Below are 262,757 nucleotides of genomic sequence, written 5' to 3'. Positions count from 1 at the left end.
TAGCTTGTAAGCAGGAATCAGGAGGATAGAATTGTGGTCAGATTTACCAAATGGAGGGCAAGGGAGAGCTTTGTACGCGTCTATGTGTGTGGAGTACAGGTTATCTAGAAAAATATTTCCCTTTGGTTGCACATTTAACATGTTGATAGAAATCAGGTAGAACTGATTTAAGTTTCCCTGCATTAAAGTTCCCGGCCACTAGGAGCGCCGCCTCTGGGTGAGCAGTTTCCTGTTTGTTTATTTCCTTATACAGCAGACTGAATGTGGTCTTAGTGCCAGCATCGGTCTGTGGTGGTAAATAAACAGCCACGAAAAGTATAGATGAGAAATATCTTGGCAAATAGTGTGGTCTGCAGTTTATCATAAGATACTCTACTTCAGGCGAGCAAAATCTAGAGACTTCCTTAGATTTCGTGCACCAGCTGTTGTTTACAATTATGCACAGACCACCCCCCTCGTCTTACCGGAGTGTGCTGTTCTATCTAGCCGGTGCAGCGTATATCCTGCTAGCTGAATATCCATGTCATCATTCAGCCACGATTCCTTGAAACATAAGATGTTACAGTTTTTGATGTCCTGTTGGTAGGATATTCGTGATCGTACCTCATCTAATTTATTGTCCAATGATTGCATGTTGGCGAGTAATATTGACGGTAACGGCAGATTTCCCACTCGCCTTCTGCGGATCCTTACGAGGCACCCCGCTCTGTGTCCCTTGTACCTGCGTCTCTTCCTCTTGCCAATAACTGGGATGTTGGCCTTGTCGGGTGTTCTGAGTCCTGTGCGTCCTGCTTGTTGAAGAAAAATGATTTGTCTAATCCGAGGTGAGTGATCGCTGTCCTGATATCCAGAAGCTATTTTTTTGCTGTAAAATGCGGTGGCAGAAACATTATGTACAAAATAAGTTACAAATAACGCGAAAACCCCCCACATAATAGCACATTTGGTACAGCGCCGGTAAAACTGCTGCCAATTCTTCCCGTGCCATTTCACACTTCTCAGAGCATTAAAATCACTGGCTCAAGCTAGCATCCAAGATGTTATTGCACTAAGACCTTTGGGATATTTGGTCAATGCTCTCTAGCTTAACGGTTTGATTTGATTTATTCTCTGTTTGATGACATGGAGGAAGCAGTCAGTGCAGAGCAGTGCATTAATTGCGCTGTGTCATGCCTTAATGTAACCTTTATTTAAACTAGGCAAGTCAGTTAAGAACAAATTCATATTTACAATGTCGGCCTAGGAACAGTTGGTTAACTGCCTTGTTCAGAGGCAGAATGACAGATTTTTACCTTGTCCGCTCAGGGATTTGATCTAGCAACCTTTCAGTTACTGGCTCAACAATCTAACCACTAATGAAGGAAGAACAAAAATGAATTCAAGGAATTCAGACCTTTCTTATACTCATTGAGATTCCCACACTATTCTCTGACTAATATACGCATAAAGTCTTTGATTTGAATGCAACTATATTCTATAAAAGTCAACATTATTTCAGGCACTACAGATATATTTATATGTGGACAAGATAGTTTCCTCTGGTGGCTCCACAGTGACATGTGGAAAGTTAATCAAACAAAAGTCAAGCTGAAACATGTTAAGTACTTGCACTGATTGTTTCAACCGATTAAGGGAATTCAATCAGCAGATTAAGTGCCCATAGTCCAATTGGCCTTTGGCGCCAGCAGCTGTGTTACAGGTTATTGAAACGATTAGGTTAATCTTATTATCGCTAAATTGAGTTGTACATCATGGTTATGTTTGTACAAGCGTCAGTTACCAGGAGACAGGATCATCTCAAATAGACATGTTATATGCTACTGACTACATAACTCTGGACTCCAGGACTAGTTTTAGACATGCAGCACAATCAGATCAGCTATGAAAAAGAGATGATGTGAAAAGATCTGATGTGATTGGTCAAAAGCCCAATTAGTGGAAAAAAATATCAGAATTGGGCTGCCTGTCAAAAGGAAAGCATGTACATTGAAAAAATATATAAATATAATTGAAAGTGTTGGTCCAGGGTTTCATGAGCTGAAATAGAAGATCCCAGGAATGGAGGTCTCTGTTTCAAGGTCCATCCTTTTCATTAAATGCATTCCCTTCTTCTTTTTACTCCTTTCTTTCAAGACGAAGATGAAGGAATATCATGGGATTTTCATGAAGTAAAAATGAATAAATTCATGTTTATATTAAAAAGTTACTTATTACGAATTTCACTTTAAAATGTGGCATACAAATAATGATTTACAGACAGTTCAATCATGTTGCAATGAAACAAGAAAAAAAGCATTTTGTTAAAATTTGTAAAACAATGCAAAGATTTGTATCTGTTTAGGATTTGACCAGACAGGCAAATCACTTAACCATTGATGTCTTCCAGATGTGATTTATTCCCCCCAAGGTACCCCACAGATGGCGAGACACATTTATTTTAAACTGGAAATCGACTACTGTTAAACAATGAAAATCTAGGAGACCATTTAAAGACAATTCCTGGCCTGCTACAATTATGCTTCACATGCTAACCTCTTTTCACTGTCAGCTGTTTCAAGCATTTCGGACGGGCTCATGGGTCTACCTTCACTGCAAAGAATGCCTCCCTCCAGCCAAAATGTCTTCCAACATCTGCTGAAACTCTACCCAAGACAAAACATCAACTGAGTGTCATCCATCAGATTTCATTTCCTCAAACGATTGAATGTGTATTCATTCACATTTTTACATACTCTATCTACTGTTTACATTATTTTTCATAAACCACAAGAGTGTCTTTTGCCATGATAAGTGGTTTGAAGGAGATAATCAGGGGTTAAATTGGGAATTCGGAGGCGGGGGAGTCCTATTTCGGGAGGATAGGTTAGGATTAGGGTTGAACCAGGCTTCAACATAAGGCTAGGGTTAGGGTTATGTCAACATTAGGGTTAGGATTGTGTCAAATTAGGGTTAGTGTTATTTCAATATTAACCCTAACCCTAGCTTAATGTCCACACCCCAGCTCAACCCTGGAGGTTGGAGGTTCTAGCCACAGGATTGACAATACATCACCTTATTTCCCTGGACTTCATAAAACACATGAGGGATACACAGGGAAATTGGATTTCTCCCCTAAGCCAACCCTAACCCTAATTCTCGGTTTATCGTACTTTTATACTTGTTTATTGTACTTTTCTCTTTGGACCTGTAAGGTGCTGGAGCTCAACTTTATGACCAAGTCCTATATGGGCATTGAGACAAAGCATTCATGTCATCTCAACTGCAGTGAGAGAGCATCTCTATATGAGATGGAGTTGAAATAATGAGCATGGACAAGCACCACCACAATAAATAAGATAGCACACTGTTCTGTATTAGGCAGATGGTGATGAAAGCACAGACAGTGTGATTGTGGGACTGTGGTAGCGATATACTGTACCTGGGCCAACACTCTGGGTTTCATCAGCGTAACACTTGGGCTAAGTGGTTGTAATTTCAAACATTACATCAAATGGTGCAATCTCATGATTAAGATGTTTAGCCTCCTAATTTTCCATCTTTTACCATTGTTTGGTGAGATTAAAGTAGACCTGTTGGTCTTCGCCTATGTTCATTTAATCTTAAACGAACAAAGTCATGTATTCTCACACAGTTTTTTTCCCTTCATGTCCCATCTAATAACATAGATAGCACATACAGTTCAACATATTGTTTCCCAATAGTACAGGGATACATCCATTCAGTATATGCTCCATTCAATCACTATGTCCTAGTCATTGAGAACAACACAAAACAAATCAATGGCCTGATCCTTTCCACTGAGAGTGTAGAACCAGAGCCATTAAGGCCAGGCACCTTTTTTTCTTTACTCTTATCAGACTGAAACTTTACCAGTTGATATTTTTGATTTATAAGCTTTATTTTTTAATAACATATGCAAATGAGGCAACACCTCCTTAACATGCGCTTATTTGCATATTACGAGAATCCGTTTTTCAACACATTGCTTCATGGCAGAATAATTGTTGTTGTTTTATTGTGATAAGACACTCAATGGTCAGACTTTTACAGAGCAGTTAATCAATTATTATTATTTTTTTTTTAACTATGTATGACGGATGCATATTTTGCATATATTTACAGATAAAATGACACGTAAAATCAAAACGATATACAAGATATTTAAAAAAAGCCTCTGTAAAAGTCTGACTATAAGACCTAAGAACCTGTGTGTGAAATCATGTGACTGTACATCATATGCTTTGAAGACTGTTCTGTCGGGCAAATCTGCAAATTTTGGGAAAATTCTCACATAACTTTGTTCAATTTGTCACATTCAAGGTTTTTGTATGGCTGTTGAAATGTGCAGAACATTAATCAGCTATGCCTGCCCCATATATACGGCCCTCTTTGAGTTGTTGCTGGAGCCGCTTTACTTTCTTGACCGTGTCCTGGGACCTGCCCCTACGCTTAGCGCACCCCATTGAAGCAGCATCAGCTCTCACAACACGCCTCACATTCTCCTCTCTGATTGCCTCCAGTGCCACCAAAGTGCTGTCAAGCCACAATTTGTCTATCACATTTGATACAGCAGTGGCTCCCTCATTGAATGTGGCTACTGCCATACTGGCTGATGCGTCAATGCAGCCTTGGCCCACAAAGACAGTTTTGGGGCATTGGGATCATATTACAGTTCAGACATTCATTTTCATTCTGGGTTCCTCCGTGCTGCATTCTTTTGAGGAGGTTATCATTTGACATCCTATGATATACAGGTACCATATTCTTCGCAACCTCTTTATTCAAAAATGTATGGCCTCCATAGTTTTTGTGACTGGGTGGATCTTTACCCTTTTCTAGGGCTCACTGGTACCAGCACCAATGCTCACACCTATCCCGTAGTAGAATCGCCTCTTGTGCCAAGAGCCATCGAAGGATGCATGAACGTCTATGATGGCATCCTCATCCATCTTCAGCAACTCTGCTTTATCTGGGTCTACTGTATATCTGTGAAGCTCTGCTAAATAGCTTTGCAGCACTCTCCATTGACTGTAGCCCTCTGAATCTCTGCAACTAAAGTGTGTGTGTGTGAGGGGGTACTTATTATGTCTATCAACATGACAGTCTAAACTGCAGGACTAAATATCAGCATATCAGCAACCATCTTCACATTTATATCAAATGCATCTCCTATGGAGCATTACTGCAGCCTGGAAGAAGTGTAAACACTCCTCTTAAATGTACCACGATCACCTTCATAGTGTGCACATTCATGACAGAATTACAGAATCACTGGTTGGTGGGGTCTATGGTGATTTTCAGTCTAGTGTTTAGATACTTAGGGCAAATCAAAACATGTACAAATTGGTTTATTTGTGACGTGGAATAAAAGCCACTGTTGGTTGACTGGCTGCTGCCTGGTTGATCGCTGCTAGCTCTCATCTTCATCTCAACTAATTTGCGTCTCGACGCGCTGCTGCCGGCTACCTCCTTTTCCTCATCTATCTGTACTGTCACTGGCTGCCTCGATCGGATGATCTGGCACATTTTTTCTTTCATTCACTGTTTTTCTCGCATTGGCTAACTGAGTTTGCTTATTTTTATTCACAAACTGTAAGTATATTCTTCGACATTTTCTAATTGTGTCTCTCTTCACCGGATTCTTTGCGGGAGATATTTTCAAACAGGCAAGTGCGGCACGTAAGGCATTTTAAACAATCAGGTTGCTGGAAATGCCAGTAACCGGATGTCAGGAAATTGCTATTTTTTTCGCACAAAGCACTACGTCTACAAATGATATAGCCATGTATGGTCTAGCTAACGACATGCTCCGGATAACAAGCTTTTGAATGATATATGATTCAACATGGAGAGTTTTAAAATAGTGGTTGAAGTTCTACATGAAACATGCTAACAACAACAACATTTATGCTAGGTGTAGTTGACAGAATTGGGATAAAATGAAAATGAAGTATTTATATACATTATTGCCGATTTATTTGTACATTTTATGAAAGTATGGAAGTTGTTGCAAAATATCCCAACATCTGAAAATTGACAAATGGAAGCAAAATCACAAATTCTGCTTGTGGTGCCTGGCCTTGATTATACTGTTTTCGACTGTAACCCCAGTGTTACACTTGTGTATACACCCTTATGTTATTCTTGGGAAATTGTGTTTCCATAGCTAGGACTGACAGTCAGGACTTGTGATATAATGGGCAGAAAACCCAATTAATCTCCATCATTCATTGAAGTTGATGGGTCATTTATAACAAAACATTTTGATATTGCCTAGCATTTCACTAGTAAAGTGGAAAAACTCCAAAGGGAAATTACAACATTGAATAGTGAACCATCATCTTTTTGTATGAAATATCTAATAATGAAAGAGTAGGATTGCTGTTTTGAATTTGGTAAAGTTAGTGTGAGAGGTGGGAAAACTATTGCTATCCATCAATAAGGATAAGCTACCAGGTATAGACAACCTTGATGGGAAATTATTGAGAATGGTAGCAGACTGTATTGCCATTGGTTATATCTTTAACCAAGGCTTAAGGAGTGTTTGTGTACACAGGCGTGGAAGGAAGCTAAAGTAATTACACTGCCTAGAAATAGTAAAGCACCCTTTGCTGGCTCTAAATGCCATCCAATCAGTTTGCTGCCTGCTCTTAGTAAACTAATGGAGATAATTGTGTTTGACCACTGCTAAAGCTAACTCTCTCTCCTCTGCTCTCATCCTTCTAGACCTATCGGCTGCCTTCGATACTGTGAACCATCAGATCCTCCTCTCCACCCTCTCCGAGTTGGGCATCTCCGGCGCGGCCCACGCTTGGATTGCGTCCTACCTGACAGGTCGCTCCTACCAGGTGGCGTGGCGAGAATCTGTCTCCTCACCACGCGCTCTCACCACTGGTGTCCCCCAGGGCTCTGTTCTAGGCCCTCTCTTATTCTCGCTATACACCAAGTCACTTGGCTCTGTCATAACCTCACATGGTCTCTCCTATCATTGCTATGCAGACGACACACAATTAATCTTCTCCTTTCCCCCTTCTGATGACCAGGTGGCGAATCGCATCTCTGCATGTCTGGCAGACATATCAGTGTGGATGACGGATCACCACCTCAAGCTGAACCTCAGCAAGACGGAGCTCCTCTTCCTCCCGGGGAAGGACTGCCCGTTCCATGATCTCGCCATCACGGTTGACAACTCCATTGTGTCCTCCTCCCAGAGCGCTAAGAACCTTGGCGTGATCCTGGACAACACCCTGACGTTCTCAACTAACATCAAGGCGGTGTCCCGTTCCTGTAGGTTCATGCTCTACAACATCCGCAGAGTACGACCCTGCCTCACACAGGAAGCGGCGCAGGTCCTAATCCAGGCACTTGTCATCTCCCGTCTTGATTACTGCAACTCGCTGTTGGCTGGGCTCCTGCCTGTGCCATTAAACCCCTACAACTCATCCAGAACGCCGCAGCCCGTCTGGTGTTCAACCTTCCCAAGTTCTCTCACGTCACCCCGCTCCTCCGCTCTCTCCACTGGCTCCCAGTTGAAGCTCGCATCCGCTACAAGACCATGGTGCTCGCCTACGGAGCTGTGAGGGAACGGCACCTCAGTACCTCCAGGCTCTGATCAGGCCCTACACCCAAACAAGGGCACTGCGTTCATCCACCTCTGGCCTGCTCGCCTCCCTACCACTGAGGAAGTACAGTTCCCGCTCAGCCCAGTCAAAACTGTTCGCTGCTCTGGCCCCCCAATGGTGGAACAAACTCCCTCACGACGCCAGGACAGCGGAGTCAATCACCACCTTCCGGAGACACCTGAAACCCCACCTCTTCAAGGAATACCTAGGATAGGGTAAGTAAGGGTAGGTAATCCTTCTCCCCCCCCAACAAGATTTAGATGCAAGTGGCTGTTCCACTGGTTGTCATAAGGTGTATGCACCAATTTGTAAGTCGCTCTGGATAAGAGCGTCTGCTAAATGACTTAAATGTAAAAATGTAAATGTAAATTTTTCAGAGAACAAGTTAACTACTTACTTTCAGCATGCATATAGAGAACGGCACTCAACGTGTACTGCACTGGCTCAGATGACAGATGATTGGTTAAAATAAATGGATAATAAGGTGACATTTGGAGCTGTATTGTTAGATTTCAGTGCAGCCTTTGATGTAGTCATTCAACTGAGACTGCTCTTCTCTGTATCACGGAGGCGCTCCGCACCGCTAAAGCTAACTCTCTCTCTTCTGCTCTCATCCTTCTAGACCTATCGGCTGCCTTCGATACTGTGAACCATCAGATCCTCCTCTCCACCCTCTCCGAGTTGGGCATCTCCGGCGCGGCCCACGCTTGGATTGTGTCCTACCTGACAGGTCGCTCCTACCAGGTGGCATGGCGAGAATCTGTCTCCTCACCACGCGCTCTCACCACTGGTGTCCCCCAGGGCTCTGTTCTAGGCCCTCTCCTATTCTCGCTATACACCAAGTCACTTGGCTCTGTCATAACCTCACATGGTCTCTCCTATCATTGCTATGCAGACGACACACAATTAATCTTCTCCTTTCCTCCTTCTGATGACCAGGTGGTGAATCGCATCTCTGCATGTCTGGCAGACATATCAGTGTGGATGACGGATCACCACCTCAAGCTGAACCTCGGCAAGACGGAGCTGCTCTTCCTCCCGGGGAAGGACTGCCCGTTCCAAGATCTCGCCATCACGGTTGACAACTCCATTGTGTCCTCCTCCCAGAGCGCTAAGAACCTTGGCGTGATCCTGGACAACACCCTGTCGTTCTCAACTAACATCAAGGCGGTGGCCCGTTCCTGTAGGTTCATGCTCTACAACATCCGCAGAGTACGACCCTGCCTCACACAGGAAGCGGCGCAGGTCCTAATCCAGGCACTTGTCATCTCCCGTCTGGATTACTGCAACTCGCTGTTGGCTGGGCTCCCTGCCTGTGCCATTAAACCCCTACAACTCATCCAGAACGCCGCAGCCCGTCTGGTGTTCAACCTTCCCAAGTTCTCTCACGTCACCCCGCTCCTCCGCTCTCTCCACTGGCTTCCAGTTGAAGCTCGCATCCGCTACAAGACCATGGTGCTTGCCTACGGAGCTGTGAGGGGAACGGCACCTCAGTACCTCCAGGCTCTGATCAGGCCCTACACCCAAACAAGGGCACTGCGTTCATCCACCTCTGGCCTGCTCGCCTCCCTACCACTGAGGAAGTACAGTTCCCGCTCAGCCCAGTCAAAACTGTTCGCTGCTCTGGCTCCCCAATGGTGGAACACACTCCCTCACGACGCCAGGACAGCGGAGTCAATCACCACCTTCCGGAGACACCTGAAACCCCACCTCTTTAAGGAATACCTAGGATAGGATAAAGTAATCCTTCTCACCCCCCTTAAAAGATTTAGATGCACTATTGTAAAGTGGCTGTTCCACTGGATGTCATAAGGTGAATGCACCAATTTGTAAGTCGCTCTGGATAAGAGCGTCTGCTAAATGACTTAAATGTAAATGTAAATGTTATTGATCAGAAATTATTGAAGATGTTCACTTGATATGGCTTTTGATCACCTGCCATCACATGGTTGGACAGTTATTTATCCAATAGAACCCAGAGAGTGTTCTTCAATGGAAGCCTTTCTAACATCAGATATGTACAGGGTGGTTGCCTTGGGCCATTATCTCTTCTCTATTTTTACAAATGATTTTCACTGGTCTTACACAAAGATAGAATGGCTATGAATGCAGATGATTCCACACTCTACATGTCAGCACCCAAACCCCAAATTCTAAATCAGGATTTACAGTCAGTATTAGACTGGGTGATTCATAGTAAACTGGTGTTAAATACATCTAAAACTTAAATCGTTGTATTTGGTTCAAAACATTCTCTAAGACCTAAACTGGGGTTGTGTATAAAGGGTGTGACCCCGGCCAAGTCCTGGCTGTTCTGCCACCCTCCTCCTATACCCCCTGCATTCAGTTGTACAACTGGGGGCTGCCTTAATCAACATCCACGTCATCGGCGCACAGGGAACAGTGGGTTAACTGCCTTGCTTGGGGCAGAACGACTGATTTTTACCTCGTCAGCTCTGGGATTCGATCCAACAACCTTTTGGTTACTGGCCCAACGCTCCTACCCGCCAGGCTACATTATACTGTACTATACTCTACTGTGCTGTAGTGTTGTACTCTACTGTACTCTACTTTTCTTTACTGTACTGTAATTTACTGTACTGTGCTGTGCTGAGTGGCGCAGCGGTCTAAGGCACTGCACCTCAGTGTAAGAGGTGTCGCTGCAGTCCCTGGTTCAAATCCAGGCTGCATCACATCCGGCCATGATTAGGAGTCCCATAGGGCGGCGCACAACTGTCCCAGCGTCGTCCGGGTTTGGCCGGGGTAGGCCGTCATTGTAAATAAGAATGTGTCCTTAACTGACCTGCCTAGTTGAATAAAGGTTAAATAAATACAATTTAGAAAATGTGCTGCCCAAACTTGTGAAAAATATAATGTTTCAGATTTGGTCCAGTCAAATATTTGAGCCAAGTCAAGGCCGTCCGGACCGGGACAGATCTGAACCAATTATAGATGTCTATGTTTGGGCAAAATATAGGCCGGTATGTACCGGATGTGTGTGCACATTGAAATCAAGGCAGGTCCAGACCAAATCTGAACCAAATGTAGATGTCTATGGTTGCGCTCCTGCTTTTGACATAGTGGGACTGCTTATCACAGGGAGGCATCAGTGCTCATCTAAATAGCCCATATGCCACTAGTTGAGATACATTTTCATTATTTTGGGGCAGAATTATGTCAGGTTTTATGTGTTGTTGGAGGTGCTTCTTGGTCAGTTTAGCTCGGAAAATTCCGCCCTCGTCAAACTGCCGCTGTAGGCGGCTGCCTAATCCTGGCTAATGGGCGGGCCGGCCCTGGTATGACCATTGAACAAGTTGAGGAAGCTAAACTCCTTGGTATAACATTGGAAGGTCAATTATCATAGTCAACTCATTTTGACAAAGCTGCAGGTGGCTCAAAGCAGAGCAGGTTGAGGGTTGGTGAGAGATTAATTGCTTCTCTTCTAGTTTCTATGAGAATTATTACTGTAATGAAAATTCCAGATTGTCTGCAAAATCAAATAACATTCAGCTCAGACACAGATACATACCCCACAAGACATGCCACCAGGTGTCTCTTTACAGGCCCGAGCCCAAAACGAATTCACAGCAACGCACAGTATTATACATAGCCATGATCAGCGGTGAGGACACACACACACACACACACACACACACACACACACACACACACACACACACACACACACACACACACACACACACACACACACACACACACACACACACATTATTTTATAATTGTATTGTTTTGTATTTTTTATTTTGTAATTATTTATTTTTGTTGTATTGTTGGTGTATTTTTTTTATTTTACATTTGTGTGACTGTTTTTTTCTAGCAGTGTCTCAGGGTTTTGTTACTTGTCATGTTTTCTGTGGACCCCAGGAAGAATATCTGTTGTTCGGCAAAAGCTAATGGGGATCCAAATAAACAAATAAAACAAATAACAGCAGAATCAACAACCTTTGCACAATGAAAATGGTTGCTTTGTGAAAAGGTGTTAAAGTTCACAGTTAGCCATTGTTATGTAAATGCTGCTTGAAAGTACCAGTGGGCTGGCTTTGGCCTCAGGTGAGAGCCGTTCTGCCAGAGCCAACAAGTTTTGTGTAAACTTACTGTAGCAATAGAGGCAGGAAAGGGGCACAATTCAGACATCGGAAAACGTTGCCTTTCCTACACATGCCTTTCCTGTGCATTTCTCAGTAGTTGGTATTCAGACTTACCTAATGCAGGTGTGTAATGTGCTCTTCAGGTGTGTCTACTTTGCGTGAATGGAATTCATTTTATTCAACAGTTGAAAACCCTCCCACTTGCTGGCCAACAGATTTTTCTGTGGAGTTTTCATTCAATAGGGTTTTCAGTACATTTATCTTAAGCCATTTAAATACGATGTACCTTTAAATTTAATTTTGTTGACAGACTAACTAGAATACATTTAGAGAACAGGTTCAAACCTGTTCAAATTTTTGGGTTAGGAAAGTGTGTATGAATCATAAAAAAACAGGTTTGTAGAGCATTTACGCACCAAATATATTGATAAATCAAGAATACAGTGGTTTGATTCATCCTGAAAGTGACCATATTCAAGTTCAATCCATGAAATAGTAATAGGGCTTGACCAGTAGTCCTATAAATCTACCCTAATCCTCACTAATCATGGAGCTGTATGACAACGGTCCAGTCATTGTGAACCGTGTGCCAGGCTCCAGGTTTAAACTGCAACATGTGGTCTGAGTTTCATAATGATTCAAATAGGCTACATGTCCTAAATTATTGCACAACGTTAACCTAATATGATCCACTAATGCTAGCATCCCTCAGGAACAGCTACATGTACAGTGGGGCAAAAAAGTATTTAGTCAACCACCAATTGTGCAAGTTCTCCCACTTACAAAGATGAGAGAGGCCTGTAATTTACATCATAGGTACACTTCAAATATGACAGGCAAAATGAAAAAACAAAATCCAGAAAATCACATTGTAGGATTTTTAATGCATTTATTTGGAAATTATGGTGGAAAATAAGTGTTTGGTCACCTACAAACAAGCAAGATTTCTGTCTCTCACAGACCTGTAACTTCTTCTTTAAGAGGCTTCTCTGTCCTCCACTCGTTGCCTGTATTAATGGCACCTGTTTGAACTTGTTATCAGTATAAAGGACACCGGCCCACAACCTCAAAACAGTCACGTTCCAAACTCTACTATGGCCAAGACCAAAGAGCTGTCAAAGGACACCAGAAACAAAATTGTAGACCTGCACCAGGCTGGGAAGACTGAATCTGCAATAGGTAAGCAGCTTGGTTTGAAGAAATCAACTGTGGGAGCAATTATTAGGAAATGGAAGACATACAAGACCACTGATAATCTCCCTCGATCTGGGGCTCCACGCAAGATCTCACCCTGTGGGGTCAAAATTATCACAAGAACGGTGAGCAAAATTCCCAGAACCACACGGGGGGACCTAGTGAATGACCTGCAGAGAGCTGGGACCAAAGTAACAAAGCCTACCATCAGTAACACACTACGCCGCCAGGGACTCAAATCCTGCAGTGCCAGACGTGTCCCCCTGCTAAAGCCGGTACATGTCCAGGCCCGTCTGAAGTTTGCTAGAGAGCATTTGGATAATCCAGAAGAAGATTGGGAGAATGTCATATGGTCAGATGAAACCAAAATATAACTTTTTGGTGAAAACTCAACTCGTTGTGTTTGGAGGACAAAGAATGCTGAGTTGCATCCAAAGAACACCATACCTACAGTGAAGCATGGGGGTGGAAAAATCATACTTAGGGGCTGTTTTTCTGCAAAGGGACCAGGACGACTGATCCGTGTAAAGGAAAGAATGAATGGGGCCATGTATCGTGAGATTTTGAGTGAAAACCTTCCATCAGCAAGGGCATTGAAGATGAAACGTGGCTGGGTCTTTCAGCATGACAATGATCCCAAACACACCGCCCGGGCAACGAAGGAGTGGCTTCGTAAGAAGCATTTCAAGGTCCTGGAGTGGCCTAGCCAGTCTCCAGATCTCAACCCCATAGAAAATCTTTGGAGGGAGTTGAAAGTCCGTGTTGCCCAGCAACAGCCCCAAAACATCACTACACATCCAAAATACCAGCAAGAGTGTGTGAAAACCTTGTGAAGACTTACAGAAAACGTTTGACCTCTGTCATTGCCAACAAAGGGTATATAACAAAGTATTGAGATAAACTTTTGTTATTGACCAAATACTTATTTTCCACCATAATTGGCAAATAAATTCATTAAAAAAATCCTAAAATGTGATTTTCTGGATTTTTTTTCTCATTTTGTCTGTCATAGTTGAAGTGTACCTATGATGAAAATTACAGGCCTCTCTCATCTTTTTAAGTGGGAGAACTTGCACAATTGGTGGCTGACTAAATACTTTTTTGCCCCACTGTACGTTACAGAGGTAAGAAAGGTCAACGGAATGGAATGGAATGATGCAAAATGTAGTATACAAAATAATTTTTGTTAAACAGAAAACCCAAACATATGGCAGCAGATCCACAAGGTCTGCCATGAGAGGTGACTGTATAGTTCCCTTAAGGAAAAGTACCTTTAGTAAATCCGCTTTCTCTGTGAGAGCTTCCCATGTCTGGAATACACTGCCATCAGACACACAAAACTGCACCACCTATCACACTTTCACAAAAAACATGAAGACATGGTTAAAGGTCAGTCAGATTTGTGAACATAATCCCTAGCTGTGTGTTGTCGCTTTCCATGTTGTCTGTTGTCTGTAGCTTGTGAGATGTGGAAACACTGTTTCTTTTATGGGTTTTGTCTTGTTGCTTTTTGTGCTATGTTGCTCTGTCTGTATGCTACGTCTTGCTTGTTCTATGTTGCTCTGTCTGTATGCTATGTCTTGCTTGTCCCATGTTACTCTGCGTGTGCTCACTGCTCATTGATTGTCTGTATTGTAATTGTTTTTAATAACCTGCCCAGGGACTGCTGTTGAAAATCATCCGGCGGGCTAAAACTGGCACTTTAACTGAAAGTTGATTAATGTGCACTGTCCCTGTAAAAATAAAATAAACTCAAACAAGGAAACTAACACTAAAATGACAGTTATAAATGAATGTGGGTATTACTGACGGTGGCCCCCGTAAGTGGCTAATATTTAACATGATACAAATTGTCAAATAAACGGAGAAAAGCCTGTGCATATAATGAAAACATTCTAAAGCGTATACATCAACTCGGCAGGCTCGGCCCTACAGATACAGTACCTATAGCTTGGGTCTCCAAATTTCATCCACTCAAATTATGAGGGCATACAACTCAAATAAAGTTATTTACAGCCTACTTCACTGTAGAAAAGCAGCCGCAATACATGTGATAACTCATGTTGATATGATTTATTTTCATATGACTGGTTTAAAATGAGTCTCCATGGATCATAAGGAAAAATAATCTAAAACAATTGCTATGTGTATTTACAATACCCTTCTCCAAACGAATTACTAATTTACCTACCAGTTATCAATAGCTCTGATCAATTTGTAGATTACAGTTCATGGAGAATGCTGTTATTTCTATTGGAAAAATAAAGTAGAGGCTTTTCCCACTTCGAACCGGCAGGTTTGCACAACCTTATTCATGGTTTCCTCACACGTAAAGGTGTCGGAATTATGAGGGAATTAAGTCAAAGGTCAGAATATGGTGTATCTGTAGAAATACCTCTGCCACACCTTCATTTGGTTGATCTCCACCCCAAACAAATAGTGGGTGAATAGCATGCTATTCTCATGTTTAAGTTCAATGTCAGAATACGCATAGAGAGAAAAGTGCACAAAAAGGGAATTGTGTTCCATGTACGCGTGCTTAACTCAGGTCGAAATTCCCCCCAAAGGGGAAATAAAATATCTGTTTAAACAAGGAATCAGAAACCATTATAGGTGGCTCTATCAATACTGTAAACAAAACATGAAACAGAAAATGTATTCTGTATACTGTAGAATAAACTGAAAATGGTCAGAACAATACATGCAACATTGATCTCTTGTTTTAATTTTATTTATTTATTTGGGAGTCTAGTTAGTCCAACACAAGTATTTGGAGATTATACTTAATTGTGTGTAGTGAGCTAAATCAGGGTCACACAGAGTGATTCTTAGTAGTGTTGAACAAATCTAGTTTGGGACAGAAGTATGCACCTTATACACATGGTTATGGGCTTTCAAAAATAAGACACCTGTACTATGTCAGATATAGAATTTAAATGTTTTCGCATCACAACATTACACTTTATATACATCATAGAAGACTGAAATATAACAAAACTGTTTGACAGAAACACTGGATTTTAGTTTTTTTTTTAATGTATTATGAAAAGTATTAATAACATGCCACACGTGAGGCCAAAGAGGGCGCTTTTGGTCATTGACTGCAGGAAAGGCTACACCTTGGTCAATAATGTTAAAGTTTTGAATATGGGTCCTGATTCAACTGTGCTAATTATTCAAATGAAAAAACACATTTCCAGACAGATGCATTTTTTTGTGTTAATCTGAAGAATTGTTGGTGTAATAACATCCACAGTAATTTCAATGAAAACTAAATTAACCTGCCCTGCAAGTGACACTTACAGCCTCCAAATCAACAGTTTCCAGATGTTTCTCCAGCAAGGCTTAAAGATGCAATCTGCAGTTCAAACAATATTAAAGCAGTCACCCACTACTGTTTTGGAAAAAGCTGAGGGACAGGACTGGAGAAATGTTACTACTCTCAAATTCATAGACAGTTCTATGGATGCATATACGTTAAATTCTTCTAAAATCAATGGGTATACAGCGGTCATTTAAAAGTATCAATCGCAAATTGCCCCTTTAATGTGTGCCATCTATAAAGAACCACAATCTCCCATAAAACCCTTATCTTGGTACATTGTGCATGTGCTTATGATATGCAATGCCTATGGAAAGTATTCAGATCCCTTTAATTTTTCCACATTCTGTTACGTTACAGCCTTATTTTAACATTTATTTTTATTTTTTTCCCCCATCAATCTACACACAATACCCCATAATGACAAAGCAAAAACACATTTTTTAGAAATGTTTGCAAATGCATTACAAATAAATAACGGAAATATCACATTTACGACAGGTAGCCTCGTGGTTAGAGCGTTGGACTAGTAACAGAAAGGTTGCAAGATTGAATCCCTGAGCTGACAAGGTAAAAATCTGTCGTTCTGCCCCTGAACAAGGCAGTTAACCCACTGTTCCTAGACCGTCATTGAAATAAGAATTTGTTCTTAACTGACTTGCCTAGTTAAATTAAGGTCAAATAAAAATAAACGTAAATATTCAGACCCTTTACTCAGTACTTTGTTGAAGCACCTTTGGCAGCGATTACAGCATTGAGTCTTCTTGGGTATGACGCTGCAAGATTAGCACACCTGTATTTAGGGAGTTTCTCCCATTTTTCTCTGCAGATCCTCTCAATCTCTGTCAGATTGGATGGGGAGCGTTGCTGCACAGCTATTTTCAGGTCCGGGCTATGGATGGGCCACTCAAGGACATACCGAGACTTGTCCCGAAGCCACTCCTGCATTGTCTTGGTTGTGTGCTTAGGGTTATTGTCCTGTTGGAAGGTGAACCTTTGCCCCAATCTGAGGTCCTGAGCGCTCTTGAGCAGGTTTTCATCAAGGATCTCTCTGTACTTTGCTCTGTTCATCTTTGCCTTGCCGCTGAAAAACATTCCCACAGCATGATGCTGCCACCATCATGCTTCACTGTAGGGATGGTGCCAGGTTTCCTCCAGACGTGACGCTTGGCATTCAGGCCAAAGAGTTCAATCTTGGTTTCATCAGACCAGAGAATAATTTCTCATGGTTTGAGATTCTTTAGGTACCTTTTGGCAAACTCCAAGTGGGCTGTCATGTGCCTTTTACTGAGGAGTGGATTCCATCTGGCCACTCTACCATAAAGGCCTGATTGGTGTAATACTGCAGAGATGGTTGTCCTTCTGGAAGATTCTCCCATCTCCACGGAGGAACTCTAGAGCACTGTCAGAGTGACCATCGAGTTCTTGGTCACCTCCTTGACCAAGGCCCTTCTCCCCAAATTGCTCAGTTTGGGCAGGCGGCCAGCTCTAGGAAGAGTCTATGTGGTTTCAAACTTCTTCCACTTAAGAATGATGGAGACCACTGTGTTCTTGGGGACCTTCAATGCTGCAGACATGTTTTGGTACCCTTCCTCAAATCTGTACCTCGACACAATCCTGTCTCGGCGCTCTATGACAATTCCTTCGACCTCTAGGCTTGGTTTATGCTCTGACATGCACTGGCAACTGTGGGACCTTTATATAGACAGGTGTGTGCCTTTCCAAATCATGTCCAATCAATTTAATTTACCACAGTTGGACTCCAATCAAGTTGGAAAAACATCTCAAGGATGATCAATGGAAACAGGATGCACCTGAGAAAAGGGTATATCAGTTTTTTATGTTTAATACCTTTGCAAAAATAATAATAATAATGTTTTCACTTTGTCATTATGGGGTATTGTGTGTAAATTTCTGAGCTTTTTTTTGTATTTAATCCATTGTAGAATACGACTGTAACATAACAAAAGGTGGAAAAAGTTAAGTGGTCTGAATCATTTCCAAAGGCACTGTATGTAAATGTCAAAAGGCAACCTGGTTTAGAAATTAGCCTTTGGAAAGAGCTAGGCTTTGGTAATTAAACCCTGACAGTATGTTATTGCACAGAGAAGGGAATTGGGAGAAGTGTTTGTGGTGCAAGGGCAGAATGTGACACCCATCAGGATATCAGCCAGAAAAAGTACTGTATGTGGGGAAGTGTACACTGCAGACTCCATAGTCCTTTATTTATTTATTTATTTTTATTTCACCTTTATTTAACCAGGTAGGCTAGTTGAGAACAGGTTCACATTTACAACTGCGACCTGGCCAAGATAAAGCATAGCAGTGTGACACAAACAACAACACAGAGTTACACATGGAGTAAACAAACATGCAGTCAATAATACAATATAAAAAGTCTATATACAGTGTGTGAAAATGAGGTAGGATAAGGAAGGTATGGTAAAAAATAGGCCATGGTGGCAAAATAATTACAATATAGCAATTAAACACTGGGGTGATAGATGTGCAGAAGATGAATGTGCAAGTGGAGATACTGGGGTGCAAAGGAGATGAAAAAATAATAATAATAACAGTATGGGGATGAGGTAGTTGGATGAGCTATTTACAGATGGGCTATGTACGGGTGCAGTGATCTGTGAGCTGCTCTGACAGCTGGTGCTTAAAGTTAGTGAGGGAGATATCTCTCTAGCTCTAGAGATAGTCTCTAGCTTCAGTGATTGTTGCAGTTTGTTCCAGTCATTGGCAGCAGAGCACTGGAAGGAAAGGTGGTCAAAGTAGGATTTGGCTTTGGGGGTGACCAGTGAAATTGTCACGCTCTGACCATAGTTTGCTTTGTATGTTTATACAGTATGTTTTGTTTGGTCAGGGTGTGATCTGAGTGGGCATTCTATGTTGTATGTCTAGTTTGTCTGTTTCTGTGTTTGGCCTGATATGGTTCTCAATCAGAGGCAGGTGTTAGTCATTGTCTCTGATTGGGAACCATATTTAGGTAGCCTGTTTTGTCATTGTGTGTTGTGGGTGATTGTCTATGTTAGTTGCTTGTGTCAGCACATTCATTTCGTATATAGCTTCACGGTCGTTATTCATTCATTCATTCATTCATTCATTCATTCATTCATTCATTCATTCATTCATTCATTTATTGTTTTGTTCAGCTTACTTCGTGTTTTCGTCATCCATTAAAATGATGCATTCACACAACGCTGCGCTTTGGTCTGCTTCTTACAAATATCGTGACAGAAATATACCTGCTGGAGCACTTGCTACAGGTGGGTGCTGCTATGGTGATCGGTGAGCTGAGATAAGGCAGGGCTTTACCTAGCAAAGACTTGTAGATGACCTGGAGCCAGTGGGTTTGGCGACAAATATGAAGTGAGGGCCAGCTCACGAGAGCATACAAGTCGCAGTGGTGGGTAGTATATGGGGCTTTGGTGACAAAATGGATGGAACTGTGATAGACTGCATCCAATTTGCTGAGTAGAGTGTTGGAGGCTATTTTGTAAATGACATCGCCGATGTCAAGGATCGGTAGGATAGTCAGTTTTACGAGGGTATGTTTGGCAGCATGAGTGAAGGATGCTTTGTTGCGAAATAAGCTGATTCTAGATTTCATTTTGGATTGGAGATGCTTAATGTGAGTCTGGAAGGAGAGTTTACAGTCTAACCAGACACTTAGGTATTTGTAGTCCACATATTCAGAACCGTCCACATAGTCAGAACCGTCCAGAGTAGTGATGCTGGACGGGCGGGCAGGTGTGGGCAGCGATCGGTTGAAGAGTATGCATTTAGTTTTACATGCATTTAAGAGCAGTTGGAGGCCACGGAAGGAGAGTCGTATGGCATTGAAGCTCGTCTGGAGGTTAGTTAACACAGTGTCCAAATAAGGGCCAGAAGTATACAGAATGGTGTCATCTGCATAGAGGTGGATCAGAGAATCACCAGCAGCAAGAGCGACATCATTGATGTAGACCTCCTGTTCAATGCTGAGAAACTGTGAACCAGCACCACAGCACACATTCAGCGCTGCCGTTAGGTAGCAGGGGGACACTTTGTAAGCACCCCAAGGGAAGTGTATTTGTAAGTAAATGCTTTCAGAGATTACACACACCAATTCGTACAGGGATTCAACCTCATCCATTCTTAGGTAATATAGCTCCTTGGTATTACCTAAGTGCTATTGAAATAAAATGACATAACATCCTTATGCTATTGCAATTACCATCATCTATCCCCATGTTAATGTGGGTTGAACTGATATCCAGGAAGTATTTTCTTCAGAATAGCTTAGTGCTGTTCAATGTTGCTACTACTTGTTAAGTGCACTACAATACTGTCAGGTACACTAGAAATGTGGTTACACATCAAATGCAAATCATCTGGCATCATTATGACATGAAATAATAATTTAATACCTCCCTTTCAAGGTCATGAGATATAACATATTCAAAACACACTCCAGGTTCGCCAGTAGAAATGTCCTCAATTAACTCTAACACATCTAAATTCTAGTAAGCGGTGTTCTTTTGACTAATCAATGCTACAAAGGACTTTAATTAGCCTGCTGCTCTGACAGTTCAGAGTATCTATCTACAAATCTGTAGGCCTTCATTCGCATCTGCATTTGACAGGGTGGCTGCATCAAAACATTGTAGATACAGTAAGCCCATTCCAAACTCTCAGGGCATTTAATTCATGTCCCCGGAACAACAGGAAGCTTAATGCACCTCTTAACTGAGCTATAAACCCCGAAGGTCATTCTCAATTGAAGTGTACCTCAGAATGGCAGACCGACAACAGGCAGACAACATACTAGTGTTCAGAGGTTTTCTCAACCTCACTGCAGCATTTAGTGGAAATCATATACAACCTAATGCTTTGAAAGTATAAGGACGTCTGCTTAGGGTCCTGAGACACTCAGCCGTTAGACATGTTAGTAATGTAACTGGGGACTGGAATGTTTAGCATGAGAGCATGTCAAACTCCCAGACAAAGTCTGATATGTATATTTTTCCTGTGTTGATACACATTGACTTTCTTTTGGTCTTTTTTTTACACATGCAGCTCCCTCATAACATCATACGGTAGCGGGCAACATAATACCAATAAGGAGAAATCTAGTTATACAATGCAGTCAGTGGAATGAGATGGGAGAGATGAAAATGGTAGAGGATACTGTATACAGAGGAGAAATTGGCACCAGGACAAAGTGTGCAGTCATGTAAGATTATAGTAGGTAACAGAACGAGACAACATGAAACTTGTAATAATGTGTTTTGAAAAACAACAAGATTAACCATAATAACATTCTTCTCTCAATCAAGAGACTGGGAAAGAGTATTTCAACTTATCACATAATCGGTGATTAAAGGCCAACTTGAGCAATCATCGCCAACCCAAGTAATTGCTTCTTGATGCAAACTCATTACCATATTCATTCTCAGCTCACCCCAGGAACTTTGGAGACATTCAGAGTCATGTACAGTACACATCCACAAGAGGGAATGATTATCAATGGTTTCACAATCAAACACTGCAATAAATACACGTTCCTTTTTTCCTCTGAAAGCTGGACAGAATCCACTCAGAACCTGGACAGTTTACATTTAAATGTTTTTGTAATTTAGGGGACACTCTTAACCAGAGCAACTTACAGTATTGATTGCATACATGTTCATACTTTTTCCATACTTGTGCCCCGTGGGATGTATGGTGGACAAACAGAATATGACTTCAGCTGATTATTTCTGATATCATACTGGTTATTAGCAACACCACATTATTCCCGGAATGATGCAAGTCTCTTGTGTTGTTTATAGACCTACTTCCCACTTACTTCCCATTCCAGAGTGATGTAAACGTTAAAGACCAAATAACAAAAGGCTGTTGTAAATGTAATATTGTGGGTAATTCCATAATGCTATTATTTTAGAATTATTGGCTGTCGCAACCTTATTAAGACTGATAAATGCCTCCCGAGTGGGGGAGGTGTTTATGGCACTGCATCGCAGTGCAAGCTGTGCTACTAGAGAAAAACATACACAAGACGTCAAATGCAGTGTCCTGTCTTTTTAATTGCAGATATCATTTCATGTAATTACATGAATACATATACTCAAAAGTGAAAGATCATATTATACAACTTAAGATGCAGAAGGGTAATCTGGCTGGCAGATTGATGATGAGACGAGACGCTCTCATTGGTCAACTCTACACCTCCCAGCAGGGTCGGTACACCCTTCCCACCATACACCTCATGGTGTCCCTCCTGACGATGGAGATGCTGGGGCTTAGGTCCTGGCCAGCCTCTCTGCGGTCCAGAGTCAGGGCTCTGTCAGGCCCGGCGGCTGCAGCTCTCAGCTTGTAGAAAGGAAGTCCTCTGTTCAGGTTCATCCACAGGCCAGAGTCTGCCAGCAAGACAATCTTGGAGCTCCTGCCTCTGACTGAATCAGGGCTGTTTTCAGACACCTCTACACTCAGTAGGGAGTCGAGGGTATCTTGTTCCAAGGCGACATCGTCCATCTTGCCAATGGAGATCGCCGTGGACGGTGTGTAGCACTCCAAGAAAAGTGCCACGGCAAAGGAGATGGAGAGGACAGAGTGTCTCATCTTGGAGAATGAGGATCTTCGTTGAGGTTGATGTTGCAGGTTGTTGTAATTTTTTTCGAGCTCGTTCTCTTCTGACCGAGATGTTTGTCTTCCTCTTTTATACTGTTTGGACTTCCAGGATTTGCAACATTAGAAATGTGTTTCATCACTGCTTTTCTTCTCATTGTGTTTCAGGTATTAAACAACAGTATGATGACGTGAGACCCCTAACAGTGTTGGAGTGTTGTGTCTTGTGGAGAGTTAATTAAGCTTATTTGTAACGTGGCTGGTTTTCTAAAGTCTGTGAGGATGAAACAGTGGGATTTCATTGAATGAGGACACAAAGGAAGATGCCATTCCAAGAGCCTGCCCTTTAAAACAACTGGAGAGGATTACTCACCCATTTACTACATTGTGGTTAAGGACTCTCAATGATACATACTCCCCTCTCATGGCCACCTTATGACAATGTAAAAGAAGGGATTTCAGGTGGGATTACAGTTGAAAAGTTAACTAGTGATCATTGAAGAGCTTGGTGTGTATGTGGCACCAGGAAAACCAGCAGGGTTCTTTGAATACGTGTTGAGAGGAAATTCACGTCGTCACTGATGTAAGGCTTTGGTGAAGATCGGAAATGTCTTTTAATTCAGAGCATATCCTTTATGTCTGCTGTCTGTGCTCTCTGTAAAGCCTTATTTGTTCACTTACTGGTACCTGCATATTTGCAACCTTACCTAATTAGGAAGATCAGACGGGGAGTGAAGGGTTGAAAACCTGCTCACATACTGTAGCCCTCTTCAAACAGAATGCTGGTGTGATGATGATGGGTTCAAAGTCAGCTTGGCTAGAGATTTGCACAAAAAAAGGAGATGTTGGCTGGTGAACCGTCAATGGTTTTGTTTGGTGATTTATAGAGATGACCTCAGATAAGACATTGCTACGGTCAGATGTTGTTACTGCATAATAACTTTTCAAATACGCACCACTCTCGTCCAAAGAAGTATATATTTTTGGGGAGCCGTTATTATTGTTCTATAAATAGGCCTACTACAGTATATTTTGGACATTTTGTCTGTTTATTCATTCTAGCATGTCTTGCTTCAAAACTTAGCTTTGTTTGACAAGGGTTGGTTTTTGCCCAATGGTCAAACCCAGCTGTAAAACTTTAAAGTGGAGGATGTTTTTGTGTCTTAGAGTAGTTTTCCAAAACATTTTAAAGAGATTGATCACTTTAGATAGGAATCTGATTTGTTCAGACATCATTAGCACACATGCATGTATACTGTGTGAAAATGACACTCTAAGAAGTTCTCCCATAGTTCCCCAATTAAGAGGAATAAACTTGAAGTAGGTGGTATCTGTGTTTTCGTCTCAGAGAAATGCTTTAATGGCCTCCTTTAATGTTATCTTCCCTTCTCCTTATCAGAGAGAAAATGGTTCAGTTGAAGGGGATCTAGAAGTTTGCATTATTGTTTTCAGCAAATTAATACTCCAGCCTCCTCTTTTTGCAGGTGAATGTTAAATGTCAAAAAGGAATTGGATGTAAACAAGCCAACTGTGTTACGTCCGTCATCGGAATGAGACCAAAGAGCAGCGTGGAAAGTGTACATCTTTATTTTTAGATGAACACCAAAAAAACAACAAAAGATAAACAAATGTAACGTTCTGCAGGCTAACTAGTAACTGAACAAAAACAAGATCCCACAAACACAAGTGGAAAACAGGCTGCCTAAGTATGATTCCCAATCAGAGACAACGATAGACAAATACCTCTGATTGGGAACCATACCCGACCAACAAAGAAATAGAAAACTAGAATGCTCACCCAAATCACACCCTGACCTAACGAAATAGAGAAATAAACAGGCTCTCTAAGGTCAGGGCGTGACAGACTGGCTCGAACAGAAAATATTCAATTATATTGCAACTCAAATAATCAAACACGATGCTATTAAAATCAAGCAACTAGCTAGAGACAAAATCTAAATTTCATAAGGATTTCTAGCAGGGTTTAGTATGATATACAATAAAAAAAAGTGTATCAGGATGCAGTACTATGTTTTTTAAATTCAATTAATGTCCTCTTACTCCATTTTTTTTAAAATCATCACCCCCCCAAAAAATAATATTCAAGCACTTCATATTTCTTCAAAATCAAAACAACCTTAAAATCTATATCGAACTTACACTGAACAAAAATATAAACGCAACATGTAAAGCTTTGGTCTGAGCTGAAATACGTTTCTCAGAAATGTTCCATATGAACAAAAAGCTTATTTCTGAGCATTTCTCCTTTGCCAAGATAATCCATCTACCTGACAGGTGTAGCATATCAAGGAGTTGATTAAACAGCATGATCATTACACAGGTGTACCTTGTGCTGGGGACAATAAAAGGCCACTCTAAAATGTGCAGTTTTGTCACATAACACGACGCCACAGATGTCTCAAGTTTTGAGGGAACATGCAATTGGCATGCTGACCGTGGGAATGTCCACCAGACCTGTTGCCAGAGAATTCAGTGTTAATTTCTCTACCATAACCTGCCTCCAATGTCGTTTTAGAGAATTTGTCAGTATGTCTAGAGAGCGGTTTGCTGATATCAACATTGTGAACAGAGTGCCCCATGGTGGCAGTGGGGTTATGGTATGGGCAGGCATAAGCTACGGACAACGAACACTGACGTTTGGGATGCTCTGGATCGACGTGTACGACAGTGTGTTCCTGTTTCCGTCATTATCCAGCAACTTCGCACAGCTATTGAGGAGGAGTTGGACAACATTCCACAGGCCACAATCAACAGCCTGATCCACTCTATGCGAAGGAGATTCTGCACTGCATGATGGTGGTCAGACCAGATACTGACTGGTTTTCTGATCCATGCCCCTACCTTTTTTTCACAAATAGGTATCTGTGACCAACAGATGCATATCTGTATTCCCAGTCATGTGAAATCCATAGATTAGGGCCTAATCAATTTATTTCAATTGACTAATTTCCTTATATTAACTGTATAACTCAGTAAAATCTATGAAATTGTTGCATGCTGCATTAATTTTTTTATTCAGTATATATTAAAAGCTAACTAAGTAAATCAAAAATCACCTGGCCACAGCAGTAGGCATGTATTTTCTTCAATGAAATATTTTTCAATTAGGCCAACAGTTTATAATGGGTCAAACAGTCCATAGTCACATCAAGAACATTAATGTCATTCTGAAATGTGTGCATTTTATAAAACTATGACCTTTAATGGCTTCCAGTGTGGAACAAATCACATTGGTTATTTTAGTGTGGGTGATGTACTGCCAGTGTGGCCAGATGGGAAATGCCATGGACCATTTCTTATTGAAAAGCGTGTCTGTGTTCTGAATGGTCAAAGTTAGCCAATCTGTGATGACTAATTAGTCTGTCAGTTGACCATTTCTTCACCTTGTTTTTTTTATATTGTCTTACAGGGCTCATGTCTCTGTAGATAACATTCTTTATTTTTAGGAGGTGGGCGGGATTGGATAAAGTGCATTTCACAGGCCCTCTGTTCCATAAGACAACATGTAAAGACCAAATGGATGGATGCTATGGTGGGTGACTACAGCTAAGATTACTGAAACAGGATGTCATGACCATAAATCTACTTTTATTTACAAGTGGAGAAACGGCTCAAACAGACAGACATCACTGAAAGTTGTGGAAAACAGTAATGACACGGTGAAAACCTAACTGAAACCACATTGAACTTTTATAACCTGTAATTGAACTGATGATAAAACAGAACCTCCAAATCATATTGTTGATTCATTCATTCATGACTTTCCTTATAAACCACACGTGGAAAAGACAAACAGTCCGAACCCCACCGAGTTATTCATTCGCAGTATGGAACTGTATTGACCTCTGTATGTGTCCAGTGGTGTTGTGGATACTGTAGTTATAACAGAGTGGAGTGTTTATCTGTTGGTGGCCAGTGTGTTTCAGGCCTCTCCCTCCTCAGGTGTTTGCTTGGTGATGTGTGTGGTTATTGGAGTACAGCTGTACACCACATGTCCATGACAGACCTGACTCTATAACATAACTAGAATGCTTGTTTTATGCACTATGGGTGCCATTCTATCATAAATACCAGATAAAATAGGCAGTCAAGGCAACATGAAAGACTGCAGACTTTTTATAGTCTTCAATATGTATTTTCTTAACTTTTCTCTTCTTGAAAGTCGAGTGGCAGGGTAGAGGACAGGGTACCCCTTCCATGTTTGCCCTTGGGCGAGGAGAGGGGGTAGCAGCTAGGTGTTTGTGTTTTACAGAGAATCACATATTAACTGCAACACTGCCTCACCACTATAGAAAAAAAGGCCCTTTTTTGAAGTGCGAGGCCAAGATGGGCAGACCAGCTGACTACACTGACGATGCCAACCCAAACACCAGGCTTGAGTCTCGGGGGTTTGAGGGGGGCAAAAAGACCCCAGCCAAGCACCGAGGGGAGACAGTGCTTCTCACATAACGCAGAGCCCTTTTGGACACGGCAACGCACTTCTTTAAAACAACACCAAGAGGCCGCACCAAACAGGCTATAGTGTTATTCCAGCTAGGTAAATACAGGGCACAGATCTATCAGGGACGAATGCCACATATTAACAGGCACAAATTGAATTATGTTGTTGAAATTCCATGCATTCTGCTAGCCAGTTCTGAGATTGGGGTGATAGAAATCTTGTCTTTCCACTTACGGCGTGAGGATTTCTGAACCAAACTCACCATTCAGAGGCAGATCATGCGATTTCTAAAGGATGGATGACATAGTCCTCCAGTCTTCTATCCTGTGAAGAACCTAGAGAAGGTAATCTAGTGTGTCTTTCATATAGACTTTGGATAACAGTCAGCTCACCAGGGTAAGGCATTGACGTGGACACTTAGGATGTGTACCCAAGGACGCTTTCAGGCAGCAGGCAATATTGCATTGGGATTTAGAGATGAATACAAACTAATTGGGGTCTGAATGGAAGATAGAAGTTCAGATCTGATGTAAGGTCAGTTTCGCTCTATAGCTAAAGGATAAGGTTAGGCTTGGATAAAAGGCAATGGATGAAAGCCGATCCTAGATCAGAGGCCACCTCCACCTAAATCACTCATTAGATACAGTGCAGAGATACCATAAAAGCTATATGGACCCAAATAGGTCCTAGTCATGAAGGGGTCGCTAAATGCAATAACAAGAGGCAAAGCCATCTTCTCATCTTTGAGCACTTAAAGATGTATAATCTCCCATACACATACACAGGTTACACACACAAAGAGATCTGCAGAGATACCAGTAGCCATGGTGATGGTCAGACAACAAGTAATCATGATGCAGATTATAAATAGCAACACAAGCTCTCTGGGTGTTGTGTAAGAGAGAGAGACAAAAACATGTTTTGCGGAAAGTATTTCAGGTTTTTTTCTTAGTGAAACAAAGGAATAATTCATTATATGGACATGCTCGATAAAATCTGAGTGTTGTGCATTGACTATTTTTAAGTGGGAAATAGGTAAGGTTTGTAATGTATGAGACCTTTTCATTCTCTTTTCTTAGGTCTTTGTTATCAAAGTGTTAATTCAACTAATTAGTTCCAATATAAGTAATGCCAAGTAGAAACTGTGTGCGATTCTTGGCATGATGTGTTTGTTGCCAAATTCTTATTCTGCTCCCATGTGGAATGATACAAAGAGAATATCTCTCCAGGAATTCTGTTGATTTCAACCAAAAAGTCTTCAAACATCACAACGCATGAATAATCTGGTTGGGAGGATAGTTTTGTGCCGTATGAAAAATCTAATCTTGACGAGTCTAGCTTCAATAAAACATTGACTGGATTTCTGACCACGCTTTAGACTGTGGAGGTAGACCATTCCAGACACATGGGCTGTCTGATGGCTCATGTAAAAAAGACTTGAGTGGTTAGGCCTTTACAAGAAACTCCTCTGTTGTGTTACTCAGTAACAGGATCCCATTATGTTTGGGTTGCTGTGACAGACTACTCCATGACTTACTCTGTGATTTGTTTGTTTGTCACATGTTTTTGTTATAGGCTATTGTATATTCAATGGAGCTGCTCATCATAGAAAATAGATTAATATACTGTAGAATCACCAAGGCCATAAAACATTTTGTTATGTTACAGCTTTATTCTAAAATTAATCAAATAAATGTTTTCCTCATCAATCTACACACAATATTCCATAATGACAAAGCAGAAACAGATTTTTATAATTTTTGCAAATTTAGTATTCAGACCCTTGGCTATGAGACTCGAAATTGTGCTCAGATGCATCCTGTTTCCATTGATCATCCTTAAGATGTTTCTACAACTTGATTGGAGTCCACCTGTGGTAAATTAAATTGATTGGACATGATTTGGAAAGGCACACACCTGTCTATATAAGGTCCCACAGTTGACAGTGCATGTCAGAGCAAAAGCCAAGCCATGAGGTCGAAGGAATTGTCCTTAGAGCTCCGAGACAGGATTGTGTCGAGGCACAGATCTGGGGAAGGGTAGCAAAAAATATATGCAGCATTGAAGGTCCCCAAGAACACAGTGGCCTCCATCATTCTTAAATGGAAGAACCAAGACTCTTCCTACAGCTGGCCACACAGCCAAACTGAGCAATCAGGGGAGAATGACCTTGGTCAGGGAGGTGACCACGAACCCGATGGTCACTCTGAGAAAGCTCCAGATGGAAGCTTACTCCTCAGTAAAAGGCAAATGAAAGCCCCCTTGGAGTTTGTCAAAAGGCACCTAAAGGACTTTCAGACCATGAGAAACACGATTCTCTGGTCTGATGAAACCAAGATTGAACTCTTTGGCCTGAATGCGGTGTCATGTCTGTAGGAAACCTGCCACCATCCCTACGGTGAAGCATGGTGGAAGGCAGCATCATGGTGTGGCAATGATTTTCAGTGGCTGGGACTGGGAGACTAGTCAGGATAGAGGGAAAGATGAATGGAGCAAAGTACTGAGAGATTCTTGATGAAAACCTGCTCCAGAGCGCTCAGCACCTCAGACTGGGAAGGTTCACCTTCCAACAGGACAATGACCCTAAGCACACAAATACAGGTGTGCCAAGTTTGTAGCATCCTAATCAAGAAGACTTGAGGCTGTAATTGCTGCCAAAGGTGCTTCAACAAAGTACTGAGTAAAGGGGCTGAATGCTTATGTAAATGTGATATTTCTGTTTTTTATTTTGAATATATTTGCAAAGATTTCTAAAACAATTTCTACATTTTAGAACAAGGTTGTAACATAACAAAAATTGGAAAATGTCAAGGGTTCTGAATACTTTCCAAATGCACTGTACATGTAAACAGCCATTCACTCAGAGATATTTATAATTTCACTGAAATCCCTCATGCAGGAATTTGAAAGATCTAGTCATTTTGGGGATGATTGTGCTGTAAAGTTTCACGTTTAGGACGTATTAAAAGTGTGCAGGCACATATTTATTTTAACAACATACGTAATTGTTTTGCCTTGCACCTGAACGGAGTAAAGCTGGTGTGGAGCTTACCGTTTTTCTCAATTGCGTACAAGCAATTTTCGGATCTGTGTTGAAACGTAAAGTATGCTCAAGTCCATTTCAGCACTAGCTAGCGATCTTGCTAACCTTGTCTAGCTAGCTCATGTTATGTTGTTGCATTTTCTTTTACTACTACACCATCTTAAAAAGATTAGCCAGCTGGCTTTATAGCTGGTTCTGGAGTTGGATTTGTCATAAGCATTCATTTAGGTAAAACTTCGCCACAGATGGAAACCACTGGACTATCTTTGACTTTGTCAACTATTGTTATCTCCACATTTGTGTAGTCTTCCATGAATGGCAGCCGCAAATCTGCCAGAAGAAAAGGTTTGAAAGAATAAGATGAAGCTCCGGTAATATGTATAACTATTGAAATGCGAAATTCTAAATGACACGGTACAACCCTTGGTAGGTAAGCTGCTGGCAGGCTTTGGCTGCGGTACAGCAAAGCCAAATCAGGAAGTGCTCATGGTTCTCACATGGGAAGTGAAATGATAGGCTACAATGATTTATTTGCCTCAAGATCATCATGCACGCCGCAGATGACATGTATATTTGGAGCGTGTAGTGAGGCAAAACTCTAGTGGTCAAAACCATTCATCTTGGGGTGACGGGTGGGAGCGGATTTGCAAAATGTTATCATATCACACGATTATACCATTTTATAAAGTGGTCAGATATATGTATTTTTAATACAGACTAGCTCAAAAATAAGTGAAAATTGACAAATTATCCAATGGATTATGATAATTTTATGTTAAAAATAGTGGAGGTTAAAAAACATAAGTTTCCAGACCCTATTCTAATTCGCTTCATGGCTCAGGTGGCCAAGCAGACACAAGGATGTTTGGCTCATCTCAGTTGCAAAGAGGATTCATTTTGTAGCTGTTTCTGATTAATTAACAATGCCATGCTGGTTGGTGGGTGGTAACTTTCAATTAAAACCAAGCCCTGAAATGAAACTTGTTGTGTGTCATATCGTAGGAAAAGATACCGCATTCACATGGATATGTTACTTCAAGCCCAAATATATCATAATTTGAGTAAAATAATGACTTATTGCCTTAAATCGTTGTGCAACATCATGGGTATTGCTTTGGCCATCGTCTTTCAGCTAGATTTGCGTTTAAATAAAATATCATCATTCAATACAAAATTCACTGTTAAGTGTTCAGTTCACAGAATATTAACACATTGTTTTCATCACAATATAAATATGTGCAATTGTGTTCATTGTTTCGGCAAGCAGAAAATACTACTGCACCAAATGATAGTGCCATACCATGTACAATATACGGAAAGATCTAGTCAGTGGGGACCGTCTAATTGTGATGATTTTTTACAATATTGCGGACATGCAGAGATGCAGAGAATGAAGTTGAGTTCTAAGTCATTTTGGGTTACTCCTAAGTCATCATCTTCAACATTGTGGCCTTCCATTATAGAGCTTTGCTTTGATGTTAATTGAGGCGTATCAGTTGTTTTCCTCCATTGTATTCACCTTTCCTTATTTCTATTGTGGATAGTGCTTCTGTGGAAAGTCTACAAAACAATAAGCAAACCAGCCTTTGGAATTGGATTGTGATGATACCATGAATGAATCCTGCACACACTATGCTTTTTTCATATTTATTTTAGTCAGGAAAAATATTTGATTTGATGTGTATGAAATGAATTCATAGGGGAGATGCCTTGGAGAGAAAAATATTGATAAATTGTCAAGATTTAGACAGACACAGGCCAGTGTTTCTCCAATCACAATGCCTCCAAACACAATAACATCTTCTTTATTCACTGTAATTGTACCTCAGGGGGCCATTTCTTCTCTTGGAACCAAAACAATGCATTTCACATACCTGCATTTCATGCCATACCTTCCATCCTCTACATATCCTTGTCATTTGTCTTTCCTCTCACAAGAGACACCTCAGTCTGTATTGTTACACACACATACACTCACATGCACATACACGCACACATACAGAGCCATGATCAGCGGTGAGGACACACACACACACACACACACACACACACACACACACACACACACACACACACACACACACACACACACACACACACACACACACACACACACACACACACACACACACACACACACACACAGAGAAAGCATTGGCATTTTTTAAATAATGGCTGTCTGGTGAATAGACAGGAAGCTACATTTAAATTTTGCTCCATCATCTGGACAGCTGTTTGGAATCAGTGTATACCCTCCCATCCCTTTCCCCATCCCAAGGGTCTCGGGAGAAAACTTGTCATGACTGGATGCTTTGTGCACAACCAATGGGCACATCTGAGGACAAATCCATCCACCCTTTTAGAGCAGGTACTGACGATATGCCGTGTAGCTGCACAGTGCAAATACTGAAAACAGGGTTTTGAAACTGGGGTGTGGACACAAATACACATTGAGTGATGTGAATGTTACCTACATAAAATATAGTGCTTTATGCGCCAAATTATATTAAAACTTTACACCAAGGATTTAATAACAAAATTATATTATAGAATGTTGTGTGTGCTGAAATTGCACGTCATGTTTACAATACCGCGTTGGTAATAAGGCATTATTTGTTCGACCGAATGGGAAAACGTCTGTGTGATCATTTGAAATAAGAGCAGGATAAACATGTTTAAAAATGTATTTGATACAGATGTTATTATTAACATCATGGCATACATATCGGTGAATGCTGTGACATATGAAATACGAGTGATGGTCTAATCAATGTGTAATAACTACGTAAAAAAAGAATGAACGTGTTAAATTATTATGTGACTTGCAGTCATATTCCGGCCCTGATTGGTCAACAAGCTTATTTGACCCGCAAAGACCCAAAATTATCTCTATGCTTATTTTCGAATGACGTCACGATGTCGTTTGTTTACAGTTGTTAGGGTTACACTTCCACAACAGAATAATAAACTAGCTAGCTAGCTACATCAACTATCTTGGTTTCACAAGATTAATTAGCGATTTCACACTACTAACTAAGTGCATTGTAATGCAAATATAATGACTGCATTGGACACTTCTGTTGAACAAAAATCTATTGGAAAATGTTTGCTGTATAACTGGGTAGAGGAGGTGAGTTTTTTTTCTCGGCAAAAGTTGTCTCAATATGAAAGCTGGTAGTGGTGTGTGTGTCTGTGTGTGTGAGAGCGAGAGATGTAAGTTAGCGGTAGGCCTACATGTATAGCTTAAGTTCAGGTATATGAGGGCTCGCATGTTCTCCCTCCTGTTTTCTCAGTTAGCTATGAGTGCCATCCTTAATAGGTCATTAGTACAAGTCACTCCTTTAACTAATTAAAAATGATTGAAAACAACAATATGTTGTCACACATGGCACAGCTTTTTATTAGTCTTTGGAATTACATTCATTCAGCGGGCCACTGCCGTCCTTGACAATGAGAGGCCCAAAGCACACATCCACAAAAATGGACATAAAGGGATTCTCACTATGGATCTGTCATCCAAAGTTCAAGGTGTCACCACAGTGAATGCTGCTTTCACCCCTCCCAAGGGTCACGGGGTGAGACAAAGAGGTAGGTACAGAATAAGAACATTGAACACCAATAAACATACCTACATCCAGCCGACCTTGAATAGATTTTTCCTGGAATGAGTTTTAGATTCAGTGGATGCCACGCAACATTCAAACATACTGTAACCTTACTACTATGCAAACTGTTCATAAGCATACTGTTATGCTGTCTCACTGGCTGACTTGATTAAAATTCACTCAAGCATTTTAGAGTTCGGTATGTGTTTTGCCCATGTTTTATTTGTTTTATTTGTTAAGGCCTCAGAGGAGAACTTTTGGAAAATGATCTGCTCAAGAAAATAAGGTAGGCCTAATTGACCAAAGTTTCATTTCATAACAGTTATCGTAATGTGAACAACACATTCAAACTTGAAACATATATATATATTACTCGAGATGTGACACAACAATGTTCAATCAATGCCTTTATCGGAACTGGTAGGAGGAAAGTGATATAATTTGCAAGTCTTGGTTAGTTTTACAGTTCTATGAACACTGTGCTTTTTCATTTCACTTCATTATCTGATTTAACATTTTATGTGCAGTGTAATGTGGTTCATAGAATGTGTCCACAACAATGTGGTTAACATCCCTAACAAGCGATTTTAACAAAGGGAGGTATGACGGTTAAAACGGGTTGTTGGAGGGGAGAGAGTCTCAACTCATATTCACTGACTTATGCCGTACAAAACCGCACAGTCACAAAACTGAGCTAGATTTTTACTGAATTCTCAAAGTTAAATGTAAAGAACATTAACAATGCTCTAACTAGTTTATTATGACAAAAAATAACATCAATTTAAATAAGTAGCATTAGTCATAGAACCTTTAATAGTGGTTTGGAGAGTGTTGCTTTGCTTTTCCATGGCAATAGTCTGCTGTAGGGAAACAGTAAGAGTAAATGTCAACATATCAACACTCTGGAAGCTGCTCAACGTGAGAATTTCATTTGGATCTGTGGACACCAGTTATTTTTTTAAATGATTTATCTAGGCAAGTCAGTTAAGAACAAATTATCATTTTCAATGACGGCCTAGGAACAGTGGGTTAACTGCCTGTTCAGGGGCAGAACAACAGATTTGTACCTTCTCAGCTCAGGGATTTGAACTTGCAACCTTTCGGTTACTAGTCCAAAGCTCTAACCACGAGGCTACCCTGCCGCCCCATGAAGAGATGAAGAGATGGGACAGGGAGTTTACACCACAAATAAGTATGTTATGTCAATCTGTATGAATAATGAGGAATAACAGTGGAACAATGTTATTTTGATTCATATGGTAATGAATGTATTATTATGCATATTCATACACTAATCATGTAAGCCTAAGAATAAATAGCCTTTATCACTGCATAGACCTTACACACAGCAATGCAGCTACTGATAGATTTAAAAATAGTCATCTAAAGTTCAGCAATGTGAAAATGTGAGAAAACGTCAAATGTCAAAGTAGCAGAGACAGATAAGGCTATTGCTGTAGGTTCTCATGCTGATATGGCCCTCCTCCTCTATCCCACAGTGAGCAGACACATGCAGAATTTAACCCTGAGCCTCCCAAAACAGAGTTCTGCTCCACTACCAAAGAGGACTACAAAGTTGAAGGCTTTCTGCCTTCCCTGCCTTCACCACAAAAGGTCTTCTAAATCAAGTATATTCTATGAACATGATTACAACATTTCGCTCTTTGTGAGACTCCTTGTTTTGGGACTTAGCTACCTTTTATCATTTTCCTGTCTTTCAAATATAAAAATGACGCCAGCATTATTCAACTCATACTTGAACAGAATGTTCATTTCTAATGCATTCTTGGTTTGCTGTGATTAGGAGCATGACTACAAAAGCGATCAGGCAATTACCTTTTGGAGTGAGAATCATCATCAGATACAGGTTGGTCTGATTATTACATTACTCCCCCATTGGCATAACCCTCTCTACATTATCGTAAATGGAGAGAGCACCATGTTTTCACTATTACTGGATGGCTGCTTAGCATTATAGTCAACACTAGACAAAATGCCATTGTTACATTTGATCATCTTTATTATTTTCAATTATTAAGTCAGCTTTTGTGTGGTGTGTCATTTACTCTGCTATAGTACAGTGTCTGTGGTGTTAGTGGTCTGTCTGTGTTTGTGAAGCATTTGTTGCTTGGCTATTCCACTTACAAAATTGAATACAATAAATTGCTGGAAGAGACCTCCCACATACCCACACCTCAGTAAAACATTAGACGAGTGTGTCAAGAATGCAATTCTTTTCAGAAGCATTTTATTTACCCTATCAAGGTTAGAGGACCCATAGCCTTATATTCTTAAGTATCCTTAGGTTTGTACTCTTTGGGACTCACTCCTAACATTATATTATAGCATTATATAGTATTTATATTAATATAGTATTCATATTATATTAATCTCTACTGCACAATCTGGTTTTTATTTTCTCAATTAACCCATCATTATTGTTGGACATCTGGCCCTTGAGTTTTAGTATTTGATGGCTGTTGATATGTAAGATATTAACAAATGAAAATGATTTAGCATATGTTTGTAATTTTGGTGTCATATTTGATGGCTATTTACAAGCCTCCATTTTGAATGTGGTCTCAAAGTGCCCTTCAATAAGACATCTTATTAAATTCTGCCAATAGACTTCAAAGAGCACAGCTGGTACAGGGTACTGTCGATTTCCGAATGAAATGATACATCTCGCCTCCCGGGTTGCACAGTGGTTAAGGGCGCTGTACTGTAGCGCCAGCTGCGCCACCAGAGACTCTGGGGTCGCGCCCAGGCTCTGTCGTATCCCGGTCGTGGCCTACGCACAATTGGCCTAGAATCGTCCGGGTAAGGGAAGAAATCCTTGTCTCATCAAGCACCAGGTTGGGTTGTGTATCGGAGGACGCATGACTTTCAACCTTCGTCTCTCCCGAGCCCGTACGGGAGTTGTAGCAATGAGACAAGATAGTAGCTACTAAACAATTGGACACTGCGAAATTGGGGAGAAAAAGGGGTACAATTTAAGAAAGAAATGATTACATCTCATCCACTTTTTAACTCAGTTAATTTAAGCCTTAAATGAGCAGCTACTGTAATAATAGCATACCTAGCATACTCCTTCACTGTAGTCTGATAATACTCTACAGTCTACACAAAAACCTTTTTAAACAACAGCAAGTAACATATACCATGTTCTGCCGTCTCAGGGTGTAACAGCGGTGAGAACCAGGGATACCCCATTCAAGAAAAATGCCACCTTCAGCACACCTATCAGTGAACACATGGATGACAAGCCTATTCTGTACACACCGGAGAATTAAGCTGTTTCTCATGTGCGCATTGGACACAGTGGTATTAAATTATTGTTCCATAATATTGTGTATGAATAATTGTTTATCATTTCAATTAGGTCTAGTCTCTGCACTGTATATGAATTGTGTAAGTACTGCACAAATGATTTAACACAAGCAGACAGATGAATGGTTTTGAATTGTAACTTTATCTCAGGGTCATTGTCTCCTTGCAGAATTACAGTTTTTTTTTTAATTCATTCCAGAGCTTTGTATTAAGAATATTCTCTGTTTGTTCATGCTTTTATTTTTGTTTGTAGGTTATTTTCTCCTATGGTCTTTTTCTCAAACCTTTGCAACTTGTAATTACCACAATTGAGCAGTGCTGAACAACAGAAAGCCACATGTTCCACTTTCCTCTGTGCTGGGCAAAAATGGATCTGGCTATTGTCCTTGGACAAATGGCAAGAACCATTTTTTTCTGAGATGAGGAAAGTGTTTTTCCAACGTTAGAAAGAGAGGCACACAGAAGCCTCCTCCGCCTTACAGATGTCAGAAATATTGATGTTCATATTGATGTTCATGCAGCCTCCTTACTTTAGAGAGCATGGCTCCGATTCAGATTCGTGTTCTGTCAATCAAGAGACGTGTCTACATTGTGTTCCTCTCTCCTCTTGCTTTCAGCAGAGATTATGAGGAGGTAGCTATGGCAACAAGTCATTTTAGACTACATTTATGCAAATTATCCCCCAAAACATTTCCTTACCTCATGGGATTAGAGGGGGAAACAATTGATGTCTGAAACAGATGCCATTTAGCTACTTCCAGCCTTGTGAAATATATTGCATATAATTGTTTTAATTCAAATTAACTGTGAAAAAGTAAATATTTCCTTGAATAAATTTGGCTACTAATTTTCTTCCATGATTCAATTAAATTAATAATGTATATTTTGATCTATCCATAACTGTGTATTTGTTTAAGTTTATAAAAAAAAATGTATTACAATAATTCATTCTCTGTATTTCCCTGTGAAGGGAGCACTGCTCCGAGTTATTAAAATGGATGTGGTGCTTTTGTCAGAGGAGACAAATGTTGAACCATCTTATGAACTATGTGCTTGTGATACAGTAGGCCTACATACCTGCAGTAGAAATTCCTTCAATGCATTCCCCCATCAAAAGTTCCCTTCTTGGTTGTTGTTGTCTCTCCTCCCAAATTGTATCAAAAATGCTAATGGCATTCTTCACCCTCCCTTCAACTCTCTTCAAAAGATAAAACCAGGAGCCTTTGATGACTCAACAATTACTCTAATTCATCCTTCATTCTTCTACTGAATTCTACAGTATCATTTCATTTCATTTAAACATCTGTATGCACACACATGTACAGATTTGGATACTGTACACTCCCTGAAGGGGAGACAAAAGTGATGAGAGACTTATGTGACACTTACAGTGGGGCAAAAAAGTATTTAGACAGCCATCAATTGTGCAAGTTCTCCCACTTAAAAAAGATGAGAGAGGCCTGTAATTTTCATCATAGCATAGGTACACTTTAACTATGACAGACAAAATGAGAAGAAAAAAAATCGAGAAAATCACATTGTAGGATTTTTAATGAATTTATTTGCAAATTATGGTGGAAAATAAGTATGATGAAAATTACAGGCCTCTCACATAATTTTAAGTGGGAGAACTTGCACAATTGGCGGCTGACTATATATCACTAGCCACTTTAAACAATGCTACTTAATATAATGTTTACATACCCTACATTATTTATCTCATATGTATTCGTATACACTGTACTCTATATCATCTACTGCATCTTTATGTAGTACATGTATCACTAGCCACTTTAAACTATGCCACTTTGTTTACATACTCATCTCATATGTATATACTGTACTCGATACCATCTACTGCATCTTGCCTATGCCGCTGTGTACCATCACTCATTCATATATCTTTATGTACATATTCTTTATCCCTCTTTACACTTGTGTGTATAAGGTAGTAGTTTTGGAATTGTTAGCTAGATTACTCGTTGGTTATTACTGCACTGTCAGAACTAGAAGCACAAGCATTTCGCTAAACTCGCATTAACATCTGCTAACCATGTGTATGTGACAAATAAAAATTTGATTTGATTTGACTAAATACTTTTTTGCCCCACTGTACTTGGTTGATAAGGGCCAGATTCAGACTTAGGAAATGTATGCTACAGACAGAAATTGGCATATCACATTATTGACAGAATCCCGTGGCGCTTGTGGTGGTCGTAGAGCAAAACAGAGAACACCACCGTGTTTTTGAGAGTCTCATCTTTTCATAGAGTGGTCACATTAGTTTGGACGCTACAGATGTTTCTGTGAGAAGACTGATTTTTTGGGATGTCTCATGACCTGACAAACATCACTGTAGCTCGGCCACCTTCCACCGCCGATGCGGAAGGCTGACAAGGGGTGGATTGAGACGCAGCCCATGCAAATATCTCTAACTTAAACAGACAGATTTTGATGGGGATTTTTTTACTATGTTACTTAGATTGATACACAGATTAATTTTAAGGATTAATATGTCTACTCCCCTTCATCTACACTGATTGAAGTGGATTTAAGAAGTGACCATAAGGGATCATGACCTTCACCTGGATTCACCTGGTTAGTCTGTCATGTAAATGTTCCTAATGTTTTGCACACTCAGTGTATGTATATTGGTGAATCAAATTATTATTTTTTGATTCATCATGAAAGTTGCAATATTCAATTGTTCAATCCATTAAATATTGGAAAGAGGGAAAAGTGTACAATAGGGGTTGACCAGTAGTCCTATAAATCTACCCGAATAATCATCACTAAGCATGAAACTGATGACAACGGTTCTGTCTTCCTGGTCCAGGTTCAAACTCAATATGGTCTGCATTCCATAATGATTCAAATGGGTTACATGTGACAAATTATAGCACAACTTGTAATATTCTAGCCTAACATGATCCACTATTGCTAGCGATCCCCAGAAACAACCACAGGAACGCGACTGAAAGTAATGTAAACTAACGATGAAATGGAATGACGCAAAATGGAATGAAACTAACACTAACATGACAGTTCTACATTTATGGTGGTATAACTGACGAGGGCTACCGATAGTGGCTAATATTTAACATGATATAAACTGACAAAAAATACAGTGAAAAGTCCAGGCATATAATTAAACCATTCTTGAAATCATAAATCAACTCTGTGGGTTTTGGCGCTATAGGGTCATTTGCGCATGGCTACAGGATGGCAGGTAGCCTAGTGGTTAGAGCGTTGGGCCAGTAACGGAAAGGTTGCTAGATAAAATCCCCGAGCTGACAAGGTAAAAATCTGTCGTTCTGCTCCTGAACAAGGCAGTTAACCCACTGTTCCTAGGTCGTCATTGTAAATAAGAATTTGTTCTTAACTGACTTGCCTAGTTAAATAAAGGTTAAATAAATAAACATGATCACTTAATTACGGAATTCCCCCTTAGTTAATAGGAGCAGAGATGAAGAGACACATGATGCACACTGCCATGTCACAGCAGCTAATGACTGGTGATGTGTCGTTGCAACTGAACACAACTGCATCCTGCACAACCTGATAATGACTGTTATATTGTACAGTACAGTCAGGTTTTTCTCACTCTGCATCTCTTTTGTCTCTGTCTGTTCACACCTGAATTTTGCAAACAGTTCATTATAGTCACTACCTGTGCGGTTTGACAACATTGCCATGTGAAAAGGCAAGATATTTTTGTCAATGGTGCATATGGTGGTGTTCTAACATTTAATTGAAGGTTTCTGATACTGGCAGATGCAATGCAAATACTAGGCTACAGATGATTGTATCGTGGGACTTTAGTTAAATAAAAGAAAGAAAACATTTAAAGCTACTTAGCTTTGCATAACTTCTGTCATTCATGTGTGAAATGCAATAGCCACTGTTGGTTTAGGAACCTATTAAAGTGATACTGTAATGGACTAAAAAGGACAAAGCAGGGAACAACGCTGTAATTAGAATTTAGGATGTCTAAGGTACCGCAGCAATTTCAACAGAAGGGCCATTCAAGATTCCCAACAGGTTTTGCTGACTAACTTACATTTTCACTCCTAAAAAGAGAAACCTTTCAAACAATAAATAAAGCAGATTCTCTAACATGTTTAGAGAACGTCATAAGGACACTAAATTATGTCCAAGTTACATCAGGGGAATATGGCCCAGTTATTAAAGCGGGTCCGGTTCCACGAAAGGGCAAAAGGGGACTTAGCCCCCTCAGTTGAAACTTGTGTCCCCTCAGTTTTAGTCATATGTCCTTATAAAAAAATAGCATAAAAATTCAAATGATTGAGTGACAGGTTTGCGCGAAATCGGTGCCTCTGCTGCGCTGTATCAGCACCACGGACAGAGCGCTCCACGGAGTGTGTTTGTGTGTAGGGGGGGGGGATCCTTTGGATTTCAATAAAAATGGATTGATCTGATATTTTGTCTATAGGCCTACCGCTGTTTTGTTCTTTTCGCATTCATTCTTTCGCATTCCCAGTTGTGTTATTATTCAAAGCCCCATTTTTTTTGCATGAATAACTAGGCTATTACTTTCAGCATTTAGTTCGCATTATTTTGGTTAGACATATGTGTGTAGGGCTGCATTCACATAAGGTAATTCACCTTTTACGAACAGCATATCTATCTGGTAGCCTATATTCATTACCAAAGTGGCATTGCTTTAGTGTGTAGGGCGCTGTCTATTGTATTGATACAGCGCAGCTGAGATGGGCAACAGATTTCGCGCCAACCTGTCACTTCAAAAGCACTCAATGGTCTCGGAGTCTCAGCCTTTGAACTTTATGTTTATTGTGATAGAAGCAGAATTTTAAATAATTCCAATGCAAGAACCATCAAAAATGTTGCTCCTTCACCGATTTCAACTGCCCCCTTAGTCACTTTATCCTGGCAACGGGTCTGTATAAAAGTTAAGACGTACGGTCAGACACATAAATAGTGAGCTGGTTACAAGAAATGTCCCCCTTTTACCGTCTGATGATATTTCAAAATGTTAATGTTTTGTAAAAATCGGATTTACTAAATCATGAAATGTTTTTATCAAAAGCACATTAATGCAGTGCACCGACTCACACACGACTATGAAAACACACAGGGTTGAACATAAATAATATTATCTGAACAATGTATGAAACACAATTGTATTGTACTCACTTTATTGAACAAAATATCTTACAATATCTTGGAAATACATATATCATCTTGTACTCTATAACACCACTGTGGAACTCGGACCTCTGCATTGACATCTATTACACTGTGCGCCCGTCCGTTATGAACGCTGTATGGAAATATTAATACAGAATTGACTTCCAAACACATGATATAAATCTAAATATAGAAAGTACTCAATCTCAGCACAGAAGGATTCTCCATACAAAACGTCTTACAATTGTTGGGGTAGTAACCGTACACAGGTATTATAAACATACCATTAAACATCTCTTCTTTTCCAAAAATGTCTAATTCAGTAAATATTGTTGTTCCGCTTTTGGGGAAGGAATCACCTTTAGGCCTTATTCTAGAACAAATAAAGCATTGGCTGACTGTGCCACTGTGTAGCCTCTGTGGTTGGCTCCACTGTGGGTACACGCTGTCAGCAGGCCTCTCAGATAACGTACACATCAGTCTTCTCCCCTTCAAGCCAATAGGTTCGCATTTTGCCTTTGCCCTGGAAAAACACATAAATCAATAGGCGTGGGAGTGATAGATACACCAAAGGGCTTCTCTTTCTTAAAGGGTGACCCTGGCATTAGCTGGGCCTGTTAAAACTAATCTGGCATCCCTAGAGAGAGTACGTTACACTTCATAACCAGACTTGATGGTTTTCTTCCATTTCAACAGAAGAGTACAGACATCTTTTCTTATGACACTCGTACTCTGAGAGATCCAGAGCTGCAATCTACTGAAATGCACTGCATATAATAAACAGAATGGGAATCACAAGACCACATTTCACTATTGCTGACCCTGTAAAACAACAGATTTCACTGCACCTATCTGGTGTATGTGACAAAACACTTTTGTATTCTTCATTTATGTTTCTATCATATTCATTTATCAGACAATATTGAATACATGAAGCCATTACAGATAATGTTGACAACAACACATACATTATTCATTGTGGCCTTACCTTCATTTCTACCTCCCCTCTTTCTTGGAGTTCAAAATAGCCAAACTCATCCAGCACTTCTTTGGTTGCTGAGGACAGGTGGATCCTCAAGGCTGTGAAACACATCAATAGACAATCACAGTGAGTGCTTTGCAGGGAGTGACACCGAGTAGCATTAATGAAACATTTATCCTCTGCCATATGCACTGTGTTAGATCATAACAATTACAGTATACACACACACACACACACACACACACACACACACACACACACACACACACACACACACACACACACACACACACACACACACACACACACACACACACACACACACACACACACACACACACACACACACACACACACACACACACACACACACACACACACACACACACACACACACACACACACACATACATACATACATACATACATACATACATACATACATACATACATACATACATACATACATACATACATACATACATACATACATACATACATACATACATACATACATACACATACATACACATACATACATGCATACGTCAACCAAGTGTATTGTGAAGGTCAAAAGTAGAAATGAACAGTGAAATCTTCCTGTTGCTGTAGAAATAGTCCTTAGAAACAGCTGTTGACAGTCCAGTCCCAGAGGTGATTCCTACCACTATAGGATATTTTATGGTCTGCAGTTTATCACTATGGATGTGGCCTGGCTATAAGTGTTATTAATTATTTATCAACGGACGTGAAAGCACACAGCAGGAAGTGAGCAGGAAGTGAGTGGGTTAATCAATAATGTGATGAGTCACTCACAAAAAATCCTGGCCGGCACAGCACCAGCGGTCCAACTACCACTACACCAGTTAAGAACTGCTGCCAGTAATACCAGTCCAGATAAACACTATTAAACTAGGACGACAACCTCCATCCCCTCTGTTGCTTTGTGATGATAAATATCCCATTCCCTGTCTAAATCAACTACTTAATCTATCCGTTGATGCTTCATTTCTTACAGGGAAGTATGTGCAAAGAGCTAGTCCACAATATTTTTTGTTATGCATTCTCAGACACAAGCATTAGTCAGATTTAGTCAAGACAAATAATGACGGGAAACCAGTCTTTCACAAAACAATTGCATAAGCAAATATACAACAGGGAATGCTCGACAGACGAACAAAATCCTAATCCAACAGGAAATAATGAATACTTGTTGTTGTTTTAGTTTGTGTCAGCTGAAACATACAGTGGCTCCAGAAAGTCCTTAACTTATTCCACATTTTGTTGTGTTACAGCCTGAATTCAAGATGGCTTTTTTCCCCTCACCCAACTGCACACAATGCCCCATAAAGACAAAGTGAAAACATGTTGTTAGACATTTTTGCAAATGTATTGAAAATGAAATACAGAAATATCTCATTTACATAAGTAGTCACACCCCTGAGTCAATACACGTTACAATCAACTTTGGCAGCAATTACAGCTGTGAGTCTTTCTAGGTAAGTCTCTAAGAGATTTGCCCACCTGGATTGTACAATATCTCATCCTCAGTTTTCTCCTATCACAGCCATTAAACTCTGTAACTGTTTTAAAGTCACCATTGGCCTCATGGTGAAATCCCTGAGTGGTTTCCTTCCTCTCTGACAACTGAGTTAGGAAGGACGCCTGTATCTTTGTAGTGACTGTGTTTATTGATAACCCATCCAAAGTGTAATTAATAACTTCACCGTGCTGAAAGGGATATTCAAAGTTTATTTTTATTTTTACCCATTCACCAATAGGTGCCCTTCTTTGCGAGGCGTTTGGAAAACCTTCCTGGTCTTTGTGGTTAAATCTGTGTTTGAAATTCACTGCTCGACTCAGGGGCTTACAGATAATTCTATGTGTAGGGTACAGAGATGAGGTAGTCTTTCATATTATTGTCCCAACTGGATTCCAGAATGTGACACTGTTTTATGCGGCTACATTTCCACATGAATAGTTTTAAGTGTTAAAGTGCTGACACCAATCAAAATAGAAAATAGGAAAACAGAGATCCAAATCTGAAACTCACCCTCTCCATTCGACTCCATCCGAGACGCTGTGTTGACAGTATCTCCAAATAAACAATATCTGGGCATTTTCAGACCCACCACCCCAGCACAGACAGGCCCTGTACAGAACAAATGGCAGTGACATTTACTGGAAATATCCTCCATGGAAAAGCATACTGTAGATGGATAACAATTTCTTTCATCACCAGAACCTCATGATAAGCCAAGTGTATTTAAAAGCATGATCAAGATATGACTGAACTCAAAAACAACATATTCCCACAATGACGGGATCAGGCACCTCCCACACACAATTTTTAAAGACCTATCAGTGATGATATTCATGTCAAGTGTTTGAATAAGAATATAAATAGTGCCTGCATGACATAATTGTGTCCAAGCACAATGAAAAACCTCCTTTGCATGCAATACAGCTTGTATTTGTTGTATTTGATCATCATGTCAAAATATTGTAGGTACTGGAGATATCTCCAGAGATTTCTTAGCTGAAATACTGTATGTCTTAAAACCTAGATATTGTCATCAACTGTCATAACCAATCACAGCAGTTTATAACAATTAGTGTGCAAAAGCCCCATGCAATCATGAGGCAGGATACATAAGTGGGCAATTTAATCACAAATGACTTCTTGTCTAGACAACTATTTATCATATAATAAATAATTTTGTGTCATAACATAATTCAGTTATTTGTCATAGAATTAAATAAACTGTCATTGGCTAGGGAAAATCATGTAACATTTAGGAGGTATTGAAAGCTTTGCATTTGTATGATTTATTAGAGGTGTTTTGACTGGTAACGATATGGATGCTAAGGATCAGGAGAAGGATTGGGCAGTTCCCAAAAGCACTGATTCATTCAATTTGAAAAACAACAACAACAACATCTATCTTCTAACAGTAGTTAAGCATAAGACATTTGAACCATCATTTCAAACTCTATGTGAAATGTGAAATGATACCTGTGTGGATTCCTATCCTTAGCCGTAGTTGGTCTTGGGGTCTGTGACGAATCTTGAATGTTTTCACTTGTTCTAGTAAGGCTAGAGACATCCCAGCTATCTCCCTTGCGTGTAGGTTACCATTCCTGACTGGAAGCCCTGACACCACCATGTACGCATCACCAATAGTCTCCACCTCAGATATACATGACAACATGTTAGTAGGTTGAAACAGGTGATTATATATATATATATATAAAATAACCATATTTACATTACAAAACATTATTCATCTGACTTACCTTGTACACATCAAAATTATCAATGATAGCATCAAAGCAAGTGTAGAGATCATTCAGCACTGTCACAACCTATGAAGAGTTAAACAAAACTTTAGCTACGGTACTCAGGTACACTAGAAACAATAGTTCAAGGGTAGAACAATCGCAAACCCCACCACTAAAACCGGGTAACTGTTACCCTCCTGCTCCTTCATTCTCTATTTTAGAAATACTTCTTCAGCTAGTGGCAAACATTTGTGAAACATAGCAATTTCAAAGATATTGTGCAAAGATAATAAGTTCCACTGTGCGTGTTCATGAGGCATGTTCCATTTGGTTTGCCCCCGTGATTGACTGAGATGTGTTTCTGCATGAACTCCCAATGGTTCCCCAGTCAGATTAAAATATTTCTGTTCCCCCTGCCTTGGACAAGTGCCCAGAACCTCAATTTACTGAGAAATGTGCTTACATGAGTAAAACAACGCAACAGACCAAATACTGGGGATACATTTTCACAATATTTTCCGGAATTTGAAGAGTAATACACATCAGCTGTTTATTCAAAATATGAAGTGTTTCTTGTCATTCATAAAATAAATGTTTGTATATTGTAATTCCTTTGAGGGTCTATTGGTCAAGTTAAGAGATTCAGTGGCTTATGGAGAGAGAAATGGTGCTAGGAAAACAGTCTTAGTTCTAGTTTAACTTTCAGAGGGGCTTAGCATTATTTCTTAAACCATTACGACTTAATCTGGGGGGGAAAATGGATAAATGTAATTCGATATTTTAATTAAACAGAGCACTAACTGGTAGGTGAGATACCTAAACCTCAAAGCTACACTAATGTTGAAAGAATACCGTCTGTTTTGTGGCCTTAATTGAATAGACATGTGACCTTAAAATCAAGTGCGTAGAATAAAAGTGAACAATGAATATATTTCACATAATACATCGCCACTGAAACCTAGTGGTTGGATTCTTAACTCTGAGCTATATTAAAATACATTTGATGAAAGGTAAGATTTATGACTGTACTTGTAAGTAGCTTCTGCTGGATGAATAGAGTAGATCTGTCTGAGTGTACCACTCGCCAAGTACAAAATATCGCTCATGCAGAGTTATTGGAAATGATATGAAGACTGACGTGTCTTCACCATTGTGGAAGAAACACCCCAGTAAGACTTTGTCTGAATTCATGGCACAAGTAGAAGAAGAAAACCTGGTTCCTCTGGATGGATTTCAGAATTCGGAACGACCAAAATGTCTGGAGAAAATAACATGTTGGGGCACTGTACTTAAAACCATTACAACCATTGAGACCATTACAACAATCCCATCAAAACAAATCAAATTGTATTTGTCACATGCACCGAATACAACAGGTATTCATTCACCTTACAGTGAAATGTTACTTACAAGCCCTTAACCATTCATCAGCCATTCGTCATACAGTACTTTAGACCCCGGTGAAGGGATTCTCAATAAATGAGTGGTCTTGAAATCTTCTTCTTCATCTTCTTCTTCATGAGAGAGAACACATTTCATAGCAGCTACAGCACCCAGTGACTCAGCAATGCGTCAATGCGCTCTCAGCTACTCACAATAGCTATTTTGTGTTGTGGCCTCCATGTGGGAATGCTTTTTAACTATGAGACATACGGTAGGTGCTTTAATAGGCTCTGCATGAGTAAGTAACAAAGAAGCTCCTCCACATTTCGTCTTAATATTCTCTTCCCATAATGAGTTGTTGGACCAGCATATTTTCAAGCTTTCTTTTCAACTACCTTCAAGTGTCTTGAGGGAGAGTTTACAGGAAGTCTGTCATTTCCCATGGTGAATTGATACTTTGACTCAATAAACATTGAGTGCATTTTACTTAGCAAAACTGACTGGTCACATAGTAAGATTCAAAGTGCAAAATCATGTTGTGGATTTGCTCCTGCTGTTGGTTGGTATAGGATAGCTACTGTATAAAGTCTGTACCTGTTGTTGGTTAGGAGTGAATATATCTACTGACAGTTGTTTACCTGCAGTGGTGTACTCTCAGCTGACATTGACGTGAAACCCACAATGTCACTGAAGTAGATTGTCACACTGTCAAACGCCTCCGCTTGGACCGTCTCCCCTCGCTTTAGTTGCTCTGCTACTGAGCTGTGGACAAGAAAACGCTAAGTAAGTAAAACCACAATGAACAAAATGCTTATACAGTGCTTAAGAGATAATGTTATCGTTTGCTATAAATCAACAGTGACAGTAAGCTTGGCAGCTACGATCCACAATGAGTAAATAAGCAGATTCTACCAGTATCATTTCCTGTTCACCAATATTTTAAGGTACAGTAAAGAGCCAGAGACACAGTGCAGCACTAGCAGCTGGGTTAATCCAGGACTCTGGTCAAATGATCGGAATTCTGCAGTGAGAGAAGGTATCTCTCGGTTCTCTCAGGCCATTCTCTGTCTGTCAAATTGGCTGAAAGTTGGAGGGAGTCATTTGGCCAGACAATGGGAGGAAAAATGATTGTGACTACGGCGAGACAGACAGCTTAAATAGATGGAGGACATGGCTCATCGTTTGCTGCTTTCGTGTTATCAGAGGTGCTTAACCCCCCTATCACATTTCTCCTCCTAGTTCTGGTTAATGAGAAGTTTGCTTGTCAGCTCCCATCTTGCCTTGCCCTTTCATCTCCTCTCTGCTTAACTGTGTATCTTTTTTTAAAGTGTGAGATATAGAAAGCTGAGACGCTCTTTCTTGGAATTTGAACAATGATCAAGTGGCACAGCATTACACGGAAAATGGTTTCCTCATTTTCACAATTTGATAAGCAGAAGTTCAGACTGATAATAAGGCAAGACGAAAATCGGAATAATAATGATTCTTACTGTGGCAAGATCTGGTAAAGTAGATTTTCAGCTTTTCTTTTCTCCTCCAGGTAGGCTTGCGTTCGTTCCTCTACCAGGTTCTCCAGGTTGTTGGCGTACTGCTCCATCCTGGACAGCAGGTTGTTCAGAATGCTAGTACTTCCCTCCCTGTGATGAAAAAAGACAGAAAGATAACATACCCATTAATTTATTGCAATTCTGAATGAAAAATATCTGAACTTTCTATTCTGTTAACATCACCTAATGTACAATTCAATGAGTATTTCAGAAGTGACTTCATGGTCTAGGGCCGGATAAAATCTGTAATTTGTTTTTGCCTGATTCCGTTTAGTTTTTCCTAAATCCATTTCTCCGTTTTGTTTTTCCAATTTATTTTCAGGTTTTCGGCCTCTCAAAATCACACTTTTTTTTATACATCAGGAGAACACTTTTAAGATCTGGGAAAATTCTAAGAATGTTGCATTTTGTGTGTAGTTACCCTTTAATGCAAGTGTGCACCAGCCAGAGACCATTATTTGGTTAGCAGTCTTTCTGTAGCGCTCGTGTGATTGCAGAGTTTCCTAAACAAAATGCTCACTGAATTGATGCAAATAATCATGATATAATTCTGTCAGGTAGGCATAGACTACACTGTAGTTAAAATGTAATTGAGAAGGTTTTTGGGAAAACCTTTCCATTTACCAGCAGACGGTTATCATTATCATTATCTCTAACGGCTACACAAAGTGGCGGGTTGAATAAAGAGAAAAAAATACCTTAAAAAAAATCTATAAATGTATAATTCTTGTGCAATTTACACTGTGTACAAAATATTAGGAATACCTGCACTTTCCATGACATAGACTGACCAGGTGAAAGATATGATCTGCAACGCTGCTGGGGTTTTCACACTCAACCATTTCCTGTGTGTATCAAGAATGGTCTACCACCCAAAGGACATCTAGCCAATGGCAGGCCAGTGGTCGAAAATGGGTCATTGATGAAAGAGGACAAAGGAGGCCGACAAATTGTGCAGAGCAACAGACAGGCTATAGTTAGTCAACTGACAGTCCAGTACAATATTGTTGCCCAAAGACCCATAAAAGAATGCACAACTCGTCGTACCTTGACACGAATTGGACATGGCAGCTGACGACCTTACAGAGTTCCACTTCTTTCAGCAAAAAAACAAGAAACTGTGGTTGCAGTAGGCTAAGGAACGAAAACACTGGACACTGGAGAATTGGAATTACATTGCCTGGTCTGATGAATCGTGGTTCCTGCTGTTTTATGCTGATGGGAGGACTATGGTATTGAGAAAACCACATGAGTAGATGCATCCATCTTGCCGCGTGTTAACATTGCAGGCTGGTGGTGGTGGTGTTATGGTGTGGTCTTTTCATGGCACACATTGGGCCCCTTGATAAAAGTGGAGCAACGTTTGAATGCCACAGGATATCTGAACATCATTGCCTATCAGGTGCATCCCTGCATGGCAGCAGTATATCCATGAATGGATTTTTTCAGCAGGATGCCACAAGGCTAGTATTGTCCAAGAATGGTTATACGAACATTACAGTGATTTCAGCTTACTGAAGTGGCCTGCACAGTCACCAGATCTTAGTTATTCAAGTATACATTACCAAACTTACCATAGATTGACAAAAATGACCTGTTAATTACCAATATTACTGAAGATTCTTTGGTAAATTACCGGTACCTTCGCAACCGTAGTTGTGATCTCCAAGTCACAACTGTCAGAATTCAAAAGGAGAATTTCTATTATACCAACACAAAAAAAAGCCTTTGTTTGCACTTGTAAGAAATACAGAAGCATTGAATGACATCAAAACACTTCTGCACTAAGGGGACATCTGAAAGTAGTAGGAAAGCTAAGGGGACATCTGAAAGTAGTAGGAAAGCTAAGGGGACATCTGAAAGTAGTAGGAAAGCTAAGGGGACATCTGAAAGTAGTAGGAAAGCTAAGGGGACATCTGAAAGTAGTAGGAAAGCTAAGGGGGGACATCTGAAAGTAGTAGAAAAGCTAAGGGGACATCTGAAAGTAGTAGGAAAGCTAAGGGGACATCTGAAAGTAGTAGGAAAGCTAAGGGGACATCTGAAAGTAGTAGGAAAGCTAAGGGGGACATCTGAAAGTAGTAGGAAAGCTAAGGGGACATCTGAAAGTAGTAGGAAAGCTAAGGGGTCATCTGAAAGTAGTAGGAAAGCTAAGGGGACATCTGAAAGTAGTAGGAAAGCTAAGGGGACATCTGAAAGTAGTAGGAAAGCTAAGGGGACACATCTGAAAGTAGTAGGAAAGCTAAGGGGACACATCTGAAAGCAGTAGGAAAGTTAAGGGGACATCTGAAAGTAGTAGGAAAGCTAAGGGGGGACATCTGAAAGTTGTAGGAAAGCTAAGGGGACACATCTGAAAGTAGTAGGAAAGCTAAGGGGACATCTGAAAGTAGTAGGAAAGCTAAGGGGACATCTGAAAGTAGTAGGAAAGCTAAGGGGACATCTGAAAGTAGTAGGAAAGCTAAGGGGGGACATCTGAAAGTAGTAGAAAAGCTAAGGGGACACATCTGAAAGTAGTAGGAAAGCTAAGGGGACACATCTGAAAGTAGTAGGAAAGCGAAGGCGACATCTGAAAGTAGTAGGAAAGCTAAGGGGGGACATCTGAAAGTTGTAGGAAAGCTAAGGGGACATCTGAAAGTTGTAGGAAAGCTAAGGGGACATCTGAAAGTAGTAGGAAAGCTAAGGGGACATCTGAAAGTAGTAGGAAAGCTAAGCGGGGACATCTGTAAGTAGTAGGAAAGCTAAGGGGACATCTGAAAGTAGTAGAACAGCTAAGGGGACATCTGAAAGTAGTAGGAAAGCTAAGGGGACATCTGAACGTAGTAGGAAAGCTAAGGGGACATCTGAAAGTAGTAGGAAAGCTAAGGGGGGACATCTGAAAGTTGTAGGAAAGCTAAGGGGACACATCTGAAAGTAGTAGGAAAGCTAAGGGGACATCTGAAAGTAATAGGAAAGCTGAGGGGGGACATCTGAAAGTAGTAGGAAAGCTAAGGGGACATCTGAAAGGAGTAGGAAAGCTAAGGGGGGACATCTGACAGTTGTAGGAAAGCTAAGGAGACATCTGAAAGTAGTAGGAAAGCTAAGGGGACATCTGAAAGTAGTAGGAAAGCTAAGGGGACATCTGAAAGTAGTAGGAAAGCTAAGGGGGGACATCTGAAAGTAGTAGGAAAGCAAAGGGGACATCTGAAAGTAGTAAGAAAGCTAAGGGGACATCTGAAAGTAGTAGGAAAGCTAAGGGGACATCTGAAATTAGTAGGAAAGCTAAGGGGACATCTGAAAGTAGTAGGAAAGCTAAGGGGGACATCTGAAAGTAGTAGGAAAGCTAAGGGGACATCTGAAAGTAGTCGGAAAGCTAAGGGGACATCTGAAAGTAGTAGGAAAGCTAAGGGGACATCTGAAAGTAGTAGGAACGCTAAGGGTACACATCTGAAAGTAGTAGGAACGCTAAGGGTACACATCTGAAAGTAGTAGGAAAGCTAAGGGGGACATCTGAAAGTAGTAGGAAAGCTAAGGGGACATCTGAAAGTAGTAGGAAAGCCTAGGGGACACATCTGAAAGTAATAGGAAAGCTAAGGGGACACATCTGAAAGTAGTAGGAAAGCTAAGGGGACACATCTGGAAGTAGTAGGAAAGCTAAGGGGACATCTGAAAGTAGTAGGAAAGCTAAGGGGACACATCTGAAAGTAGTAGGAAAGCTAAGGGGACATCTGAAAGACAGAAAGGAAAGCTAAGGGGACATCTGAAAGTAGTAGGAAAGCTAAGGGGACACATCTGAAAGTAGTAGGAAAGCTAAGGGGACATCATCTAAGGGGACAAGTAGTAGGAAAGCTAAGGGGGACATCTGAAAGTAGGGATATCTGAAAGTAGTAGGAAAGCTAAGGGGACATCTGAAAGTTGTAGGAAAGCTAAGGGGACATCTGAAAGTAGTAGGAAAGCTAAGGGGACATCTGAAAGTAGTAGGAAAGCTAAGGGGACATCTGAAAGTAGTAGGAAAGCTAAGGGGACATCTGAAAGTAGTAGGAAAGCTAAGGGGACATCTGAAAGTAGTAGGAAAGCTAAGGGGACATCTGAAAGGTAGTAGGAAAGCTAAGGGGACATCTGAAAGTAGTAGGAAAGCTAAGGGGACATCTGAAAGTAGTAGGAAAGCTAAGGGGACATCTGAAAGTAGTAGGAAAGCTAAGGGGGACATCTGAAAGTAGTAGGAAAGCTAAGGGGACATCTGAAAGTAGTAGGGAAAAGCTAGGAAAGGGGACATCTGAAAGTAGGAAAGCTAAAGGGACACATCTGAAAGTAGTAGGAAAGCTAAGGGGACATCTGAAAGTAGTAGGAAAGCTAAGGGGGACATCTGAAAGTAGTAGGAAAGCTAAGGGGACATCTGAAAGTAGTAGGAAAGCTAAGGGGACATCTGAAAAAGGGGGACATAGTAGGAAAGCTAAGGGGACATCTGAAAGTAGTAGGAAAGCTAAGGGGACATCTGAAAGTAGTAGGAAAGCTAAGGGGACATCTGAAAGTAGTAGGGAAATCTGCTAGGAAAGGGGACATCTGAAAGTAGTAGGAAAGCTAAGGGGACATCTGAAAGTAGTAGGAAAGCTAAGGGGACATCTGAAAGTAGTAGGAAAGCTAAGGGGGACATCTGAAAGTAGTAGGAAAGCTAAGGGGACATCTGAAAGTAGTAGGAAAGCTAAGGGGACATCTGAAAGTAGTAGGAAAGCTAAGGGGACATCTGAAAGTAGTAGGAAAGCTAAGGGGGACATCTGAAAGTAGTAGGAAAGCTAGGAAGGGGGACATCTGAAAGTTGTAGGAAAGCTAAGGGGACATCTGAAAGTAGTAGGAAAGCTAAGGGGACATCTGAAAGTAGTAGGAAAGCTAAGGGGACATCTGAAAGTAGTAGGAAAGCTAAGGGGACATCTGAAAGTAGTAGGGGGAAAGCTAGGAAAGGGGACATCTGAAAGTAGTAGGAAAGGGGACATCTGAAAGTAGTAGGGGACATCTGAAAGTAGTAGGAAAGCTAAGGGGACATCTGAAAGTAGTAGGAAAGCTAAGGGGACATCTGAAAGTAGTAGGAAAGCTAAGGGGACATCTGAAAGTAGTAGGAAAGCTAAGGGGACATCTGAAAGTAGTAGGAAAGCTAAGGGGAGACATCTGAAAGTAGTAGGAAAGCTAAGGGGACATCTGAAAGTAGTAGGAAAGCTAAGGGGACATCTGAAAGTAGTAGGAAAGCTAAGGGGGGACATCTGAAAGTAGTAGGAAAGCTAAGGGGACATCTGAAAGTAGTAGGAAAGCTAAGGGGACATCTGAAAGTAGTAGGAAAGCTAAGGGGACATCTGAAAGTAGTAGGAAAGCTAAGGGGACATCTGAAAGTAGTAGGAAAGCTAAGGGGACACATCTGAAAGTAGTAGGAAAGCTAAGGGGACATCTGAAAGTAGTAGGAAAGCTAAGGGGGACATCTGAAAGTAGTAGGAAAGCTAAGGGGACATCTGAAAGTAGTAGGAAAGCTAAGGGGACATCTGAAAGTAGTAGGAAAGCTAAGGGGACATCTGAAAGTAGTAGGAAAGCTAAGGGGACATCTGAAAGTAGTAGGAAAGCTAAGGGGACATCTGAAAGTAGTAGGAAAGCTAAGGGGACATCTGAAAGTAGTAGGAAGCTAAGGGGACATCTGAAAGTAGTAGGAAAGCTAAGGGGACATCTGAAAGTAGTAGGAAAGCTAAGGGGACATCTGAAAGTAGGAAAGCTAAGGGGGACATCTGAAAGTAGTAGGAAAGCTAGGGGACATCTGAAAGTAGGGACATCTGACATCTGAAAGTAGTAGGAAAGCTAAGGGGACATCTGAAAGTAGTAGGAAAGCTAAGGGGACACATCTGAAAGTAGACATCTAGGAAAGCTAAGGGGACATCACTAAGGGGACATCTGAAAGTAGTAGGAAAGCTAAGGGGACATCTGAAAGTAGTAGGAAAGCTAAGGGGACATCTGAAAGTAGTAGGAAAGCTAAGGGGACATCTGAAAGTAGTAGGAAAGCTAAGGGGACATCTGAAAGTAGTAGGAAAGCTAAGGGGACATCTGAAAGTAGTAGGAAAAAGGGGACATCTGAAAGTAAGGAAAGGGGACATCTGAAAGTAGTAGGAAAGGGGGACATCTGAGTAGTAGGAAAGGGGGACATCTGAAAGTAGTAGGAAAGCTAAGGGGGACATCTGAAAGTAGTAGGAAAGCTAAGGGGACATCTGAAAGTAGTAGGAAAGCTAAGGGGACATCTGAAAGTAGTAGGAAAGCTAAGGGGACATCTGAAAGTAGTAGGAAAGCTAAGGGGACATCTGAAAGTAGTAGGAAAGCTAAGGGGACATCTGAAAGTAGTAGGAAAGCTAAGGGGGACATCTGAAAGTAGTAGGAAAGCTAAGGGGACATCTGAAAGTAGGGGCTAGGGGGACATCTGAAAGTAGTAGGAAAGCTAAGGGGACATCTGAAAGTAGGGAAATAGAGGGACATCTGAAAGTAGTAGGAAAGCTAAGGGGACATCTGAAAGTAGTAGGAAAGCTAAGGGGACACATCTGAAAGTAGTAGGAAAGCTAAGGGGGACATCTGAAAGTAAGGGGACAGTAGGAAAGCTAAGGGGACATCTGAAAGTAGTAGGAAAGCTAAGGGGACATCTGAAAGTAGTAGGAAAGCTAAGGGGACATCTGAAAGTAGTAGGAAAAAGAAAGCTAAGGGGACATCTGAAAGTAGTAGGAAAGCTAAGGGGACATCTGAAAGTAGTAGGAAAGCTAAGGGGACATCTGAAAGTAGTAGGAAAGCTAAGGGGACATCTGAAAGTAGTAGGAAAGCTAAGGGGACATCTGAAAGTAGTAGGAAAGCTAAGGGGACATCTGAAAGTAGTAGGAAAGCTAAGGGGACATCTGAAAGTAGTAGGAAAGCTAAGGGGACATCTGAAAGTAGTAGGAAAGCTAAGGGGACATCTGAAAGTAGTAGGAAAGCTAAGGGGACATCTGAAAGTAGTAGGAACTAAGGGGACTAAGGGCTACACATCTGAAAGTAGTAGGAAAGCTAAGGGGACATCTGAAAGTAGTAGGAAAGCTAAGGGGACATCTGAAAGTAGTAGGAAAGCTAAGGGGACATCTGAAAGTAGTAGGAAAGCTAAGGGGACATCTGAAAGTAGTAGGAAAGCTAAGGGGGACATCTGAAAGTAGTAGGAAAGCTAAGGGGACATCTGAAAGTAGTAGGAAAGCTAAGGGGACATCTGAAAGTAGGGGACATCTAGTAGTAGGAAAGCTAAGGGGACATCTGAAAGTAGTAGGAAAGCTAAGGGGACATCTGAAAGTAGTAGGAAAGCTAAGGGGACATCTGAAAGTAGTAGGAAAGCTAAGGGGACATCTGAAAGTAGTAGGAAAGTAGGGGACATCTGAAAGTAGTAGGAAAGCTAAGGGGACATCTGAAAGTAGTAGGAAAGCTAAGGGGACATCTGAAAGTAGTAGGAAAGCTAAGGGGACATCTGAAAGTAGTAGGGAAGGGGACATCTGAAAGTAGGGAAACTAAGGGGACATCTGAAAGTAGTAGGAAAGCTAAGGGGACACATCTGAAAGTAGTAGGAAAGCTAAGGGGACACATCTGAAAGTAGTAGGAAAGCTAAGGGGACATCTGAAAGTAGTAGGAAAGCTAAGGGGACATCTGAAAGTAGTAGGAAAGCTAAGGGGACATCTGAAAGTAGTAGGAAAGCTAAGGGGACATCTGAAAGTAGTAGGAAGCTAAGGGGGACATCTGAAAGTAGTAGGAAAGGGGCTAAGGGGGACATCTGAAAGTAGTAGGAAAGCTAAGGGGACATCTGATCTGAAAGTAGTAGGAAAGCTAAGGGGACATCTGAAAGTAGTAGGAAAGCTAAGGGGACATCTGAAAGTAGTAGGAAAGCTAAGGGGACATCTGAAAGTAGTAGGAAAGCTAAGGGGACACATCTGAAAGTAGTAGGTAAGCTTAGGGGACACATCTGAAAGTAGTAGGAAAGCTTAGGGGATATCTGAAAGTAGTAGGAAAGCTAAGGGGGGACATCTGAAAGTTGTAGGAAAGCTAAGGGGACACATCTGAAAGTAGTAGGAAAGCTAAGGGGGACATCTGAAAGTAGTAGGAAAGCTAAGGGGACATCTGAAAGTAGTAGGAAAGCTAAGGGGACATCTGAAAGTAGTAGGAAAGCTAAGGGGACATCTGAAAGTAGTAGGAAAGCTAAGGGGGACATCTGAAAGTAGTAGGAAAGCTAAGGGGACATCTGAAAGTAGTAGGAAAGCTAAGGGGACATCTGAAAGTAGTAGGAAAGCTAAGGGGGACATCTGAAAGTAGTAGGAAAGCTAAAAGGGGACATCTGAAAGTAGTAGGAAAGCTAAGGGGACATCTGAAAGTAGTAGGAAAGCTAAGGGGACATCTGAAAGTAGTAGGAAAGCTAAGGGGACATCTGAAAGTAGTAGGAAAGCTAAGGGGACATCTGAAAGTAGTAGGAAAGCTAAGGGGACATCTGAAAGTAGTAGGAAAGCTAAGGGGACATCTGAAAGTAGTAGGAAAGCTAAGGGGGACATCTGAAAGTAGTAGGAAAGCTAAGGGGACATCTGAAAGTAGTAGGAAAGCTAAGGGGGACATCTGAAAGTAGTAGGAAAGCTAAGGGGACATCTGAAAGTAGTAGGAACGCTAAGGGGGGACATCTGAAAGTAGTAGGAAAGCTAAGGGGGACATCTGAAAGTAGTAGGAAAGCTAAGGGGACATCTGAAAGTAGTAGGAAAGCTAAGGGGACATCTGAAAGTAGTAGGAAAAGGGACATCTGAAAGTAGGGGGACATCTGAAAGTAGTAGGAAAGCTAAGGGGACATCTGAAAGTAGTAGGAAAGCTAAGGGGGACATCTGAAAGTAGTAGGAAAGCTAAGGGGGGACATCTGAAAGTAGTAGGAAAAGGGGACACATCTGAAAGTAGTAGGAAAGCTAAGGGGACATCTGAAAGTAGTAGGAAAGCTAAGGGGACATCTGAAAGTAGTAGGAAAGCTAAGGGGGACATCTGAAAGTAGTAGGAAAGCTAAGGGGACATCTGAAATAGTAGGAGCTAAGGGGGACATCTGAAAGTAGTAGGAAAGCTAAGGGGGGACATCTGAAAGTAGTAGGAAAGCTAAGGGGGACATCTGAAAGTAGTAGGAAAGCTAAGGGGACATCTGAAAGTAGTAGGAAAGCTAAGGGGACATCTGAAAGTAGTAGGAAAGCTAAGGGGACATCTGAAAGTAGTAGGAAAGCTAAGGGGACATCTGAAAGTAGTAGGAAAGCTAAGGGGACATCTGAAAGTAGTAGGAAAGCTAAGGGGACACATCTGAAAGTAGTAGGTAAGCATCAGGGGGAAAGTAGTAGGAAAGCTAGGGGACATCTGAAAGTAGTAGGAAAGCTAAGGGGACATCTGAAAGTAGTAGGAAAGCTAAGGGGGACATCTGAAAGTAGTAGGAAAGGGGAAAGCTAGGGGGGACATCTGAAAGTAGGGAAAGCTAAGGGGACATCTGAAAGTAGTAGGAAAGCTAAGGGGGACATCTGAAAGTAGTAGGAAAGCTAAGGGGACATCTGAAAGTAGTAGGAAAGCTAAGGGGACATCTGAAAGTAGTAGGAAAGCTAAGGGGACATCTGAAAGTAGTAGGAAAGCTAAGGGGGGACATCTGAAAGTAGTAGGAAAGCTAAGGGGACATCTGAAAGTAGTAGGAAAGCTAAGGGGACATCTGAAAGTAGTAGGAAAGCTAAGGGGGACATCTGAAAGTAGTAGGAAAGCTAAGGGGACATCTGAAAGTAGTAGGAAAGCTAAGGGGGGACATCTGAAAGTAGGGGACATCTGAAAGTAGTAGGAAAGCTAAGGGGACATCTGAAAGTAGTAGGAAAGCTAAGGGGACATCTGAAAGTAGTAGGAAAGCTAAGGGGACATCTGAAAGTAGTAGGAAAGCTAAGGGGACATCTGAAAGTAGTAGGAAGGCTAAGGGGGACATCTGAAAGTAGGGTACACATCTGAAAGTAGTAGGAAAGCTAAGGGGACATCTGAAAGTAGTAGGAAAGCTAAGGGGGACATCTGAAAGTAGTAGGAAAGCTAAGGGGACATCTGAAAGTAGTAGGAAAGCTAAGGGGACATCTGAAAGTAGTAGGAAAGCTAAGGGGACATCTGAAAGTAGTAGGAAAGCTAAGGGGGACATCTGAAAGTAGTAGGAAAGCTAAGGGGACATCTGAAAGTAGTAGGAAAGCTAAGGGGACATCTGAAAGTAGTAGGAAAGCTAAGGGGACATCTGAAAGTAGTAGGAAAGCTAAGGGGACATCTGAAAGTAGTAGGAAGCTAAGGGGGCTAGTAGGAAAGCTAAGGGGACATCTGAAAGTAGTAGGAAAGCTAAGGGGACATCTGAAAGTAGTAGGAAAGCTAAGGGGACATCTGAAAGTAGTAGGAAAGCTAAGGGGACAAGGGGACATCTGAAAGTAGTAGGAAAGCTAAGGGGACATCTGAAAGTAGTAGGAAAGCTAAGGGGACATCTGAAAGTAGTAGGAAAGCATCTAAGGGGGACATCTGAAAGTAGTAGGAAAGCTAAGGGGATATCTGAAAGTAGTAGGAAAGCTAAGGGGGACATCTGAAAGTAGTAGGAAAGCTAAGGGGACATCATCTAAGGGGACATCTGAAAGTAGTAGGAAAGCTAAGGGGGACATCTGAAAGTAGTAGGAAAGCTAAGGGGACATCTGAAAGTAGTAGGAAAGCTAAGGGGACATCTGAAAGTAGTAGGAAAGCTAAGGGGGACATCTGAAAGTAGTAGGAAAAGACATCTAGTAGGGGGGACATCTGAAAGTAGTAGGAAAGCTAAGGGGACATCTGAAAGTAGTAGGAAAGCTAAGGGGACATCTGAAAGTAGTAGGAAAGCTAAGGGGACATCTGAAAGTAGTAGGAAAGCTAAGGGGACATCTGAAAGTAGTAGGAAAGCTAAGGGGACATCTGAAAGTAGTAGGAAAGCTAAGGGGACATCTGAAAGTAGTAGGAAAGCTAAGGGGACATCTGAAAGTAGTAGGAAAGCTAAGGGGACATCTGAAAGTAGTAGGAACGCTAAGGGTACACATCTGAAAGTAGTAGGAAAGCTAAGGGGACATCTGAAAGTAGTAGGAAAGCTAAGGGGACATCTGAAAGTAGTAGGAAAGCTAAGGGGACATCTGAAAGTAGTAGGAAAGCTAAGGGGACATCTGAAAGTAGTAGGAAAGCTAAGGGGACATCTGAAAGTAGTAGGAAAGCTAAGGGGGACATCTGAAAGTAGTAGGAAAGCTAAGGGGACATCTGAAAGTAGTAGGAAAGCTAAGGGGACATCTGAAAGTAGTAGGGAAGCTAAGGGGACATCTGAAAGTAGTAGGAAAGCTAAGGGGACATCTGAAAGTAGTAGGAAAGCTAAGGGGACATCTGAAAGTAGTAGGAAAGCTAAGGGGACATCTGAAAGTAGTAGGAAAGCTAAGGGGGACATCTGAAAGTAGGAAAGCTAAGGGGACATCTGAAAGTAGTAGGAAAGCTAAGGGGACATCTGAAAGTAGTAGGAAAAGGGGGACATCTGAAAGTAGTAGGAAAGCTAAGGGGACATCTGAAAGTAGTAGGAAAGCTAAGGGGGACATCTGAAAGTAGTAGGAAAGCTAAGGGGACATCTGAAAGTAGTAGGAAAAGACATCTGAAAGGGGAAACTAAGGGGACATCTGAAAGTAGTAGGAAAGCTAAGGGGACATCTGAAAGTAGTAGGAAAAAGGGGACATCTGAAAGTAGGGACATCTGAAAGTAGTAGGAAAGCTAAGGGGGACATCATCTGAAAGTAGTAGGAAAGCTAAGGGGACATCTGAAAGTAGTAGGAAAGCTAAGGGGGACATCTGAAAGTAGTAGGAAAGCTAAGGGGACATCTGAAAGTAGTAGGAAAGCTAAGGGGACATCTGAAAGTAGTAGGAAAGCTAAGGGGACATCTGAAAGTAGTAGGAAAGCTAAGGGGACATCTGAAAGTAGTAGGAAAGCTAAGGGGACATCTGAAAGTAGTAGGAAAGCTAAGGGGACATCTGAAAGTAGTAGGAAAGCTAAGGGGACATCTGAAAGTAGTAGGAAAGAGGGGACATCTGAAAGTAGGAAAGTAGGTAGTAGGAAAGCTAAGGGGACATCTGAAAGTAGTAGGAAAGCTAGGACATCTGAAAGTAGTAGGAAAGCTAAGGGGACATCTGAAAGTAGTAGGAAAGCTAAGGGGACATCTGAAAGTAGTAGGAAAGCTAAGGGGACATCTGAAAGTAGTAGGAAAGCTAAGGGGACATCTGAAAGTAGTAGGAAAGCTAAGGGGACATCTGAAAGTAGTAGGAAAGCTAAGGGGACATCTGAAAGTAGTAGGAAAGCTAAGGGGACATCTGAAAGTAGTAGGAAAGGGGACATCTGAAAGTAGTAGGAAAGGGGACATCTGAAAGTAGTAGGAAAGCTAAGGGGACATCTGAAAGTAGTAGGAAAGCTAAGGGGACATCTGAAAGTAGTAGGAAAGCTAAGGGGACATCTGAAAGTAGTAGGAAAGCTAAGGGGACATCTGAAAGTAGTAGGAAAGCTAAGGGGACATCTGAAAGTAGTAGGAAAGCTAAGGGGACATCTGAAAGTAGTAGGAAAAAGGGGGACATCTGAAAGTAGTAGGAAAGCTAAGGGGACATCTGAAAGTAGTAGGAACGCTAAGGGAAAGCACATCTGAAAAAGGGGACATCTGAAAGTAGTAGGAAAGCTAAGGGGACATCTGAAAGTAGTAGGAAAGGGGGACATCTGAAAGTAGTAGGGGACATCTGAAAGTAGTAGGAAAGCTAAGGGGACATCTGAAAGTAGTAGGAAAGCTAAGGGGGGACATCTGAAAGTAGTAGGAAAGCTAAGGGGACATCTGAAAGTAGTAGGAAAGCTAAGGGGACATCTGAAAGTAGTAGGAAAGCTAAGGGGACATCTGAAAGTAGTAGGAAAGCTAAGGGGGACATCTGAAAGTAGTAGGAAAAAGGGGACATCTGAAAGTAGTAGGAAGCTAAGGGGACATCTGAAAGTAGTAGGAAAGCTAAGGGGACATCTGAAAGTAGTAGGAAAGGGGACATCTGAAAAGGGGGACACATCTGACAAGTAGTAGGAAAGCTAAGGGGACATCTGAAAGTAGTAGGAAAGCTAAGGGGACATCTGAAAGTAGTAGGAAAGCTAAGGGGGACATCTGAAAGTAGTAGGAAAGCTAAGGGGGACATCTGAAAGTAGTAGGAAAGACATCTAAGGGGGACATCTGAAAGTAGTAGGAAAGCTAAGGGGACATCTGAAAGTAGTAGGAAAGCTAAGGGGACATCTGAAAGTAGTAGGAAAAAGGGGACATCTGAAAGTAGTAGGAAAGGGGACATCTGAAAGTAGTAGGAAAGCTAAGGGGACATCTGAAAGTAGTAGGAAAGCTAAGGGGGACATCTGAAAGTAGTAGGAAAGCTAAGGGGACATCTGAAAGTAGTAGGAAAGCTAAGGGGACATCTGAAAGTAGTAGGAAAGCTAAGGGGACATCTGAAAGTAGTAGGAAAGCTAAGGGGGACATCTGAAAGTAGTAGGAAAGCTAAGGGGGACATCTGAAAGCTAGACATCTGAAAGTAGTAGGAAAGCTAAGGGGACATCTGAAAGTAGTAGGAAAGCTAAGGGGACATCTGAAAGTAGTAGGAAAGCTAAGGGGACATCTGAAAGAAGAAGGAAAGCTAAGGGGGGACATCTGAAAGTAGTAGGAAAGCTAAGGGGACATCTGAAAGTAGTAGGAAAGCTGAAAGTAGTAGGGGACATCTGAAAGTAGTAGGAAAGCTAAGGGGACATCTGAAAGTAGTAGGAAAGCTAAGGGGACATCTGAAAGTAGTAGGAAAGCTAAGGGGACATCTGAAAGTAGTAGGAAAGCTAAGGGGACACATCTGAAAGTAGTAGGAAAGCTAAGGGGACATCTGAAAGTAGTAGGAAAGCTAAGGGGACATCTGAAAGTAGTAGGAAAGCTAAGGGGACATCTGAAAGTAGTAGGAAAGGGGACATCTGAAAGTAGTAGGAAAGCTAAGGGGACATCTGAAAGTAGTAGGAAAAAGGGGACATCTGAAAGTAGTAGGAAAGCTAAGGGGACATCTGAAAGTAGTAGGAAAGCTAAGGGGACATCTGAAAGTAGTAGGAAAAAGACATCTGAAAGTAGTAGGAAAGCTAAGGGGACATCTGAAAGTAGTAGGAAAAGGGACATCTAAGGGGACACATCTGAAAGTAGTAGGAAAGCTAAGGGGACATCTGAAAGTAGTAGGAAAGCTAAGGGGACATCTAGGAAAGCTAGGGGACATCTGAAAGTAGTAGGAAAGCTAAGGGGACATCTGAAAGTAGTAGGAAAGCTAAGGGGACATCTGAAAGTAGTAGGAAAGCTAAGGGGACATCTGAAAGTAGTAGGAAAGCTAAGGGGACATCTGAAAGTAGTAGGAAAGCTAAGGGGGACATCTGAAAGTAGTAGGAAAGCTAAGGGGACATCTGAAAAAGGGGACATCTGAAAGTAGTAGGAAAGCTAAGGGGACATCTGAAAGTAGTAGGAAAGCTAAGGGGACATCTGAAAGTAGTAGGAAAGCTAAGGGGACATCTGAAAGTAGTAGGAAAGCTAAGGGGGTATCTGACATCTAGGAAAGTAGGGGACATAGGAAAAAGACATCTAGGAAAGGGGACATCTGAAAGTAGTAGGAAAGCTAAGGGGGACATCTGAAAGTAGTAGGAAAGCTAAGGGGACATCTGAAAAGTAGTAGTAGGCTAAGGGACATCTGAAAGTAGTAGGAAAGCTAAGGGACATCTGAAAGTAGTAGGAAAGCTAAGGGGGACATCTGAAAGTAGTAGGAAAGCTAAGGGGACATCTGAAAGTAGTAGGAATCGCTAAGGGGGACATCTGAAAGTAGTAGGAAAGCTAAGGGGACATCTGAAAGTAGTAGGAAAGCTAAGGGGACATCTGAAAGTAGTAGGAAAGCTAAGGGGACATCTGAAAGTAGTAGGAAAGCTAAGGGGGACATCTGAAAGTAGTAGGAAAGCTAAGGGGACATCTGAAAGTAGTAGGAAAGCTAAGGGGACATCTGAAAGTAGTAGGAAAGCTAAGGGGACATCTGAAAGTAGTAGGAAAGCTAAGGGGGACATCTGAAAGTAGTAGGAAAGCTAAGGGGACATCTGAAAGTAGTAGGAAAGCTAAGGGGGACATCTGAAAGTAGTAGGAAAGCTAAGGGGACATCTGAAAGTAGTAGGAAAGCTAAGGGGACATCTGAAAGTAGTAGGAAAGCTAAGGGGACATCTGAAAGTAGTAGGAAAGCTAAGGGGACATCTGAAAGTAGTAGGAAAGCTAAGGGACATCTAAGGGGAAACACATCTGAAAGTAGTAGGAAAGCTAAGGGGACATCTGAAAGTAGTAGGAAAGCTAAGGGGACATCTGAAAGTAGTAGGAAAGCTAAGGGGACATCTGAAAGTAGTAGGAAAGACATCTGAAAGTAAGGGGACATCTGAAAGTAGTAGGAAAGCTAAGGGGACATCTGAAAGTAGTAGGAAAGCTAAGGGGACATCTGAAAGTAGTAGGAAAGCTAAGGGGACATCTGAAAGTAGTAGGAAAGCTAAGGGGACATCTGAAAGTAGTAGGAAAGCTAAGGGGGGGTAGGAAACACATCTGAAAGTAGTAGGAAAGCTAAGGGGACATCTGAAAGTAGTAGGAAAGCTAAGGGGACATCTGAAAGTAGTAGGAAAGCTAAGGGGACATCTGAAAGTAGTAGGAAAGCTAAGGGGACATCTGAAAGTAGTAGGAAAAGGGGGACATCTGAAAGTAGGGGAAAGCTAAGGGGACATCTGAAAGTAGTAGGAAAGCATCTGAAAGTAGTAGGAAAGGGGACACATCTGAAAGTAGTAGGAAAGCTAAGGGGACATCTGAAAGTAGTAGGAAAGCTAAGGGGACATCTGAAAGTAGTAGGAAAGCTAAGGGGACACATCTGAAAGTAGTAGGAAAAAGACATCTGAAAGGTAGGACATCTGAAAGTAGTAGGAAAGCTAAGGGGACATCTGAAAGTAGTAGGAAAGCTAAGGGGACATCTGAAAGTAGTAGGAAAGCTAAGGGGACATCTGACATCTGAAAGTAGTAGGAAAGCTAAGGGGGACATCTGAAAGTAGTAGGAAAGACATCTAGTAGGGGGACATCTGAAAGTAGTAGGAAAGCTAAGGGGACATCTGAAAGTAGTAGGAAAGCTAAGGGGACATCTGAAAGTAGTAGGAAAGCTAAGGGTACACATCTGAAAGTAGTAGGAAAGCTAAGGGGACATCTGAAAGTAGTAGGAAAGCTAAGGGGACATCTGAAAGTAGTAGGAAAGCTAAGGGGACATCTGAAAGTAGTAGGAAAGCTAAGGGGACATCTGAAAGTAGTAGGAAAGCTAAGGGGGACATCTGAAAGTAGTAGGAAAGCTAAGGGGACATCTGAAAGTAGTAGGAATCTGAAAGTAGTAGGAAAGCTAAGGGGACATCTGAAAGTAGTAGGAAAGCTAAGGGGACATCTGAAAGTAGTAGGAAAGCTAAGGGGACATCTGAAAGTAGTAGGAAAGCTAAGGGGACATCTGAAAGTAGTAGTAGGAAAGCTAAGGGGAAATCTGAAAGTAGGGGACATCTGAAAGTAGTAGGAAAGCTAAGGGGACATCTGAAAGTAGTAGGAAAGCTAAGGGGACACATCTGAAAGTAGTAGGTAAGGGGACATCTGAAAGTAGGGGACACATCTGACATCTGAAAGTAGTAGGAAAGCTTAGGGGATATCTGAAAGTAGTAGGAAAGCTAAGGGGGGACATCTGAAAGTTGTAGGAAAGCTAAGGGGACACATCTGAAAGTAGTAGGAAAGCTAAGGGGGACATCTGAAAGTAGTAGGAAAGCTAAGGGGACATCTGAAAGTAGTAGGAAAGCTAAGGGGACATCTGAAAGTAGTAGGAAAGCTAAGGGGACATCTGAAAGTAGTAGGAAAGCTAAGGGGGGACATCTGAAAGTTGTAGGAAAGCTAAGGGGACACATCTGAAAGTAGTAGGAAAGCTAAGGGGACATCTGAAAGTAATAGGAAAGACATCTGAAAGTTGTAGGAAAGGGGGACATCTGAAAGTAGTAGGAAAGCTAAGGGGACATCTGAAAGTAGTAGGAAAGCTAAGGGGACATCTGAAAGTAGTAGGAAGGACATCTGAAAGTAGTAGGGGGACATCTGAAAGTAGTAGGAAAGCTAAGGGGACATCTGAAAGTAGTAGGAAAGCTAAGGGGACATCTGAAAGTAGTAGGAAAGCTAAGGGGACATCTGAAAGTAGTAGGAAGGAATGCTAAGGGGGACATCTGAAAGTAGTAGGAAAGCTAAGGGGACCTGAAAGTAGTAGGAAAGCTAAGGGGACAAAGTAGTAGGAAAGCTAAGGGGACATCTGAAAGTAGTAGGAAAGCTAAGGGGACACATCTGAAAGTAGTAGGAAAGCTAAGGGGACACATCTGAAAGTAGTAGGAAAGCTAAGGGGACATCTGAAAGTAGTAGGAAAGCTAAGGGGACATCTGAAAGTAGTAGGAAAGCTAAGGGGACATCTGAAAGTAGTAGGAAAGCTAAGGGGACACATCTGAAAGTAGTAGGAAAGCTAAGGGGACATCTCAAAGTAGTAGGAAAGATAAGGGGGGACATCTGAAAGTAGTAGGAAAGCTACGGGGACATCTGAAAGTAGTAGGAAAGCTAAGGGGGGACATCTGAAAGTTGTAGGAAAACTAAGGGGACACATCTGAAAGTAGTAGGAAAGCTAAGGGGGGGCATCTGAAAGTAGTAGGAAAGCTAAGGGGGGACATCTGAAAGTAGTAGGAAAGCTAAGGGGACACATCTGAAAGTTGTAGGAAAGCTAAGGGGGGACTTCTGAAAGTAGTAGGAAAGCTAAGGGGGACATCTGAAATTTGTAGGAAAGCTAAGGGGGGACATCTGAAAGTTGTAGGAAAGCTAAGGGGGGACATCTGAATGTAGTAGGAAAGCTAAGGGGACATCTGAAAGTAGTAGGAAAGCTAAGGGGACATCTGAAAGTAGTAGGAAAGCTAAGGGGACACATCTGAAAGTTGTAGGAAAGCTAAGGGTGGACATCTGAAAGTTGTAGGAAAGCTAAGGGGGAACATCTGAAAGTAGTAGGACAGCTAAGGGGGGACATCTGAAAGTAGTAGGAAAGCTAAGGGGACATCTGAAATTAGTAGGAAAGCTAAGGGGGGACATCTGAATTTAGTAGGAAAGCTAAGGGGACACATCTGAAAGTAGTAGGAAAGCTAAGGGGGGACATCTGAAAGTAGTAGGAAAGCTAAGGGGACATCTGAAATTAGTAGGAAAGCTAAGGGGGGACATCTGAATTTAGTAGGAAAGCTAAGGGGGGACATCTGAAAGTAGTAGCTTAGCTTTCTTGTCATGTACCGTATATATATATATATATTTACAACTTTTTTCCACATACATTTTTTAAATTTTCCATCAACTCATCTTCAAAACACTCTCCTGCAACCCACCTCACCAATTTATATTTATAAAAAAGTATTATTTACCTCAAATCTGTAATCCTCCATGAAGCTAGCCAGAAACTAGCCAGAAGCTAATCCAGAAGCTAATCAGAAGCTAGTTCAGAAGCTAGTTCAGAAGCTAGTTAGCTTCTTTACTGGCAAATCGTTAGTATTCAGCTAACCACGGTTTGTGGTCATCAGCTATCCTTTAGCTCGAAAATCTATTGCCAGTTTTGTACGGCGCAGCGCGGCTCGGAACGGAACATACCGGACCAATTTTTCTCTCCATGTCCCTGGATTTCAACCGCTCTCTGGACATTCATACCTGGATCTCACAGCTAGCTAGCTGCTATCCGTGTGACTATCGGCTTTCGTCGATTCCGGAGCAAACATCAATTATTCCGGAGCTAACCAGCTCCGTCAATCACTCCTGAGTTCCATCAATCACTCCTGGGCTGCAGTCACCTATCCGGACCTGTTTTACTGCCTACGTGGAGCCCCACCGGGCCTTCACAGCTGGACTGCCGACGTTATCTCCTCCGTCACGACGTTACCTGAACGCCCATCTGCGGCCTGCTAACCGTTAGCTGTCTTATCGGCTGCTATCTGAATAGACAATCAGACAATTTATTTATTTATTTTTATTATTATTATTATTTTTCTTCTCGGGCCTCTATAACTATATCTATTGTTTTTTTGTTGTTGTTGATGTTGTGTGATTTGGATGAATCCCCTCTACCACACGGAACCCCACTAATCTACTGACGGAACGCAAGAGGTGGCTAATAACAGACCTCCATCCTATGCTAGCTTGCTACCGATGGCCTGGCTAGCTGTCTAAATTGCTGTGACCCCCAACCAACCTCTCCACTCACTGGACCCTTTTGATCACTCGACTAATCATGCCTCTCCTTAATGTCAATATGTCTTGTCCATTGCTGTTCTGGTTAGTGTTTATTGGCTTATTTCACTGTAGAGCCTCTAGTCCTGCTCACTATACCTTATCCAACCTATTAGTTCCACCACCCACATATGCAATGACATCTCCTGGTTTCAATGATGTTTCTAGAGACAATATCTCTCTGTTCATCACTCAATACCTAGGTTTACCTCCACTGTATTCACATCCTACCATACCTTTGTCTGTACATTATACCTTGATGCTATTTTATCGCCCCCAGAAACCTCCTTTTACTCTCTGTTCCAGACGTTCTCGACGACCAATTGTTATTGCTTTCAGCCGCACCTTTATTCTACTCCTCCTCTGTTCCTCTGGAACAATCCAGGCCCTGCAGTGCCTAGCTCCACTCCTATTCCCCAGGCACTCTCTTTTGACGACTTCTGCAACCGTAATAGCCTTGGTTTCATGCATGTTAACATTAGAAGCCTCCTCCCTAAGTTTGTTCTATTCACTGCTTTAGCACACTCTGCCAACCCGGATGTTCTAGCTCTGTCTGAATCCTGGCTTGGGAAGACCACCAAAAATTCTGAAATTTTAATTCCAAACTACAACATTTTCAGACAAGATAGAACTGCTAAAGGGGGAGGTGTTTCAATCTACTGCAAAGATAGCCTGCAGAGTTCTGTCCTACTATCCAGGTCTGTACTCAAACAATTTGAACTTCTACTTTTAAAAATCCACCTCTCTAAAAACAAGTCTCTCACCGTTGCCGCCTGCTATAGACCACCCTCTGCCCCCAGCTGTGCTCTGGACACCATATGTGAACTGATTGCCCCCCATCTATCTTCAGAGCTCGTGCTGCTAGGCGACCTAAACTGGAACATGCTTAACACCCCAGCCATCCTACAATCTAAACTTGATGCCCTCAATCTCACACAAATTATCAATGAACCTACCAGGTACCTCCCCAAAGCCTTAAACACGGGCACCCTCATAGATATCATCCTAACCAACTTGCCCTCTATATACACCTCTGCTGTCTTCAACCAAGATCTCAGCGATCACTGCCTCATTGCTTGCATCCGTAATGGGTCAGCGGTCAAACGACCTCCACTCATCACTGTAAAACGCTCCCTGAAACACTTCAGCGAGCAGGCCTTTCTAATCGACCTGGCCGGGGTATCCTGGAAGGATATTGATCTCATCCCGTCAGTAGAGGATGCCTGGATATTTTTTTTAAATGCCTTCCTAACCATCTTAAATAAACATGCCCCATTCAAGAAATTTAGAACCAGGAACAGATATAGCCCTTGGTTCTCCCCAGAACTGACTGCCCTTAACCAACACAAAAACATCCGATGGCGTTCTGCATTAGCATCGAACAGCCCCCGTGATATGCAGCTGTTCAGGGAAGCTAGAAACCATTATACACAGGCAGTTAGAAAAGCCGAGGCTAGCTTTTTCAAGCAGAAATTTGCTTCCTGCAACACTAACTCAAAAAAGTTCTGGGACACTGTAAAGTCCATGGAGAATAAGAACACCTCCTCCCAGCTGCCCACTGCACTGAAGATAGGAAACACTGTCACCACTGATAAATCCACCATAATTGAGAATTTCAATAAGCATTTTTCTACGGCTGGCCATTCTTTCCACCTGGCTACTCCTACCCCGGTCAACAGCACTGCACCCCCAACAGCAACTCGCCCAAGCCTTCCCCATTTCTCCTTCTCCCAAATCCGTTCAGCTGATGTTCTGAAAGAGCTGCAAAATCTGGACCCCTACAAATCAGCCGGGCTAGACAATCTGGACCCTTTCTTTCTAAAATTATCTGCCGAAATTGTTGCCACCCCTATTACTAGCCTGTTCAACCTCTCTTTCGTGTCGTCTGAGATTCCCAAAGATTGGAAAGCAGCTGCGGTCATCCCCCTCTTCAAAGGGGGACACACTCTTGACCCAAACTGCTACAGACCTATATCTATCCTACCATGCCTTTCTAAGGTCTTCGAAAGCAAAGTCAACAAACAGATTACCGACCATTTCGAATCTCACCATACCTTCTCTGCTATGCAATCTGGTTTCAGAGCTGGTCATGGGTGCACCTCAGCCACGCTCAAGGTCCTAAACGATATATTAACCGCCATCAATAAGAAACATTACTGTGCAGCCGTATTCATTGATCTGGCCAAGGCTTTCGACTCTGTCAATCACCACATCCTCATCGGCAGACTCGACAGCCTTGGTTTCTCAAATGATTGCCTCGCCTGGTTCACCAACTACTTCTCTGATAGAGTTCAGTGTGTCAAATCGGAGAGTCTGCTGTCCGGACCTCTGGCAGTCTCTATGGGGGTGCCACAGGGTTCAATTCTTGGACCGACTCTCTTCTCTGTATACATCAATGAGGTCGCTCTTGCTGCTGGTGAGTCTCTGATCCACCTCTACGCAGACGACACCATTCTGTATACTTCTGGCCCTTCTTTGGACACTGTGTTAACAACCCTCCAGGCAAGCTTCAATGCCATACAACTCTCCTTCCGTGGCCTCCAATTGCTCTTAAATACAAGTAAAACTAAATGCATGCTCTTCAACCGATCGCTACCTGCACCTACCCGCCTGTCCAACATCACTACTCTGGACGGCTCTGACTTAGAATACGTGGACAACTACAAATACTTAGGTGTCTGGTTAGACTGTAAACTCTCCTTCCAGACCCATATCAAACATCTCCAATCCAAAGTTAAATCTAGAATTGGCTTCCTATTTCGCAACAAAGCATCCTTCACTCATGCTGCTAAACATACCCTTGTAAAACTGACCATCCTACCAATCCTCGACTTTGGCGATGTCATTTAGCCTCCAATACCCTACTCAACAAATTGGATGCAGTCTATCACAGTGCAATCCGTTTTGTCACCAAAGCCCCATATACTACCCACCATTGCGACCTGTACACTCTCGTTGGCTGGCCATCGCTTCACACTCGTCGCCAAACCCACTGGCTCCATGTCATCTACAAGACCCTGCTAGGTAAAGTCCCCCCTTATCTCAGCTCGCTGGTCACCATAGCATCTCCCACCTGTAGCACACGCTCCAGCAGGTATATCTCTCTATTCACCCCCAAAACCAATTCTTTCTTTGGCCGCCTCTCCTTCCAGTTCTCTGCTGCCAATGACTGGAACGAACTACAAAAATCTCTGAAACTGTAAACACTTATCTCCCTCACTAGCTTTAAGCACCAACTGTCAGAGCAGCTCACAGATTACTGCACCTGTACATAGCCCACCTATAATTTAGCCCAAACAACTACCTCTTTCCCAACTGTATTTGATTTATTTATTTATTTTGCTCCTTTGCACCCCATTATTTTTATTTCTACTTTGCACATTCTTCCATTGCAAAACTACCATTCCAGTGTTTTACTTGCTATATTGTATTTACTTTGCCACCATGGCCTTTTTTGCCTTTACCTCCCTTCTCACCTCATTTGCTCACCTTGTATATAGACTTGTTTATACTGTATTATTGACTGTATGTTTGTTTTACTCCATGTGTAACTTTGTGTCGTTGTATCTGTCGAACTGCTTTGCTTTATCTTGGCCAGGTCGCAATTGGAAATGAGAACTTGTTCTCAACTTGCCTACCTGGTTAAATAAAGGTGAAATTTAAAAAAAACATAAGAAGACATAGATCCTCTTCAGATGTATATAATGGCAAAAATAGACAACCCGCAGAGAGGGCGACAAATGAAACAAAAGTCCTTCTGATATATACAGAAGAGTCCCCCTTCTTAGCAGCAGAGGAGAATAGCTGGGTTAGCGGCGACAGACTGCTGGTCTCTCTGGGTAGGCGCGGGTCGTAGAGGACAGAGGTACCTGATCACACGTAGCATCAGATGAACAGGCAGATTCCGACAGGACGGGACAAGGTAGAAGCAAACGAGACGATAGTTTGGTTCTGGCATGAGAAACTCAAACGAGAATCTGACAAAGAAAGAAGCAGGAACAGAGAGAGAAATAGAGACCTAATCAGAGGGAAAAAGGGAACAGGTGGGAAAAGGGTGAACGAGGTAGTTAGAGAAGATGAGGAACAGCTGGGGGGAGGAGAGAAAGAGAACGTAACCTAATACGACCAGCAGAGGGAGACGGAGTGAAGAGAAAGAACAGGAACAAGACATAATATGACAATACATGACAGTACCCCCCCACTCACCGAGCGCCTCCTGGCGCACTCGAGGAGGAAACCTGGCGGCAACGGAGGAAATCATCGATCAGCGAACGGTCCAGCACGTCCCGAGAGGGAACCCAACTCCTTTCCTCAGGACCGTACCCCTCCCAATCCACTAGGTACTGATGACCACGGCCCCGAGGACGCATGTCCAAAATCTTACGGACCCTGTAGACAGGTGCGCCCTCGACAAGGATGGGCGGGGGAGACGAGCGGGGCGCGAAGAACGGGCTTAACACAGGAGACATGGAAGACCGGGTGGACGCGACGAAGATATCGCGGGAGAAGAAGTCGCACTGCGACAGGATTAATGATCTGAGAGATACGGAACGGACCAATGAACCGCGGGGTCAACTTGCGAGAAGCTGTCTTAAGGGGAAGGTTTTGAGTGGAGAGCCATACTCTCTGACCGCGACAATATCTAGGACTCTTAGTTCTACGCTTATTAGCGGCTCTCACAGTCTGCGCCCTATAACGGCAAAGTGCAGACCTGACCCTCTTCCAGGTGCGCTCACAACGTTGGACAAAAGCCTGAGCGGAGGGGACGCAGGACTCGGCGAGCTGAGACGAGAACAGCGGAGGCTGGTACCCGAGGCTACTCTGAAAAGGAGATAGACCGGTCGCAGACGAAGGAAGCGAGTTGTGGGCGTATTCTGCCCAGGGGAGCTGTTCTGACCAAGACGCAGGGTTACGAATAGAAAGACTACGTAAGATGCGACCAATAGTCTGATTGGCCCGTTCTGCTTGACCGTTAGACTGAGGGTGAAAACCGGAAGAGAGACTGACGGAAGCCCCAATCAAATGGCAAAACTCCCTCCAAAATTGAGACGTGAATTGCGGGCCCCTGTCCGAAACGACGTCTGACGGAAGGCCATGAATTCTGAAAACATTCTCGATGATGATTTGTGCCGTTTCTTTTAGCAGAAGGGAGCTTAGCGAGGGGAATAAAATGAGCCGCCTTAGAGAACCTATCGACAACCGTAAGAATAACAGTCCTCCCCGCTGACAAAGGCAGACCGGTGATAAAATCTAAGGCGATGTGAGACCACGGTCGAGAGGGAATGGGAAAGCGGTCTGAGACGGCCGGCAGGAGGGGAGTTACCGGACTTAGTCTGCGCGCAGACCGAACAAGCAGCCACGAAACGACGCGTGTCATGCTCCCGAGTGGGCCACCAAAAACGCTGGCGAATGGAAGCAAGCGTACCCCGAACGCCGGGGTGGCCGGCTAACTTGGCAGAGTGAGCCCACTGAAGAACGGCCAGACGAGTAGGAACGGGAACGAAAAGAAGGTTCCTAGGACAAGCGCGCTGCGACGGAGTGTGAGTGAGTGCTTGCTTTACCTGCCTCTCAATTCCCCAGGCGGTCAACCCGACAACACGCCCCTCTGGGAGAATCCCCTCGGGGTCGGTGGAGACTACTGAAGAACTGAAGAGATGAGATAAAGCATCAGGCTTGGTGTTCTTAGAGCCCGGACGATAAGAAATTACGAACTCGAAACGAGCGAAAAACAGCGCCCAACGAGCCTGACGCGCATTAAGTCGTTTGGCAGGACGGATGTACTCAAGGTTCCTATGGTCAGTCCAAACGACAAAAGGAACGGTCGCCCCCTCCAACCACTGTTGCCATTCGCCTAGGGCTAAGCGGATGGCGAGCAGTTCGCGGTTTCCCACATCATAGTTACGTTCCGACGGCGACAGGCGATGAGAAAAATACGCGCAAGGGTGGACCTTGTCGTCAGAGAGGGAGCGCTGAGAAAGAATGGCTCCCACGCCCACCTCTGACGCGTCAACCTCGACAACGAACTGTCTAGAGACGTCAGGTGTAACAAGGATAGGTGCGGATGTAAAACGATTCTTGAAAAGATCAAAAGCTCCCTGGGCGGAAACGGACCACTTAAAGCACGTCTTGACAGAAGTAAGGGCTGTGAGAGGAGCTGCCACCTGACCGAAATTACGGATGAAACGACGATAGAAATTTGCGAAGCCGAGAAAGCGCTGCAGCTCGACACGTGACTTAGGAACGGGCCAATCAATGACTGCTTGGACCTTAACGGGATCCATCTTAATGCCTTCAGCGGAAATAACAGAACCAAGAAATGTGACGGAGGAGGCATGAAAAGTGCACTTCTCAGCTTTCACATAAAGACAATTCTCTAAAAGGCGCTGGAGGACACGTCGAACGTGCTGAACATGAATCTGGAGTGACGGTGAAAAAATAAGGATATCGTCAAGGTAAACGAAAACAAAGATGTTCAGCATGTCTCTCAGGACGTCATTGATTAATGCCTGAAAGACAGCTGGAGCGTTTGCGAGGCCGAAAGGAAGAACCCGGTATTCAAAGTGCCCTAACGGAGTGTTAAACGCCGTTTTCCACTCGTCCCCCTCCCTGATGCGCACGAGATGGTAAGTGTTACGAAGGTCCAACCTAGTGAAAAACCTGGCTCCCTGCAGGATCTCGAAGGCTGAAGACATAAGAGGGAGCGGATAACGATTCTTAACTGGTATGTCATTCAGCCCTCGATAATCTATGCAGGGGCGCAGGGACCCATCCTTTTTCTTAACAAAAAAAAACCCCTCTCCGGCGGGAGAGGAGGAGGGGACTACGGTACCGGCGTCGAGAGCTACAGACAAATAATCTTCGAGAGCCTCACGTTCGGGAGCTGACAGAGAGTATAGTCTACCCCGGGGGGGGAGTGGTTCCCGGAAGGAGATCAATACTACAATAATACGACCGGTGCGGAGGAAGAGAGGTGGCCCTGGACCGACTGAACACCGTGCGCAGATCGTGATATTCCTCCGGCACCCCCGTAAAATCACCAGGCTCCTCCTGTGAAGAAGAGACAGAGGAAACAGGAGGGATAGCAGACATTAAACATTTCACATGACAAGAGACGTTCCAGGAGAGGATAGAATTACTAGACCAATCAATAGAAGGATTATGACAGACTAGCCAGGGATGGCCCAAAACAACAGGTGTAAAAGGTGAACGAAAAATGTAAAAAGAAATGGTTTCGCTATGATTACCAGAGACAGTGAGGGTTAAAGGTAGCGTTTCACGCTGAATCCTGGGGAGAGAACTACCATCCAAAGCGAAAAAGGCAGTGGGCTCCCTTAACTGTCTGAGAGGAATGTCATGTTCCCGAGCCCAGGTCTCGTCCATAAAACAGCCCTCTGCCCCAGAGTCTATCAAGGCACTGCAGGAAGCTGACGAACCGGTCCAGCGTAGATGGGCCGACAAGGTAGTGCAGGATCTTGAAGGAGAGACCAGAGTAGTAGCGCTCACCAGTAGCCCTCCTCTTACTGATGAGCTCTGGCTTTTACTGGACATGAAGTGACAAAATGACCAGCGGAACCGCAATAGAGACAGAGGCGGTTGGTGATTCTCCGTTCCCTCTCCTTAGTCGAGATGCGGATACCCCCCAGCTGCATAGGCTCAGCACCCGAGCCGGCGGAGGAAGATGGTAGTGATGCGGAGAGGGGGGCAACGGAGAACGCGAGCTCCTTTCCACGAGCTCGGCGACGAAGATCAACCCGTCGCTCTATGCGAATAGCGAGTTCAATCAAGGAATCCATGCTGGAAGGAACCTCCCGGGAGAGAATCTCATCCTTTACCTCCGCGCGGAGACCCTCCAGAAAACGAGCGAGCAACGCCGGCTCGTTCCAGTCACTGGAGGCAGCAAGAGTGCGAAACTCAATAGAGTAATCTGTTATGGATCGATTACCTTGACATAGGGAAGACAGGACCCTGGAAGCTTCCTCCCCAAAAACAGAACGATCAAAAACCCGTATCATCTCCTCCTTAAAGTCCTGATACTGGTTAGTACACTCAGCCCTCGCCTCCCAGATTGCCGTGCCCCACTCACGAGCCCGTCCAGTAAGGAGAGATATGACGTAGGCGATATGAGCTGTGCTCCTGGAGTAAGTGTTGGGCTGGAGAGAAAACACAATATCACACTGGGCGAGGAACGAGCGGCATTCAGTGGGCTCCCCAGAGTAACACGGCGGGTTATTGATTCTGGGCTCCGGAGATTCGGAAGCCCTGGAAGTGGCCGGTGGATCGAGGCGGAGATGGTGAATCTGTTTTGTGAGGTCGGAGACTTGGGCGGCCAGGGTCTCAACGGCATGTCGAGCAGCAGACAATTCCTGCTCGTGTCTGCCTAGCATCGCTCCCTGGATCTCGACGGCTGAGTGGAAAGGATCCGAAGTCGCTGGGTCCATTCTTGGTCAGATTCTTCTGTTAAGCACTTGAGTGAGGACCCAAAAGCGGTTTAACAAAAACAGAGTCCTTTAATGTAAAAACACAGGGAAGACGTAGATCCTCTTCAGATGTATATAATGGCAAAAATAGACAACCCGCAGAGAGGGCGACAAATGAAACAAAAGTCCTTCTGATATATACAGAAGAGTCCCCCTTCTTAGCAGCAGAGGAGAATAGCTGGGTTAGCGGCGACAGACTGCTGGTCTCTCTGGGTAGGCGCGGGTCGTAGAGGACAGAGGTACCTGATCACACGTAGCATCAGATGAACAGGCAGATTCCGACAGGACGGGACAAGGTAGAAGCAAACGAGACGATAGTTTGGTTCTGGCATGAGAAACTCAACGAGAATCTGACAAAGAAAGAAGCAGGAACAGAGAGAGAAATAGAGACCTAATCAGAGGGAAAGAGGGAACAGGTGGGAAAATGGTGAACGAGGTAGTTAGAGAAGATGAGGAACAGCTGGGGGGAGGAGAGAAAGAGAAGGTAATCTAATACGACCAGCAGAGGGAGACGGAGTGAAGAGAAAGAACAGGAACAGGACATAATATGACAATACATGACAATAAGAGACTACATTTACCTGGTGTCCCGCCCGGTGTCCTGTGTGCGTAATCTGTAGGCCCATGCGCGTTCCATTTCTTCAGAATTGAAAGTAAACTGCCACAATGGATTTTATCGTCGATAGATATGTGAAAAACACCTTGGGGATTGATTCTAAACATCGTTTGCCATGTTTCTGTCGATATTATGGAGTTAATTTGAAAACAGAGTTAATTTGCGATGAACAAAAACAGACACATATAATATTTTTTGTAAAAACGGAACATTTGCTATCTAACAGAGTCTCCTTTAATGACTTGATTTTATTTGAATGCTTTTATTATTTTTTCCTTAGCCATCAATAATGTTACACAAATGCTTGTTTTGCAATGGTTGAGAAGCATATTTTGAAAATCTGAGATGACAGTGTTGTTAACAAAAGGCTAAGCTTGAGAGCAAATAGATTAATTTCATTTCATTTGCGATTTTCATGAATAGTTAACGTTGTGTTATGCTAATAGCTTGCTGATATTTACACAATCCTTTTGTAAAAACGCAGAAAAACATTTGCTATCTAACAGAGTCTCCTCATTGAAAACATCTGAAGTTCTTCAAAGGTAAATGATTTTATTTGAATGCTTTTATGGTTTTTGTGGAAAATGTTGCATGCTGAATGCTAATGCTAAATGCTATGCTAAATGCTACGTTAGCCATCAATAATGTTACATAAATGCTTGTTTTGCAATGGTTGAGAAGCATATTTTGAAAATCTGAGATGACAGTGTTGTTAACAAAAGGCTAAGCTTGAGAGCAAATAGATTAATTTCATTTCATTTGCGATTTTCATGAATAGTTAACGTTGCGTTATGGTAATGAGCTTGAGGCTGTAGTCACGATACCGGATCCGGGATGGCTCGACGCAAGAAGTTAATATTAATAGTAGATCCCTTTTCCAGCGTCTCTTGATAATATCAACTTAATGCAATTATTTCCTTCATTCTCTTTTTCAAACATCTTCATAAAATAAATCCAAAGAAAATATGATCTACATGGTATCTGATACAAGATGAGATTGGAAGCCATTTTGGGGCACAACGGTGCTCAGTGCTCACTTGTTTAGTTTGGTGATGTAGATCTTGATGTGGCTGAAGTCTGGCCGCTCGACGGGGTCCTCGGCCCAGCAGCTTTCCATCAGGATGGTCAGCTTCTCACAGTGGCAGCTGTTGTCTGTGGTGGGCCGAAAGTAAGGACTCTGGTCGTTACGCACCTTCTGCACTATCTCTGTAATAGACAAGATAGGGGGTGTGTTTGTGTGTGTGTTCTGCATTCTCTGGGAAAACAGTGAAATCGATTGATCAATTAAGGGCGTTTTCACACATAGTTTAGAGCTATAGTTCGAATCAGAGTCAGACTATTTGTTAATATAATGTTTTCATTTGGTCAGGTTGGTTTCACATTGCCAAATGTCAAACTAATAAAAATGTCTAAACGTGTCCATGCAAATCATTTGCTTATTGGACAAAAATGCATTGATGATTATCATGAAGGGACACTTGTGTTCCCATCTTCATAATACTTTCGCTTTTGTCTTCCAACAACATGCGGGAGGAAACTCTAAACGCGACGTGAATTGACCATATTCAGTATAGCCCCGTCTCTACAAATCTGCATTGGACGCACTCATAAATGCGCTACTACCCACAGAATGTTTCAGATATCTCAAGTTATGATGCTGTGTGCATTTTGTCAAATGCTCGCAGCCAAACAACCAATAATAATGAGCGACTCTGGTTCTTTTCCTGTATTTGATCTGGACTGCGTTCTCACCTGCAGCGAACCTCATCACGGTAAGAATTGAATTGGACCGAGACCACCCTTTTTGATGGAACCACGGTACGTTGTTTAGTGTTCTCCCGAGTCTGGATAGAGTGTTTACACCAGTCCAAACGAACTGAACTAAGGGGTAAATGCACCAGAGTTCGGAAAAACAGCACAAAACCAATTTGGTGTGAAAGCCCCCTAAGTCCCAGGGAGAACTGAAACCAGCAGTACTGCAGCCCTCGAGCCGAAGACTGGAGTTGTCCAACTCTGATGATTGTGACTTTTACTCCATTACGATTAGGAACATTCAATCCAGCAGGAAATAATGGCACTTGATTCATGGTGAACAGGAGGCAAGCTGCCTAATGTATCTGAAGAGACAGAGTAATTGGCTCAACAATGGACTGCGGTTGAAAATTAGCCGGCTGGCTAAAACCGGCACTTTTACTGAAACGTTGATTAATGTGCACTGTCCCTGTAAAAATAAAATAAAATAAACTAAACAACAGGGCATTTCCATGTAAAAGGACCCATAAGCACCAACGCGAAGTTCATAGGAGCATATCAAATTGGGTGTAAAATTAAAGCTAAGAGTCTATATTTTGGGGAAAGGAAGGCATAGATACACTGTTCAACCAGTTTCAATCTTTAAAAAAGTACATTGAACCGGCCTCACAACCGCAGACCACGTGTATGGCATTGTGTGGGCGAGTGGTTTGCTGATGTCAACTTTGTCAACAGAGTGCCTCATGGTGGTAGTGGGGTTATGGTATGGGCAGGTATAAGCTATGGACAACAAACGCAATTGCATTTTATCAATGGCAATTGGAATGCACAGACATACCATGAAGAGATCCTAAGGCCCATTGTCGTGCCATTCATCCCCTGCCATCACCTCATGTTTCAGCATGATAATGCACGGCCCCATGTCACAAGGCTCTGTACACAATTCCTGGAAGCTGAACATGTCCCTGTTCTTCCATGGCCTGCATACTCACCAGACATGTCACCCATTGAGCATGTGTGGGATGCTCTGGATCGATGTGTACGACAGCGTGTTCCAGTTCCCACCAATATCCAGAAACTTCACACAGCCATTGAAGAGGAGTGGGACAACATTCCATAGGCCACAATCAACAGCCTGATCAACTCTGAAAGGGAGATCTATCAAGCTGCATTAGGCAAATGGTGGTCATACCAGATACTGACTGGATTTCTGATCCACACCCTTACCTTTTTTTTAAGGTATCTGTGACCAACAGATGCATATCTGCATTACCAGTCATGTGAAATCCATAGATTAGGGCCTAATTTATTTATTTTAATTGACTGATTTCCGTATATGAACTGTAAACTGATTTCCTTATACGAACTCAGTAAAATCTTTGCAGTAGATGCGTTTATATTTTTGTTCAGTATATATACTTTTGGAGAAATTGTTTACCTTCAGTAAGAATAAGAAATGCTTTGTGGGTTGTAATTCCGTTACCAAAAATCCACATATATTTAAGATATTTTCTCATTTCTCCCCCTCCCGATGAGGGAGGATAATGAAAGTTCACAGAAGTAACAAGTACAGTATATTTGTACTCTACTGTACTGAACTCTGCTCTGCTGTGCTGTATTGTACTGCACTGTACACTACTGTGCTGTGATGTCTAAACTTGTGAAACAATGACATTCATATCCATAATTAAGCATTTCTGTTTAGTACAGATCAGGGACCCATGATGTAATTCCATTACTGTAATTCTATTACCGGGTGTAAATCCACTTCACTTACTGTAGTTCAATAACCAAAATGTTATATTTTTCAAACTCAACGTGCCATGTCATAGCAGACACCCCATTCTGCAAATATTTACATGGTTTTGCATAAACATCTGAGGTATATTTTACCGTAATTCCTTACTAAAGTTTTTTTTCAGTGTACATTGTTAAAAGTAGGCCTTGTGCATAGAGTTGTAGGGTTTGTTAAACTTTGATATCAATGTTTTGTTTGGTATCCATTTTAAAGTGAAACAACTGAATCAACTCGTAATTCCGTTACCATGGAAATGCCCAACTTGATGTTCAATATGTCAGCCATGTGGGAACTTGCATCCACGACAAGACCATGGTACTTGCCTACGGAGCAGCAAGAACGACGAGACAGCCTATAAGGAGGAGGTCAGAGACCTGGCCGGGTGGTGCCAGAATAACAACCTATCCCTCAACGTAACCAAGCCTAAGGAGATGATTGTGGACTACAGGAAAAGGAGGACCGAGCACGCCCCCATTCTCATCTACGGGGCTGTAGTGGAGCAGGTTGAGAGGTTCAAGTTCCTTGGTGTCCATATCAACAACAAACTAGAATGGTCCAAACCCACCAAGACAGTTGTGAAGAGGGCACGACAAAGCCTATTCCCCCTCAGGAAACTGAAAAGATTTGGCATGGGTCCTGAGATCCTCAAAAGGTTCTACAGCTGCCTGGTACGGCAATTGCTCGGCCTCTGACCGCAAGGCACTACAGAGGGTAGGGTAAACCCTACCTCTTCAAAGAGTATCTTTTCTAATAACCAATTTCTTTGTTCATGCAAGTGACTAATTGAATGAATCCTCACTATCAGTATCTGCAATTTGGCAGTACGCCCAGAACCTTGTTTTGAGAAAGGGATGTCTTAGTTTCAAGGTCTCAGCTTAGAGAGAAGAAGCCTCATGAGGTATTGGTCTGTCACATGAATTAAGCAAATGTTAGTGATTAATTAATTATGAATGATGAATAAGCTAAATTATGCAAATATAACTTGTCTGTATAAAAGAGAACTAACTGGACTGCCCTGGGAGGAGCACCTGACCAACATGTGTACTTGAGTTGGTTGGAACCTCTCCAGCACGCTGATAATAAACAATGATTAATTTAAGATTGACTTTGAGTGTCCCTGTGTAGAATTTCCACGACACTGCTTCAATGTACTTACAACACACCTCTAGCCGTTCTTGCATATTCAGTTTTTTCCTGTTGATTTGTTCTCTGCAATGTTCCTCAAACAAGGTGAGTAGCACCTCTGCTTTAGTTTCATTCTAGTCAACCCAGAAATGCAATATACAACATGAATTTAAAAACACAATGTTTCTTCCTCACCTAGCCTCCTTAAGAAGAATACACTAACTGTAAGTTTCTCTGGATAAGAGCGTCTGCTAAATAAATGACTCAAATGTCAAAATGTCATTATAATTGTGTTTATTGGCGTAATTAATTTTACCTTTGGGGCTCAGATCCATGCCCTCCACATAGAAGGGTCCATTCCTCAGGGCTATCTCCTGGAGTATGATGCCAAAGCTGTACACATCTCCTTTCTGGGTGCCCTGTGGAGGGTGTCTGTCGTAGATCAACAACTCAGGGGCCGTCCACAGCTTCTCTGGAAACACAACAAACTCACATTATCCACTGAACACCTTTTCCTTTATCCAATCCTCCATTTAGTTTCCTTCCATTGGTGAAGAGGCAAAGTGATCCCCTCCGCTGACAATGTTGACCTACTTGCATAGAGTGCGTGCGAGTCGTCATTTTCGCATGATGAATGGAAACTGGCCAGTCCGTAATCTGTAATTTTCAACACAAATCGACTGTCCACCACACAATTAGATGACTTCAGATTTCCATGGGAGCCGATGTAGCTGTTGTGCAGATAGTTCATTCCCTGGCGGAGCAAGCATGAAATGTACCGTTCAAGACATTTTTCCTACAGTATAGCATACGTGAAAACATACTGATCATGTGGAAAATATGTGTTTTGGGTTTGATCGAAATGGAAATGCAATAAAAATTCTGCATGGATCCAAGTGTTCAGTTTACATGTCACATTGGAACTTTTGTGGTATTAATGTGCATAACATTTCTACGGGGACTCAAAAGGATACTGCACTTCCATGTATACGTCTAATATTTTGAGACACTTGTGTATCAGAATGTGACTTATAGGCTTGACGGACTGTTATTTTAACAGCAATGTGGTTGGTGTACTCCATTCTCCATGTACTTCACCGATATAGTATCTCTCAAGATAGTGACTTCAAACAAAAAGCCCCTTTGTTAGAGCAGGCTATAAATAACTATTGAAAATATATGGATGATTACTTTTTATTAAGTGCAAATAATTTTGTGGTGAGATTGTGATTATGTTGCTGTCCAAGTTTGAGGTCATATGAAGTTTGATGCATATAGCCATGTGACCTCAAAACAACCAAACTGCAGTTACCAACATAGTATTGTTGACTGCTATCTTACAGCAACATGTGACGTGGCTCCACACATGGATTCCCTTTATATTTTCCACAATATGACACCTAAGTAGGTGAAGAACACATACCTTGACTATGTCGTTGATGAGTGAATAGCGGAACATCCAGTCCAGATTGATGCTCTCGTTCTCCAAAATGTCCTAAAAGTTAAATAAGCATTTCTGGAATCTTGCTGTCATCTTGCTACATCACATGTATCTGTCTGTCTTTTAAACAGTAACACAGTGTTACAGTGAGTCAGTATGAAATGTTTTCACACAATAAGCTCCATTGCTAAAAGTTTCCTATAGTTTTACATTCTTACATTTTTGGCAGTAGCAGTATATCAGGCTGGCATTTCAAACTGAACATGAAAGTCAAGTGTTTGTTTCCAAATGTCTCTCAGTCAGGGCATTTTAAACCATACATTTACAGAAATAGTATGAATGAATAAATGAGTAAGATTACACTGAATGGCCATTTTAATATAATATTGGTGGTCATACTTGACAAAACATGCCATACAACTAATATTCCATTAAATATAATGATTGTGAGGTGTTACCTGAAGACTGCCTCTGGGACAATATTCAGTCACGATGCAGATGTTGGGAGGGTCAATGCAGGCACCAATGAATCTGGTTAAATGGTTGAATTGCACATCTCTCATCTGTAACCAAAACAAATATAATTATTACATCATTATAGCTATATCTCTCAAGATTATATGGCAATAGATGCTAAAAAGAATGGATGAGCTTTTCTAGAAAAGCTAACAAATAGGACAGACAACCTCATCAGAATAGTCTATTTACAGCTAGCAGGTTTGGCACAGTGTCTTGTCTACGTGTTGAGTATAGCATTCACTCATAGGCCATCCAGTTGACACGTGCATGTGAATAAACTGGGCCGAGAGGTTATGAATGAGGCAGTGTTGTGAAAAACCACAGAATGTGAAAAAATATGGAGGTGTTGAAAGGATGTACTAGCTATAATATGAGTGCATAGCTGGCTAACGTGTAAAATGCATTACATGGGATCTAGTCCAAAAATGAATCATGTCAAATAAAATGTCATGGAAATCACCTTGGAAAGCATTGTGAGCACTGTATTTAAAAGTTCCATATGCTGTGTATGTATAAACAACAGAGTGAAGGAATCTTTTAAAGAGACACACAAATTCATTCCTATCCACATATCCTCTCGGTTTCAATACATCCATGCCCTAGCAGGGAGGAGGTACATAATATCTCTGAGCAGCATGAAACTTCTAAAAAAAACAGCGAGCATAACCTGTATGGTGTGTTTTGGTCTGGGGCCATTTCATGGAAAACAGAGGTGAGTGACAGCTGCTATAACACCAAAACCAGGGAGTCAGTCACTCCTGTTTCACGACTCAGGAGAAGTTAGCATACCCTTTAGCCTATATCATTTCCCATGCTGAACGCTAGCTAACGGAGGAGGGGAGGACAGGCTCTGGAAGACAAGCAGTTAAGTTTCCATTGGCAGACCCCTCTCTCCCCCATCTGGTTGGCTCTTTCATGAGCGGGGCCTGACCGCCGATCAGGTCGCCGGGGCGTCTGAGGAGCTGCTAGCTCAGACGGTTGTCTCTCCTGTGCTCGCAGCCGACCCACCACCGTGTCTCACATCCAAAGCTCAGACACAGACATAGAGTGAGAGAGCCCTGGCCAACCAGAGCCTTATCCACCAACACGGGTGATAACTCAATTAATACAGACCCAGAGATCAGACAATAGCACTGACTTCTGGCTTTTCAGTAGCTTTAACCCTCCTGCTGTGTTCTGGTCGAATTGGACCGATTTACAAGTTTTCTGTCTGAAAAATGTAGTTCACTTAATTTGATTGTCAAAATATTCCATGACTTTTGTCCACACAGAGCATCTCAACACACAAAATACATTTGGATGATTTTCATTACATTTTGGGTGTTTTATTTAACTTTTGTACACCTGTGGTGTTCCCGGTCAAAGGAAATTAATAGGTGAGACTACAATTAGTGTATAACATTTAGTTCAGGCATATCCCCATTCATCAGATGGACACATTTCTTCTCCCAGACCCCCACATGCCTGTGTGTTTGAGCATACACACACACCTCACTCCCCTTCTTGGCTTCCATGACAACCCCCACGGGAACCTTTCCCCAATATAATCTTTCCCCCACGGGAACCACACCTGTTGGCATTCTCACAAACAATCGCAACATTGTTTCAATAATATATAGAACTTTTCTCGCAGCTCTGGTATATAAATCTTTTTTGAGGCCTTGCTCACAATTCATTCTGTGGCAGCACAATGACCAAACAATATACTGTATGTGAGGCTCTTGATCATATCTTTGATCATGATACTGGTGAGGAGGAGAGAGAGTCCTTGTTAAACTTTGACACAAAGTAGTCTGTGATAACTAGCACAATATATTTAATCATCTGAGTATTTGTTATAGTCAAAATAATTCATACATTATGCTTTTTCTAACATAAAAACAAGTTATATGAGCTCAGGTCAATGAGGCCTAGAGGCCATAAATAGCAAATAGAAGTTCAAAACTTGTACACAAGAACTTAAGTTGATAAAAAGATCTATCACAACATTAGGTGATAATATATGTATTATTATGGATTTATAATCAGCTATAATGGAGCGGTCATTTTGGACCGGGACCACAGAATTAACATGAAATGAACACAACAGGAGGGTTAAACTAATATGTTTCATCAATGTTTGCCTTTTCCACATTGTGTTTCAAGTATTAGTTGTCCCCCCCCCCCCATTTCCTTATAACTGTCTCATAAAATGTCATTCCCAAAACGGAGACAATTTTCTTCATCCACAGCTGATGTTGGAGGGTGTTTGAGGATGTTTGAGGATCTGTCTTTGTAACAGCAGCAAGAGCGCAGGTTCATTAATGAGACATCTCCTGCAGCAGAGTGGAAGAGGCCCTCCTGTGAACAACCTGGTAATGATTCAGTACACATCCCCTTCACATCCGCCAAAGTCTACAGTGGCTTAACCACCTCAGTGGGAGAGACTCATTCTACTACTGCTGTTGCACAGGGGTCATAAACAGAGGTATGATCCCCTACAACAACAGGAGGCAGGGAACAAGGCAGGCACATTCAACTTTAGTCCTGGAGGGTCCAAGTGTTTACTACTTTAATCTTTTCATCAGCGACTGGTTTAAATCAGGTGAGTGAACTCTCTATAGCAGCCAATAAAACGAAATCATCAACGAGGTAAAAGACCACTATATTTTTAAATATGAGTCAGTTAATAGACACTCTTTTCCATAGCAAACTTACAGTAGTGAGTGCACACATTTTAATATTTTTTTCATACTGGCCCCCTGTGCGAATTGCACCCACAACTGATGTTTACAGCACCATGCTCTACCAACTGAGCCACACGGGACCATCTAGCTGAACGAAGCTTAACAAACGCTTACTTAGGGAATGAATACCCCTGCAGTGAGGTAGTAAAGAGTTAAACAACACACCAGACTTGATGATAATAATGTTAAGTAATAACATCACACATACAGTACATTTGGAAAGTATTCAAACTCCTTGACTTTTTCCACATTCTGTTACGTTACAGCCTTATTCTAAAACGGATTAAATCGTTTTTCCCTCATCAATCTACACACAATACCCCATAATGAAAAAAATAAATAAAAATGAAATAAAAACAGCTTTTTAGACATTTTTGTAAATGTATAAAAATGTCCTACTGAAATATCACATTTACATAAGACCAAGACCAAGACTAAGGAGATGATTGTGGACTACAGGAAAAGGAGCACCGAGCACGTCCCCATTCTCATCGACGGGGCTGTAGTGGAGCAGGTTGAGAGCTTCAAATTCCTTGGCGTCCACATCAACAACAAACTAGATTGGTCCAAACACACCAAGACAGTTGTGAAGAGGGCACGACAAAGCCTATTCCCCCTCAGGAAACTAAAAAGATTTGGCATGGGTCCTCAGATCCTCAACAGTTGCAACATCGAGAGCATCCTGACCGGTTGCATCACTGCCTGGTACGGCAATTGCTCGGCCTCCGACCACAAGGCACTTCAGAGGGTAGTGCGTATGGCCCAGTACATCACTGGGGCAAAGCTGCCTGGCATCCAGGACCTCTACACCAGGCAGTGTCAGAGGAAGGCCCTAAAAATGGTCAAAGACCCCAGCCTCCCCAGTCATAGAGTGTTCTTTCTACTACTGCATGGCAAGCGGTACCGGAGTGCCAAGTCTAGGACAAAAAGGCTTCTCAACAGTTTTTACCCCCAAGCAATAAGACTCCTGAACAGGTGACCAAATGGTTACCCGGACTATTTGCATTGTGTGCCCCCCCAACCCCTCTTTTACGCTGCTGCTACTCTCTGTTTATCTTATATGCATAGTCACTTCAACTATACATTCATGTACATACTACCTAAATTGGCCCGACCAACCAGTGCTCCCGCACATTTGCTAACCGGGCTATCTGCATTGTGTCCCACCACCCGCCAACCCCTCTTCTTACGCTTCTGCTACACTCTGTTCATCAAATATGTATAGTCACTTTAACGATACCTACATGTACATACTACCTCAATAAGCCTGACTAACAGGTGTCGGTATATAGCCCTGTTACTCTTTTATCAAATGTCTTTTTACTGTTGTTTTATTTCTTTACTTACCTACACACACACACCTTTTATTTCTCGCACCATTTGTTGAAGCCTGTAAGTAAGCATTTCACTGTTGTATTCAGCGCACGTGACAAATAAACTTTGATTTTATTTGATTCAGACCCTTTACTCAGTACTTTGTTGAAGCACCTTTGGCAGTAATTACAGCCTCAAGTCTTCTTGGGTATGACGCTACAAGCTTGGCACACCTGTATTTGGCGAGTTTCTCCCATTCCTCTCTGCAGATCCTCTCAAGCTCTGTCAGGTTGGATGGAGAGCGTTGCTGCACAGCTATTTTCAGGTTCAAGTCCGGGCTCTGGCTGGGCCAGTCAAGGACATTCAGAGACTTGTCCCAAAGCCACTCCTGCATTGTCTTCCCTGTGTGCTTAGGGTTGTTGTCCTTTTGGAAGGTGAACCTTCGACCCAGTCTGATGTCCTGAGCGCTCTGGAGCAGGTTTTCATCAAGGATCTCTCTGTACTTTGCTCCATTCATCTTTTCCTCGATCCTGACTAATCTCCCAGTCCCTGCCACTGAAAAACATCCCCACAGCATGATGCTGCCACCACCATGCTTCACTGTAGGGATAGTGCCAGGTGTCCTTCAGACATGACGCTTGGCATTCAGGCTAAATAGTTCAATCTTGGTTTAATCAGACCAGAGAATCTTGTTTCTCATGGTCTGAGAGTCCTTTAGGTGCCTTTTGGCAAACTTCAAGCGGGTTGTCGTGTCTTTCACTGAGGAGTGGCTTCCGTCTGGCCACTCAACCTTAAAGGCCTGATTGGTCAAGTGCCGCAGAGATGGTTGTCCCTCTGAAAGATTCTCCCATCTCCATAGAGGAACTCATTTTGGCCGGGCGGCCAGCTCTAGGAAGAATCTTGGTGGTTCCAAACTTCCTCAGTTTAAGAATGATGGAGGCCACTGTGTTCTTGGGGACCTCCAATGCTGCAGACATTTTTTGGTACCATTCTCCAGATCTGTGCCACCACACAATCCTGTCTCGGAGGTCTACAGACAATTCCTTCAAACTCATGGCTTGGTTTTTGCTCTGACATACACTGTCAACTGTGGAACCTTATCTAGACAGGTGTGTGCCTTTCCAAATCATGTCCAATCAATTGAATTTACCACCGGTCAACTCCAATCAAGTTGTAGAAACATCTCAAGGATGATCAATGGAAACAGCATGCAGCTGAGCTCAATTTCGAGTCTCATAGCAAAGGGTCTGAATACTTTTGTAAATAATGTATTTCTGTTTTTACATTTCCTAAAATGTCTAAAAACCTGTTTTTGCTTTGTTATTATGGGGTATTGTGTGTGGATTGCTGAGGGAAAAAACGATGTAATCAATTTTAGAATAAGGCTGTAACGTAACAGAATGTGGAAAAAGTGAAGGGGTCTGAATACTTTCCGAAGGCACTGTATACAGTCAAACATTTGGCACTGATCTGGGCTTACATGTTTGAGTTCAAACAGCACTTGTCTGGTCAGCTCTATCCTCTTCTTGTTCATATGTTTGATGGCCACCAGGTTGCCCTGTGTCAAAGAGACAGCAAGATAAAGAGACAGATATTAATAACCTTCTATGCAGGCTGCGTGACAGACTACTGCATGGTGTACTGAAAGAGATGTGTTCTATGTGTGGTGTACTGAAAGAGATGTCTTCTATGTGTGGTGTACTGAAAGAGATGTGTTCTATGTGAGGTGTACTGAAAGAGATGTGTTCTATGTGTGGTGTACTGAAAGAGATGTGTTCTATGCGTGGTGTACTGAAAGAGATGTGTTCTATGTGTGGTGTACTGAAAGAGATGTGTTCTATGTGTGGTGTACTGAAAGAGATGTGTTCTATGCGTGGTGTACTGAAAGATATGTGTTCTATGCATGGTGTACTGAAAGATATGTGTTCTATGTGTGGTGTACTGAAAGAGATGTGTTCTATATGTGGTGTACTGAAAGAGATGTGTTCTAGAACTTAATGTGACCATCTTTGGGAGCTGTGTGACAGACCATTCATTGTTAGAAAATAGCGAAAAGAAAGGACATGTATAAGGTTCATGGGAACATTGACGTATTCCATTCTTATTCACTGAATTCTTGGGAAGAGGAAGAGAAAGGGAAAAACATAAGTAAAAATAGGTGTACTTCAGTGTTCCTTTAACAGAGTATGATATCTGTGTGCCAGGTATATTTACCATGAACTCTATGCTACCGGAATGGAGAGTTATATCTGTCACTTTGAAATGGGATGATAAGTCAATCTTCAGAGAAGGTGAGGAAGCGAGAGAAATCCAGGGAGACAGTACATTATAGACTGCTAGGTACAATAGGAGGAATATAGCAATTGAGCAGCTCACCATCAAATTCAAGATGTGCATTCTAAATAGAAAAAAGGAGGAAATATAATGCTTTGGATACTTTACAGCATATTTCTATAGAGAGGAAATGTGTTACATGTAGCCAACAACCACGTCTCAACATTCAAAGCCTGACGTTTTTCACATAATCCTCCCCCTTCTCAGTAGACTCATTAAACAGAGACATTAACAACAACACGTTGCTAGCTGTGTCCAGACGAGGTGTGAACCACACTGTGTATCACATTAAAACCAGCCCAGCTGAGCTGTGCAGAGCTCGCCTACTCTCTTCTCCATCTCCTCTGTGAGCGTGTACACGTGGGTGAGCAGGAGTTGAAAATGTCAGAACTCAGAAAGCCTTACCTTAAAATAGCCTGTTTTAGCAAATAGCTGATATTTTCCATGGGCAGTTATCAAGGAGCCGTAGCTGGAGCCTCTCTGGAAGGAGGAACAAGTATCCTTTCTCAGATAAGATACAGTCAGAGAAATGTTCAGGCACACTACAGTTAGGTTCAGTTTGGTTATCATTACATGTGCAAACATACAACGTTCACTTAAACAATTCAGATGAGTTATTTGCAATAGCTTGAACATTTTATTCATATGTAAGTGAAATGGGTATATTTGCCAGTTAAATGAAGAATTGCTGTTTTCATACGCTAAACCGAATCTCGGGAGACGTATGTGTAGCAACGGGTGTACACAGAGTAAATGAAAAGGGAGTGAGGATAATGTATTAAGTGTCAGCATGCACTACACATGTTTAGATAATGCAAATACTGGCAACACATGGCATACTGGAAATAAATTGGTCTGGAAAATCAACATGTTTTCCACACTATTATCCCAGGAATTGGACTGAAAGCTTGTAATGAAGGTGTGTGCATGTGCGTGCATGAATGTCTGCACGTGTGTACTGTACGATTTGGGATTATTTTAACAATCATTTAATATGTGTCTGCCACTGCAAACCCAGCCACCTTCAGTAAACCACCGGGAAGACGTTCAAGAATGTTTAAACTAACAAAGGATTTGGACTGTTTTTCTCTCTTTCTCTGTCTTTCGCTCTCAATGTAAAACATATACTGTATGTACAGACACCAACATGTAACTACAGTTTTATATACATTCCAATGCCAGTGTTGTTACTGCACATTTGGTGTGCTGTTAAACAACAATGATGTCATGTACCACGGAGACAGACATCTAGTCCTCTGTTGCATATAATAATAATAATAATAATAATAATAGATGTATTTTATATACCACTTTTCATTACAAACAGAATCTCAAAGATGCCTTAAGAACAAAGCTATGAGAGAGGTAGCAGTGATACTGTGGGTCTGTAGAGAGGTTTTAGCAAGATAAACTGCATCTGTTGAGCCTTTTCTTTCCCACTGGCTAAAATGGAATTCTAATCTGCTAGAGAAACAACAACATCTTAATCTCCGATGCACGGCAGTGCCAGGACTACTGACCAAATCAAAACAATATTAAGATCAAATTGTGAGGAAATGTTTTAGGCTGCCAGCATGTCATAATATGAGATCGCTCTGAACAACTAATAAACAACATAATACAGGTCATTCATTGGTTTGAACTCTTGAGTCTTATTTCAGAGACTAATGTACCTGTGAGAGGGTGAGACGGCTGCCTGTTTTTTTGGGATATTTGTTGGGGCTCTCAAACTGCAGGTCCTCCCACTTTATCCTCCACAGCATTCCAGCCAACTCCTTTTCCAGCTTCAGTTTCCTTCAACAAGAACAGCAGGAGGACACATGAATAAAAGTGTTTACAACAAAGGTACCGAACTGAAACTCTAGCATGTAGATACATTATGCATACATTGTTGTTATCAGATTGTTCTAACATGATAGAATCATTACTGTTATGATCTTTCAACATAATTGACACTTGCCAGATCAAATGAGATATTAAACTTTTGTCAGTGGTATTTCCTCTGATTATTTCCTCTGATCTGATTAAATGAATGATTAGGGCTCAGCAATCTAACACTGACAAAGGGTCAAGTTTGAACTGTCCACAGCTCTATGAAAAATTATCAAAATAAAGTTGTAGTATTATGATAATAACTTTAATGATGTAATGTTACAATTCTACCTCCCCAATGTCGATCAAACTGTAAGTTACCAGAACAAAACTAAATACTGTGTGACCAAAAATAGACCTCTTAAAAATATTTTTAAACACCAGTATAACTGGAAGTCACTCTGAGATGTGAAAAAAAAAATATCCAAGTGAATAAACACATCTGGTGCAGATCTCTCAGGACCTGGTGTTTCTCAACATCCCCCCCGATTTGCTGCAAAAAAATCCATGTTTTTAAAATCCTCAAGCATGGCTTCAATGTTAGGAATGTGAGCGTTTTGAGGGGGAAATCATTATTAGTTTGATACGTTGAAAATGAAGGGGGAAAAAGAGCAGAGCCACACATTCCAGGTCAGTCTAAAAGGTGCAAGACACTTCCAGATAGTGCCAGTATATTATTGCAGCGTTTGCATATCGGTGGAGTTTACCCCTCTGCTGAGCCACCTATTGAATAATTATTTAACTACATGTACCATACATGTGACTTGAAAATGTGTTCTGGAGAAACAAATAAAACAGCTATTTTCACTCACATGTACAGTACATGTAGTTAAACAATTATTCATATATTCCTAAGTTCCTCTTTCTGCAAGAGCTGCATTTCCACCCACAGTGGCCAATCACCATTCATTCTGATCTTAACTCCCGTCCTCCTTTTGCTGGGTCTTAACATTGAAGACTTGGAGCTGTTCTTGATGTGTATGCACAGGAACCAACTTCCATGGCCCTGCATTCCAGAGTAGCCAATTCAGAGTAGAAAACAAACGGTACAGGGCTTTCAAGTAACTCCTTGACTAAGTAGGAACTGTATTAAGTGTAGGTATGTCTAAAACAGATGTAAGTTGTACCAAACATAAGAACTACAAGATAAGCCTCATCTTAGTAAGTAAGTGTCTGATCAGCTACTTTTACTAATCAGCTACTTTTAGTCAATTCATAAACCAGATAAAAACTTGTAAGTCTCTTGGGGTATGTCTCTATAAGCTTGGCACATCTAGCCACTGGGATTTCTGCCCATTCTTCAAGGCAAAACTGCTCCAGTTCCTTCAAGTTGGATGGGTTCCGCTCGTGTACAGCAATCTTTAAGTCATACCACAGATTCTCAATTGGATTGAGGTCTAGGCTTTGACTAGGCCATTCCAAGACATTTAAATGTTTCCCCTTAAACCACTCACGTGTTGCTTTAGCAGTATGCTGATTGGTTGTTGATTCATTTAAAGTTATTTGTTTCATGCCCGTGAGTATATACAGTTGAAGTCGGAAGTTTACATACACCTTAGGCAAATACATTTAAACACAGTTGCACAATTCCTGACATTTAATCCTAGTAAACATTCCCTGTCAGTTAGGATCACCACTTAATTTTAAGAATGTGAAATGTCAGAATAATAGCAGAGAGAATGATTTATTTCAGTATTTGGTAGCATTGCCTTTAAATTGGTTAACTTGGGTAAAACCTTTCGGGTAGCCTTCCACAAGCTTCCCACAATAAGTTGGGTGAATTTTGAACCATTCCTCCTGACAGAGCTGGTGTAACTGAGCCAGGTCTGTAGGCCTACTTGCTCACACAAGCTTTTTCAATTCTGCCCACAACTTTTCTATAGGATCGAGGTCAGGGCTTTGTGATGGCCACTCCAATACCTTGACTTTCTTGTCCTTAAGCCATTTTGCCACAAATCTGGAAGTATGCTTGGGGTCATTGTCCATTTGGAAGACCCATTTGCGACCAAGCTTTAACTTCCTGACTGATATCTTGAGATGTTGCTTCAATATATCCACATACTTTTCCTTCTCATGATGCCATCTATTTTGTGAAGTGCACCAGTCCCTACTGCAGCAAAGCACCCTCACAACATGATGATGCCACCCCCGTGCTTCACGGTTGGGATGGTGTTCTTCGGCTTGCCTTTTTCCTCCAAACAAAATGATGGTCATTATGGCCAAACAGTTCTACTTTTGTTTCATCAGACCAGAGGACATTTCTCCAAAAAGTATTATCTTTGTCCCCATGTGCAGTTGCAAACCATAGTCTAGGTTTTTTTTAATGGTGGTTTTGGAGCAGTGGCTTCTTCCTTGCTGAGTGGCCTCTCAGGTTATGTCAATATATGACTTGTTTTAGTGTGGATATAGATACTTTTGTACCTGTTTCCTCCAGCATCTTCACAAGGTCCTTTGCTGTTGTTCTGGGTTTGATTTGCACTTTTTGCACCAAATACATTAATCTCTAGGAGACAGAACACGTCTCCTTCCTGGGCAGTATTTTTTATTTTACTAGGCAAGTCAGTTAAGAACAAATTCTTATTTTCAATGACAGCTTAGGAACAGTGGGTTAACTGCCTTGTTCAGGGGTAGAACGACAGATTTTTACCTTGTCAGCTTGTGGATTCGATCTTTCAACCTTTCGGTTACTAGTCCAACACTCTAACCACTAGGCTACCTGCCACCCAACTGGAATTGTGATACAAGTGCAATAATCTGTCTGAAAACAATTGTTGTAAAAATTACTTGTGTCATGCACAAAGTAGATGTCCTGACCAATTGCCAAAACTATAGTTTGTTAAAAATAAATTTGTGGAGTGGTTGAAAAACGAGTTTTAATGACTCCAACCTAAGTGTACGGTATGTACATTTCCGACTTCAACTGTATAAGCACTCTGGACTGTGCCCGTGTGGAAGAATGGAAATGTCACATTATCGCTGGGGAGCGGTGCAATCTTTTAAGGCAGGAAACACTATTAAACCAATTCTCTCTCCCCCCAAAAGGATTTTTCTATTTAAAGGCATTCATTTGCAGTCTGGTAGCCGCAGCACCAAAGTGCTCCACACTAGCTCTATTGTTTCATAAATCCCATATGTGAATACCTTTGCTGGACAAACTCTCCATTAAACTACAGAGCCCTATGGTAGGTTCTGCTCAACATCCCCTAACACTTGTAAGGGATTACAAAAAAACACTAACTGTCATCGTTACATTACCAGCAAAATTATTGTAATCAGATTACAGATGCTTTTGAAAAACTAGATGATTACTTCAAAGATGACTTTTAAACTCAGAAAAGATGTTTGCGAAAAAAAATCTTTGACACTTCTCTGTTTTCGCAATGACATTCAAATCAGCATTGAAAAAAGGCGCGAGTTTAAGTTTGCTCCACCAGAGCGAGTCTGACCACAAGTCAGAGACCACTATGATGACACACCAAATGTGCTTGATGGATCGCGGGAAAAGAGCAGGAATAGGCTTTTGTAGGCTACAGTCCAAGCTATGTCTTCCAATGGTGTGACTGCTGTCGGCATCCAAAGATTATCCAACTTGATTAAACGCTTAGAGGTAAGGATGACAGCAGTGGTGTAGTCTACAGCGATACGGATATCACATATTATTGATATCTAAATAGCGCATTGATGTGAATCACACTGCTGCTCTCTCATTTATCTATTTGCGCCTTACGAATTGCGGTTGTTGTGGAAGGCTGTTCACAAATCTAAATGTGTATTTGAACCCAATAAAGGTTGAATTCAATAAGTTTAAGCTGCCTATCAATCATTGTTTTTGAAACCAGTGGACAGCCAGGGAAAAATGTGCTATTGCAACAGCTGCATAGTGCAGATCCCAGCCTAAGGAATAAAACTATGTTTTATTGCTCAATCTAATTCATGCTGATAAAAAAAATCCATAGTCCTAATTGACACATGCTCAAACTCACACACTTTTGATAGACATAAAGGGGCAATCTGTAGTTGCTACATCCATTTTTGGATTTATAAAATATATTTACGGTACCAGTCAAAAGTTTGGACATACCTACTCATTCCAGGGGGTTTCTTCATTTTTACTACTTTCAACATTGTAGAAAAATAGTGAAGACATCAAAACTATGAAATAACACATATGGAATCATTTAGTAACCAAAAAAGTGTTATACAAATCAAAATATATGTTATATTTTGTCACGTTCGTTGAATGGAGGAGACCAAGGTGCAGCGTGATGTGAATACATTCTTCTATTTATTAACGAAGAAATACTAAACAAACTATACAAAACAACAAAATGAACGTGACGCTGTATATAAACAAATGCCCCCACAGGCAACTAACCATAGAAAAACAAAACCCCTAGACAGGAACAAAAACACATACATCACCCTTGTCACACCCTGACCTAACCAAAATAATAAAGAAAACAAAGATAACTATAAGGTCAGGGCGTGACATATTTGAGATTCGTCAAAGTAGCCACCCTTTGCCTTGATGACAGCTTTGCACTTTTTTGGTTACCTCATGATTCCATATTTTCCACTTATTGCATAGTGTTGATGTATTCACTATTATTCTACACTGTAGAAAATAGTAAAAATAAAGAAAACCCTTGAATGAGTAGGTGTCCTAAAACTTTTGACCGGTGGTGTATATCCATTGATTCTTGAAGACTATAACTTATAAATAAATGGCTCATGAGCTTAGTTCAACTGTCACACTCCATGAGAACCCAAAATAAAAGCTTGTTTTTGTCCAATGTCTGTAAACAATGTAAATGTAAACAAACACTGTATAGCCTCATACCATGGTTAAAACAATAATTTTGATATCATGGATGGTCAATCTTTGCATCCATAGCTCTGTCTATTAATCTGAGAGTGGTTACATTTCTCCAGGCCCATCCCTTAGCTTTTTACCAAAACAGAGGAGGGGCGACCGTTTTGTTATTGTGTCATCTGTGGGTTTGCCCTTTAAACTGCTGCATATTGTCAAGATATCAAAGTGTCACCAACAAAAAGGTAAACAATGGGCCTATGCAGCATATGACATTCATTTTCCAAACGAAAATAGCCCTTTTCAGTAGTGCTCAAAGCATGCCATTCCATGAGCGCTTCATTTATTTTTCAACTCAAACCAATGAGCCCAATCAGTCCTCCATGACAAGAAAATCATAAACAACAGAGTAGGGCTGTCTTATAAATCCTTAGTTTTGGGGTTATTCTCAGGTAAAGTAATTTGGCTAATCTATACTTTCATATTTCCACGTCCTATTGTTGAAGATCAAGGGGTATATAATTTATTGTAATGACTGGAATTCTGTTAGCCTTTGGTTTTTAATGTAAAGATATAATTTAATTGTATTATTATATGTAGTAGAAAGCGATTAGGTTAGAAGAAGCCTACATAACCAACTCATAAATTAAAATCTAACATCCATATATGGCCAGCTATTTAAACTTTAACATTGATTTATCTTGCAATAGATTCCGTTCAATTGGTAATCTACATTTCTGTCTTCTTCTAATGCCTCTTAAAACCTCGCTGGGATATGTGGGACGGTAGTGTCCCACCTCGCCAACAGCCAGTGAAAGTGCAGGGCGCCAAATTCAAAACAAAAAAAAATCTCATAATTAAAATTCCTCAAGCCTACAAGTGTTTTAACAACACAATTTTAAAGATACAATTCTCGTTAATCCAGCCACAGTGTCTGATTTAAAAAAGGCTTTACCACGAAAGCACCAAAAACGATTATGTTAGGTCACCACCAACTCACAGAAAAACACAACCATTTTTCCAGCCAAAGAGAGGAGTCACAAAAAGCACAAATTGAGATAAAATTAATCACTGACCTTTGATGATCTTCATCAGATGACACTCATAGGACGTCATGTTACACAATACATGTATGTTTTTTTCGATAAAGTGCATATTTATATTTTTTTAAATCATTTTACATTGGCGCGTTACGTTCAGTAGTTCTAAAACATGCAGTGATTGTGCAGAGGGCCACATGAATTCACAGAAATACTCATTATAAATGTTGATGAAAATTCAAGTGTTATGCATGGAACTTTAGATACACTTCTCCTTAATGTAACCGCTGTGTCAGATTTCAAAAAAACTTTACGGAAAAACCATAATCTGAGTACGGCGCTCAGAGCCCAAACCAACAAAATCTGCCATGTTGGGTAGTCAACATTAGTCAAAAAGAGCATTATAAATATTCACTTACCTTTGATGATATTCATCAGAATGCACTTCCAGAATTCGCAGTTCCACAATAAATGTTTGTTTTGTTCGATAATGTCCAAATAGCTTCTTTTGTTAGGGCGTTTGGTAAACAAATCCAAAAGCGCGTTCAGATCCAGCCAAACGTCGGACGAAAAGTTTAAAAAGTTCCGTTACAGCCCGTAGAAACTTGTCAAACGATGTATGGAATCAATCTTAAGGATGTTTTTAACATAAGTCTTCAATAATATTCCAACCGGACAATTCCTTTGTCTTCAGAAAAGCAAAGGAATGGGAGATACCTCTCATGTGAAATGCGCGTGACCAGCGCGTGACTGCTGGCAGACCTCTGACTCATTCCTCTCTCATTCTGTCCCACTTCAGAGTAGAAGCGTCAAACAACGTTCTAAAGACTGTTGACATCTAGTGGAAGCAATATCCCACTGTATCTACAATAGGGGCTACAAGCCTCAGATTTCCCACTTCCTGGTTGGATTTTTCTCAGATTTTTGCCTGCCATATGAGTTCTGTTATACTCACAGACATCATTCAAACAGTTTTAGAAACTTCAGAGTGTTTTCTATCCAATACCACTAATAATATGCATATATTAGCATCTGGGACAGAGTAGCAGGCAGTTTACTCTGGGCACCTTATTCATCCAACCTACTCAATACTGCCCTCCTGTCACCAAGAAGTTAATTAAGGGGAAAGTAATCTAAAAGTAACTGAATGTAATCAGATTACATTACTGAGATCGGGTAATCCAAAAGTTACGTTACTGATTACAATTTTGGATAGGTAACTAGTAACTGTAACAGATTACATTTAGAAAGTAACCTACCCAACTCTGCACTTCACACACATTTAAACCCAGTCAGTCTTTATTAGAAATCCAAGACGACCCTTCTTTGAATGTTGTAAGATACACATGGAAGGAAATGACACCTTAAATTGTGAAGTCTTTGAGAAAATGTGCTTGTTCACAACCCCTATAACAGAACCCTATATAGCCAAATAATGGAGTTTCATATAAAGCCAATGACCCAAACATATGTTTCACTCCAGAAATGCAATTCTGCCTATTTCCTGAGGAATACCTAGTATCTAACTAGTATCTAACTGTGAAAGTAATTATATAGATTTGGTCATTAAAATCCTGGCAAATAGAAGGAGGCCAATTAATGTTTTGAAATTAAACATAACTAATATGAAATATCAGTGTTCCACCTGTGACTGAGAATATTAGGGGTGACAGTAGATGCATTCATTTACTGCCAAAACTATATCTGCATGAAGAGCATGTGCGAACATTTACATGTCGCTCTAGATAAGTAAGGAGTGTCAAATGTCCGGACCACGGGTGATCTAAGTAAAAATAATATTGGGAAAACTAACTCGACATACTTTAAAATGACTAAAACCAAATCGGAACAGTGTAGAAATGAAAATTGACCTACATTCATACATTTCCTTGACTGTGTCCAGCTCGCCAATAATCACATAAATTAAAGCTAGACATTCAGGCAGCTTCGGAAATTCCAGAAACGATGGCTTTTTGCTAATTTTAACGGCGAGGAAGTATAACCAATTTTCAGAGCAGCCCTCTAGACCTTGTTGAAGACCGAATGCAGCCCCTACATAGACAGGGTTGAGAGTACCAATAATTTTCCCAGCAGATGCACAAGCACATGTGGGTGTTTCTAGCCTCCGCATTTAAAAATCCAATTATGAAAACTAGAACTTATTTCCGAAAGCTCACCGGAACTCTATTTCATTTCACAAACAGGTTCATAGCAAAGTTCATAGAATGCGACTGGAGATCAAGCAAAGGTCTCTGTCTACATTCAGTGTAAAGAATAATAACAAAGGAACGTGTTAATTACTATTATGTGAGCGTAACTATGTGGTTGTTCAAATATTTAGGCCAGATAGTGTAACTGAGTTTACCTTGGGAAGTGACATACTTTTCTGCTTTACTTTTCCACCATCACTTGCTGAGTGGTTGCTCCTGGCAACAATCATGTGCATTTCATGCTGGCACCTATAGTTGTGCTCCTAATAAATCCTCTTTGAAGCACATCAATTCTCTCTCTCTCGCTCTCCCCCCTTCTCTCCCTCCCTTCCTCTCTCCCTCCCTCCCTCCCTCTCCCTCTCTGTCTCCCCCTCCCTCTACCTCCCTCCAAGATGAAAGATGTTCATTTCACTGCTTGGTCTTCAGAGCACAAGCCTGATTGAACAAAACAACTCACCTGTAAATGAGGAAGCTGGAGATTCCAAAAATGATGAGGGCTAAGCCAGACCCGACAGCTACAATCCCCAGCACTGGAAGATGACCTGAAAATACAGGGAAACACAGCAATGTACACATTTATCCTTTTATTAACATTTCAAGATTTATGACATTTGTTTTCAAAACCAAATGATGCTTTCAAAAATCAATAGTATTAAAACTCCACAATGCTTTCCTGAAATGAATATATTCTGTATTTGGGTAAAACTTTATTTGCTTAAATCACTGAACGCAACATGCACTTATTAGAAACAGGCTTCTATTTGAGCCAGGCGTCTATTTCCTTAATTCACACAGCTTTTGCTCATTTGCATAGTTAATTGTTTGATTCCAGCATTCACTTCCAGCATTTTAATCAACTTCTTCATTTTCTGCACTAATGTGTTACCATTTACACACTGTGTCACATTTCTTTTTTCTTAGTATGCCAGAATAATTATTCTCCTCTTTAACTGTGCGTTTTTGATAGGTCATACTTTTGCCACTATAGGGCGATTGGCTGATTTCTGGGGGTTTGTACTCCCGAAGTTGTTGACTGTTTTGTGCTTGCCAGTTAGCTAGTAGTTTTCAGCTGTTAGCAGCAGGCGCGCAATAGCCCCGTGGCTACCGCGCAGCTCCCCCGGGGCCTGCCGAGACTACCTCGCAGCTCCCCGGGGGCCTGCCGAGACTACCTCGCAGCTCCCCGGGGGCCTGCCGAGACTACCTCGCAGCTCCCCGGGGGCCTGCCGAGACTACCTCGCAGCTCCCCCGGGGCCTGCCGAGACTACCTCGCAGCTCCCCGGGGCCTGCCGAGACTACCTCGCAGCTCCCCCGGGGCCTGCCGAGACTACCTCGCAGCTCCCCCGGGGCCTGCCGAGACTACCTCGCAGCTCCCCCGGGGCCTGCCGAGACTACCTCGCAGCTCCCCCGGGGCCTGCCGAGACTACCTCGCAGCTCCCCCGGGGCCTGCCGAGACTACCTCGCAGCTCCCCGGGGCCTGCCGCAGCTCGCCCCGGGGCCTGCCGAGACTACCTCGCAGCTCCCCCGGGGCCTGCCGAGACTACCTCGCAGCTCCCCGGGGCCTGCCGAGACTACCTCGCAGCTCCCCGGGGCCTGCCGAGACTACCGCAGCTCCCGGGGCCAGCGAGACTCCCCCAGGGCCTGCCGAGACTACCTCGCAGCTCCCCCAGGGCCTGCCGAGACTACCTCGCAGCTCCCCCAGGGCCTGCCGAGACTACCTCGCAGCTCCCCCAGGGCCTGCCGAGACTACCTCGCAGCTCCCCCAGGGCCTGCCGAGACTACCTCGCAGCTCCCCCAGGGCCTGCCGAGACTACCTCGCAGCTCCCCCAGGGCCTGCCGCTTAGCCCACAGAGAGAAGCACAAGGTTGAACTTCACTCAACTTTCTAGAGCAGTGGTCACCAACCGGTTGATCGCGATCGAAGGCATTCTATGTCGATTGCCAAACATTTCTGTAAAAAACCCAACAATAAAGCCTTGTGTTCCTATTTTTTTTATTTGTCTCGGGCTGATGGTGGTAGATACACTTGATTCAGCTGCCTTGCAGGCGAACTGTTGCCATTTTGAACCATTTCATATGGTAGAAGGTACAAACTCTGCCTTCCCGCCAGGCCCGAGAGCAAATCAAGTACACTATAGGCCTAACGCTGGTCAATTGGACTACCGTGTCTGCAGTAACGTAGCAGGAATAAAAGAAAGCTATAGCAAAGTTGATACTATGAGATTTCAAAACTAGAGAGATACTAGAGATGAACTCACTCGCTCTTTGACAGTCTATGTTTAAGTTCTTACTCAGCACTGTCAACACTTTGTATTCAACACTTTTATAAGGCATAAAATGTGTGTTCTTCATATTTCCACTCAGCGCTACAACAAGCACTGCAGCAGTAAGGAATGAGTATGAAAGTGTATCTATAGGCTTGCGTTGTTGTTATTATTAGTGGCTTGGGTCTTTTTTAATATCAAGGAATATTTCACTTTCTCTGCTCATAGGAGTAACAACATGAATTAAAATTATGCTCCCTCAGCTGTGCCTCACAAGTAATACAACAATGGATCTATTACCGGTGTGTTCATATAGCCTACCTCAAATGTTTAAATAATGCATTGGCAGGGCAATTCAAGCAAAGCCAATATGCGTAGATCATTTACAGACAGGGCCTATAGCTTACTGTACAAACCTCATTGCTACAGTACAGTTTTTAAATGGTTAATGTTTCATAGGCTTACGTTTAAGTCATGTTAAAAAAATTACTGAGCGGTAGATCTCGGCTTGCATTTTGACTCAGAAGATGATCTTGACTCCAAAAGTTTGGTGACCAATGTTCTAGAGTTTTCCCTGTTAACACTATCAACATTTCCCTTTACTGTGGCAATTGTGATCGAATCAATGCAATATTATCCACTTTCAATGCAACATACCGAAACAAAACTAACAATGCAAGAGATTTGGTTGTAGGTTGTACTTTGATCTAGACTGTGTTTACAGCATGAGCGGTCATGAGTAGATGCACTTGTTTTGAGATAAAAGCAAGAGCTGCACGTAGCCATGTGTGTACATTTGTTCATATCCTTTACTAGTTAGTGAGTTATTAGCCCAGTTATAGATCATTTGTAGTCAGCAATAAGGGAGTGATTGCTTCCTGCAAGAGCACAAAATTCTTACAATTCTAGACATATTTGAAAAGTGAGTTGGGTAAAGAGCTTTTTTTTTCTTAAAGGGGCAGTGTTGTATTTTGAGACCGGCTTGAATAAGCTAAGTAGCCAATAGGCAGAGGGTTACATAATTTGTCTGATTCACTGTGATAATGGTATGGGAATAATAATGCATTTTATTTTGTAAAGGTATTTTTTGCATCAAACAACACAACAACATTTTCAGTCATCTCCTTGTCTGAAGGACAAGTCCTGCATGTTTTTGTTTTTTCAAAAGTCTCATGGAATGTAGGCCTACATTGAACACCAGACATTGACTGCTACTGTAGGGTGAATGATAAAATTGTTATGGGATGCATTTTCTCCATTGTTTTTGATGTTAGGCCACTCTGGTAGGCCTACATTATGATCAAATATCCTCAGTAGCCTACTTGGGTACCGCCTCAGTGTTCACAGTAAACGCTCACTCAGTAAACTCGCACTGCATTTTCACAATGTTCAAGTTTGTGCTCAGCAGACCTGAAATATGCTCAGTGCTGATTTTTTTTAAGGAACATTGGTTAGCAGCCAATGGCTAGCAGTTTCTTACTGGCGATAAAAACAGATGATTGCCATCATTTATCCAATCATTACTGAATTATTTAATGTAATAAGTCAAACATTAAACCTCGCAAAAAATTCATAATATTTTTTAAAACTTTTATTTAATCAGGGGGGCCCAATTGAGACCAGGGTCTAATTTTCAATGGTTCCCTGAAAACAACATTACATTTGAACATCACAGGCATCATAAACAAATTATTAATGTCAATCAAAACTCATTTATCATCAGGGTTTTCAAAATTCCCTAGTGGCACCAGGGAGTCCAAAATGTGTAACTAAAAGCGGATTTACCTAGTTCGATGGAGACCCGAGGAATCTCAAGAGTTAACCAAGACCTAACAACGAAGTTAGGTCATTCGGAAGCGTGTATAGTAGAGCTTTGTAAACAAAAATTGAGTAATGAAGTGATCTATGGGACTTTAATGAGGACCAGCCAACCTTTTGACATAGGATACAGTGATGCGTATTAAAACTATCACCTGTGATAAAGCGAAGGGCACTATGGTTGACGACATCCAAAGGTTTAAGAGTAGTGGCTGCTGCATTCCGATAAATGGTGTCACCGTAGTCAAGAACTGTCAGGAAAGTTGACTGTACAATCTGCCTTCTGCTGTTCAGGGAGAAGGATGATATATTTCTATAAAAGAAGCCTACTTTAAATCTCTAACTAGCTCATCCGTATGTTTTTTAAACATCAAATTATTATCAATCCAAAAACCCCAGATATTTATAGGAGGGAACCTGCTCAATGAAAGAACCAACCAATGTATGAATGTGTAAAGCCTTCTGAAATATTTCGAAGATCATTAGAAAACAGCGTACATTTAGTTTTCCCGCATTAAGTACCATTTTTTGTTATTAACAAGGACTTTTTGCAAGGAAACAAAATCAGATTGCAGCTCCAGCATAGCCTGGTCAGCCATAGGGGCAATAGCGTATATAACAGTGATATTTGCATACAGATGAATGTTGCAGGTTTTTGAAAATAGACCAATATTATTTATATAAATAGTAAAGAGGACAGGTCCCAAAATCGAGCTCTCAGGGATACTTTTAGTAATAGTATGGTCGCCTTGTAAATAATTCATTTAGACCAGGTGTTTATTTGAAACAGGCTTTTATCTGCTGAAATGTGCCGTATATTAAAAGGAACAGGCGGCTATTTGAGACTCACCGTTTGTAGTTTTAGGGGATTCTATATTAGCCAGAACTTACATACATAATATCCACCAGTAACATTTCCTAAAAATAACATATTGTACTTCCACACTAGCCTAAATTAAACTCACACTGGCCTAAATTAAACTCACACTGGCCTAAATTAAACTCACACGGGCCTAAATTAAACTCACACTGGCCTAAATTAAACTCACACTGGCCTAAATTAAACTCACACTGGCCTAAATCAAACTCACACTGGCCTAAATTAAAAAAAACGGACCTAAATCAAACTCACAATGGCCTACATTAAACAAACTGACCTAAATCAAACTCACACTGGCCAAAATTAAACTCACACTGGCCTAAATTAAACTCACACTGGCCTAAATTAAACTCACACTCTCCTAATTTAAACTCACACTGGCCTAAATTAAACTCACACTCTCCTAAATTAAAGTCACACTGGCCTAAATTAAACTCACACTCTCCTAAATTAAACTCACACTGGCCTAAATTAAACTCGCACTGGCCTAAATTAAACTCGCACTGGCCTAAATCAAACTCACACTGGCCTAAATCAAACTCACACTGGCCTAAATCAAACTCTCACTGGCCTAAATTAAACTCACACTGGCCTAAATTAAACAAACTGACCTAAATCAAACTCACACTGACCTAAAATAAACAAACTGGCCTAAATTAAACTCACACTGGCCAAAATTAAACGAACTGGCCTAAATTAAACTCACACTGGCCTAAAATAAACAAACTGGCCTAAATTAAACAAACTGGCCTAAATTAAACTCACACTGGCCTAAAATAATCAAACTGGCCTAAATTAAACTCACACTGGCCTAAAATAAACAAACTGGCCTACATTAAACTCACACTGGCCTAAATTAAACAAACTGGCCTAAATTTAACTCACACTGGCCTAAATCAAACTCACACTGGCCTAAATTAAACTCACACTGGCCTAAAATAAACAAACTGGCCTAAATTAAACTCACACTGGCCTAAATTAAACAAACTGGCCTAAATTAAACTCACACTGGCCTAAATCAAACTCACACTGGCCTAAATTAAACTCACACTGGCCTAAATCAAACTCACACTGGCCTAAATTAAACTCACACTGGCCTAAAATAAACAAACTGGCCTAAATTAAACTCACACTGGCCTAAATTAAACAAACTGGCCTAAATTAAACTCACACTGGCCTAAATCAAACTCACACTGGCCTAAATTAAACTCACACTGGCCTAAATCAAACTCACACTGGCCTAAATTAAACTCACACTGGCCTAAAATAAACAAACTGGCCTAAATTAAACTCACACTGGCCTAAATTAAACAAACTGGCCTAAATTAAACTCACACTGGCCTAAATTAAACTCACACTGGCCTAAATTAAACTCACACTGGCCTAAACAAACTGGCCTTAAACTCACACTGGCCTAAATTAAACTCACACTGGCCTAAATTAAACTCACACTGGCCCTCACACTGGCCTAAAATAAACAAACTGGCCTAAATTAAACTCACACTGGCCTAAAATAAACAAACTGGCCTAAATTAAACAAACTGGCCTAAATTAAACTCACACTGGCCTAAAATAAACAAACTGGCCTAAATTAAACTCACACTGGCCTAAAATAAACAAACTGGCCTAAATTAAACTCACACTGGCCTAAAATAAACAAACTGGCCTAAATTAAACTCACACTGGCCTAAATTAAACTCACACTGGCCTAAATTAAACTCACACTGGCCTAAATCAAACTCACACTGGCCTAAATTAAACAAACTGGCCTAAATTAAACTCACACTGGCCTAAATTAAACTCACACTGACCTAAAATAAACAAACTGGCCTAAATTAAACTCACACTGGCCTAAATTAAACTCACATTCTCCTAAATTAAACTCACACTGGCCTAAATCAAACTCACACTGACCTAAATCAAACTCACACTGGCCTAAATCAAACTCTCACTGGCCTAAATTAAACTCACACTGGCCTAAAATAAATAAACTGGCCTAAATTAAACAAACTGGCCTAAATTAAACTCACACTGGCCTAAATTAAACAAACTGGCCTAAATTAAACTCAAACTGGCCTAAATTAAACAAACTGGCCTAAATTAAACTCACACTCTCCTAAATTAAACAAACTGGCCTAAATTGGTGTCTTGGAGATATATGTAACCACTTGCTGCATCACCTCAGTTTTTCAAATGTGCCTTTTCCAACCATCCTCCTATAAGTGACCCTCTGCGTGGCTCCATTACAGTTCTCCTTCAGTCTAACTCATGCTACCTGAGTCAGAAGGTCATTCCTAGACATGGCAGAATCCTGTCTGCCTCTTAACCTTGTTCAGCAGGCATACTGTAATATATCATCGTGCATGAGTGTCTCCCTCCTGTCTTCCTCATATACCACTGAGACAGCCAGACTCACAAGTCAGATAATTATTTGTGGATGGACTCTATTTGGAGAGATCGTTACTTCTCAACACTCTCCCCCTCATTTAATATCTATAGATACCATATCAACACATTACAGTGGCCAACCTAATTATTATTTATTAGCTAATACATGTATATTACTTCATAACAAATGTTGCTCCTTCTACAGCAGCCACATTTTTCCATCCATATGTTCCTTCCATGAAAAAACATGTTGCACATGAAATAGAATCAACGCAGATGGTACAACATGTAGCAGAATTAGTCAAACTGCTGTACTACTATATAAGCACCTGACTTACCTATGAATCACTTGTACAGGAGCCAGCCTACTTTACATACCATCAGCACAGGTGGGGTCATCAGAAGAGAAGACACATGGTGGGTTATCCAGAGGTGGGCTTCCTTTGGGCCAATGAATCCTCTCCGTTGAGGACCAGATGATCTCTTTGTTAGTTCCATTGTAATAGGCCACAAGCTGCAAAACATCAAGAAAAAGTTTATGCAATTTTTACAAACGCGATGGCAGAAATTCCCATGGCCAAATGATACATTCAGAGGGATGAAAATGGAGCATGTTACCTAATTCAAATGAGCTGTTTTCTCCCACTTCAAATAAGAGCACAAATCACAGTATTACTCTAATGAGTGCCATTAAAACTGAATATTAAAATAGCCGTTACTCTTTTTCAGTGCCTTTAAAACATATGAGCCCATCAGTGAAAAAGCAAATCTTTGGCATGCTTTTTTGGGGCATGTCCATAATAAATAACTATGTGACTAAAATGTTCAACATTAACATATACTAATATGTATAGCAAGACACAATATTGTTGACTTAACAGAACTGGCAAATTTTCAGACAAATTAGCTGTTTGGAAAAGGTTGTCTGAGAAACGGTGGCCTTTCAGCTCTAGCAATGGGAGGTTTATTGTTTGATGCTATGGGATTTGTCAGCCCAGTCAATAGCTTCCCTTTTCACAGAAGGGCATTGTGAAACATGACTCCCATGTCTCTAACCAGTTGCTGGAGAATGTCAGTTTAGGCTGCCTCCTTAGTGGAGGGCCAAACAGGCATGTTGGGTCTCACTGCTAGCCAGTCTGTGAAGGGGAAGGGCAGCCCCACTCAGAGGGATGTAAAAACAATGCAGGTTGTAACCGTTTGTTGTGGAGCAGGAGGACCACTCAACTCAACCATTTATCAATGGATTCACTAGTTGCTGGTTTCTACAGAACTGTGGCTTTCTAATCAGCTATTTATTCACATTGGGAAGTTTTGGTTAGGTTAGTGGACTCGCTGATCAATCTGGAACATTTGTGTCCTCCAGAGAGCAACTCTGGAACAGTTCAGAGAGTCATGGAAGTGTTTGTAGAGCACAAGACAAGATAAACAAATATCTTCATTTGAATTTCAGGGAAATGTTTGTTTTTTACACATCTTATCATTAAAAGAGTACCGTACTCCAGAATACTGTATCTCCCAAACAGTAATAGCCTTTGCATGATGTTGAACATTTACTTTTAATTACATTGATGGCATCTTGGCAATTCCCAAGCAAAGCATTGGGATTTCAGCTCCACATAATTAATTATGTGGAGAGGAATTTCGAGGGAAATTGTTGTTACAGTAATTACAGCAACATCTGTAACAGATTAGACCAGTCCCCCAAAAGCACTGCTCTCACTCATTACTAGTATTTACCACTGAAATATAAAATATAAAAAACATAAAGTAAAATCATTGATCTTTTGACAACATATATTTTTGTAGTTTAGAAACATAAATGTCTATGGAAATGTTGGCTAGAGCCATAAACAATAACTATAAATAAGACTGTATAAATAATCTGCATCCCTCATCACCTCTGTGGGATATTGTAAAAGCAGGAATTTGACCATGAACACTGTTAATGAAAGTTCACATAGGAAAACACATATTGATAATGCCAAATGTTTACTTGGAGAACTCTTAAGGGTTATCTTGTAAATCACACTCAAAACGAACCTAAAAGTACCTTTGTCATAGTGAACATATGGCCACTCATCAAAGCATATTTGCATGACATCATTACATGCAGCTCAAATCTCATGATGATGCCAAAGTGATCAGTCTATCTGAGCCAGTCAGAGCCATGAGCTGCAGTCCCCACCACTGTGCATTGTGTGCCCTTCAGACCACAATTCAAACAGTATAAAATAATGGTGCACTGTCTACCACTATGGTAAATTAGCAACAAATGTACCGTGTTATGTTTATAAACTATTGGTCCTTTTTGAAATAGTAATAAGTATCCTGACCTGAACACAACTTGACAGAAAAACAAAGCCTGAAAACAAAATAGCAAGTTGTGTCTTTCTGTGAGTGGCTTCCAAAATAGACAAGCTTTAGATGTCTTGCTTAAATTGATCTACCTGCAGAAGTATCACTTACCCCATACTCTCCAGATTCCTGGTTTGTCATTGCCCAGAGGTTAAAATCAGTGTTCCTGGCATTGTTTTTGTCTGTGGTCACAAGTCCTGTAACCCCTTAAACACAGAAAACCTTCACATTTAGACATTTCATATCACTCATAATGCAACAATGGGTTTAACAAATGCAATACCTTTATCATTCCCAATTGACACCAAATAGATGAATGCAAAGTCAACTAAACACATCACCATGATCAACTCATAATATTCACCCCAGAATCGCAGGTTTTGCATCCTCTGTGTGATGCTGATTCCATCGTTCTGGGAGCCCCCCTCAGCTAGCGTGTCCTCCAAGGCCTTAGCATACATCACAAAGCCATCATAGAAGCAGCCAGCGATGAAATCCATCTGAAAGGAATGGAATGGAGGTCTGTACATAAGCCAGCAAGAGAGTATTCTTCATGATCTTCATGTCTGAAACAAGTCTGAAACCAACAGGAACCCGAACAGCTTCTAGCCCCAAGCCATAAGACTGCTACATAGTTAGCCAAATAGCTACCTGGACTATCTACATTGACCCTTGTTGCATTTGACTCATCACATATGCTGCTGCTACTGCTTATTATCTATCCTGTTGCATAGTCACTTTATCACTACCTATATGTACATATCTACCTCAATTACCTTGTGCCCTTGCACATCAACTTGGTACTGGTACCCTGTGTATATAGTCAAGTTATTGTTACTCATTGTGTAACTATTCCTTTTGTTATTATTTTTATATTCTATTCTATTTTTCTATTTTTCTGCATTGTCGGGATGGGCCTGTATGTAAGCATTTCACCTGTTGTTTACAAAACATGTGAAAATAACATTTGATTGATTGATTGACTTTGTTTACTATTTGCCTGGAATTCTACCTTGACCCCTATAGGCATGGGTCTATGGCTGTCTCTAGTTAAATATCTGTTTGCATACACTTAGTCTGCCAAAAGGCTATACATTTTCACAAAGACTAGTGAAGTTTTTCATGAATCAAAGACGTCCATTAATAACTATGCATAAATGATCTGAATTTATGATCTCTCTTGGGTCCTTTGAAAGATATTTCAAAAACACAGTGCTTTTTTTCTAGTGTGGAGAATCCTATCAAAGGTGTAAAAGCCTTTCAACAAATAAACTTTGTGGCTCTGATGCTGAGATGTGGCAGGATTTCAAACAACTTACCAGAGAGGGTTCAATGTTCACATCAAAGTCCTTCTGAGCTCTAATGTGGAGCTCATCTTGGAACTGTTTGTACTCTGGATTATCAGGCTCCCTGTATGTTATTACCAACACAGACTGGGCGGAAGAGAGAGACAACAATGAGAAAGTGGAGCATTCCTGTGGAATTACACAGGGATGTAATTTCAACCTCAGTCCATAGGGGACTTGGCTTTGGGACACGACATCGGTAGTCTGTGTAATACTTGGAATCCCTGAGTTGTGCATCGTTCTCTATCAAATAAACATGAATCCAACGTTTGTCCAAACAGCAGACCAGGCAATTCACGTGAGACATCCTACCACAAAATATACCACTGTCTACACAGCAGGAATATGGTACGGATTTGATTAAAGTTGATTCATATGTTTATTTGATAGCGAGGGACACATTTCACTTCACGTCTGGTGGGTAGAGTTCCTATAAATTACACATATACCTGAGTCGACAGGAAAGTTTTTTTTGCCGTAGTCGCAACCCACCAAAACAATTCACAACTCAGGGAGTCCCAACTAATACAGACTCTGGATGTCCCAGAGCTATACATTCTACAAACACGTCACACAATAATTAGATGCTACGCACTTGCTCAGCACCTGGATTAAACTCTAGTTTCGTGTCAAGTTAAACATCATTTACCTAGCCAAAGCAATCTAGTACAGCCATCTTTACCTCTGCACAGGTCCCTGCAGCTACACTCTTCATCAAGCCAGCCAGACATACAAACCGCCTTCCCTCCCACTCCCATGCATTTGTATGGTCCTAAACTCAGAACCTAATACCTCTAAACTGCATTTTCCTTTTAATCGGGATTGGAATGATTTTAGTATCCTATTTTAAATTGTTGGTGTTGAGCTGCCATACCCAACTGACGTGCTTGGAATTACACCCAGAGCATCATAAACATGTACCAACTACTGTTTGACAGATTTTTAATGGTATGCAGAGTGATTTCCTACTGGGTGGAAATGTCAATGATAAACATGACATTTGAAGTGTATTGTCAACACCAGAAGTAGGATTAATGACGAACAGATGTCTCCTCTTTTATAATCTAAACGGTCTAATTAAAAGTCCATTATGAGTAAACAGCAACAACATTATTTATAGTGAAGAATAGACAATCTGCTGTATCCAAATGCACTTAAACTTATAGACATGTCTTGAAGAGAAGGCAAAAACATAGAAGAGCAGCTGTGGTAACTCTGTATATTGCTTATGTTATCCCTCTTTCCTAGTTGCACCACTTGTTACAAATTTGCTATTACACGACAGTTGTGTCTTGTTGCATATTCTTTGATTATGTCTGGATGGAAAAGCACGCTTTCTGCCAAAGACTCAATATAAGGTCATCACTTGAGTTTTGACTTGTACTGTGCCTTGATATACTGAAATAAGATTCATCCTGCTGAATGGCTCGACATAGTAATGATAAACAGCCAACTTCCAAAAGCAATCAACGTTCTATGTGCAGCATATTGCCATTTTACTGAGTTACAGTTTATATGAGGAAATCAGTCAATTGAAAAAAATTCATTAGGGCCTAATCTATGGATTTCACATGACTTGGAATACAGATATTCGTCTGTTGGTCAGACACCTTACAAAAAATAGGCCTCAGGATCTTGTCACGGTATTTCTGTGCATTTACATTTCCATCAATAAAAGGAATCAATATTAACTATGTATTAGTAAATCTCTACGAAGTTCTTCAGTTTATCTAAAATCCAACCACAGTGTATTGGTCCCGTGCACAGGATACAGGGTGTAAACAGTACAGTGAAATGCTTACTTGCAAGCTCTCAACAGTGCAGTGCACATTTATAAAGAAAAAGTACATAATAAGTAATAGATAGGTAGTAAGAAGAAAAATAGCCATGTTTGGAAATATATACATAATATTAATATACAGTATAGACAATGAAATGTGCTAAAGTGAGTGGTTGAGCGGTTTTGATAAATAATAATAAATAGTAGCAGCAATGTTGCCTGTGTGTGTGTGTGTGTGTGTGTGTGTGTGTGTGTGTGTGTGTGTGTGTGTGTGTGTGTGTGTGTGTGTGTGTGTGTGTGTGTGTGTGTCCATCTAGTGTGTCCCACTATCTCCATCTACAGTGCCATCAGAAAGTATTCACACCCCTTGACTTTTGACACATGTTGTTGTGATATGAAGTAGGATTCAAATGGATTTAGTTCTCATTTTTCTCAACTATCTACACAAAATACTCAGTGGAACAAAAAATTCTACAATTTATAAAACATTTATGAAAAATAAAATAATAATATATCTTGATTAGATAAGTACTCAACCCTTGAGTCAATACATTTTAGAAACACCTTTGGCAGCAATTACAGCTGCGAGTCTTTCTGGGTAAGTCTCTAAGAGCTTTACACACCTGGATTGTACAATATTTACCCATTATTACTTTTACAATTATTGAAGCTCTGTCGACCTGGTTGTTGATTATTGCTAGAAAGCAATTTTCAATTCTTGCCATAGATTTTCAAGTCGATTTAAGTCAAAACTTTAACTAGGCAACTCAAGAACATTCAATGTCATCTTGGTAAGCAACTCCAATGTATATTTGGCCTTGCGTTTTAGGTTATGTCCTGCTGAAAGGTGAATGTCTTCCAGTGGCTTTTGGGAAGCAGAATGAACCAGGTTTTCCTCTAGGATTTTGCCTGTGCTGAGCTGTATTCCGTTTCTCTTTTAAAACTCCCTAGTCCTTGCTGATGACAAACATACCCATAACATGATGCAGCCACCACCATGCTTGAAAATATGAAGAGTGGTACTCAGTGATGTGTTTTGTTGGATTTGCCCTAAACATAATGCTTTGTATTCAGGACAAAAAGCTAATTTCTTTGACACATTTATTGCAGTATTACTTAAGTGCCTTGTAGCAAACAGGATGCATGCATTGGAATATTTTTTATTCTGTACAGGCTTCCTTCTTTTCACTCTATCATTTAAGTGGAGTAACTACAATGTTGTTACATCGTCATTGTTCCGATAATAAAACCATTAAACTAATTCACTGTTAAAATCACCATTGGCCTCATGGTGAAATCCCTGAGCAGTTTCCCTTCCCTTCCGGCAACTTAGTTAGGAAGAACGCCTGTATCTTTATAGTGACTGTGTGTATTGATACACCATCCAAAGCCTAATTAATAACTTCATCAAACTCAAAGGAATATTCAGCTTATTGACTCAAAACATTTCAGCTTTTCATTTTGTATTAATTTAAAAAATGTTCTACAAACAAAATTCCACTTTGACATTATGGGGTATTTGTGTGTAGATCAGTGGCACAATTTTAAATTCAGGATGTAACAACAGAATGTGGAAAAGGTAAAGCGGTGTGAATACTTTCTAAAGGCTCTGTAAGTGCCTTGATATTCAGTCTGATATCTCTACCCTAAACTTTTGTATTGTAACACTTCAGAAAAAGATCTGCAATTGCCAGGCAATAGCAGACATGTTTTACACCACTTACTAATTAAGATGACTCAGTCAAGTTAATTAGCCTAACTTTTCTTTATCAATCCAAAGCCATTTGTAGCACCTTTCATTTGGAGTATTGGAATCCACATTTCCAATACTAAGTAGGTGACTACAGTAACTGCAGTGCAGTCAGTGACATTTAACAGCCAAATTGGAAGAGGAGCATCTGTACCCCCACTCACTTATTTTTTGACACATTAATATGCATAAGTGGCTTTTAGCTGAAAAAAAACACTCTCTCCTTCATTAAGTCCATCCAAGTATTAAAGAGGCAGGGAGGAAGTTATGACCTTTTTACAGATTATTGCCTGCCGGAGTCTGAACCATTATGAAGTTTGCATGTTGCAATTTCCTTTTGCAATTTGTGGGACCACAAATTGTTATTATAAGCAAAGGTCAGTTCTGACTTGAATGCAGTGAGTAGGCCTGGTTTAGGGGACATTTGTGGGTTGGATTAAAAGGATGTTATAGGTTACCTCGTTAACTGTTAAGTTATGGATCAGTGAACCAAAATTGTTCCAAGCTGGTTGTCAATGGCTGGTGACAAACAACAAACATATACATTGTACCTCATGCAATTTGTATTTGTTTACTGTCTATAAACATTTTGTTATGTTTTAAGATAAAACTTTACAGTAATTCATACACGTAGGCTACATGTGGGTCAACCTCATTCAACTTGATGAACTTTGTGTTCCCTTTAATACAGGTTCAGTGCGAAGGTATTCTTTTGATGGACAGGCTGCTGATTCACACACGAATGAGAGGTTTTGAATTGAATGTCCTCAGTGAAAGACATCCATTTCACATGCCAAATGGCAGTTTCAGACTTGTGATCCTGTCTGGCTCCAATTACCAAAGGGGGGAAAGAACTGACAGTTCTGCACCAACTAATTGACAGAGTATTTGGACACAATTACTCAAAAAGGATTCTGCAATAAATTAAATTAATCAAACGTAATGAATGAAATGGAAGGAATATTTATCTGTCTCCATCCATGTTTGTCTGTCTGTCTGCCTGTCAGTCTCAGTGCAGTGTACCTTGAAGACCTTGATGGGATCAATCCAGAGGCTGTCGTTGTTCAGCCAGGGTTTGCGCTCCGTTAGGCTTTCAGCAAACACGTCCAGATAGAAGATGGCGTAGTTCTCAGGGTCTGGGATCTCACTCTGGAAAAGCTTCATGATTTTCAGAAACGTGTCCGGAGGCCCGCAGATATACACAACTTTAGAGAAGACAAAAAAACACAACACAAAAGTTACTTATAACTGATTATCTGATTTATGGTTCTATTTCCTATAACTGCTTTAGCTATCAAACCTCTCCATTTTGTGAATTGCTCCTCTTATCATTGGTAGACTAGATGTAGATATGAACCATATGAGGTATGGAAATCAATCCAAATCAGTAACTTCTGGGCAATGCAGTTATGAGGAATCATGTGTAGGTACGCCTACTGAAGTTGCACAGCCATGTGTCTGCTATTTAGGGGGAGTGTGCATGTGTGTTTAGAGTGTTTAAAGCTGTCTGTGCTGTACGCCTGCCTACATAATACCATCCCATTCTGTTTTCATGCAGTCTGCTCCATAGACAGTATGTCTGTAGGCATTATTTCCATTCGCTGCATATGTCATAGTGACTGCTGCCAGCTCTAAGGCAGTCCTCCCAGTTAGCAGACATTTCCTCAAGTGTTAGACCAAAGTCGGCACAGACCGCCTCGCAGACCCCAACTCTCATCTCTTCCAACATAGCTCACAAGGAGCCATGCCAAGTAGTCATGCCAAGTAGTCCTGATGTCTCCTGGACATCGTCCAAAACAAATGTAAAAAAGGCGGGGGGAAAGTCAACCTGTGTTGTAGGAACCATAAGGATCTGCCTGGGCTTAACTTATTACAAAGCACATCAAATTGTTTGGTAAATTTTGTTTCACTTAGCGGCAGACTCAAAGATAGCAACCAGCCCACCTTACCTGAACTCTCCATTTCTAGTAGAAGGCAGCATTAGCTCCCATGACTCACGCAACATCTACACATAGAGAAACGTAATGCTGCAATGACTATTAAATGCATCCCATTCTGTTCACAATCAAGCGCCTGAGTCTCCAAGCCTATATCATGATTACATTCCATTTGTAGTTTTCCCAGGTGTGACGCTTGAAAGAAGACCAATGGAACAGTCTCTGCAAAATTGCATGTTTAGAAACTACCATCAACGTCACCGTGTTTTGTGTAATGTGTATCTTACTTATTAAAGTGTAATACAAATATGACAGAGATCATGTTAGAGATAATTATTTTGTAGACCATTGTGTTACCATGGTCTAATCTGTCAGTTGGACTTTAACAACTCTCGTTAGAGGACTTAGGAACCGTACGCCTTCATCGCATGTCTTTGTTCTCTTCCAGGAAGTTGTACACAACTTCCATAACCACATTTATATCTATGATAGACAGAAAAGAGCCAGTCACACAACACAAATGTGATGCATGCTGACAGTTTTTGATATACAGAACCAGTCAAAAGTTTGGACACACCTACTCATTCCAGGGTTTTCTTTATTTTTGCTATTTTCTACATTGTAGAATAATAGTGAAGACATCAAAAGTATGAAATAACACATATGGAATCATGTAGTAACCATAAAAGTGTTAAATAAATTCAAATATATTTGAGATTTAAGATTCTTTGCCTTGATGACAGCTTTACACACTCTTGGCATTCTCTCAACCAGCTTCATGAGGTAGTCACCTGGAATGCATTTCAATTAACATGTGTGCCTTGTTAAAAGTTCATTTGTGGAATTTCTTTCCTTCTTAATGTGTTTGAGCCAATCAGTTGTGTTGTGACAAGGTAGGGGTGGTATACAGAAGATAGCCCTATTTGATGAAAGACCAAGTCCATATTATGGCAAGAACAGTTCAAATAAGCAAAGAGAAATGACAGTCCAGCATTACTTTAAGACATGAAGGTCAGTCAATTCATAAAATGTGAAGAACTTTTAAAGTTTCTTCAAGTGCAGTTGCAAAAACCATCAACCACTATGATGAAACACATCTCAACATCAACTGTTCAGAGTAGACTGCGTGAATCAGGCCTTCATGGTCGAATGCAGCAAAGAAACCACTAATAAAGGACACCAATAATAAGAAGAGACTTGCTAGGGCAAAGAAACATGAGCAATGGACATTAGACCAGTGGAAATCAGCCCTATGGTCTGATGAGTCCAAATTTGAGATTTTTGGTTACAACCGCCATGTCTTTGTGAGATGCAGAGTAGGTGAACAGATGATCTCCGCATGTGGGGTTCCCACCGTGAAGCATGGAGGAGGAGGTGTGATAGTGTGGGGGTGCTTTGCTGGTGACACTGTCGTGATTCATTTAGAATTCAAGGCACACTTAACCAGCATGGCTACCACAGCATTCTGCAGCGATATGCCATCCCATCTGGTTTGCGCTTAGTGGGACTATAATTTGTTTTTCAACAGGACAATGACCCAAAACACACCTCCAGGCTGTATAAGGGCTATTTGACCAAGATGGAGAGTGATGGAGTGCTGCATCAGATGACCTGGCCTCCACAATCACCCGGCCTCAACCCAATTGAGATGGTTTGAGATGAGTTGGACCGCAGAGTGAAGAAAAAGCAGCCAACAAGTGCTCAGCATATGTGGGAACTCTGTTGGAAAAGCATTCCTCATGAAGCTGGTTGAGAGAATGCCAAAAGTGTGCAAAGTTGTCAACAAGGCAAAGGGTGGCTACTTTGAAGAATCTCAAATATAAAATATATTTTTGGATAATTCATGATACTTCCATATGTGTTATTGTATAGTTTTGATGTCTTCACTATTATTCTACAATGTAGAAAATAGTACAAATAAAGAAAAAACCTTTGAATGAGTAGGTGTGTCTAGACTCTTGACTGGTACTGTATATATATATATATATATATATATATATATATATATATATATATATATATATATATATATATATTACAGGAAACACAATTTGTGTGATTTCAGTGAGAGGTCTATGTTGGCAACCCTGTTAGCACTCAGGTAGTCTGCAACAAACATTCACATACAGTATGTGCCTCCACAAAAGAGAAGACACAGCTTGATGTATTCTTCCTTCCAGCCGTGTGGCATTTTTTACCTTTATTTAACTAAGCAAGTCAGTTAAGAACTTGCCTCTACCTTCTTGCCCATTGTTCTTTTGTCTGTACCCAATAATATTTGTACCATGTTTTGTGCTGCTACCATGTTGTTTTGCTACCATGTTGTTGTCATGCTGTGTTGCTTCCATGCTGTGTTGTCATGTGTTGCTGCCTTGCTATGTTGTTATCTTAGGTCTCTCTTTATGTAATGTTGTGTTGTTTCTCTTGTTTTGTTCTATATTTCTATATTATATATATAAATCCCAGCCCCTGTCCCCGCAGGTCTTTTGCGTTTTGGTAGGCCATCATTGTAAATAAGAATTTGTTCTTTACTGACTTGCCTAGTTAAATAAAGGTTTAAAAATAAATACAAATAAAATAACACATTTCTTATTTACAACGACAGCCTACACAGGCCAAACACAGACGACGCTGGGCCAATAGTGTGCTGCGGTATGGGACTCCCAATCACAGCCGGTTGTGATAGAGCCTGTATTTGAACCAGGGTGTCTGTAGTGACGCCTCGAGCACTGCCTTAGACCGCTGTGCCACTTGGGAGCCCAAGTGTATGTGTGCTTTTTAGTGGTCTGAAAATGATCAAGGTGTGAGCTTTCTCCACAAGTAACCTGGTGGGACTTTGAAAACACAATTGGCCTCATGTTCAGTCTGGTTGTTAAGGTTTGTTCATTTGAGGCAGGTAAATGTTTTTTTGGGGAAGATATTACATGTTTCTACCATTTCTCTTTATTCATGAACAAATCTGATAGGAGGCTAATAATGAGACTTTAACAGGTTTTCCCATCAGATTCAGAACACAAAATCAGAGGGACTATGTCGGAGTGAATCAATTTACATTACAAATCTGTACCTGACAACCACTGGCTTAAAAACAATCAACACTCAACGCTATACAGTACTGTCAAGACGTCAACCAAAATGAGAGACCACACAGTTGAGGTAAAGGTTGACAACCCAGGGTTTATATGTTGGTGATCTCAGAGGGATGAATGTGAATGGAATGTCAAGCCAGAACTCCAAGCTTAGACAAGCCGTGACAAAACCATTAGCTTCCGTGACCCCAAGCTCACCATGGCGGGCCCATAATTCAGCTAAGAGGTTTGGCAGCTTTCAAAATGATTTTCCTCATGTAACAGCAGTTAAGTACCATATGCAGTGTTTATTGCACTATTTGTTAATGTTACTGCTGGAAAGGTTTTTTCAAGTGCTTTAAAAGAGAATAAACCCAGTCATTTCCATGCATCACTCATTGACAACACCGTATCTGTATTCTGTGCTATGCTGGTTAGTGCCGAGTCACTCTAGTCTATCATGTTCTTCTCATCCACTGATTTCTAATCAGTACCCTGACAATAACTATGGATGAAAACAGTGAGCCAAGAGTATAATTTTGTGGTTATAGTAATGTTTTAGGGTTATTGAGAAAACCAAAGGCCAGTATCTTCCCAGATGATGTGAAAGAGTTTAGTGCCTTTACTTCTTCCAGATGAACCAACACACAGCATCAGACGGTTCCTACAAACAGAACAGTTCTGGGCCAAAGCACACATCAATATCACTTGCCAGTATTTGTGTTTCGCTGTTGGACTTTCAACACCCCAATTCCCCTCTATCGGTATAGATATTTTGATATTGCAGTATAACAGTATATCGTTAACATCATTCCATTGTATTATTGATATGCAGCATCCAATTTTGATGGATTCTGAGTTACCAACAAATTTGAAAGCAACACATTTGAAAGCAACAAATTTGAAAGCAACAAATTCCTAAAATACTTAAGTCTTGAATTTGTGAAATATTTATTCAACTGAGACACAAAAAATGCATTGATGTCACTTAATTGTATTGATAAGGGTAAAAAACAAGAAAGTCTAGCTGCATAATGCAACTGTGAGCTGCCTGTTCCTGATGACTATAACAGAGAGCAAACACTCACAAGTAACGGGTAGCAAACAAATGACCCATTTTCAACCTTAGATGTGTCAACACAATGGGTCATTTGCCATATCTAACAATAAATCTGAGTACATGTTGTATATAGACAGAGGTGTAATGGGTCTCTACAGACAACATCTCTCTACATCACTAACAATAATATTTGTAAATGTTATAATGTAGAGTGATATGTGTGTGACGACTTGGCAGAGTCTCTGTTTATATGCTTTCTCAGCCCATTACAAGTAGTGAGGATTAATTAACAATTTCTAAAATAGTTTTGGAGTTAATCAAATGTAATGACAACATTCCTGTTGTAATGAACATGTAATAACATATTCTACAGTGGGGATTACCATGGAAACAATGTTACAACAGCTGTGTGTCACTGCGATTTTACACTAGGTAAACAATCCACACTATTTGTGTAATGATAAGAAAGTATTTATAATTGTTTTGAAATAAGCAATAGGCTCCATCAAGTACATAATGGTGAACTGTAAATAGAATGAGCTGGAAAACAAGGTGGTGTGAGTCAACACGGCATTAATGAACAATAATAATGCCTTAGCCTTATTACAGATAAAACTGGATATTTACAATACTTTTGTAGGTTTCAGCTGAAAATGCCTGTCTACTTAATTGGGATAGATGCTGTAAATAACATGTATGAAATACCTATTGAATAATTAAAAAAAATAATGAAAATCTATGCGTGCAGGCACATAATCTCTCTCTCTCACACAAACACACTTTCAGTGATTACGCAGGTGGTTCACAGCAATAAAAGGTGGTCTGGTAAGTCACATACTGGGTTTAGAAGTGCATTCTATACTGTCTTCATCTCTTCACTTCTCCCTTTTTGTTTACAAAGCTCTTCTTCACAAGCTTTCAACACATCTCACTTATCTGTTACAGTACAAAAATAAGGGCCACCAAACCCGCTCACAGGGTTGGTTAACTCTTGAGGTCCCTCGTGTCTCTACCAACCTGGGTAAATCAGCCTTTAGTTTTAATAGATCATTAAATCTTGAATCCCTGTTGCCAATAGGGCAGTTTAGAATTCTGATGAGGAGTGAATTCACTTAGGTTTACAAGTGTTTTGTTGATTGTGGTGGCTTATTTGTGTTGTTGAGATGTGGTGTGTCTATCTGCTGTATCTTCTAGTTTATTGTTAACAGTTTTATTGATTTATGTTGTGAGTGGTTTGTTCTCAGGGCACCATTGTGAATGAGACCCTGGTCTCAATTGAGACCCTGGTCTCTCCTGAATAAATAAAATCTAAATAAAAAAATAAAATAGGTAGGCTTAATAAATATGTTTTCATTATATTAAATAAGTATTCCAAGAACATGTTTAACTCCACTGTAGGCCTATGTAAGAATATGCTTTGACTAACACTGAGTGTACAAAACATTAGGAATACCTGCTCTTTCATGACATAGACTGACCAAGTGAATCCAGGTGAAAGCAATGATCTCTTATTGATTTCACTTGTTAAATCCACTTCAATCAGTGTAGATGAAGGGGACGAGACAAGTTAAATAATAATTTTTAGCCTTGAGAAAATTGAGATATGGATTGTGTATGTGTGCCATCACAGAGTAAATGGGAAAGACAAAATATTGAAGTGCCTTTGAACCGGGTATGATAGTAGGTGCCAGGCGCACCGGTTTCAGTGTGTCAAGAACTGCATCGCTTCTGGGTTTTTCACGCTCAACAGTTTCCCGTGTGTATCAACCACCCAAAGGACATCCAGCCAACTTGACACAGCTGTGGGAAGCATTGGAGTCAACATGGGCCAGAATCCCTGTGGAACGCTTTCGACACCTTGTAGAGTCCATGACCCGACGAATTGAGGGCAAAGGGGGGTGTTCCTAATGTTTTGTACGCTCAGTGTATATGACCAACACTGTCTACTCGTAAATTAAAAACGTAAGCCCAAATATCATATTAGCCTACTATCAAGCCAATGTTCCACATCTTATAATGGAACATCTACATTTCATATTGCACATGTGGAAATAGCCAATTTATAGACTTACTTCTTCCGTGGTCTTTCATGAAAGTAATGATTTCTTTATAATAGCTTGGCGAGTCTTGATATGGCAAGGCATCAACTGTGACATTTTCCGCTTTCAAAATTATGTAAATTCCTTCAGAGAGGAAGTAGTGAGGTCGGTCATCTTTTTTCACATCGTGAAAAATCAGAATGGCACGAGAGGTCCAATTAAACTGCGCGTGAATAATACTAGCAAAGTCTCCCAATTTTGTGGTCGAGGGTCCGGTGCGCACAATCGTTTTGTACTCATCCCCGTTAACAAACCCATATGCTGTTCCTCCCGCAGTTATCAATGGGAGTTTCCAATGAGATGCAAATCTTCCAACTGAGGCCACTGAATACACGCAACCTGGTCCGAAGAAAGCATCTGGTTTATTATAAAGTTTGGTGTCCACGGCGATAATCTGTGCCTTATTTTCTGCGCAGACACCGGTTGAATCCTCCGTGCTGAAATTCAAGAGTTGAATTGAGTGGCCTTGGAGAACTCCGTGCTTCTTCTGTAGATTCTCGTTCGCCATAATAATTGCTGGGAAAACCCGAGGCAAAGCCCAGGGATACTTGTGGTAATTGTCGGGAAGCATCACCGCAACTGTGATATTATTTCCCATATTCGTTCGACACCTGGATATGAGAGAGTATGTGAATACCACAAATAAACAGTATCCGAGATCCGTTTTATATCCCATTGCTTTAATTTGAAGTATAAAATAAATCCAAGAAAACGGACCTCGTGTGTTCACCTGGAGTAGTAAGACGCCTTACTGTCCTGAAACCTAACCATATGGCTCTCTATTGAAATGCAACTTCAGGCAATAGAAGAAATGTTTAGGTAATCCATGTGTCATTTATCATCTTTAACGTTGCTCTAATGGTTATCCAGCAGTGATTCTGTGCGTTGTTCACTTCAGCGCATTTCTCGGACTGATGTTCCTTAACTCGCCCCTCCGAGTGATAACATCCATCCAAATGACTGGAACTTAAATCACAGAAACATTCAGTGCAGCCCCGCACACGTCATATCACAGGTCTGAGAAAGACTAGGAAGAAGCGCCCCCTGCCTGCTGTCCCTGTACTTCAGTCCTGGTCCTTGGAGACCCACCGGGTGTGCAAGCTTTTGCTCAGCCATAGCACTAACATAACTGATTCAACTACCCTTGAATCAGGTGTTCCTACTGGGCTAGAACAAAAACCTGCACACGTGTAGATCTCTATGACCAGGTCAAGAGATGATCAGTTAAATATGAACTGTTTTTGACAATAATCTGTAAGACACCATTTCAGCAGTTGCAAGCCTTGTGTTAAACTCTGTGGGAGTTGAATAAACAAAAATACAAGCATGCAGTACACATTCCAAACTGAGACGCTGAATTTGATTTACACAAATCTGAGATTCCATAATGATCCACTAAAGGCCAGGAGTTCCTCACAAGGCTTAATTTCGGCAAGCGCTACAATAATCTTTAATGACAAATACAATCATATTACATATTCATGTATTTTTATTAACTCAGACAATTGTCATGTTATCAAAAGGGGAACTTCAAAATACACAAAGTCCAACCACGTGTCAATTCAATTTGCAACTTTGTTTTAAAAGCATCAGAACACAATGGTTGCTGAAACACATTGATAGTATGATTTTTGAGTCCTCCAAAACTCATAACAAAGTCAAGCAACCTGGATGGTCAACAATAAAGACAGAATGAGAGGTTCATGCTCCTTATAGCCATTAGTATTGTAAGACATAGTAATTCAGCACGATGCTTGGCATTTTCAGTTGCCTTTACAAACCCTATTTCTGAAAAGGTTCATCTGTGAAACTGGAGTATCCAACTGCAATGCGGCATCATGTACATTTCAGAAACTAATCAGATATTTCCACTTTTCAGTTGAACCTCCTCTTTTCTCCTCTCTTCTCCCCATCCTCAGTTGGTGGACTTAGGCAGTCTGTAGATGCCTGCGGACATGATGAGCTGATGGTCTCGCACTTTCCTTTGCAGGAAGGCCTGCAGCTCATTCACGTCCATCTCTGTGACAATTGGTCCCGTGGCAACAAACATCCTGAGCATGGAGTGGATGCGCTCTAGGGTCATGGTCTCCAGGTTGGTCAGCATGGCCTGGATGTAGGCCCAGAACAACTGCACCAACAACCACGTACACAGGGGAGAGAGAACACTGCTGTTAGGGCTAGCTTGATTTGTATTTGACAGGAGATTTGTATATGAATTCCATGCCTCCAATGTGTGTGTGCGCGCGTGTGTGTAATGCACCTGTAGTTTCTCCTCCCTCTGCTCTGACTGGGTGGTGGTGTTGGAGTCTCCCTCCTCGTCACTGTCAATCAGCATCACCCCTTTCTCAGGTCTCTCCCGGGACGAGCCTGTTTCCAGGACAGAGTAGCGCCCCCCAGCCTCCTCCTTTAGGACCCCCTGCTGCTGCCACAAAGCCAACTTCCTCCTCACCATCTCCTGGGGCACGCCCAGGACCCCACTCAGCTCCTCCAGAGTCCACGAGCCTTCAGGACACATAGACAGAGAGAGCGATGGTAAAGCTAAATCTTAGTTACTTGTACAATGTTTGTATGCATTGATAAGTTGTACATAAGGCCTGTGATGGCCATAGTAATAACTTTTGTCTTGGAAGTGCAGGATGATGGCAGCATGGATGGGGGACACAGTCAGGTTAGTCAGAGTCCTGTCCTCCAGCTCCACATCCAGGGTCACTAAGCCCAAATGAGGCTTCCAGCTCAGGGTCCTCATTGCCTGGGGAGCGAGAGCATTTGAATTATGGAATTTAATTTTTTAATTAAATATCCCTATTCATTCTCTGTTGGCCTGGCTGCCAGTCTGTTTATAAAGACTTCACTAAAGAAGAAACAGACTGGCACCCAGGCTACGACTCCATCATCAAGTACCTTGAGTTTCTCGTAGCGGTGTGTGTAGGCCTCCATGGCTTGGGAGGCCAGGGGCGGGAGCTCCATCTTCTCCTCCTTCAGTGTGGGCCAGAACTCAGAGGACAGGATCATGGCTGACAGGGCCAGAGGGGGCTGCTCCTCCTCAGCCAGCCTGGACTCCTCCTCACGGATGTTGGTGTTGATCCTTCGTGAGTCAGCCACGTCCTGGAGAGAGAGAGAGGGAAGAGAGGAGAAGAGAGTGAGGCTCTGTCCTAAAGTGCTTAAATGCCCTCCTTTCCTCATACTGTACTGTCCTGTGTCCTCGGCTTTTATCCTATGATAGATGGGACTGCATGTATTTTTAAAGATACTGCTTTGATCAGTGGTGATCAGAGTATGTGAGCGGAGCACAGAGTGCCCAATTTGACTGGAGGTGGAGCAAGATTCCCCAAGGCTAGAGCGTCGGCCTTCTTGCCTGATCCAATTTCGCTCTAGTAGCGCTCACTTCACGAGCTCAGGCCATGCCCGGCCCAGCATGCATTTGTAGTCCACTTGTGTACTGCTATATTCCCTTGATTTAGCTACTGTCATCCAGTTTGCTAAATATTTTCATAAACAAACTGATAAAACAGGAGGACTAAGAGCAAAAGAGGGAGTGCAGTGATGTAGTCTCCACAACTAAATCATCATTGTGGAATCTGAAAAGACATGTATCCTGAAAGCATGATGGTGTACTTACTACGTGCACGTGCTAACAGAAAGGAATGAGGTTGGTAGCTAGCTAAGTGTGTCATTGTAGCAAAGTATTTATAAACAAAATAAATCAGATCTCTTAAAAGTTTTGTTCAGTTTCGTTCATTTATCTATACAATAGGCCAAAATTGATTTTGCATCCATTTTGATAGGGTTATTTTACCTAAAATCCTTTAGGCTTATCTGCAGAAAAATAAAAAACAACTATGCACCCTGCCCAGCTGGCAAGAGTGGCCCAAAGGGTGTTTAGCATCCCCAGTGGCTCTGCAAGTGTGGAGAGGATATTCTCCACTGCTGGCCTTCTCTCCAGGCACCATCACATGAGTCTGAAGTCACAGACTCTGGCCAAACTTGTGTTTCTAAAAATTAATTCAAAGGCACTGTAGACTGAGCCTAATAAGGCACTTTTCGATTAGTTTGTATTTAGTTTTAAGTCACCGCCTATATGCGCAATTTATAGACTACAATGATTTAATACAACAAAATGTTGTTTAAACGCTGAGCACTTGACTCCCTACCAGTCTAGTGTGTTGCACTCGCAAATGCTTCACCATGTATTTCTTTGTAGGCTATAGCCTTGAAATAATTGAAATAATATAGCCTAAATAACACATTTTTGTTCCTCCTTACGCTCCCTGTCTGGCTCCTGACTTATTTAGAATGTTTATAAGCTGTTTAATATGACATGTAGCTCATTTAAAGTTATGAGCGCTTCTTCCAGTCACCTTTTTCTGTTGTTTACTCAAATACGTTTCATTCAAATCATATGGTTTGGTTTTAATAGTTCAAAACCAAATGACCCCGTGACCCAGTAGTCACAAAAATAGATGAGTGTTGGTTAAATTGTGACTTTAATGAATGGAGTGGCAGTTTTCCCCCCCGCGAGCGAGGAGCGATTTTTAGTCGAGCGGTTTGAAAGGACGTGGAGCACCGGGAGTGGTGCGCGATTTCCGACCTGCTCAACTCCACTCACATACTCTGATGGTGATCAGTTGTGGCACAGCTAGGGAGTCATGATGTCAAAGCTCACGTTGGTATGAATGGGGACTTAAGGAGACACAGAGTAGTGTATGTACAGTACTTTACCTTCAGCATCACCTCGCAGTAGTGCATATGGGACTCTCCGAATCTCAGTTTGAGTAACTCCACATTACGGATCTCCCTGGAGGCACATGAGAAAAGTGACTTATAGAACAAATATGGAACGATTTCACTCACCCAGAGAATACATTATAATACATTATACATTATAATCAACAAGACACCAGTATATCTGCGTAATAATAGTGTCTCCAAAGTGTCTCAAGTGTGTAGATGGATGCTGAGTAGTAGGATTTCATGGTGTGCAGTAAAGGAGTGAGTAATGTACAGTATAGCAATGGGATACATGCCTTTGGAGTGCAGGTACTAGCTACTGTACGTGAGTGTTACGTACCTGGCTGTATTGTAGTTGAACTGGTGGAGCAGCCTGTCTGCCAGGACAGTTCTGTACTCGTCTATGAAAATCTCTTTACTGCCATATATGCTGACCAGAAGAGTGATGATGTCAGAGGAACGTCGCTTAGACCCTGTCTTGTCTGAGAGAAGAAGGAAGATGATTTTGCATTTAGTGAAAGAGATGTGTTGGAGAGGTGTTCTTTCGGAGCAATTCTAGTTCAATGCAGCAGAAACAGGAAACGGACACAGTTTTTCTAGTGTGATGACAACCAGATAGTGATAATCATATACAATACATCTCCACTGGAGAATTGGAGTTCACAGAGTAAGAGAATGCAGTGTGTGTAAGGTGGGTACACAGAGGGTTCGACCTGTCACAGCATCCTTAGGGTCTGGGGTCCATTCCTCTGGGTCGCTTCCCTCGTCCTCACTGTCCTGGGTCTCCAGGGTCACGGGGTCGGCACGGGACAACTCATTGGCCAGGTCACTGCAGCCCTCCGCATCTCCAGTAAGGCTGGCCACTATCTGACGCACTGTATCCTCCCGCGTCCTAGCAGCAGCACACAAACGTTACGTCAACATCACAGCAACTCAACAGCAATATGCTATGGGAATCAAATCAGTCAAGTATCAAATAAAATATCTGTCACATAATTCGCACACAACGTGTAGACTAACAGTGAAATGCTAACTTATGAGCCCTTTCCAACAATAAAAAATAGAATATAGAATATAGAGAAATAAAATAATAACACAAGGAATAAATACACAATGAGTAATTATAACTTGGCTATATACACGGGGTACCAGTACCGAGTCGATGTGCAGTGGGTATGAGGTAATTGAGGTAGACACACCAAATATACAAACATTTGTGGACACCCCTTCAAATTAGTGGATTTGACTATTGGTACTTTTTAACTTTATTTAACTAGGCAAGTCAGTTAAAAACAAATTCTTATTTTATAATAAACCCTCCCCTAACCCAGACAGCGCTGGGACAATTGTGTGCTACCCTATGGGTCTCCCGATCACGGCCGGTTGTGATACAGCCCAGGATCGAACCAGGGTCTGTAGTGACGCTTCTAGCACTGCGATGTGCCTTAGACAGCTGCCCCACTCGGGAGCCCCATTTCAGCCACACCCGTTGCTGACAGGTGTATAAAATTGAGCACACAGCCATGCAATCTCCATAGCAAACATTGGCAGTAGAATGGCCTTACAGAAGAGCTGAGTGACTTTCAATGTGGAACCATCATAGGATGCCACTTTTCCAACAAGTCAGTTCGTAAAATGTCTGCTCTGGTCAACTGTGCTGTTATTGTCACGCCCTGACCATAGAGAGCTGTTTATTCTCTATGTTGGTTAGGTCGGGGTGTGATTAAGGGTGGGTTATCAAGGGGAATTGTACATCTATGTTGGCCTGGTATGGTTCCCATTCAGAGGCAGCTGTTTATCGTTGTCTCTGATTGGGGATCATACTGTATTTAGGTAGCCATTTCCCAATTGTGCTTTGTGAGATCTTGTCTATGTATAGTTGCATGTGAGCATTATTATAGCTCCACGTTTCGGTTGTTCGCTTTGTTGTTTTGTTCTTTAAAGTTTTCTATTCCAAAATAAAGGATGGAAACATACCACACTACATCTTGGTCTACTCCTTATGACAAACGTGACAGTTATTGTGAAGTGGAAAATATCTAGGAGCAACAACGGCTCAGCCGCGAATTGGTAAGCCACACAAGCTCACAGAACTGGACCGCCGAGTGCTGAAGCGCGTAGCGTGTAAAAATCTTCAGTTGGAACAGTCACTACCGAGTTCCAAACTGCCTCTGGAAGCAACGTCAGCACAAGAATTGTTTGTCCAGAGCTTCATGAAATGGGCTTCCATGGCCGAGCAGCCGCACACAAGCCCAAGATCACCATGTGCAATGCTAAGCGTCGGCTGGAGTGGTGTAAAGCTCACTGCCATTGGAAACGCATTCTCTGGAGTGACGAATCACGCTTCACCATCTGGCAGTCCCGGCGGACAAATCTCGGTTTGGCGGATGCCAGGAGAATGCATAGTGCCAACTGTAAAGTTTGGTGGAGGGGGAATAATGGTCTGGGGCTGTTTTTCATGGTTCAGGCTAGACCCCTTAGACCCAGTGAAGGGAAATCTTAACACTACAGCATGCAATGACATTCTCACCAGTTCTGTGCTTACAACTTTGTGGGAACAGTTTAGGAAGGGCCCTTTCCTGTTTCAGCATGACAATGCCCCCATGCACAAAGCAAGGTCCATACAGAAATGGTTTGTCAAGATCGGTGTGGAAGAACTTGACTGGCCTGCACAGAGCCCTGACCTCAACCCCATCGAACACCTTTGGGATTAATTGGAATGTCGACTAAGAGCCAGGCCTAATCTCCCAACATCAGTGCCCGACCTCACTAATGGTCATGGCTGAATGGAAGCAAGTCCCCACGGAAATGTTCCAACATCTAGTGGAAAGAAGAGTGGATGATGTTGTAGCAGCAAAGAGGGGACCAACTCCATATTAATGCCCATGATTTTGGAATGAGAAGTTCAACAAGCAGGTGTCCACATTCTTTTGGTCATGTAGTGTATGTACATATTGGTAGGGATAAAGTGACTGGGCAACAGAATAGATCATAAACAATAGCAGCTGTGTATGTGACGAGTCACAAGAGTTAGTGCAAAAAGGGTCAATGCAGATAGTTAAATAGTTACCCAATAGCAACCCGGGATAACTATTTAGCAGTCTTATTGCTTGAAGGTTGAAGTTGTTCAGTGTCCTGTTTGTTCCAGTAGAGAGCAATATTCTCTAACATTTGCCTCACAATGCAACATGTAAAGTGTTGATCCAATATTTCATGAGCTGAAATAAAAGATCCCCGAAATTTTTCATACGCACAAAAAGCATATTTCTCTCAAATGTTGTGCACAAATTTGTTTACATCCCTGTTATTGAGCATTTCTCATTTGCCAAGATAATCCATCCACCTGACAGGTGTGGCATATCAAGAAGCTGATTAAACAGCATGATCATTACACAGGTGCATCTTATGCTGGGGACAATAAAAGGCCACTCTAAAATGTGCAGTTTTGTCATAACACAAAATAACACAGATGTCTCAAGTTTTGAGGGAGCGTGCAATTGGCATGCTGACTGCAGGTATGTCCACCAGAGCTGTTGCCAGAGAACTGTTAATTTCTCTGCCATAAGCTGCCTCCAATGTCGTTTTAGAGAATTTGGCAGTATGTCCAAGCGGCCTCACAACAGCAGATCACGTGTAACCACACCAGCCCAGGACCTCCACATCCGTCTTCTTCACATGCAGGATCATCTGAGACCAGCCACCAGACAACTGAGGAATCTGTGGGTTTATACAAGTTAAATATTTCTGCATAAACTATCAGAAACCGTCTCAGGAAAGATCATCCGCATGGTCATCGTCCTCACCAGGGTCTTGACCTGACTGCAGTTCTGTGTCGCAACTGACTTTAGCGGGAAAATGCTCACCTTTGATGGCCATGCTGGAGAAGTGTGCTCTTCATAGATTAATCTTGGTCTCAACTGTACCGGGCAGATGGCAGACTGCGTGTATAGCGCCGTGTGGGCAACGGTTTACTGATGTCAACGTTATGAACACAGTGCCCCATGGTTGGTGGTGGGGTTATGGTATGGGCAGGCACGGATGGCAATTTGAATGCACAGAGATACTGTGATGAGATCGAGGCCCAATGTTGTGCCATTCATCTGCCACCATCACCTCATATTTCAGCATGATAATGCACACCACCATATCACAAGGATCTGTACACAATTGCTGGAAGCTGTAAATGTCCCAGGTCTTCCATGGCCTGCATTCTCACCAGACATGTCACCCATTGAGCATGTTTGGTATGCTCTGGATCAACGTGTATGACATCGTGTTCCAGTTCCAGTCAATATCCAGCAACTTCACACAGCCACTGAAGATGAGTGGGACAACATTCCACAGGCCACAATCAACAGCCTGATCAACTCTATGCAAAGAAGATGTGTCCTTCTGTAGCTCAGTTGGTAGAGCATGGCGCTTGTAACGCCAGGGTAGTGGGTTCGATCCCCGGGACCACCCATACGTAGAATGTATGCACACATGACTGTAAGTCGCTTTGGATAAAAGCGTCTGCTAAATGGCATATATTATTATTATTATTATATTATGTGTCGCGCTGCATGAAACACATGGTGGTCACACCAGATACTGACTTGTTTTCTGATCCACGCCCCTGACTTTTTTTTAAAGGTATATGTGACCAAGAGATGCATATCTGTATTCCCATTCATGTAAAATCCATAGATTAGGGCCTGATGATTTATTTTTCAATTGACTGATTTCCTTATTATGAACTTTGAAATTGTTGCATGCTGCGTTTATATTTTTGTTCAGTGTAAATACAGATTACAATAATACACGTGAACCCACCTGAGGTACTTGCGGATTGGTTGGCACGCAACCTGCAGGATGACCATGGATGGGTCCAGCTCCCGTAGGGCCTTTATAGCTGAGATGTACACAGTGATGATGTCAGAGGTATGGACTCCTAGAGGGGAAGAGGAATGTTGTTGGGATGGGATTCAAATACACACGTCTAGTTTCTTCTGTAACATTGTGTTTGCAAACAACACTTCGTCTTCACTGCTTTAAATGTGTAACAGACAAAATAAACAGCAAACACCAGTCATTGTTTGTAATCCGCCATCGGTTCACTGACCTGGGTGAAGCAGACGGGTGTCAAAGGCTGTCTTAAGGGACGTGAGGAGCTGCTGCCTCTGATTGGTTCTCTCCAGACAGAACTTGAGGTCATCGATGGCAGGCTTTGACTCAGGGAAATCTAACAGGGACAGAACAAACCACAGCATGTGAGGGAGAATAAATAACCACAACTCTCCTCCCTCTCTGTATCTCCTTCCCAACAAATCTCTTCCCTATATGCCATCAAGTGCCCAACACTAACTGCTTTCTCTTATTATTCACCACCTCCCTATCTTCTCTCTCTGTTCCCTAACCCCTCACCTCTGATGATGCTGAAGAGCTCCTCGATCCTCATGTTGACGTAGATCCTGCAGAAGAACTGGTGCATGTGACACCTCCAGCGCTGCAGCACGGCGTTGGCTGGCTGGCCCACCACCCCAGCCCCGCTGCCTGTGCCGTTGGGCACCGTGCCCAGTCCACTGACTCCACCCACATCACTGGCAAACACCCTGCTCAACCAGCCCAACACCAGCTCTAGCCACTGGAGAAAGAGAGAATGAAAGAGGAATTTGAGAGAATATTTTTAAGTAAGATAATAAGTAAAACAGATAAATGATCACATTTCTGAGATTTGGACTTGGTGTAGTAAATTGTTTGAAAACCAAATCTTATTTGGTCAGCAACCTATTCTGTTGAGTAAGGCAAGCTGGAAAAGTCTAACTTGTTGATAGGTAATTCCACTTTATTCTGTGAGGTGGTCCTCCCATAGACAGGCTCTTTGGTCTACTGTACCTCCTGAAAGTCGAAGAGGAAAGAGCTCTCGTACTCCCCCCTGCAGTGCTGCTCCATCCGCTGCTCTATCAGTTTGTGTAAGATGGACGTCACTGCCTCTGAGCTGACCCGCTCCAGTAGCTGCAACCTGGACCTGGGGGGGCGGGACAATCACACTTTAGCAGATTTGTAAGAAGAAACAACCGCACAAGATACATTTTAAACATAGCAGGCACACAAAGGTAGAGATGTAGACAATGGTTAAGGAAGTGAACCCTGATCTAAGACATTTGTGATGTTGTTGTTTGTTGTTGTCATATTTGAATGTAAGACGTTAAGCAGTACAACAATTAGGGTCTATAAAACAGAGCAGACAGTGACACAGCACCCCTTCATTCACTCACAGTACTTGGCTGAGCTCTTGCAGCTGCTCCAGGGCTTGCTGACACCAGCATCGCTGAGTGGGGACAGTGCAGCCCTGACAGACCCCCCCCTCAGGCCCCCTGCCCCCCTCCTCAGCCTCCCCTGCCTCCCCCTCCAGGGTCATGTGCACAGAGAAAGTCCTACTGTAGAACTCCAGTATTCTCTCCTGAAGCACAGCCGAGGGGGAGAACAGCAGAATGGCCCTGATGACAGAGAAGGCCCTCTCACGGAGACCCCTGGCCCCAGGGCCACACAGACCACCCCGGCCCTCGTCCTGCCAGGTACCCAGCCTCTCCAACCCTCCTGGGGAAAAGGACATAGAGCACATTTTTATGCATATGGCAAGATTCTGTCCAGTCAAAATTCTAGCATTATTAAGGGTGCATTTAACAATGTTTGAACCCACCTAGGAAAGGTTGCAGTCTGTCCAAAAGGGTACGGAAGGCCATGAGTAGGATCCTGGCCCTGTCCTTCTCCTCCAGTTCATTCTCTGGTTGCTTCATTCCAGCCCAGAACTCAGGGGCAATAGCAGTAGTAAGACGCACCTGCAGGGTCTCCATTAGCCATCCCTCCAGAAACTGTCCCAGGCTGTTAGAGCACAGCAGGCTAAGCCCCTCAGAGAGAGACTCATCAGACATGGTGATGTCATTGGACACTGGAGACACCTACAGACAGAGGAAATTGTTTATGTTCTTATAAACATATATGGTCTAAGGTGTGTATGTACATTGATAGATCAACATTGGTCTTAGCTAGTTAGCTAATGCCTGCCATGTGAATCTGTTAACGTTAGCTATCTAACGTTACATGTCCAGCAGCCAACCACAGTGGTACAATTGATCTTATTTCATTCTCACATAAAAGGCAAGCAGGCTATATCAACAACACAAGGTACTACCGTAGGCAAGTTAGGTCCATCTACTCACCAGAGCTGCAGTTACGGTGTCCCAAGCAGAAGGTAGCCCCTGTGGTACTGAGAAAAACATCTCAGTAGAGTCCATCATCCCGGGTGGACCTAATTACTCAGCGAGAACCAGTCGATTGTGTACTGACAAAGTTATCGTCGGTGTTATATCACTCACCCATATTAATAATATGTACGTATCATAGTTTATAAGAAATACTAATATGAATCTAAAATGTAATTATAGATGCCATTTGATTGAAGTTATCGCGCTCTTCCTAAACCCGTGGCGCATAATAGTGACGTATGTGTGGTTGCGGAAGTCATAAAAGTGTGGCGGAAGTGTACGTGACAGTTTGTTAGCTAGTTGTCGTGGAAACAAGCTAAATGGAGGGATTTTGAAGCTAGTTAAGGACAGTGTCGGTGTCGAGAAGGAGTCCATATCGACTGCCTACATCTTTGCACAAATGAGCCAGTTTGCAAACTAGTTAAACCTAACGAGAGTTATCTGTAGCAATACATTGGCTTCAAACTGCAAAGTTATTATTGAGTCGCTAACTAACGTAGATAGTACTCTGGCTGTGTGCGCGGGGAAGGGCCCTGAAGAGCTGGAAAAGTAAGTATAATCGACAACATCATGACCCAACAAGGAGCAGCGCTACAAACCTACAACAACGAGCTTGTCAAGTGTAAGTGAATGTGGCATTTCGTATATTTGTCTTTAAATACTACGTTGCTTTAGTTATCTAGTTTCTACCTAGCTAACAGTTATGTCAATATGTTAGCTAGCTAGCTTCTTGTTTTCACTTGTTTGGGTCCGTTGTGGAATTATCTGTATTTTTATACTGTACTTAGGCCCTTCAGGGACAAAGATTTCCCGGATGTATCATATTCCAGCTCCTCATTTTGGGCAACTACAGCTAATTAGGCACGTGTGACTGAATCTGGTTAGTTAACCTTGAAAGAGTATGCTGCTTCTATCCCATGCTTTGATGCAGCCTGTTTCTAGGCTCTTTCTCTTTGCTGCGGTTTCCTTTTCTCCCAATAGAAAGTCATTATTTCCCTAGGTGCATGTGCAGACAGTTCTTTTTTTCCTAGATCACTACACAAGAGTATGTGTGATTCAGTCAACTGAGTTGTTGAAAGGTTAGGGAGGGGGATTAAATGCGGCAGAATGTTATTCCTTAGTCTGTATTTTACAGGCAAGAGACGCTAGACTTGGACCCAGTCTGTGCGGAAGTTTACCTGTTTGACTTGTCAAGGAAATATGTTAAGTTTGAAATACTTTTGTATTAATTTATTTCTTTAAGCCTTCATTTAGTAATTTACACACTTGTGACACCCAGTGTGTAGTTAGTGGGAGGGGATATAACTGTTACAGGAATGTTGGTATCCAAGTAGTAGGTGTGTTTGTACTGCAGATACTGTCTGCAGCTATTCCAGACTACAGCAGACCCATGGGAAATAGCCACTGACTATAATTGACCTAACTTTAGCACAGCCATCAAACCCCTGACACGTAGTTTAAATCAAGACATGGCATTCTGCTTGTGTAGAATTTAAATGCATCCAACTCTGAGTAACTGTTTCAATCAGTCCATGTATAGATGCCCATAATCTCACTGACATGACTGGTAATGTCAGAGGAAGTTGATCTAGACTTTAGCCCAGGTGTTCTGCTTCATAAGACTATTTTCATTGGAATTGTCTAAGATCAATTGAACCCTTGATTCTCAACCCACTCATTATAGTTTTGATAGATTTGAATCATAATGGCTGGCTTTGAAAATATAGGCTAGTAATTATGGAGCTGATTCGATGGAGTGTTGATGCAACTAATGCCTATCTTTATACTGTGAAAGATCTAATTCCATAGCTACGGACTAAGATGTGACCTCTGGCAGTGGGATTTCATTAATGTATGATTGATACAGTCTCTCACACTTTCATCCATCACAGGCTGGAATGGGCTGATTCAACAGGAAAGGGATGCTGAGTGAGGGTGACCTCAATTTAGACCTCCCCCTCTTATCCCTCTTACATTGTGCACAGGAAGTCTGACATGTATTTAGAAGGATAGATTATAGGCCTCTAGGTTGTTTTCTCTTTAAAATACCCAGAGTTCTTACTTTTCACAGGCTGTTGGGACTAGGAATGTAGGCCCAGGCTATATTTGATGCTAAGCATTCAAGTAATTACTTTAGGCTACGGCTACACTGTAAAAACGGTCATGTACAAATGAATTGAACTGAATACCATGGTCGTATCCACATTAATTGTACATTTACATTCCATCTCCTAAACAGCCAGTGTTTCCTTTTCCCCAGGTATCGAGGAGCTGTGCTCTAAGAGGGATGAGTTGAACCGTCAGATACAGCTGGAGGAGGAGGAGAAGGGTCGTCTACAACACGACATTCGCGTCCTCACTGAGAAGCTAAGCCGCGTCAATGAGAGCTTGGCCAGACGACTCACCGCCCGCGCTGACTTTGACCGCACCATCGCTGAGACTGAGGCTGCCTATATGAAGGTCAGGCCAGGGTTCAGGGGATTTATTTTTCGTATGTTTATTCAACGCTAGTTTAGTCTCAAAACCCTGAATGGATATGTCCGCTTTACAGGATCGCTCATGTTAATTTGACTGCAAAAAGACCCTACAAAACGTACAGGGCAAGACATGTTCTGACCCACAAAAGAACCTTGGAATTACTTGTTGTAATTCAAGACAACATACATCCCACGTGTTTTCTTAATATTCAACTCCCTTGGTGTTACTAAGAGCTTAATGGCAGAGCAAACAAACGCCCGTAAGTGTCGTTAATTAAAAACGGAGTGCTCAAAGTCAGACTTTCCAATCAAATTGTTACACAGCACATTGTCATGCTGCATTTCATTCCCACTTACCTCAGGCTATATGGTATTTCATAGACTGAGGCAAGTGTCGTATGTTAATTCATGCCTTATTCTCAGATTCTGGAGAGCTCTCAGACACTGCTGAGTGTACTAAAGAAGGAAGCGGGAAATCTGGGCAAAGCCACTGAACCAAGAGGGAAAGACCACTGATGTCCAGACTACCTTCCCTCTCACCCAGATACCAGCACTTCCATCACCATCTATCTAGAACTGTTTGTAATATATTTATGTAAAAATGTTTTGAATATCTAATTCTCTTTACTGGTGTACTTATTTTATATCAATTGAATTATTTTAATAAAGTTTGAAGATTCCCTTCACATTTGCCATGTATGGAACCAACTCAAAAGTAATTCCATGTGTTGTGTGTGCTGTGTCTTTCAACAAATACGAACACTCAGAAGATGCTGCCTTCACATGAGGGCTGGAGACTAGTCTGACACTCTGCACCAGAAACTATTCACACTGTCAATGCTTCATCTATTTATTGAGATTTCATTTGTACAGTTCTGACATCTTTTTTGCCCAAATCATTGACAACTACACATTTTACAGTAAGCACATCTTTGATGCTGGAGATTAATAGCTGTGTAGCTGGAAGCCTCATCTTTCTTAACAGGAGGAATATACAATGGTCCCGGGCTTCATCAATATTCTTTCAAGTGAATCCATCTCATCCCAATCTTGCTGGTGTCACTGAAACATGCCATTATAAAGCCCTGGCTCTTGGTCCCCTGATTCAATTAAAGGCACAATTCCCAGGAAAAGCTGCTGGCCTACTTAGGGATTTGGTCCTAAATGCAGCAGTTGGCACAGATGAATGGCAGGTGTGCTCTATATGCTTTGTGGGATTATCAGTGGACACTAACCAGTTATCATTCCCTGGTTTCCCCAATAGGGTTGTGGCAGAAAGAGATTCATTCCTCGTTTCTCATGTACATCAATTGAACACTTTCACTTTGCCTGTGAGGTTTAAAATAAAATCTTGACAAGTGTCTAATCATGAAACAGTTACAGTATAGAAATGTTGCCAGTCCTGTAATCTAAACCCCTTCCTTTGAAGATATTCAAAAAGCAATACATTGTGGAGTATATAAACTGTACATCAATACTGTCCGGAATGTTTGAGAATGCGAGTTGTCCACCACAGTAATTAACGAGTCAATTGGCATTGAGTAAAAATCTTGAAGATTTAGAGCCATCTTTTTTTAAAAAGTCTCCAATAAACAATTGTGTAAGAACAATGTCTTCATTACTAAAATAGTCCAGCTCACTGTGGCAGGGGCTCCCAAACGCAGTCCTCTGGACCCCAATGACTGCATGGTTTGGTTTTTGCCCTAGCATTACACAGCTGATTCAAATCAACTATTCATCAAGTGTGTAGTGTTAAGGCAAAAAACAAAAACGCAGACCAAGTTTGGGAAACCCTGCTCTATGGAATGTGAATGTGTAGGAGGTCAGAAGCTATTCACTGGTCAATGAAGGAAAAACATGGCCATGAGGACACACCCTTCCTTGTTCCATCTAGCACAGCTATTTGATCCATATACTACACAAGAACGAGTATCTGAAAGGCGACCTTTCAAATGCACATGCTGGTGAATTGTTTCAATAGTTGCTATTCTTGGTTTACCTTTGATCTTGGTATCTTTCACACTTGGCAGTGTTCAAACATTAACACTGAACGGGGGAAATGGTTTATAATAGTATTTTAGACAATGGGTCTAATTTACTGTCCATTTGACATTAAGCTTCTTGCAGAAGGTATAACATCAAATGGTCACGAGGCTGAGGCAATATTTGAAGCAGTACTTCACAGCTCTGATGATCAAACAAAGTTGAGCAGGTCTACAGAGCATTTCTTAATTATAAGAGGTGAGTGTTGACATTCGCTTGCTCTTGCACTCTTCTGGCAAAATCTCCAACACAACATTGGAAACATACAAAAACTAAAAAGGCACACAGAAGAAGCATTCTCTAAGGGGAACCAAGTCTGAAATCAGGTAGAAAAACAAATGACTAGGATTTTGGAACCCTTGCCGCATTTAAGTATTGTTTGTTTTTGTCTGCCCATTCCCTATGAAGTGTGGCGTCCTCAGCTCAGGATGGCTTCCTTGTTTAAGGAATTTGGTCAACACCACAATCCCCTTTACAAGGACACAGACACCATACACTGCATTCGGAAAGTACTCAGACCCCTTGACTTTTCCCACATTTTGTTACAGCCTTATTCTAAAATGGATAAACAAAACATATCCTCATCAATCTACACACAATACCCCATAATGACAAAGTGAAAACAGGTTAAAATAGTTTGCACATTTATTAAAAAAAAATAGAACATGAAATACCTTATGTAAATAAGTATTCCGACCTTTTTCTATGAGACTGGAAATGTAGATGTTTCTTCAACTTGATTTGATTCCACCTGTGGTAAATGTAATTGATTGGACACACACCTGTCTATATAAGGTCCCACAGTTGACAGTGCATGTCAGAGCAAAAACCAAGCCATAAAGTCGAAGGAACTATCCATAGTACTCCGAGACAGGATTGTGTTGAGGCACAGATCTGGGGAAGGGTACCAAAAACATTTCTGCAGCATTGGAGGTCCCCAAGAACAGTGGCCTCCATCATTCTTAAAACTGAGGAAGTATGGAACCACCAAGATTCTTCCCAGAGCTGGCCGCGCGGCCAAACTGATGGTCACTGACAGAGCTCCAGAGTTCCTCTATTGAGATGGTTGTCCTTCTGGAAGATTCTCCCATCTCTGCAGCACTCCACTCATCAGTTCTTTATGGGAGAGTGGCCAGACGGAAGCCACTCCTCAGTAAAAGGCACAATGCAGCCCGCTTGGAGTTACCCAAAAGGCACCTAAAGGACTCTGACCATGAGAAACAAGATTCTCTGGTCTGATGAAACCAAGATTGAACTCTTTGACCTGAATGCCAATTGTCTGGAGTGCCAGTCTGGAGGAAACCCGGCACCATCCCTATGGTGAAGCATGGTGGCAGCATCATCCTGTGGGGATGTTTTTCAGCGGCAGGAACTTGGAGACTAGTCAGGATCGAGGGAAAGATTAACAGAGCAAAGTACAGAGAGATCCTTGATGAAAACCTGCTCCAAAATGCTCAGGACCTCAGAATGGGGCAAAGATTCACCTTACAACAGGACAACAACCCTCAGCACACAGCCAAGACAATGCAGGAATGGCTTCAGGACAAGTCTCTGAATGTCCTTGAGTGGCTCAGCCAGAGCCCGAACTTGAACCCAATCAAACATCTCTGGAGAGACCGGAAAATAGCTGTGCAGTGATACTCCCCATCCAACCCGACAGAGCTTGAGAGGATCTGCAGAGAAGAATGGGAGAAACTCCCCAAATACAGGGGTGCAAAGCTTGTATCGTTATACCCAGGAAGACTCGAAGCTGTAATCGATGCCAAAGGTGCTCAAACAAAGTACTCATAAATGTAATTTATAAAAACCTGTTTTTGCTTTGTCATTATAGGGTATTGTGTGTAGATACAAAGTGAAAAAGTCAAGGGGTCTGAATACTTTTTGAATGCATTGTATTGTGGTCATTCCTGTTATACATACGCAGTATATATAATATGACAACAATGATGGCGACAGAGAGACATCAAGGCAGACAGAATGGAGCCAGACAGCCGCCTTCTAGAGATCGTAAAGCCTGGAAAACAGCATTATAATGCATCATTATCTTTCAAGAATCAAATACAGTCTGTCAGAGATCTGGTTCAGACTTCACCGCTCAATGGCAGTCAGTGAAAGGAATTGGTAGTGGTTGAGAGAACAGACAGATCAACTGTACATGTGAGGGTGAGGACAGTCCAGCTGCTTGGGTTGTGTGGTTGGTTGATGTCTATGTATCAAATTAAACGTGTGAAAAAAAAAAAAAAAAAAGAGTGCTTTGATTGTGTTGGAGTGCGACTTGAGGTCCAATTCTGTTAAGTCTCACTGGGCACTGGTAGGAGTCTGGTCCCAGCCTGGGTTGTGTAACTGTGGTTCTGAGTCCAAGCTGTAGGGCAGTGGTCATTCCTGTTTGGTCCAGGCATATCAGAAGTACAAAGCAGGTTCACTGCTGAAATCTGACAGCAAGGAGCTGTCTGCTGGGGTGAGCTGATTATATATAAAATGAAGAGCAGGGTAAGGGTGGAGAGAGAGAAATAGAGTTACTTTAGTAAATGATGTGCTGTTATGCCATTCTGATACTTTTAAAGTAGCCCCACAAACGTTTAGGTTGATGAATGAATGTGTCATATCATATACAGTACCAGTCAAAAGTTTGGACACACTTACTCATTCCAGAGTTTTTCTTTATTTTTCTACATTGAAGACATCAAAATCATGTAGCAACCAAAAGAGCGTTAAACAAATCCAAATATATTTTATATTTGAGATTATTCTAAGTATCCACCCTTTGCCTTTATGACAGCTTTGCACACTCTTGGCATTCTCTCAACCAGCATCATGATGTAGTCACCTGGAATGCATTTCAATTAACAGGTGTGCCTTGTTAAATTTGTGGAATTTCTTTCCTTCTTAATGCGTTTGAGCAAATCAGTTGTGTTGTGACAAGGTAGGGGTGGTATACAGAAGATAGCCCTATTTGATGAAAGACCAAGTCCATATTATGGCAAGAACAGCTCAAATATGCAAAGAGAAATGACAGTCCATTACTTTAAGACATGAAGGTCAGTCAATTCATAAAATGTCAAGAACTTAAAAAAAAAAAAAAAAAAACATTTTCAAATGCAGTCGCAAAAACCATCAAACACTATGATGAAACTGGCTCTCATGAAGACCACCATAATAAAGGAAGACCCAGAGTTACCTCTGTTGCAGAGGAGAAGTTCATTACAGTTACCACCCTCAGAAATTGCAGCCCAAATAAATCCTTCAGAGTTCAAGTAACAGACACATATCAACATCAACTGTTCAGAGGAGACTGTGTGAATCAGACCATCATGGTCAAATTGCTGCAAAGAAACCACTACTAAAGGACAACAATAATAAGAAGATACTTGCTTGGGCCAAGAAACATGAGCAATGGACATTAGACCAGTGGAAATCAGCCCTATGGTCTGATGAGTCCAAATTAGAGATTTTTGGTTACAACCGCCATGTCTTTGTGAGATGTAGAGTAGATGAACAGATGATCTCCGCATGTGGGGTTCCCACCGTGAAGCATGGAGGAGGAGGTGTGATAGTGTGGGGGTGCTTTGCTGGTGACACTGTCGTGATTTATTTAGAATTCAAGGCACACTTAACCAGCATGGCTCCCACAGCATTCTGCAGCGATGCGTCATCCCATCTGGTTTGCTCTTAGTTGGACTATCATTTGTTTTTCAACAGGACAATGACCCAACACGCCTCCAAGCTATATAAGGGCTATTTGACCAAGAAGGAGAGTGATGGAGTGCTGCATCAGATGACCTGGCCTCCACAATCACCCAACCTCAACCCAACAGATGGTTTGGGATGAGTTGGACCGCAGTAAAGGAAAAGCAGCCAACAAGTGCTCAACATTTGTGGGAACTCCTTCAAGACTGCTAGAAAAGCATTCCAGGTGAAGCTTTTTGAGAGAATGCTAAGAGTGTGCAAAGCTGTCATCAAGGCAAAGGGTGGCTACTTTGAATAACCTCAAATATATTTTGATTTGTTTAACACTTTTTTGTTTACTACATGATTCCATAGTATGTATTCATTATTATTCTACAATGTAGAAAATAGTAAAAATAAAGAAAAACCCTTGAATGAGTAAGTGTCCAAACCTTTGACTGGTACTGTTGCCTTACCATAACTTCCCCTGACATCTGTGTGCGCTGGAAATTGGTGTCCCCCTGGTAAACAGGGTCATCAAGCTTATGTTCCTGCCAGCTGTTAAAATCCACAGTGTGCTTGGGAATGTAACTGGACAGATCTGAAGGCATAGGAATGGGGAAAGCACAATGCAAGTCTGTAGCACATCGGTTATTTATTATACATTATTTTTTTGCACGAGCTCATGTACACGTTGATTAAAGATTGGCAATAAACTGTGTAATGAATAACTAATCTAATTATACTGCATATCTACTGTTTAAATGGGGAGACATTTATGGGAGAGCAGATAAAAATGACAGATATGTTTAGTTACAACTCACTGAAAGATAGTTTTTGCCTGCTGAACCCCAGCGGTTACTTCATTAGGATGTAATGCTAACTCTGACCAGTAGGTGTCTCCCATGCTACATCAAACAGTAGCAGTTCAGTGCCAAACCACCATGCAGCCATTTCCAGATTACTAATAGGTTGTATGAATTCATTACTTTCCCTTATCGTACCCTCTTCACCATTAGAATATGTCTCATTTAGTCAGTTTGATTACTTTCCCTTTAACTCTGTCCTCTTCTCACTCCAATTCCATCCCCTCCCTCTTCCTCTCATTCTATACGTTTCCTGCTTTCCTTTCCCCTCCCCCCATTCCATCTTTCTCTCTCTCACCAGTGCCGTTGCTGGTGTAGCTCGGACGAGGGATGTGGATACGGCCCACCATGCTGGGTTGATCCTCCTCCTGACCTCCTCCCTTCCCTTCCGCCACCGCCTCCTCCTCCTCCTCCTCCTCGCTGTCCCACACGCTGCTCTCTGAGGGGTACTCATAGCTGCTCTGCATGCTCGACTCGTTGAACGATATCTTCAGCTGAGTGAGGGGGAACGGAGAAGTCCGTCAGTGATTTAAAAACACTCAAACATAAGACTCAGTGGTGAAATGGTAGGCCTGCTGTTTTCTATGGTTCTCTTAAGGGTTGAGTGCTATGAATTGAATTGATCACCTATCAGCACTTTCAATGAGTAAGTGTACCAGAGAGAAAATGTCAGCTTCATGTTAATTCATGTACAAAGCTTGACATCAGGCTAACTCAATGATTGGGATTTCCCCTAGCTCTGCTTGCCACAATAATAATTTTCTTCCTCAGCACTACAAAGTCAGTTTAGTATGATAGTACAGCCACAAAAGATTCAACGCTGCTGGATTAAAATACCACCGGTTTATTGTGCATACTGTACTTTACTCCCCTATGATGACAGAATAGTTCTGACCACATTGAACAATAACAAAGAAATGTGTTTCCTTATTACTGTATCATTAAATGTAATTTGGCTTATCGCATTGTCAGGCCGGCCTACTTTGATTGGATGAATTTCAACACCAGCATTGTATGTGTACGTGACCCAAACTGAACCTAGTAGCCTACACAAGCACATTATCTTCATATATTGGGGTTACCTTAAAGGCACTTGTAAATATGAGAATATGTGCTTGACCTGTGAGTTTAATTTTCCAGTGTTGGCCTCTAGTATCATGGCACAGGGCAGGTGGCAGCCTTGCAGGGGCTGCTGGCATTGTGATTGATGGCTGGAGAGCTAGTTGTACGACATCTCCGTTTGGCAACAGCCCAGCGCTGCACAAACTTGCCACCGTGGGGTGAGACTTTGTGGCAACATGTTGCAGAACGTGACTATCAACTTCACAACAGCCAACCTCAATAGTCTGAAGGATTAATGAAGCTCAAAACATTGACCTTTAATGGCTAATAAGCTGTGACAATTAAGCATACAATGCAGATGGGTACATGTACAAAATGAGAATAGGCTATATCTCAGACATTGAATAACTCAAGTCATTGCTCAACTTCTCAGCCCCGATGATACTGTATGCTTTGATAAAACAAAAACCCATCGAGGCATGCTGCCTTAACGCTGATTTCGAAAGTGCTTTCATTTTCACTTGTGGTGCATTTTTCAGTTCATCATAATAAGCATGTGCTTTTAGAAGGGAAAGGGCATGCATTGAACTCTTAATAATCTAAGCACTATAATTAGACAGTTTTATAAATCAGTCATTTTAATTCCTTACAATTAAAATTACATTAAAACCCAAGAAAGATGCAGATATCATATTAGGGACAAAAGCAACTTGTTTTTTAATCATGTGATCTATCAAGACAGTGAATTAGTTGTGTGTTTGGCCTGGTCGTGGCTGAACCAGTGGCAGCCGTGGCCTTCCAGTGACAAAGACCAAATGAGGAGCACAAATACTATTTTTAAAGGTATTAAATCCAGTCTAAAGCCATATCACTGGAGCTCCAGCCCCAAAAGACCATCAGCTTTACAAATCAGCTCTTTTAAATATGTCTAAAACCCTCGCTCTCTCCCAAGTTCCCTGATCAACTTAATCACGCCAAAGCATTTCACCACGTGGCCCATGTCCTGCTTTAGGAGTCCATCTCCATGCCACAAGAGTGTATCAATAAAATCAGACTAGCCGCGGGGTTAGCTTCCTCTCTGTGTAGATCTGGGCTGAGACGTCAGGGCTGCCCCTCTCTCTCTGCCCACCCGTGGCTATGAAGGCCTGTATTATTCAAGAAGTGATTGCTGTCCTCCTCTCTGGGCACTGAGACAGGCCAACAGAGGGCCGATTCAGGCACCAGGCTCTTCCCATTCACCACTGCACACTTCAACAGGACAGAGACCACAGAACCAAATTGTCTGAGTGCTCTCTCACTCCAAAAACAGGACAATGACACGGAAATGACTCAGCTGAAGAGGATTTGAGCATTTGCTGTTGGTTTTTATGATTTTTTTCCTCAAGAGAGTAGTGAGAGTGTATTAATATAGTGTTGAAAAAAATGGTGTCTGTTTGCAATTCTGTCTGTGCGGGAGAGAAAGTGCACAACAGAAAGAGTAACAATGCGAGAGAAGGAGCGAGACAAAGCGAGAGGGAATTAAAATTTTCCAGGCCACCCAGCACGCTGTCCTAGTTTAGTAGAGGGTACAGTGACATGGTGCACATTGGAGACACACACAGTAGAATCTGGTAGAGTTCATCCCAACATTCTGGCAGCGGATTGGAGGGGAGCTCTGCTGTGGAAATTGGGTAGGAGCTACAGCAAGTACAAGAGTGCAGGGTTTGGGCATTTCCATTTAAAAGGACCCATGAGCACCAACATGTGAAGTTCGTAGGATAATGTCATTAATTTATATACATAGTACCAGTCAGAAGTTTGGACGCACCTACTGATTCCAGAGTTTTTCTTTATTTTTAATAGGTTCTACATTGTAGAATAGTGAAGACATCAAAACTATGAAATGACACATGGAATCATGTAGGAACCAAAAAAGTGTTAAAATCAAAATATATTTAATTTTTTAGATTCTTCAAAGTAGCCACCCTTTGCCTTGATGACAGCTTTGCAAGAGGTTCTCCTGCTCCCTTATAATTATCCGTGAATTCCTTTTTGATTGTTTTTTGTGAGAGATGTAGCCACTTTCGTTTGTTTCCCGCCGTTTCAATGGAAGTGCGTTGGGCTTCTCTTTTGCGGTAAAACCATATGTGGTTATTAGGAGGATGAGGATTATTGGCTTCAACTTGGCCATCTATACAAATCCTTAAATTTAAAAAAAGGAACCTGGTTTTTGGTCAGTTAATCATTATAAAAACAGCGATGGTGAGATTCAAATGGTGAGATGAATGCTACAGCTAGTCATGGCTTTATGTGTCCCTGCATCGGCCACATAGGCTACAGAAAGATTGGATGCATGGAGATTTATTTAGTCAGACAATGTCCACATTATTCTCACATTTTAGAATGTAATAATAATTTTTATATTGCTGCATTGGCAAGGCCTAAAACAATTATTCTTAAAGTGGTAATGTCCTACTTTGATACTTTTTGCATGTTTTTTGGAGCAGTAGGGTTCTATATTAGGCCCTATATGTACAATTATATAACATTGAGGTCCTTGAACATTACAATGAAGTGCTTGTAGAAGTCCCCGAAAGTCCTAGAATTTTGCTTGCCAATGTCTTTATGAACCCTGCTTAGAGTATGTATAGTCCTATGTTGTTGTATAGGTGAAGTTATGGGCCAATATGCATATATTCATTTTTATTCCTCTAAGTACACTGCATGATCATCTTTTAGATTTTTGTTTCAAACCATTTAGAAATTTTGATCACGATGTTACACATTGGCCCCATTATTTATAGAAAGACCCACATACCTGTTTAAACAAGTTTCCATCCCGAAATTAGGAATAAGCAAAGGCTTTGATATCTGGTCAAATAGATGGAAAAAGGTTCTTAGACCAGTTTCACAAACTTGGTCCTAGTCCTAGTCCTGGGCCCCCCCAGGTGCACATTGAAATGTAAATACAGTATTAACAAGTATTTTTCACTACAGTGAATACTATACTATTTATAACAACAGACAAACTATTGTTTTTTCAAAACAGTCAAATAAAAGTAGAACACACTAGACTAGACACTACTGCCTACTGTACATATTGTATCTCATTTGGTCTCGTCTGAACCAACCAAATATGGTGTTTGGGGGCAGATCTCATTACAATAACAGCCAGTGTGTACAATAATTTCCAGATATGCAAAATAAGGACATTGTATATTTCTACCTTTGTGTTCAGGATACATCACCATGAAGAGAAGGACATTCATATCCATAATTACACATTTCTGTATAGTACAAATCAGGGACCCATGATGAAATTCCGTTAACAAAATTATTATTATTATTATTATTTATTATATATTAAAATAAAACATTTCAAAGTGTCTTTCTGCAGACATCTTTGAATCTTAATTCAGAGCAGATATTTAAGAGCTTTTGGAAAACGTGGTCTCATAAAATACTGAGGGAGATTTTACTGTAATTCGGTTACCGAACTTTGCATTTGCAGTCTACACAGTTCTTCCAGCAAATATGTTTTTGTGAAGTTCAGTGTAAATTGTTCAAAGTAGTCTTTGTGCATAGAGTTATATATATTTTATTTATCTAGGCAAGTCAGTTAAGAACAAATTCTTATTTTCAATGACAGCCTAGGAACAGTGGGTTAACTGTCTGTACGGGGGCAGAACGACAGATTTGTACCGTGTCCGCTTGGGGGTTTGAACTTGCAACTTTCCGGTTACTAGTCCAACGCTCTAACCACTAGGCTACCCTGCCGCCCCATATGGTTTGTTAAACTCTGAAATCTGTTTGGCATACATTTTAAAGTAAAAAAACTGAATCAAAGCATAATTGCATTACTGTGGAATTGCCCAATTGTAGGTGTGTGTGGGTTTACATGGGTGTGTTTTGTGATAGGAGGGGAGGAGGGATAGCCTTGTTTAATGTCCCTCATTGAGGTGTGTGTGGGTTTACATGGGTGTGTTTTGTGATAGGAGGGGAGGAGGGATAGCCTTGTTTAATGTCCCTCATTGAGGTGTGTGTGGGTTTACATGGGTGTGTTTTGTGATAGGAGGGGAGGAGGGATAGCCTTGTTTAATGTCCCTCATTGAGGTGTGTGTGGGTTTACATGGGTGTGTTTTGTGATAGGAGGGGAGGAGGGATAGCCTTGTTTAATGTCCCTCATTGAGGTGTGTGTGGGTTTACATGGGTGTGTTTTGTGATAGGAGGGGAGGAGGGATAGCCTTGTTAATGTCCCTCATTGAGGTGTGGGACACACTGACCAGATGCCTGATTAAAGCTCATCTCCTGCCAGCCAGTTAATATTAGAATCCTACTACAATGGAGGAGGCAGACAGCCACTCGCATACATTATCATATACAGAGAGGAGATTTGAGCGTAAACGATGTGAAATAGCTAGCTAGTTAGCAGTGTGAGCTAGTAGCGTGTCAATCGGTGACATGTCTCGCTCTGAGACCTTGAAGTAGTTGTTGCCCTTGTCGCTCTTTTTTTGGAGCGATAGGTAACGACGCTTCGAAGGTGACTGTTGTTGATGTGTTTAAAGGGTCCCTGGTTCAAGCCCAGGTTGGGACAAAGATAGGAATGGAAGCAACACTGTTAGATGAGCATGGATTTATTCCACTAACATGTTGACTAAACCATTGCAAAATAAATTGACACGTTATTCAATCATTTCATTCAAATTCCTCGCGGGCGTTTACGTAGCCAGGCGCTAAAATCGAATTTGCTTCTATTTTAGGCACTTGACGCGCTGCAAGTCCCGCCTCTCCCATCTACTCATTGGTTTATAAAACGAGCATATTAACCCACGTGGGTGTTTGAAAGACAAGTGTGGACATCGTTCCAGTCCAGTTGGTGGCGATAATGCACTTTAAAGGTGGTTACCAACAGCCATATATAATCCACAGAAGAACAAGACAACAAACAAGGAGAGATTAAGAAAAAAGAAAAAAGAAAATAAACTGCTTTCACCAGTAGATTTCTTTTCCGAGTAGAGAAAACCTGATTTGACTGAAATTGATAAATTATACAAAAATCCAGCAAAAAAATAAAAATGCCCATATGCATTTCAGGTAAAATAACCCAATCTTAATCTCCCAGGACAAATAACCTAGCAACAGCAAGCTATCTTAATGTCCATGAATGTTTGTGTTAGGACCGGTCCTCAAATTAAAACACTACATGATCAAAAGTATGTCAACACCAGGTCAAACATCTCATTCCAAAATCATGGACATTAATATGCCGTTGGTCCCCCCTTTGCTGCTATAACAGCTTCCACTCTTCTGGGAAGGCTTTCCACTAGATGTAGGAACTAGAGGTCAACCGATTATGATTTTTCAACGCAGATAACGATTTTTGGGGGAAATAATGACAATTACAACAATACTGAAAGAACACTTATTTTAACATAATACATCAATAAAATCAATTTGGCCACAAATAATGAAACATGTTCAATATGGTTTAAATAATGCAAAAACAACGTGTTGGAGAAGAATGTAAAAGTGCAATATGTGCCATGTAAGAAAGCTAACGTTTAAGTTCCTTGCTCAGAACATATGAAAGCTGGTGGTTCCTTTTAACATGAGTCTTCAATATTCCCAGGTAAGAAGTTTTAGGTTGTAGTTATTATAGGAATTATAGGACTATTTCTCTCTATACCATTTGTATTTCATTAACCTTTGACTATTGGATGTTCTTATAGGCACTTTAGTATTGCCAGTGTAACAGTATAGCTTTCGTCCCTCTCCTCGCTCCTACCTGGGCTCGAACCAGGAACACATCGACAACAGCCACCCTCGAAGCAGCGTTACCCATGCAGAGCAAGGGGAACAACCACTCCAAGTCTCAGAGTGAGTGACGTTTGAAACGCCATCAGCGCGCACCCCGCTAACTAGCTAGCCATTTCACATCGGTTACACCAGCCTAATCTCAGGAGTTGATAGGCTTGAAGTCATAAACAGCGCAATGCTTGAAGCACAACGGAGAGCTGCTGGCAAAACGCAGGAAAGTGCTGTTTGAATGAATGCTTATGAGCCTGTTGCTGCCTACCACCACTCAGTCAGACTGCTATCAAATCATAGACTTAATTATAACATACTAACACACAGAAATTACAAGCCTTAGGGTCATTAATAATCCGGAAACTATCATCTCGAAAACAAGACGTTTATTCTTTCAGTGAAATACGGAACCGTTCCGAATTCTTACGGGTGGCATCCACAAGTCTAAATATTCCAGTTACATTGCACAACCTTCAATGTTATGTCATACTTAAGTAAAATTCCGGCAAACTAGACAGCCCAAACTGTTGCATATACACTGACTGCGTGCAATGAACGCAATAGAGGTGACAATTTCACCTGGTTAATATTTCCTGCTAACCTGGATTTCTTTTACGACGCCAGGACAGCGGAGTCAATCACCACCTTCCGGAGACACCTGAAACCCCACCTCTTTAAGGAATACCTAGGATAGGATAAAGTAATCCTTCTCACCCCCCTTAAAAGATTTAGATGCACTATTGTAAAGTGGCTGTTCCACTGGATGTCATAAGGTGAATGCACCAATTTGTAAGTCGCTCTGGATAAGAGCGTCTGCTAAATGACTTAAATGTAATGTAAATGTTTTAGCTAAATATGCAGGTTTAAAAATATGTACTTCTGTGTATTGATTTTAAGAAAGGCATTGATGTTTATGGTTCGGTACACATTGGAGCAACGTTACGCACTGCATAGATTATATGCAACGCAGGACACACAAGATAAACTAGTAATATCATCAACCATGTGTAGTTAACTAGTGGTTATGATGATTGATTGATTTTTAAGATAAGTTTAATGCTAGCTAGCAACTTAGCTTGGCTTACTGCATTCGTGTAACAAGCAGGCTCCTCGTGGAGTGCAATATAATCAGGTGGTTAGAGCATTGGACTAGTTAAATGTAAGGTTGCAAGATTGAATCCCCCGAGCTGACAAGATAAAAATCTGTCTTTCTGCCCCTGAACGAGGCAGTTAACCCACCGTTCCTAGGCCGTCATTGAAAATAAGAATGTGTTAACTGACTTGCCTAGTTAAATAAAGATTAAATAAAAAGGTGTAAAAAAATATATATAATAATAATGTCCAAAAATACCGATTTCTGATTATGAAAACGGCCCTAATTAAAATGGGCCATTCCGATTAATCGGTCGACCTCTAGTTGGAACATTGCTGCAGGGACTTGCTTCCATACAGCCACAAGAGCATTAGTGAGGTTGGGCACTAAAGTTGAGCAGTCGGCATTCCAATTCATCCCAGTAGTGTTCGATGGGGTTGAGGTCAGGGCTCTGAAGGCCAGTCAATATCTTCCACACTGATCTCGACAAACCATTTCTGTATGGACCTCACTTTGTCCACGGGGGCATTGTCATGCTGAAAGAAGAAAAGGGCCTTCCCCAAACTGTTACCAAAGTTGGAAGCACAGAATCAGCTACATTAGAATGTCATGTTGTAGCGTTAAGATCTTTTCCCTGGAACTAAGGGGCCTAGCCCGAACCATAAAAAAACAGCCCCAGACCATTATTATTCCTCCACCAAACGCTACAGTTGACACTATGCATTCGGGCAGGTAGGGTTCTTCTGGCATCCGCCAAACCCAGATTTGTCCGTTAGACTGCCAGATGGTGAGAGTGATTCATCACTCAAGGAGAACGCGTTTCCACTGCTCCAAAGTCAAATGGTGGAGAGGTTTACACCACTCCAGCTGATGCTTGGCATTCCGCATGTTGATCTTAGGCTTGTGTGCGGCTGCTCGGCCATTTCATGAAGCTCCCGACGAAAAGTTGTGCTGACGTTGCTTCCAGGTAGTGAGTGTTGCAACCGAGGACAGAAGATTTTTACGTGCTACAGGAGCTGTTCCTCCTAGATGTTTCCACTGCACAATAAGAGCACTTACAGTTGACCGGGGTAGCTCAAGCTGAGCAGAAATTTGTATCAATTACTTGTTGGAAAGGTGGCATCCTATGACGGTGTCACGTTGAAAGTCACTGAGCTCGTCAGTAAGGCCATTCTACTGCCAATTGTTTGTCTATACAGATTGCATGGCCGTGTGCTTGATTTTATACACCTGTCCACAAAGGGTGTGGCCCGAATCCACTAATTTGAAGGGGTGTCCACACTTTTTTTTTTATATATAGTATAGTTTGTTCACAGTTGGTTTTGGCATTTTAACCTGCATGTCATGAACGTGTCTGGTGGAGATAAACAATCAACATGCGCACAATGACACGCGGAGATGGTTTGATCAGCATGTAACGCACAACATTTCAATTCCAATTTTTTAACCAGCCTTAAAGTAGACAGCAGCTCTACAGAACACAAAAAAGTAGCAGGAACCATTGGTTTCTGAACTCGCTAACAACCATTAGCAAATCTTCAACCATGTGTTAGTAACCACACTTACTGATTTAGTGCCTTGAAGTACCACCCCCTACTCCTTACACACAGTCAATCATGTAGGCAGAATCTCTCACAGCTGTGGATGAAAGTGTTTGTTTGCTACAGTGTGAGCCGTCTCTTAGATACAGTCAAAGAAAGAGAGAATATGTCAAATGAATGAAAAAGTGATATGGTCCATTACAATGTCAAAGCTAAGGTGAATATATACACCAAATGTACTAAACATTAGGAACACCTTCCTAATATTTAGTTGCACCCCCTTTTGGCCTCAGAATAGCCTCAATTCATTGGTGTCAAAATTGTTCCACAAGGATGCTGGCCCAGTTCTTGACACACTCAAAACCGTTGCGCCTGTCACCTACTACCATACCCCGTTCAAAGACACTTAAATATTTTGTCTTGCCCATTCACCCTCAATGGCACACATAAACCATCCATGTCTCAATTGTCTCAAGGCTTAAACATCCTTTAAAATCAGTCTCTTCCCCTTAATCTACCCAGATTATAGTGGATTTAACAGGTAACGTCAATAAGAGATCATAGCTTTCACCTGGGTTCACCTGGTCAGTCTATCATGGCATGAGCAGGTGTTCCTAATGTTTTGTACACTCAGTGTCAGGAGTAAGAGAGAAAGCAAGTGCTGTGTATGGACCTCTTCCTTAACTGGAATCCTAATGGCAATATAGAATGGCCGCGGCTTGCGTTGCCAGGGTGACAAATGCCATAGATAAATGGGAGAGAGGAGGTGGAGCACGAACAGGCAGTACAGGGCTGAGAGGGAGAACGAGAGAGAGTGGAAGAGGCATGCTAGTAGACAGACCGTATTGTATATGCTCATTGAAAGAGGGAGAAATAGGGCATAGCATTTGAGAGAACTAACTGAGTCTGATTATAACCTTACCACAGAAACACAGTGCAAGAACATAATAAACCACAGAAAACCATGGCACTAGACAGATATGATCTGTGAGAAAGACCATCTACAGTACATGCAGTTGGTGCTGTAACTGTCACAGTGGGGTTAGAGGGGAATGTGAATATTATGTGTTTGTATATAAATAGACAGTAGCACTGAACACACACAGTGTTACATATACAGTCAGGCAACATTATCTACAAGAACAAACTGAGAAATAGTGATATTAATAGGGGCTGTTCCATCTGCCCACATGACCTCAACACACAGTACTGTTTTTATATATCCCCGAAACCACCTACACATCATTCTATCCATCCGGTTCTCAAACACTTCTCTTTTCTTCGTTCTTTCGATCGCTCTGACACACACGGGTCAGGTCTGAATTAAACATGACACTGACGCTTTGCTGGATGAATTCTAATTAGTGACTGGCGGAGCTATACAAATGACACAGGCTGTATGAGAGCTGTGTGTGTGTGTGTATGCATGCATATGTAGGTGCAATATTTGACTGTGTGCCATCATGTTGTTGGCATTGCCCCAATAGTTCCGTTTCTCACCCTGCCCGCCCGGGCTCACAGAACTCTACAGCCAGATCACACTCACTGGAACAGTCACACGCACACAGGTCGGAATAAAGCTGAAGACCCAGTATCAATGGCATATTTACACCTCGGTATGGGTCTCGAGGGAAACACTGATCTTTGCTGCTGCAGTAGATGCACCTTAAATACACAGACCTACTGGAGAGGCACAGGCAGGCAAGCATGTGACAATGGGACGTAGTCATGATGAATGTTCCAAGATGCTGAGATAGTGGCTGAAACGGTTCATCTAAACCACACTGAGCCTCTTGGGTCCGACAAACAAAACACACACACAGTGCGTACAGAATCAAGCACACCCAGGCAGGTACAGTTGAAGTTGGAAGTTTACATACACCTTAGCAAAATACATTTAAACTCAGTTTCACAATTCCTGACATAATCCTAGTAAAAATTCCCTGTCTTAGGTCAGTTCAGATCACCACTTTATTTTAACATTTACATTACATTTAAGTCATTTAGCAGACGCTCTTATCCAGAGCGACTTACAAATTGGTGCATTCACCTTATGACATCCAGTGGAACAGCCACTTTACAATAGTGCATCTAAATCTTTTAAGGGGGTGAGAAGGATTACTTTATCCTATCCTAGGTATTCCTTAAAGAGGTGGGGTTTCAGGTGTCTCCGGAAGGTGGTGATTGACTCCGCTGTCCTGGCGTCGTGAGGGGGTGTGTTCCACCATTGGGGAGCCAGACCAGCGAACAGTTTTGACTGGGCTGAGCGGGAACTGTACTTCCTCAGTGGTAGGGAGGCGAGCAGGCCAGAGGTGGATGAACGCAGTGCCCTTGTTTGGGTGTAGGGCCTGATCAGAGCCTGGAGGTACTGAGGTGCCGTTCCCCTCACAGCTCCGTAGGCAAGCACCATGGTCTTTTAAGAATGTGAAATGTCAGAATAATAGTAGAGAATTATTTCTTTCAGTTTTTATTTCTTTCATAAGAAGTGGGTCAGAAGTTTACATACACTCAATTAGAATTTGGTAGCATAGCCTTTAAATTGTTTAACTTGGGTCAAACGTTTCAGGTAGCCTTCCACAAGCTTCCCACAATAAGTTGGGTGAATTTTGGCCCATTCCTGCTGATAGAGCCAGTGTACCGGAGTCAGGTTTGTAGGCCTCCTTGCACGCACACACTTTTTCAGTTCTGCCCACAAATATTCTATGGGATAGATAGATTTTCACTAGGATTGAGGTCAGGGCTTTGTGATGGCCACTCCAATACCTTGACTTTGTTGTACTTAAGCCATTTTGCCACAACTTTAGAAGTACGCTTGCGGTCATTGTCCATTTGGAAGACCCATTTGCGACAAAGCTTTAACTGATGTCTTGAGATAATGCTTCAATATACCCACATCATTTTCCTCCCTCATGATGCCATCTATTTTGTGTAGTGCACCAGTCCCTCCTGCAGCAAAGCACCCAAACAACATGATGCTGCCACCCCCGTGCTTCACGGTTGGGATGGTGTTCTTCGTCTTGCAAGCATCCCCCTTTTTCCTCCAAACATAAGGATGGTCATTATGGCCAAACAGTTCTATTGTCATTTCATCAGACCAGAGGACATTTCTCCAAAAAGTACAATCTTTGTCCCCATGTGCAGTTGCAAACCGTGATCTGGTTATTTTATGGCCTTTCAGGTTATGTGGATAGAGGACTCGTTTTACTGTGGATATAGATACTTTTGTACCTGTTTCCTCCAGCATCTTCACAGGGTTCTTTGCTGTTGTTCTGGGATTGATTTGCACTTTTCACACCAAAGTACATTCATCTCTAGGAGACAGAACACATTTCCTTCCTGAGCGCTATGATGGCTTCATGGTCCCATGGTGTTTATACTTGCATACTATTGTTTGTACAGATGAACGTGGTACCTCCAGACATTTGGAAATTGCTCCAGAGGATGAACCAGACTTGTGGAGGTCTACAATTTTTCTGAGGTCTTGGCTGATTTCTTTTGATTTTCCCATGGATGTCAAGCAAAGAGGCACTAAGTTTGAAGGTAGGCCTTGAAATACATCCACAGATACACCTCCAATTGACTCAAATGGTCAATTAGCTTATCAGAAGCTTCTAAAACCATTACATAATTTTCTGGAATTTTCCAAGCTGTTTAAAAAGGCACAGTCAACTTAGTGTTTGTAAACTTCTGACCCACTGGAATTGTGATACAGTGAATTATAAGTTAAATAATCTAACAATTTTTGGTAAAATGACTTATGTCATGCAGAAAGTAGCTGTCCTAACCAAAACTATAGTTTGCTAACAAGAAATTTGTGGAGTGGTTGAAAAACACATTTGAATGACTCCAACCAAAGTGTATGTAAACTTCTGACTTCAACTGTACATAGATACACACTAGACAGAAATGCAGACAGAGACCGACACACAGTCAAGGAGGGAGCAAGGAGAGAGGCAAAGACTGAAGCGTGCAGAAGAAAACGAAGTAGTGAGATAAGAGGAGAGAAGGAGGAATTGTGATGAGGGATGGGAAATGACTCGAGGTGGTAAATAATTAAACACAATGGACCTTTACACCTGGAGCACACAATAATTGGATTTCCTGTGTTACAGACACGGTGCATTGGCATTATTTAAGTATAAACATTTTTAACTTCCCTTACGCATGGCATGACTTTCCCACAACCAATAAAAAACAGTTTCTCTTAACATTGGACAGAGGAATGCACTATTGTAAACCATGACTTCTGCTAGGATTGTAATTTTTTCCCAATTTGAGATTTTTCAACTAGGGCTGATCCCAATTAGTTGACTAGTTAATTGTTTGGTCGATGGGCTGTTGGTAAACAGTGATTTTTTTATTTGTCAAGCAGTGTGTGAGATAGATAAATAAAAGAATGATGGCACACGAGACACCTGTCTGATTTGTACCCTTCTCAGTAAACTAATCCATTTGAGGCCACATGAATGGCACAGTTCAAGAAGAAGGGAATTGTGGCCAAAATGCACATCTCTACAGAATGTGCTCTCTCCCAACAATTGGTCCACATTCATTGTTTCATAACTTCATTGTGTGAATTGTTTGCCTTGATTGTTTTTACATTTTTTAAATTTAACCAGGCATGTCAGTTAAGAACAAATTATTATTTACAATGACGGCCTACTCCGGCCAAACCCAGACGATGCTGGTCCAATTGTGCGCTACCCTATGGGACTCCCAATCATGGCCGGATGTGATGCAGCCTGGATTCGAACCAGGTACTATAGTGCCGCATCTAGGACTGAGATGCAGTGCCTTAGACTCCTGTGCCACTCGGAAGCCCTATCAGTTCCTCATTACATATATTTATTTTTTACCTTTATTTAACTAGGCAAGTCAGTTAAGAACAAATTCTTATTTTCAATGATGGCCTAGGAACAGGGGCAGAACGACAGATTTTGTACCTTTTCAGCTCGGGGATTTGAACTTGCAACCTTCCGGTTACGAGTCCAACGCTCTAACCACTAGGCTACCCTGCCGCTCCATATCACCAGTAGTAGCCTACATTTACTTTGAATTCCTAATCTGTTTGTTTGGTTCTGGTCATTTCTATTAATGCATTTAATATATTATTCCAGTCTTTCACCATTGTCATTGTTGGAGTGGACACGTTGTTTGCACAGCATACAACCTATGCTACACATGTGAGAAACAAGTTTGGGTTTATTTAATTAAAAATTTAGTCATTTGTTTGAAGCGCTACTTGTCAATGTTGAGTAAGGACACACCCCTTGATTATGTGTAAAAGTAGGCATATAGACTACCTGGCCTGCCTGCAAATGTAGGCATATAAATATGTGCACATTTGGGGATCGGATATTATTTCTGATTGGCTTAATGAACCACCACTAATGACCTGTGGAGCTTCTCAAAGTAATGTTGTTTTCTTCACCTCAAATAGCAGGCAAACAAAGTCTGTTTTTACATCGATTGAGAATGACAATAGTTCATCAATGTAGCTGAAAGATCTTTCCAGCTCTCTCCCTTTTCTATAACCACTCAGCGTGAAAGGGAAAAATGTCATGCCCTGATCCAGTGGAAATGTCATAAAATAGATCTACTTGATGAGCTCTTATCTCTAGGGAAAAATAGCCTACTGCTGTGTCGGTCTCAAGCTCACTGGTGGAAAGAGGGCCCTACATTTTTTTTCAATGTTGCAAGTTTGCTAGCACGAGCTTCTGGCTGGACCAAAGTTGATACAATGTTTAAAGTTGGTTGCAGACAGGCCATGCGTAGCCTGTGTGTTTTATAGAAAATAAAATACTTTTTGTTGATATTTTTTACCTGCGGGCTGCAATGTTTTTATTTGTTGGCTTTATGTAGATTATTTTTACATAGTTGGCAATTTCAATAGAAATAACAATTTAGGTTGGGACGGCAGGTAGCCTAGTGGTTAGAGCGTAGGAATAGTAACCCAAAGGTTGCAAGATTGAATCGCCGAGCTAGCAAGGTAAAAAAAAAAAAAAAAAAAAGCTGTCGTTCTGCCCCTGAACAAGGCAGTTCCTAGGCCGTCGCTAAAAATAAGAATTTGTTCTTAAAATCGACTCTGCAGCACTACTTTGCCCCGACAAGAAAGGGCTGTTTGAAAAGGTTTCCCTGTCAAGATGAGCAGTGACACGGCGTGTTGGGGACGTCACAGAGAATATGGAACAGTTGAAAGACCTGGGTGAAATCCTTTACCTTTTCTCCTTGGCCCTGGATGCGAGCAGTGATGCACGTGACACGGCGCAGTTGTTGATATTCTTACGAGGCGTAACCCCAGACTTTGAAATTGGAGGTGATTTCTTCAGTGCAGTCAATGAAGAGCACAACCACAGGGAAAGATTTATTAGAGGAGGTTAGTAAGTGGGTGGCAAAGCTGGGACTGAGTTTTGAAAAGTTATCCAGTGTGACCACTGATGGGTGCCCAAACTTGGACAGGGAAAAAAAAGGATACAAGATCAAGTAGCTGAGCTGAACTCCGATCAGAAAATTATTTCCCTGAGTTGCATTATTCATCAGGTGCACTGGAAATGTGTTGAAAATTAAATGAAAAATGTGTTGAAAATGAGTCATGTTGGAGAAACAGGTCATTAAAAGTGGTAAACTTCATAAGAGAAAAATATTTAAACCACAGGCAGTTTGTCTCACTGTTGGAAGAGAGTCCGGTCATGCAGATCTCCCCTACCATACAAACATGTGATGGCTGAGTTTGGGGAAGATGCTTAAAGGGTGTGGGACCTGAAGTCAGAGATTGCAGAGTTTTTTCAAATGAAAGGTAAATATGTGGATTTCCCTCAACTGCAAGATAAAGAATAGTTGGCTGATTTTGCCTTCACCGTGGACATCATGGCCCTCATGAATGAACTGAATTCCAGACTACAAGGATAGGCCTTTTTGCACATCAGATGTACAACCTTGTCAAAGCCTTCAAGGGAAAATTATTCCTCCTGACCCGCCAAGTAGAAGCCAACAATCTCCCCCACCTTTCGACACTACTAGTCGGTTCCCTATCAGATGACCAGCGGGAGAAGTATGCATCGCTGCTGTGTGCTTTGAACAGTGAGTTCTCTCGTCATTTTGAGGATTTCAAAGTGTTGGAAAATGTCATGCTGTTGGTTTCCTCTCCTTTCACCTTCAATGTGGATAATGCTCCCACTGACCTGCAACTTGAGCTTATCGATCTTCAGTCTGATGCAGTGATCGGAGAAATATTCAAAACAATGTCACTGACGAGCTTCTAAAGATTTAGGAGTCATGCTTAGAAGATGTATGTACTGTTTGGGATAACCCATGTATGTGAACAGACAGACGGTGATGAATTATAAGTCAAGGCACAGATAATCTCTTACTGACTCACTTCTCAACAAATTCTGCACATGGCGACGTCAGAATCTATACCGGACTTCACTTCTCTAGTCAATGCCCATCAGAGACTTCACTACTCACACTGATTGAGTAGTTTAAATGTAAAGTTGAGCTTATTTAAGTGCATGTTGAAAAAGCAAAATAAGAGACATATCTGGACGTGATTTACAGTAGATATCTTTCGACACATTCATACACATGATGTATAATCCTGTAATATGATACCTTGCTGATTCATCATATCATCCTACTTCATTCTGGCCTATGTGACAGTGTAACATCATGGGTCCAAACTACAGTAGCCTATACTCCTCATCATGAGTCCCATATCTGGATAACAGGCCCTAAACTCCTGAGCACTAAATTGATAGCTGACAGACAGTTGCGCCTGACCAGCCTGGAAGACAAACAGCAGTTGAGTGTACTATCAGACAGCCAATACAGCTGACAGTCACAGGCCCCTCCACTCACTTCCTGATGATGACGACATGTGACATGGCCTTCTGCTGAGAGCCAACATGACAATTAATCGACAAAGACCCATGAATGTGCTATAGAGGTGTGATTGGGACTGCTATTTTATGTTTTCTGCTTGATAAACAAGGAAATCTGTACAAAAGACACAAGGATCAAAGCATTTTAAATAAAAGGTTATAGGTTTTCAGTGATATGTTTGTGGAAAAGATTCAGGCCATATCATGAGAAGGAAGTACATTTGAAAATAGTCCAGCCTCAAGAATTAATCTATGACCAGAACATCTCGTTAGGGGTATGCTCCTGGCTGTACTACTATGGATATTTAGGTTCCATAGGGTATTATCAGCTTGTCACAAGCACTTTTTCATTTGAATAGAGGTTATTTACAAGTTGAATATGGTAGCCTACTTGTAGTCTGGAATGACTGGAATTACTACAACACAACAACAGTACTTAAGAGAACAGCCCGGTCACCAAACCTTTAAAATCAGCTTGAATGAATAGATCAGTTCTATCAATTACACATTACTCAGCTGCGTAGGTCCAGGCACAGGCCTTCCACTGAGAAAACACATGGAAATGGCAACATGGAAGCACAGGAAGAATACAAAATGGCAGGAATGGTCTCTTTTCATTCTGTCACGAACACATGGGCCATCTCCTGTTTCCTATAATAACTGGTCACCAACCTCAAAAACAACCAGCCACTCCTCCCAATCTCTTCCTGCCAGCTCAATTTATATTCAATGACAGAGAATTGCCATAGACCACAACAAAGAAATACACCAAAAGTTGTTCCAAAAGGTACTAAATGCATTCGGAAAGTATTCAGACCCCTTGAATTTTTCCACATTGTTACATTACATCCTTATTCTAAAATGTATGAAATAGTTTTTTCCCCCACCTAATCAATCTACACACAATACCCCATAATGTCCAAGCAAAAACAGTTTTAAAAAACTACATAATTTAGCAATTTAAAAAAAATATCACATTTACATAAGTATTCAGACCTTTCACTCAGTACTTTGTTGAAGCACCTTCGGCAGTGATTGCAGCCTCGAGTCTTCTTGGGTATGACGCTACAAGCTTGGCACACCTGTATTTGGGGAGTTTTCCCATTCTTCTCTGCAGATCCTGCATCTTACCCTCATTCCTGACAAGTCTCCCAGTCCCTGCCGCTGAATAACATCCCCAACAACATGAAGCTGCCACCACCATGTTTTCGCTTTGTCATTATGGGGTAGTGCGTGTAGATTGATTAGGTGGGGAAAAAACTATTTCATAAATTTTAGAATAAGGCTGTAACATAACAAAACGTGGAAAAAGTCAAGGGGTCTGAGTACTTATTGAAAGCACTGTATGTTATTACACATTCTGTAAAAATCTATTACCATTGAGAGAATCTAGTCCAATCAAATTATTAAAGCCTTATGCAAATCAACCCTGGTGCAGTGTGACCTATATAACCAACTATCACTCCTTAAAGATAACATCACAAGCAAAGAGTAAAGGCTTAAAGGACAAGCGCGATTATCCAACACACTATCCAAGATAATGAATACAGAATTACAGTAGGGCTAGGTGTAAAGCATGTACATGTAAGGGCCTTATTTGAATCTGTCATAATGATTTGAAAGCAATGCTGAGACTTAACTCCAACACGCTGCAGAATCCCCCCCCCACCTGGTTTCAAGATCCACTCTCTTATATTGATGTGTTTGAAAAACTGTACATCCAGCAAGCTCAGTTCCTCTTGAAATGGATTTGAATAGGAAAAAGCACATTTGAAAAACTCATCCCAAATGCTGAAAAGTAAACTCACACAGAACCATAACCAAGTAATTCCACACAATTCCATAGGCCTACCCTTGATGCTTTTGTAATTGCTGCCCTGCCCTAGCTTTAATACCAGAGGAACCTTGGCCGTGGTAAAATGATGACCGGGAGGAGAAGTATGCATGTACATACAACAAAGGCGAGGGAATTTGGTGAGCCCAAACATAGCATGCCTAATGAATTCTATAGAGTTCAGAGTACAAAAACACTGATTGCTTCTGAGGGGCCTCATTACTGCCTGTGTTCTCTGTCTCCTGGCCAGGGACAAACACAGACACACACACACACACACACACACACACACACACACACACACACACACACACACACACACACACACAACCTGCTTAAGTGTGACGGGAGCTGTGGTTGAAAGGGGTAAAGACAGGAGACTGGTAATACCTAGAGACCAAAGGAGTAGGATATGACAGAGACAGTGCTGCACTGTCAAGTATGTAGCCTAGAGCTCAGAAAAATAGCCAATAAACAAACAATGATATCCATTTGGGGAGAGTTACAATTCTATTCATAAATTGAAATGTATAGGAGTGTCTTGATTAATGAATGGAATTGATCCCAACCTTGGTCACAAAAACACATCTCCATGTTGCAAACCATGTTGATGGCTGGTGCTAAAAGTCAACAGCTTCTGCTTTCCCTGTTCAATATTACTACTAAATATGCATTACTTCCTGTAGAGCAGGGGTCATCAACTAGATTAAGCCGACGGGGCGGTTCTTTTCCTTGTGCCGATGGTCGGGGGGCCGGAACATAATTATAAATCATTTGTACTCTGCAAATTGACGCAAGACAAATAGATATTGTATTTTGAAACCTTGATTACATTGATACATGATCACGTCTATTTATGAGTGGAAATACTTAGGATATAGATTTTCTACATTCAAATAATTGAGGTGAATTTCCCAAAAAAATTGCGGGCCAAATCAAATTGAATTCAGACCCCTTCCCTTTTTTTGTTACCTTACAGCCCCATCAATCTACACACAATACTCCATAATGACAAAGCGAACAGGTTTTTAGAAATGTTTGCTAATTTATAAAAAATATAAAAAACAGAAATACCTTACTAACATAAGTATTCAGACCCTTTGCTATGAGACTCGAAATTGAGCTCAGGTGCATCCTGTTTCCATTGATCATGCTTGAGATGTTTCTACCACTTGGAGTCCACCAGTGGTAAATTATTTGGAAAGCCACACAGCTGTCTATATAAGGTCCCACAGTTGACAGTGCATGTCAGAGCAAAAACCAAGAGTTCCAAGACAGGATTGTGTCGAGGCACATATCTGGGGAAGGTTACCAAAAAATGTTGGCAGCATTGAAGGTCCCCAAGAGCATAGTGGCCTCCATCATTCTTAAATGGAAGAAGTTTAGAACCACCTCTTCCTAGAGCTGGCCGTCTGCCCAAACTGAGCAATCGGGGGAGAAGGGCCTTGGTCAGGGATGTGACCAAGAACCCGATGGTCACTGACAGAGCTCCAGAGTACCTCTGTGGAGATGGGAGAACGTTCCAGAAGGACAACCATCTCTGCAGCACTCCACCAATCAGGCCTTTATGGTAGAGTGGCCAGACGGAAGCCACTCCTCAGTAAAAGGCACATGACAGCCCACTTGGAGTTTGCCAAAAGGCACCTAAAGACTCTCAGACCATGAGAAACAAAATTCTCTTGTCTGATGAAACTCTTTAGCCTGAATGCCAAGCATCATGTCTGGAGAAAACCTGGCACCATCCTACGGTGAAGCATGGTGGTGGCAGCATCATGCTGTGGGGATGTTTTTCAGCAGCAGGGACTGGAAGAGAGGAAGAGATGAACAGAGCAAAGTACAGAGAGATCCTTGATGAAAACCTGCCCCAGAGCGCTGAGGACTTCAGACTGGGGAGATTGTTCACCTTCAAACAGGAAAACGACCCTAAGCACACAGCCAAGACAATGCAGGTGGGGACAAGTCTCTGAATGTCCTTGAGTGGCCCAGCCAGAGTCCGCCTTGAACCCAATCGGACATCTCTGGAGAGACATGAAAAAAGCTGTGCAGCAACGCTCACCATCCAACCTGACAGAGCTTGAGGATCTGTAGAGAAGAATGGGAGAGACGCTCCAAATACAGGTGTGCCAAGCTTGTAGCATCATTACCCAAGAAGACTTGAGGCTGTAATCACTTCCAAAGGTGCTTCAACAAAGTACTGAGTAAAGGGTCTGAATACTTATGTAAATGTGATAGTTTTATTATACATTTGCAAACATTTCTAAAAACCTGTTTTTGCTTTGTCATTGTGAGGTATTGTGTGTAGATTGATGAAGGGAAAAACAATTTTAGAATAAAGCTGTAAAGTAACGAAATGTGGAAAAAGTCAAGGGGTCTAAAAACTTTCCGAATGCGCTGTACATAGTTTTTTCCCTTTCTTCTTTGGGACAGACAGGGTTGTTTGGAATGAGGCCTTACATTAACCTGTTGTTAAAAGGCCTACACAATGACAGATAAAACAGGCCTACTTAGACCAGGGTCCTGGGGTGAACCTGACTAATAGACAGCCCGTTCAGTCCCATAGCTTAGACAGGTGGGTGTCTGGTACTAACCAACTCAAGTCAGGTTTTCCAAACCAAATCCTGGGGATCAAGTAACAGGTTGATCAGATCAGTATGCTTCAAGCAAAAACATACCCAATAAAGCGCTAGTAAGGAAATAAATAACATACATATACAGGACAGTGGTCAAAAACACTGCAAAATAAAAGTGCCACACAAACACACTAACAATATAATCTACAGAGGTGTGGTATAATGAGAAGGGCTGAAAAGCAGACCTAAATTAGAAGCTTAGCCTAGTCCACTCCATAGACATTAAAACCAGCTGATAGTGATAGCTCCAACATCATCCACTTATTTCTATGGAAAACTCCCAATGTGACATGAAGGCGGAAGTATTTGAATTTGAAGTGCGCGTCCTCTGCATCCATTTTGGTGTCACGCGTTACGGTGTTCAGAGTTTGTTATAACCAATTCATTGATGTGATTATGATATAGGTCAAGCCCTATTGGTCATGTACATGCGAGGCATACATGTGTCACGTAAAGAGAGCCGGAAGTTGAGGGAATGTTTTTCCTAAACAGATCATTGATTTCAGTAACATAACTTTTCATTCAGAAATGGGTAAAATTATGTTGCATCTTCAGCAACACGGACAGCATGATAAATACTGATGTTCTGTAGTGGTCGCTGAAGCAGGGAGGAGAGAGAGACAATGGATGCTAGTCACACAGTCACTCGCTGTCTTTTTTTAACACAGCGCCACAATTCTGAGCCAGGCGGCACAATCAAATCAATTGTGGTCAGACTCCATCTAGTCATTTGTGTCTTAATTATTTAACCAAACAGCTCACTTAAAGCATCAGACAAGCTCAGTGCATATATTTTATTTGATTAAAACACAGGATGTGTCTATATATGGAAAAATAGGTTTTAAAATTTCAACCAATCGATTGGTCGAAAGAACAGACGTCTCTTGGTCAACCAAGATTCTATTTTGTTGGGGACAGCTCTACTAAGGATCATGGTGAAAGTGGCCATAACTAAAGGATCATGGTCTATGTAGTTGTTTTCATCTTGCCTGAGAGTTAACCTTAATGTCAATAGCATAAGGGCGCGAACACATGGTCCTGTGTGTAGACAAATGTAGTAGTCAGAATGGATCACTATTTAAATATCTACATTTGTAGAGAACTTTAAAATAATTAATCGTGGGGATCAAACTTGATTATAATAAACAAAATTAGAGCGCAAAACAGCAGTCTAAAAAATGATTCTGCCAATCGTTATTTACATAGGCTTTCTAGGGCAGACCAGGGATTTTGGCACCACTAGGTTGCTATGCAGTAGCCGACAAGCAGAGCTCATGACTTCACGCTCCAGACCAGACACTGGGGGCCAGGCCCACTCATATGCATAGTCGCAAAGAAACATTGTTTAATTATACTAAATGACAAGGCACAAATGGAAAATGAAAACAAGGAGGGCTACATTATCACTGTAAAAAAGGCTTCTTTAGATTAGTGTTCAAACAGCATGTGAAGTACCACGAGTTGGGCATTGTGTCTCACCTTCTTGCCAGTGGAGCCTGTCTTGATGAGGCAGGAGCGTCCCAGGGACTGGTAACCACCAATGACCTCGATCTCCTCCACAGCAGGGTAGCGCTTCTTCAGCAGGGAACCCAGCTGGGCGTAGGGGGCCTGGGATGGCGTGGGGGAGGTCTGGGCCCCTCCGGAGGGCTCCTGGGGCTCTGGAGAGCCAGGCTGAGGCTCTGACTTACGTTTAGGCACCACAGTGAAAGTATTCCCCTTCCGCCCATGCACCACTGGAGTTGGACTGGGGGCTACAGGCTTCGAAGGGTCCACATCTATGTCATCTATGTTGGTGACAGGTAGCTGGTCAGCTGGGGCATCCTCTGGAGGTGGCGACTGGATAGAGGGAACTGAGGAGGGTGCTGGGGATGGAGAGGGGGGCTGGGTGGCAGTGGGGAGAGGTGGGTCTGGTTTGGTTGGCCTGGCTGCCCTCACCTCCTCTTTCCTCTTGGAGGCTGCTGGGGTGGGTGGAGGGGTAATGGGAATTGGCACTCCTGGAGTGGGCATCTCTGCCAATCTCTGGGAGGGAGGAAACTTGATGGGGCTGGAGGGGGCCGTGCTTCCCGGGGAAGAGGCTGCTCTGTGGCGTTTGGGGAAGACGGTGAAGGAGTTGCGGGACTGGAGGCGCAGGTTGGCAAGGGCACGAGCCTGGATGTCCCCGGAAGGCAGCAGGGAGAGGTCAGGGCGGGGCGAGGGACAGATCTTGAACCCTGGAGAGGGGGGAGACATCAGGGGTGTGGTGGGGCTGGCAGGGGACTCGGCACGAGCACAGCAGGTATCCGGAGAGCATGGCACCTTGGATTTGGGGGGCACCTCTGTGCTCTCCCAATCGCTCTCGCGGAAAGGCTTGGTCTGGGGCCCATCTGCCTTCTCTCTGGGGTTGACCACCACACTGTGTCCCCCACTCACCTCAAAACGCTGGCGGTAGGAAGACACTGATTGAGGGGGTCCAGCAGAGTGCAGGATGCTGTCAGGCTCATAAAGAGGGGGCTGTAGATTTGGTTGCAAAGACTGGGAGCTGGGAGAGACTGAGGAAGATGACTGTGTGTTGCCTAGGGTGCGGACTGGTGAGCTCGGCTGGGCGTGTGATTTGTGTTTTGGCACCAGATCTGGCTGTGGCTTGGGTCGTTGTCTTGGCCTGCTTGAACTGGTCTCCAAGTCCAGTAGGTTCTCTGTGCTGCGAGACTTGGGTTGCAGTTTTCCGTAGTTGCTGTCAAATTTCTGCAGCATGCGGCTCACCCTGCCCTGACCCTCTCCTGTCTCGAATGCGCCCTCGTGACAAGGATGACTTAGCGTGCTCAAGTTCTCCTCGCTCCTGCTTAGTGTGGTGTCATAAATAACCACCTCCTTTGCCCGTATCTCGGTCACCCCACCAGCTCTCCTGTCCAAGAGGTCATTGAGTGAGCTGTAACTGCTTAGCCCATTCTGCTGCAGATAAGACCCGCTTTTTATTCCACTGGCCCCCGGAAAGTAATCCGGATCGGATTCTATGATAATGATATTCTCAGCGCGTATAGTCCGAATTCCAGGTACACTGCCATACAATTCCAGTATGTGCTGGACGGGACGAATGGCACACTCCCTGTCCTGCCGTTTCTTTCGCTCCTTCTCCAGTTTGATGAAGGGATTCTCCTGCAATGGGCCTAGACTGTCCTGCAGAACCAGGCTTTCCTGTCCCTCGCCATCGTTTACCGTTTTCTCCGAGTCATACGGGTCGGTGGCAGTCAAGGGGTCTTTGTTAGTTTTCACCGGCGAGAGCTCTGCGGAGGTGGGGGAACTGCCACGCTTGCCTGCAAAGTGCTGGCTCGCTGGAATGATGGTGTAGTTCCGAACTGAATCAGCGTTGGTTTCATTGTATTTTTTGGGGGCGCTGCTGTTTCCCGTTACGTCGCCATTAACCCGCGATGAGCTCGCGCTAGGGCAAGGCTCAGCCGCTCCTGCTCCAGACCCGCCAACCTTTGCTTTCCTCCGCTCCAGAATCTCTCGTTTCCAGGCCGGCATCGTCGGGCTCTCCTGCCCAGCCTCCTGGCGGAGAACACGGACTTCTCCTCCACCAGACATTGTGGGGAGAAATGTAATGTATCCGGGAGATGGTGTTCCCCGACTGGGAAAGAAAGCTGTACGTCGCTGTACCTGCAGCGCCGAAAATCGCATACACACTTACATCCCCACGGTCTCTTTCGGTCTTTCTGCGTTCTTCCTCCTCTGTCTGTGACTCCTGCCCCGCCCTCCGCACCTGTAAATCTACGTCATTATTCAGTCTCAAGAACAGCGCCCCAAGAAGCAACCTCATTTGGCGATACCGATTTGGAATACACCCCATTTTCACAGAGTACCACCCATCAAAGGAAATCCCTCCTCTTTTTATTGTTGAGTAAGTAAAGAGGAACCGTCACTCAAGGAAATTCAGTTCAGCCCCACTTTTACGGTTTAACCCTTTCAGTGAATAAATGTAAATATTTTATCATAAAAGCACGTATCGACTCCTCAATTGTTCTTTAAAAAATTTAAAAAACAATGCATTTCATTTCAATTTAATTACTGACCTAAACATGAAAGGTACCATTAAATGGTTTTAATAGATTCAAGTATTTAAATGTGTGTGTGGAGCAGAGCAAATGATCGACCATCAGTGTCCAAGACCAATACATTTAAAGTCCCTGCTCTTGCCTTGCCAGCACTCTAAATAAAAGGGTGCTGGATAAGATAATTAATTTGGTCAAGCTATGCCTACTACTATTCTACTAATTGTTTAGGGAAAACATTCAATGAAATCCTGTGAGACTATTGGATCATATTCGATTCTCTCACCTTAATCCATGTAATAATAGGAAAACAAGAGATTGGAGCTTGATAGGCCTAAAATGGTCAAACAGCTCAACATGTATTTTATTTTCCTAAATGAAGCTTATGCAGCCTTAGCCATGATATTAGCGATTATGACTTTTCCTTCCATTAATGTTCATATAGGAGTGAGTTCCTTTTATTACTTGAACAGCCTTGCCAATGTTGGTTTAGGCATAGGAAATTTAGTGGGTCACACGCCCATCTTCAATGTAAATAGCGACACCTTGTGCCCACATTTCGTCGTCATAAGGCATAACAGTGGACATACCAAAGATCTAAGTCTACATGGGACATAACGGCATGGAATCCGTTCAGCATTGTCCAAAAGAGGGCTGATTAATGTTTCATAGATTTCTGATGATATTAAATAATATTACATTATCAACTTTACCAGCTTAAATGTTTATTTACACATATATACAAACAACAAGGTTACCAAAAACGAGCAGAAAAGAAAAGGAGAAAAAAAAAAACTGGGACAGTCTAACCAAATTCAAGACATTACTTCAATTATCCCTCCCCAGCACCACATTTCACGTTAGGAATTACACTTTGAAGGATACAATTAGGCCATGCTTGAACAAGAGGACCATAACACAGATCAAATACGATACATTTTGTCCACAGGCAGCAATGTTCATGGGAGAGCCATGCAGACAAAGCGCATGGAAACACTGTCACACTGTCCTCAGACGAGGTCAGAAACTGAGGGGAAACCCATGACCCTCATCTCCAGCCATTAGTCCACTGACAATAGTCTGTTAATTAAAACAACCCACGTGTATAGACGGGTTGGCTCACAACGTCACGAAAGTGATCCAAGCGCATCGATGTGGCCCGGAATGCATGCGTTATGATAGCTAGCAATAATAGTGAATTTCGTTTTGAATGGCCCGGTGCCCAAGATGGGTAGGATAATTCACTTAAGACCGCGGTCTATCCGTGGCCATGCAAAATTAACTCCACCATTGACAAGAACCTGCCATGAGGGGAATGGTAGGTGGGTCGTTGTAGCTTGTATATTCTTATTGATATCATATCTTGTTTAGAGGTGTTTTCGCTAGCTAGCTAACCAACAATGTATTTGAGAGACAGCAAGTACTCATTGTGCAAATATATTTATGTTTTCAATAAACATTGAAAGTAAATATAGTTTACATGTTGTCAACAATCTAAGCCAGGGATGGAGAACTTTGGGGGTCACAAAATTCTGAACTCATGAGGTCTTGATCTGTGTACCTACATCCATACAGTCCCCCTTACATCCAGACACACACATTTTATTTATTACCTTTATTTAACTAGGCAAGTCAGTTATGAACAAATTCTTATTTTCAATGACGGCCTAGGAACAGTGGGTTAACAGGGGCAGTACGACAGATGTTTACCTTGTCAGCTCGGGGATTTGATCTCGCAACCTTTTGGTTACTTGTCCAACCCTCTAACCACTAGGCTACCCTGCCGCCCCAACATGCCTTAAGAGCCAGCCCTAACCTTTTGGGAGCCCTACCTTTTGCCCCCCTACCTTGCAAGCAAAACGTGACAGCGGAAGGAATAATATGCAGTTTTACAGCTAATTTCCTGATATTCTACACATACTACCTTAGGGAGAGAAATGTTTGCTGTTTTTAATATGATATCTGAGTGAGTAACAAAATCAATGGAGCCCCCCTGGTCGGTAATTAGACAAAGTTTAAATAGCTGGCAAGACTATAATTTACCAATCTAAAAAATGTTAGCTGACATGATATAATTGAGTGACTGACATAACATGAGAAAAACTGCTGATACACAACCAAATTTGCCCAACCCGGTCTGGGTTTTTCCCCCCCATAGTTGCGCACGCATCAATTTTGTTGCTAAACAAAACCGCCCCTGGCCTCAGTTGACGCGGCAGGCACGAATCATCAGCAGCTGCAGGAGGATGAAGAGAGGTGAGACAATGAGACCAAACCACAGATCGCGCGCCTGCTCCTGCTCTGCCAGCTTCTGGCACAGCAGCACCTCACACACCAGCTTGAGGCTGAGCACCGTCAGCACCCATAGCAGCCTCAGCACTGCCAGCCTTTTCTCATTCTCCTGGTACAGCCGGATGGACACGATGGCTGTGAAGTAGGTGCTGAGGCCATCAGCGGCAAACAGAGGGATGAAGACCAGCCACCAGCTCATCCCAGGGTCAAAGAAGTCGGCCCGTAGCGCTACCAGCACGCTGAAAACCAGCAGAGCCCCCAGTTGGAGGAAGAGCTCAAAAGTGGCAAAGCCCAGCCATTGGACCAGCTCCCGCAGAGAGAACAGCATTGCCTTCAGGTGGAGGAAGTAGACGCAGGTGGACTGTTCAACCAGGGATGAGCTGGGGTATAGTCACTGGTTCGACTCAGGAGAGGTGATGTTCCAGACTCAGGGTGGTAAAGTGTGAAGGAAAGGAGACATGGACATCTGGGCAGGAATCCACAGAAGGCAATAGAAGAGGAACTGCTGCACAGACGATAAAGTTCATCTACATCATTGAAGACAGTGGGGGGCAGAGAGGACGGAATACTGTGAGCCAGCGATGAGCTTCACATGTGGAGGATGTCTTCAAAGAATCAAGGTGTTCTGCCTTTATTTAGAAACAGAGATATTTTATTCAGAGCATGACAACAAAATGTAACTTCCATTTATTGAAATGGCCATACACTGAACATCAGGGACAATAACTGTTTTCTTCAGTTCCCTTTTACATTGTTACATTGTAACAAGCGTGAAATCGATTGAAACAAACGTATCAAAAGTTGCAAACATTGTTAATCTCAATCTGTAAAGTTAGTCTAGACGAAACTGATGTGTCGTTCAGAAATACAAATGGTTCGAGGGTAGTGATGATAGTTGAAATCGCAAACGAATAACGTAATATCTGTCTCGTAGTTAACCGATCAAATGCTGTATTGTCAGATTATTCGGATAGTTAGCTAACGTTAACTGAGCTACAGTCAGACAGTGCTAGCACAATGAGCTAGCTCGCTATCTACATAATCTCCTAGCGAAGCCCTTCTTCATCTCATACTAGCAAGCTACAATCACCACATACAGCTATTTCTCCTTCTTTGCATGTGTGAACTGATGGGGGTTATTGTATGACACTACAAGGTTTTAACAACAGTTTGTGGTTTTACCTTAATCCCATTGAGTTCCGATTTTTTCGTAATGTTTTCCTTCCTTCACTGAGATAGTGTACAATCGCGAGAATTTGTACGTTCACGGAATTTACGGTGGCCCGTTAGTGCGTGAGACTAGTGCAAGCAAATGCCAATGAGCAAGGACGTACTGTACAAGGTAAGAACACGAACATTAACCTTGTTGTATGTTAGTTTATGCTGATAAATTACGTTTTGGATGTTGCAAGGTGAACAAGTTATACATCTGCAGAATATGAGCAGGAGGAGTTGCAAGTGTGCTTGCTATAGCCGTTTGGTGTATGGAGCACATGATTCTTGATCGAATAAATTGAAGTTAGCTTTCTGTCATTACATTTAATAGTTTTACACCTATTGTTTAATAACAGATTTAGCTTAATCATTACTAATAGTGGGTGTTGTATGTCATAAAGCAGAATATTGTAAACTTGCTTTCTAAATCAGTCATTTAACTCGTTGTATTTTTATTTTATCAAACGCGCTTTTTTTTGGCAGGTATCGCTTTAACGTTACTCGTTTCCAGCTGTGAACTTTTGATGTCAGGTGTCAAAGCATGCGTTTTGCTTCTCTAGTCCGCGTGCTTATGGATAGTTCCTAAGAAAATAGGAATTATGGACGGACTCTCTCCACCCATTTGATTCGAATATAATTACCTGGTTATTTGAATAAAATCAGCCATTTTAATATAGATGTAGACCTTTTCATGTTAATAAATCTATAAATTATATAATTAAACGGATCTGGGATGTGCTTTCATAAATGTGAACAAACACTCTTGCTCACGTTGTGTGAAAACCAGCATTATCACTGCTGTCACTCAGGGTCATCCAATTGTTTCTTTAAAGTCGGGTTTCACGCATGCTTGGTCAGTTAATGTGGGTGAATGTGTAAACCATTCTCTCATTCCAATGCCTCTCAGAAATGTGGGCCTGAATATAAGTTCCATTGTCAAACACCTCTCTCTTCCTCTCTCTCAGGGCAAAGATGCAACCTGTCGCGTCTCTCCTCCACAGTGGCTATTTCCACCCAACACTCAGATACTGGCAGACCTGTGCCTCAGACTTGAGACCTGAGAACCTCATCTACCCCATCTTCATCACGTAATGTCTCTCCTCTACCACATAGACACTAGGATGTCTTGATGTTGTGATACAAATGTCAAAGTAAGGTAAACTGTACAGTTCCAGTGAGAAGTTTGTACACAACAACTCATTCAAGGCTTTTTCTTTATTTGTACAATTTTCCACATCGTAGAATAATAGTGAAGACATAAAACTATGAAATAACACATGTTTGAAAAAGTTTTTTAAAATGAGCATATGTGGGAACTCCTTCAAGACTGCTGGAAAAGCATTCCTCTTGAAGCTGGTTGAGAGAATGCCAAGTGTGCAAAGCTGTCATCAAGGCAAAGGATGGCTACTTTGAATAATCTCAAATATCAAATTTGATTTGTTTAACTGTTTTTTTTGGTTACTATATGATTCCATATGTGTTATTTCATCGTTTTGATGTCTTCACTATTATTCTACAATGTAGAAAATAGTCAAGTTACAGAAAAACTAAACTTTTGTCTGGTACTGTATATATTTGGGTGGCTATGTGTTTTTGTGACATGGCAGCTTTCTGGTTCTTTTCTCCAACAGTGACAGCCCTGATGCTGTGGAGCCCATCGCTAGTCTACCTGGCCAGGCCAGGTAATGACTCCAGATTACCTGTTCATTTGGTTTATAATCTCATCTATGATAATTGCTCATCTATGCTGGGTACAGTAGTTGAATACCCCCAATGTGCTATTAATGTATCATGTATTGTAATCATATTTTAAAACATATGACTTTGAAACAAAAATACTTTCAATTAGAATTATCATGGCTATCTGATTGAGTGAGAATGAGAGGGGGATGGAACCATTGAGAGCAAGGCTGTGACCTCCAGATAAATACTGTGAGGCAGGGTGGATCCAGAGCCAACAACTGGGCCAAGATAAGAAGAGAATCCATTAGCTTTTTGTCCCTCACAACCCTCTCTTATCATGTACCATTTGGTTACAATAAAGTAGGCTGTAAACCAATACTGAGCCCTAAACCTTGGTACTATTATGTGTCAGAGTTGAAAATACTGTGTCTATAGTTCAAATCAAATCCAAGTTTATTTGTCACGTGTACAACAGGTGCTTACTTACAGGCTCTAACCAATAGTCCAAAAAAGGTATTAGGTGAACAATAGGTAAGTAAAGAAATAAAAAGACAGTGAAAAATAACAGAAGCAAGACTTTATACAGTAGCGAGGCTATAAAAGTAGCGAGGCTACATACAGACACCGGTTAGTCAGGCTGATTGAGGTAGTATGTACATGAGATATGGTTAAAGTGACTATGCGTATATGATGATGGGTGGTGGGACATAATGCAGACAGCCCGGTTAGCCAATGTGCGGGAGAACTGGTTGGTCGGCCCAATTTGAGGTAGTATGTACATTAATGTATAGTTAAAGTGACTATTTATATATGATAAACAGAGAGTAGCAGCAGCGTAAAAAAAGGGGTTGGGGGGGGGCACACAATGCAAATAGTCCGGGTAGCCATTTGATTACCTGTTCAGGAGTCTTATGGCTTGGGGGTAAAAACTGTTGAGAAGCCTATTTGTCATAGACTTGGCACTCCGGTAGTTATCTGACTTCGGCAGTTATCTAACTTACTAAGACTGATTTGGTTTGTTGCCCAAGAAAACATGATTTTAGGCTATGGAGATCAAATACATCACAATGCAATGCTAATGAAGTGCCACTATATAATTGCTTGCCTCAAAGTTGTATTGAAATAGCACTTTGTTGTTTGTCCATTCCCTGTGTCTCCCTCAATCTATTTGTTTCACTTCTCAGATATGGAGTGAATAAACTGGAGGGCATGCTACGCCCCCTTGTGGAAAAGGGCTTGAAGTGTGTGCTGATTTTCGGAGTGCCTGCAAAAATAGCTAAGGTACCAGTAAACTATACTGTATCAAAAATATAAACGCAACATGTAAAGTGTTCCATGAGCTGAAATAAAAGATCCCTGAAATTTTTCATACAGACAAAAAAAAAATTCTCTCAAATTTTGTGCACATATTTGTTTAAGTCCCTGTTAGTGAGCATTTCTCATTTGCTGAGATAGTCGATCCACCTCACAGGTGCTGTAATATCAAGAAGCTGTTTAAACAGCATGATCATTATATAGGTGCACATTGTGCTGGGGACAATAAAAGGCCACTCTAAAATGTGCAGTTTTGTCACACAACACAATGACACAGATGTCTCAGGTTTTGAGGAAGCATGCAATTGTCATGCCGACTGCAGGAATGTCCACCAGAGTTGTTACCAGAGAATTTAATATTAATGTCTCTACCATAAGCCGCCTCCAACGTCATTGGAGAGAATTTGGGAGTACTTCCAACCAGCCTCACAACCGCAGACCATGTGTAACCACACCAGCCCAGGACCTCCACATCCGGCTTTTTCACCTGTGGTATCGTCTGAGACCAGTAACCCGGACAGGTGATGGAACTGAGGAGTATTTGTCTGTAATAAAGCCATTTTGTGGGGGAAAACTCATTCTGATTGGCTGGGTCTGGCTCCCCATTGGGTGAGCCTGGTTTCCAAGTGGGTGGGCCTATGTCCTCCCAAGCCAACTCATGGCTGCACCCCTGCCCAGTCATGTGAAATCCATAGATTAGGGCCTAATTTATTTATTTAAATGGACTGATTTCCTTTATATGAACTGTAACTCAGTAAAATTGTTGCATGTTGCATTTATATTTTTGTTTAGTGTGTATATATAGGTATTTCTATGAACTAGGGTACCAGTGAGGATTTCCTACATGTTTCCTACTTGTTACAGCTGTTGATAAGTCATTGATAATAATCAGCATTCCCCCCACCCCCCCATGTCATTACATTTAAGATATGAGGAGATTGTGGCTATCTATATTGAATACGATTCACAAGTTGATTTAAAACCTATGCTTAACCTTTTATCATGGTTGGTGTTTTGACAGATTTGTCTAAAATCGTGTGACATAAAACAACTTTTCTTTCCTTGCATTTATGGCAGTGTAAATTGTCGTTATATTATACATTAATCAGTTAAATTAGACATTGAACTTGAACCCTTTAAGAATCCTGGATCTAATTGTTGGACAGTTTTTTTGTAACTCAGAAATGCAGTGTAACTACGTAACATTTAGTTTCTCCTTATGTTACGGGGTGAAAATCAAATAAATGATGTAGGCGATTGCAAAATCGAATGCTTCTAACCAAAAGGGTCACCTTACCTTGATACTTAAAACCTAAGTCAATACTGCCATTAAATGAGTTCTTCAATAATTATGCATAATACTTGTTGGACAGAGTTTACTGTGCACAATTGTGTAGGATATTCTGGATATAATGACAAGCCTAGTGGTCTTATTCACAATATGATCAGGTAATGAAATAACATGACAAATACATTTTGTTTTCCATGTTACACCTGCAACAATATTCTATATTATAATTCTATATTAAGCCCTACATGTACAATTTATATAAATTATACAATTGTATAACACAGGTCCTTAAAAATTACAATGAAGTGCTTGAAAAAGTCCCTGAATGTCCTTGAATTTTGCTTGCCAATGTCTTTATGAACCCTGCTTAGAGTATGTATAGTCCTAGGCCTACAGTCGTGACCAAAAGTTTTGAGAATGACACAAATATACATTTTCACAAAGTCTGCTGCCTCAGTTTGTAGGATGGCAATTTGCATATACCCCAGAATGTTGTGAAGCGTGATCAGATTAATTGCAATTAATTGCAAAGTCCCTCTTTGCCATGCAAATGAACTGAATCCCCAAAAAACATTTCCACTGCATTTCAGTCCTGCCACAAAAGGACCAGCTGACAACATGTCAGTGATTCTCTCGTTAACACAGGTGTGAGTGTTGACGAGGACAAGGCTGGAGATCACTCTGTCATGCTGATTGAGTTTGAATAACAGACTGGAAGCTTCAAAAGGAGGGTGGTGCTTGGAATCATTGTTCTTCCTCTGTCAGCCATGGTTACCTGCAAGGAAAAATGTGCCGTCATCATTGCTTTGCACAAAAAGGGCTTCACAGGCAAGCATATTGCTGCCAGTATATGGCACCTAAATCAACCATTTATCGGATCATCAAGAACTTCAAGGAGAGAGGTTCAATTGTTGTGAAGAATGCTTCAGGGTGCCCAAGAAAGTCCAGCAAGCGTCAGGACCATCTCCTAAAGTTGATTTAGCTGCGGGATCGGGGCACCACCAGTACAGAGCTTGCTCAGGAATGGCAGCAGGCAGGTGTGAGTGCATCTGCACGCACAGTGAGGCGAATACTTTTGTAGGATGGGCTGGTGTCAAGAAGGGCAGCAAAGAAGCCACTTCTCTCCAGGAAAAACATCAGGGACAGACTGATATTCTGCAAAAGGTACAGGGATTGGACTGCCGAGGACTGGGGTAAAGTCATTTTCTCTGATGAATCCCCTTTCCGATTGTTTGGGGCATCCGGAAAAAAGCTTGTCCGGAGAAGACAAGGTGAGCGCTACCATCAGTCCTGTGTCATGCCAACAGTAAAGCATCCTGAAACCATTCATGTGAGGGGTTGCTTCTCAGCCAAGGGAGTGGGCTCACTCACAATTTTCCTAAGAACACAGCCATGAATAAAGAATGATACCAACACATCCTCTGATAGCAACTTCTCCCAACCATCCAGGAACAGTTTGGTGACGAACAATGCCTTTTCCAGCATGATGGAGCACCTTGCCATAAGGCAAAAGTGATAAGTGGCTTGGGGAACAAAACATCAATATTTTAGGTCCATGGCCAGGAAACTCCCCAGACCTTAATCCCATTGAGAACGTGTGGTCAATCCTCAAGAGGCGGGTGGACAAACAAACAACCCACAAATTCTGACAAACTCCAAGCATTGATTATGCAAGAATAGGCTGCCATCAGTCAGGATGTGGCCCAGAAGTTAATTGACAGCATGCCAGGGCAGATTGCAGAGGTCTTGAAAAAGAAGGGTGCAAATATTGACTCTTTGCATCAACTTCATGTAATTGTCAATAAAAGCCTTTGACACTTATGAAATGCTTGTAATTATACTTCAGTATTCCATAGTAACATCTGACAAAAATATCTAAAGACACTGAAGCAGCAAACTTTGTGGAAATTAATATTTTTGTCATTCTCAAAACTTTTGGCCACGACTGTATGTTGTTGTTGTATAGGTGGAGTTATGGGCCAATATGCATACATTCATTTTTATTCCTCTAAGTACACATGTGGTACTGCATGAAAATCATTTTTGTTTGTTTTAAAACATTTTGTAGTGTTGAACCCAATATCACACATTGGCCCTAATTATTTATAGATGTAGGATCTTAATTTGATCACTTTTGTTGAGAATTTTAAAAACTATTCCTAAGTTAGTAATTTCCACTTTAACATTTCAGACTTGATTTATCCTAATGTAAAATGTATCAACACCTACAATAAATGTCAATTAATTATAATCCACAGAATAATTCACATTTCCTGTTGCTGCAGGATTATTAACCTGCTGTAGCAAACTGTCTCAATTTAAGATCCTATATCTGTATGCACTTGGTATGTATTTAAAAGGCTTGACGCCAGATTTCTTGCACACCTTGTCATCCTCTCAGGATGAGAGAGGTTCGGGTGCAGACACAGACGATACTCCGGCTGTGTTGGCTGTGAAGAAGATAAAGTCTCTTTTCCCTGACCTGCTGATGGCCTGTGACGTCTGCCTCTGTCCCTACACCTCACATGGACACTGTGGTCAGTCACTCTCAATCACATTCCATTGGTCTAAAACTAATGCAAATATAATTTATTTTGATTGACAGTACATTGTTATAAGACTGCCCTCTGATTCTCCTTCAGGAATTTTGCGGGAGGATGGCACTCTGGACAATGGTGCCAGTTGCCAACGTTTGGCAGAAGTGGCATTGGCCTATGCCCGCGCTGGTGAGTTTGTTCACTCCTCACCCCTCTGTTTTCTACTCACTTCTAAAAAATAGTGTTTATCAATACCAATGTTGTTATTGTTTATCGGGCCTTATACCCATGTCAATAGTTTAAGATCTCTTGTTTGTCTCGTACAGGCTGTCACATCATTGCACCCTCTGATATGATGGATGGGCGAGTGGGAGCTATCAAACATTCACTGATGTCCAATGACATGGGCAACAAGGTAACAGATGGGAGCACTAGTTTGTACATAAAAATAGAACGCATATTCATATGGACTCAATAAGGAAAGGAAAACTTGCCTTAAGGAAATCCTCAGTAAGGAAGCCGTTTGCTAAAAGGCAGAATTTCCTGAATGAAAATGTCCAAGAAAATAAATGTATTTCCTCCTCCTCCTCAGGTGTCAGTGCTGAGTTACAGTGCCAAGTTTGCTTCCTGTTACTATGGTCCCTTCAGGTAACAATTGATTGTAAAACTTAAGATGGGCAGAAAAGGCATTACTTACGCGTTACCATTTGACAAGATGTTCTAAGATCTATTATTACGTTTGTGTAGAGATGCAGCACAGTCCAAGCCAGCATTTGGAGATAGGCGCTGTTATCAACTGCCCTCCGGTGCAAGGGGCCTGGCACTACGAGCTGTGGTAAGAAAGTGTCTGAAGTCCGTCTATGTGTATTAGGGAGAGATCGTGTTTGTGTCAGAGATCTCCTGTTTACCCAGCTGGTTGAGGTTTTGTTTATGGTTTTATCTCAGGACAGAGATGTCAAGGAGGGAGCAGATATGCTGATGGTGAAGCCAGGACTGCCCTATCTGGACATAGTGAGGGAGGTCAAAGACAAGGTCAGTATGTTCTCCCTCATTAACCCCTTTCTGTCTGGTAACAGTCGTTCAGGCTCTGGGAGTGGTGTTGATAGTTTGAGCTAAATAACCACACCACACTAAATTCACATCCAAGCTTTTCATCAGTTATCTATAAAGACTACAAAACTTGCCTCTTTAGCTTCTCTTCTGACAACATGAACTCAGCAAAAAAAGAAACAGCCCTTTTTCAGGACCCTGTCTTTCAAAGATAATTAGTAAAAATCCAAATAACTTCACAGATCTCCACTGTAAAGGGTTTAAACACTGTTTCCCATGCTTGTTCAATGAACCATAAATAATTAATGAACATGCACCTGTGGAACGGTCGTTAAGACACTAACAGCTTACAGATGGAAGGCAATTTAAGGTCACAGTTATGAAGACTTAGGACACTAAAGAGGCCTTTCTACTGACTCTGGAAAAACACCAAAAGAAAGATGCTCAGGGTCCCTGCTCATCTGCGTGAACGTCCCTTAGGCATGCTGCAAGGAGATATGAGGACTGCAGATGTGGCCAGGGCAATAAATTGCTATGTCTGTACTGTGAGATGCCTAAGACAGCACTACAGGGACGCACAATCTCTCCATCAGTGCTCAGACTGTCATCAATAGGCTGAGAGAGACTAGACTGAGGGCTTGTAGGCCTGTTGTAACTGTCAAAAACGTCACCAATGGGCACAAACCCACTGTCGTTGGACCAGACAGGACTGGCAAAAAATGCTCTTCACTGACGAGTCGCGGTTTTGGCTCACCAGGGGTGATGGTCTGATTTGCATTTATCGTCAAACGAATGAGTGTTACATTTAGGCCTGTACTTTGGAGCGGGATCAATTTGGAGGTGGAGGGTCCGTCATGGTCTGGGGCGGTGTGTCACAGCATCATCGGACTGAGCTTGTTGTCATTGCAGGCAATCTCAACGCTGTGCGTTACAGGGAAGACTTCCTCCTCCCTCATGTGGTACCCTTCCTGCAGGCTCATCCTGACATGACCCTCCAGCATGACCATGCCACCAGCCCTACTGCTTGTTCTGTGTGTGATTTCCTGCAAGACAGGAATGTCAGTGTTCTGCCATGGCCAGTGAAGATCCCAGATCTCAATCCCATTGAGTACGTCTGGGACCTGTTGGATCGGAGAGTGGGGGCTAGGGCCATTCCCCCCCAGAAATGTCTGGGAACTTGCAGGTGCCTTGGTGGAAGAGTGGGGTAACATCTCACAGCAAGAACTGGCAAATCTGGTGCAATCCATGAGGGGGAGATGCACTGCAGTACTTAATGCAGCTAGTGGCCACACCAGATACAGACTGTTACTTTTGATTTGTCAAAATCCCCCCTCTTTTGTGCAGGGACACATTATTCAATTTCTGTTAGTCACATGTCTGTGGGACTCGTTCAGTTTATGTCTCAGTTGTTGAATCTTGTTATGTTCATGCAAATATGTACACATGTTAAGTTTGCTGAAAATAAACGCAGTTGACAGTGAGAAGATGTTTCTTTTTTTGCTGAATTTACATGTTTTCACTATCTTTCACAATAGTTTCATCTGCTCCATCGCTTTCTTACCATCCTTCTCTGGTCTTTTCCAGCACCCCACTCACCCACTGGCAGTGTATAATGTGTCAGGGGAGTTTGCCATGCTGTGGCATGGGGCCCAGGCTGGAGCTTTTGACCTACGCACCGCTGTACTGGAGTCTATGACTGCCTTCCGCAGGGCAGGTGAGAGGGGATGGGAGAATTTGGGTCTGGAGGAACAGTGCTCTCTATAGAGAGAGTGAGTTCTACTGCTCTAGTTGTATATTCTTCCCCTGCTCTAGGTGCTGACATCATCATCACCTACTACACACCTCAACTGCTCACCTGGCTGAAAGAGTAACAGACAGAAGGATGGACATAAAGAATGATCATGTGACAAACTCCTTTTTACCTAGCTGTGCAAGGCTGACCTACACTGACAAATGGTGTCTATTCAAACCAAACTGACATGTGAGAACAGGCAATATATCTTCATATATTAATTTACAGTTTATTTTTCTATATAACATTGTTACGTCATATTGTTTTTTTTCTTTGTGTGCAGCAACCACTAATTCTCACCAAAGGTGGGAGTCTTGAAGCTAGTAGACACATTTGTAAAGCGTATCAAATTCGCTTTGAAGGGTTTGTCTGTTAGATGAAAGAATGGTAATATAAAATATGTTGATTGTGATTTTGTTTTATGGGCATTATTTACGATTCTATAGTTTTCTAAATAGAGTATGACGAATATAGGCCTTGACTTTTTATAGCTCTGTGACGTCTGTAATAGCTCTGGCTTTAGCGCTGACATTTAGCAGTGGTTGTAAGGTTGGGTCAAGAAACCTGTAAAGATCTTTTTTACCAGTGTAAATGGTCCTGTCCCAGAAAATAGAGATTTGTTAGATAACAGCAATAAAGCTACAATCAAGTCTGAAATGTGCTCCATCAAGTAACATTTTCTTAATTACATATAACTTTGTTCAATACGTTTGTCATAGATTTGACTAAATATAATGAAAGCAAAATAGGTTGCAGTTCAGATGCACTCGACTCTGCTGGTTACCTTCTGTACTTGGGTGTTGTCAGATATATCCACCTCCCAAACAAGGAGTTTACAGACAAGTCGTCATTATCACAAGCACAGAGGAAAAGTACCGGCTAGACATATGCAGAACTATCTAATTCTGTACTAATCAGTGAAATCTTGAAGGAAGGATGCATTTTCAAAGTACAAAAACCCTACCCCTAGTCCCTCTCTAAAATAGCCATCTAAGAGAGAATCTTATTTTCTGGAGGGTTTTCACTGGAAGGTGCCGCTTTGAAGACTGTCCACACATCCTCCCCTGCAAAATAGAAAAACAGGTAGAAGTTTAACATTCTTTACTCAGCTACTATACCTACACACACCCATAGATTTGACAGGACACGTGAAACTGGATGTAAACGAGACATACACATTTTGGCAGGTCAAAACACTTACCCCTGAGCTGGTATTGTCAACCTGTAGCTGATTTGATTTTTCCTGAGGGGCAGCAGCAGGAAACTATGCTGTCAGCCACATAGGACAGCGCTGAGAAGGGACACAATTTCTTAATGTGCAACATTACAGTATGTGTCTGTTTCAGTGCTTTCATGTATTTTCCTCATCCTATGTTCATTACATTGTTATTACTTATATACTAGGGCTCTTCGTTAGGAGAACAGATATTTTTTAACTCCAGTGAATTTCAAAGCTTTCTATTTTGTCTGCCAATCTTTTGTCATCTGTAAATGATGCACAATCGGGAGCATCCTGTCATCACCACCATGTACGGCAACTGCGCCGCCCTCAACTGCAAGGCTCTCCAGAGGGTAGTGCGGTCTGTACAATGCATCACAGGGGGCAAACTAGCTGCCCTCTGTGACACCTGCAGCACCCGATGTCACAGGAAGGCCAAAAGATCATCAAGGACAACAATGACCCGAGCCACTGCCTGTTCACCCCGCTATCATCCAGAAGGCGAGGTCAGTACAGGTGCATCAAAGCTGGGACCGAGAGACTGAAAAACAGCTTCTATCTCAAGGCCATCAGACTGTTAAACAGCCATCACTAACATAGATAGGCTGCTGTCAACATACAGACTCATCTCTGGCCACTTTAATAAATTGACTTAATAAAGGTATCACTAGTCACCTTAAATAATGCCACTTTAATAATGTTTATATATCCTACATTACTCATCTCATATGTATACACTTTTCTATACCATCCACTGCATCTTGCCTATGCCGTACTGCTATCGCTCATCCATATATTTATATGTACATATTCTTATTCATCCCTTACATTTGTGTGTATAAGGTAGTTGTGAATTTGTTAGATTAGTAGAACTTTACAGTAGATTACAGTTCCGATTATTCACAATACAATCCTGCACTTTAGTCTACCTACAAGGGCAACCAGCAAAGCTATGCGACAGGCTGGTAAAATGATACCACCCCTGTCAGGTTTCAAGTTATAACTCCTTGGCCAATTGAGAAAAATCATAACCATTCTCTTATAAGTGTCTTATTTTGATGAGCATGAAAAGGAATTACTCTAGAAAATGGTAAATTATTGCATTCATTGAATAATGTGTTCAATTTTGATTTTAGTTAAAGATTGAGTAAATTATGGTATATTAGACTTGTAATTATTTGCTATATAATGTTGTAATTTTCTTACCGCTGAAGATGAGTCACATCATGGGTTGGCTTCAGAAGATGATCTTGGTCATAGACTATATGGGTTAGACTAGGTAGCTATATGGGTTAGACTAGGTAGACTAGGTAGCTTGTACAGTCACAGGAGCTGAAGAAAGGTGCTCAGTTCTATGCAAGTGCTCTAGCTGTTGACAAGCCAATGAGAGAACATTCATCATCACAGATGCCTGCATCAGCAATTATGTATGAATAATGCAGAGGAAACTCACTCTGCTAAACTGTCAACAAATTTCTTTGTCAAATATTTTAAACAAAAACATGCTTTTGCTCATTCTATTTTCCTCTGCCCAGGAATACATTGAGTAGGCCCATCTTTTATACACACAATATATATTGTGTATTTGTTTACTATTGTTATTAGTTTTGTGTTTATAAACCTCTGATAGTGCACAATAATTCCCCAACGACCAATTGCTGCTATGTAGTTGATTGGTTTACCCCTGGTTTTAAGGTCTGGTTTACCATTCTGATGAGATGGCGAGTGTTCTGAAATCCACTTGTCGGGTCTATAACATGTGGGGCAGGAGGAGACTTCTTGCGTTTGTCACTAGTGACCACAAACCACCCGAATTTATGATTTCATGATTATTATTTTTTACAATCGAGTCTTACAGGTGCAGAACATTGTCATTTTTCCTGGTTCGCTAGCTACAGTAGCTACCGCTTGTTAGCCATTTGATTCGTCTCCATAAAGATTGTCCACGGGCAGGTGGTTCACGGTTTCATATTATACGAATTTATGTTGTTGGGGGGGTAATTATTGATATAGCTACATTAATGTTTAAGGACACACTTGCAAAGTGACATTTAGGAATGTATGACAGCTAACGTTAGCTTGTAGCTTATCTTGCTATCGCGTGACGTTAGCTAGGTAACGTTAACTTAGTTAGCGAGCTGAAAGGTTTTGCTTCCCTGAATGTGTAGCTTTCAATATATTAATCACACATTTCAAAACAAACCGTAACGAATATTGTCTGTTTTAATTTGACTGTTATTTTTAGTTGGAGGTATGTAGAACATAGCTAATTGTTGATGCCGGTAATGTAACTAGCAGGCCTTTGATCAATATTGATTTATATTAACGTTACACATAAGAGTCATTGGACGACGCGAAAGCGTCTTCTATGGGGAGTTTAAGAGCCCCGACGCTCGGTCGGATGTTATTAACATGCATCACATGCGGTACCGTTTTTGAAGCATAAGGACCTTAACTTTAATATCAGCGATACATAATTTTCAATAAATAACAGGTTAAATTGACACACGTAGGTTTATGGTTCCCACACAGCCATATGTCCATGTTACAGCCCTTGTTTACGGGAGACAGAGTGGACTAACGTTAACAGTGTACATTAAGTGTATATTTTTCGTTTGTACAATTATTTTGATGTGATATGAAAGTAGAGATATTAGAATCCGATTCACGTTTGAGAATCGAGAATCAATTGAGAATCGATTCACGTTTAGATGGCGTATTTTTCTGTTTTGGCTTCCAGAGCAATTCGCCTATAAACAGAACAAGTCCTTGGTTTAGCTAGCAATTTAATGTTTACAGAAAAAGGGGGTTGTTTGTTTGCGAATGCAAGATTAACGTTAGCTAGTAACTTCAGAAGATTCGCTAGCAAACGTTGTAGCTATATGTGGATATGTATAATTTATGGATATAGCCACCATTCCTTGTTGTGTCCATTATTCCATATGATCAAGACTGATGATTATACACACGACTGGTTAATTCCACTTCATTCTATCAATTCATGACTGGTTGCTGGACTTCAGTGGGCAAACCTTGCCATGTGGTGTGGGGTTCCAGTCAAACTCTTAGCTGTCATGCTTACTATAAAACGAGATGGAAGGAAATAGGGTTATTTTCTGGAGCAGGGTCTTATGTTTTGGGTGCTGCTGTCATGCATGTGTTACTGTATGGTTTCAAATAAAAAAATAAAACATTTTATTAGTCACGTGCCAAATACAACAGGTGGAGACCTGAAATGCTTACTTACAAGCCCCTAACCAACAATGCAGTTTTTAAAAAGTATGGATAAGAATAAGAGATAAAAGTAACAAGAAATTAAAGAGCAGCAGTAAAAGAACAATAGCGCAGGTTGAGAGCTTCAAGTTCCTTGGTGTCCACATCACCAACAAACTAACATGGTCCAAGCACACCAAGGCAGTTGTGAAGAGGGCACGACAACCTATTCCCCCTCAGGAGACTGAAAAGATTTGGCATGGGTCCTCAGATGCTCAAAAGGTTCTACAGCTGCACCATCGAGAGCATCCTGACTGGTTGCATCACTGCCTGGTATGGCAACAGCTCGGCCCAGACCACAAGGCACTACAGAGAGTAGTGCGAACGGCCCAGTACTTCACTGGACCAGGACCTCTATCCAGAACCTCTATACCAGGCGGTGTCAGAGGAAGGCTCTAAAAATTGTCAAAGACTCCAGCCACCCTAGTCAAGCCATAAGACTCCTGAACATCTAGTCAAATGGCTACACAGACTATTTGCTGTGCTGCCCCCAACCCCCTCTTTACACCACTGCTACTCTCTGTTGTCATCTATGCATAGTCACTTTAATAACTCTACCTAAATGTACATACTACCTCAACAAACCGGTGCTCCCGCACATTGTATTGGTACCCCCCTGTATATAGTTTCTCCACTGCAGCTCCGTCGATGAGAATGGGGGGCGTGCTCAGTCCTCTTTGTCATGTAATCCACAATCATCTCCTTTGTCTTGATCACATTGAGAGAGAGGTTGGTGTCCTGGCACCACACGGCCAGGTCTCTGACCTCCCTATAGGCTGTCTCGTCGTTGTCCGTGATCAGGCCTACCACTGTTTTTTGTATTTTTTAAATTTTTTACCCCGTTTTCTCCCCAATTTCGTGGTATCCAATTGTTTTTAGTAGCTACTATCTTGTCTCATCGCTACAACTCCCGTACAGGCTCGGGAGAGACGAAGGTTGAAAGTCATGCGTCCGTCAAGGTCTGCACCGTGAAAGACTGCACCGTCAAGGTCTGTCACATCATATGACCTGAGAAGATGGTAGCTTTAGCCTAGGGCTAGGGATAAGCCAAATAAAGATGGCCATTGTGCACCAATATTTGTTTTGTTGGTTTCCACAACAACAGTCACAAAGATACATTTCGGCCTCAAGGCCTATATTAGCATAACTGCTGTTATGCAAAAACAAAAATATACACCCAGTTCTCCCAGTTCAACTCTGACGACACCCTGCTATTGGTGTCTGGAGTCTACCTGGGCTCTAATCAAATCAAATTGTATTTGTCACATACACATGGTTAGCAGATGTTAATGTGAGTGTAGCGAAATGCTTGTGCTTCTAGTTCTGACAATGCAGTAATAACCAACGAGTAATCTAACCTAACAATTTCTAACACGTAAAAAACCCAAATACTGCATAGTTTCCTAGGAACGCGAAGCGAGGCGACCATCTCTGTCGACGCCGGAAGTCACTCTTCCTCTGGGGAGATTGCTGTCATCTGTCTTGGTAGGACACACACACCTGCTATTTCTCACTCACTTTTTGTCTCCTTCCTTGTCTCTCCTCTATCTCTTTCTCATAATGTGCTTTCATTGGTAATTGTTCTGGAATGTGCATCACAAGGCATTTAACAAATGAAATTAGGCTACTTAATTCAAAACGCAAGTTATCCTCATTAGAAATGTTTTGGTATGCAATGACTTTACTTACGACACAGACATTGTGACTCATGTGTGGCACATAGATGGAGCTCAGTATGAGGACATGTGGAGGACAACTAAATGACATACACAGCACACCTCTTAATTATAACCCTGACAGTAAGGCAACAAACATTTCCTCAGTGTTTGTTTGCATGCAAAACAGGTCTTAAAAGTAGCATATTTGCTCTGAAACACCCAAGCCAGATTATAACCATTTTTTATAACCCATTTCAGTTGTGCAAGTGCATCCGTGAAAACACAAAGAATCTCACCACACCTGAGACACGTTTTTGCAACATCGTATGAAATAGGCCTACCTGTATTCATGAAGATTGATCTGACCTTTCTATGATAACATAACTGATATCTAAAATATAACAATATTTTCTATTCTCATACTCTAATTGGTCCTTATCCAATGTGGGAATCATAAAACACGGGACAAGATGTTAAAAACTGTCCATTGTGCCAATAGATGGAATGCACTCGCATGAGATTTGCCGTGATGTTGACAGAGTGGCATGGGAGGTTTATTTCTTAGACTGGGGTAAGATGTCCATTTTTGGGACACATCCTCAGTAGTGTGCCTTCGAATCAGTGGGTGTTTCGGCCTTTAATCACTAAACACCCTCATCAAAGGTGGCCAGCTAAAGGGTGATCAAGCCTTAGCTTGTGTCCCATGCCCAATTAAGATGTCCCACGGGACTATGCAAGGCAGGGGCGTCCTCTTCCCTGAGCCAGCATTACAGCTGACCGCATACCTCATATGCCCTCCTCAAGTTGGAGGGATCTGAATTGGGTTCTCAGGTGGGGGTGGGGGGGTCATGAAGTTATAGCCCAGCAAGGGTCCTTCCGTTTGATCCAGATCCACTGGCTGCCTCTTTCAGCTGCTTGCTCTGACGGTCTGCCGCAGAGCCTGTCCATGGATTCCAAGTTCTTTCAGCAACCTGATGATGGAAGAAGCCACGAATCCTCTGCATCCCACTTCAACTGGCCAGACTTTTGCATTCCAGCCACGCTGAGTTGCGTCTGCTGCCAACTCTGTGTAACGCAGTTTCTTACGCTCGTAGGCCTCTTCAACAGAGTTTTCCCACGGGACTGTGAGCTCTATGATGTACACAGCCTTTCGTGAAGGGGACCAGAGTACCATGTCTGGCCTAAGGTTGGTAGAAGCAATCTCAGGTGGAAAAATTAGTTTCTGGCCAATATCGACAAGCATCTTCCAGTCCCGGGCCATGGCTAGGTGTCCAGTTTCTGGCTTTGTAGGAGGATACTTGGGCCTTTTCTGTCCCTCCTGGATGAATGTTGTTGTTTTGACGGGATTGCTTGTTTTTGGAGGTAATGAATTGGTTGCACTCCTCTTGGTCTCAAGTGCTGCAGCCAGGCTCTTGAGGACCTGATTGTGCCTCCAGGTGTAGCGGCCTTGTGAGAGGCTGGTCTTGCAACCTGTCATTATATGCCCGAGAGTCGCTGGAGCTGGGCAGAGGGGGCAGGTCGAGTCCTCGCCATACCATTGATGTAGATTTTTTGGTGATGGAAGCACATCATAAACAGCTCTTATGATGAAGCTGATGTTGCTTGCCTCCATTTGCCAAAGCTCACTCCAGTTGATCTTTCTCCTCTCCAGGCCTTCCCACCGTGTCCATTGCCCTTGTTTAGCAAGAGAGACAGCCTTTGCACTTCTTGCAGTCTCCTCCTGTCTGCGCACCTCCTCAACCACCAGCTTCCTGCGTTCAGATGTTGTTGCCTTATGGAACGTTGGTTTGCTTGCTGCCAGGCCAAAGCCTCCTCTTCCATGCTGGATATTCCCCACAATGTCTTGGTGTCTCAGGGCTGATGTTGCTTGCTGCACAGCCTTGGATGATGTCCATTTCCGTCCAGTTTGTAGGGGAGGTGCAGCCTTGCTAATGGTCTGGTCTTTGGAGTCCTTCAATGTCATCTGAAGTCTTACTTTAGAGCACTTGTACTCCTCTGTTAGACTTGTAAGAGGTAGTTCAAGGACCCCTTTGCCATAGAGGCCGATGTTACTCAGGCATCGTGGGACACCCAGCCATTTCTTCACGTATGAGGTAATGGTTCGCTCCATCTTCTCCACTGTTGTTATTGGGACCTCATAGACAGTGAGTGGCCACATTACCCGGGGGAGAAGTCCAAACTGTAGGCACCAAAGCTTGAGCTTCCCAAGCAGTAGGGTCTTGTTGATGTTCTCAAGACCGTCGGCGATGTCCTGCCTTACTTGCTGCACTTGATCTTTATCCCGGAGGCTTTCGTTGTACCATCTACCCAGGTTCTTGATGGGTTGCTCAGACACCGTTGGTATCGGGTCATCTCCAATGCAGAACCTCACATCTTTAAGCTGTCCCTTGACTATGGAGATGCTTCGAGATTTGCTTGGCTTGATTTTCATCCGGGCCCACTTGATGTTATCCTGCAGTTTTGCAAGTAGCCGCCTGGTGCATGCTGCAGTGGTGGTCAGTGTTGTCATGTCATCCATGTATGCTCGGATAGGTGGGAGACGGAGCCCTTCCTTAGTTCTCTCACCGCCGACCACCCATCTCGATGCCCTGATGATGACTTCCATGGCCATAGTGAAGGTCAGAGGAGAAATTGTACAGCCTGCCATTATGCCTACTTCCAAGCGCTGCCATGTTGTTGTGAAGTCAGGTGTTGTGAAATTGCAGTTGCAGGTCTTGGAAATAGCAGGTCTTGGAAATAGGCCTTTACCAGTGTAGTGATGGGTTCTGGTACGTGGAAAATGTTGAAGGATTCCCAGAGGAGTTCATGGGGAACTGAGCCTGCTGCTGTTATGGTTGTCTCATGTGCTGTGTTCCTACTCGTAGTCGTTTCCGTTCCTGTGTCCGTAACCGTGTGATCAGTCGTTGAGCCATCTTGCGCCCCAGCTCTCGCAGGCTCTAGGGGTATGTTCCTTTGTTGACTTTCAGTAGCACTTAGCGGGTGTCTTCAACATACTGAAACAGCGTCGGAGACTGCCAACATGGGTAGCTAGCCCATGACAGCCCCAGTGGGGTCTATTCCCTCCGGCCAGCTGTCTCTCCAAGCTGTCACACAGACTTTCCTATGTTGTCAGCTGTCCTTTCACAGCAGTCACTGGACTGGTCCAGATGATCAGAATATAGAATATATAATAATATATAGGTAATATAGATAACCATGGGCGTGTCTTGTCCTGCTCTCCTCCACAGAGAACTACACCCTCCTGTCCTGTGTGAGGAAAAAGCCCTACGATGTGTTTGGCTGCTGGCTGAACGAGACCCACCTCGTCTCTGGCTACCTGCACTGGATCGGCATCATGACCTCCTGCTCTGTGCTCTGGCTCAATAAAGCCTTTCAGGTAGGTCCCATACATAGTCATAAATGTTATCGTTGGTAGAGGACAAAACAGCTGTGGGACTATTTGCCTTTATATAGTGACCATTTTGACTGGGTCATCTTACAACTAGTCAAACTGAATTAAACTGTGGACTTCCAACACACAGAATTATAGGATCTCTCTGGTTTCACTAATCTTGGTTTCTTTTAACAAGGTTTTGGTCTATGTCAGCTCTCTAAGTTCGAGTTATCAACTCCCTAAAGGCGTCCGCATGCTTGTGATGTTTTGGTCTTCGGTTAGGTTTGTTTCGGCTGTTTGTGCGCACACCAAAAATATAGTCAGGAAGAAGTTCGGAGCCGAAGTCTACGCCCTTTCATTGGTCATCAGTAGAGATTCTTCAATTAAATGTTTTAAATCAAAAAGAAATTGTCACATGCGCCGAATACAACAGGTGTTGCATTTCACCTTACAGTGAAATGCTTACTTATGAGCCCCTAACCAACAATGCAGTTTAAAAAATACGGATAAGAAATAAAAGTAACAAGTAATTAAAGAGCAGCAGTAAAATAACAATAGCGAGACTCTATACAGGGGGGTACCGGTACATAGTCAATGTGTGGGGGCACGGGTTAGTTGAGGTAATATGTACATGTAGGTAGAGTTATTAGTGTGACTATGCATAGATGACAACAGAGAGTAGCAGTGGTGTAAAGAGGGTGTGGGGGGGGTGGCACAGCAAATAGTCTGGGTAGCCATTAGACTAGGGTGGCTGGAGTCTTTGACCATTTTTAGGGCCTTCCTCTGACACCGCTTGGTATGGAGGTCCTGGATGGCAGGAAGCCTGGCCCCAGTGATGTACTGGGCCGTTCGCACTACTCTCTGTAGTGCCTTGTGGTCGGAGGCAGAGCAGTTGCCATACCAGGCAGTGATGCAACCAGATGCTCTCGATGGTGCAGCTGTAGAACCTTTTGAGGATCTGAGGACCCATGCCAAATCTTTTCAGTCTCCTGAGGGGGAATGCCCTCTTCACGACTGTCTTGGTGTGCTTGGACCATGTTAGTTTGTTGGTGCTGTGGACACCAAGGAACTTGAAGCTCTCAACCTGCTCCACTGCAGCCCCGTCGATATGAATGGGGGCATGCTCACTCCTCTTTTTCTTGTAGTCCACAATCGTCTCTTTTGTTGTCATTCAAAGTTACAGTTCATACAAAGAAATCAGTTAATTGAAGTTAATTGAAATAAATAATTAATTTTAAGCTATGGATTTCTCATGACTGGGCAGGGGCACAGCCATGGGTGGGCCTGGGAGGGCATAGGTCCACCAACTTGGGAGCCAGGTCCAACCACTGGGGAGCCAGGCCAGGCCAGGCCAGGCCAAGCCAATCAGAATTAGTTTTCCCCCACAAAAGGGGTGGCTGGTCTCAGAACATCCCGTAGGTGAAGAAGCCGGATGTGGAGGTCCTGGTTGGACTTACTGCCAAATGATCTAAAATGACATTGGAGCGGCTTATGGTAGAGAAATTAACATTACATTCTCTGGCAACAGCTCATTTGGACATTTCTGCAGTCAGCATGCCAATTGCATTCCCCCTCAATCTGTGGCATTGTGTTGTGCCAAATCTGCACATTTGTCTTTTTATTGTAGCTTCTTGATATGCCACACCTGTCAGGTGAATAGATTATCTTGTCAAAGGAGAAATGCTCACTAACGGGGATGTAAACAAATTTGTGCAAAACATTTGAGAGAAATAAGCTTTTTCTGTGTATGGAATATGAAACATGGGACCAACACTTTACATTTTGTGTTTATAGGGAGAGGACAAGACCTACCTGCTCTTCACCACCGGCAGCCTTACCTACTCCCCCCACCAGATAGGTATCAAGCGGATCATGCCTGACCAGATGATCACGTCTGCACCTGTCCTGGGGGAGGAGTGCAGCACAGACAAGTTCTTTGACTCTCTAGACCATGTGATCGGCATGGGCTTGTCTCCAGGCCACAGGTGAGGGAGTGAGTGTGCGTCATGGGCAGCAGTGTGAAGAGGCTGAATAACTTAGTTGCAAGGCTACAGGTGCAAAGATGTGACAGAAGGAGTGCACCTGAAACCCTTTTGAATGACTGTCATAAAAACCTCATAGTAACTAATCTCTCATGGACAGATTCTCGCGGACAGATTAAACGGCAAGAATCTGTCAAAGCTCAAGCATAATTGTGTGATTACGAGCAGCAATAGTTCCTGGTTTTAGGTTTTTATCATTGATTATCTGGACGAATCAGCATTGGGCGAACATGGTACTTAAATTGGTGCAGTGATTTTCAAGCCCATGTGCAGATGATTGACAATTTTTAGTGGAAACTGTTTATCGTAAAAATTCATGAAAACCAAAATGTGCTTTCGGCCATGATGAACACGGGTGAATTTAACAGAAGGGAGGGGTTTGGCAGAGTTTCCTTTTGCACAATGGCAATCACAATTGTTAACTGCATTTCCCCCAGAAGTAAATCAGGAAATTAGAATTTAGCTTCTGGGTAACCAAGATTACATAGTAAATATTTGTCTTACAACATCACCTTGCTTTCCTCACTTTGTTTTTGATGCTGAACAAGTACACCTTTACCAAGACCGTCCATGCTGTTGTCTCTGTCCAGGTATCTGTATTGTGAACAGTCGAGCGTGGCTGGCGGGCTGGGTGATCTCTGACCCCATCGCTGAGGAGATTGACCTGCATGTCATTGACCTGAATAGCCTACGGGAGGAGAGGCGGAGCCCTTAGGCCCACCGAGCCTTCACACCCAACGAAGAGTGCTTCTTTATCTTCTTGGACGTCAGCAGAGATTTTGTGGCCAGGTATGTATGTCACGGCTGCTTTAACAGTTACAGGCAGTATGGGGTTACTATGGGTTTATAAATTACTTCTGATCCCTTTTTCAATGTTATTGGGCCTTTGTATCAGATACTAACAGAGAAATTGTGTGTATTATATGAAGGACATATTCTTCCAAATACAGATTTGATCATCTTTAATCCGGTTCAGCATGTGTTTTATGAAGTTGAACTAAATGTAATGCAAACCCCAGCTGGGCACAGAAATCACCTACAGTACCTTCAGAAAGTATTCACACCCCTTGACTTTTTCCACATTTTGTTATGTTACAGACTGAATTTAAAAGATATTAAATTGGGATTTTGTGTCACATGCCTACACCCAATATCCCATCATGTCAAAGTGGAATGAGGTTTTTAGAGATGTTAACAAATGAATACAAAATTAAAATGTCTTGGGTCAGTAAGTATTCAACCCCTTTGTTATGGCAAGCCTAAATATGTTCAGGAGTAAAAATGTGTTTAACAAGTCACATAATAAGTTGCATTGACTTTCTCTGTGTGCAATAATAGTGTACAAGAATACAGGCATCCTTCCTAACTCAGTTGCCGGAGAGGAAGGAAATCACTCAGAGATTTTACCATGGGGCCAATGGTGACATTGAAACAGTTACTGAGTTTAATTGCAGTGATAGGAGAAAACTGATGATGGAACAACAACATTGTAGTTACTCCACAATACTAACCTAAATGAAAAGGAAGCCTGTACAGAATAAAACATATTCCATAACATGCATCCTGTTTGCAATAAGGCACAAAAGTAAAACTACAAATAATTTAACCTTATGTCTGTTATGTTTGGGGAAAATTCAACATAACACATCACTGAGTACCACTCTTCATATTTTCAAGCATAGTGGTGGCTGCATTATGTTATGGGTGTGTTTGTCATCGCCAAGGATTAGGGAGTTGTTTAGGATAAAAAGAAACGGAATAGAGTTAAACAGGCAAAATCCTAGAGGAAAACCTGGTTCGGTCAGCTTTGCAACAGACACTGAGTGACATTTATCTTTCAGCAGGACATTAACTTAAAACACAAGGACAAATATACACTTGAGTTACTTACCAAGACGACATTGAATGTTTCAGAGTGGCCGAGTTACACTTTTGACATAAATCAGCTTTAAAAACCATGGCAAGACTTGAAAATGGCAGTCTAGCAATGATCAACAACCGACTTGACAGAGCTTGAATAATTTTATAAAGAATAATGTGCAAATATTATACAATCCAGTTGTGCAAAGCTCTTAGATTTACTCTGAAAGACTCACAGCTGTAATTGCTACAAAAGGTGATTCTTACGTGTATTGATTGACTCATTACATTACATTACATTACATTTAAGTCATTTAGCAGACGCTCTTATCCAGAGCGACTTACAAATTGGTGCATTCACCTTATGACATCCAGTAGAACAGTCACTTTACAATAGTGCATCTAAATCTTAAAGGGGGGTGAGAAGGATTACTTATCCTATCCTAGGTATTCCTTAAAGAGGTGGGGTTTCAGGTGTCTCCGGAAGGTGGTGATTGACTCCGCTTTCCTGGCGTCGTGAGGGAGTTTGTTCCACCATTGGGGGGCCAGAGCAGCGAACAGTTTTGACTGGGCTGAGCGGGAACTGTACTTCCTCAGTGGTAGGGAGGCGAGCAGGCCAGAGGTGGATGAACGCAATGCCCTTGTTTGGGTGTAGGGCCTGATCAGAGCCTGGAGGTACTGAGGTGCCGTTCCCCTCACAGCTCCGTAGGCAAGCACCATGGTCTTGTAGCGGATGCGAGCTTCAACTGGAAGCCAGTGGAGAGAGCGGAGGAGCGGGGTGACGTGAGAGAACTTGGGAAGGTTGAACACCAGACGGGCTGCGGCGTTCTGGATGAGTTGTAGGGGTTTAATGGCACAGGCAGGGAGCCCAGCCAACAGCGATGTTGCAGTAATCCAGACGGGAGATGACAAGTGCCTGGATTAGGACCTGCGCCGCTTCCTGTGTGAGGCAGGGTCGTACTCTGCGGATGTTGTAGAGCATGAACCTACAGGAACGGGCCACCGCCTTGATGTTAGTTGAGAACGACAGGGTGTTGTCCAGGATCACGCCAAGGTTCTTAGCGCTCTGGGAGGAGGACACAATGTAGTTGTCAACCGTGATGGCGAGATCATGGGACGGGCAGTCCTTCCCCGGGAGGAAGAGCAGCTCCGTCTTGCCGAGGTTCAGCTTGAGGTGGTGATCCGTCATCCACACTGATATGTCTGTCAGACATGCAGAGATGCGATTCGCCACCTGGTCATCAGAAGGGGGAAAGGAGAAGATTAATTGTGTGTCGTCTGCATAGCAATGATAGGAGAGACCATGTGAGGTTATGACAGAGCCAAGTGACTTGGTGTATAGCGAGAATAGGAGAGGGCCTAGAACAGAGCCCTGGGGGACACCAGTGGTGAGAGCGCGTGGTGAGGAGACAGATTCTCGCCACGCCACCTGGTAGGAGCGACCTGTCAGGTAGGACGCAATCCAAGCGTGGGCCGCGCCGGAGATGCCCAACTCGGAGAGGGTGGAGAGGAGGATCTGATGGTTCACAGTATCGAAGGCAGCCGATAGGTCTAGAAGGATGAGAGCAGAGGAGAGAGTTAGCTTTAGCAGTGCGGAGCGCCTCCGTGATACAGAGAAGAGCAGTCTCAGTTGAATGACTAGTCTTGAAACCTGACTGATTTGGATCAAGAAGGTCATTCAGAGAGAGATAGCGGGAGAGCTGGCCAAGGACGGCACGTTCAAGAGTTTTGGAGAGAAAAGAAAGAAGGGATACTGGTCTGTAGTTGTTGACATCGGAGGGATCGAGTGTAGGTTTTTTTCAGAAGGGGTGCAACTCTCACTCTCTTGAAGACGGAAGGGACGTAGCCAGCGGTCAGGGATGAGTTGATGAGCGAGGTGAGGTAAGGGAGAAGGTCTCCGGAAATGGTCTGGAGAAGAGAGGAGGGGATAGGGTCAAGCGGGCAGGTTGTTGGGTGGCCGGCCGTCACAAGACGCAAGATTTCATCTGGAGAGAGAGGGAGAAAGAGGTCAGAGCACAGGGTAGGGCAGTGTGAGCAGAACCAGCGGTGCCGTTTGACTTAGCAAACGAGGATCGGATGTCATAGACCTTCTTTTCAAAATGGTTGACGAAGTCATCTGCAGAGAGGGAGGAGGGGGGAGGAGGATTCAGGAGGGAGGAGAAGGTGGCAAAGAGCTTCCTAGGGTTAGAGGCAGATGCTTGGAATTTAGAGTGGTAGAAAATGGCTTAATCAGCAGAGACAGAGGAGGAAAATGTAGAGAGGAGGGAGTGAAAGGATGCCAGGTCCGCAGGGAGGCGAGTTTTCCTCCATTTCCGCTCGGCTGCCCGGAGCCCTGTTCTGTGAGCTCGCAATGAGTCGTCGAGCCACGGGGCGGGAGGGGAGGACCGAGCCGGCCTGGAGGATAGGGGACATAGAGAGTCAAAGGATGCAGAAAGGGAGGAGAGGAGGGTTGAGGAGGCAGAATCAGGAGATAGGTTGGAGAAGGTTTGAGCAGAGGGAAGAGATGATAGGATGGAAGAGGACAGAGTAGCGGGGGAGAGAGAGCGAAGGTTGAGATGGCGCGATACCATCCGAGTAGGGGCAGTGTGGGAGGTGTTGGATGAGAGCGAGAGGGAAAAGGATACAAGGTAGTGGTCGGAGACTTGGAGGGGAGTTGCAATGAGGTTAGTGGAAGAACAGACTCAAGGGTATGAATACATATGCAAATTAGATTTCTGTATTTCAATCATTTCTAAAATTTCTTAACATGTTTTCACTTTGTCATTATGGGGTATTGTGTGTAGATGGGTGAGAATTTTAAAAAAAACTTTTTTTTATTCATTTTGAATTCCGGCTGTAACAAAATGGGGAAAAAGTTAAGGGGTATGAATACTTCACTCGTCATTCACCAGTGATTATCACTCTCCCCCTAGTGGTGCAGAGGACAAACATGGTTACATCTGGGACCACCACCACCACAACATCTGCCTGGTGCGGCTGCAGCATGACATAGTGGTCAACTCTGTGGCCTTCAGCCCAACCGACCTGGAGCTGCTGCTCTCTGCCAGTGACGACTCCACCATCAAGGTGTGGCACTCGGCTCGTCTGCCTGGCACAGACGTCCGCCCGTGCCCCGCACCCTCTCCTGGCTGGTCCGCAACAAGAACACCACCTCCGTCAACGGGAAACCCTGACCACCTGAGAGGGGTGGGAGGGGACTGGAAATGGGAGCGGGGGAAAGACTTTCATAGGTGACGCACACTCCAGGAGTAGCTATCTTCATTGTGGGAAAATCACACTTTTTATGCCTGCCTACACAGTGTGGTAGATATGACATCACCAACCTCCAAGGACATGTGACAGCTGGGGTAAGCCACAAGGAGGCATAATTGCAACAGCAATTTCACAGGCCTCTCCATAAATGGCCTTTTTGAAGGTGACACCTAGCCAGGTGAATTGCTGTCATGGTGAAGGTCATACGGTACAGGTAAATTCCTCCTGGACCTTTGCAAGGTCTGGGAGGGAAATTACATTCATTGATTATAACGATCATGCTTCCAAAGAATGAATGAGCTACTGGCGAAGAAACATGGGAGACTACTTCAAGAAAAAAAAATATTTTGAGTTTGTTCACTGAATGAAGAGAAGAGATGTGGACACTAAAATATGGTCAAAGATCACACTTGTGTGTTTTGTCTTCTGTTTTTAAGTCTTTCGATCTATGTGCATGTTTGCACATATTCTTTCACATTTGTTTATGTTGGGTTGTACTATCACATCAGTGATGTCATATGATTGCAGAGCTGAGGATGTCTGAAATTACCAAGAGCAATTCAAGTGGTCTGGTACCTCCTGAAAGTGTGTTTGTGAATGTGTGTCAGAGGGGCCCGAATAATCCAGGACTGTAATGGCCGAAAAGGTATATCTTCATTGTTACACTCAAGTTTCACCAAATTGTCATGATAGAAATATCACTGAACTTTGTTGCTTACATTCCACAATCTACAAAATGACTGACTCTCCTTTAAAACATACTAGATGAATAAGGTGACACAACCAACTCATTGCTCCTGAACACTGCCAGTATGATGCCAGTTTCAAATCAATCTTTTACTAAATGGTTGTAACAGTCCTGTGGTCATTTTATCCCTGATGGATAAACATCCAACTGGTCATGGGATTGGTTCATAGGGAGACGTGTCTTTATTACTATTGTGTCTGCAAATATGCTCAATGAATGCTTCCAGAGGCTTACAATGGGAGTGCCACCTGTAACACCCCACCTGGTCCAAGGTCATACAGTTCATGTGAAAACTGGCAATATCAAGGCAGTATTCCTTTGAAATTGTTTTGCAGCCATCTGGTAAAGATATCCGTATCTGAACTAGCACACGATTTATGTAAGCGTTGCATTTTTATAGAGCCTACTGACAAAGCACATTCAAAGCAGTACAGTAGGGCATGGTCATATCTGCATTTCTTGCAGCAAAAGCCTTCAGTTCTCTAATGCTTTTGAAACACTCTCTTCTTAAACCTGAGCTAGACATCTGTGTGCCTGTTGCTTCTCTGATTGGATATAACCACAACCTACCCCAGCTCTAGTCATGCATCATTTTATTGTGCATAGAAAATGTCAAATTTAAGTTGTTTATTAAAAATATGTCTTGCTCTTTTTCCAGTTGTCTCTGGCTAATCTGCAACCCTACACCAGATTTGGTTGAACTTCAAATAGATACATACCTGTTACCTTTCATTTCCAATGTGAGTGGAAAAGAGCCTTGTGATCACAGGGCAAAATTCAATCAATGCTCATATAACAAAATCACATGCTTGGTTCAAGTTCTCTGACCAAAGCAAAGAGACAATCACAAGGTGTATAGTATCCATAAAGTAGATCTCCCCAGAGCCCTATACTACGAATGTAGTTAGCGAGGTAACTTTATTCAACTCGGGATAAATCGGTACCACGTAAGTGGCTCACATTTTAGCCAGGTACATTACTTTCTTATATGGCAACGAATCCTTCAGATCTAATCTGGCTAACTCATGCAACTCTGGGCTAACTCCATTAACCCGAATGAAGGTGGCGGAGTCTCGAGTTGAGGCCCAATGAAATCAGATTTCCTCAAATGAACAGGATGATGCAGACTGACACCTGATTTTAAATCAAATGTCAGGTATTTTAACGATCACATTGCACATTTAGTAATGACAGAATACATTTTAAACTTTACGCACCAACTTTGACTTAATACAATTATTTTGTTAATTGGAGTGGGGGAAAACTGCTTGTGCATTAATAAGCACACCGAAGACTAACTTTAACGTAATACAAAGACGTCACTAATAACCTTTTCACACCATAGCCTGCTGAATATGCAAGAAATTCTTTCATTTTGATTTCAACACAAATGAAAACAATGTGGCACTGGCTCACCCATTAATTGAAGTTTCAGGATTGTCTCAATTAAGAGTTCCAGTAGCCATGTGCGACATTCACTCGCCCGTTACAAGCCTGCTAGAGTTGTAGAAAGACGATCAATATCCATCGTCGTATGGATGAAGCCTGAGCAGTAATGTGAAGCTGGCTAGCTTAGCTTTAGAAAACCCAGAGTAGATCTAGCTTGTTTGGTAGTATAACCCTCTGGAAGTAAAGTCACACGGACTCAGTTTTATCAAATGTATTTATTTTCATAACACCATTCTCATTGGTAGATAATGTATTGAGAAACAGGTATACTTCCCCCCTCCAATTCATTGTTATAGATACAATATATCATCCCAGGACTACTCAATGCTAGATAGGTGTTGGAATTAACATGCAATCAAATCAAACACCTCAAAATGTTCCAATAAAAACAAGTAACTACAGCACACAAGTCTTGACAGTCACAATCATGAGAGCATAAAACAAAATGACTCTTGCAAGATCAGTGCGACTTCCTTGGTTAAATAAGACAAAGAAATCAATGAAACTTAAACAGGTAACTATATTAAATCAGAATTGCTTTCCTTTAACACATGCATATAATTAACATTACACACTGTGCTGTTATATTTCTGTAACCTGCCCTTCAACAAAAACACCTACATGTGACTCTTTACCATTACAGTGACAAAAATATACATAATCTACATTAACACATCAAATGTCTTTGTATATTAGTTATAGCTGAATAATGACCAACAATAATATGTTAAGTGAAGGAGATGTCCTTAAATAATTCTCATCCACTCTACACAAGATAGATAAGGTTAACCTGTCACAAGTATGACATTCAGAAACACTTAATTGTTCTATTCAATACAATTATGCTGGCATAATAGCCTGCTAACTTACCATTTATTTATGCGCTAGCTCAGTATAAATACTAATCTTGAAATTTGAGAAAATATGCATTTCGTATTTGAAAAGAGCAGGAGCTTTCTCAGCTTAGCCTATAACATATAGTTCATATAATTGTTAGTTAATATACTGTATTTTATTACAGTATATTTAATCATATATCTTAATTGGGTACATGTCTACTGTGGCGTACTCTTGTACACTACAGCTATATAGGCACTGTTCATCTACCTAGCTAACAGAACTGGACTGAAAAGTATACTGAGGAAAGATAAGATGATCGGTTCATCTGAGCCTCGAGCAGATCAAATCAAAATCTAATTATATTGGTCACATGCGCTGCATACAGCAGGTGTAGGTAGACCTTACCGTGAAATGCTTACTTAAAAGCCCTTTACTAACATTGCAGTTGAGAAAAATAAATTGTTAAGTAAAAAAATAGATTTAAAAAATAAAAGAGCAGCAGTAAAATAGTAGCGAGGTACAAAATGTTACAAATAACACGAAAACACACAATAGCACAATTGGTTACGGGCTCGTAAAAATCGTCAGCCATCTCCTCCGGCGCCATTCAGTCAAAATGGCATATAATGCTCAAATTAAGTATTGCCCATGTCTGCCTGAAGCTCAGGATAATGCAGAGGATGTGGTGCCTTTGAAAGGTCAATTAAGAGGTGTCAAATTTGGTCCGCTTTGCAGCTATTTTGATAATTCTTTGCCATGCTTAGTAGAAGACATTAACGGTAACACAAACTTAATGCTGCTTCAATTTGATGGAAAACTACTTTAATTCAAGGTAAAGCCTGTTGTGCACATGCACAGTATTATGCACCCACCTTGTTCAATGATTTATTAGGCTTTAAGTACAGCGCATACAGCATGGATGAAAAATAACAAACAAATTAATTTAGCTTTCATCTTTCTGTGTTTCATAAATGGCTATCAATTCACAAGAGGCTGAATGTATCTCACAGGAGAAAGCATTCAAGCAAACAAAATAGCAACCCTCTGTCTCTGTATGTGTAGCCCATCTATGCTGTCTGGTCAAAAAGAGTGACATTGTTGCCACCCATAGCATTGAATGCAAGGGAAGCCAAGGAGCATTTGGCATCCCTTGATAATTTTTTCTATAAAATAGCCAATCAACTGAGCCAATTGAGCTAAACTGAGTGAGATCAGCTGTGAATGGTCCTGGCACACCAAAAAAAAAAAGAAGTCTCAAGGTAAGCCAGTTTGGATTTGGCCTCAGACCAATCACATCACATTAGAAGCCAAACATCATTGACAGAAAACTGAAATTAATTGCATCCCATTGTGTCGTTGTCCTCCAGTGGCTAGCTAGCTAAAATTGTCCCATTCCTAAATTAGCAATGATAGAGAATTGGACTTGTGGTTTACTTAATTATCCATACTGGCCAATGATTATAATGGGAAATCTGATCCAACCATAAATTCATACATTGTGTACCTGGCCTGAGAGGATGGAAGTTCAACATGTTACATGTAGTAATGTTAGGCTAATGTTAACTAGCTGGCCTGGCGCATCATTGCCAATGAAAGGAAGTTAGGGTAGTGAACTAGTATTTTAGCCAGGTAGCCTTGAACAACAAAAAACATTTTTTAAAGTGTATGACAGAGTCATAGATCGTTTAGGCAACAGGAAAGTGGAGGATGGCATTGGCATTTCTAGGGTAGGGTGTAGGGTGAGTCAACATCTTTTTCTACTTGCACATAAATCAGAACCATGGACAGCTACATCATATTTAGCTTATATTGGTTGGACAATTTTTTTTGTGGTATCTTTTAGTTGTCACTGTATTAGACTAAGCATAGGTGATTAGATGATGTTGAAATGGTGCTGGAATAGTGGAGGCAGCTCCTGTTTTCTTTGTGACTTGCGGTAACTCAGTGGTTCTAAATCAATAGTTGTTTCGTAGTCTGAAAATGACAGAAACATTAACTTGCTTGATCATGCTGTAGGCCATGTAACTGTTACATGCAATATCTTTTGTGGACTTCACCAGACAGAGGTGACTCTCCTGTTTTGTGATGAAAACAAAGCTGTGGTTGAATTTATTCTGCTACGGTGTCTTCTTATTGTCTCGGCCTTCAGGCCTATATATTATGGTGTCAAGGCATATGAACTAACAGGTTATAGAGCAAACAACGCAATGATCACAACACATAGTTTGTAATATGCCCCCCCCGGCTTGGCTTCCCCAGTGATTTTACCCCACGCACTGCTACTGGATGCGAGTGCACAACTGTTTAAATGGGAAAGCGTACTTGTGTTTTTGGAATGCTCTAAGCTACTTAGTTAGACCAGTTGCTCCTTGCCATCTATGATCAACTAGTATAATTGTACTGTTGCCCCCCCACAATTTATTTTTATTTAATTTTTTTAATATTTTTTTTACAGATTGCGCTTGCTAGTCTTACGCATAACCTAACCCATCCTCCTTTATCCGGGCTTGGGACCGGCTTGTAGCTTTTTTGAGAAAGCACTAGGCGGAGTTTGTGGAACATTTCTTTAATATAAATTACCGACCGGTTGGTTTTGCCATTTAAAAAGTTGTGCCTGCTCACATGATGAATGGGCAGGATCTCGAACACATCCTTGTCCATGTGTACAACAGGTGCTACCTCAAGTAAAAGCAGTTTTTCACAACTTGACAGTGTCATTTTGGCACGATCACATCAGTGTCTACAAATTAAGAAATATTGGAAAATAATAGAAATACATAACGTGATTTATGTGCAATGAGCCTATTTGCTGACCAATTTTGACAAGCTCTTATTGCCTTGCATTCAAAAACAGTCACGGCATCCTCTGCATAATACTGCACTTCTAGTAGTCAGAGCCAACACTTGGGTTGGCCATATCACCCTATTTTTCTCTTTTTAAACCAATTGAAAAGATCTGCTAGCAGAATTAATTTTTCATTCCAGTGCCTTCAGCCAGCAAAATAAACAGTGTCTATGATATACTTATAATAATAAATATGAAATGTATTATAATATTACTTATATTATGCAATTTCAGAAGTTATATATATATATATTAGTCTGCATTTTGTGCCTTTGTGTAGGGGGCTTCCACAGCCTCTACAAGCCTGTGAGGTCTACAATGGCCTTGATGAAAATGGTATCATCCCTAAGGTAGGAACTCTTGCCTGTCAGTTTAGCTAATGGACAGAAGAGTGGGCAGCCACTGGCTATGTTCATCTCACTGATTGGCCGCTGGAAAGAGGTGGAGCTGACATCAGGTCGGAAGGCGTCAATAATATGCTCCCTGTTATTCTGATCCAGCAGCATCAGAGTCACCTATAGGGAAGAAAATGAGTAGGGAGACTTCATATTTTGATTGATTTATAATGCAGTCGGTTGTAGTTAATTATGTTAGACATAAGTAAGATCAGGTTAATATGACAGATGGAGTTGAATAAGGAATCAGAAAGGTAGAGAAACTCACTTTCTGACTGAAGGGCCATTTGAGCAGAGCGTCACACTTGCCCCTCATCACCACAAAGAAAAGAGAAAGGTGTGTCCCTCGACCTGTTCCATCCCCATTCAGATACAGTCTCAGACACATCTTATAGCCATATTTACTGGAATAGAACGCTGTGGGGGAAGATAAACTTCTTTAGACAGGCCCTCGGTATCTGCCTCTCACAAGGAAAACATGAGTGCATAAATGTGTATTGGTATGGTATATTTACAATACAGTAAGGATACGCAGGTGTAGAGAATAACATAATTAGCGTGGATCTAACCTGGTGAGAACATGGCGGGTGTTCGCCCGGCCACAGCGTCCTGCCGGCGGCGTGAGAAGTCAGCTATCTTCCAAACAAACACACCGTCAAAGGTGCAGAACTGGAGCTCCCTCAGAGTCTGGTCTGTCTCGGCTAGCTGTAGATCCCGCATGGTGAGAGTACGCTCTAGTTGACGCACCTTGTTGCTGAGGTTCTCCATCTTGTCCTGGTCTAGTCGATGTTGTCGAGAGAAGGCCTCTAAAGTGAGAGAGCTCCTCTCTACTTCTCTGTTCAGTACACACACTATATTCTCCAGCACTGTCACCTGCAGGACCACAAGGGGAGACCAGAGAACACAATGAATACCAATCCTACACTATGAGTTGCTGTATCTTCAACAACTTCAGATGGACAAATATTCAGGTCATCTATTATAGTTAAAATAACAACACGGTACATGCAGGACGCCAGTCTGTTTCATAATTTACCAGCTTGATTATCATTGTCACACAGGAGGAGGCAGTCCACCACATTTGGACTGCGAAATTTAGACAAGCTAGGAAATTACAGCATCTAGCCTTCGTACATAACAAATATCTGCTCAAATGAGACCCACCTTATGGTCAAGGCCACTGGTCTGTCCAGAGGCAGCAGTTCCGCCCCCAACTGTGGCTGCAGAAGCTGTGGCTCCCTCCTCAGGAGCGCGGTACAGGCCAATCCCAGAGTCCTCCTGCCACTCCCCCAGCCCCGGGGCCTCCGGACGCTGCAGCCGCACCATAGACGTCGCCAGGATCAGACGCATGTGCTCCATGACGCTCGTCTGCTCGTGGTCACTGTGCTTTCCATTATCAATCTGCGGTGACACAACACAAGGCACACACCGAGTTAACTAGTCTGTTCGATACTGTTCAGTGTCAATTTCAGATGCCCTTCAATATTGAGATTAAAGCTGGAATTAAATTGTAGAGGGCTGCACATAAAGATCATTTACTCTCTACAAACACTAGCTGTCTCTTTTGAGACATGGCTCTCTTAAGGGTGTGTCCAATACTCAAGGGCAGATCTAAATCTGAGATACACTGAACAAAAATATAAACGCAACATGTAAAGTGTTGGTACCATGTTTCATGAACATAAATAAAAATTATCCGAAATGTTCCATACTCAAATTCTCTCTCAAATTTTGTGCACACATTTTTGGTTTACATCCCTGTTAGTGAGCATTTATCCTTTGGCAAGATAATCCATCCACCTAACAGGTGTGGCATATTGAGAAGTTGATCAAACAGCATCATTACACAGGAGCACCTTGTGCTGGAGATAAAAGATCACTAAAATGTGCACTTGTCACATTACCATGCCACAGATGTCTCAAGTTGAGTAAACATGCAATTGGCATGCTGACTGCAGGAATGTCCACCAGAGAATTTAATGTTAATTTCTCTACCATAAGCCGCATCCAACGTAGTTTTAGAGAATTTGGCAGTACGTCCAACCGGCCTCACAACTGCAGACAACGTGTATGACGTTGTGTGGGTGAGCGGTTTGCTGATGTCAATGTTGTGAACAGAGTGCCCCATGGTGGAGGTGGGGTTATGGTATGGGCAGGTATAAGCTACGGACAACGAACACAATTGCATTTTATCGATGGCAATTTGAATGCACAGAGATATCGTAATGAGATCCCGAGGCCCATTTTTAAAGGTATCTGTCTGTGACCAACAGATGCATATCTGTATTCCTAGTCATGTGAAACCCATAGATTAGGGCCTAATGACCGTATTTCAAATGACTGATTTCTTAATATGAACTGTACCTGAGTAAAATCTTTGAAATTGTTGCATTTATATATTTATTCAGTATGATAGTCATCTTTGCACCCCAACAATGGGCAAGTTTCTCTTGATCTACAAGGCTACAAATAGGCATATTTATTTTACTAACAAATGAGGTCATAGGAAGGTCAGGTCATAGGAACATATAAACCTGTTCCCTCTATGACAAACAAGAAACCAGTACTAAAGAGCTGGCTGGGACATTATGTTCAAAGATCATCATATAGATAAAAACCTTATCTGATTAGATATAATTGATCTTCTACACATACCACAGCCTTGCAGCCAACCTCACTGAATGGACATGCAGTCTTAGACTTGGCACAGGATCTGCTGTGATCTAGAAACTGAAGGGAAAGAACAGAAGGAGAAAGGTCAGGTTATGAAGATGAATGGGGGCAAACCCTGAAATTACCGAGCATATTTTAAAATGTGAAGGTTGACAGTTGAGAGAGGTTATTTTGATCTAAGTTCAAAGATCCAACTCAAATGGAAAGTGCAACTACCTTTTTAGTGTTATGAGAAGACTTTGTAGTAAGACCGACTTCTACTAAAGAGTGATAAATGATTAACATAGGCCATTCTGTTCATGCTCTGGCCTCCCACATGAAAAATAAATACCAGTATACTGTAGTATTACTATATACTGTAGTTTTTTTGCAGACTTTACTGTAGTATTCACTATAATCTACAGTGAATACTGTAGTATTCACTGCAGTGTTTTGAAGACATTCATTAAAATCTGATGAAATGCTTACTTACAGCCCTTTCCCAACAATGCAGAGAGAAAGAAATGACTGAAGTACTTACTATTGCGTTTTGCAAACATTACTGTAGTATTCTGTATACTATAGTCTTGCGTAATTAAATTTCACATCATTTTATTTGTAATCTTGTCGTTACTTTCTCCTAGAAGAAACTTACTGGACAAACTAAAAGAGCAAATTGTCCATAACCTGTAGGTAGGACTGTGGTCTGAACAGTTAGGTTCCACACTTCTGCTCTTTTCTATAACCTGTAGGCAACACAATATACAGTCTATACTTGGCATGTAGGTTTTTCAGTAATGGGTGGCACACATTGGGAAATGGGGGAGGGGACCCACATGCAAATACAGGTTCCATTGATGACCGACTGGCACTCGTCTGGAAACCCAGCAATTGACTATGTTGTTTACATATCCTTTCTTACTGCCTTGTTTTTTTGTTTGCATGGTTACTACACGATCGAGGGATACTAGTGTGTAGAATATGTTCTACAACATTCTATAGTAAGCACTACACAGTCGAGGGATACTGGTGTGGACTATAGGATTCTGCAGTATACTACAGAATTCTATAGTAAGTACTACAGTATTCTATAGTAAACTATTATTTTTATGTGGGCTATTCTTGGCTAGGCAATAATGCATCCTTATTGAAAGCAGCATCAGTATGGCACCAACAATAGTAATTTAGCAAATGCTCTTAGCCAGAGCGACTCACAGGAGAAATTAGGATAAGTGCCTTGCTCAAGGGCACTGACAGATTTTTCACTTAGTAGTCTCTGGGATTTCGAACCTGCCCACCGCACTTAACAGCTAGGCTGCCTGAAAGGTCACAGAGATACAGTAGAGCATAGGGCTGTGCGGTATACTGTATTTTACTATATACACAGGTATTTATGCACGAACCAGTTTGGGTTTTTACTTTACCTTCTATAACGGCATTTGACTGTTTGGTTTGTTAAATGTGATACGCCGTGTGTAACGTCCATTTTTCCTCCACTCTCTCGCTCTACATGCCGCTTTCCACACAGACCTAGTCCCACCCCGTCACTCAAGAAACGCATTTGTTGTAGTCTGCATGGTCAATGCAGCACATGCAACAATTTTGATGACAACGATGTTGTTTCCACTTTGATATTAATTTAAATCCACAAGCGTTCTATATTTACAATATTAGTTTGTGTTTATTACATCTGCAAACAGCTAGTTTGTAATTTCTTAGCAAGTTAAGATAAAATCGTGTTAGCCACTAATGCTAATCGCATAGTTAATACTTTTATTAGCTGGTTAGCTAGCCAGCTAAGCTAACTAATACAGCCTTATACCAGTACTGGTGGAGGCTTAAATCAGCATGTTGTTTGTGCAACAATATCTTCTAAAACAAATAGGAATAAGCAAAGCATGAATATGTTGGCTATATGAATGAAGACTTAATGTAGACAAAGAATATAGGGTCCCCTAGAAAACACTGAACATCACTTTGGTTCTTACCCTGTCACAACTCTTCCATGGTATTTTCATTCGTTGTCATGTCAAACACTGTTCAAAGTGCCCACTATTATTTATATTCTAACTATATAATTATAATAAACATTAAATTTCCATGATTCCAAAAGTTCACCCACGTTTTTTGATCTAAATCACAATTGCAACATTTGGTTTCAAATAAGGCCTAGTATTTTTGCCCATATCGTGGCAGTGGGGAAATTCTCAAATGAGTGCAGGAAATGCAAAAATTGATGGAAATGCCGGAAATTATTTTAGGTTGAAGTTAAATTGAACAGTATAAAACAATCCGAATGGAGAAAGACCCATTGAAATAATTTAGAATATAAACTCAGCAAAAAAAGAAAGCCCCTTATTCAGGACCCTGTCTTTCAAAGATAATTCGTAAAAATCCAAATAACTTCACAGATCTTCATTGTAAAGGGTTTAAACACTGTTTCCCATGCTTGTTCAATGAACCATAACAATTAATGAACATGAACCTGTGGAATGGTCGTTAACTGTGGGACAGTATTGAGTAGCTTGGATAAAAAGGTGCCAAGAGTAAACTACCTGCCACTCAGGCCCAAAACCTAGAATATGCATATAATTAGTCGATTTGGATAGAAAACACTGAGGTTTCTAAAAAACTGCTTGAATGATGTCCATAAGTATAACAGAACTCATATGAGGCAAAATCCTGAGAAAAAAATCCAACCAGGAAGTGGGAAATCTGAAGTTTGTAGTTTTTCAAGGCATTGCCTGTCAAATAGTGTCTATGGGGTCATATTGCACTTCCTAAGGCTTCCACCAGATGTCAGTCTTTAAAACCTTTGAGGCTTCTACTGTGAAGGAGGAGAGAATGAGAGCTGTTTTAACCAGAGGTCTGGCAGAAGGCTATGAGCTGATCACGCGTGCGCCCGTGAGAGGTAGCTGCGTTCCATTGCATTTCTAAAGACAAAGGAATTATCTGGTTGGAACATTATTGAAGATTTATGATAAAAACATCCTAAAGATTGATTCTATACATCGTTTGACATCTCTACGAACTGTAATAGAACTTCTTGACATTTCGTCTGAGCAACGCGCATTATGCATTTGGTTTACTGGGCTAAACGCACAAACAAAAAAGAGGTATTTGGACATAAATTGACTTTATCGAACAAAACAAACATTTATTGTGGAACTGCAATTCCTGGGAGTGCATTCCGATCAAGATCAAAGGTATGTGAATATTTATAAAGCCATTTCTGACACCTCTCATTCGTTATGTACAAAAACTTCATTTGAAATTGGTTTGCTATGATGCATTTCTGATAAGAGCAGACCAATTTCAAATGAAGTTTTTGGACATAATGATTAACTTTATCAGACAAAACATACACAATAAATGTAACATGAAGTCCTGTGAGTGCCATCTGATGAAGATCAAAGGTTAGTGATTCATTTAAATCGCTATTACTGATTTTTGTGAGCCCTCTCCTTGGCTGGAAAATGGCTGTATGGTTTTCTGTGACTAGGTGCTGACCTAACAATCTTTTGGTGTGCTTTCGCCGTAAAGCCCATTTGAAATCGGATACGGTGGCTCTATTTACAAGAAGTTTATCTTTAAAATGGTGTAAAACACTTGTATGTTTGAGGAATTTTAACTATGGGATTTCTGTTGTTTTGAATTTGGCTCCCTGCAATTTCACTGGCTGTTGGCGAGGTGGGACACAACCGTCCCACATATCCCAGAGAGGTTAAGACACTAACAGCTTACAGATGGTGGGCAATTTAAAGTCACAGTTCTGAAAACTTAGGACACTAAAAGAGGCCTTTTTACTGACTCTGAAAAACACCAAGATCGGTACAGCCGAACATCACACCTGCTGGACAGGTACTGGATGGCAACAACTGCCCGAGTTACACCAGGAACACACAATCCCTCCGTCAGTGCTCAGACTGTCTGCAATAGGCTGAGAGGCTGGACTGAGGGCTTGTAGGCCTGTTGTAAGGCAGGTCCTCACCAGACATCACCGGCAACAATGTCGCCTATAGGCACAAACCCACAGTCGCTGGCCCAGACAGGACTGGCAAAGAGTGCTCTTCACTGACGACTCGCTGTTTTGTCTTACCAGGGGTGATGGTCGGATTCACGTTTATCATCAAAGGAATGAGTGTTACACTGAGGCCTGTACTCTGGAGCGGGATCGATTTGGAGGTGGAGGGTCCATCATAGTCTGGGGTGGTGTGTCACAGCATCATCGGAGTGAGCTTGTTATTACAGGCAATCTCAACGCTGTGCGTTACAGGGAATACATCCTCCCTTATGTGGTACCCTCCCTGCAGGCTCATCCTGACATTCTGCTCATTCTGTACGTGATTTCCTGCAAGACAGGAATGTCAGTGTTCTGCCATGGCCAGCAAAGAGCCCGGATCTCAATCCCATTGAGCACGTCTGGGACCTGTTGGATCGGCGGGTGAGGGCTCGGGCCATTCCCCCCAAAACTGTCTGGGAACTTGCCTTGGTGGAAGAGTGGGGTAACATTGCAGAGCAAGAACTGGCAAATCTGGTGCAGTCCATGAGGAGGAGAGGCACTGCAGTACTTAATGCAGCTGGTGGCCACACCAGACACTGACTGACTTTTGATTTTGACCCCCCCTTTGTTAAGGGACACATTATTCCATTTCTGTTAGTCACATGTCTGTGGAACTTGTTCAGTTTATGTCTCAGGTTGTTGAATCTTGTCATGTTCATACAAATAGTTACACATGATAAGTCAGCTGAAAATAAATGCAGTTGACAGCGAGAGGACCTTTCTTTTTTTGCTGAGTTTGTGTTGCCACCCTAGGGTCACACTACTCAAAAAGCACATTTCAGAACTTTTATTAATCAAAAACATAAAATACAGTCATAAATTTGAAAAATACCATGATATGATATTTTGTCCATATCACCCAGCCCTAGTAGAGCACAGACCTTTTCGCGTGGGATCTTTTTCTTTCCACAGTCCTTGCACTGCATGGGAAACTTCTGGCAGATTTCATCATGAGCCTGTAACGCATGAGAAGTGGCATTGGTAAGAGAATATCAGTTCATCCCAGAGAGTAAGGAGGACATTCCATAAGCATCTCATCCTTACTCTAAAGTACTGGAGCTAATTGTACATTTGTTGGCCATTGGTGTTCTCCAGATAAGCTCCCTCACCTTGATCTGCTTGAAGTTGAAGGAGACTTTGCAGTACTTGCAGTTCAATGTTCTTTCTTCACATTCTCTCTCGTTATGCCTCTCTTTTTCACTACGCAGGATGAGAACCTGGCAGGCTTCACATGGTACGTGCTCATACTCGCACTTGCCCTCGTGTTGTGCCTAGAAACAAAAATAGAGAGACACTATTCAAACAAATTCATCACATGCAGCCCAGATTGTAAACACATGGACACAAGCTTTGAGAGGAATAATGGTACATGTTACACCACATTTGAAAACCCCCAGAACCAAATTGAGTAGTTTGACAGCGCTTGTTAGATTTAGTGCACAATGAGGTTTAGTTCTGTGTTTTGAGATTATACCGTAAAGGACAGTCATTCCTTATCAGACTATGTAAATTCCTCAAACAAAATGGAGTGGCGTTATTACTGGTCTTAGAATTTACATTGAAGTTGAATGGTATTCGAATTATAGGTAGGTTTAACACCTGACATTTACTTATGAGTGTACTGTGGGAGGAAATGTAGCTTACAATGACTGTAAAATTGTGCATAGATCTCTTTCCTGCAGTCAAATTACCTGATCACCCTCGAGTGGCCTCATGGGTGGAATGTTATTTTTAATGTTCATATTTTTTTTTATACGCTGAAAATCCTGTGTTTCTATATCAAATGTTTTTTCTATATTTCATTATTCTGTGGTATATAAAGTGTAATAGTGGGATGCACCCCAGTTAGCAATTGATTGTGGGTATTGCAACAGTTGAAGCAGTTTGTTGCACCCAGCAGATAAGCAGGCAGTTAGGGACATTTTCAAGTTCAAATAAATTCAAATACAAACATCCCCCTCTGAGTGGGAAGCATGAGGTCTGGGGTCGAGGAGTATTTGTGAGGATGTGCAAAGTAAGCCTTTGTGTCTACTAACTAAAGTATTTGGCATTCATGAAACGCAAACAATACTGCTGCACAGTTCATGCAGTAACAAGCAAATTATAACTCAACATTTACTGTGTTTTGTTTTTCTTTGTCTCATCTCAAAAACATGTGGTCAGGTAAAGGAGGGTGGGTTGGAGAGGGTGTATGGCATTTCTGCTCTGTGGAATCACTCCTCTGAGCATCAGTGGGAGCAGCAGAACTGGTGAGTACACATCTATTTTCTTCATTTCGACCTGGGACTAACCATACAGGCATGGCCCACTGTAGGCTTCTATGACTAACTCTTACCATAAACAAACCCAAATATAGCTCCACCCACCACTAACTTTAACCAGCATCAACATCACTCCCTGAATGGAAACAATTTCAGCCCATGCCTGGTTGGTGAGCAACAGTATATATATCTTCCTATTCCCCAGTGTATCAAAGTATGTGACACTGAATGAGGTTTGTCTTTCATTTCTCCATCTTGACATCACGTATGTTCTGCATGATAAAACAAATGATGGTAACACTTCTTTTGAATAGTCTGTAGAGTATCTACAGACTATCCACTAACCCAAACCCTTATCCTAACCCTAACCTTAATCCCTTAATCTAAACTTAACCCTAACAGTAACCTTGCAAGCATTTGCTTGTCAGCAGGTAGTTTTGTTGATAGTCACACTTCATTTGGATAGTCTAAACCAACAGAGGTTTAGCTAATCAGCAAGTTGTCAGGGTGACATTCATCTACACGTATGCAAAGAAATGATCTCCCGAATCAGTCCTATTGCAGTGTAGATACCGTTAGTATTAGTATCACTACTTTTTCCCCCCCATGTTAAACTACTGTTGATTTGCAGTACACTATAGGCTAAACTTCTACCCACAGCTTGGAGACATACATGTACCCAGTATCAATCATTACCCAAAACCTTCTTTTCACTGCATTAGCATAGACAAGAATGTCACATAATTGACAGTCTTGACAGCCCTTTTATAACCCAAAGAAGCAAATACAACACTCTGACCAAATAAAAAGGAAAATGGCCTTTTAAAACATCCCCCATGCTGACATGTCTTGTATTATACAACAGTACATGTTTTTTTAACCTTCAGCGCTGTAGGGCAAAGTTCGTTCCTCAAAAAAATACTTCCCTCCTGTTTAAGGCACTAAAGTCAAAGGACATTTTGAGATGTTTAGTATATCAGCCAGTATCACTATCATGACTATTATTGCTAAACATTGTACCGAATACTGTAAACATGGTTAATCTAGCACAGGGAAACTTTGGGACTTTCCACCTCATAGTGTGCCAGTCAAAGCATGTAGGGACTTTCCAGACTGAGCCTTAATGAGACAAAGGCATCCTGTTTCAAACCAGAAGTTCAAAATCTGTGCCAAATCAAGCACCACAAATTTAATAGTAAACCTACAGGTATGAATTTACGTCCTTACTATACCTCATATTCTTTGATGCAACCTGTCCAAGAGCAGCCCCCATTGAAACATTTGGCAGGCAGGCTGGCGATTTCTCTACCGGCTGCATTGTCTGGAAAAGCCTTGGGGGGGGGGACAAGAACAAAGAGTACTATAATTACATAGCTGTCTGGTTCACTGTGAGCTGTCCAGACAATGTGGGGTATGGTTGAAGGATGTGGTTGGTGCCTTGTGAAAATGACATCTGGCCAACTACCTAAGCAAGGGAATATCCTACATAGTTCACTTCTTCCCCCTTAAGTTTAATTTTCTCCCGCAAGCTTCGAACTGTAATGAATCGGAATCTTGTGAATGAAAACACTCCAGTATTGGTGTCCTTTCTTCGCCAGGAGCAACATGAGTCACCAGTGATATTCTTAGAAGTCAAATTAATGGTACAAACGCTTACCTCATTGCTATTGAGAATGGACTGGGGCTCCTCGTATATCTCCTCCTGTTGACATGCTTCACAGGGCTTGGGTCCAGAGCTGATGGAGACATACGTCATGGGATTTTACAGTTAAACATGACTTCAGTGGATTAGCCTGACCTGATCCACTACCAGCATCGCTGATGAACACCAGTGGGATATAAAGCACAGGGCTAAACTAGAAAGATGAATCATGTAACTATGTAGCACTTTGCAAAATACAGGACACTTTTGTTGGGCAAGTCAAGAGTGGGATAAAAATAGGTGCTACTCAGATCTACAACAAGACAGTAATAGGTATTAATAACACTAGAATTAGAGAGCACTGGCAAGACATACAGTACAAGGACAGGCGCATCAGTATGCAAGGCAACAAATTACCTTCCACGTACTCCTTCACTCATAGCTTTTCCCAGTACAGATTCTATGTGGTCTGAACTCTGATAATGATTTCTTTACATTTCACAAGTCAGAAATGTCCAGTCTTGAACATACATCCAATAACTCACTGATAGTCAGGTGATAAAATCAGGACATCCTGTAACTACATAATGCTGATGCTCAACTCCATTCCAACTTCTTTCAATTCCACTGCACATTTTTGACTGGAGCTCACAAATTTTAAAAAAGGGGCAAAAACATTGCTCTTTCATTTGTAGCAGCATGTGAATTATAAATTCCATGATGCCACTTCTCTTTAAAGGACTAAAAGGTCTGACAAAAATGTAAGATAATTGTTAAAAAGGGGGAATCACAGAAAAAAAGGTGCCCAAAGTTAAGAACACCAGTGTGTTAATGATCAGATTAACAAACAAATAATTAGGCAGTGTGATATGGAGAGTAAAAACTCCTGGTGAGTAGACATCTTGAGTAGTAATCAGCAAGAGCAGCTTGATCCAGTGTTACCACCTCCAGAGCTAAAATCCATTCCAGACAATCCCAGTGGAGGCTGGACCTGCATTAGTGTTGATCATCTGACAGCACTACCACACTCCCACCGCAGACAGACACGCAGTCCATGATGGCTCATCAAGTGGAAGGGTGAGATGCTGATGGGAGCAACAACAACACCGAGAGACGCTGCAGTACTGCAACTACAGCAGGACAGGGTGGGGTGGAGCAGCATGCTCAGTGAGAAAGGGTTTTTAAAGGTGGGGGAAAGAGCAGGGTTTGCAGAGCCGGGAGAGTGGCTGAGGTGAGGAGGTCCTGTAGTCTACCTGGTGAGCAGTTTGAAACAGTGGACACAGAAGCGATGTCCACACTGAGCCTGGACCGGCTTCCTCAGGACCTGGTGACACTGCTGGCATTGGTACTTAGTTTCCATGGAAACAGCCAGCACATTCTTCGGGATCCCTTGGAGGGAGGAATCTAAAGAGGGCAGGGCCATGCTCCTCCATCAACTTCTGATACAGCTTCCTGTGTAAACAAACATCAAACACTTATGAGTAGATCGATCAACTGCAGCGAATCCCCCTACCCCCTCCCAGGCCACTGCAAGTTTAGGCTAGCTACAGAACTCAAAACAGTTATGTTTATTCATTTGCAGCTGTTGCATGTGGGATGCATTCACAGTTGTGCACCCCCCTAACACATCCACATACAACTTCAGCACATAGTATACAAATTATTCTCGTAATACTATCAAAGGGTATAGTGATGTCCCTTCAAGACATCTTGTGAAAGAGAAATAAGATGTGAAAGGGGATGTATTGTGAAACAGATAGGCCTACCAACTGCCAGTTGGGTAAAGTAGAATAAAGGTCATTGTAGAATGAATACACAGGTTCTGGCTTGTGGGTTGCTTTGTACAGAGGTAACTTGTGATCATGCATGTGATACATGTTTTGTCATATGACACAGCTAGGAAGAACTAGGCTAAATGTGGGTTGTGATGAACAAAGCTGTGATGACAAGTGCATGACTTGGCAGTAAGGTACAGACTACAACCCTATTTCATACAATATACCAATGGTGACCTGCCATTAAGGGCAGGTGGGGCTCTTGTTATTAGTTTTTTTAAATTATAATAATTTAAAAATAGAGCATGTTCTTTTGGCATTAATTCATGTCACAAATCAATTTGCAAACAAAGTTTTTTTTAAAATGTTTAATAGTTGTACTTTAAAAAAACATTTTTTAGAGCCGCATACAAACATGGCCTCGTTCTTGAGTAAGGCAGCTCCAAAATACAGATGTTCAGTGCTTACTGTGGTGGAGGGGCAGCCAGCAAAAATACAGAGCGTAGGCGTTCGTAATCGTCGCCGTGATTGGCTCAGTGTTCTGTCACTCATGTTGACACTGCAGAATCTACAGGGCGAGCTAGGCTGTTCAAATACCCTTGGGTGTTGCCATAGATTTACATTAGAAGTGCCTGTCCAAGAAGGCCCAAGCTCATTGGCCACAGATAAAATGTCAAATCACGTAATAGTTATCCTAGCTTTGATTGGACTGATCATGTCAACATCATACTTTCAAAATCTTCGCTAGCAAGCTAGCTAGCTAAACAAGCAGTCATCATCATGAATCACAGACATTCCACTGGCAAATCCTTTTCAATTCTCGTCAAATGAAGAGAAAGTATAGATAAAACGTATCGGTGCTCATCGACCATAAACATTACACAACAAGTCGGAAATCACAAATTCAACAGTGAGTGGTTTGGAAGGAATAAGTGGTTAACTGCGAGTGTCGCAAAGCAATCCCCATTTTGCTTCGCCTGCCTGCTATTCGGTGGAGAGGGTGTGTGGTCCAAGTCTGTGTTTAAGGGTTTAAAACAGCTGTCTGAAAAGCTCTCTTTTCAAGTTTAAAAGGATAAACTTCTGTTGGTGTCCATTGACGTGCTGAATAAATAGGCCTACCTCGTCGCAGCTTGTTTGCTTGCACTTGCTTATACTTTGAGCTAAGAGTTAATGAGAACAAACATGAAATTTAAACATAAATGCAATAATGTTTGTGTATTGTTCAAAAGTTACAACTCATGTTGGCATTCATTACTATTGAAGGAGAATTGCGGTTCTTATAGAGTTTCACAAATCCACAAAGCGTCAGTAGAAACCATATTTATTTAAGCAAGTCAGCCATATCAGCTATGGTTTTTAAAAAGGCAGTAAATGAGGCTGAATGAACTGTTTTGCTGCCAGACAAGGCCCCGCTGATAGCCAGGTGTAGCGGTGGTAAGTGGTGCTGAAGGAAAGCTCCACTGTTGGGACAGCTTTATGTAGGCCTAACAGTTTGTGGGCACCGTTTGTCACCGTTATAGTGCAATTAATGCATTGTTTAGTGTTGTGTAGTGGCTTTGCTGGCATGCATCTATAAAAATTGGGTGAATTTGCCCCACCAAGATTTACATGGTAAAATCACAACAGCAATATATAACATAAAGCAATATATAACATTGTAACTGCAGCATTATTACAAGTTTTAGGCTTGCTTGAGTCTCCATAGAAACCATATCAGTAAGACAGGCCAAGCGGAGAAAAGATGGCCCGTGTAAAACAGAACCATAAAACACATTACTGGTATCCTGGAGACCATAGCGTACCTAGGGATTTGTTCTCCCTAATCAGTAAACCATTGGTAACAGAACATGAGCAGGGCTCTGGTTAAAAGTATAGTCAGGTACACAGAGTTTGCGGTCTGTGGCAATTTATCAATTCCTATACAGCAGAGAGTGAACACCCCACAGCAAAGGGTGTCACACAATTTACTGATCCAATCAAACCAGCTAAGTTGATGCAATGTACAAATGACCGACTAACCTGTACCCCCACACATTGACTCTGTACCGGTACCCTGTATTTAGCTTCATTATTGTTATTTTATTGTGTTACTTTTTGTATTATTATTATTTTTTAATGTTACTACAGTTTGGAGCTATACTACTACTACTACTACTACACAAGATGGCACTCTTACTTGAGGTAAAGTAAATTCATATAAAATGACTCAAATAAAAGTGAAAGTCACCCAGTAAAATACTACTCGAGTAAAAGTCTGAAAGTATTTGGTTTTATATATATATATATATATACACACTTAAGTATCAAAAGTAAATGTAATTGCAAAAATATCAAAAGTAATTGCTTATATTAAGCAAACCAGAGGGCACAATAGTCTTGTTTTTCAAATGTATTTACGGATAGCTAGGGTTACACTACAACACGCATACATCATTTACAAACAAAGCATTTGTTGTTTAGTGAGTCCGCCAGATCAGAGGCAGTAGAGATGACCAGGGATGTTATATTGATAAGCGAGTAAATTGCACTATATTCCTGTCATACTAAGCATTCAAAATGTAACGAGTCCTTTTGGCATCAGGGAAAATATATAAGTAGAAGTTGTCTACAATATAAATAGTAAAGTACAGATATGCCAAAAAACAACTTGAGAACTTTAAAAAATTTTACACCACTGCAACTTTGCAGCCCCTCCACCAAAAATAAAGTTAATCTATCACGTTCCTCTTTAAGTTCTTCATGAATCTTTCCAAACCCTAATTTCATGTACTTGTTGGACAGGGTGAATCACTGGCTCTTGCACATGAGGTACATGGTCACTTTGTGGATATAATTTGGAGTAGATATCTATTGTCTTGGCCAGTTTGCTATCTGAGAAAGATTTATCCAATTAAACTAATGGGAGGTGCCATATACAATCCATGACAGATTTGATTTTTTTCAATCATTAGCACATCTATTTTATCAACTTTAGTTTCTCAAAATGTTTGGCAACTTGGACCATCCAGTGACGGTGGATTGATATTCAACAGACATCTGATCATTGGTAGGCTATTTCGTGTAGGCTGCAATAAATACAGAGGATCTCGGAATTGAACCAAGGTATGAACGCTCTGGTTTTGAATCACTGTTCTCTGTGCAACTCAAGAATCAAGAGCATATTAGCCAATCTCTGGGATACTCAGTATCTCCAGGACAGGCCTACTCATCACAAGTGTCCCAGAAAGGAAATTCCCCCGCTAAAGGGGCGCAATCTCACCGTCCTCGGCTCCACACCGTAAAGACGTAGCCTACTCAAGAAGCACTGTCAATAGGCATTGACCCAGTAAAGCCAAGGCATTTCTAGATCCGGGCCGAGGTGAACGAAGCCTACTTCTTGGTCTCAGAAAGGCAGCAGCGATACACTAGGTCATCTGCTACATCCTCCTTCTCCCGCAGCAACCCCAACAGCTGGGCAGAGCCTAATCTCTCCTGGACAGATGGTAGTAGCACCTCTTAACAGACAAAGGGATGCAACAACTAACGAGAAACGTTGTTCCATGCAGCACGCAACACTCGAACAGAGTGGAAATAAATTCCAACTGACCAGGGCAAATATGGAAGGCAAATAGAGATGCACCAAGCCATCAGATGCACCTCTGCTGCATATGCACTGGGTCCCAATAGGTCTTTGGAAACAAGGACCTAAGAAGATCAACGAAAGTGGCAGTCGGACTCCACACACACACTACTGTTTTACATGTTTATTTAACTAGACAAGTCGGCTAAGAACAAATTCTTATTTACAATGACAGCCTATTCCGGCCAAACCCGGACGACGCTGGGCCAATTGTGTGCCGCCCTATGAGACTCCCAATCACGGCCGGTTGTGATACAGCCTGAATTCGAACCAGGGTGTCTGTAGTGACGCAGTGCCTTAGACCGCTGCACCATTCAGGAGCCCCAGCGTAGAGAGATGGACACCCTACCGCTGTCACACATCCGCCACTCGAGGCCCTGAACATCAGATGCTTTCACACAAGTGCACACTATGGGAGAAAGGTCAGAGAATTTGGAAGACCTAATGCAGTCTCATAGTGCAGTGTTTAAATGAACCATTAGGAAACTAGATTGAAATCCAAAAATCTGTGTTCAGGATTGTAAAAAGGAAGTACTTGTACAAATGACAATTGTCAGTGTATGCTATATTTGACCGGCAGATGGTAGCTTTTATGCCTTTCCCTAACCCTCACTGAAACTATATCCAACCTTAACCTAACCCGAATTCCTAAACCTAACCCAAATTCCTAAACCTAACCTTAATTTGTTTCAACCCCCTATACCTAAATGTAATTGTTGTTCTGGCAGTTAACCCACTGTTCCTAGGCCGTCATTGAAAATAAGAATTTGTTCGTAACTGACTTGCCTAGTTAAATACGTTTTTTTTATTTAAATAAAATATTTTAAAAACGTCACAACTCTGCAACAACATTTTCTCCGTTTCCCCACTTGAAATTCCAGCCTGTAGGGTCATTCTAGTGAACTAGGAACTTCCGATAACTCATAGCACGTAAACGCAGCATCTTCTCTGTGCTCCAAGTTACCCACTTGCAGCTCTCTGACATCATATCAAAAAAAAGTTGTGTTAACAGAAATAACAAAATACAAATTGTAATGTGTTTAAGCTTTTGAACACATGATTAAATAGATTTTTGTGCATGCATTTACATTCATGGCTGTGATCATTTTCTAAATTGATAGGTGAAACTGCTCTGTAGCCAGCTAGATAATGTAACCAGCACAGAACAGATTAGGCATGTGCCGTCTTGGCAGGTCATTCAGCTAGCTAATTATTTATTTATTGAAACTTCTACTGTACTGATGTGTCCTTTCATCTTCTGTTTGATTCAGAAATAAAAAGCAGCTCTGGATATACTTCTTATGGGCAAATAAAAAAGAGAAAAAAAGAGCAAAACAATCATAGCTAGCTTTTTAATGACCTCTATCCTTGATTGTATTACCCACTAAAAGCACATTAATATACAAAGTCATTATGACATAACTGGTAACTACAACCTTCCCACTTGGTCATGAACGTAGCATTAGGACTTGCTTCCATTCAGCCACAAGAGCATTAGTGAGGTCGGGCACTGGTGTTGGGCGATTAGGCCTGGCTCGCAGTCAGCGTTCCATTTCATCCCAAATGTGGTCAATGGGAGGTCAGGGCGCTGTGCAGGCCAGTCAAGTTATTCCACACTGATCTCGACAAAGAATTTCTATATGGAACTCGCTTTGTGCACGTGGGCATTGTCATGTCGAAACAAGGGCCTTCCCCAAACTGCTTTCACAAAGTTGTAAGCACAGAATCTAGAATGTCATTATATGCTGTAGCGTTAAGATTTCCCTTCACTGGAATGAAGGGGCCTAGCCCGAACCATGGAAAGCCACCCCAGATCATTATTCCTCCTCCACCAAACTAAGGTTGGCACTATACATTCTGGCAGGTAGCGGACTGCCAGATGGTGAAACGTGACTCATTACTCCAGAGAACGCGTTTCCACATTTCCAGAGTCCAATGGCGGTGAGCTTTACACCACTCCAGACGACGTTTGGCATTGCACATGGTGATCTTAGGCTTGTGTGCGGCTGCTCGGCCATGGAAACCCATTCCATGAAGCTCCCGACGTACAGTTCTTGTGCTGACATTGCTTCCCGAGGCAGTTTGGACCAGGGCAGCTCTAGCAGGGCAGAAATTTGACAAACTTACTTGTTGGAATGGTGGCATCCGATCATGGTGCCACGTTGAAAGTCACTGAGCTTTTCAGTAAGGCCATTCTACTGCCAATGTTTGTCTAAAGTGATTGCATGGCTGTGTACTCGATTTTATACGCCCGTCAGCATCGAGTGTGTCCAAACGAGTCAATTATATTATAATGTCCAAAACGAGTCAATTATATTATAATGTCCAAAACGAGTCAATTATATTATACTGCCGATGTAACCAATACAATAAGATACAATTGATAAGACTGACTTCACGAAGAGAATTTGAACGTCATAAACTAATGAATGTGGCATAGGCTGCGACATTGACCCTGGAAAAAAGTAAACAAGATTGCCGTTAAATAATTCTCAAGTAGAGATCCATCCGACATTTCGAGGTACTGTAAAGTTTAGGTACGTGTATTTGTCTGTATATACGTTTCTGCCGGATCAAAAAAATACGTATAAACAGTAAAGCGGATCTTCCTACTCTGTGCTGCACCTTAAATACGCAGCCATGTTCAGGCAGGTATAGGCTAAGATCGAGTTTGAATTCATGCTAAAAAATGTGGTTGCTCTGTGTAGGAGTCATCGTCACAATCATTTAACTGCTAGCTAAGTAACCCAAGTGTTACACTCACCAATACGTGCTCCAATGTGATGCTACTGGAACATTTGTAATGGAACTTGCAAAAAGCGGTGCGACAAAAACAACATGGGCTAAACAAACGCACAGCCAATAACACAACATGATGGCTCAAACACGTATCACGAAAGTCAAGTTTTTGTTTAGTTAGCTTTTGGAAACGTTAACTTGAGCACATAACTTTCCCGAACATCACACTTAACGTTATACATTGTAATATTTGATTTACCTGATATAGTAGTATGGCTAACATTCGATGTTTGCTGATGCGTTGTCTTCTCGCCAAGATATGAAATGCAATCATAATTGACTGTAGCACATATAAGGCACACACAATAGTTCCATTATGAGTGACACATTTCCAGTCCATTTAAAATTAACCCATTATTCCCTTGCCCTTTTCAACACTCTTTTAACCGTCATGACACGTCATCACGTCCGCTTCATTTTTGGTAAAAGGCGCATGTGCCAGCTAGCGCACAACAAAGAAATGTTGCGTTCACTCCTCGTTTCAAGTCGAAGAAGCCCTGGTAGGGGCGCGTTTATATTCGAAGGTATGCAAGTGAGACTGTATTGTAACTAAATAACCATGGACAATATATATTTCGATAATTAGAGAATGATAATGTATTATTTGTTTTATTTAGCTATAAGGTCGTATAGTAGCGGTTAGCGGAGTGTACCACAACTCCACATTAGGGGGTTCTCCATTATATCACTTCACAGAACTAGCGCTAATAAATAGGGCAAACCAAATTGGTTTTCCCCTACTCATCTGTAGATCTACCGCGCAGATCTACCGCGCAGACTAGACCAGGGTTTCTCAAGCGAGACACATCCCAACTACAGCTACCAGATGTATTATCCTGCTCAAATATTAGACTATAAATAGTACCTTACTATTATATTTATGCTAAGATTTTGGCATCATTTACTTTATATTCGTATTCTTATTTTATTTCTTATTGTTGTAGCATTTTCGAGAAGGAACCTGCAACTATTCATTTCGTTGGGCGATGCATACCGTACATATCCTGTACATAAAGTACGACTAATAAAACTTGAAACAAGAAGTGCTCAGAGTACTTTCAGGGGTTCCCTGAAAAAGCAGGGATAAAATGAACTAAATGACAATAACTGCAGCAATGCCAAATTACCTATAATGGAAGAACTGTTTGACAAACAGTTTTGCAATTTTATATTTCGAGTGTCGACAATTAATTTTGGCCTCACATTGTATTCTTAAAAATGTGTAGGGTTCCCTAGAAAAGGGTACAGTGGGCCGAGTACCCCTTGGACTAGACTCTGTATTGATTACTTATTCATTGCCATATGATCTCCTGAAGCCAAAGGAAAAACTCCTATCACAACTCACTGGGCACACACTGGTTTGTCACATGAACCTTAGCCTAAGGTACCTTAGCGTGAAATGCATACTTACAAGCCCTTAACCAACAATGCAGAATTTTCCAATGTAAATATTTGTTAATAAAATACAAATGTAAGAAAAATAAGCTAGTTAAAGCTCCGCCTTATCTCAGCTCACTGGTCACGATGGCAACACCCATCCGTAGCACGCGCTCCAGCAGGTGTATCTCACTGATCATCCCTAAAGCCAACACCTCATTTGGCCGCCTTTCGTTCCAGTACTCTGCTGCCTGTGACTGGAACGAATTGCAAAAATCGCTGAAGTTGGAGACTTTTATCTCCTTCACCAACTTCAAACATCAGCTATCCGAGCAGTTTAACTAGGGATCGCTGCAGCTGTACATAGTCTATAGGTAAATAGCTCAAATTTTTCACCTACCTCATTCCCATACTATTTTTTATACTGTTTTTATTTATTTACTTTTCTGCTCTCAAACATTTGCACACCAATATGTTTTTATTTATTTACTTTTCTGCTCTTTTGCACACTGTATCTCTACCTGTACATGCCCATCTGATCATTTATCACTCCAGTGTTAATCTGCAAATTTGTATTATTCGCCTACCTCCTCATGCCTTTTGCACACATTGTATATAGACTGCCCATTTTTTTCTAATGTGTTATTGACTTGCTAATTGTTTACTCCATGTGTAACTCTGTGTTGTCTGTTCACACTGCTATGCTTTATCTTGGCCAGGTCGCAGTTGCAAATGAGAACTTGTTCTCAACTAGCCTATCTGGTTAAATAAAGGTGAAAAAAAAAAAAAAGTGGCACAATAAAATAACAATAACAAGGCTATATACATGAGGTACCGGTACCGAGTCAATATGCGGGGGTACATACTATTCGAGGTAATTGGGGTAATATGTACTGTACATGTAGGTAGGAGTAAAGTGACTATGCATAGATAATAAACAGCGAGGCGCAGCAGTGTAAAAAAAGGGGTCAATGCAAACAGTCCGGTGGCCATTTGATGAACTGTTTAGAAGTCTTATGGCTTCGGGGTAGAAGCTGTTAAGGAGCCTTTTGGACCTAGACTTGGCGCTCCGATACCGCCTGCCGTGCGGCACCAGAAAGTGCTGGCTATGACTAGGATGGCTGGTGTATTTGACCATTTTTTGGGGGGCCTTCCTCTGACACCGCCTGGTATAGAGGTCTTGGATGGCAGGAAGCTTGGCCCCAGTGATGTACTGGGCCATACGCATTACCCTCCGTAGCACCTTGCGGTCGAATGCCGAGTAATTGCCATACCAAGCGGTGATGCAAACAATCAGGATACTCTCAATGGTGCAGCTGTAGAACTGTTTGAGCATCTGAGAACCCATGCCAAGTCTATTCAGTTTCCTGAGGGGATGTTGTTGTGCCCTATTCATGACTGTCTTGGTGTGTTTGTACTAGGATAGTTTGTTAGTGATGTGGACGCCAAGGAACTTGAAGCTCTCGACCCGCTCCACTATAGCCCTGGGATTGTGCTCGGCCCCCTTTTTCCTGTAGTCCACTATCAGCTCTTTGGTCTTGCTCATGTTGAGGTAGATGTTGTCCTGGCACCACACTGACACGTTTCTGACCTCCTCCCTGTAGGCTGTCTCATCATTGTTGGTGATCAGGCCTACCACCGTTGTGTCGTCGGCAAACTTAATTATGGTGTTGGAGTTTCCTGTAGTCCACTATCAACTCTTTTGTCTTGTGTTGAACCGTTGAATTACGTTGAACTAATGTGGACTAGATGTTGAATTGGCGTATGTGCACAGTTTGAAGGTGTTTACTGGAAACAGAGCACTGGAAACCACCTGTGGTCCCATGATCTCTCAGTACTAAGGTCACTACAGTATTAATACCATGTCCTGATGGGATGTACATGTGTACTCTACTGTATGTCTGATGCTGTTTGGTGTCACCCACAGCCCTTTGTGTCCGGCAGCATCACCATGGCGTGGACTCTGCAGACGTGCAGTATGACGGACTGTACCCAGGCCACATCCCCACCAGCCCCATCCAGAAAGCCCTGTTGGCTGTCGGCTCCGGGGTGGCAGCCCTGCAAGACCCCTACAGACATGGTGAGAGGGATGCCCACTTCCAGTTGTGATACTTTCATATGGTCATTTTGCATCTGTAAGGACTTTGGCATGCTTAACTGTTCTTACAGAACTTAACTGTTCTTACTTTCCTTTCTTTTGCAGAACATTTGTGGGTAGGCTGCATTCACCTTATGTTCACTGCATCTAAATCTTTTTGATTACTTTATCCTTCCTAGGTATTCTTAAAGAGGTGGGGTTTTGCATTTGAAACTCAAACTATTTGAATGAGTTTCATTACGCACAGTACACAATACCATGCAGGGTTATTTAATGGTTGTCATGTGTCATTTAGATCCCTAGTTATCAAGGTGTGGAAAACACTGACATTTTAGAAAAACAAGAAACTAAAAGAGTCGTAGATGTTATTTTGATTTAAACAAGTCCTTGAAATATAAATTATTCAAAAGGGTGAGAAATAACTTGAAAGTGACTCTTGGTGTAACATACTGTGCTGCATTTTCTCAATAAAAAGTACCACATTTCTCTTCACTATAAGCCGTGTTCCCCATGTAGACATGGTGGCAGTGCTGGGAGAGACGACAGGACACCTGGCCCTGATGACGCTTCGGGATCGAATGAGAGGAGACCCTGAGGGCTATACCATTCTAACGTATGCCACAACTTCTGCTGTCTATCTCACTATGTTCCCCCTGAAATATACATCTCTATGATTTTAAATAAGTTGTGTGTACAATTGCTTGTCTGTGAATGCTCATGTGTGCATGTTTCACCTATTTCTGTGTAAGTGAGCGCCCACGGATCAGACTATCCACATTGCATCTGTCCAAGATGGCTTCCCTTCCAGATGGATCCTTTGGGAGAGAGTACCTGCGCTTCCTTGAGGACAATGTGAGTTTGTGAAGGACATAATGGATCTCTTTATAGAGGAAGCGTAGTGGTTATTTGCCAATCCTCGTATCCCTCTACTTCTCTCTTTCTCAGAGGGTGACCCCTGACTCGAGGGTGAATGTGAAATTTGTGGATAATGAGGAGTTGGCGTACGTCATGCAGCGGTACCGAGAAGTCCACGATTTACTGCACACCTTACTAGGCATGCCCACTAACATGCTGGGTGAGTCTGGGGAAAGGGGATTCACTGAGAGTATTGGTATTAGTGTGTTTCACTACATGTATTTTCTTTCTCACTTCCTCAAACTCAGGTGAAGTGGCAGTAAAGTGGTTTGAGGCTGCTCAAACTGGCCTGCCCATGTGCATCCTGGGAGCAGCGTTGGGACCGCTCCGTCTGTCCACAAGGTGCTCCCCATCAGGCTCTCTTATTCATACTGTATGTAGTGATATAAACCAGGGGCCTTTTCAGGAGACTGACTGTCTGCCATGTTGAATAGGAAGTAGTCTTGACTCTACTCGGTACATTTCTGCAATGTTTATTGAATACATCCCAAGATTTATCTGTGATGTCATCAGTTTCCAGGAAGTTGTACTGTATATTCTAAGGGAGACTGGTGGTAAATGGAACATACACTTCCTGGACACCTCTGATATTTGGTAATCAATCACACACCTGAGCAGCACCCTGAGGTGTAAAGAGAACTGACATTTAGGTGGATGACTTCCTTCAGGGAACTAAGACAATATAGTTGGTTTATTTGCAAGTGTCACAGAGCTAGTTGAGCTAGTTATATTCAACACAATGTAGTTATTGACTGAAAGGAATGGAACTCTGTCTTCTGAAAGAATTACAGTTCACACATATTGTTTTTCTGGAAGGGAAGTCTAGTTTCCTTCCTGGCTGAAAAACATCCCCCATGTGTGTGGAAACTAATACTTACTGAAAGTGTCATCATGATTTTTCTGAGTATTGGTTTTGACTGTAAATTATTTCTGCTCTGTAATACAATAACCATTGACATCACAGTCTGGTATTTGTACAGCGAAGCAGTTATTACGGCCTGATTGTTTGCTTGTGCCGCTCCCGCAGTCGTCTGGAGCCCTTGGTGACGTCACTGGGACCGTGGGCTGTGAGGAATGGCCGGCAGGCCCGCTGTGTCTTCAGCATCTTCTACGAGCGCCGCTGGGAGCAGAGTCTGGAGGACCTGAGAAAGGAGCTGAACATCGAGCCTCCCCCGCACACCATCACGGCCACCAGCCAGAAAGCCACATTAGATTCTTAGCACTGACCTCGAATGTCAGAGGTCACTGTACAACCAGATGGGACAGAATGCAGGGACTCTTTGGAGGGATGTCATACAGTAATTTAGGCATTGTATGTGGAGTGACTGAGTCACGGCAATTGTGTCAAGCTTCCCCCATGATTTCAAGTGAAGGAAGAAAAGGCCAATATTCACAGTGGGTGCAGAGGATTACCAGAGGGCTGGATGCAATTTTCACCATGGCACGGATACACATGATTATTCGAATATGGCACATATTAGTTAATTATTGCATTCTATCCATGCTACCTGAGACATGAAACAGACAAGTTGGAGGGCATGCAGTAGGGCATACAGATAGGTCAGATCGTATTGATCACATACAGATGGTTAGCAGATGTTATTGCGAGTATAGCGAAATGCTTGTGCTTCTAGTTCCGACGCACAAGCATTACGATCTGACCTATCTGCATGCCCTCCCACTTGTCTGTTTCATGCCTCAGGTAGCATGGATAGAATGCAATAATTGACTAATATGTGCCATGTTGGAATAATTATGTGTGAAGTATGGTGAAACTTGCACTCCTGGGAGGGCATACATGCAATTTGCCTAAATGGAAACACCTCTTCATTTTTATTGGACACTGTAGCAATGTTTTTGTGAAAAACTGTATTTGTTGTTTTTAAAAGTCACCTTGACCTAGAGAGATTTACACCGTTACCAAATCATCACAACAGGGTAAGCCTACACAAAACAGCCCTTATTTGTAGTGGTTGCTAAAAATCCCCTATGGTGGAAAAACGATTGGAACCTTTTCCCTGTTGGACAGTTGGTTTTTATGGGCATTATGGCTCATACTGTGGTACTCTGTTCTACTATATCTGCCATTTCCATTACACATGTCACAATGACTCAATATAAACCTACCTATTGAGTGCAAGGCACTTTTTGTACTACCTTGTTGAGGATCTTGTAGGTCATGGCTAAATGGGATAAAATACAGCTTTTGTAAAATGAATGCCTAAATGTGATTTTATTTGCATGTTAGCTAACCTGAACCCTAACGCTTTTCCTGAGATCTTAACCTAATTCACCTAATCTGCTATGTTAATTATCCTAACCTGCTAATAAAAGTAACAAAAGCTGTAGGCTACATATCCCATCTAGTCAAAACCGGTTCTTGTATTAGGCCTACCAGCTGGTATTCTTCAACCACCTAATCATCACAAGGCTAGGCAGACCGAGGACAAGGGAGAGCATGTTGCTGGCAGTTAGGCTATGTGAGGTGGAAGTGAGTAGTTATTTAGTCATCAATTGATGACTGTTGATAGAAACAAATAATGTCTGGTATCAGTAAAACACTAAGACGTCATTTTTTAAATATCTGACATAGCCCCATTGGTATCACACATGGCACATTTACTGTAAAGAATGGCTGTCGTAATGTGTTTTATATGTATTCATGATGAGCACAGGGCTGTTCATGTATCTCGGGGGTGAGATGTGTCGCTCATCAATAAATGCTTTGCACATTGTTGATGCCCGTTTCAATGACTGGGATGAGTACAGTAGTACAGCATTATGAAAAGACTAAAGGCTCTATTCAATCAGATCTGCTTTAGCCAAGGTCATTTGACTCTGATGTGTGCCACAGAAAGTATTTGACTCAAGTGACAAAATTAAGGAAATTAGAGGGGGGATTTCGCCAAGGCCATTTTCTTGCCTGCCTTCTAATTTCCTTAATTTTGTGGCTAGAGTCAAATACTTTCTGTGTGGCACACATCAGAGTAAAATACTTTATGTAGAACAAACTTCACGTCAGGATAGGAAAGCGAAATGAATCATTTGTGTATGTGTGTTATATTTAACATAGAGGGAGTAAAATGTAGGCAAGCAATAAACATTTCAGAACAACGACTAGTCGAATAAGACATGGGAAAGATGACGGATTTTGGAAAAGAGATTTATATACAGACTAATACACTTGAAACAAATAGCCAAACCGAAAACTACAGACATTTCTTAGTGCCTCCACCGCGATCAAACCGCCATAAACCTGTTTTTATTATTATTATTTTTTATTTCAACGTTATTTAACCAGGTAGGCTAATTGAGAACAACTTCTCATTTACAACTGCGACCTGGCCAAGATAAAGCAAAGCCGTTTGACACATACAACAACACAGAGTTACACATGGAATAAACAAACATACAGTCAATAATAGAGTAGAAAAAGTCTATATACAGTGTGTGCAAATGAGGTAAGATAAGGGAGGTAAGGCAATAAATAGGCCATGGTGGCGAAGTAATTACAATATAGCAATTGAACACTGGAATGGTAGATGTGCAGAAGATGAATGTGCAAGTAGAGATACTGAGACTGAACTCAATCAGAGAAGTGGTTGGTGAACCAGGCGAGGCAATCATTTGAGAAACCAAGGCTGTTGAGTCTGCTGATAAGAATGTGGTGATTGACAGAGTCGAAAGCCTTGGCCAGGTCGATGAATGCGGCTGCACAGTGTTGTCTCTTATTGATGGCGGTTATGATATCGTTTAGGACCTTGAGTGTGGATGAGGTGCACCCATGACCAGCTCTGAAACCAGATTGCATAGCGGAGAAGGTACGGTGGGATTCGAAATGGTTGTTAATCTGTTTGTTAACTTGGCTTTCGAAGATCTTAGAAAGGCAGGGTAGGATAGATTTTGGTCTGTAGCAGTTTGCGTCTAGAGTGTCTCCCCCTTTGAAGAGGGGGAAGACCGCGGCTGCTTTCCAATCTTTGGGAATCTCAGACGATACAAAAGAGGTTGAACAGGCTAGTAATAGGGGTTGCAACAATTTCGGCAGATAATTTTAGAAAGAGAGGGTCCAGATTGTCTAGCCCGGCTGATTTGTAGGGGTCCAGATTTTTCAGCTCTTTCAGAACATCAGCTATCTGGATTTGGGTGAAGGAGAAATGGGGAGGCTTGGGAGTGTTGCTGTGGGGGGTGCAGGGCTGTTGACCGGGGTAGGGGTAGCCAGGTGGAAAACATCGCCAGCCATAGACAAATGCTCCTTAAAATTCTCAATTATCGGTGGTGACAGTGTGTCCTAGCCTCAGTGCAGTGGGCAGCTGGGAAGAGGTGCTCTTATTCTCCATAGACTTTACAGTGTCCCATAACGTTTTTGAGTTTATGCTACAGGATGCATGGGTCATCTGTGTGTTCACCCGCACCCACCTGCAATTGACAATAACACATATGCAACTGCCCAACTTTTGGCTATGTGAAAAGTGAAAATCTGAGGCCGGCACCCGACCCTAACCCGCTAATATAGAAAATGTGCTGTAGGCTACAGTCACTTGGAAAATTCCAGAAAATAAAGGAATGGCTCAAGAAGCTTCTGATAGGCTAATTGGCGTAATTTGAGTCAATTGGACGTGTACCTGTGGATGTATTTCAAGGCCTACCTTCAAACTCAGTGCCTCTTTGATTGACATCATGGGAAAATCAATAGAAAACAGTCAAGACCTCAGAAAAAAAGATTGTAGACCTCCACAAGTCTGGTTCATCCTTGGGAGCAATTTCCAAACACCTGAAGGTACCACGTTCATCTGTTCAAAGAATAGTACACAAGTATAAACACCATGGGACCACACAGCCATCATACCGCTCAGGAAGGAGACTCATTCTGTCTCCTAGAGATGAATGTGCTTTGGTGCAAATCAATCCCAGAACAACAGCAAAGGACCCTGTGAAGATGCTGGAGGAAAAAGGTACAAATATAACTATTTCCACAATAAAACGAGTCCTTTATCGACATAACCTGAAAGGCCTCTCAGCAATGAAGAAGCCAATGCTCCAAAACCGCCATAAAATAGCCAGACTATGGTTTGCAACTGCACATGGGGACAAAGATTGTACTTTTTTTGAGAAATGTCCTCTGGTCTGATGAAACAAAAATAGAACTGTTTGTCCATAATGACCATCATTATGTTTGGAGGAAAAATGGGGAGGCTTGCAAGCCGAAGAACACCATCCCAACCGTGAAGCACAGTTGTAGTAGCATCATGTTGTGGGGGTGCTTTGCTGCAGGAGGGACTGGTGCACTTCACTAACTAGGTGGCATCATGAGGCAGGATAATGATGTGGATATATTGAAGCAACATCTCAAGACATCAGTCAGGAAGTTAAAGCTTGGTCGCAAATGGACAATGACTCCAAGTATACTTCCAAAGTTGTGGCAAAATGGCTTAAGGACAACAAAGTCAAGGTATTGGAGAGGCCAAAACAAAGCCCTGACCTCAATTCTATAGAAAATGTGTGGGCAGAATTGAAAAGGCGTGTGCGAGCAAGGAGGCCTTGAAACCTGATTCAGTTACACCAGCTCTGTCAGTAGGAATGGGCCAAAATTCACTTATTGTGGGAAGCTTGTAGAAGGCTACCTAAATCGTTTGACCCAAGTTAAACAATTTAAAGGCTATGGTACCAAATAGTAATGGAGTGTATGTAAACTTCTGACCCACTGAGAATGTGATGAAATAAATAATAGCTGAAATTAATAATTATCTCTACTATTATTCTGACATTTCACATACTTAACATAAAGTGGTGATCCTAACTGACCTAAGATGGGGCATTTTTACTCGGGTTAAATGTCAGGAATGTAAACTTCTGACTTCAACTTTATTTGTTGCCCTAGATTAGAAGACTAAATAAACCCATGCTCCCCAGAATGTCATAAATGATAGAGTGAATGCTTCAATCTAGTTGACATTGGTAAAGTTCTCTGTCATCTTTGTTTCTTTTAACGAGCAACGACAAATCAATATTTCTCCACAAGTAGAGTTTCACAATCATCACACATAACATAGTCGGAACTGTTATCCTCTTTTAAAATTTCACCAAGCAATACTTTTCACAGCTTTTCTCTTATTTAATTAAACTCTGACATTGTCCATTTTGCCTCCATAACTTTTTCTGCCCGTTCCCAATAACATTTGGCGATTGGCGCGCATACAGGCACACGCTTTGATCACACCAACAGTGTTACATTTTGGTACACCAGAATTACATTCATTTCCAATGAAACGCTGCATTTGCCATGCAGCATTGTGTTGCAGAGGCAGTTGCGCAGACGGCTTTACAGAAATGGTAGCAGAAGGTGAATGTTGAAGTTTTGTTGCATACATATCCTGATGCTGTGTACTACTTTGTGCAATGACACTGACAGTCTCATTGCACAAAATAGTACACAGCATCATCAGGATATATGTATGCAACAAAAATTCAACATTCACCTTCTGCTACCACTTCTGTCAAGCCATCACACCTAACGCACTGCAACTGCCTCTGCAACGCAACCAAAATACAATGACGCTTGCGCTGTCGGTGTGATCGCAGCCTTAAATTTAGGCTTACGCACTAATGCCAGATAGCCTAAAGCGTAAATGTAGCCTATAGACATAAATTGCACAAGACTTAAACATTTATGGATTTTTTGTAAGGTATTGTTTTCTCTTTATTCAACCCTTTAACCGCAGGGATTGCGGGTTACAAGTCAACCTTCGCATCACTATGACACTACATTGCCCCCTGCTGTTCATTTTTAGACTATCTCTTGCATTGAGTTTCATTAATTTTCTTCCCATTGACGGATGGATGGAAAGTAGGATGTGAGTTTCAATAGTCATACATTGCACATCAGACAATTAACAAATATTTGTATGCGTATGGATCAACCATTCCTTCAGACAGGTGTCGGTTTTAAAAGATAGAAAAGGTATCAAACAGTCACTTAACTTACAGTAAATTATCATAACATATAATAACAGAAATATAAATAGCATACTCCTATATCTCAAATGACTACAGTATGACTCATTAGGACTACTGTATAATTTGATCAAGAGACTCATACAGAAATCTCTACAGATTCATTACTTCAGATTAAAATAAACAAAGAATAAATTAGAAATATATCTCCCATCAAAAAACCTTCTGCATACCTATTCAATGCAGAGAGACATAGGGGCCTAAATTTGGCCAATTTGATTACATTCAAATAAATTGTGAAGCTTTGATAGTATTCTATTAGTAGGATGTACAAATATTATAAGTAATTCAGTATCATTTTATCAGCAGGTGTAATGTCATACTACTTGTTGTAAGCATTAATGAGCCCTTTCACTGTTATATTATCAACTCATATGATATGCCTTATGAAAGTGTTACCCGTAATTCTATATCATTGACACTTCAGTTACAGTACTTCAGAGGTCAGTGCAGTATGCTGACACTGCGGTCAGCCACAGCAAATGCTGGCAGCAGCGGGCCACTAAAGGCGTGTCTGACCGAATGCAACACAGCACTGGAGTCTGGGTCATAAAATATCAGGGTCTGACTAGGCCAGTCCAGGAGTAGCCCTAGACTCTTGGGCTTGTGGACCACATGCAGGGGTGTGTTCTTCCCCGCATGGCAGAAGGAGAAGTCCCCATTGTATTTGGAGAGCACCCAGGACTGGATGTTGTAGCCCAGGTGGGAGTCGTTGCCCGAGTCCTTGCGCCCCATGCTGGAGTAGCATACCCCCACCTTGAAGGCCCCGCTCTCACCCATGTCAATCACCCAGCTGTGGGTGCCGGAGGAGATGGCCAGGGTGCCCAGCGCATTGGGCCAGCAGTCGAAGCGCGCTGGGTTGTAGGGCGGGGACTGGCGTGACCACTTAGGCAGGAAGGTCAGAGTGCAAAGGTCTTCTGAGAGGGAAAGTGCGGAGCTGACAGTACGCTGGTCAAATGTCAGATTTGCTGAACCATAAGCTTAAGAGAGAGAGGGAAGAGAAGAGTGTATTTTTATTCAGAATTAATTAAGCACTTATTGCCAGTTGTTCAGACACTAACTACAACTATTTGAAACTACTGTATCCTGAACTATAAGTTGCCCTGGCCTGTATCATGTTACCAGTTGGTCCCAGCAGTATGGCGCTGGCCCACAGGCCCCTCATGAGTTTGCTGTCAGAGGGGGAAGACCGCGGCTGCTTTCCAATCTTTGGGAATCTCAGACGATACGAAAGAGGTTGAACAGGCTAGTGATAGGGGCTGCAACAATTTCTGTTAGAAATTTCTGTTAGAAAAAGCTAGCCTTTGCTTCCCTATCTGCCTGTTCCTAACTGCCTCACATGCATTGGTTCCTAACTTCCCTGAAAAGTTGCATATCACAGAGGCTATTCGATACTAATGCAGTACGCCACAGGATGTTTTTGTGCTGGTCAAGGGCAGTCAGGTGTGGAGAGAACCATGGGCTATATCTGTTCCTGGTTCTACATTTTTTGAACGGGGCATGCTTATTTAAGATGGTGAGGAAAGCACTTTTAAAGAATAACCAGGCATCCTCTACTGTCGGAATGAGGTCAATATCCTTCCAGGATACCTGGGCCAGGTTGATTAGAAAATCCTGCTTGCGGCCTCCCGGGTGGCGCAGTGGTCTAAAGCACTGCATTGCATTGCTAGCTGTGCCACCAGAGACTCTGGGTTCAAGCCCAGGCTCTGTCGCAGCCGGCCGCAACCCGGGAGGTCCATGGGGCGATGCACAATTGGCCTAGCGTCGTCCGGATTAGGGAGGGTTTGGCCGGTAGTGATATCCTTGTCTCATCGTGCAATAGCAACTCCTGTGGCGGGTGTTTCCTTTTTTTTATTTTTAAGACTGCTCTCTGAAGTGTTTTATGGAGTGGTGTTTGACAGTGATTACATTTACATTACATTTAAGTCATTTAGCAGACGCTCTTATCCAGAGCGACTTACAAATTGGTGCATTCACCTTATGACATCCAGTGGAACAGCCACTTTACAATAGTGCATCTAAATCTTTTAAGGGGGGGGTGAGAAGGATTACTTTATCCTATCCTAGGTATTCCTTAAAGAGGTGGGGTTTCAGGTGTCTCCGGAAGGTGGTGATTGACTCCGCTGTCCTGGCGTCGTGAGGGAGTTTGTTCCACCATTGGGGAGCCAGAGCAGCGAACAGTTTTGACTGGGCTGAGCGGGAACTGTACTTCCTCAGTGGTAGGGAGGCGAGCAGGCCAGAGGTGGATGAACGCAGTGCCCTTGTTTGGGTGTAGGGCCTGATCAGAGCCTGGAGGTACTGAGGTGCCGTTCCCCTCACAGCTCCGTAGGCAAGCACCATGGTCTTGTAGCGGATGCGAGCTTCAACTGGAAGCCAGTGGAGAGAGCGGAGGAGCGGGGTGACGTGAGAGAACTTGGGAAGGTTGAACACCAGACGGGCTGCGGCGTTCTGGATGAGTTGTAGGGGTTTAATGGCACAGGCAGGGAGCCCAGCCAACAGCGAGTTGCAGTAATCCAGACGGGAGATGACAAGTGCCTGGATTAGGACCTGCGCCGCTTCCTGTGTGAGGCAGGGTCGTACTCTGCGGATGTTGTAGAGCATGAACCTACAGGAACGGGCCACCGCCTTGATGTTAGTTGAGAACGACAGGGTGTTGTCCAGGATCACGCCAAGGTTCTTAGCGCTCTGGGAGGAGGACACAATGGAGTTGTCAACCGTGATGGCGAGATCATGGAACGGGCAGTCCTTCCCGGGAGGAAGAGCAGCTCCGTCTTGCCGAGGTTCAGCTTGAGGTGGTGATCCGTCATCCACACTGATATGTCTGCCAGACATGCAGAGATGCGATTCGCCACCTGGTCATCAGAAGGGGAAAGGAGAAGATTAATTGTGTGTCGTCTGCATAGCAATGATAGGAGAGACCATGTGAGGTTATGACAGAGCCAAGTGACTTGGTGTATAGCGAGAATAGGAGAGGGCCTAGAACAGAGCCCTGGGGACACCAGTGGTGAGAGCGCATGGTGAGGAGACAGATTCTCGCCACGCCACCTGGTAGGAGCGACCTGTCAGGTAGGACGCAATCCAAGCGTGGGCCGCGCCGGAGATGCCCAACTCGGAGAGGGTGGAGAGGAGGATCTGATGGTTCACAGTATCGAAGGCAGCCGATAGGTCTAGAAGGATGAGAGCAGAGGAGAGAGAGTTAGCTTTAGCAGTGCGGAGCGCCTCCGTGATACAGAGAAGAGCAGTCTCAGTTGAATGACTAGTCTTGAAACCTGACTGATTTGGATCAAGAAGGTCATTCTGAGAGAGATAGCGGGAGAGCTGGCCAAGGACGGCACGTTCAAGAGTTTTGGAGAGAAAAGAAAGAAGGGATACTGGTCTGTAGTTGTTGACATCGGAGGGATCAAGTGTAGGTTTTTTCAGAAGGGGTGCAACTCTCGCTCTCTTGAAGACGGAAGGGACGTAGCCAGCGGTCAGGGATGAGTTGATGAGCGAGGTGAGGTAAGGGAGAAGGTCTCCGGAAATGGTCTGGAGAAGAGAGGAGGGGATAGGGTCGAGCGGGCAGGTTGTTGGGCGGCCGGCCGTCACAAGACGCGAGATTTCATCTGGAGAGAGAGGGAGAAAGAGGTCAGAGCACAGGGTAGGGCAGTGTGAGCAGAACCAGCGGTGTCGTTTGACTTAGCAAACGAGGATCGGATGTCGTCGACCTTCTTTTCAAAATGGTTGATGAAGTCATCTGCAGAGAGGGAGGGGGAGGGGAGGAGGATTCAGGAGGGAGGAGAAGGTGGCAAAGAGCTTCCTAGGGTTAGAGGCAGATGCTTGGAATTTAGAGTGGTAGAAAGTGGCTTTAGCAGCAGAGACAGAGGAGGAAAATGTAGAGAGGAGGGAGCGAAAGGATGCCAGGTCAGCAGGGAGGCGAGTTTTCCTCCATTTCCGCTCGGCTGCCCGGAGCCCTGTTCTGTGAGCTCGCAATGAGTCGTCGAGCCACGGAGCGGGAGGGAGGACCGAGCCGGCCTGGAAGATAGGGGACATAGAGAGTCAAAGGATGCAGAAAGGGAGGAGAGGAGGGTTGAGGAGGCAGAATCAGGAGATAGGTTGGAGAAGGTTTGAGCAGAGGGAAGAGATGATAGGATGGAAGAGGAGAGAGTAGCGGGGGAGAGAGAGCGAAGGTTGGGACGGCGCGATACCATCCGAGTAGGGGCAGTGTGGGAAGTGTTGGATGAGAGCGAGAGGGAAAAGGATACAAGGTAGTGGTCGGAGACTTGGAGGGGAGTTGCAATGAGGTTAGTGGAAGAACAGCATCTAGTAAAGATGAGGTCGAGCGTATTGCCTGCCTTGTGAGTAGGGGGAAGGTGAGATGGTGAGGTCAAAAGAGGAAAGGAGTGGAAAGAAGGAGGCAGAGAGGAATGAGTCAAAGGTAGACGTGGGGAGGTTAAAGTCGCCCAGAACTGTGAGAGGTGAGCCGTCCTCAGGAAAGGAGCTTATCAAGACATCAAGCTCATTGATGAACTCTCCGAGGGGACCTGGAGGGCGATAAATGATAAGGATGTTAAGCTTGAAAGGGCTGGTAACTGTGACAGCATGAAATTCAAAGGAGGCGATAGACAGATGGGTAAGGGGAGAAAGAGAGAATGACCACTTGGGAGAGATGAGTGATGAGGGGTGATGAGCGTTTGACCCATTACGGACACAGGCAATGAGGCAGTGATCGCTGAGATCTGGTTGAAGACAGCAGAGGTGTAGTTGGAGGACAGGTTGGTTAGGATGATATCTATGAGGGTGCCCGTGTTTACGGATTTGGGGTTGTACCTGGTAGGTTCATTGATCATTTGTGTGAGATTGAGGTCATCGAGCTTAGATTGTAGGATGGCCGGGGTGTTAAGCATGTCCCAGTTTAGGTCACCTAACAGCACGAGCTCTGAAGATAGATGGGGGGCAATCAATTCACATATGGTGTCCAGGGCACAGCTGGGGGCAGAAGGTGGTCTATAGCAAGCGGCAACAGTGAGAGACTTGTTTCTGGAAAGGTGGATTTTTAAAAGTAGAATTGTTTGGGCACAGACCTGGATAGCAAGACAGAACTCTGAAGGCGTACTCCGCCCCCTTTGGCAGTTCTATCTTGTCGAAAAATGTTATAGTTAGGGATGGAAATTCCAGGGTTTTTGGTAGTCTTCCTAAGCCAGGATTCAGGGTTGGCAGAGTGTGCTAAAGCAGTGAATAAAATACATTTAGGGAGGAGGCTTCTAATGTTAACATGTATGAAATCAAGGCTTTTACGGTTACAGAAGTCAACAAATTAGAGCACCCGGGGAATGGGAGTGGAGCTAGGCACTGCAGGGCCTGGATTAACCTCTACATCACCAGAGGAACAGAGGAGGAGTAGGATAAGGGTACGACTAAAGGCTATAAGAACTGGTCGTCTAGTACGTTCGGAACAGAGAGTAAAAGGACCAGGTTTCTGGGCACGGTATAATAGATTCAAGGCATAGTGTACAGACAAAGATATGGTAGGATGTGAATACAATGGAGGTAAACCTATGCATTGAGTGAAGATGAGAGAGATATTGTCTCTAGAAACATCATTTAAACCAGGTGAGGTCACTGCATGTGTGGGAGGTGGAACTAAAGAGTTAGCTAAGGCATATTGAGCAGGGCTAGAGGCTCTACACTGAAATAAGGCAATAATTACTAATCAAAACAGCAATGGACAAGGCACATTGACATTTGGGAGAGGCATGCGGGGCCGAGTTATCAATTGGGTCCAGTGAGTAGCTGGACGAGCTGGAGACACGGCGATTCAGACAGCTAGCGGAAGTGCCTTAGAGGGACGTCGCAACGGAAGGAGTCAGTTGTAGCCCCAGTGTATATATAAATCATTGGTCTCTCCCTCCCTACCTGTACCCATCTCCCTTACTCACTGCCAGCTGTATGTCCGGTGTGTTTGTGAGGGTGTGCACCAGACGTGTGCGCGTCTGTGTGAGCATAGCCAGGGCCTGGCCCCAGTGGGCTCTCTGGGTGAGAAGGCACTGCTCTACCCTCTCCTCCTCCCTCTGCACCGCATCCAGCAGCCGCTGTTCCTCCTCCTCCACCGCCTCCCTCACCACACTGACCTGGGCCACCACTTGCTCCCGAGCCCCGCTCGCCTCTACCTGCATGGACACGCAGCAGAGGGCATAGGGGACACAGCAAAAATATTTTTATGGAATCCATTAGATATCTGTGTGTAGAGCTTGCGATTCCAAAGCTGTATGAACTGTAAGCACATAAGGGACAGTGTGAGTGTCACAGGGATGCTCACCTGCAGTGCCCGCTCTTTGGCAGTCAGGGTCTGGTTGATAAAGCGCTCCATGCGCTGGGCCTGCAGCTGCATTTTCTCACATATGTTAACCAGTTGGTTCTGTTCAGGACAACACACACACACACACATTCGGTGACTGGCATAAAACGAGACTGGTGTTGGACTTGAAAACCACAAAGCTGATCAGGTACATTCTCAAAAGCAGGGACCCACTATCCTGATAAGCTTATTCCTGTAGTGCTGAACTGCCATCACCAACATGTCATTGTGTATCCTGAAATAGAAAATAATTTAAATTGATGCTGCCTCTTCCCAACAGCTTGAAACTCTTGTCTCCTCACACCCCATGACACATCTACAGGGGAAACTCCTCAGTCTGGTGTGGGATAAGTGTGGCACACCCTACACACCCACCAGGCATGTGAACACACACTTTCAAAACACAAACCAGCTGACCCTTTGTACTGTCGTACCCCAGGTAACCAAAGATATACTCAGTTTGCCTGTTGCATTCTCACTCCTAACTCTAGGTAAACAAAGTCTCCTGGCCCCATTCACTGTGACCAAGGTCCATATGACGCACAATATGCAGCTTAAATGTAACTGCTCAAAAAGGACATGGTGTTATTAATATGTGGTATATTCTAATGGTATTACTAAATCAAATCAAATCAAATTTATTTATATAGCCCTTCGTACATCAGCTGATATCTCAAAGTGCTGTACAGAAACCCAGCCTAAAACCCCAAACAGCAAACAATGCAGGTGTAAAAGCACGGTGGCTAGGAAAAACTCCCTAGAAAGGCCAAAACCTAGGAAGAAACCTAGAGAGGAACCGGGCTATGTGGGGTGGCCAGTCCTCTTCTGGCTGTGCCGGGTAGAGATTATAACAGAACATGACCAAGATGTTCAAATGTTCATAAATGACCAGCATGGTCGAATAATAATAAGGCAGAACAGTTAAAACTGGAGCAGCAGCACAGTCAGGTGGACTGGGGACAGCAAGGAGCCATCATGTCAGGTAGTCCTGGGGCACGGTCCTAGGGCTCAGGTCCTCCGAGAGAGAGAAAGAAAGAGAGAATTAGAGAGAGCATATGTGGGGTGGCCAGTCCTCTTCTGGCTGTGCCGGGTGGAGATTATAACAGAACGTGGCCAAGATGTTCAAATGTTCATAAATGACCAGCATGGTTGAATAATAGTAAGGCAGAACAGTTGAAACTGGAGCAGCAGCATGGCCAGGTGGACTGGGGACAGCAAGGAGTCCTCATGTCAGGTAGTCCTGGGACATGGTCCTAGGGCCCAGGCCAGTTGAAACTGGAGCAACAGCATGGCCAGGTGGACTGGGGACAGCAAGGAGTCATCATGTCAGGTAGTCCTGGGGCATGGTCCTAGGGCTCAGGTCCTCCGAGAGAGAGAAAGCAAGAGAGAAGGAGAGAATTAGAGAACGCACACTTAGATTCACACAGGACACCGAATAGGACAGGAGAAGTACTCCAGATATAACAAACTGACCCTAGCCCCCGACACATAAACTACTGCAGCATAAATACTGGAGGCTGAGACAGGAGGGGTCAGGAGACACTGTGGCCCCATCCGAGGACACCCCGGACAGGGCCAAACAGGAAGGATATAACCCCACCCACTTTGCCAAAGCACAGCCCCCACACCACTAGAGGGATATCTTCAACCACCAACTTACCATCCTGAGACAAGGCCGAGTATAGCCCACAAAGATCTCCGCCACGGCACAACCCAAGGGGAGGCGCCAACCCAGACAGGATGACCACAACAGTGAATCAACCCACCCAGGTGACGCACCCCCAGGGACGGCACGAGAGAGCCCCAGCAAGCCAGTGACTCAGCCCCGTAACAGGGTTAGAGGCAGAGAATCCCAGTGGAAAGAGGGGAACCGGCCAGGCAAAGACAGCAAGGGCGGTTCGTTGCTCCAGAGCCTTTCCGTTCACCTTCCCACTCCTGGGCCAGACTACACTCAATCATATGACCCACTGAAGAGATGAGTCTTCAGTAAAGACTTAAAGGTTGAGACCGAGTTTGCGTCTCTGACATGGGTAGGCAGACCGTTCCATAAAAATGGAGCTCTATAGGAGAAAGCCCTGCCTCCAGCTGTTTGCTTAGAAATTCTAGGGACAATTAGGAGGCCTGCGTCTTGTGACCGTAGCGTACGTGTAGGTATGTACGGCAGGACCAAATCAGAGAGGTAGGTAGGAGCAAGCCCATGTAATGCTTTGTAGGTTAGCAGTAAAACCTTGAAAACAGCCCTTGCTTTGACAGGAAGCCAGTGTAGAGAGGCTAGCACTGGAGTAATATGATCAAATTTTTTGGTTCTAGTCAGGATTCTAGCAGCCGTATTTAGCACTAACTGAAGTTTATTTAGTGCTTTATCCGGGTAGCCGGAAAATAGAGCATTGCAGTAGTCTAACCTAGAAGTGACAAAAGCATGGATTAATTTTTCTGCATCATTTTTGGACAGAAAGTTTCTGATTTTGCAATGTTACGTAGATGGAAAAAGCTGTCCTCGAAATGGTCTTGATATGTTCTTCAAAAGAGAGATCAGGGTCCAGAGTAACGCCGAGGTCCTTCACAGTTTTATTTGAGACGACTGTACAACCATTAAGATTAATTGTCAGATTCAACAGAAGATCTCTTTGTTTCTTGGAACCTAGAACAAGCATCTCTGTTTTGTCCGAGTTTAATAGTAGAAAGTTTGCAGCCATCCACTTCCTTATGTCTGAAACACATGCTTCTAGCGAGGGCAATTTTGGGGCTTCACCATGTTTCATTGAAATGTACAGCTGTGTGTCATCCGCATAGCAGTGAAAGTTTACATTATGTTTTCGAATAACATCCCCAAGAGGTAAAATATATAGTGAAAACAATAGTGGTCCTAAAACAGAACCTTGAGGAACACCGAAATGTACAGTTGATTTGTCAGAGGACAAACCATTCACAGAGACAAACTGATATCTTTCCGACAGATAAGACCTAAACCAGGCCAGAACATGTCCGTGTAGACCAATTTGGGTTTCCAATCTCTCCAAGAGACTACATCTGGATAATATGATTTCGGGAAAAGTCTGGGCTCTCACCCTAACGCCTGTCACTCTGCTGACCAGGGGTGTCACTGTGTGGCTCTGGCAGGATCCCACTATGGTGCAGTGCAAGCATATAAGTTTCTGCTCGGAGCTGCAGAACCAGTCCAGGTCTGATTCATGTTCCATGCAAAGTTCCGATTCACCCGAGAAGTTTCCGGATTCTGAGTCGGAGGTGGTCACCACTGATGTAGAGGCAGCCTTTCTAGACAACCTGGAGACGACTTTAGCTGACAGAGTTTCATGTTGGTGTACATCCAAGGAGAAGAAAATCGGCTGCTGTAAATCCATATTAAAGTCTCCCGAACTTTCTCAAACTTCCACTCCAGTGTCTGGGTCATCTTGCAAAGGTGACACAGGTGTCAAACCACATGATTCTGGCTCCGCGCTCATGGCACGTCAAATAGCCTACTAGGCTAATAGCAATAGAACGCGACAGGTGGCTTCAGTAGCCAATCTACTGCAGTTATAACACAGGTGTATCAAGGTATAAACACGGAAGTAACACGTACACTAGAGCTGAAAAGCAAGTTTAGCAACAACTGCAACAACGGGGCTGTATCAATGAAAAATAAACTACATGATCGTTTAGCTTTACATGTATTATAGTTTAGTGTAGGCTATATATTTGAATATTGTATAATTCAATAAACAAAATAAGCCTACATTTAGCGTCCTGGAATGGTATAGGCTAGGCCTACATTTCAATTCCGAAAATGTATTTTGAGACTCTTGTGCCGCGTTCAAAACAACTGGGAACTCGGATAAATACGACTGGGAAAAATAGATTTGAACCGTCATCCAACTCGGAATTACAATTTGGGAACTCAGGCCTCTTTCTAGAGTCCCGATTATCTGACCTGAAGATCACTGGCATCACGATTTGACCTCGTATTTTTCCGAGTTCCCAATTGTTTTGCAAGTGGCAACATGACCGAGTTTATGACTTGCAATTTTGAATTGGATGACCATTCAAAGTCCGTGCTTCATTTTTTCGAGTTCCCATTTGTCTTGAACGCACTGAAGTTGGAGATTCCCGAGTTCCCAGTTGTTTTAAAACACAGCAATATGCACATGACTGATTATAACAGGGGTCATTCACTTCATGTGACCTAAACTGGGATATGCTTAACACCCCGGCATTCCTACAATCTAAGCTAGATGCCCTCAATCTCACACAAATCATCAAGGAACCCACCAGGTACAACCCTAACTCTGTAAGCAAGGGCACCCTCATAGACGTCATCCTGACCAACTGGCCCTCCAAATACACCTCCGCTGTCTTCAACCAGGATCTCAGCGACCACTGCCTCATTGCCTGTATCCGCTACGGTGCCGCAGTCAAAAACCACCCCCCATCACTGTCAAACGCTCCCTAAAACACTTCTGTGAGCAGGCCTTTCTAATCGACCTGGCCCGGGTATCCTGGAAGGACATTGACCTCATCCCGTCAGTTGAGGATGCCTGGTCATTCTTTAAGAGTAACTTCCTCACCATTTTAGATAAGCATGCTCCGTTCAAAAAATGCAGAACTAAGAACAGATACAGCCCTTGGTTCACTCCAGACCTGACTGCCCTCGACCAGCACAAAAACATCCTGTGGCGGACTGCAATAGCATCGAACAGTCCCCGCGATATGCAACTGTTCAGGGAAGTCAGGAACCAATACACGCAGTCAGTCAGGAAAGCTAAGGCCAGCTTCTTCAGGCAGAAGTTTGCATCCTGTAGCTCCAACTCCAAAAAGTTCTGGGACACTGTGAAATCCATGGAGAACAAGAGCACCCCCTCCCAGCTGCCCACTGCACTGAGGCTAGGGAACACGGTCACCACCGACAAATCCATGATTATCGAAAACTTCAACAAGCATTTCTCAACGGCTGGCCATGCCTTCCGCCTGGCTACTCCTACCTCGGCCAACAGCTCCGGCCCCCCCGCAGCTCCTCGCCCAAGCCTCTCCAGGTTCTCCTTTACCCAAATCCAGATAGCAGATGTTCTGAAAGAGCTGCAAAACCTGGACCCGTATAAATCAGCTGGGCTTGACAATCTGGACCCTCTATTTCTGAAACTATCCGCCGTCATTGTCGCAACCCCTATTACCAGCCTGTTCAACCTCTCTTTCATATCGTCTGAGATCCCCAAGGATTGGAAAGCTGCCGCAGTCATCCCCCTCTTCGAAGGGGAAGACACCCTGGACCCAAACTGTTACAGACCTATATCCATCCTGCCCTGCCTATCTAAGGTCTTCGAAAGCCAAGTCAACAAACAGGTCACTGACCATCTCGAATCCCACCGTACCTTCTCCGCTATGCAATCTGGTTTCCGAGCCGGTCACTGGTGCACCTCAGCCACACTCAAGGTACTAAACGACATCATAACCGCCATCGATAAAAGACAGTACTGTGCAGCCGTCTTCATCGACCTTGCCAAGGCTTTCGACTCTGTCAATCACCATATTCTTATCGGCAGACTCAGTAGCCTCGGTTTTTCGGATGACTGCCTTGCCTGGTTCACCAATTACTTTGCAGACAGAGTTCACTGTGTCAAATCGGAGGGCATGTTGTCCGGTCCTCTGGCAGTCTCTATGGGGGTGCCACAGGGTTCAATTCTCGGGCCGACTCTTTTCTCTGTATATATCAATGATGTTGCTCTTGCTGCGGGCGATTCCCTGATCCATCTCTACGCAGACGACACCATTGTATACACTTTCGGCCCGTCATTGGACACTGTGCTATCTAACCTCCAATCGAGCTTCAATGCCATACAACACTCCTTCCGTGGCCTCCAACTGCTCTTAAACGCTAGTAAAACCAAATGCATGCTTTTCAACCGATCGCTGCCTGCACCCGCATGCCCGACTAGCATCACCACACTGGATGGTTCCGACCTTGAATATGTGGACACCTATAAGTACCTAGGTGTCTGGCTAGACTGCAAACTCTCCTTCCAGACCCATATACAACATCTCCAATCGAAAATCAAATCAAGAATCGGCTTTCTATTCCGCAACAAAGCCTCCTTCACTCACGCTGCCAAGCTTACCCTAGTAAAACTGACTATCCTACCGATCCTCGACTTCGGCGATGTCATCTACAAAATTGCTTCCAACACTCTTCTCAGCAAACTGGATGCAGTTTATCACAGTGCCATCCATTTTGTCACTAAAGCACCTTATACTACCCACCAATGCAACTTGTATGCTCTACTCGGCTGGCCCTCGCTACATATTCGTCGCCAGACCCACTGGCTCCAGGTCATCTACAAGGCCATGCTAGGCAAAGCTCCGCCTTATCTCAGCTCACTGGTCACGATGGCAACACCCATCCGTAGCACGCGCTCCAGCAGGTGTATCTCATTGATCATCCCTAAAGCCAACACCTCATTCGGCCGCATTTCGTTCCAGTACTCTGCTGCCTGTGACTGGAACGAATTGCAAAAATCGCTGAAGTTGGAGACTTTTATCTCCCTCACCAACTTCAAACATCAGCTAGCTGAGCAGCTAACCGATCGCTGCAGCTATACATAATCTATTGGTAAATAGCACACCCATTTTCACCTACCTCATCCCCACAGTTTTTATTTATTTACTTTTCTGCTCTTTTGCACACCAATATCTCTACCTGTACATGATCATCTGATCATTTATCACTCCAGTGTTAATCTGCAATATTGTAATTATTCGCCTACCTCCTCATGCCTTTTGCACACATTGTATATAGACTCCCCTTTTTTCTCTGTGTTATTGACTTGTTAATTGTTTACTCCATGTGTAACTCTGTGTTGTCTGTTCACACTGCTATGCTTTATCTTGGCCAGGTCGCAGTTGCAAATGAGAACCTGTTCTCAACTAGCCTACCTGGTTAAATAAAGGTGAAATAAAAAAATAAAATAAAAAAATGTCCGAAACTCTGATAGGACTGCCTGGAGTTTCTGATTTGGGAAGTATCAGAATAAACCATTAGGAAGCTCTATGCAAATAATTTACCTTCATTTTAGCTCGGAGGTTCCGAGTTTCCAACTTGATTTCAACGTGGCATTAGAACGTTTTACAAAATAAATGGCTTACTGTAAACCCCACAGTAAACGTGTAGGCTAATCTTGGTTTCTAGTCTATGCCTAGCACTTTTGGCCATTTTACTTAGGCCTAAATAAACATAATATCAAATGTATTTAAAGTGCAATTTCAGAGATACATTTCCATTGACGGAAATAAAATGCACAAAAAGGGAAAGGGGGATAAAAACTGTTGCATTAAAAATGGAATCGTTTTTATTTTGAAGGAGGAAACAACCACCTGTCTGGTGGACTAAATAAGGGGTTCTCTCCTCAGGGACTCCCAGACATTTGAACTATTCCACAACTAGCACACCAGTTTTAAATTGTCAACAAAACATCAAACCCTTGACTATGTGAACCAGGTGAGTTAGTTCAGGGCTACAATACAATTGCGAAATGTCTAGGTTTGAGGACAACTGGACTAAATAACACAGAAGACTAGAATCCGAGTGTAGAAATCTACTCTGAATCGAATAGCTAGGCCTACTCTAAATCTACTCGGAATCGGACAGGGATTACAATCACATAAAACAGGGCAGGGTAATCGAAGGGTTCTTTCCATCCATGGGCAACTCCTGTCTGGCACCCGGCAATCCTACCGCTTCTGTTTTCGCGCTAAAATGACAGCTCACTTTCGGAATACACAGGAACAAGCAATAGAAACGTGATGGCGTCAGCAGAGAAATGGGTGGTGCTCAAAATAAATCCCCGTCTTTGATTGGAGAATCGGATAGGACAATAGAATAAGAACACAAAATATGTAACGCTTTTTTGGATTGGATTGAAGCTTTTCAAAGCAGTATTCTCAGTGGTTGAAAAATGTTTAGCTTCTTCGAACCCTCCTCCAAATCTTGCCTGGCTTTCTTCTACGCCAGCGGTGTGTCACGGAGGTTTGTTAGCCGGTGGGGAGGACCAAATTCGGACATCGATTGACCCTATTTAACCAAACTGGCAGTAAGTCGGGTCTGGGGGGTCGCCCTGACGACTTTTACACGAGTAGATCGCCTCACCTGTTCTTACATTTCTCCCCTTGATCGACCGCTCTTCCAATGTCGGATTTCAAGCTCGGGATTGTTCGACTTGGCCGTGTGGCCGGGAAGGTGAGCTGGATCCAGGGGCTGCCATGTGTGCGACAAGAAGGGAGGGGATCACAAAAGTGTTTACAAAATGGCTCGTTGAGATAGGCGATGGCTGGCATCGAATATGAAAACAGACAGACATAAGTCGTGGATCTTTTTAGAATTCTAGGTGGTCTAATATAAATGTTTCGGTGGATTCGTCTTCTCTCGAAGCCGCCCAGAACAACCTATTAATTAGCTAGCCATGCTGAAGCTAGCTACATTTAACCGACGTTCGTAGCTAACTAGCTAATTTATGGACGCAACGATGTTATGGGTCAATGTTAAAAAAGTAAAACATATCCTGGCCTCCAAATGCACACTTCACAAACGGTCAAGCAAATTGTAATGTAGCTAACTGGCGACACTGGCGAGCGAAGTAGTAGGAAGCCATTGCCACGCTCTACCAGGAACACCGGCATGACAGCTCTCGAGTAACGTTTGTTACCTTTTGTGTTTTAGCTAACTACGGTATTATTATTGTTTAAACAATCTTATTGTTTTGTCTTTACATTTGAAGGCTGTCAAACTTCGTCTATGTTCCATTATTATTGACATGTAACTGACGTTACTCCGAGCTAGTGTTCTGTTTAGCTACGTCAAACAGTTTTTACCAGACGAATTTGAACAGTGACTTTAATATTTGTGTCTCGTTTTTGGCTAGGACAGTTGGTAAACATTGAAATGTCACTTGTAGAAATGAGAACCACTTGGACATATCACGTGTAATGGAGTGACCCCTGGTACATTAATCCATCTAGAGACCATATATAATAGTCCATCAACACTTGTGCTTTTCCGTGCCAGTCAGTGTGATCGATAGCTATGTTTCCTCAATGCTTCTGTTTTTAAATGATTGCTAACATACTCAAAGCAAATTGACTCAGGATCTTGATTATACCATCACATGTGTTAGGTCATCTCACACACCTCATTGTTGTAATCTTGCCCCATTGTTTTTAATCCCACACAATAATAGTGTACATTCGCATTACGTGTGGCAATAACTGTCCATTATTTTGCAGACAAAGTACACACTGATTGATGAACAGGACATACCATTGGTGGAGAACTATGCTTTTGAGGTAAGAGGGTTAGGATTTATGTGGAGGTTTTGTGCGAGGGTTGTTATAGTCAGACCATTCCCATGCTATCCTGGCCTGGCCCTGGTAAAAACAACTGGTCTTGACTATGAGGCCTGGGATAAATAAATCAATGTTACACCATATTTTTCAGGCACGCATGGAGGTAGATGCAGACGGCAATGGGGCAAAGATCTTTGCTTATGCCTTCGACATTGGCAAAGGGCGCTGGGCTGGCAGGCCACTGCACGAGCTGCTCTGGTGAGTTGGTGTCCCATCCCCAAAATCTGCAACTAAATACATCCTCATAGTCTGTCGGTTAGGGCAGCTTTTTGCCTTTATCTAACAAACTGCATGCTTCATATTCAGTGTGTGATGCTGGCAGACCAGTTGAGTCATAAGACGATTTGAATGTTTATCCAGGGAGAAACACAGAGGAGGCATCGCTCCCAGCTTCCAAGTAGTCCACATAAACTCTGTTACAGTGGATAACCGTCTGGACAACCTGCGACTGGTCCCCCTGGGCTGGAGCCCTAAATCAGAGGAGATCTCCAGCAAGCAAAGGTATTGCAGCTGTGCACTTCTCCACTACAATTACTAGAGCTACATTCTGCTCTCCTAGCATTCTTCACTTCTCCACTACAATTACTAAAGCTACATTCTGCTCTCCAAACATTCATTACTTCTCCACTACAATTACTAGAGCTACATCCTGCTCTCCTAGCATTCATCACTTCTCCACTACAATTACTAGAGATACATTCTGCTCTCCTAGCATTCATCACTTCTTTACTGAGGAAATGACAACATAATATTGAGAAAATACAAGGTTATTCAGACTTGGCCTGGTATTACTTGTCCATTTACATGTTTCACTTGTCAGAACATAACTTTGAACGGGTCTTTTTTTTTTCTATCCCTGTAGAGAGCAGTCTTTGTACTGGCTGGCCATCCAGCAGGTACCAGCTGACCCCGTAGAGGAGCAGTACCTGGAGCTCAGTCGTACCCGCTACTACAATGCTAACGGAGAGCTGGTGGAGGAGGAGGAGTGCTCCTGTACTTACTACGAGTGTCACTACCCACCCTGCTCGCTCATCGAGAGGAGAGTATGTACTGCTACCCATATATTCTGCTTTCTTCTGTTATTTTCACTCTATATACTCACTCTTGGGAAGGGAGTGCTGAAGTACATGGCTTTGAGGATATTTGTGATCAGAGGCTGACATAGATTATTGTTGCTATTTTGAGGTGTTTAATATAAGTCTCAGTACAGTGTCTTTCCACCAGTTTGACTTTGTATTCCATCTGCCCACAGCTTAGAGAGTTCAACATCTGTGGCCGCTGTCAGGTGGCTCGCTACTGTGGCTCCCAATGCCAGCAGAGGGACTGGCCCGCCCACAAGAAGCAGTGTCGTGAGCGCAAGAGGGTCCTAGCCCTAGAGTCTGAACCTGAGCGATGATCTGAATCAATCACCAGAATAGGGGAATGGGGGGGTGGAAATGAAGTGCGGGGGGTCGTCTGCTGACAGACAAATGACAGAGGACAATGTTGGTTGGTTGAAAGGGTGGGAAGATTTAAAAAAAAAAAAAAACTACAACCAGTTCACAGAACTACAAATCTCCATAACTTTCTTTTTTTGGAGAGGGAGGTCCTCCTGGAGCTCTACCTGCTGCTATGAATTTGTATGTTTGAGTAAGAGGTCACATGGATGAAACTGGCTGTGCTTCTTTTGGACTACAATTGATTACAGTTGTCATCAGCTTTCTCCTTACTCCCACCCACCAACCAGTAATGCCGTGTGTACAGGGATATAGGGATGACAGTGCCTGCTGTTCACCTGGTACAATGGACATGGACCTTTTCACTGTACTATTACTCCCTCTTGGACCTTTGGTGCACATACTCAAGACACCTTCCTGTCATGCTCCAAGACCAACATAAAACGGATAGATTTTCCATGCTGTTTCACGCTAGCAGTATTGTGTGTGCTGCCATTATGGACTGAAGGATATAGATGAAGTGTTGAACATTGTGGGGAGGGGGGTTCTTTTGTTCTGTGTATTATTATTATTTTTTGATGGTGGGAAGGGGTTAGTGATTTTTGGACTTGTGTTGAACATCCCTGAATGAATCTCTCGATGCGATCTGTTCGGTTTCCCTTCGACGCTCACACCCAGTCCCTGTCGCTAATGTTTGAGGGATGTCCTGGGAACAACTTAAACCCAGGTTGGCCATTGGACAGGCTACGTTGGGATTGTATGAAATGGCCTGAATATGTTTTGTTTTCTACACATCAGTCATTAAAGAGATCTGTTCTATGTCCAAGTGATCGTAGATGAAATGATACATTTTCCAGATCACCTCCTCAGTGTACTATTCATGCATACCTGCTCAAAGTTTGTCTTCCTGTAACCTCGCTCCCATGCTATTCCACACAGTGAATATAAGCCTGGTACATCAATGATTCAAAGTTGGCTTTTAGTGGTAGTGACCATAGCATTTTATGGGAGTGAATTTTCTGAGTAAAGTATTTGTAGTTATTTTAGCTAGGCGTGTGACTCTGCTTGGGGTGTGCTGGCATACAGGGTAGAATTAGGGTAAGGTGTTGTGGGAGATGATTGGTAAATTAACCCAATGCCTCTGCGCCGGGAGTTTCTCTTGGTTTTCCTGTGTTGGCTGGAGAAGTTTGAACCGTTGGTCTACCAGGCTCTTTGCGCATTTGGGCAGAAGTGTATGGGAATGAGATTTAGGTGCTTTCAAGATAACTGGGAATTCAGAAATAACCCAGGTCAAATCATGACGTTGGGGATCTTTAGGTCGGAAAGTCTGAGCTTGAGAAAGATGCCAGCTTACGACTTGGAATTCTGAGTTCAATGACCATTAAAAATAACTTTCCCAGTCGGAGCTATTTTTTTTTCTGACTTCGCAGTTGTCTTGAATGCACTGAAGTCGGAAGTCTGAGATTTCCCAGTTGTTTTGAATATGGCATTAGTCTTCCTGTTTTCTTTTAGTTGATGAATCTTGACTAACATTCACAGATCTAGCATGTAACAAGCAGACAGATATAATACATGCAACACATTGATTGTTAGTTATGTATGTAGACCGGTTCATAACACTGCACTGAGTTGTTTTAACATACCCCACTGTTATCTTTTTTTTTTAGAGGAAGGGAGAGTTTGGACCATTTTGTGTCTTTAAAAAAAAAAGTTTAAATGGTAAAGGAAAAAGCATGAATCAGAATAAAGACTAAAGTTTGGGATAACTGTAAAATGAAATAAAATGTTTCACATTGATGTATGACCCTTGTGGGAATTTAAGGGACCCTCTTGGTATGTCACCACTAAAATGTCTGTTCTTTACATACCTATGATTTATGATGTTGGTTCATTTAGAGCATTCGGAAAGTATTCAAACCCCTTGACTTTTTCCACATTTTGTTACGCTACAGCCTTATTCTAAAATGTATTACATATTTTTGCTCCTCATCAATCTACACACAATACCCCATAATGACAAACTGAAAACAGGTTTTTGGAAATGTTTGCAAATGTATTAAAAATAAAAACAGAAATACCTTATTTACATAAGTATTCAGACCCTTTGCTATGAGACTTGAAATTGAGCTCAGGTGCACCCCGTTTCGATTGATCATCGTTGAGATGTTTCTACAACTTGATTGGAGTCCACCTGTGGTAAATTCAATTGTTTGGATGTGATTTGGAAAGGAACACAACTGTCTATGTGCATGTCAGAGCAAAAACCAAGCTATGGGGTCAAACGAATTGTCCATAGAGCGCTGCGATAGGATTCTGTCGAGGCACAGATCTGGGGAAGGCTATCAAAAAAAGGTCTGCTGCATTGAAGGTCCCCAAAAACACAGTGGCCTCCATCATTCTTAAATGGAAGAAGTTTGGCACCACCAAGACTTCCTAGAGCTGGCCGCCCTGCCAAACTGAGCAATCGGGGGAGAAGAGCCTTGGTCATGGAGGTGACCAAGAACACGATGGTCACTCTGACGGCTCCAGAGTTCTTCTGTGGAGATGGGAGAACCTTCCAGAAGGACAACCATCTATGCAGCACTCCACCAATAAGTCCTTTATGGTAGAGTGGCCAGATGGAAGCCAATCCTCAGTAAAAGGCACATGACAGCCTGCTTGGTGTTTGCCAAAAGGCACCTAAAGGACTCAGACCATGAGAAACATAATTCTCTGGTTTGATGAAACAAAGATTGAACTCTTTGGCCTGAATGCCAAGCGCTACATCTGGAGGAAACCTGGCTCCACCCTTACGGTGAAGCATGGTGGTGTAACAGTTTTTCAGCAGCAGGGACTGGGAGATTAGTCAGGATCGCAGGAATGATCAATCAAGCAAAGTACAGTGAGATCCTTGATGAAAACCTGCTAAAGAGTGTGCAGGACCTCAGACTTGGGCGACGGTCCCTAGGCACACAGCCAAGGCAAAGCAGGAGTAACTTCAGGACACGTCTGAATGTCCTTGAGTGGCCCAGACTTGAACCTGACGAACATCTCTGGAGAGACCTGAAAATAGCAGTGCAGCGACGCTCCCCATACAACCTGACAGATGATATTTAATCAATTTTAGAATAAGGCTGTTATGCATCAAAATGTGGGAAGAATCAAGGGGACTCAATACTTTCCGAATGCACTGTATATTAACGAAACGGTCAATCTTTCATTTAGCATACTATAATAGTTTTACAAAGGGGCAATTTGAAGGGGTTGCATATCAGGGTTAGGCTCAGAAAATGATAGCAGGGAATTTATTGTGGAGCTTGTAAAATCAGATCGTTACCTCTTGAAAATGTAGGCCTAAATCTATTTGCAGGTGTGAATAAACTAGAGTAAAGAGGGGACAGTAGGCAAATGTACAAATAAAGGAGCCTGGACAGTTTAATGTGTGTCTAAGTAAAATGGAATGAATAACCTTTACTCAACGTCAACATGGTGATCAGTGGGCTGGTCTGGTACTGTGCAGCTCTCTAGGACAAGAGATAGGAGCATAAGGAGCCTGTTATCTCCTCCCTCCTTCACATTCCCCAAGGGAACCCAACCCAGGCAGAGGAGTGAGAAACCCTCACTATTGAATTAGGACCTATGTGAAAAAGCGGTTAAAGGATAAACATTTTTTTTCTGGAAAAACACTGCGACTGCTACTAGAAAATGTCACAAGTCTATCTTCATTGCGGTACAATTTGCCCAGAGGCTCGAATGGTGTTATCGTAGCACTAACGGACAGATTGCAATGCTTTCAACAAAACAATATATCTTTGCACACCTGAGCACAGTGGATATTTAACTGGACTTAACGGACAGCCTTTATGGATTTCAAACGTCTGTATCTGAGCCACAACTCTCACTCAACACTGACCCAGTGACTATTTTAAGGCTTATGTTAATATAATTAAATGGGTATTATTTTAAGACAGACTGCATCTTGTTGGAACGCTACACAGGCAATCATATCCAAATCATTCAACTTAGACTCCCTTTTTATAGGGCTCCTGAGTGGCGCAGCGGTCTAAGGCACTGCATCTCACTGCAAGCGGTGTCACTACAGTCCCTGGTTTGAATCCAGGCTGTATCACATACGGCTGTGATTGGGAGTCCCATAGGGCGGCGCACAATTGGCCCAGCGTTGGCTGGGGTAGGCCGTCATTGTAAATAACAATTTGTTCTTAACTGACTTGCCTTTTTAAATAAAGGTTACATTAACCACAAAAGGCACTAAAGTCCTGAAATAATACAATACATGACAACTGATGGCCTGTCCTGACCCATGTCACACCAATAAGTGATATGGAAGCTGGAAGCTGGCTTCACTTGACTACGCCTGAGTATAAGGTGACTGCTGAAAATAATGTTTATGGCTACTGTTTGTAATTTGTATAATCATGGTTCTGAGACGCACATACATAATCTCTAAAGCATATTAATGTCAGGCTTTACAATGTGATAGCTCCTGACCAGTGGTTAGTGTTTTTTCCCCTGCTCATTCAGGCTTTGCAGTACTGCAGCCTATCTTCTTGGAGTCCTGGTGGAAAGAGGTTGTGCAGCATCTGCAGGTCATGGCTCCAAAGTGCAGCAACGGCCTTGTAGGGACGCTAGGGCAACTCCTAACCAGACATGATCCAGACATTGTGATGAATGCTGCTGGTGCCTTAGCCTCTTTGGTGTGTGGGTGTGGCAGCCTTACCAGTAACCCTCTGTCTTGAGTCATCCCTCTCTCTCAGGTTGAGAGCTCGGCTGGGCGTGGGTGGCTACAGAGAGATCAGGCTGTGTTTGGGCAGGTCTTGACCAGCCTGTTGACCCTGCTGGACCAAGGACGGGAGAACAGTCAACTCTGCTGCCCTGATCCTGGTCAGGCTGTCTCTGTGTAAGGTGGCCTGCCAAGGCTTGTTACGCCACCCTGAAGTCCCCAGCACCTTAAGCCACCTGGCACAAAGCTGGACAGCGGCAAGGACACAGGGGGATAAGGTCTTGTGTGGCAAAACACAGCTCTGCCATGATACTGCGCTGTTGATCCCAGAATGCCATGCCAGTAGGAATTGTGTTATTGCTTCACTACCTCAGATTGTTTCATCAAATATTGACACTGACAGGTTATCTTGATTTTGAATCCACACCAAGCTCTGTTATTCTAAGGGGTATTGTTTTGTTAATCTCTCCAGGTTCACCGTCTACAAGCTCTGATGAGTGAGGTGGCTGAGCCAGAGGCGGGACAGACGGCCTGTTTTGCATTGAGTTGCCTAGTAACAGAAGATGGGCACGATCTGGTGCTGGGTAGCCCCTCCTTCCCCAGTCTGCTTGATTCCCTTCTTTACCGCTTACAAACAGAAGACCAGGACAGTTCCTGGTTCGCTGCCATGTATGTCCATCACTCCGTCTGACACCCTAGGGCCTGGCTCATTCTGTCATCAAGAAGAATTAATCTCGCTGTTACTGCTAAATGGCATATATATATATATACTGCTAAATGGCATTGTACCATTAGAGAACATGGAAAATATTTCACAATCTATCATAGTGTAGCCAGATAGATACCTGGCTGAAGCACAGCCCCTCACCCTTTCCATCCTCTCTCGCTCTCACAGGGCAGTGAAAGTACTGTCACGAACAGCTGGAATTATTACACGTGAGAGCACAGGTTTCTCGAGTAGCGACTGAAAATTGGCTCATTACAGTACTCTCTGGAACATCTCTGTTGAACCAGATTATTCCAACAAACCTCGAATGCCATGTATGCTTGGTTGGTCAGTTATTACATAGCTTGAAAAATAGGCTAATATCAATAGGATGTCTATTACTGTATTGATCATATTACTATAAGGTTGATTTATATATCAATATCCATTAGTTATCAATTACTGGTGGTATAATTACATTAAAATGACAATGGCATACTCTTTTCAATATGGATAAACAACACCTCAAACAATGAAATGTACATTTTGTTGGTTACTTGCATTTATTTCTCAATCAGGGGAGGCTGCTGAGGGGAGGACGGCTCATAATGGCTGGAACGGAGCGAATGGCATCAAACACATGGAAACAATGTTTGATGTATTTCATACCATTCTGCTCCATCCTTTACCACGAGCCCATCCTCCCCAATTAAGGTACTACCAACCTCCTGTGGTCTCAATCCCATTCTGACTCCCCTCCAGTCTCTCTCCAGCTCTCCCTCCATTTGCCAGGAGCTCAGGGAGGAAGTGAACTCATGTCTTAGGAACCTGTAGCTGTTTTCCAAGACATTGCCCCTGACAACTAGACTCATCCCATTGGGGGCCTACACTGTGTCCTAGGAGAAGTGTTTCCTTGAGAATGGGCTAGAGATCACATACATACATCAGCTGACTGCCAAATAAAAATTAGTTTTATTATAGGGACCTTTTCACCAAATAGACCCACTCCAAGGGTCAATATTTTTAGCAGAAACATAAATGAAAAAATAGAAATTGTTACATGGACATGCAACATTGTGTCATTCAATGTAGAATTGGAAATAGTCAACCAATATCAAAAGGTATCATTGTGGAAGCAGTTGCCTGATACTCTTTTTTGGTCCTCAGCCTTCTGGACAGAGACTGTTCTCTATCTTGGAACCCTAAGTCTTGTGAACTTGTCTGTCTTTATCCTCAAACATGGACATTGAACTCTCACTCCGACTACTCCACTCTACCTATGAATCATGCCATAGAATCAGAGGATGGAGGGACAAGGCCTGGTCCTCCACAGGAGCTGCGTGTGATTGGATGCACAGTGTCTCATGTGCGACGGAGTTGGGTTTCACTGGCGGGCAAGTTAAAGCCCAAGGTGTATCAACTGTATCGTGGTCAAGCGCTAATAGAGCTGGGATAAATTATGCTACTCCAGTCAATGCAGATTTTACTAACAGCAGCCTTAAACATTTACCATAACACCAAATGTATTTTGTACATTTATATTTGCTAGGGCTATAGTGGGTGGTCTGTCCCCAGGAACCTTGTACTAGCTGAGTGTGTGTGCAGTGGGGCCTGGGGAAGAGGTTGGCCCCTGTGTGGCGGTGAAGGTCCGTACAGCCGAGGCCACCAACACAGCCTATACATGTACTGTAACGGCCATCACTTCCAAAGGGCGAAATTAGAGACTGCCTATCACCAAGAGGACCGACAGGACAAGAGGTCAAACAGGACAATGACCCTAAGCACACAGCCAAGACAATGCAGGAGTGGCTTTGGGACAAGTCTCTGAATGTCTTTGAGTAAATGAGCCTGGACTTGAACCCGATTGAACATCTCTGGAGAGACTTGAAAATAGTCGTGCAACAATGCTCTCCATCCTACCTGACAGAGCTTGAGAGGATCCACAGAGAAGAATGGGAGAAACTCTCCAAATACAGGTGTGCCAAGCTTGTAGCGTCATACCAAATAAGACTTGAAGCTGTAATCGCTGCCAAAGGTGCTTCAACAAAGTACTGAGTAAAGGGTCTGAATAAATGTGATATTTCTGTTTTTAATTTTTTATACATTTGCACAAATTTCTAAACCTGTTTTTGCTTTGTTATTATGGGGTATTATGTGTAGATTGGGGGGAGGGGGGGGGGATGTGGAAAAAGTCAAGGGGTCTGAATACTTTCTGAATGCACTGTTGGTGAGTATCAGAGCATGTTACATACACTGCTCAAACAAATAAAGGGAACATTTAAACAACACAATGTAACTAACTCCAAGTCAATCACACTTCTGTGAAATCAAACTGTCCACTTAGGAAGCAACACTGATTGACAATAAATGTCACATGCTGTTGTGCAAATGGAATAGACAACAGGTGGAAATTATAGGCAATTAGCAAGACACCCCCAATAAAGGAGTGGTTCTGCAGGTGGTGACCACAGACCACTTCTCAGTTCCTATGCTTCCTGGCTGATGTTTTGGTCACTTTTGAATGCTGGCGGTGCTTTCACTCTAGTGGTAGCACGAGACGGTGTCTACAACCCACACAAGTGGCTCAGGTAGTGCAGCTCATCCAGGATGGTACATCAATGCGAGCTGAGGCAAGAAGGTTTACTGTGTCTGTCAGCGTAGTGTCCAGAGCATGGAGGCGCTACCAGGAGACAGGCCAGTACATCAGGAGACGTGGAGGAGGCCGTAGGAGGGCAACAACCCAGCAGCAGGACCGCTACCTCCGCCTTTGTGCAAGGAGGAGCAGGAGGAGCACTGCCAGAGCCCTGCAAAATTACCTCCAGCAGGCCACAATTGTGTATGAGTCTGCTCAAACGGTCAGAAACAGACTCCATGAGGGTGGTATGAGGGCCCGACGTCTACAGGTGGGGGTTGTACAGCCCAACACCGTGCAGGACGTTTGGCATTTGCCAGAGAACACCAAGATTGGCAAATTCGCCACTGGCGCCCTGTGCTCTTCACAGATGAAAGCAGGTTCACGCTGAGCACGTGACAGACATGACAGAGTCTGGAGACGCCGTGGAGAACGTTCTGCTGTCTGCAACATCCTCCATCTTGACCGGTTTGGC

General features: G+C 42.3%; 13 protein-coding genes across 15 annotated transcripts; 6 read left to right on the top strand and 7 right to left on the bottom strand.

Annotated features, from left to right (window-relative positions):
- Positions 1-22,301: 22,301 nt before the first annotated feature.
- Positions 22,302-22,944, bottom strand: LOC118388001 (pro-MCH 1-like). The gene has a single exon (XM_035776864.2). It carries the CDS (start codon positions 22,854-22,856, stop codon positions 22,458-22,460), a length of 399 nt encoding a protein of 132 aa, XP_035632757.1. The 5' UTR covers positions 22,857-22,944; the 3' UTR covers positions 22,302-22,457.
- A 10,362-nt stretch (positions 22,945-33,306) lies between these two features.
- spag8 (sperm associated antigen 8) lies at positions 33,307-38,154 on the top strand. The gene is made up of 6 exons (XM_035775944.1): positions 33,307-33,497; positions 33,796-33,955; positions 34,213-34,258; positions 35,472-35,586; positions 35,777-35,839; positions 37,152-38,154. Exons 1-6 carry the CDS (start codon positions 33,426-33,428, stop codon positions 37,263-37,265), a joined length of 570 nt encoding a protein of 189 aa, XP_035631837.1. The 5' UTR covers positions 33,307-33,425; the 3' UTR covers positions 37,266-38,154.
- A 4,298-nt stretch (positions 38,155-42,452) lies between these two features.
- LOC118387512 (atrial natriuretic peptide receptor 2-like) lies at positions 42,453-124,813 on the bottom strand. Its single transcript, XM_035775945.2, has 22 exons — positions 123,822-124,813; positions 116,708-116,889; positions 112,128-112,241; positions 111,173-111,308; positions 110,920-111,014; positions 108,832-108,967; positions 101,565-101,649; positions 92,849-92,969; positions 91,581-91,655; positions 90,322-90,399; positions 84,741-84,845; positions 84,265-84,336; positions 83,436-83,595; positions 83,158-83,313; positions 79,204-79,372; positions 49,609-49,755; positions 48,757-48,880; positions 46,751-46,819; positions 46,470-46,644; positions 45,507-45,605; positions 43,460-43,551; positions 42,453-42,994 (listed from the first exon to the last, which is right to left on the bottom strand). Exons 1-22 carry the CDS (start codon positions 124,522-124,524, stop codon positions 42,932-42,934), a joined length of 3,156 nt encoding a protein of 1,051 aa, XP_035631838.1. The 5' UTR covers positions 124,525-124,813; the 3' UTR covers positions 42,453-42,931.
- A 506-nt stretch (positions 124,814-125,319) lies between these two features.
- On the bottom strand, positions 125,320-136,058 carry anapc2 (anaphase promoting complex subunit 2). The gene is made up of 14 exons (XM_035775946.2): positions 135,779-136,058; positions 135,259-135,517; positions 134,834-135,155; positions 134,451-134,583; positions 133,980-134,199; positions 133,678-133,797; positions 133,389-133,506; positions 129,290-129,468; positions 128,917-129,058; positions 128,568-128,643; positions 126,750-126,953; positions 126,465-126,597; positions 126,109-126,350; positions 125,320-125,976 (listed from the first exon to the last, which is right to left on the bottom strand). Exons 1-14 carry the CDS (start codon positions 135,854-135,856, stop codon positions 125,764-125,766), a joined length of 2,439 nt encoding a protein of 812 aa, XP_035631839.1. The 5' UTR covers positions 135,857-136,058; the 3' UTR covers positions 125,320-125,763.
- A 69-nt stretch (positions 136,059-136,127) lies between these two features.
- Positions 136,128-139,019, top strand: ssna1 (Sjogren syndrome nuclear autoantigen 1). Its single transcript, XM_035775947.2, has 3 exons — positions 136,128-136,445; positions 138,084-138,283; positions 138,724-139,019. Exons 1-3 carry the CDS (start codon positions 136,394-136,396, stop codon positions 138,814-138,816), a joined length of 345 nt encoding a protein of 114 aa, XP_035631840.1. The 5' UTR covers positions 136,128-136,393; the 3' UTR covers positions 138,817-139,019.
- A 117-nt stretch (positions 139,020-139,136) lies between these two features.
- On the bottom strand, positions 139,137-170,480 carry tprn (taperin). Its single transcript, XM_035775948.2, has 4 exons — positions 168,182-170,480; positions 145,174-145,369; positions 144,486-144,610; positions 139,137-142,806 (listed from the first exon to the last, which is right to left on the bottom strand). The coding sequence occupies exons 1-4, from the start codon at positions 170,354-170,356 to the stop codon at positions 142,744-142,746; spliced, it is 2,559 nt and encodes an 852-aa protein (XP_035631841.1). The 5' UTR covers positions 170,357-170,480; the 3' UTR covers positions 139,137-142,743.
- A 955-nt stretch (positions 170,481-171,435) lies between these two features.
- tmem203 (transmembrane protein 203) lies at positions 171,436-174,315 on the bottom strand. The gene is made up of 2 exons (XM_035775951.2): positions 174,202-174,315; positions 171,436-173,648 (listed from the first exon to the last, which is right to left on the bottom strand). Exon 2 carries the CDS (start codon positions 173,345-173,347, stop codon positions 172,931-172,933), a length of 417 nt encoding a protein of 138 aa, XP_035631844.1. The 5' UTR covers positions 173,348-173,648; positions 174,202-174,315; the 3' UTR covers positions 171,436-172,930.
- alad (aminolevulinate dehydratase) lies at positions 174,222-184,558 on the top strand. The gene is made up of 12 exons (XM_035775949.2): positions 174,222-174,361; positions 175,200-175,322; positions 175,866-175,916; positions 177,102-177,198; positions 180,924-181,059; positions 181,165-181,248; positions 181,386-181,474; positions 181,652-181,707; positions 181,807-181,894; positions 182,005-182,091; positions 183,694-183,823; positions 183,922-184,558. The coding sequence occupies exons 2-12, from the start codon at positions 175,207-175,209 to the stop codon at positions 183,978-183,980; spliced, it is 993 nt and encodes a 330-aa protein (XP_035631842.1). The 5' UTR covers positions 174,222-174,361; positions 175,200-175,206; the 3' UTR covers positions 183,981-184,558.
- Positions 184,559-189,772: 5,214 nt separating this feature from the next.
- On the top strand, positions 189,773-202,448 carry fbxw5 (F-box and WD repeat domain containing 5; the record flags this gene model as incomplete). The annotated part of the gene is given in 6 exon segments (XM_052460674.1): positions 189,773-189,878; positions 193,279-193,427; positions 195,219-195,409; positions 196,057-196,066; positions 196,068-196,255; positions 200,239-202,448. Coding segments are annotated over 6 exon segments (966 nt in total), but the record flags the coding sequence as incomplete, so codon positions are not given.
- Positions 202,449-202,975: 527 nt separating this feature from the next.
- traf2b (Tnf receptor-associated factor 2b) lies at positions 202,976-226,027 on the bottom strand. Of its 3 annotated transcripts, none has more exons than XM_035775952.2 (11): positions 225,866-226,027; positions 218,727-218,925; positions 217,489-217,567; positions 217,064-217,162; positions 214,680-214,841; positions 214,452-214,526; positions 209,511-209,585; positions 208,020-208,256; positions 207,425-207,728; positions 207,124-207,272; positions 202,976-206,975 (listed from the first exon to the last, which is right to left on the bottom strand). In XM_035775952.2, exons 2-11 carry the CDS (start codon positions 218,894-218,896, stop codon positions 206,757-206,759), a joined length of 1,569 nt encoding a protein of 522 aa, XP_035631845.1. In that variant the 5' UTR covers positions 218,897-218,925; positions 225,866-226,027; the 3' UTR covers positions 202,976-206,756. The 3 variants fall into 3 exon arrangements, with proteins under 3 accessions (XP_035631845.1, XP_052315860.1, XP_035631846.1); XM_052459900.1 differs by lacking the exon at positions 225,866-226,027 and adding an exon at positions 225,632-225,732; XM_035775953.2 differs by lacking the exons at positions 218,727-218,925; positions 225,866-226,027 and adding an exon at positions 217,891-218,713.
- Positions 226,028-226,039: 12 nt separating this feature from the next.
- coq4 (coenzyme Q4 homolog (S. cerevisiae)) lies at positions 226,040-232,793 on the top strand. Its single transcript, XM_035775954.2, has 7 exons — positions 226,040-226,190; positions 228,971-229,123; positions 229,658-229,754; positions 229,891-229,993; positions 230,087-230,216; positions 230,305-230,398; positions 231,084-232,793. The coding sequence occupies exons 1-7, from the start codon at positions 226,058-226,060 to the stop codon at positions 231,274-231,276; spliced, it is 903 nt and encodes a 300-aa protein (XP_035631847.2). The 5' UTR covers positions 226,040-226,057; the 3' UTR covers positions 231,277-232,793.
- A 4,004-nt stretch (positions 232,794-236,797) lies between these two features.
- Positions 236,798-246,763, bottom strand: bspry (B-box and SPRY domain containing). Its single transcript, XM_035776949.2, has 5 exons — positions 246,470-246,763; positions 243,363-243,461; positions 242,983-243,213; positions 238,190-238,274; positions 236,798-238,047 (listed from the first exon to the last, which is right to left on the bottom strand). The coding sequence occupies exons 1-5, from the start codon at positions 246,761-246,763 to the stop codon at positions 237,512-237,514; spliced, it is 1,245 nt and encodes a 414-aa protein (XP_035632842.1). The 3' UTR covers positions 236,798-237,511.
- A 4,513-nt stretch (positions 246,764-251,276) lies between these two features.
- zmynd19 (zinc finger, MYND-type containing 19) lies at positions 251,277-254,228 on the top strand. The gene is made up of 6 exons (XM_035775955.2): positions 251,277-251,625; positions 252,669-252,728; positions 252,880-252,986; positions 253,149-253,289; positions 253,651-253,831; positions 254,041-254,228. The coding sequence occupies exons 1-6, from the start codon at positions 251,575-251,577 to the stop codon at positions 254,182-254,184; spliced, it is 684 nt and encodes a 227-aa protein (XP_035631848.1). The 5' UTR covers positions 251,277-251,574; the 3' UTR covers positions 254,185-254,228.
- Positions 254,229-262,757: the final 8,529 nt, after the last annotated feature.

Source organism: Oncorhynchus keta, chromosome 13, assembly GCF_023373465.1.
Source record: "Oncorhynchus keta strain PuntledgeMale-10-30-2019 chromosome 13, Oket_V2, whole genome shotgun sequence".
Lineage (NCBI taxonomy): Eukaryota > Metazoa > Chordata > Actinopteri > Salmoniformes > Salmonidae > Oncorhynchus > Oncorhynchus keta.
This window is presented reverse-complemented; position numbering and strand designations above follow the sequence as displayed.

Coding starts and splice junctions, on each gene's coding strand:
- LOC118388001 (XM_035776864.2), bottom strand. CDS start 22,856: ATGAGACACTCTGTCCTCTCCATCTCCTTTGCCGTGGCACTTTTCTTG.
- spag8 (XM_035775944.1), top strand. CDS start 33,426: ATGACTGCATTGGACACTTCTGTTGAACAAAAATCTATTGGAAAATGT. Junction 33,956..34,212: donor TCACGGGGTGAGACAAAGAG/GTAGGTACAGAA, acceptor TTATTTGTTAAG/GCCTCAGAGGAGAACTTTTG. Junction 35,587..35,776: donor CCCTGCCTTCACCACAAAAG/GTCTTCTAAATC, acceptor TGCTGTGATTAG/GAGCATGACTACAAAAGCGA.
- LOC118387512 (XM_035775945.2), bottom strand. CDS start 124,524: ATGGGATATAAAACGGATCTCGGATACTGTTTATTTGTGGTATTCACA. Junction 83,596..84,264: donor TCATCAACGACATAGTCAAG/GTATGTGTTCTT, acceptor TTGCTCCGCCAG/GGAATGAACTATCTGCACAA. Junction 46,820..48,756: donor CTGAGAGTACACCACTGCAG/GTAAACAACTGT, acceptor AACTCTTCATAG/GTTGTGACAGTGCTGAATGA.
- anapc2 (XM_035775946.2), bottom strand. CDS start 135,856: ATGATGGACTCTACTGAGATGTTTTTCTCAGTACCACAGGGGCTACCT. Junction 135,518..135,778: donor ACACCGTAACTGCAGCTCTG/GTGAGTAGATGG, acceptor CTCTGTCTGTAG/GTGTCTCCAGTGTCCAATGA. Junction 126,351..126,464: donor CCTGCACTTCCAAGACAAAA/GTTATTACTATG, acceptor TGTGTCCTGAAG/GCTCGTGGACTCTGGAGGAG.
- ssna1 (XM_035775947.2), top strand. CDS start 136,394: ATGACCCAACAAGGAGCAGCGCTACAAACCTACAACAACGAGCTTGTC. Junction 136,446..138,083: donor CAACAACGAGCTTGTCAAGT/GTAAGTGAATGT, acceptor CCTTTTCCCCAG/GTATCGAGGAGCTGTGCTCT. Junction 138,284..138,723: donor CTGAGGCTGCCTATATGAAG/GTCAGGCCAGGG, acceptor CCTTATTCTCAG/ATTCTGGAGAGCTCTCAGAC.
- tprn (XM_035775948.2), bottom strand. CDS start 170,356: ATGCGATTTTCGGCGCTGCAGGTACAGCGACGTACAGCTTTCTTTCCC. Junction 144,611..145,173: donor CTACACCAGCAACGGCACTG/GTGAGAGAGAGA, acceptor CTATGCCTTCAG/ATCTGTCCAGTTACATTCCC. Junction 142,807..144,485: donor AGATGTCAGGGGAAGTTATG/GTAAGGCAACAG, acceptor ATATATAATCAG/CTCACCCCAGCAGACAGCTC.
- tmem203 (XM_035775951.2), bottom strand. CDS start 173,347: ATGCTGTTCTCTCTGCGGGAGCTGGTCCAATGGCTGGGCTTTGCCACT.
- alad (XM_035775949.2), top strand. CDS start 175,207: ATGCAACCTGTCGCGTCTCTCCTCCACAGTGGCTATTTCCACCCAACA. Junction 182,092..183,693: donor TGAGGGAGGTCAAAGACAAG/GTCAGTATGTTC, acceptor GGTCTTTTCCAG/CACCCCACTCACCCACTGGC. Junction 183,824..183,921: donor GACTGCCTTCCGCAGGGCAG/GTGAGAGGGGAT, acceptor CCCCTGCTCTAG/GTGCTGACATCATCATCACC.
- traf2b (XM_035775952.2), bottom strand. CDS start 218,896: ATGGCCCTGCCCTCTTTAGATTCCTCCCTCCAAGGGATCCCGAAGAAT. Junction 217,568..218,726: donor TGTTTCAAACTGCTCACCAG/GTAGACTACAGG, acceptor TGTCTCCATCAG/CTCTGGACCCAAGCCCTGTG. Junction 214,842..217,063: donor GTTGCATCAAAGAATATGAG/GTATAGTAAGGA, acceptor TTTTGTTTCTAG/GCACAACACGAGGGCAAGTG.
- coq4 (XM_035775954.2), top strand. CDS start 226,058: ATGACACGTCATCACGTCCGCTTCATTTTTGGTAAAAGGCGCATGTGC. Junction 226,191..228,970: donor GGGCGCGTTTATATTCGAAG/GTATGCAAGTGA, acceptor TGTCACCCACAG/CCCTTTGTGTCCGGCAGCAT. Junction 229,124..229,657: donor GCAAGACCCCTACAGACATG/GTGAGAGGGATG, acceptor TTCCCCATGTAG/ACATGGTGGCAGTGCTGGGA.
- bspry (XM_035776949.2), bottom strand. CDS start 246,763: ATGGATTTACAGCAGCCGATTTTCTTCTCCTTGGATGTACACCAACAT. Junction 243,462..246,469: donor GCAGAGTGACAGGCGTTAGG/GTGAGAGCCCAG, acceptor TGTCCTGAACAG/AACCAACTGGTTAACATATG. Junction 243,214..243,362: donor CCAAAGAGCGGGCACTGCAG/GTGAGCATCCCT, acceptor GTGTCCATGCAG/GTAGAGGCGAGCGGGGCTCG.
- zmynd19 (XM_035775955.2), top strand. CDS start 251,575: ATGTCGGATTTCAAGCTCGGGATTGTTCGACTTGGCCGTGTGGCCGGG. Junction 251,626..252,668: donor TTGGCCGTGTGGCCGGGAAG/GTGAGCTGGATC, acceptor ATTATTTTGCAG/ACAAAGTACACACTGATTGA. Junction 252,987..253,148: donor CCACTGCACGAGCTGCTCTG/GTGAGTTGGTGT, acceptor ATGTTTATCCAG/GGAGAAACACAGAGGAGGCA.